Raw genomic sequence first — 288358 nt, forward strand, 5'->3', positions numbered from 1 at the left:
TACAAAAGTATAAATTAGGCTTACTAATAAGACAACTCAGATCTGAAGCTACACAGGAATCTGCTGCCAAAGTGCAATAAAAAAGACCAAATTAATAGAATCAAACCCTTTTTTTGTTGCATTTTAGTAGATTATAAAAATAAATGCCTTTAAAATAGGATGCAAGCAACACTAGTTTCTTAACCTGAATTGATAATAGACTCGAATCAATTTAAGTTTGCATTCTTATACCATTTTGTATAATAATTATAATGAATAAGTTCAAACAAACTCAAACTCACAGTTGATTAATAACGGTATCTAACTTGAGTTTTTATCATATCAAAAACCTGTTGAAATGCTTCTGTTATTTTTATTACGCAACGGCAGCCTCCAGGAATGCTTCTTTCACAACTTCGCCGTCTTTGAAAGACTTCATGTGTTTCTCAAGAACGTGACACGATAAGATGCTCTGGAGCAGCCTTGCTCTTGTTGTTGGGCCTGGTGAAAATGGACTGCTGTGCATTTAGCTGTCCTTTCAGGCCCCTCCCCTTTTGGAGCGGAGGGCCGAATTAGGAGGGAATTCTGTCTCGTAGCGTTTGTGCACTGTTTGGAAATGCCGCTCCTAAATTACCCTTCTTCGATAAAGCCACGCTCACATTGCAGATGAGACAGATGGACTTTGAATTGGAATAGATACAAAAATAATCATCCTCCCACTCGGAGTGAAATTATATATGTTTAGCTTCTGCCATGATTGCGGTCTTGTGTGTGTGCGGACTGTCACTCCTGGTGTTGACACGGACGACGTTAGCGAACTAGTGCACTGCCCACTGCCCACCAGCCACGCCCCGACACATGGGGTCACGCCTGGCCAATCACAAAGCTTTGATGCGTTCATGTGCATGATTCTGGCACAGGAAGATTATGTTATAGGACATTAACGGTAAAACAGAATATTGTTGTTCTATTTTTAGACACATCTCGCGATCGACTGGGAATCTCCCCGCGATCGACCAGTCGTTGGGCACCCCTGGTGTAGAAGCTTGACAATTACTTTACATGTGTAACTTCCTCCATGTCTGCAAGCTCAAATCACTTATTAGGGGTGTGTGAATGCAACAGAGGGTTTGTGTGTGTCAGGCTGTCGTCAAGTTGCACACCTAATTACGCAGGTGTTACAGAACTCCAGGATGGAAACCAAAAACGAATGGAAGTTTCTCTTTCTAAGTTTGAGACAGGAATGGAGGTGTATAGTTCAATTGACTTTCTTTATGTCTGATTTGAAACTCCTTGGGTGAAGTACACCTTCACCCAGACATAAAGAAAGTCAATTGTCAGATACATTTCAATTTGCAGCGACATACAAAGGGCCTCATGCAAGAACATACTTTGCAAAAAAACCCTGATTTCTTTTTTGATGAATCCCAGAATTAACGAGTAACAACAAAAAAATGTATTGGTTATACATAATTATTAAGAGCAAAAATAGGATTTATTTCCCTGGATGAAGCCCAGTCACTGCTATCAACATAATTATACAGATAGTAAACTAACATCCCATCAATGCACTCCACGCCCGGGTGAGCTACGAGAGAGGGATCTTACAATGCAAAACATCATTACAACATATATAGATTAGTTGAAAAAGACTCATATTGGTATTCAATGTGACAAACAGCACATATTAATGGTCCAAACTCTTGGATTTAACATTTGTTCTTTGGAAATCAGACGAGATCCCCTGTTGTTTCACCCCTAGTGGTCCATGTCTGTGAGGAGACGGGGCATTGTTTGTCAAGCTCAGAGAACATAACCAGATATTTATATTCAAAATGAATTGTTCTTTTTCTGTCCATCTAGTGCACAGTCTCACACATTTGACAAGGTCAAGGCAGGTTCGGGTAACTGATACACGGTCTGTCTGTACCTCTGAACATGTCATAGACATTTAGCCGACATAAACTGAACCAAGTTCGCCCAGAGAGGGAGCTGAGGACAGGCATTCATGTGAGAGAAAGAGGGAGAGACACACAGGGAGCATTATCCTGTGCCGCTGCCTCTGTTGTCTAACACGATTTTGCAGCGTTTGTGTAGAGTGAACCCTCCTCATTTGTGTGTGTTAATTTAATCTGCATCTAAAGCAGCCCCAATGGTGAGGGCTATTACAGCCAGCTGACAAGAGCAGAATTGAAACTGAGATAGTCTAGTGCTAAAAAAATGCCAACGGACCTAAAGACCTGGCATATTCTTAACAAGTAAATGTACTTGAGAAGTAGAATAGATTCCAAGAGAAGTAGAATAGATTCCATATGGGAGAAGTGATAAAAGGATCACTTAACCAACTATTCTTCCATCCATAATGCAAGCATGAATTTGGCCATTCATGGTAATTATGGACAGTCGTTAGAGACACACGTCAAGCTCAATGCAATATGCAGCACAGTTCAATGTGTTCCTATTTTTCTACTCATTCCAGCACATTAACGTCAAACACGCAGTTAGGAATGCCACAATGCATCACTGAACTCCTTAAATAACAATGTCTTAGCATAGAGTCGTAGTCAAGTTATTCTTCACACCTAGGAGAGGGCAACTTTCCTTTCTTTGTTTATTGTGAGTGAACTGTGGTGTTTTCTTCACTCTGTACCTTCTCTGGCTCTTTTCAAACACAAGCAAGGGTAAAATCAAAGTTAGAAGTGAAGCAGCTGCTCTCCAAACCATAGTGACAACTCAAAACAAAAGTCCATTACACTGCCAATATGACTGATTTGTGCGATATTGCTGATGGTAAATTGGAGTCCTCTACATTGCTGTTTAAGTCTAATGTGATGCTGAGGCAGGTTGGGCCAGTCGGCATTCTGAGCACGGCACAGGTGCACAAGCTCATTTAGGGCCAGGCTCAAGCACTTTATATTAACAAAGTATAACAAGCCAGGACATGACACCATATTACCAACTAGAAAATGCATTTCCTGCAGAAAATGCGTGTGAATGCTGTAAACTGTGAACATTTATGGCTGAAAATGCAGAAAAAGCTGAATATGTTATTAGCTGAATGGTAGCTGCTTTTAGCTAAACAAATGCAGAAAAAGCTTAATATTTAAAAGAAAAGGTTTAAAAAAGGTATAAACAACAACATGTATAGCCTTGATGTCCTGAAATAGCTGAATAATGTAATAGTTGAATGGGTTCTGCAGCTGAAAATAGGCTGAAGGAGTTAAATATCAGATGTAAGTAGTAGTGAATGAATTTGTATTAAGATGAGAAAAGAAAGTAAAAAGGCTTGGGAAACTTTTGAACTAACTTGATGGTGAATGATCTGTCGCCATGGCAACGGCATTTGATGACATCCCATAATACTCTTAGATGTGTTGATGGCTGCATTGTTACCAAACCTGTGAAGTTTTGGGCCATTTCGAGTATCTTCACTGAAGTTATGAGAAAACCGTGTTTCATGGTGAGCATTGTGTTGCCATAGCAACGGCATTTGAAGAAATCTCAAAACTGTCCTGGAGATGTCTTCACGGCTGGACTGTTAGAACACATGTGAAGTTTGAGCACTCTTTGAACATTTGCATAGGAGTTATAGTGACATCATATTTTATGGCGAGGGATGCGTTTCCATGGAAACGGCATATGGTGAGATCTCAGATTTGGCGTAGAGCTGTTGAGGCATGGACCGGTGATATACAAGCAGTGTTGTGCTAGTTACTGAAAACCAGTAACTAGTTACCATTACTAGTTACTTCATTTCAAAAGTAACTCAGTTACTTTACTGATTACTTACACCAAAAAGTAATGCGTTACTGTGAAAAGTAACGTTTTAGTTACTTAAAAAAGGGCTCCCATTATATTAATGCCCTTATAGCCTTCATTTCAGTACTGTTATTGCATTGGAGAATAATACAATCTGTTGATCAACTTGACATGCATTATATGCAATCAATAGCATCGATATTAGCTGGCTTTACATTTTTGTATATTCTTTCTCCAGGTAGTTGGAAAAAGTTTTGCGTTTCATATGCCGTGTGCCGCCCGGACATGCTATCATGCTAACTAGCTCCCTGAAAGCGGGTGACTCCACTGTAGCAATAGCCTGCATGTGTTCTACAACATACCGTGCAATGGCTTTATGGACTTTTCCCTGGCTAGCAGTCCCTTGGTTAAAATCCAGCCGCTGTTGCTTAGGTGCAGGTGGAGGTGGAGTGGCGTCGGCTGAGTCTCTGTGGTCTTAGCTACTAGCTTCGTCCCAGCATGTTGTTTGTGCAGATGTTTTAAGAGATTTGAATGACTGGTTTGGGCAGTAGATAGGCTCTTTGACCCGCCAGGACACAACTTACATTTAATTAAAACGTTATTTTCTTTGTGCTCGACAAAAGTGAAATAGTGAGAATATCTCCAGGTGGAGAAACTAGACTTGAGCTCCGCCGCCGCCATGATAGTCTTGTTAGTAAACAACACAAACACGCCCACAGCCCGTCTCCGCATGTGACACAGGAAGTATTTAAGTACATTTACTCAAGTACTGTACTTAAGTACAGTTCTCATCTCTGTTCACCTGGCTGTTGACTATATAAAAAAACTAACGCAGCAACGGAGTAACGCACCATGTAGTAACGGTAACTGAGTTACTGAATTTAAAAAGTAATGCGTTAGAGTACTAGTTACTGCCAAAAATAACGGCGTTACAGTAAGTTAGTCCCAACACTGTATACAAGTGAAGATTGGGGGACGATTGGACAGTGTCGATTGGATTTACAGCCTCATCGTGTTTCATGGCGAGTGGTCTGTCGCCATGGCAACGACATTTGATGACACCCCATACTACGCTTAGATGCATTTATGGCTGCATCGTTATCAAACCTGTGAAGTTCTGGGCTGTTTGGAGTATTTTCACTGAAGCTATGAGAAAACCGTGTTTCAAGGCGAGCATTGTGTTGCCATGGCAACGGCATTTGAAGAAATCTCAAGATTGTCCCGAAGATGTCTTCACGGCTGGACTGTTGAAGACTGCTGCATGTCAGTTGGAGTGATGACATCATCGTGTCCCATTACACAGGTGTTTATATTTGAGCTAACGAGCTCTGTAGAGATCACAGGTGTCCATTGTTCTGAATGAGAGATAAACCTCTTACATGTGAACGTTTTGTGGAAGAACCGTAACAGATATCTGTGAAATTTCAAAACGTGAAGCATGTCAAGGAAGTTGAGTATCTGAAGTGTAATTTTTGTGTAGTTTCGGGTTAATAATGTGGCCTTTTTGGCAGTTTAACTAAAGGTGTGCGGCTGCTACCGTGAGGAAATATCTGCCTGAAATTACAATGGGCTTCAATGGAGGAATGTTGAACGTTTTTGTCACTTCATGCCCTCAAGAGGCATTTTGTCTAATATTTTTTCTTATTTTATTTTTTATTTTCCAACCTAGGAGAGGTTTTCCTACGTTTTCCATGAGAAAATATGTCTGAGGAGTGTAGGGTTTGGGAAGTATGGCAAGTTTAAAACATTTTTGGGGGAGAATTTTGAGCTGTCCTGCACTCTGTTTTGAGATCAAAGCACTCTAGAGTTAACGAGCTGCTCCCATCCACTCTAATGTAAAAATCTGAAAAAGGCCTCTCTACCAAGCTCCAAACTAAATTCAATATCTCAGAATGTTTAAAAGATATCAAAAGTAAAAGTCAAGTTTGAATAGCTGAAGGTCTTGTGGTCATTTGAAAGTTGGAATGAAGGGTCTGGCTGAAATTATGTGGAAGGAGATGCATTTGGCGCAAAGTGTAGGAAAACAGGATTTGAAGGCATCTCCCATTGACTTCAATGTTAAAAAAATAGTTTAAAAAGCTGAATATTTCAAAAAGTATGAAATATTTTTGAAAAAGTTGAAGGTTTCTTATCAATTGCTGAAAAGGTTGAATAGTTTAATATTTGAATGGTTTATGTAGCTGAAAGTAAGCTGAAGTTATGGAGTGCCAAAGTATTGGCTGAAATAATAAGTTTAAGGGGAAGAATAAAGTTTTGAAGTACTATAGTGGAATGCTGTAAACAGCATTCGCACTAATAAAGATTTGAAGTACTATAGTGGAATGCTGTAAACAGCATTCGCACTAATTACAAACACACTGCACTTGTTTTACCTAAACAGAATGATTTTATTGGTAAAACAGTGAGGAAGTATAGTCTGTGTTTTAACTTCTGCTCGATGTCTGGCTGGGCCATCAGCTTAATATTGAGACTACAGAAGCTCTAAAACGAACAAAATAAGCAGAAGTGGGTGCAGCATACAAAAGAGAAATGAAGAAAAAAGATTACTTAAATGTGTGCAATCATTTGACACATTTCATGTTTAACAAAATCAATGTTTGAAATAAAAGGTGAGGGAGGTTTTAAATAAACAATTAAACAATTACAAATTAAAGAACAGTACTCTCCATAACAGATTAGAACTACTCTGGACATGTGTGTTATGTCAGATTATATTAACAAAGAAAAAAATGCCTAAATTGTCTGGGGGCCCCTTAATTTGTGGTCTATAACTTAATGATTCAGCCCTGGTGGCCGGTGTAGAGTAAGCTGGATCTAACATTATATAGTGTGTAGGCGGACTCCACTGAGGATGTTGTTCTCTCCACTGTGAGTGACACAACGGACAACATCAAAAACATGTATCCGCGAGGCAGGTCATGACCCCGTCACCCCGGCCACATGGTGGAGCAGGCAATTGACAAGAGAGCAGAAAAAGCTCCTCACTCCAGCAGCTGTCAGAGACTTCCACCTCCGCCATCTTCTCACCTGACACAGAACCAGTAGAATGAGAGAAAAGAAAAGGACAAGGGGGCTTAAAACATTGTTATCCTGTCTGACAGCAGTCTCTGAAGACTTTTTTGTATTTTGACAAGAAGGTATTCTTCCGTTACAGACGACCAGTGCAATAAAATATTAAAGAGTTCATATCTGCATGCGTGTAGGGACGAGGGCTCGGCCTACATGACACGATGGCATAATCCCCAATGGTCCAGGCGCAGTATTAGACGGAAAAGCCATGGAGACAGATGAAGAGAAATGGTTCTTTCCTCCTCTAATTACGTTTGAAGGTGGTGAAAGACCAGAACATGACACTGACAGTTGCTCTCTCTAGGCAAGAGACAAGACTCTTAAGCCCAAAGACCAATTTACTGTCTGGCTGACCTGCAGGCTAATGGGTAAAAGTAAAAGCAGTATGTTTCGCAGATCTAGATGCAATCAGAGAAAGCAAAAGGACTTGCCAAATGTTGATAAATGAGCAGATGCTAAATTAAATTAACAGATGAACATAGAAAAAGCTCACAGAAAACGATGTTACTATAAAGTATAACCCAGTGAAAAAATAAAATAGTAAAAGTTAGATTTTGTAGGTGATTTATTTAACAGTATGAGATAAACAAGACAACTCATTTATGTCAATATGAATAGTTTAACATAAAGACTTGAAGTCATGTTATCCCTGTGAGGTTGTCAGGTTTCCAAGCAGTTAAAAAATAGTCTTGAACCTAACACCTGCTTACACTGCAACATGATGTTTTCTACTTAAAGATCAAATGCAAAGATGTTTTTATAATTGCCAGTAAAATCGAAATCATATAGCTACAACACTATCTAAGATATTGCAGTATTAAAATCGGAGATAATATGCGTCTGGCAATGCGCAATATTTATTTTGTTCAACCCCCAACACCAAGTCCGACGATTTATTTCTCAGCCGCTCGTCTCCGCAAGATGGCGTCGCGTGACGTCAGAGTGGCCAAACATATTTCCACCTGGCTTATCGCTCACAGCTGCTTCCGCCGATAGTCGATCGTTATCATGTCTGATTCTGAGTAGACTATAGACTAAAAGCTTTAGGAATCCAAACTATAACATATAATAAGTACCCTGTATCAAGATTGATGCAAAACAAGTGAAATTTGACCTTTTTAGAGAGGTTTAGAAAAATAAAGTCCAGGCGACCTCTGGGTAATTTGGGAACCATCAGTTCCATTTGAACTTTTTCACTGTAAAAATCATTTTATTACTTTGAATTATCACTATAGGTATTCATTCCATCCAAATACAACTGTTGTGAAAAAAAATAAAACATACTCTGTTATCCTCTTAGCCCCACGGACCCGAAATCGCGTCATTTGCAGGAAACGACGTCTAAGGAACCTTAATATTTAATAAACTATGAATATTTTATATCCATATAACGGGAAAAAACTCATTTAACTGATCTTTTTCATTTATTTAAAAAAAAAAAACACAATGCTAACAGTGAGCCTCTGAATTAGCCCAGAGCGAAAAATGCTAACCTATTACTGCACCAAAAATCACTCCTAGCTCCCTTATCCTAGCTCCACATCCAACACATTGTTTATGATCGTAAAGACACAGAATCTAACGGTGCCCACCTCAACACTGACAGATACAAACTCGCAAAGGTTATCCACAAAAACGTACATCAAAACATGTGGCGCTAGGTACTAACATGAGCTAGGCTTACCTTCCTCTTTGTCTGGTCTAAAATGGCATTAAAACGATAAAAACGATGATGTAGTTAATCCATAGGTTAATATCCAATGGGGCTGTGTCCCCTTTGAAATGTTCTGATAATCTATAAGCAATAAAACTGCAATTCCGTTATCTGCTGTCCGCTCTGTGCTCCGTGCGCTTTGAAATCAAATCAAAATTTGTTTACCTCAATTCTTTGGCGTTTCTGCATTGCCCGGCTCTTTCGTTCTTTCGGTTGTTTTTTGTGCTCAAATATGGAGGGGACGGCTCCGGGTTTCAGCCTCCGATGTACTTTAAATGCTTCTCCACCAACAGACTTGACGATGGCAGGATCAACATCGTATGCATCAGACGCGAAGTGGTCAGAGCACAACTTGCTCCATTTTGTCGGCTGCCAGCCAACACGATTCACTAAAATAATCCAGTTTCGGCGGATGATTTTGTCTTGGGGAAATGAATGAAAAATTCTCCCAGATCCCGCACCGTTCGTACATCCGAAAGCACAACAATAACCCATGTTTTGCGTGATTTCGCGGATATACTTCAGAGTTTTCTGCACCAGTCATGAGCAGAAAACACCACTGACATGTGAACAGCGCACGAGACTGCCGAGTCCGGATATTTGACCCAGAGACTGTTTGGCCACAATGACGTCACGCGCGGAGGCTGCTGGGAATGACATGTCAGAAATTCAGACGGCTTTGGGTCGAGTTTTGTATCAATAAAAAGCTTTTTTTCGGGTGTATTATCTCGATTTAAATTAAATAAAAAACACAGGCAGTCTTAAAAACAACATTTCTATAAAAATGTAGCATATTTGGAAGCTTTGCATTTGATCTTTAAGAATATGTACTGACTACTAAACCAAGCGTATAACCGTGTTGATTTGTAAACTTCATAGGTGCTAGAAGGTCGATTTTGTTGATCGTCGGCTGGTTCCGACTGCATGGAGGTAACACTGTATATATATACTGTATATTTAATTTAGCCTCATACATTTGTCATGCAACTTTCTTCACAAATTAGTATTGCTTCTGTCCACCTGAAGTACTATATTCACTTTCCTTTTAGCTCGGTTTGTGCTGCACCAACGAGGGAAATACCTGGCTTTTCAGCTTCTAAATGCTTTACTTTGTGCACCAGGTACTCTCAGACTTTATCTGTTAACCGTTGGGACTGGAGAGGTGGTGTACAATGATTTTTAAATATTTGTTTAGCTGGAAATAGCTGCTTGCTGGAAACAAGGTTGATGAAAGCAGTAAGACTGAAAACAAAACATACAGTTACAGGCCAGAATAGCAATGCCAAAATACACTCAAAAGCACTGTAGAGCTTTGGGGAATGGCTGGGGAGGGGGATAATTCTCAGTGGGTTAGTATTAAAGACAGCGCTAGAAGTATTATTTTATAGTGTCTTTTTTTCACATTGGCAGTTGCTTTATCTTAAATTAAAGTTGCTGCAAGCGTTGATTGAGCTGTATTTGGGGAATTTGTATGCCAGAAACTGAATCAAACTGAATCATTGTAGACATTTCGTTTGAGTGTTTGCTTGAAATGCATGTGTTCGCCATTTGAGAAAAGAGCTGCCCTCCCTCCATAAAACAAATGTAATAATAATAATAATAATAATAATAACTGAGATTTCTATAGCGCCTTTCAAGGAACCCAAGGTCGATTTACAGGAATAGGGCAAGCACAAACAAAACAAAACAAAGGTCAGACAGACAAAACAACAGATCGATTTAAGGGCCGAAAGCCTTGATGAACAGATGGGACTTGAGGGCCCTTTTGAAGGCGTCCAGTGTGGGGATGTTGCGAATCTCCGCAGGGAGAGCGTTCCAGAGGGTGGGGGCTGCCACACTGAAGGCTCTGTCCCCGAAGGTTCTCAGTTTAGACTGTCATTTGCTATATACTGTAAACAAATGAGATTGATTGCAGGCATGTTAGGAGTATGACTCTTCTCCATAAGGTGGGACACTAAATGAAATGAGGGAATTTTAAATAACTCTTGGTAAGTGACAAAAACAAAGTGTTGAGAAGGAGTTGTGGCCCACATTTTCATTCAGGATGCAGAGAAGCACACTCTCAAGCTTAACATTACTCAGCCATGGCAGAAGTAAGATAGCTACAGGGCTGCATGAACCGGAGGACACAGGGCTCCAGGGGTGTGGTGGGATGGAGGGGTGCTGGGGTTACAGCATCCTGCACTGGAGGGTGCCTGGTGTAGAAGAGAGATGAGGCAGTAGAGGACGCCTGTTGTCCTCCCCGAGGTTAATGTAGTACTATCAGTTGCACAACTGTCTTCCTGTGGTTGCATTTATTTCAACAAGTGCTGGAGGAGAATAAGAGAAAGAAGACAGAGAGCACGAGGGAGATAAAGACGAGAGGGAGGAAGGACAAGAGAGAGGTGGATGAAATAAATACTTAAAGAGTAAAAACCTATGTGCACTTGAAGAAGAAGTCTATACTTTGTTGTTTTTTAGTGCCTTAACAGGTTTCATTTAACCAGAGTCTTGTCTTTGAAATAATATTTAAAAGAACATAACCTGTGCGATCAGTTGCCACAAAAACAAAGGCAGCAATTAACACTTATAGCACTCATCTTGTAATTGTCACCGTCTCTGACACAAGTGCTTACAGCAGCAAGAAAGGCAATTGTAGTGTAAGTGTATTTACAATTTCTTTATACTCTATTTTTAAATCACTTAAAAGGAACATGTAACAGTGTATTCATGACAGTAAACATTCCCAGTTATTGTTCTTTGACTTTAAAGGAAATCAGAAAGACTTCTGTTTTTGTTGAAGTTTTGTAAAGGATCACAATGAAGTATGACTGATATTACTTGTCGCTTGCAGCCCAATTTGTTCTGCTCTAAATAAACGGTTGGACAAATCCAGTTGCTAAGCCAGTCCCTCAAAGGACTGACCTTTTGATAAGCCCATCCCTCAAATTGATGGCAGCTTGGAGATGCTTTATTGCCACAGCCTAGAAATGGTTCATGTTGACATAAGATCATTTACAAGCGTTTCCCGAGAACCCCCAAGGCCCAACATTTCTCAATGTGTACTAACAACAAGAGATTATCCTTGGGGAAAAACAACTTCAGTCTCTGCCTCACCTGAGATTGTATTTTTATCAAGAGATGTTGGTAGAGACTGATTTTCTGTGTAAATCCTTGATATTTCAGCACTATACCTTCCCAAACTTTTACAGCTCCCCTTTGCCTCGTTTTATTTTACGGTGGCCATGTCATGCCACACATTAAGTCTCCCTCCACTGGCTTGATTCAACTATGCGTGCAAGGCCTTGAAATGATACAGGTCAAAGCATCCTAAATTAAAGGTGGCTTGTGTCCATGGTAGAGGCAACGTACTGCAAGGGTTTGTGACAGCAAAAGGTAAGTGTGATAAAGAGGAGGGGGACGGTAGAGTCATTCGTGTGTGCTGTGATTCTGGTTATCTGTCTCGAGCTTCTTGTTTGCCTGAGCATTCGGGGCTGGAACCATAGGGAGCTCCCTCTCTTGAACCATAACTTTCACTGAACTGGGAGCACACTGCTGAGATAAGGGCTCCAGTCTGGCCGAGCGTGGCAGTGGAACCAGTGAGGAAACATGGTGGAAAGAGCCATCTGGCCAGCTCCTCTCCGTCCTCGCTCTGATGAACACAGAGCTGGAGCTACCTGTCTTGTCTGCTGCTCTATTCAGCAGAAGTTGAGCACCACCATGTTGGTAAGACAAGATACTGTATGTGTTCACATTTCACATTTATTAGGAAAATGGAGAAGAATTTCTCATCAGAGAAAAGCGGCCTGTTTACAAATCTGTATTGTTTCCAAGAAAGCACATTGATCTCTCTTCCTTTTTAAAAAGCCTCTAACACTGTTTCCATGCCATGTTAAAGGATGCCATGCATCTCTGCTTTCTTCTTATCGACTGAGGCTTGGGCAAGGTCACCCGCAAAAGCTTTTGTGACAATTTTCTCCACAAGAATATTGGATTTTATCGGCATGAAATAAGAAACGCTTAATATTGAGTCAGAAACACCACTGTGCTTTGAGACAGAACATTTAGCCAAAGCTAAAACCTTCCAGGAGATATTCAACCTGTCTCTGTAGATATTTGGAACAAAGCGAGCACAGTTTTCAGAGCAGTTATTTTCAACCTGAGGTACTTTTCCCCCAGACACAAAAATCGAGATTTTTTTTTTATCATAATACAAATATCTATCCAAATACAAATCTTCCACTAATTTAACGAAGTTCAAACACATTAAATGCTTTTTTTTGTTAGTGCTAATGAATGAAATCTAATAAGAAAGATACACTGAACAAAAATATAAACGCAACACTTTTGTTTTTGCTCCCATTTTTCATGAGATGAACTCAAAGATCTAAAACATTTTCTATACACAAAATAACCATTTCTTAACACGTGCAATAATCATGCTGTCTAATCAGCATCTTGATATGCCACACCTGTGAGGTGGGATGGATTATCTCGGCAAAGGAGAAGTGCTCACTATCACAGATTTTTTCAGATTTGTGAACAATATTTGAGAGAAATGGTTATTTTGTGTATATAGAAGATGTTTTAGATCTTTGAGTTCATCATGAAAAATGGGAGCAAAAACAAAAGTGTTGCGTTTATATTTTTGTTCAGTGTAGTAAGCCAGCAGAGAGTTAGCTAGAAGAGATATTTTGTGGCTTAATTATCTTTTTTGTAACACTTTAATTATCTTCACCTGTCCTGTAATTACTTAATCACTGATTCAAATACATTGAACAAAATATAAAAATAACTATCTGCAAGTTATGGTTAATTATATGAAATAATTGTCTATTATTCATGAATAAAAAGGAGAAATAGTTAACTTTAAGTCATTTGTTCAAGCAGTAAAATGAATGGATAAAATTGGTCAAAGTTAAAAAGCTTATACTTAGCGTAATTAAATGGTGAAGTGAAGGAATGGTTTAAATATTTAGATAAAAGTTTGTTAATTAATGAATGGAGAAGTAGTTGTTGACAAACAGTTGAAAAAGTTGGTTAAATATATTTGATAAATGGTCAGACAAATAAAGGTGGAAAACGAATATTCAAGGCGGTTATCACGATACTGTACCTTGCCCTCTTTCTTTATATCAGCTGAAGTGGTGGCCCTTTCACAGAAACACCAGATGAGAGTGTATCTACTGTGAAGCTCACCAGAGAGACCAGGAGAGACATCCATCAGGCCTGTCAGTGGAGGAATATTAGACAGGAAGCCCAGAGAAAAAAGACAAAACCCAGTTGGATCTCGGCCCCATGATAAATTACCTTACACATGGCTGTCATTACACCCTCAGAATTAAATGATAAGATTCCAATTACCTTCTAATTTAAACCACCGGTCACATTTGAGACGAGGATGATGGAGCCTGCCGCTAAGGATTTCAGGTTGTATTACTTTTCTGCAGGTGAAAAAGGAAATTGAGAAAATCTTTTAGATTAAAATAGGATAGTCTAAATGACCTGCCTCCATGAAAAAGCTCCTTATCCATGTCATGTTAAATGTATAATGCATTTTTTCTCCTGCTCACTGTCATGACAAATGACAAATCTTATCAAAGGAACTTTTTACATTAACAATATCTGAACTTGTTTTTAAGGTTTATCAATCTCCAAATGTGTTAAATGCAAATCCACAGGGCCTGCATTGTCTTCATCCCAACTAATTAATCCGGCTTGTCCCCCTGCTAAACACTGGATCAGTTTGCAGGACTGCTGCATTATTCAACGTAGCCGTGGGTGAGAGGAAGTCTGTGGTCTGGAGTCACCTTACTCTGGGCCGAGCGGCAAAGCGAGACAGATGGAGAAGGATGAGAGGGAGAAATGAAAGTAATGGAAGAGGAGTTGAGGAAGGGGGAAGGTGAGAGGAGGAGGGTGATGAAAGGGGGGAAAGGGGAAATAAATAAAGAGAGAGCTTAAAAAGAAGAGAGAGATCAAATGGTCGATGTGGTTCAAAGCGAAGGGTAACAACTAAAAGACCACATCCGTATATGAGAAACCGCAGAAGGGTCAGAGGTTCGTAGACAGGAAGTCCATGTCCAGCTTTCAATTCTTTGCTTCTGCTGACAAACCGTCAAAAAAACCACACTGGCTTTTTTTGTTGCCGTGTATGCTTTTCTGACAGAACACCCAATGATGAGTTGACAACAATATGTCTCTTTCTCCCTTCTTTTATTGTTGATCACTGTTATTCTTCGGAACCAACCCTTTTTCCCCGACCTCAAAATACATCCATCTCCTCCGTCTCTCTCTTTAAATATACACACTGCGCCCACAAATACAAGGTTCATTTCATGTACCATCGCTTCATACAGAAACACACATGTGAAATCAGCGGCAATCGTCGTTTAGCGAGCCGTCATAATAGAAAGCTTTGGAATGGCAAAAGTACATTGCGCTCACACAGTCTGAAAGCAAAGCTGTTTAAATAAACTATGTGGATCAGGATATACTGAAAGTAACTAAATGAAATACAAAGCAGACAATAGATCCATACATGCTTTGACAGACCTGTTTTACTCAGAGAGGAATGAACCATCAGGGAGACTCAGTTCACACTCGGCTGTTAAAAGTTCTGGCAATAAACTCACAAAATGGTCATTTACACTTACAGCACATTCACCTTGGTGGCTATGTAATGGTTACTTACTGTACGTCTTTACTCTTGGCAAACATATAGTATATTATTCACATAGTATTCACATAACATAATATACATCTGTATGTACACATTCCTTCTACCCTCGAGAAAAAGTGTCCAGGCACTTCCTGCAGTGATCCTGGGTCAGATCGCTGACCACAATGTAGCTACCCCATTCTTCATCCTCATCAAAAAACAAGCTGCTCTATCAGTGAGCTGTGATGTTTGAACATTGTTAGATTCCTCACATACCCTGGCACTCCCATCTGAACCAGACTGTGAGCTGCGAACTAGCAACAGAGTTCGCATAGCTGCCATTTCTCAGTTTCTGTGGGCTTCAAGGTGTCTCTCCTTGTTTATAAGGGCAGGTCCTGGAGTGATACCTTTAATGCCTGTCTTGAAATCCTGCACTTGTAAAAATGTCAGGAGATATGGTGGTGCATAACATATTTATAAGGGCAATAACGAAGTGAGAAATAGATACTTTCTTGAACATACTGTAATGTTAAAAATACAAAGGAAATAGCTTCCTGGTTCATTTCACTAGCTGACCATTATGTGGATAATACTGCCTGATGTTCTTCAATTGATCCGGGCATTTACAACACTAAAGGTCTGCATGCCTTGTCTGCTAGGTGAAAAAAATGGATTTAATTTGGTCAGACCAGTGGTATCTTAACAGTAGGGTCTGTGGGCAGTATTTCTTATTGTTGCTCTTGTATACCATTGTTATTGTAGGATAGGTAAGATGGCCACTATTGGGAGAACACCAGCGGTCATGCAGTAGCATTTTTCCCTCTGCAAAATGTAAATGCCCCTTTTTATTTATATATATTTGATTTATTTATTTTACACCACTAGGAACAACAACTGAAATTCATGTCAAAACGTATCAAAATTAACCCCCTTCCTGAAAGGGTGGTGATACAATTCAAACTGATTACGCTTGCTTTACAGTACAACCAAATGCCTCAGACAACAAGAGTAAAAGGAGCCACAGACTCAAACCTGAAACGCAGCACTGGTTGAGACACTTCACCATGGCATTAATGGAACATCATTTTTCATCACGATGGCATGTCAGTACATTTCCAGCAGATTCCCCCCCTGTCTCTCCTCGTCCTTTTTTCCTTCCCGCTGGGTATAAAATACAAACAATCACTTTGGAGCGAGAACAATAGCTGATGCAGTACATAGTGTATGTTCGTAGGCATACATCAAGATGAAGCAGTGGAGCAAAGTAAAGAGAGGATTCAAGTCAGTCGATGGGATTGGCACTGTGACAGTAATGAGACAGGAATCTTCAGTGGTGGCACCAGGCCCGGTGCTGTGGTCCCTGGAAACATCCACCAATAGCACACATGGTAATCCAGCACAAACATTATGGCAAAATACAACACATTGCACTACTGTACAGCTTCTGCATCAACACTGTTGAGGGCTGGGCTATCCTAATGCTGTAGGTCCTTGTTAAAATATCTTGTTGCTGTTTGTTCACCAATAGGAAAACCTTTTAGATGTATTCAATGATTTGAATAATCTGTCCTATCAATAGAGATTAAGGCAGTTTATGGTATGGTCGATAAGTCATGCCACAACCGCAGAGCACTGCTGTTGTATGTAGCTCTTGAAAGAGAATAGAATGCTTCCACATTTAGATAATTCTGCTGTGACTCTGCACTTTCATCCAGCCCCCATCGCTTTTTAAACACGATGAAACAAAGCCAAGGTGGCCCCTCTTCAGAATAGACGGGTCCATTTTGTTGCTCAAAATATTGTTTGGCTGCTACAGAGACTCTCCGCACAAAAGAGCTTTATTCCGGAGGCAAAGAGGACCAAGAAAAGCACAAAAAATATCAAAAGAGATAAACATCACCAACAAGGAGGAAATCACAGCTGTACATTAAAGGTTAAAAGTTAGAACCTTGATCTTGTTTTTTTTTCTTCTCTCTTTCTTTGCAGTCCGTTCAAACCAGAGGTCCAAACACTAAAGTAGAGGGGTCTCTGGGGGGCTTTCAGTTGAATCTCCAGCTGACGGGATGTCTTCGCTGTGGTGAACATTTGGTTGCTATCTCCCTTCAAAGCAGTCCAAGTACTCCAGGACAAGGTCATAGCAGAATCGATACTGGTCCTGAGGAAAAATACAATATTCTTCAATTCAAAATAATAAAATAACATAATCATAGGCATATTCTTGCCAATTGAAAACACAGTTTATTTATTTACAGACGCTCTCACCAGGGACTCCACCATATTGGGTTTGCAGTTGCGTAGAGTTTTGACTGCATAGAAGATGTCCACCATGTTCTGGTACTGGATCATCTCAAGGAGAATGTTGCTGGCACAGAGGGTCCCACTGCGACCACCACCATTACTGCAGATGAGAAGATAAGTTTGAGAAAATAAAAACAAAATACAAATCTTCAAGAAAAGCCTTTTTTTTTAGATCAAACCAAATCAAATCAAAATGTATTATAGCCCCAAATCACAATAAATGCCTCAAAAGGCCTGTACAAAGCAAACAAAAGCAAAGACAAAAACAAAATACAAACGTCATAGCATAAAAATCATGAAAACATTATTCAACTTTATACAACAACATAAGTATTGCCATGTGATAAAAGCATGTGACTGAAGTGATGCTAATGTAGATGGAAACTAGGTGATGGAAATTAGTTGACAAGGAAGACAGATGCGAAGAGAAGGGTTTTGAGTTTGCTTTTAAAGGAGTCAACGGAAATAGCTTTGCGGATCTAAAATGGAAGACGATTCCAAAGGTGAGGTGCTCGGAATGAAAAAGCTCTGCCACCTACAGATGATGTGTGAATTCTGGGAATGGAAAGGAGACTTGCATTATGTGATCGTGGGAGCCTGGTAGATATTTGCGGGGTAATTAATGATGATAGATATGGAGGTGCTAGTCCATGTAAGATTTTAAAGGTTAACAGTAAAATCTTGAAGTCTGATCTTATGTGAATCGGGAGCCAATGCAATGAAATGAGAACAGGGGTGATATGATCAAATGTTCTGGTTCTGGTTAATATCCTGGCAGCTGTGTTTTGAACCAGTTGTAGTTAGGCGGTTGTTGATTTTGGTAGCCCGGAGAAAAGTGAATTGCAGTAGTCCAACCGAGATGAAACAAAAGCATGGATTAAAGTTTCAGCATCGGCTACGGAAAGCATGGGACGAATCTTTTAAATGTTCCGAAGGTGGAAAAAAGCTGTTTTTGTGATGTCTTTAACCTGTTAAGCCCCAAGCATGTTTTCCAGGTCTCAGGTTCCCAAATGACATTCCCAGAACAAATGACTATATCTTCACTTCTAAAAGGGGTACATTCTAATATTTTTTCTCAAAGCAATGATACACCTGTGAGTTGGATGTAGAAAAGTCAGAATCAATATAGATGTTTTTATTTTAATGTGATTTTTTAAACACCAGATCTGGATCGAATTTAACTCCAAGATTTTTGGTGAACGGACTTTGGTGGATGGTTGAACCAGATATGTTGTGGACGAAGAAGTAACATTTTCATTTTTTCTTTGTTTAATTGGAGGAATTTTGATGACATCCATAGTTTGATTTCTTTTATGCAATTTTCGAGTTATGTCAGTTGATGAGAGTTGTCCGGCTTAATGGAAATGTAGAGCTGAGTGTCATCTGCATGAAAATGGGAACCTAATTTATATTTATTAATTAGTAAACCGAGAGGAAGCATATAGATGGAAAAAAGGATGGGGCCAAGCACTGAGCCTTGGGGGACACCATAGTTCACGGTTTTTATTTTCTGAAGAGCAGTTTTTGTAGAGAACAAAGTGAGATCTCCTGGTTAAGTAAGATTTCAACCAGGAAAGAGCAGGGTCAGTGAGTCCTACATGTTTTTCCAAGCGATGGAGTAGAATGTGTGTGGTAACTGTCGAACGCTGCACTAAGGTCAAGCAGCACCAATATGGATGCAGAGTCATGGTCTGATGCAAGGAGTAGATCATTGACAACTTTCGTTAGGGCAGTTTATGTACTGTGGAGTTTCCTGAAGCCGTATTGATATGGATTGTGTAGATTATTGACGGAGAGGTGATCAGTGAGTTGTTGGGCCATTGCCTTTTCCAGAATTTTGGAAAGGAATGGCCGGTTTGTAATTGGCCTATAGTTGCTGATAACATTAGAGTCCATGTTGTTTTTCTTGAGTAGTGTTTGTATTACCCCTGTTTTAAATAATACATGTACAAATCCAGTACTGAGAGAGTTATTTATTATCTGCAATAGTGGTGCGCTGAGAATCGGGAGAAGGTCCTTTATGTACTTTGAGGGAATAGGATAGAGTACAGAGGTCTGCATTTGGAGGAAAGCACCAGTTCAGAGAGAGTTTCATGGGTAATTGTCTCGAAGTGGGTGAGAATGCATGGCGGAGGCAGGTCATACGAGATTTCTATGTCCTGGGTGGGAGAAGATGGAGTGGAGGATATTTATTTCTGATCTCCACAATTTTAGCTGTGAAGAACTCTATGAAGTCAGAGGCAGTAAGTGAGGTGTTAAGTGGTTGACGGTTTACAGGTTAGATGGGCAACCATATCAAAGAGTCCTCTTCACACTGTACACAAACAACTGTACGAGAATCCACCCTGTGGAAATTGATGTGAGATATTGTACCAAAGAACTGTGATACATGTAAAAGGGCAAAAAGTCTTGTTGCACTTTCCAGACATTAAAAGAGGTCTGTTGAGTTCCCTGGTAATTATCAAATAGTAGCAGTTAAGTGAATACTGTTCAAGCAATACCTGTGTTTGTGTTTTATAGTGATTTCTCTGTTTTGATCCTTTCATAAATGTGAGGACTAAAATGGCGAGAGACAAAGGGCTGTAAAAAATGAGTTTTATTGCAGTGGGGGAGGTCGAGGTATGCAGCACAGGGTGAGTGGGCCAGGGGAGAGGAAATTCTGTTTGAGATCTCTGGCAGGCCAGGTTTTAAGGAAATCTATGTATCTTGAATAAGTATGTGTGAGTTTATACATTCCTGTGTGTTAATAGTTGAAGGAACAAAAGGTACATTTTTCCTCTCCAATATAGAGAGGTTTTTTTATAGATTTCTGAAACAATGTTCCCTTTTTTTGTTAGAAATAGATGAGCACAATAGTTTTTTCTTTGACTTTTTACCTGTTTATCAAAAGAGTGTTTTAAGCTATTTGTGAAGAAGGAAGATGCAGAATTAAGGGTGATTTCTGTTTGGAGTGTAAAGATTATCCCTGATAATGTTTTCTGGGTTAAACCATCGATAAGTTTTACAAATGGGGAGGGACATTTTCCTTGAGTTTTAATGGGGTGCCTTCCCAACACCTGTGGCTTTCAAAGCTGCCAGACGCTGATTTCCCTGTGAGATAGCGTTTTGGTATCTCCCCAATGAAACGCCACCCCTTCTTTACACTAGGGAAATGTTTTTCTGGTGGTTAGTCCTCTCTTCATGCGTTGACAAGACGAATAGGATGTCCGCAGGGCGTGAATAAGGGCGGGAGTACTCCACACATTGCTTATATGACTCTTTGAATTGTATAAGTAATGTATTATATTATATCGTATTGCATTATACTACTTTGTTTAATTAAAACGGATTATTGTTTAACTGGTATCCTGGTGTCTTCTAATTCCTTCCCTGTTATGATTTCAAGCAGGACTCGTCAAAACAACACGCGGTGAGGAGTTGGGTTGTAAAAACCCCTACCTCGCAACAACCCCGAGAATTATATCATCAAATTCTCAGATGATACAGCCATCCTTGGCTTAATGCACAAAGGCAGCAGTTCATCGGCTTACCACTCTGAAATAGAGAGATTTGTGCAATGGTGTGATTTTAACCATCTTGTGCTGAATGTGAAGAAAACTGAGAAGATGGTGTGCGACCCAAAGGCAGTGGGTGACCTTAGGCCGGTGGTTATCCACAATGAACCCATAGCTCAGGTCAGCTCCTATAAGTACCTTGGTGTCCATCTAGATCAGGGGTCTCCAACACGTCGATCGCGAGCTACCGGTAGCTCGCGGGCAGCTTTTCAGTAGCTCGCCGCTCGATTATCGATTATAGCGTAGTAACGTTGCTTCTTGATTTTTCGGCCGCGGCCGGACAATAAAGTGTTTTTATTTTAGAATTGTTTCTGTCACACAAATATAAAATTGGTCCGTGACGCAGAGATCAAGGAGCAGACGTGACAGCGGCACAGCGACACCACACACGGAGCAGTCTGCTTTCTCCAGCAGCACCAGTCAGAACCAACGGCAGAATGACCCGCTCTGAATCAGGCCGCGTCGCTGCGGCTCAGAGACACACAGGGAGGGATTTGTGTTTTTGAAAAACACTCGTTATCGTAATGTCAGGTTTTTGGTGGATTTAATCAAGTCTTGGATTGCAGAGTATGAATGTCCTCTCGCTATTTTCAGTTGATAAATACGTGTGTAAAGTTTGTGAAGGCAGGAGGAAAGCTTCCGCAATCACCGTCTCCTCTCGGTTCCTCCAAACCCCGCCCCCTCCTGAAAAATAACTACTAATAAGAGTGACAGGCTGATAGAAACTTTATTATTCACTTAATCACTGATTGAGATGATGAAGCTAACTTAATCTCATACATTCATGGGATTCATGTAACAGTAAGACAGAGAATAAGTGTGCACCCACATGCACTATTTTTGTTTTTATAATGCTGTTGTAAATACTCCTGTTGTCTGCTGTGTTCAGACTCAAGTCCTGTGTGTGATGCCTCATTCAGGACATTCAGTGTCCTTTCTTTAACAGAAGACCGTTGCTAGAAGCTGCAGCTAGACTGCAGAAGTATTAGTTTTTTGTTTTCGAGGATGGAAAAATGTCACACACAGATATAGGGAGGCTAGACCTATACAATTGATTAATTATGGTTTATAATTTAATGTCAACACGAAGAAGAAGAAAATATGGCTGCACTGTTCAGTGTCAATCCTGTGGAGATGGAGGTTATAAATCTCCAAAATCATGTTCAGCTGAAGTCTCAGCAAAACTCACAACATTTCTGGAGCCTTGTAGACCCAGAAAACTATAAGAACATTCACCAAGCAGTCTGCTTTATTAGGCTCTACATCCCTTTGTGAAGCAGCTTTTTCTGGCATGAATGTCATGAAATCTAACTACAGAACAAGACCGACTGATGAACATGTAAATGACTCTATTAGAGTGAACCTAAGTGGGTACACTCCAGCATACACCTCTATGGTGGACTCCATGCAGCGCCAGTCATCTCACTAACTGTAAAAAAGAGTGAATGCACTTATTTTACACGTGCCATAAGATGCTTGCAAGGTGGTGATTAAGGCGATGTATTTACTATGTGGGCCATAATAAGAAGTGAAAACATTGTATTTTTCTCTTGGACATTTATGTGAATCTTCAGTGAAGTACTTACTATGTTGTCCATATTAATATGTGAGAAATTGTCGTTTTCTTGGACCTTGATGTGAAGTTAAGATTTTAGATAAGCTTTAGGTATTGCAATTTCACACAAAAGTAGCTTAATTCAACTGATGAGTGCTATGTGAATAAATGTAAGCGATGCGATGCAAGTAGCTCTTGGCCACTTTCATTTTTTCAAAGTAGCTCTCAGGTGGAGAAAGGTTGGAGACCCCTGATCTAGATAATATACTCAGCTGGAAGGTGCATGTTGAAGGTCTGTGCTCTAGACTTCAACAACGATTGTATTTTTTTGCGTAGACCCCGGGCTTACAGAGTCGAGCAGAAGTTCATGTTACTGTTTCATCATGCAGTATGGTATCAGTATGGTATCACTGCCTGGTATGGTAATTGACAGTGTAGTCAAAGTCACAGATCACTCGCCTGGTACAGACTGCTACTGAATGAAAATTATGGGGGTCAAAAAACATCCATCTCTCCAAAACATATATGAGCAGTCCATTATTAGATCCCACCCACATACTCCACCCGGAATTCCAGCTCCTACCTTCTGGTAGAAGATTCAGGGTTCCCAAGAGCAGGCTGAACCGCTATAACCATTACGCTTCTTAACATTCACATGTAATGAAATGTGCTTTTTAAATGTTGGCCATGAGGGTTGTGCAATAGGTCACCATTGTCAGTATGTGCGTCTGTGTATTGTGTTTGTTCAAACGCTGTATGAGTGATGATATTTGTATGTATTTTAATGTTTAATATGTTTGTATATGTACATGTATAAGGAACTGCAGGACGGAGTCCAGAACAAATGTCCTTACGGGGACAATAAAGTGTATCGTATCGTAAAGAGACATTTTGAGTTATTTTTGTTGTTTTGGATGAGTTCAGAGAAATACTTTGTTCTAGCCGAGCGAAGAGTGCGTTTATTTTCACAGAGGCAGTTGGACCACTCGAGTGGAAAAATGTTGAGTTTGGTTGTTCTCCATTTGTGTTCCAGTTTTCTGCATTTCCGTTTCATAGACCTTGGTTGTACCAGGGTGATGGTTTTGGTCTGGTTTTCCTTTTATAAAAAGGGGTACAAAAGAGTTAAAGGCATCCAGCAAAACATGATTGAGAGTGTCAAGTGAGCTCGGTGATCGATGGTGATGAAGATTTGAGTTTATCAGCAAGTTTATGAACAGTTGTCAAGTCAGTACGACGGGTAGTATAGGTTTCAGAATGGCTATTAATACGACTAAAAGGTAGTGTGCTCCCAAAAATAAAGACATAATGATCTGAAAGTGCAGGTAGATGTGGTGACATAGTCATGTCTGAGAGGGCCATGCGTTAAAACTAAGTCAAGTGTGTGACCATGGACATGAGTGGGTACATTGACATGCTATGTGAAATCAGTAGAGTCTATGAGATCTACTGTAAGAAAGCTTTCCTGAGTGGATCAGAATTATCCTCGATACGAATAATGAAATATCCCATGATTATAGATAGATAGATCTTTAATTTGTCATTGTACAGGTACAACACAATTACAATGAACTCAAGGTGCCAACACGCAACAACAAGACAATATAAAAACAAGAAATGGGACTTAAATAGACATGATAGGGAATATGTACATAAATAAATAATAAATTAAATTGCACGGAAGACTTATATAATTTAAATATTAGCAGCGTTTAGTGCACATATGGCCCTGGGAAAAAAACTGAATTTGAGTCTGTTTGTCCGGGAAGACATGGTACAGAAGCGCCTGCCTGAGCGCAGCCGTACAAAGTAGGGGTGTAACGGTTCACAGAAGTCACGGTTCGGTTCGTACCTCGGTTTCGGGGTCACGGTTCGGTACGGTTTGGTACAACAAGAAAAAGCAAAAAAAAGTCCCAAATGCATAATTCCAGCACCACACACTCAGATGGCCATATTATCTATAATGGCTGATGTAAAACTAAAAGGTTTCATCAAGCTGTAAAACTAAAAAGAATGTCTTGAAAATATTACATCATAAATAATAAGAAAGTGTTTCCAGAGCGCAAAGTCGTTGAAAAACATTATGCCAAAAGCGTCCGTTATTTATTTTGGTTTCACGGCTTTCATGCCTATTGGCTTCTTAAAAACAGCGGGGATCAGCTGTTGAACTGCTGTTGTCTTTTGCCGGGCTCCGGTGATTGGCAAATCTGGGTGATGCCTTCTGATGTGATTTAGCATGTTTGGCGTGTGTTACCATTAGCATACCGCACCGCTATCGAACAACGCCGACACACCGTCCTCTTCCGATCCACCACTCGCACACTTCATCGTTATTGTAGTCCACAGGGAACCCGAAATGTTCCCACACAGCTGATTTAAAAGAAGCAGGTGGGTTCTAGCAATGGATGTATAATAAGAACTAGCTCCTGTGTGTTATCTGAAATCGCCATACAAACTTTTCTTCTTCTTGTATTTAGTTCGTTTTGTTGTTGTTTCTTCTTGTTCTTCATTTGTTGTTTAAGGGCGGCTGGCAAACAGCTTTTAGGCGCAATACCGCCCCCTGGATTATAAATAGTGTAGTGGATACTGCCCTGAATGACAGACTTTTTTCCCACTCGTAAAAAAAAGGCGTATTCGCCGTGTGACTGCATGTGCCGAACCGTGACGTCCGAACCGTGACGGTACGGGACGAATACGGATACCGTTACACCCCTAGTACAAAGTGCTTGTTACCCGGGTGGTGTGGATCCTTGAGGACTGCCTTCTTAAGGCAACGAGAGCTGTACAGTACCTCCATGGAGGGGAGGGGGCAACCGATGATCTTCTGGGCCGAGTTGATGACCCTTTGGAGCGCACCCCTCTCTGCGGCTGTGCAGCTGAGAAACCACGCGCAGATGCAGTAGGTGAGGATGCTTTCCACGGCGCAGCGATAGAAGGACACAAGCAGGTCCTGTCTGAGGTGGTATCTCTTGAGTATTCTCAGGAAGTAGAGACTCTGCGGTGCCTTCTTGACGGTTGCCGTGGTGTTGGTCCTCCAGGACAGGTCCTCCGCCAGGTGAACGCCCAGGAATTTGATCACTGAGACTCTCTCCACACAGCCTTCATCAATGTACAGGGGCTGCATGTCGGTCTTCTTCCTCCTAAAGTCAATGATCATTTCCTGGGTTTTCAGCTTGTTCAGCTGCAGGTTGTTTACTTTGCACAACGCTAACAGTTGCTCCACCTCGTCCATGTACACGGTCTCGTCACCCCCTGAGATGCAGCCCACCACGGTGGTATCATCAGCAAACTTTATGATGGAGTTGCTGGTGTGGGCGGGGACGAGATCATAGGTGTAGAGGGCGTATAGTAGGGGGCGAACTGGTGGGGGTCCAGACCGGGAAGGAGGGATGAGACGATGTGGGGACGGACCACCTTCTCAAAAACTTTAGCGGGGGTGGAGGTGAGTGCCACTGGACGGTAGTCATTTAGGCAGCCGATGTTGTTCTTTTTCGGCACCGGGATGATTGTGGATATTTTCAGGCAGAATGGGACGATTGCCTGGGACAGGGACTGGTTGAAGATCTTGGTGAAGATCCCCGCCAGCTGGTCAGTGCAGTCTCTCAGCACCCGTCCCGAGACTCCGTCCGGCCCCGCTGCTTTCCTCGGGTTCACTGCCTTCAGTGTGCGTCTCACCTCGTGCTCCGTGAGGATGAGGCTGCTGAGGGCAGGTGGGTGTGTAATGGTATTAGACCCGGCGGCAGACATACGTCTCTGGGCGGGCATTTGATTTACCAGGGCGGGCCCACCACGACACTTACATTTCCCGGGAAATCTGAATTGTCAACGGGGGGGGGGGGGGGTTGTGGTGCTTGTTAGACGCTCGAGATTTGTCAACGGGGGGGCTAGGGAGGCGCTCGTGAATTGTTGTTACGGAAACAGAGGGGTTTTAGGTTGCCATAAGGCTGTTGCTGGTCTTATTAGGCTACATCCATTGGTTGGTTTTGTGGCATATTTGTAACGATGTGCCAACTTGGGCAAGCACGCAGGCAAACTTGAGCGCACACAGGGTGGAGAGGTGGAGTAAGGTTGAGCAATGGAGAGAAAGGGGGAGAGAGAGATTGAGCGAGGCAGAGAGGATGTGCTGCGGTCTGCTTGCGCACAGAGCAGGAGTTTGTGAGAGAGCCGGCTTGAGAGTCAATTTCTCTTCAAATTAAATATATATCAATTATATAATTGATTGCCAGCCTCCCTTGTCCCTGGCTGGCTTGCTCGCTCGTTGGTAACGTAACTGATGTCTTTTAATGTGCCTGCATCTGGCGCTGAGTTGCCATCTTCCTTTCATTAACCACTTCCTGATATCCATTGTTGCAGATAAATATAAATGATAATAGCCAAACTAACCTAGCAAGAGTAAACTGACAGGCTGCTGTGCCGCATCTCACTCAAAAACCCACACGACTCAACCCAGCGAAAAACCAGTCTCGCGCGCAGCCTTTCATTCTGAATTTCATTCAGAATTTCATAGCAAAATAAAAAAATTATATTAAACTAATCTTTCAACATAGTTTAAAACAAAAATAAATATTAGGACAAAGCCCTACAAATAACAACAATAAACATAATCAGTGGCAGCTCCAGAGTATTTTTGTTGGGTAATCTATGGTAGGGCTAACTCATACAGTGGTGGGCTCAAGTCAGTATTTGCAATGTAATTACATACACGCTCCCCTTGACAGTGAAACGCCACGCGTGAGGTTTAGATTATTTCCTTGTCTCAATCCAAATTGAACTGTCTGAAATTTGATTTCTATCAACACGTAATGTTGTATCGATGTATATAGAGATGTACTCATAGACTGTATATATAAAGGATGTACTACAGCAAAAGTATTCTCCGTCGGGACTTCCTGCAACAACACCACGCCGTTATCTTGATTCTGATTGGCCAGAAGACATTATCAAAGATGTTCTATTGAGAGGACGATCACTACGTGACAAAACCTTCAAAACCGTTTCTAGTCTTTCGGTATTTCCAGACAAGTGACTGCTGAAATCAATCTTACCAACTGCTGTCTGTGCAATTTATGCGAGTTGGCAGACTTTATTTTGCTTACTTTAACATAATTTGTTATGGTGGGGCTAAGCCATTTATTGGTATGGCTGTAGTAGCCTACCCCAGTATACCCTGGCGCCGCCACTGAACATAAAAATAAAACAATTAAAATGTTGTATTCAGCCCTGATTAAAACAGCGGGCCCAAATCCTGGATGGGCGGGCCCGGCCCCATGGGGCCCGCCCATGACGACGGGTCTGAATGGTGTGGCTGCTTCTGATAGCCCCGTCTCGTAGCAGGCGTAGAAGGAGTTCAGCTCCTCCGCCAGCTGAGGGTCACCCCCGTCGGCCGAGGCCCGCCTGGAGTCGTTGCCCCGGAAGCAGTCCTCAATCTTCCCCTTGTAGTCCGTCTTGGCCCGCTTGATCCCCCGCTTCAGGTCGGCTCTGGCAGTGCTGTACAGCTCCCTCTCACCAGTCCTGAAGGCGATGTCCCTCTCCCTGACCAGGCGCTGCACCTCTCCAGTCATCCACGGCTTCTTGTTGGGATGAACCCGGATGCGCTTATCCACAGTGACGGAGTCTGAACAGTGCCTGATGTATCCCAGGACCGCTGATGTGTACTGTTCCAGGTCCTCATGTTCGAAAAACACCCAGTCGGTGTTCTCAAAACAGTGTTGCAGCTGTGGAGTGGCGTCTAAAGGCCAGGTTTTAATTGTCTTTATAGTGGTGGAAACACTTTTCCTGATGGGGGAGTAGGCCGGAATTAGGAGAAGGGAAACATGATCTGACTGGCCTAGGTGCGCTAGCGCTTTAGCTCTGTAGCCCCCCTTAATATTCGTGAAGACCTTGTCCAGTGTTTTATCCCCCCTCGTGGCACATTTAACATGCTGGTATAGTCTGGGAAGCACTACCTTTAAGTTGGCATGGTTAAAGTCCCCCGCAATTATGTGGACAGCCTCAGGATACATGCTTTGTTGACTGCTAATGGTATCATGTAGCTGACTTAGCGCCACGCTAGCATTGGCATCTGGTGGAATATATAGCCTACTGCAGTTATCAATACAACATTGAACTCCCTCGGAAGGTATCTAGGTCGGCATTTAACTGTCATAAATTCTAGGTTCGGGGAACAGTGGTTACTCAGTGATTTAGTCTAGGGGATTGCAGAAAAATCGTGCAAATGATGATACAAGCATCACATTTGGCACACTTGTTCTCCAAGTGGTACTAATCAAATCTGCCTGATTGGCCAATTGAAAATCCAAGATGGCGGCCATTTTCCAAGATGGCCGCCAGATTAGCCGCCCGAAAACCGTAATAATTCGGCACAGAAAGGGTTAATCAAATTTTAAAGGTCATAAATGGATGCGATAATTTAAGACCTTTAATTTGATACCTAATTTATGGGTCTACGACCACAGGAAATACTTTAACCCATTGGGAACCATTGTCGACTTTTGTCACCATGAGTACTATTTGCACTTTGGGTCTCAAAGGGTTTTAATAAAGCACACTGACACATTTTTCAAGATGGCCACCAGATTGCCTGTTTTTTATTACGTAAGCTTTACCCCGGCTAGCAAATGTTCAAAGTTATTTATACCATGCCACTGGTCCTCCAGCTGCTACTGTTCACATATGCAGCTGCAGAGTGATGTGCAGGGGAGCTCTGACTGAAAGCATTTGCATCTTCCTGTGCAACCTTTCTTACAGGAACACTTCGTCAGTTCCCGACAGCTCGCTGCAATAGGGGGTAGTGTTGTCCAACATATCTGCCATGTCTCTCCTTTCTGTGTCCATCCCCATTCAGCGGGACTGCTCGTGTCTGGATTGGAGATGGTTGCCTGGCCCCAGATGATCCCAGCCTGATAAGCCGCACGCTTTGCATGTTCTCTGAGCGCTGCCTGTGTTGGTGGAATTGAGTTGTACGGCCTCTGCTTGCGGGCAAAGAGATCTAGTCTTGCTTCATCCACACCAGTGGTTGCGCTTGATCTGTCGTACATGAGGACAACGAATCTCTCCAGCTTCTGCAGGTCAAGATCACAAATCAATGTTGGATGCTGGCTGAGATTAGTGAATGTTTCAGAAACATCATCGAATACGTTCCAAGTCTGCCATGCAGATTTCTTCCCTTTCCCACGGAAGGCAGACACGACATCACATCCAGTGAACGCATGAAAGTATGGGATCCCTCTAGCTTTCTCAAGCCCTATTGCAGAAACTACCTCATGGACTGGAATCCATCGCATCTTGGCTCCTTGGCCAAAGGCAATCCACATTTTCTCAAGACCTAGTTCCTGTAAGGATGGCAGTACAGATATTGCTATGACTAGCACGTCCGTGTCATTAGCCTTAATGATAATAGACTTGCTCCCATCAGTCGTTGCATCCCTGGCGTGCACAAATATTCGACTGTCAGCTTCTTCATGAGAACATGGGGACACAGCATCCAGCAACTTCCCTGTGTTGCTAATGGCTTCTTCTCCTTTTGTGACAATTACTGTGCTTGTCGTCTCTGCTTCACACATCTTTTCCGCAAGGAAGTGAAACAGCTCAGTCTTGTTGCTGGCGTCACGAAGGAAGCTTTGCCAGTTACCTGGTGTCTTACTCGTCCCTGTCACTCTTCTTCTGATTCCTTGCCCTCTTTTCGACCTTGTCTCGGATTTCAGACTTGACTTCTTGTACACATCAAAGACTACGTCCACCCGCTTGTACCTGGCACCATAGGATTCAACCTTTGGGATTATGTCTTCTTTAGCATAGTCATCAAATGTCTTTGAAGTACGTGGAGGTAAGGCATTGATAAGTGCTGAGCCATCAATGATGATTGCATCTCCATTTGGTTCTGTGTCTGGGATGTTCACTTGCGCTTCAAGAATTTCAACCAGCTGTGACTTCTGACACGTATGAAGCTTGCCGCTATCACTGAGAGATGCAGGGTGCGACTGATTTTCGTGCTTGAAGAATTCTTGCAAGTTACACTGCCTGTTCTGGCACGAGATGAACAGTCGCGAGAATAACTGACAGTCGTCTTTCAGGACTTTCTCCTTAGAAATGTCCTTAGCCTGCTCTTGTTTGAAGAAAGAAGCAAGGTTTTTCTTGATCGGATTATAAAAAGCACTTTCACCTTCATCCTCTAGCCCCTCCATGAATGATTGGAACTGCTCTTTGCCCCGTCGGTGATGTGTTGCTACCATTTCAGCTCGAGTTGGGTCTGCAATGTTCTTCGTGTCTAGCACCAGCAGGTCGGCTGATTCTTCTTGGAATGGGTTGCCCATCTCCTGCATCACTGCAGAGAGTGATTTCACCTTTGCAAAGAAAGATTTCTGGGCACTCCTTGTCTGCTCGTGGTGTCTGCTGCTATATGTGGCATCTTTCATACCAGACATGGCCTCGTATCCAGCTACTAGACGACTAACTTCGGGTCCAGCGACCATCCACCTACGAAGTGCTGACGCGTCTTCTGTCAACCCAATTGCTCCTCCGTCACCTTTGATCACTGCATTATTTTGCTCGTGTGCTTGGTCGATCGCCAGGCCAGAGTATTCTCTTCTTGACTTGTGGATGGCAAAGTTCCCTTTGTGAAACTCTCTGGCCACATCTGGATGTTGTTGCTCAAGTGACATCATATCTCGGAGGTGAATTGGGATCCACCGCGCATAGTTGACATTGTTATTTGCAAAGAAGTAAGGCACCAGTTCTGAAAGTGCTTCACGGTACAAGTTGAAGTCTCCTTCTCTGAATGAGCGGATCAGGGTGAATATGGTGAGCTCCATGTTCAGCACCAGACTCCATAACTGGAACTGCGGACTCTCTTTCCTCCGTTGTTCACACCAATCCTCAAAGGTTATATCTGATATGCAAGACTCTTCAGAGCGGTAATCATGGTATGCCTTCTTCATCAGTTTGTACAAGCTGCATGCAGTGATCTGGTGTGCTTGTCTTGTCCTGGTGACACTGGATGCAGACAGGTAAGACTCTGCTGTACCAGATGAGGCCACCTCTGCTTCCACAATGGCACTGGTCCAGCCACTCTCCCGTAGTAATGTTCCTATCGATCTCAGTGCAGCCATTTCTATATGAAGTCCACCAAACATGATCACAAACTTGTCCTCTCCATATTCGGGCCACTTCCATTGTATTTGTTTTGCCAGAGCATATAACGGTTGATCAGCAGCAATGACAGGTGTCTGCCCTGGGTTCAGAAAAGCCACTGTATCACGGACCTTCGCCATGGCATGCTTGATCGTTGCAACAGAGTGAGCCTGATCTCGCCACAGAGGCATCATCGCTGAAATACTCACTTCAAATGGATGGCTCCTTTTCTGCGTTGCATGGTGGGCTGACCATGTGATGCTTACTGCATCAGCCACATCCTCAGTGAGGAAGACTTCCTCCAACCAAGAATATTCTTCCTTCAAGTGTAACCAGATCGACTCGGGTGCTGGTAAAGATTGGTTTGCTACTGGAGGAGGATTGGGTTTTTTCGTGATGTATGCTGGTCGAATATTGGTGTATGCTTCTGGAAGCTCTGGTACTTTCTTAACCTTCATTTCTGACTCTAGTTTGAGCGGCTCACGTTCATCGCCAGCATTTTCAGTGCTTGGATGTTGGAAAATGGACACACTTGTACCATGGAATGATGTTTGAGCTGTGGTCGCAGTCGGATTATGATCTATGTTGTCCACTGCTGCAGTTGTGAACAACTGCTTTCTCAAGACTGGGGGACAGATTACTCCATCTTGCACATACTGTGCAACAACTGCTTCTCCTAACTGTGCTGAGATTTCTAGGACTCTGTCGTATGATATGCTGAGCCCATTCTCATGGAGCATTTCAATGATTTGTCTCTTCCTCGTCTTGGCAAACACATACAGGCCCATGTAGACTGCAAAAGGTGGCTCACGGTCCTTGGAATGCCTGTGGACATCCGTTCCTTCCTTATATTTCGCAAAGCAGTTGTACTGTAGGAGTTGCGATATAGAAAGGTCAGATTTCGATGCTCCATGCTGGAGTTGGGACTTGATGTCAGCACCATGTTCGATCATACATACAAATTGCAGCAGTGATGGTGGTACAGCCTGTTCTAGGTCTGTGTCGTTAAAGGTGCTGCTGAAATTTGACTTTTGATGTAGCATATCTCGTCTTATTATCCCAGCAGCTTTTGCTAGGTGGATCGCTTCACCGTACTTGGATGCTTGTGAGAGGATTGAGCCTACATCATTTTCAAAAGCCAGCATAACATCTCGTCCTTGGTGATGAGCTTGCAGCTTGGGAATGTGAAAAAGCAGCTGGTCCTTGAGTCGAGTAGGATGAACATCAGGCGATTCAACACCAAGCTGCTCCAGCCTCTGCTTGTAAAGCATGGTCAAATTAGCAAGCTTCAATATGAGTGGATCACTACTATCACTGGCATTTTTCATCTCACTAATGTAGGTGACTAGTTCGGAGAAAGCAATTGGATATGCTTCCTTCCAGTGCTCCTGTGCTTTCTCTTGCTCCTGCACCTTTAGGTAGGCTCGTTCTCGGTTATACAATGCCACCAAACAAGCAGGGTGATATTTCAGTTCTTGTGCTATGACATCTCCTACACTTAGTTTGGCAAGGAGTTTTCTATCACTGAGTGTTTTTGCACATTCGTTTATTCTGTTATTCACTTGCATTGTCATTGCTTCTCTAAGCTCCCCTCCTTTTTCGCAAAAGAAACATTCTTGTGTTTTAGCTTCTTGGACCTTTCGTGGGATCTTACTTCTACCGCCCTCATCACTAGTACCTGTAGGGGTTGATCTTTTTTCAGCTCTGTGTAACTTTGTGTTGTTAAATAGAAGCCTACAACTCTCATGATATTTTGCCTTCTTTTGTCTTAAGGTTTCATTTATCCCACCACCTTCGTCAAGTCTTGCAGGGTCTAGCTTGATTGGTAGTGCATTGAGTGAGTGAAACAGAGGAATATTCGTTGCCAAGTTCATATATCCATCATCGCCTCTTCTGGCAGGATTGCCCTGGGGGGACTTTAGATCTTCTTTCTTAACCTCCTGACATAGGCAACACTTGGTCCAGTCAGTGTTCCACGATTTTACAGTAGCACTTGTGTCCATGGTCAGTATGACGTTCAGGGTCGAGGGTTTATCCTTTTACCACCCTGTACGTGTATAATAGACACTTTCCTGTATGATAGTGTAAAAAGTAATTGAATGAATTAGCTAATTTCCGATAGCATAGTTAGCTTAGCTTAGCTTACACATTGAAATAACACACAATTAACCACAATTTTGAAACACATCACTTGGCACACACAAGTCAGTTTGTAAGTACTCACAGTCACAGATATCTACTCCGGATTAAACCAAAACGATGTGTGGCTGATAGAACTGGCTGCCACCATGTGCTCTCTGCATTTTGTGTCTACTCAAAACACACATGTCGCGCAAAATGGTGCCTTAAAGGTGCAGTACCGAATTTCGCCACCAGGGCGTTTCAATATACTATAATATACTTAAGTAACTACAGTTGAGTAGCTACAGTGACATTCAAGTAACTGTGGAACTGTTAGTTATATATTTTTCTGCAATCCCCTAGAGACTAATACTCATGGTGACAAAAGTCGACAATGGTTCCCAATGGGTTAAAGTATTTCCTGTGGTCGTAGACCCATAAAATAGGTATCAAATTAAAGGTCTTAAATTATCGCATCCATTTATGACCTTTAAAATTTGATTAACCCTTTATGTGCCGATTTATTACGGATTTCGGGCGGCTAATCTGGCGGCCATCTTGGAAAATGGCCGCCATCTTGGATTTTCAATTGGCCAATCAGGCAGATTTGATTAGTACCACTTGGAGAACAAGTGTGCCAAATTTGATGCTTGTATCATCATTTGCACGATTCTTCTGAAACATTGCTGTTATCTGCCCCACTAATTGTGTTTGTGCCCCAATAATCCTTAGTGTATATAATGAGGCCACCACCTCACGTTTTCCCCGACAATTCTCGGGTCCTGTCTAGTCTATGGGAGGTGCGGCCAGCTAGCTCGATCGCTAAGTCCGGGATGGATGGAGCCAGGTTTCTGTGGCTATTAGCACGCAGCTGTCCCTCACAGTCCTGTTTGTTGCAACCTGTAATCTCAGTTCGTCCATCTTGTTAGCGAGAGATCTTGCATTTGGTAGAAAATACTCGGCAACGGTGGTTTGTCCGGGCGGTTCCTTAGCCTCTCCAGCAGGCCGGCTCTGCATCCCCACTTTTGTTTACGTTCCTTTCTCCGTCTGCGACACTTAGTTCCGGGAATAGTGAACCACGGGTCTCCGGGATTCCTGGCGATTTCCAATGGGATGTTGTTTCCGCGGATAAACGCGGATAAACGCGTCTGTAACGGCGCTTTCACTGTGTAATCCGATTTCTAATAGATTGTGTCTGCTGAAGATGTTATTTGCCCAGCATGATGTTAACAAAAGTGAAAAAAATATATACAAGTAAACATGAAATAACATTAAAAAGGCACTAGACTTGAGTCCTAAAGCTGCTGCGACTGGTCGCGCCGCCATTTTCCTTTATAAGATTGTCTGATCGTGTAAATATGCCACAGAGAAAAGAAGCAAACTCAGATAAAATTGTGAATTGTGAATAAGGCCCAGGTGGTCGGTAAACAATTGCTATATAAAAGTATTCTTCATTTGCATGCATAAGTAGTAATTCAAAGGATGTAAAACCAGTCATAATAATTTGATTTAGTGACAGAGAACCAGAGCTGTATATTTTTCATTTCATTTAAACGTTTATTTGAATGGGGACAATCCACATTAATGAACACTTAAGACAAATAATGCTTCAAGTGTAAATATGCCAGATTTGAGCTTTTTAAGAACGTAAGTATAGCAGCTAGGCCCCCACCCAGGGGGGATGCTTTTAACTTCAATATTTAAAAAAAATCTTCCCGGGGGAGCTTGCCCCCGGACCCCAATAGAGGAGGTGAGGTCCCTCCTAGAGGAGGTGAGGTCCACCCCCCACTTGTAAAAATAGCACTGTACCCCTGCTTATGCCGTGAGCTGATTATCGAGCCTTCATTGTAACAGTCGCGGGTACACTGTGTGTGCGTGTGGGGAGTGTTGCAGTAGAAAATGCAACTGTAGCGCTGGTGCATTAATGGGAAACCCTTAATGTTTGAGCACCCTCTATGAAACGTCAAGCTACCCCACAGCACCCCCTAGAGAAAATCTCTGGTGCCGCCACTGCCCCCACCTCTTCTTGATTCACGAGACACTTGCAGGCTGGTGTAGCTAGGAGGTGATGCCTCATTCAGGCTTACAAAGTAATTTGGCTTTAGCCAGGTTTTGTAAAGGCCCATGATATCAATGTTATGGTTGGTTATTATTTCATGGAGAAGCAGAGATTTAGAGGACAGTGAGCGAATGTAAATAAAAGCCAATATTCAGAATAATACTTAATACTTAATACCAAAATGGCAGGTCGTGAGGAAGAGGAGGGTTTTATAGAAATTAGGTTATGGAGATTTCTAGCATTGTGGTTGTAAATCTTATTTACAATTCCTTTTTTCCTCTTCTAACGAACAATGTTGACTCGTCTGTCTGCCACTGATGATGAATGGAACATTTGTGTGAAATATATTGACAAATAGTCATTGATTGAGATAAAACATTTAGACATTTCCTCTAGCCATCATGAGGTTTACATTTTTGGACTTCAATAAGATTCTCCCTTCAGGGTGAGTTGTAATGGTTTTTAATGATCTACCAACAAGATCTTTTTAGCTTTGCCATTCCAAGCACACTACTGTAGGTAGTGCTGCACTGCAGCTTCTTTGGCCCCAAATGAGTATGACAATAATAAATAAAATGATCCTTACAAACCTGCCAAAACGGTTTTTTCAAGGAATTTATAAAGAGAATCCTTCCAACTGTCTTTAGGTCATAAACCCAAGAGAGAAACATATTAAGAGAAAAATGGATCACCATAATTATTCTTAATTGGGCTACCAAACATGACTAAGAATAATGTTTTATTGTAATTTAAGCGGCCTTGTGTTTAAACATACTCCACCAAAAAAGCTTGTGCTGCTTTGCCTTCCATTAGATGAACTGTAGGTTCAGACATCAACTGTCAGTACATTTCAATGTAAACATGTATATTCCCATCTCCAGCTCGAGCTCCCAAAGACAATAACACAGTATAAACTGGAAAGAATGTGTGTAATCTGATAACCCCATTATTGTGTTCATGCTACTGTACCTCGTAAAAAACACTTGATACCGTTCATACAGCATGCAGATGCAATATCTTGATACAAAATAATGACAAGAAAAGGAAGGGAAAATCAAGAAATAAGAGCAAGGATCCTTGGAAATATTGTGTTGGTCATCATAAATTAAAGGCAATATCAATAAAGTGGTGGAGGACAATCCAATTCCTCTCTCCTGAGACATCCGCAGGGAAGGTGGGCATGGAAGCCTCCGCAGCGTAAACAGGCAATATTAAGGTAATCAATCGTCGTCAGTGCTTTGGCAGTGCTGGATTTACTGTAGTGAGATCCATCGCATTCTGTATTAAGCCATAATTGATTTGATCTCCATAATCTCTTTCCTGGTTGTCGTGGGTAACACTGTGTGACAGCGCTGAGTGATGTGCTTTCGGATGGAGGCGGTGGAGATAAACGTGTGATGGGTTTGCAATGAGCTGGACGGCCCATTCATATTCATCAACGGATGTGCACCCCGGGGGCTTAGGACAACAGAGGGGCATACAACAACACACACTGCACTACACCACAATTAGATGTTCTACATTATGAAAATACTAGCATGGAAAAATACTTTTCAATGCATCGCATCTCATTGCCCAGAAAAACCCACATAAACCATCACAGTCACAACACGACAGACTCTTTCTCATCAAACAGTCATAATTCACCATATTTTAACATTTATGTGATTCTCCCCTCTGAGAATAAGATTTTGATTTAAATGCACTTTTAAATGTCACTATCCAACAGCAGTAATGTCCTCTCTGAGACCTTTTCAGAGAGGAACGTATTTCTGCCTTCTCTCTTTCTCTTTTAATTAACAGTACATGATGTGTGTTGCTAACAGATTACTCACAGGCAGTGGACAACAGTGCGACCTTCTCCACACTCCCTCTGCCATTTGTGCACTTGAGCCAGGAGGTTGAGGAAAGCCTTCTTGGAGTCGGGAACATCTCGATACGCCGACCAGCGCAAGAACTGGAACTGACACACCACTAGCTGGCCCTCTTGGAGCTTGGGATGCAACAGAAAAAAGAAAAATACATGAGTAAACCAGTGCTGTGAGTGCAAGTGTGCTTGCTCCTGTTTGTGTCTGTGTTAAAGTGCATTTTCTGGTTGTTTTAGTATTTTCTGTGTGTGCCAGTTAACACCCGTGTAAGAGTGCTCCCTAGGCTGTGTGCTGGCACTCAGCTGTGCTCACTCAGCAGACTGATTTTGAGATATATAGGTCTGTAGAGGTAAGCCAGGCCCGGGATGTGTGTGTGAGAGGTCCCTGTGTGTTCATAACTTTGTCCCGTGGAATCTCACCTAATACTTAAGGACCAGTGGAGAACTGTAAGTCATGCAAATTGGGCTGGCAAAGACACCAATGATGCACGTAGGAATTGCCTCAATGGAGCTGGGATTTACACAATGTACTCTTCTTTTTTTTGTTTGTTATACAACTCGCACATACATATGCTTACAATGCACTTTCTTCGACTTTTACTCCCTACCAGTATATATCATTGTCACACACAGGAAGAACACACCCTAATGCAGTGAGAGGAAGAGGTTTATGTTATTTCTGTGTGATTCGACTTTTCCCACACTGTGTTAAGTTGCCCTCTGCTTGACTGTGGTACGTACTGAGTGCAACAAAGTTGCTCTGGGTGGAGAGGAGAATGACAAGGGCGGTCGACAGAGGAGGTGAGGATGCCAATCAAGAAAGGAAGTTCTGTGCAAAGCATGTCACGCTGCTTCTAATAGCAGCCAAGAAATGCCTTGCATACAGATTTCTTCAATAATTGGGTTGACAGTGATCCTGAGAGGAATGCATGCATGTACTTATGCAAATGTGCAGGCTTTAACCATACCTGCATAGTCACGTAGAATCAACAAAAAAATGTTTGACATCCCCTGTGCTCCCTCTACCATGACAGAGCTGCCAGATACTTTATTTAGCCTGTTTCACAAGGTCTTCCTAATTCTCTAAATGCCACATACTTTGTAAAAATGTGTCACATGGTTTATGAAGAAATGTAAAAGAGTCTGCTATGCAGCTTGAGAAGAGTGTCCTGCCACGGAAAATATGCAATGCATTATGATGATAAAAGCCCCCTCTTTGGTATGCCAACATGCACCTAAGACGCTTATCGAAATGACAAGAAGAAATTGAAAAAAGGGAAAGAATGACCTTTATTGCCTCTCTGTTAATGGGCTTTTCTTGCATGTTTGCCATAGAAAACTCTTTTAATATGTATCACTCTTATGGGAACATATTGGTGCGTCTGGTTCTATTTTCTGGACTGACGAATAACAGAACAATGTCCTTTGTAGTATGTATGATACAATCTATGAACCATTGTTATCTTTTTATTTTTAACATTGTGCTCAGTGCACATCTCCAGGCTATATTCCAGTGTATTTACATTTTATTTATTTGACAACCTCCTTTTTCCCTTGAGGCACACACTAGAGAAGCACCGTTGTTTATGCATAAGAAAGACATATGGATAAATAATGATGCATAGGCACACACTGTGTGGAAATCCAGCATCAAGTGAAGCACTCATCCTTTGAGTTTGCTTACAAGTAGATGTATAGAAATTCAAATCATAATCTACACAGTATTATTACAACCGAGTCTATAGTTCTTTGACTTTAAGGACTTGTGTCATGTCGTGTGCAGGGGCACATTACAGCTGGTAGCTCTAAATGTACTGGTAGTAAAATGTGAATTACTGGAGAAGGCCACAACTAATGCATTTCTAATAAGGTTCATGTTCATTTTGTGAAATACCACTGAGTGGCACAAAATGTCCTGTGCAGGCTTTGTTGAATGACTCACCCGTGTGACATTCTTGACCCGAAACAGACGAGTGATGACATCTTCGTCAGCAGACATGGACAGAAACTCCACCTCCATGGGCCCGTACTGCTGTAGCCCGGGCTCCGGCCAGTACTGAACACACGGCTACAGACAGAGGGGAAGGTAAATGAAAGAGAGAGATTTTTTATCAGTGATTACAGTGTTAGCACACGTTTATTCTCCGGCAGTTGTAGCCCAGATAAAAATCCTTTGCTGCTCTCAAAACCTTGGATCTTCAAAGAGCAAAGGGATTTAAAAAGCTGAAATGATGATATTAGGGAAAAGTCTAAAGTCTAAGGATAACACAAAGGAAATGACATAATACAGTTGGAGTATGGTGTGTGCCTGCTCCTACTTAAAAAGAAAGGTGAAACCGTAGCCTACTGGTGTTAATGAGCGGGGAGAAGCAGCAAGAGGAGGGAGAAATGTAACATTCTTTGCTTTCTTGTAACAAGAAAGATGCAGAGTACTGCTGTGCCATGTGTGAACTTTTTAACAGAGTTTATAGCGATGTCTTGGTGAGAACAAGATAAGATGGTGATAACAATATTCAAGCAATACAAAAATTAACTGCATTACACTGAAATAAAGTATGAAAAACATTACAAGCAGAGTAAAAGAAGAATAACATTTTAAAGGGGTTAGCTATAATTTATTTCTGTTTATTTGTATATTACTAGACTAGGGTGTTCTAAAATAGCATGAATGAAAAAAGGCAACACAGAAACTCTAAATTAATACATTTAATGAGCAAATCATACTCAATGATTCAAGATTTAATATAATGTATTAACATAGTATCACAGTTACAAAGCCTGTCAAAGCCTGTGGGTATTGTCCACAGTACATGTATAATACCAATGTATACTTGTAAAAGCGCCTCGATGACCTCGAGGCGTGAAGATGGACGGTGTGGCGCAGTGCGCTGTGCAATGATCATCAGATCAAGGGGTGAAACCCGCCGCTGCTGCGTCTGTAAAGCCGGTGTGTCCTTGGGCAAGACCCTTCACCTGAACTTGCTCCTGTGGGTATTGTCCACAGTATCTGACCATTGCATGTATGATGTGCAATGTGTGTATATGTAAAGCGCTTTGAGTCATTGATAATGCGCTATAATAAATGTAAGGAATTATTAATTATTATTTAAAGCACTTAAAGTCATGTTGAGAGGCAATTCATCAAAAAAAAACATCTTTCAGTAAAATTCTCTGTGTGAGTGCCAAATAGCAATGAATGACTGTTAAATGTTTACCTTTTAGCAGATTTCTCTACCCAGTGAATATTCAGATGAATAAAGTCAGAAAGAATATATCCAGTTTTTTGGATAAAACAAGTTAAATAGTGGGTACATTTGCAGCAGCTTGTTTGGTGGTTCTTTTTGTCAAAATCGTTTTTTCAATCAAAGGCTTATATTAAATCAAGTTATGTTTTTGTCAAACACACCGATTCAAAATTGGCAATAAATATACAAATATATTCACTTTGGTGATTTAATTAATCAAGTGAATTCTGTTTTCACCACAATCTAAGGTAGACCTTGATCGAAATAGTATTCATAATTAAAAGTAAGCAGCTGCTTTCCGAGGCTGTGATACAATGTATTACATATTTCACAAGCTTAATTGTGAAAGTCCTACCAGGCAAGGCTTGTAAGTGTAGCCTTTACTCCTAAAAAACAAAAATCTAGATTTGCATAAGCCACTTTCTTCAATGTCTTTGGCTTTTGGCTTGTGGACTTATAAATTATAAAGGTGTTAAGGTAAAATGAAATGTTTGCCGAACGTATAGCTTCATTTGCTCAACAGTTTGCTGCCAAACTCTTGATAAAAAAGCCTCTAATATGATACTATACTTCTAAGCTTATAGGATTAAATGCTGACTTTTAAAGCAATTCTCAGATAAGCACCTGATTATCTGATAGAGCCTTATTTATCATTTTAAGCATTGCCCTTAGAGATCCAGCCACCTTTAATTACCAAAAGAGTTCTGTTTAACAAAGGCTTAACCGACTTTAAAATCTCATCTTTTGGTTATTTGTTCCAAGCGATTGGAGTTGTTTTGAATTGAATATGAAACTTGATTCATGTGCTGTGCTCTAACTCATTATAATATCCATTATAGTCTTAAAGAAAGATCAGGGAACAGCAGAGGAAGACATATGCTCATGAGAAAAAGTGGAACACCAACGGAAAAAAAAACCGGATATGTGGCTGGAGGGTAATGCAAGCCTATTCTTCAGAGATGTATCTTGAGAAGGGGAAGGGAAGACTGGGGCGGGTCTTATCTAGTCATGCCTTGAGATCAATGTGGTCAGGGATCAAAGCCCAACAAAATGTCATGAAGGAACTAATCCTAAGCACAGTAAGATACAGACACTTTATTATTAGTAAAGGCGGCGTATTCTTGGGAAAGTCTGAAGTAAAGTTCAGATAACTAAAGATTGAAACCAAAAACGTGTATGCCAAAGAGCAGCTCTTGTGCAGGTGAACTCAAACATTTTTCTATGCCTATTTTCCTGCATAGTGTCAACAAATCGATGGCAATAAAGCAGTATAACACTTTGACCTTACCCAGGCAGAGTTTGACTGGTTGAGTTGGTTGAGCATGACCACTGCCGTGCAGCCGTAGTCGAAGACCAGCCTCCAAAAGTCCGCTGTGGTCCCCGGCAGAGGGTGAGGGGTCACAATGAACGCAGCCTGCCGATGGAAGCTGTCAGCGAGAGCAGCGTTGATGTAATTGTTGCTCTCCCCTTCAGTCGTAACCAAGAAGGCCAGAGCGCGATCAGGCGGCAGAACATCCATGCTGCGATTCTTCTCTCGGTTTCTGGGCAACAGAGCGATGCTGCACTCTTCCACATCCAGGTGGGGAGTCACAGAGTTGAGCGTCTGCAAATGGAAACATGTAAGAGGTGAGACGAGAGCGACAGGAGGATGAAATCAAATTGAAGAGAGAATTAAAAGGATGGAGACACTGCAGAGGATTCAAAGATGTTAGGGAGGAGGAGTAGGAGGAAGAAAATAAATGAATCAGACAGAAGGAGGGAGGACTGAGACGCAGAGAATGAAGAATCCAATAATGTTAATTGAAAGAATCGTAATATTCTGAACATCACGTTGACAAACTGATTTAAAAGAATGAAAGATAAATTAGGCCGACTGTTTTCTAAAAGGAAATGTAATGAATAAAAAAAAGAAAAAGAAAGCCTCAAAGGGAAATATTGCATACCAATTTTCTTTGATGAACTCTCTGTTCATTTAGCTGTAATTACATTTGACAACGGGATAAAAACATTTGGATCATAAACACACAGCATCAATAATAGATCTGTGACTTGCTGATGTCAGTACTACCGGTCGGCTGTTTGCAGCCGGCAGGATGACAGAGTAAAAGACAAACACAGAGCTCATTGGGCGGTGGAGAGGCTTTCAAAAACAATATCAGACGGGTAGGTTTACAAGATCAAAGTGTGGGCATGTTCCATTTCCCTTTGTGAAGAAGCAAGCGTTTGTAATCAGAGAGATGCTCCACCTACATCACAATTCTCTAACTCTTAGTAATACATCTATCGTAATTCCTATGTGGAGAATAAGGATAAATCCATATTAAATTAAAGAATGGACCCTTTTCCAGTATCACTTTGAAATGCTAAACCTGGAATCAATGTGGCTGCTGTTTGAGCTGTGCAGTGACATGGAGGGGCGTTTGGGCGGTGGGGGGGGGCAGCAGGTACAGCATGTGGGAACACAGCTGGCTCTTTTCTCTCCTAATCAACATCTAATGCAATGTTCTAACACCACGTTCCTACAAACCAGGCAGAGGATTTCACAAAATCAAAAGTAAAAGGAAACCAACAACATCGCCTGCACAAATCCACACACACATTTATGAGTGTATATAATGTATGAGACACAACAACACACACATGCACAATCACACACACATTTATGAGTGTATATATGAGACACAAAAACACACACATGCACAATCACACACACATAAACACATCCATCTATTAGCCCCTTACTTTCTGCACTCTGTTGATTTTCAAATGTCTGCTGTAAGTGCATTTCCACAGCAGAGAGGATGTACTCATTGTCTATAGTTTATGTAACTGTCTGAGAACAAATCATACTGTTTTAAAAGCAAATGTACAGTCCTGTACATAGCAGAATAAATGGAAAGTAGATACACAAATATAATACTCTCCAGGTTACAATTGACTGTAAAAGTATACATTTTATCATAAATGATGTAACCTTAATATGCAAACCATCCGCTTAACAACATTACATTAATATTACTTTTACAATATTATTGTTACTGGTACCAACAGTAGAAGTGCAGGTACAAGGACAAAATAATGAAATTATTCATCTGTGATCTCATTAGGAATATTGTAGTAGTATTGTTACTACAGAATACTATAGTAGTATTAGTACTCCAGTAATACGAACATTATATTGTTGTTAAAGTTCTAGAAGAATGAAATAAGTATGACATAATTTGGTTGATGCTGTGTGTGGGCTGTGTTATTCAGAGTACCTGGTTTGATGTTTTTTACTGCATTTTGAAGAGGGACAATTACAACATTTACAAACATTATCATATCACCAGATTTCACTTTACTTAGGTCAAACGTAACTTTAGTATCACAATTTTAAAAAATCCAAAAAAAAGAAGGGGAAAAATAAACATAACAAAACCAAACAACATCATAAATAACAACTTAAAAGAGGGAGTGGGAGGATGTGAAATGGTTTCATATTCTAACAAAACAAATATCTGCCTAGGAAGTTGATCGAGAACATGTCGAGGTAATGACTTACCTGAAACTCCTCCCGTAGCTGAGAGGAATTACTCTGGGAATCGACTCGCAGCATCTCTTTGTAAGTAACCGCAAACTCATTTACCAAGATGGCCGTCTCCCCGCACAGACAGGCTTCCAAAATAGCATCATGGATGAAGATGTACTGCTCCTGAAAGGACAACAGGTAACATCATTTAGTGCTGTGCCTGGGCATGTATTTACTGTAGGTGCTGTCTGATAACACATAACAGAGTGTTGTGTGTTGCTGACAGGTGAACAAACATTACCATAGAGGTGAGTTGAGAAGGAAACAGATGTGAGAAAATAATCAAACAATACGACTAATGGCAGAGATTTTCCATAACCTGGTTCTGAATGAACCATGTACAACACATGTGATCTGCATTTAATTAGAGGACCCCTGTAAATTACTACAAATGTAATAAACAAGTCAATGTCGAATTTACATAATAAGAGGTGACTATGCAAATGATCAGCACATCTAGAGAACGGCACGCAGCACACTGAGAGACAATGTGAGTCTTTTCTCTACAACTATTGCAATGACCTTTACATTAATCCCAGAGGGGGAGTATGATAATGCACCCCACTCATTATTTGCATTTTCAAACAGCAAAAGGGAAACGCTAATGTTTAAAAACTTGACTCTCCGGAAGTTTTCCATTGGAGAACACGCTACAATACTATGACCAGTGAATAAAATGTATGCAAGAACATCTTTAATATTTGACTTGAGTTTAAATGTGAATGGGTTTTATTTCGCTGTGCTCTTGACCTGACCTCTGTCTGGATCATGTTGATGCGTCTGGAGCAGAGGGTTTTGACACAGTTGTAGATATCCACCACGCCTTCACACTCGGCCATGTCCAACATGACGTCCAGCACGATGTAGCAGCCGGTGCGGCCCGCCCCCACGCTGCACACAGGGGACATCTTTCATGAGGCACCATGTACAATCATGAAGCAATACATCAACAGACTTTTGAGTGAGTGATACTGTTGTTAGAATGTTTTTAAAAGATACAATAGCCCTCCTCAGGAGCACAACAGGATTTTAAGGAAAATGGGAACATTTAGCAAGACAGCTATAACATTTGCTAAGCTAAAACTCGCAAATGGGGCAATACCATGCTAGCTAGGTAGAAGGGGGTTTGGGGGTGATGCAATCCCTCTCGTTAGTAAAATGACCTGATCCCAGTCCCCCGTGTTAAAAATGTACCAATCATTTACAAAACGTTATGCTTTGGCTTTACTTTCTTTCACTCAGATAATGGAAGATTCGCTAGGCCAAAACTGACAATTCAGTGAAAGTAGGCCTACATCTGAATATCTCTATCCAATGTCTTAGGGTTTAATTATTTTTTACTCAGGAATACATTTGATTTCTGGAAATAAGGTATTTTAACATAAAAGATAAGATACCTCGGCCCGTATTTTAGTTTCTGTTTCAATACTTGTTTCACAGGACAACTAACCTAGCTAGCAAGGCTACCAAAGATTAGCCTGCCTAAGTTGCTGGCTGCCTCCATCAATCACGTTCCCTAATTCTGAACATCATAGCGGGCTATGAGCCTCCCAAAGAAGAATAATATCTTCTACTACTAATAGTCATATTCTGAAACATGAATTGTGATAACATTTACAACCTTTAGTTTAGTTTTATGACACCACAGGATACAGCTGCTGCTCAGCGTCACTTTACCTGCAGTGGACCACCACAGGGCCGGCGTCAGGAGGCGTAGAGGCTTTCACTCGCCGTATAAAGGCCAACAGTCCGGTGGCATGATAGGGCACTCCGTGCTCCGGCCAGGATGTGAAGTGGAACTGACGCACCTCATGCTTGGTTGAGTATCCTCTCTGTCAACAGCAGCACAGTGCACATTAGCATTACATGTAAACACCACATTTACATGGCTTGCACATTAACCATAGTAGCCTGCAGGCCCTAATTTCATCCAAGACGTGCTCCCATCAATTTAGAGACATTCTCCCTCTGAGATGGATATGTTAGAAAATGTGTTTCATTGTGAGGACAACCAGGACATTATTTACATGAGGTGTTAGGCCTCTGGGCATAACATGCTAGTAGCAGCTGCAGTGTGACAGACACGCAGAAGGAATTACTGAAGCTCTCGGAGCTCATGGAGGGCTGTGAGTTTTCTCCCCTCTACTGGGAGGCTGCTGCAGTCACACAGCAATTTATTCCGCTGTACAGAGATGACAAAGTAAAGCGGAGTAAAGCAAAGATTTGTCGAAGACAGAATTCCAAAAAAAGAAAGGAATAGAGCTATGAAAAACAAGCTGTCACCAGCTCCCCAATTCGTGCCGATTTGAATAAGCAGTAGTGTGTGCCCATGGAGAGCAAATGTGACAGTTTGATGATAATTCTGTGTTTGCGCCACTGTCAATCCAGCGTCGCTCTGAGCCCCTCCAATGATAGATCCCCCAGGAGATTGACAGGATGGAGTCCATCAGGGGCACAAAGACGGCAGGGGCATCCTCATAGCTACTGGTGTTAATTCCTCCCAATTTAATACGTGGCCCTCGAACACATCTGCAGTAAATCCTGTCAAGTACCTAATCCCCTCTATGAATGTTCTACTTCTAGGCCTACTTCTAAGAATATAACAAGTACTAATACATGGAAAGGAGGGTTACATAAACTTACCCTCTCCAAGGCAAAGGTGCGAACTGTGTATTCAGCCAGTGTCTCCGTCTTAAGAAGGGTGATTTTGATGTCACCATACATCTCACTGTCATCAGGCCAGTATTTAGAGCATTTCACCTGTTTTAAAATAGGGAAACCACAGTGTTAAATCCTAATGTTAAAATTCCTGAAAAATGCACCTGCTGAAAAAAGGTGTAACATAAATGTATCTGTTTGATCGTGTTTTTAAAAGATTGAATATCAACATTTTCTTTCTCCAGTTCAAAGCAAAAAACTATCGACTGGTTCAATCCTTTACACTGTATACAGTATACATGTCTGTGATGTTTCGCTTAGTTAGAAAAGTTTTACACGCGCTAGTTTTTTATCATAAATAATATCGTCATAGCAAATGCATGTGTACAGCTGTGTATAAGTGAACTGCATTCTGCAATTGCCAAAATACAATTTCCTGCCAATTTGAGGATAAACTGAACTGAAAAGGTCTATACAGTTGGCTGTAAAACATCCATCCTTAAGCAAAATCCACTTTTTGTTATTCATCCTTTGGGAGACAATGTGATCCAGTGCTTCCTCAATTTATCCATTTGAGTCCTAAAGTGCCCCAATTTTCCTAAACCGTCTCCCTCCCTCTTAAGGAGCAATTCCTTTGAATCTACCCTTCTCTTCGAAAAAGATGCCTCAAATACAGTGGCGGAGTATTTTTGTTGGGTAACGTATGTTAGGGCTAACCCATACAGTGGTGGGGCTCAAGTCAGTATTTTCAATGTAATTACATACACGCTATATCGCCCCCTTGACAGTGAAACGCCACACTTGAGGTTTAGATTATTTCCCTGTCTCAATCAAAATGGAACTGTATGAAATAAAACGGCACATTTGTCTTGTAGTACGTGACGTATGATAGTACACGTTGAAGATCCAATGGGGATACTGAATGGCGGTTCCGACTGATCTCATCAGTAATGCATGACGCAGACCCAACGTTTCGTTGCTCTGATTGGCTATAGGTCTGACTCTATTCAAATTGCATTCGGAGGCATTTTGATCTGACCGCGGCCGCGTTGATATTATAACACCAGAGAATTTCCACACCTTTAGTGTATAAAACTCCGCCACTACTTAGACTATTCCTTGCACCCCTCTTCTAGCATAAGCCCGAATGGTCTCAACCATATTGCATCAGTAACATGCACTTGTTGTAACAGCAGGATCAGTTTGTGTGTTGTGGACACGACCCGTATATTTTCGCAAGCCGTGTTCTCAACATTTAGCATATTATTATTTATGCCATTTATTGGTATGGCTGTAGCCTACCCCAGCCATACCCTGGCGCCGCCACTGCTCAAATATTTTCATGTATCTAAAAAGGAAGATACCAGCTGAATTTCTTCAATGATATTTGATTCCAATCCACTCTCTTAGTTAGGACAGAGCATCATGAGTGAGAACAATGGCAATTTACGTAAATAGCGTTATTATATCGTTAATATCACCACTGCAACTGCAAGGTGACGTTTGAAGAAATGGCACAAGATATCATCTTTGCTTATGAAAGTGCAAAAAGCAATAAATTACAGGTTTGAGCTTTATTTTAGAAAACTTTACTCAGTCTACTTTTTGAATTCAGGTGTCCTTACCACTATATCTGAAATGTAAGCATTGAAATAAGCATTGAGCATTCAATCGACCAAACATTTTTGTTTTATAATTTCACGGCACAAAGATAACCCGAGTCATTATAATTCTTATGTAAGTGATCATTATAATCAAATATTTTTCACTTCAATTTGTCCTTTGTTTGTGTGAAATGTATTTAGTGACATGTCAAACAGTGGCGTAACAAGGTTGTGATTGGCCCCGGTGCAAATATTGTTTTGGGCCCCCCCCATCGCCACAAACATAAGCTCACGCTGATGCGCTCACACACGCAGGGACATACACAACCACTCAGAAGCGCCACATGTATAGGCTATCAACAACAGCCTGCCCTGGCCTCAGACCACCACAGCCTGACAACGGCACAGCGAACTAAGAAGAGGATTAAACCTGTTTCCTTGATGTTTGTCTCTGGGGAATGGGCTGGTAGGCCTACATTGACCGGTTGCTATAATATAGCTTTTGATCTTGGAGTCGGGGGTCTCAATAGCGCCATAGAGTCCCCTATAGGTTGGGGCCCTTGGGGGAACTGTTGGACCACCGCCGGGCACAGCCAAATCCAGCCTCTCCTCCTGGCTGGCTGGAGAAAAAGGTTGCACAGCCACGGCCACGGATACAGCTTCACTTGTGGAGCTAGATGGCAATGATGGTGGAGAGGCAGGTGAGCTATCGTTAGCCTCCGGCTCCGGGTGCCGCTACACGTCAACATTGCTAACGTTAGCGCTCAATTTCGAGGAAGATGTATGACATAATTTCGTCAGTTTAGCAGTTACATCTCCTTGTTCTCTCTTGTCCTTTCTCCTTTGAGCACCGCTCTTGTGCTTTGGTTTGCTGTACATTATAAATGCAAGCTATTACATTTTTTCACATGACATGAAAGGGAGCAAGGTCATTGGGCAGACAAATTACAAATTACTTTAGGTTGGTTGGTTACTTGGTTACTTTGAAGACTGCGTGAACCGGTCAATGCCATTGGGGCCCCAAACAAAATAAAATTATATATATATATATATTTTGCATGGGCCCCTGGCCGGCTCTGGGCCCCGGTGCGTTGCACCGGCTGCACCGTCGATAGTTACGTCACTGACGTCAAATACTGTGGAAGAACAAGAACAGTCTGTTCCTCTGCAGGTATTTCATGTCAGAAGGCAACGGAAAGAAAAACACAATAATCACATAATGGTGGGAAGCATGATGGACAGGAGGGCAGCAATCTTTTTGTACCAACACCATGCACAAAGGAGGTATTTATGTGAGGGTAGTGAAAACAGCCCAAAAGTGAAGCCGTGAAACCTGTGTAGTCATGCAGTGTATACAAGGACAGCAGATATGTGGCTGAGACATTTTAGGCTCATAAATATTTCATAGCATATTTTATGGACTCCATTATCACTTTAGTCATCATGAAAATCATCATAATACCATGACCTTTAAAAACAGACAAATAAAAGATAATCCATGTAGCAAATTCTGTGGAATACATGTGTTCACAGAGATTTGTGTATACTTGCTTGGTTTTCGATTGCCACAAAGAGAATTTGATACAGAAAGTAAAAAAACTCCTTTGACATGTTGGTAAATATGCTTTTACACTTTCTTGCCGAGGGTTAGTCGAGAAGATTGTTACTACAGTCAGGGCATAAAGACTCTTTAGCATGAAGATTGGGAACATGGGAAAACTGCTTGCCTGGCTGTGGCCAAAGATTAAAAAAGCAGCCATTAAAATGATTTACTTGTTGTTTCTCATATCTTCACAATGTTCAATAAGGGTGCTGATAGATAGGTGGTATTGCTGTAACTTTGCACAGTCTTTGTGCTTAGCTATCTGACTGCTATTGATCTTCTCGTCTAACTTTCAGCAAAAAAAGCCAATTTCCCCAACAATGTTCAACTATTCCTGCCTGTGATTTCACATAAATGCAGGGTATCTTTGTCAAAATGAACAGCTCTCAGGCTGCACTTTGCATGCAGAGCAAGCTCCTGTGAGATCTATACTTATCACACACATAGAATAGAAACCAAGATGTTCCTTTATGGTGGATGTGGGGTGTTTCTGTGCAGAGGGTGGTGACAGGAGGGGAAGAAGGGGGGAGTGCACATCACTTACCCTGCCAACCTCCACCAGCTTAGTGATCATGACGATGCTGAAACAATTTTCCTGCCACACCATCCGCCAAAAATCATAGAGAGTCTCCTGCTTGGGTCCTGGTGGGATGTGGGAAGAAATAAGAGAGAAGAAGACAAACATGGCAGCATGAAAGCACGCTCTGCTCAATATGGGAGTTCTCGATTCTGTTGTGAAATTTCATTTTATTTCGACCTAAGTGTCCTTGCTCAGACAGCGGGGTACTGATCTCTCAAGATTGTGCTGTCAATAAAGTGATTGGGAATTCCAGACAGTAAGTGAAGGGGTGATGGGTGACAAACAACAGCAGTAGCTGATGATGGAGACCCACGGGACCATCAGTCACTCATTGTCATCTGAGGAGGAGACATTTAGGAAGGGAGATACAACTTAAAAACGAGGATCACGTAGAAAAGAAATGCTCAGAGAGACAAAAACACTGCTGACATATTTGTTTCTTTCTCACGGGTTTCATCTCTCTGTCTCTCTATCGGGGGGAAGGGGAGGTGTGTTTGCAAGATAAGCGGATGAGCAGACCTTGGGTGACTTTGTGACGGTAGCTCCCTGGAAACTGACACTCTTTGGGATTTAGAAAACGTTTGAGCGATAGAGGGTGAATGACAGGACCTCTCCTCGACAATGAACACACTGCTCCACATGTCTTAGAGATTGAGGAGCTGTTATTAATGTGTTTTATTATTCATGTCTTCTCATGCTTGATTCAGGGACATCATTAGCACAGCCTTCACAGGTCGGGAGTCACACCATCACCTTTGGACTTTCTATAGAGATGACTTAAGGCAAGATACTTTGCAAGAGTGGGCTCATTGGTTAGATCATCTCCCATTTATCCTATGGAATTGTTCTTCATCCACACAATTGCACAATAAACACACACTATAGCCTTGCCAAGAAAACTCACCCTGAGTGGCGATGAAGTGGTTGGATCGATGGTAGCCCTGAAAGAGAGAAGAGGGATGACATGCTGAGTAAGCCATCTGTGCCCCAGGCACTGCGGTACAGGAGGGTGTCTTTCTGTCTCACCCTTTCCTTTCCTCTGCATTCTGCTCTCCTTCTGACCTACTGTAACTCTGAATCCAGTTTACTGTCCAGCACTGTTCGACCTAATGCTGACCCCTGACCATGTGTTTGACCTCACAGTCTCCACAGAGAATTCGGAGTTGTTGAGTCAACACATGGGTTTTTAATACATCTTGGCTAAAAGTTGATAGATCTCTGGCACTTCAAACTAAAAGTCAGGCTAGCTGACTAAACAAAAAGTGTGTCCCTGTGACAGTTTAATAAAGATTTAATAAATAAACTTAAGGTGCACACACTTCAATTTCCGGTGTCCCGATAAAAATAAAGATGTTGTATTGAAGGTGTGATTTGTACAGTTTCTGAGATGATAAATTAAATGAATAAAAAGTTATTTTTGAATTCTTCTCACAAGACATGAGAATATCATACACAGGTTTCACATAAATGCATGATATCATCACAAACATAAACAGTTTTCAAGGCAAAAATCCAATACATACAGTGAAGTACTCTGGGATACTTTATATCAAAGGATGTGACACCCTTTGATATAGATGACAGACATTTTCATACCGTGAATATGGGGTGAATATGAATGAACATTGAGATGTCACCTGAGCGCCTTTCAAGCATTAGCACTTTAAAGGAAGTCCTAAAAATAAGCACTGCCTATCTAACCTTTCACAGTCAAGGAGACACCTGGCAATCTCAAAGAAGCAGACACCGCTTAGACAACCACGTGGATGCTGTGGTTCACTGTCTGTTGTCGTTTTAAGAGGAGCAGCTGGGAGGATAATTGACGCCCCATTTACCTTACATGACTCTGTAGTTCAAGAGCAGGTCGGGAATAATCTGAATGAACACTCAAGTCCACCGGCTCTCATCAAATCAGCATGATGGGCACGATCCTTGTTGATATCAGTTTTATTGCTGAGAGCCTCTTGCTAACATGGAGAGTTGCCCGCCTCGCTGATACATTAGCAAAACTGAATTTCATCCAGTCATGTAAGCAGGGACATGTTTGAAATGGAGATGGATGACCAGTGCTGTGAGGCCTGCTATCCACAATTCCTCTGGCCCCCCGACCGAACGCAATCAGCACAGCTACAGTACCACTCCTCCACTTAAGACGGTGGCCATGGCAAATATACTTCCAGAGTCATTGCCACTTATGAGAACTAAAAACCACAGGGTCCTCTTTCCGGAGAGGACACATCTCCTTGCGTTCATTTAAAATCATTAGCTAAAAGGGCATGTTTTTTTGGGTGGAGGTTGGGAAAGAGAGGGTTTGTCAAATGTGCACAAACCTGAACACACTGACCTTTGAGCATTTGTGGATAGAGGATAGCCGAAAGAGAAGAGGGAAGTGAGAAGAGAAGAGGGGGGAAGAGAGAGAAAAGAGAGCGATGGAAGGCAGCAGAACGAGCAGTGAAGTACTTACTTCCCTGTTAATCCGAATCTACAGGGTCCAAGGTCGAGAAGGTGGGGAAGGAGTAGAAAAAGAAGACATATAGGCTAGTTAATGAAATAAGCTTTTAGTAAGCAGGAGTTATGGTAAAAGACAGACTGGAAGAAGTGTGTGTGGTTTGTGGTATAAGTACAGCAGGAATGTGCTTAATGAATAATAGACCATTTATTTTTTTGTTAGAATTAATGAGGCCAAGTTTTTTTTTGTTCACACTAACCTATGGGTTGCTTTTTTCCCAATTGAAAACACATTTGTCCCTTTACTATGAATTTGGGTTTGGAATTTCCTATTTAGATAAACTAGAAAAAAAGACTTTAATAACAAAAATCTGGGGAGCGTCACTTTCTCAATGAAATCTACTGGGCCTGACTAATGAGTAACAATCACACTTAAAGGTGAATTCAATATTAATGGTGGCTTGCTCGAGACTATGATGAGATTTGATATAAAAAACATTGACAAACAACGATCACATTCGGGAACTTTGACAGCCGCACTGAAATGAGTGAAATCCCCTTTTATCAAAGAAATCCCACCCACTTGCCAACCAATATGAAAAGCAAGACGATAAAATACTAAATGCAGGACTGTTTATTTGTTGAAGAAGGTGATTTTGAAGCCTTTAAGTTAGTGGAAAAAGTGTCATTTTAGTATAATTTTTACTCAGTATCAGTATGACACGTGTGTGTGTGTGTGTGTGTGTGTGTGTGTGTGTGTGTGTGTGTGTGTGTGTGTGTGTGTGTGTGTGTGTGTGTGTGTGTGGGTGTGTGTGGTGTGTGTGTGTGTGTGTGTGTGTGTGTGTGTGTGTGTGTGTGTGTGTGTGTGTGTGTGTGTGTGTGTGTGTGTGTGTGTGTGTGTGTGTGTGTGTGTGTGTGTGTGTGTGTGTGTGTGTGTGTGTGTGTGTGTGTGCAAGTGTTTAATTGTGTAGACATGCTACACCTGTCAGAAAGACAGTTACTCTTGAGAAACAGACGTTATGTAAATCAGCAACAGACATGTCGCACTGGACGGCTCTACATTTGCAAAAGGTGCAGGGAGCTTATGCAAAGTACCTCTTCAAGCAAACACTCACCACAGCCAAGCAAAGGCTCGGGTATTACGTGACAGAGAAAAGAGGTGAACTCTGTTTTGGAACTGCAATTTTCGGAGGGAGGAAAAACTTTTCCATTTAACCTCTGGTGAAATAATCACAGGCTGTCCAAAATATGCTTTGCTGTGGCTAACTAGATAACATCAGCCTTGTCAGGGTGTAACATCAGTGACACTGACCCTGTAGTGGCTGCTGAGTGGTGTTTTCTCTCTAATGCCTGCACCTTTGTGCCCTAAACGCTAATGGAGACCCTCATGATAACTACAGTCCTAACAGCAGGCCACATTTTTAAAGCCCTCTCATTGTAATGAACTCTCTGAAAGCATTTCCCGACTGGTTACTCTCTACAGAGAAATTAAAGACAGAAAAAATAAGTTCCGTAGCGTCAAGCCTTTATATGATATAATTGGCCGTAAAGGATAAATCCACCTAAAATCAAGTCAAATTATGCAGTTCGTAATTGTCTCTTTCGCTAAAATAACTTTATTATATATTCTTTATAAAGATTTTGACAGAAACAGGATCTTTTCTCATCTTATCATCCTCAACCAGCACTGGGAGAACATGAGGTTGCCTCAACGTTTCACCAAGTGCCATGTTTTCTTTATTCCCAATGAGAGGCGTGCAAAATAAATCTTGCTTGATAAAGAAATCATATCAGACTCGCTTGACATGACATGACTCAAAGGAATAGCAACACCTGAGGGCTGTGACAACGAATTCACAGGGGAACCAAAATACTAGTTTCTATCTACAAGTATATCTGTACTATTGTATCACTTTTTTCAAAATCTGTGCCGATTTCTTTCCTCAATAACTCCACTAATCTGAATCTGAACGTGCACTTATGCTTTCTGAATAGACACAGCCTCCTCTAGTTTTTCATGAATGGGAACACGTATGAATGGGACTGTGCGAGACACGTTAGCAACATATACATGTTTTTCAATATGATTAGTGAGCATGTTACTATGGCACTGCATGTTTGGCAGACAGTTAAGGTGAACAGTGGAAAGGATCAACTCCTCCCGGTGGCCCATCTGGAGATTGAATAACATCAATCATGTCTATTTAATTTAGGGGGGATTTTGTGGCATCTTACAGAAAGGTTCATTTCCTCCACAAGGCATTAAATGCATTCATTTCACTCGGTTTTAATAAAAGCGATAGCCGAGTCAGGGATTCTCTGAAGCAACTCATAACCATGGCAGCTGGAAAAACATCGCTAGAAGGGCCTTTGATTGGATGAAAGCTTCCAGGTGAAAGTGGGCCAGCAGACTGGTGAGCTTACAGCAATGAGAGAGATGGACTGTGGCTTTGCAGCGTGTGAGAGATAGAGACTCAGCAGACTATTTGTATCTCATGTCGAACAGAGGCAGAAAAACAGGATTACACTTACATCAATGTAGTTAGCGTTAATATAGTCTGAGTTGGGGTCTCCCAGGAGAGGGTGGAGCTTGACTCTGTGGCGGTCATCTGAGACGGATTAGAATGAAATAGCAAAGCACATTTAAAATACAACGATTCCACAATGGCTTTTTTTTAATATACTAAATAAAATGTGTTCTGATGACTTACATCCCGACAGTGTGTCATGCCTGCCTTTGGTTTTGTCCTTCTTCTTTGTGCAGTCCCATCCATCAAAGAAGCTCTACAGAGATAAAGAAACAACATAGATGCATTTCAGGGAAAGGGCTTCTCCATATTTACAATTCATATAGTTTAGATTTAGATTTGAACGATAATCAAAGAACCAGCACTTTCTTTGTTTTATGTGTAAATATTTTCATATCAGCATCAAAAATGACAAAGAAGACCAAGAGGCATTGTATCCTACAGAGGTTTCTTGGTTTATCCAAGAAACGTGATCAAATAAATGAGCGCCTTAGTCATCAAACAGTTTTTGTCTCATCAAGTTATGGACATACATTTATTGTTGTCAGGAAAAATATAAACCCAATGGCTTTTTAATACTAGGTTAATATTTGGTGTACAACATCAGTGACAAGTGACACTTAACTGAAAACTCTTAACTCTTGCTTTTGAGTCTGAAATGTGCGATACAAATAAATTAACCTCAACCTTAAATCCATAAAAGTAACCCCAGGACTCCATTTTATCACAGAAGAGGCTCATGGAGTTAATGGAAGTTTCATAATGCATACATTGACCAAAGAGCCATCATCCAATCATGGCTTAGCTAATCGTATCTAAGTGCAGCAGGTCTGTCAAACTCTGGAAACAGGAAATAGGTTTGTTGCCATGTTGGTTTTTACATACAAGGAATTTGCCTTGATATTTTGGGATGTAATAGTCACAATATGCATAATAAGAGAAAAACGTGACGTACTGCAAAAGCCAAGAATCATAAACATATAATAGAAACGCACATAAACATGAATGTTTTTTGGCAGTATATCAACATATTTAAAACTGCTTTTATGGGGTTTTCAACAGAATAATTCAGCTATAAGGAAAAACGAATCAGATGGAGGTGGCTGGCTGGAAATGAGAAGCCTGCTTATGTCTGTCTTTATCCAAAATCACGACTTATTGAACCAGAACTCACAGACAAGAAACTGCCTCTTTAGTATAGTAAATTGCCTTTGTGGAGTATGGGAAGAGAACAATACAAAAACAGAGGTTAGCCTCTTACATTAGATATAACTTGCTGCAAAACGAGAAACATGTTGTTGAAGAATACAGCTCTTTAACTCACTGAATGTTTCTATATACAGCTTGTGAATCACTGTATGGTGAGAAGACTGCTAATTGGAGAAAAAGAAGGAAGACTGTCACTTGCTTAGTGGACGGCTGCTCAGTTATATTATAGCATATCATACTCAGCAACACCTCTCCTCATTCCCTATCATCCACCTGTCTGCATGGATGCACCAGCAAATGCTTACTCTCACACGTCATCATAAGCCACTTTTGATTGTCTGCTGTGGGCTAAATTAAGTCTGCAAACAGCCCCTTCAGATGTATGAAAAACACACACGCACACACACGCACACACACAGCCAAACCAGTCTACCCCCTGTGGTTTTCAGCCACTAGGGGAATTTGGTGAAACTCTGCCCAAGTATGCATGCTGAGCAGGGGATTACAACGCTGTTCTCCCCACAGAGAGCCAAGAACCAGCCAAAGCCTTCCTGGGATTACACCATCCTCCACACTTTTGTCTCCTCTTTCTATGCAGGAGCCCTCTCTCGGTATGTCTCTCTTTTTCTGAACCTTTCTCTACCTTTCCTGATAACTTCTCTCCACATTCCTCCCTTGCTTATTTTTTAACAGCAGACCTCTGAGCTGTCTTTGTTCTCTTTTTATGTCCATATAGGAGAGAGGAGCAGGTAGAGAAAAAAACCCAGTGAGAGTGACAGGGGAGTGAAGGGAAAACAACACAGACCCGAGGAAAATGTATTAGAAAACCCTCATTGGCAGGAATCGGTGGAGTGGGTTGGTTAAGAGGATCATAGACAGTGAGGAAAATTAGATGAAAGAAATAATTACACTCAAGTACAGACGTGAACACTTTAAAGCACTTCTTTTAACATCTTGATGTGACATCAACATCCAACTTGATTTTTTTTCATTTCACTCAATAACTGTTATGTCACCTGTAATGTTTTCACCCACAGTTTTTTAAATGCCAAAACCGGGGATGAGATTCGTAATCCCACTACATTCAGTCAAAATCCAATCAGAGATGTCGCAGATGTGATACAATTGGGATATTGGATGTCAAAAAAATAAACAAGCCTGATGCTGCCGAAATGGTATGAATGTGGAATGAGGTAACTGTTGTTTTTAAATAAGCACAGTATTATTACTGTGCTTATTTAAAAACAACAGTTACTGAGGTTACTACAGTTACCTCAGTAGTCTCTGGTGTAACTAAACTTTGAATCAATAATAATCCTTGCTAACCTCAGCCTCGGGGTATAAAGTAGAATAATGAAAGTTTCAGCTCTGCTGTTGTTTACTCGCAAGACTCTACAGTGGGAATATGGCTGTAGCTGCTGCACACACACGCCCCTTCACAACTCACTGTAAATTCTTGATCAATGTTTTACACCACATAGGTATTCTTTGGGGAAATAAAAACCTATACTGCCGGGCAGTGTAATATGATACTCCTCATCATTTTCCTTCATAATGGAGAGACACTCTATCAAAACACATACTATAGCAAAGAGATCAAAACAAAACAAAGAGGTGTGTATTGATTTTTTGAGTGGAGTGTGTTTTGGCCGTGAGGGACAGTTTAATGAATCTACAAGCAGAGTTCCAGAGGGAAAACCAAGAACCAGAGACAAAAGATGTTTTCTCTTTTCACGAGGGCCGAGGGTGACAAGGATGGATTTTCCCCAGGGGTGTGATCTCAGCTCTCATCCACAAAGTTCCACCGGGGAGAAGTATTCAGAGATACGGGCCCGTCATGATGTGCCCTAGAACATACAGCAAGAGACAGCAGCCACGGTGACAGCAGGAGGGGGATAAGCAATTCTCTGCAGGAGAAAAATGCCTGTACTTACAGTTCAACTCAGGACTTACAACCCCCCAAAAGGAAATGGTACAAAAAACGATTCACAATATGCAACGATAAGGTGCATGCAGTTTCTGAACCATCTTTGTTTGCTGGACAACGACCTGGTTGATCACAGTGTGTCTGAAATAATGGTTATTGCCTCTATTTTGAATGTAGAGCCACCAATTACTGGATCAGATGACGGGATATCTAAGTCAGTGATTCATCAGAGCAGCATCATCAGCCCTGTGCTGTGTGAGAGAGAGAAGCGTCCTCTATATCAGTCTGATGGAAATTATAGAGCATTTACGCTGCACCTTGTATTGAGGAGGGAGGTAAATACTAACATTGCTACCGTGAGGAGGATATTTTGAGGTGACAGGGCATAGAAGACAAAACTCTCTTTCCTAACATTTGCTCCTTTTTGCCTTACTGCCCAACCCTTCAGACTCCCCTTACCTCTCTTCTGTACCTCACAATCTTGCAGTTGTAGACAGAGGACTCCAACTGAGATATTTAACCTCACCAGGCCTGCAGTCATGACAGAGGGCTTCTTTTGGGGCCAAATGAGGGTGATTTATTCATATGCTCAGCGACAGTGTGATCCAGATGCCTTTTTTAACCCCCACTAATTAATTTCAGAGGGTGGTGAGAAGGGCTCATGGAGGATGTCAGAGGAGGATTGATAGCCTCCCACAGCCCCCTAGCAAGAGCCATTCCAGCTAACATGGCCTCTCTAAGCTCGGAGTTATCCACAACATGTGGTAATTGCAGGTGATCCTACTTACTACTCACTAACAGCCAGTAAATATAACCAAATGACTATTTCAAATACTTAATTTTGTCTCGATGAGTCTTGGTGGTCTTAAGATTGCCAAAGTCCAATCCCCACTTAAAGAAAATCAGCTCACAGCACTGACTTTGAGCGCATATGCTTGCAGAACTCCTCAATCTATGGGCTATCAATTGCATTTTGTGACTGTCATCATAGGACTTGCTACTTTAAATACGTTGTTGTCCCTATAATGAAAATCTGTTTATTTGGGCATAATTAATTGAAACAGTTAATCATGCAGCAATTCCAAGTGGCAATTCCCACAACATATTATATCAAATCGACAGAGAAGATAAGCAGTGAGATGTCAGCGATGCATGTTTCTGTATTCATGAGGCTAGCTGTTCTGTTACTTATTTGTGGGGCTTCAGTTTCTTCTACTAAGGTCAACTCTCAAATACTTTTAATAATAAACTTATTGAGTTTACTTTCCTGTACCAAGTATACATACTCCAACACACTCAAATTGTTCAGGCACTTCCTGCATCACAGAGGGTTTGTCTATAAGGTTTATAAGGTCCTCAATATAGTCCTTCCTCCTCCTACTGTAACAATGTGGACAACTAAGGTCGAGCACTCCTGCTGAGCAAAGCCTGGTTGACCCGTCCTCCTCCCTGGCTACACCAAGAACTGTAGTGTTACAAAACATGTTTTACTGATTACCCCTGGCTTCTTCAACTCCAGAACAATGCGTCCACTAACTTAAAACAGATTTTTTTGAACGTGCCAGATTTCTCCACTGTGTTATGGAGGAGTGCGCAGGTTAACCAGGCATGGTGTACATCAGTGTAGCCACTGTACCGGACCTTATGGTGCGGAGGGAGCTCAGCACAGCTTTGTCTTGCAACTTTAACAAATGTCCCCTATGACAACAAGCTCTGCATGCTCGGAAAATGAAATAATGGGATCATGGCTGAACTAAGTTTGTAAAGTTAAAGCCTTTTATTGTCATTATACACAGAGTATAACGAGATTCAGAGTGCAACTCTGTCCCGGTGTGCAAAAAATACAAACAAATACATAACACTAAAAAACACAGCAATAGGACAGACAACGTACAATCATACGGGGGAATAAATAGTTACAAATATTTATATAAAAATAGTATATAAAGTGCATTAAAGTGTGTGTATGTGTGAGAATGGTTACGTTATTGCATTATGTGTGGTGGTTGAGCAGCCTGACGGCCCAGGGGTAGAAACTGTTTTTGAGTCTGTTTGTCCGTGACTTGAAGCTCCTGTCTCTCCTCCCAGAAGGCAGGAGAGAGAACAGTCTGTGACCCGGGTGAGAGCTGTCCTTTATTCTTTTGTTAGCTCTGCTGCGGCAGCGGGAGGTGGAGATGTGTTCCAGAGAGGGCAGGGGGCAGCTGATGGTTTTCTCTGCCATCCTGATCACTCTCTGCAGGGCTTTCTTGTCCGCAGCTGAGCATCCTGCATACCACCCCGAGATGGAGTATGACAGCACGCTCTTGATTGTCGCCCGGTAGAAGGACACCAGCAGCTTCTTGTTCAGTCGGTTTCTCCGAAGCACCCTCAGGAAGTGTTGTCGCTGCTGGGCCTTCTTAACTGCTGCAGTGGTGTGTGCTGTCCAGCTGAGGCTCTCCGAAATGTGAACCCCCAGGAACTTAAAGATGGATACCCTCTCCACTCTCTCTCCATTGAGGTGAAGGGGGGCGGGTTCTGGATGGTGCTTTCTGAAGTCTATGATGATTTCTTTTGTTTTGCTTGTTTGTATTACACACAGTGGCCTTAACAGCAATACTAACACACTAGATCACCTCACATGATTGAGAGATAATACCTTCCCGCTGCCATGGAAGCACTAACAAAGAAGAAACCTTTTCTGTTGAGACCTTAAATCTAGGCAAAGTGAAAATAGATGGATGAAGTGCGGGTTATTATTTAAAACATAATTTGTGGATGAGATGAGATAGATAAGTAGGAAGCAGCAATGAAGGGCCTTTTATTCATATACAATAACTTGAAGTTTGAATTGAGACGATGACCTTGTGCGTCAAAGAGAAAAGCAGAAAGAGCTGCTGATGTGTTCATACCGTTGATGCTCCTGCCGCAAACAGTTACAGCGTTTCACTTTTGTCTATACAAAATAAACATATGTATTGTATTTATATTTTTTCTTTCTTCACTTTACTAAAAGCAACAGTGACCTCTTAAAGTTATAATACCATTATAAAAAGATTATAATATTGTAATATAACAACATTTGTAATGAATGCAGGCACACTTTCATCCTTGGAAAATAAATATATAATATTACGTGACCTTATAAGTTATTGTAAAATGGGTTTTATTTTAATAAAGCATTATAAATGCGTTATAGACATGGTCCTCATACAAAGTGTTACCCAATTTGCAATAAGTTTCTTAAGCATAATTAGACCACTTTTGAATTGTTGGCATGAAAATCGAAGTTAATGTAACCAAGCCTCCAACTGTAGCATTGGATTATGTATATCACCGCAGTTTGAGTGTTCTTGCCTTTAGTTATCCCACTCGATGCATGTCCGGCAAGAATAAACCAATTATACCCACGTTAAATAATAATAGTGAAGGTTGATTATTAACTAACACAATCTTCCTAAGACACTAAGCACCAGAAGCAACACTTGCTTTAACTTAACTTAGTCAGAGTGGAAGATTAATAAGCTGGCTGTGTTGTGCTGTGCTGTGTAAGACAGGAGAGTAGCAGCGCTCTCTCACCTCATACTCCTGTTTAAAGCCATAGCCCTCGGAAGTCTTCATCTGGTTGATGTGCTGCAGAAGGTCAGCCACTCTGACGGCGGGGTGGAGCTGCCCTGTGTGGTATGGGGAGCCTTTACGTCCACACTGGTGCCTCGGGGAGCCCCCCAGCAGGCTGCTGGCCTCGTTCACTGAACTACGAACGTCACCTGCAGCAGACACAGACACATGTTCAATGTCAGCACGACTCAAGCTGAATAACTCATGTACAAGATGTGATACGATGTAAAACATTAAACATTTAGTAGCATGTTTTGTTCGGAATTACAAATGCTGGTGTTACCATTACATTGTGGGAATCTGTATGCTGATACTGACACATACAGTACATTATGTTACAGGTGTGTCACTTTGATTAAGGTCTGTCTGCACACGGATGTCTTCATATTATATTTTATAGAGACGTGGACAGCAGCTCTGTCTCGCATGACGTGTGAACAAGATCAGCACTTCCTGTAAAGTAAACACATCTGTCGTTCCCTTTCTGTGAGACTGACGATATTAGAAAGGAGATGAAGATGAAACGTACTGACAAGCATCACAAAACATTTCTTTCAATACAAATATGTTACTTCACTTCTCCCTTTTTTTGCACATCTTGTGGGATTCGTCTTGTGTATCAGCTGCAGGCAGTGAATAGTTGAAGGGGAGTCGAACAACAGAACATTTCTCACACAGCGTGATAATTATCTTTCAGAATGATTCAGACATTTATGGAGTGAATGAGTGACGGTCAAAAAGATTAAAAAGTGAGGGATGATGTGTGTCAAGTTTGAAATTGCATTGTCTAGTAGTGGTAAGCTGCCAGGTTTGTGTACACTGAGTGTCTTTTGTCTTACTGCGGGTGCCGCAGGTGTGCGCATCCATGAAGGAAAGGGCCATCCTTTCATCCTCCTGCAGAGTGCTCTGGTCTGTGAAACTGCGCTCCATGGAGCCCATATGGCTCTTCTCCTGCCGGTAGGTAATGGGTGTCTTATTCATATTCACTGGTTTCCTATTCATGGAAACAATACAGGGGAGATTGTAATAGACGGAGAGAGAAAGAGAGAGGAGGAAAAAGGAAATGTTATGTTTAGTAACGATTGCTATGGAGGTAAAAATATAGAGCAACTAAGAGAAAAAAGGCTGATACAGTCCAAATAACTGCTTGATTATTTTCCCTCTCCACCTTATGATTGACAGCCAGTGCACAAGCATGTATAAGATGGATCACTGAAACGATGGGAGAGCAAGGGGTGGAGTCACTTACGGATAGTAAGAGTAGTAGTCCCTTCTGGCAAGAGTGCAGGAGAAGAAGAAAAATAATCAAGAAGAAGAAGTAGAGATGTAAGATGAAAGCAATGCCAGCTGAGGGCAGAATGCATTGATTACAGTGAAAATGAAATCCATCCTCCCGTGAGCTCGGCTGTGCAGGCGGCCGTATGACACATGCAAACGAACCAAGCAGGTGCTGGCGGAAAAACTTTTTTTCCCTTCTGTCGAATATGTCTCAGTGTTATACTTCAAGGACTAGACCGCAAGGCTTCCTGTCAGAAACATTTTAGCAATCAATTCGCTAAGAGCGGACTTCATGGTGGCTTAGCATAGGAACCCGGGCTAATGTGCAGAGTAGTCGTGACTTTCAGAATCAACATTATTCAATATTAGCCAGGAGGCTGTGTCAGCCATTTAATAATGATTGCTGGAGCCCTGAGTAACTTCCCATTTGGCAAGGCAGGTTCTTCAAATTTTCATTTATCTTATTTTAGTAAGGCAGGTTAAGCCTTATTTGAGATTTAAACTCAGGCCGCCCTACAGCTGCTGCTATATAAATGCCGAGCCAGATGTGTAGATGATGTACTGTAAACCTGCGGGATCATTGGCTAATAATCTCTTAAAGCACACCTTTTCCCTCCCAATTACCATCTCATTTAAGGGTCAGGCCTCTGCTTGGTGTGCGTAATTAAGTGGCTAATTGAATTGCATCCGCCTTAATTAGATACTCCACACTCAGATAGGCTCTACAGATGTGAGTTGTTTGGTCCCCACGGTGCACCATGAGGCAATGAAAACAATGCAGCGCTGGTTGTTGGTTTCAGACTCTATCCTAAATAAGCATGACCTTTTCAAAAGTTCAGCAAAATATGAAAACTGATGACTAAATGGTCCAAAACAAAACATAAAAGGCTAAAACAATATGGGGGTGTGCATAATGAGGCATGATGCGCGATTAACAGTTATCAGCAGACTTTTACCCTTTCTTAATGATGATAATAACGGCACCCAGCAGAAGGATGAGCACCACCAGGCCTCCAGCGCACACCCCGAGAATCAGACCCATCTCCTCCGAGTGCTGGGACACCTCCAGAGCTTTGCGGTGATCCTTGCAGGCTGCTAAAGAAGCAGAAACACAGATGCACATGAATAAAAATGGCACAATGCAAATACAGTACATACAGAAATAATGTTGAAGGTGCCAAATAAATTATTCATAGTAAGCAAAGAGAGTGAAAAATGTAATGCAGACATGGGAAAATAGAAAACCCACAGCTTCAAATAACTTTAATGAATGCACACAGAACTCAGAGTTGTGTTCTTTTCACACAACACTACAGACGTTCATAGTGCTTATCATGACGGCTGGGAGGAGATCCACTATATAGTAATAGTCTTCTCAACGTCAAGGCTACACTTCTATACCAGTAGTTATTTCCTACAGTATACTTGTTAAAGATAAAAGAGACACGTGAATAAAAGATGTCTGAAGGCAGACAGCGATTGTCCATGCTGTCCAACCTAACAAACCTGCAATCCTCAGACATACATAATGATAACTTGTGATCTGACAAGCGAAATGATTGGTTTGCATCGTGTTGTCTAAGAGGTTTTCAACCGGCTACTTAGACTGTTAAAGATTTATACTGATGTTTACAGAAAACAAACTGAGTTGAGAACATAAATAGATTGCAAAACATTGATGGAGAAGAATAAACTATTTTCGCAGGATTTGCAAATATGTCAGCCTAAAACAAGAAACTCATTAGCGAAGACCCATTAGTCATGTACAAAAAGGAGCAATTCAGCAATTGTTCTTCTGTATAATGACGCTGGAACAATAACCTGACACCTTGTGATATTACAATAGTACATTTATATGTTATTGTACATGCACTAAAGTGTATTTTTTCTCCCAGTCACAAGTCATTCTCACAGCCCTACAGTATAATCTCAAGGTGCCCGGGTGTCTGTAAACCTCTGGAAAAGTCGTTATCATAATAGCAGGTTATTCATTTCTCTGGCATAAAGCTCCATACTTATGTAAATGGTGCTGAGCACTGGGTTCTTTTTGTATTGTTGTACAGGGCCCACTGATCTAGAGTGTGTCAGCCTGTCCTCCAGGCCTTAACAACCCCGAAACTAGCCATTCTCAGCCTTTTGGAACTGGAGAGCGGCAGAAGAAATCACAGCGGGCCTGGGGATATAGCTCTATCTTGCAGCCTGCTGGGGAAGAATCAGATCTGGGGCAGGGAAAATTAAAACGACGCCATGTTTGAGCCCAACTATCTGCAGCCGGGGGCATATACTGGGGTGCTTTCGAACCCTCTTACAAAAGATGAAAGAAGCAGAATATTATTTGAGTATTTGGCAGGTTTTTTTAAATCAATGATGGATGTATGGCATGTGAGAATGGAGAACATTAGTAATTGGCTTGATATAAGAAAGGATATTTTCCTTCTATATACGCTCAGGAAGTGGATTTTTGAATTGCTAACTCCATGTTACCTGTTGTTGCAAAAAATTGAAAATGTGTTGTGCTGCTCAATCTACGGACAGCTCATTTGAAAGGTATACTTTACATTGAGTGGTAGGAAGCGGTTCAGTCAGACTGAATACCAAAAGATGTGTAGTCCCTGTTCACACACAGAGACACGCTATCACCCAAATATGGCTTTATGTCTGGGAGCTACTGTAACTGGAGATAACATAGAGTCGGTCCTAACGTGCTGCGCTAAAAAAAAAAGCCACAACTCAGCACTTGCAGTTCATTTTCTTCTGTGACTTCATTTAAAATGACACGTACACGGGAAATACAGGGAGAAATGGCGAGAAATGTAGATGAGGAGGTGAAAAATCAATTTCAGTTTTTGACATTTTGGACAGATAAGGCGGTTTTGCCACATTTAGCCTCGAAATTTCTATTAAGCCAAACACGAGCATGAAATAGATTTCCACATGAATCCCTGCACCTGCCAGCTGCCCGATGGTGGAAATTGGCACTTAGAGGAGAAATGGAAGTCTATTGTTGTGTTGAGCCTGCCAGAGGATCCTTAATTAAACTGTCACCTGGAAGTTGAAATGTAATCTCCACCTTTGTTATCCAAGCCAGAATCATTTGCCTCCACTTTGCCTGTGATGGGCTGCTTGATAATAAGGGCTTAGGACCCAATGATGCACAGGCTATGTAAATGGTGGAGGGATCACAGAGCTCACAAACAGCACCAACAAAAAACTGACCCGTCACACCTTGAAATGGGAAATCTACGTGATGATTTCATTCGTATGTCCTTTTTTTTGCAAATAAATCATCATGATGTAAATCCGCCAATCTTTTCAAAAAATTACTTTTCATTGTGCACTTTTCTCTCCTTTAACTTCTGTTTTTCTATATTGATTGTATTGTTAAAATGTTGCTTATTTATCATTTTTACTTTTAGAGCCTGTGTGCATTTCTTTCTTCCTTTCTTAGCTTAGTGTCAAAGAAAAGAGACGAGCACACTGTAAAACTGCATTGGCGTGTGAAAGCATAATTAATCAATGCCCGACCGGGTGTCTGCGTGGGGCAGATGGAGTGAGACACTGAGCTGAAATGGCTGGCCTTGCCTTTTGGCTCTATGCTTGAGGAGAGCCTCATCTCTTTTCGTTTTTCACTCTCAGACGATAAAAAGGCCTTCACCAAAGAAAAGACTCCCGCCAAGACAATTTACTTGCAAGGCTCTGCTTACTGTTGCGGTGCTATGATAACTATAAATACATGACTTTTATTCACCATGATCTGACAGTGTGCAACAGCAGAAAGGGCTCTCCTGCCAATAGGACTTAGAGTCAATTTCCCTGCCCTTTTCATGTCCCTGTGAATCCAAAAGCTGGAGGTACATTATGAGGGGGTGGGGTTTGGCTTTCTTATACTGATAGGTCAAAGTAACTCCATCTGGTAGTTTTGATCTTGAGGACCCTTCTGGACCTTTTCAAGGTCAAAGCCCTCAGATGTAGCTGTCTAGCGGGCTGCTGATGAGAACAAAGAGACTGCCTTTGATATAGTGTGTCTCGGCGTCTGCCCCCAAACAAACAGGATGAAAGCCTGACCCTTAATCCCTCCCTGCTTGTTGCCCTTTTCTCAGAGGCATGCTGCTAAACAACAAGGACCAGTCAGAGAACGCTTCTCCACATCCACACCTTTGTACTTGAGAAAGAGGTGAATAACAATGCAGTGTACACTAAACTCACCAATACCGTGACAATTACATTCTTAATTTCTTATCTTGGAACAATGAGAGAATAGACAACATTGCAATGCATAGGAAATTCATTCAAGGTCACAGTGTCTGTGGGAGGAGAAATATTCATGTTGAATTACCTTTGCGAGCAATGCGGATGCAGTTTATTCTTGATTCCTGAAAGATAAAGAAAACACAGACATCAGAGGAGGGGGGTGGGGGGATATTGCTTAGCATTTTGCATACAAGAGATGAGATAAAAGAAAATAGGATGTTGTGAGTTGCAGAGCTAAGACACACACACATACATTAAGTTGAAAATATGGCCACAGCAGATAAGAAACACACTTTGAGTGAACATTGAAACATGATGTTAGACGGTAACAGGTGAGGACCATAGCTGGATTCACACTGCTGTCAACCCTCTCTGCTGTTTCTGCCCTCTGATTTAATATTCATGTGACTAAACATGAGTGGGTTGCACTACTCCTCTAAAAAAGAAAAACGTAAAGTGTTAAGAGTCCTATTGACGACGTGAGGTTACAAAATGTTTCAAATATGAGAGCTGTGTTGAAGTGTTTGAAAAGGAGATTAAAGATTCTTGCTGAAGGAGAAAATCTGAGCGTTGAAAGGGAGAGCGCATAATTAAAGGGAGGGGATTCAGACCAGTGCACCACTATAAAAAGGAATTAATTTTATTCAAATTTCAACTGATGACATCTCAGTATTATGAAAAGGGCCTTTGTCAAACAGCACTAATGAGATCCAACACTGTAATCAAATTCTATCCAACCACCTCTTGGATGAAATGCATTATCAAATTAAGATTTACAGATGCTAATTCAGGCATTATGTGACAATTATGGAAATGTACCCATTCAGAAATGAGCAAAAAGCACTTTCCTCAAACTCCAGTTAAATAGCTTTTTTAAATTATCTATTTTATTGAAAATCCATTTCAAGGTGACACATAAAGTTCTTAAATTGATGGTTTGAATCAGAAAATACAGACTCAGAGAGTGACAGAGTATGTTTACCATTAGCAAATGCTTTTTTTGGTCGATAAAAATTGTGAGATTGAAAACAGAAAAACAGATAAATGGGCTAATATACATTATACCTGCATACAACAGCTTGAAAAACAAACGGGGTTTTTTCAGAGTACATTTTGGTAAAATCCATTGTAGTTATCATCAGCACAGTGCAACTTTCATTAAATAACTATTTGTTTAGCTATTTTAAGGTATTTGTTCTAATGTTTTGTGTACTTTAAACAATTACATTTACTCAAATACTGTAATAAAGCACAATTTTGAATTTTTTGATTATGAACCATTGAGGAACTATTAGCATAATGTGCCACTCTACTTGTAGGGGCCAAACACAGAGCAATAGTTAACATGTTAACTATGGCAATGCTAACATGCTAATACTACCATGCCATACAGTACAGGAATAATATTAGGTTGTGTTTATTTGAGCATGATAGCATATAATCACAACCTACACTAACTGAGGCTGATGGGAAAGTACTGGTGAATTCTTAAATCCTTGATGAAAATTGTTCTTCTTTTCATTGAAACTAAGCAACATTTTCTGCAGCCTGATATAGAGGCAGATCTATTTAGAGTGGGTGCAAATAAATGTTTCAATTCAAGAGGTAGTATTGCTATTTGCATGACCTAATTTGAATTGCTGCTCTACAGTTTTAGATCTCAGTGCTGCATTTGACACTGTTGGCCACAACATATTACTAGACCAACTAGAAAACTGGGTGGGACTTTCGGCAACAGTTCTAAACTGGTTTTAATCCTACCTAAAGGACAGAAACAACTTTGTTTCTATAGGTAACTACACATCTGAGTTGACAAATATGTGGGGTTCCTCAAGGCTCCATCTTGGGGCCTCTTCTCGTTTAACATCTACATGCTACCACTGGTTAAAATAAGGAAAAACAGCAAAATAAGTTACCATAGCTATGCAGATGACACACAAATTTACAATTTCACCAGGAGACTATGCTCCAATTCAAACACTGAGTAAGTGCATTGAACAAATCAATGACTGGGTGTGTCAGAACTTTCTCCAATTAAATAAAGATAAAACTTGTTTTTGGAGCCAAGGAGGAACGAATAAAAGTCAGGGCTGAGCTTCAGTCGGCAATGTTCAAAACAACAGATAAAGCCAGAAATCTAGGTGTAGTCATGGACTCTGACCTGAGTTTCAACAGTCACATTAAAACAGTCAGTCTTCTAACACCTTAAGAATATATTGAGGATTAAAAGAATAATGTCACATCAGGATTTGGAAAAACCATGCTTTTATCTTCAGTAGACTCGACTACTGTAATTGTGTCTTCACAGGTCCCACTAACCCACTAAATATATTAGAAAGCTGCAGCTAATTCAGAACGCTGCTGCTCGAGTCCTCACTAACACTAAGAAAGTGGATCACATCACTCCAGTTCTGAAGTCTTTACACTGGCTTCCTGTCTGTCAAATAACTGATTTCAAAATACACTTGCTGGTCTATAAAGCCTTGAATGGTTTAGGCCCAAAATACATTTCTGGTCTCCTGCTAAATTATAAACCATCCAGATCTCTCAGGTCTTCAGGGACTGGTCAGCTTTCTGTCCCCAGAGTCAGAACTAAACATGGAGAAGCAGCGTTCAGTTATTATGCTCCAAACAACTGGAACAAACTACCAGAAACCTGCAGGTCCGCTGCAACTCTCGCTACTTTTAAATCCAGGCTGAAGACTTTTCTTTTTACCGCTGCTTTTAATTGATATTTAAATGCCATTTTATAATATGTTTCTGCTGCACTATTTATTAATGCTCTTAATGTCTTTCATTTTTGTAAAGCACTTTGAATTGCCTTGTGTTGAAAGGTGCTATATAAATACACTTGCCTTGCCTTATAGTTTAATAACGTGTATCTCCATTGCTACTAATTATATGTTTGTTATAATTCATAATTATTAATCAAATTGCTTTAAAGTGAATTTCTTGTGTCTCCAGAAATGATGACATTTAAACTTGAGCTTTTGAAGAGACTGGCTTAATTACAGGAAAGAGCGGAAAATTAATCTGAACCTGAATTACTGAATGGAGACAGCATTTAAAATATTTCATCATAACAAGCTTTGGCCAATTAAAACAAAGTATATTGACATCAATATCTACTATAAATGATAACAGAGAAACTAAAAAGCTTTTTAATGGATAGATGCACATTTGTGAAGCATGCACATCTGAATGGTGGTGTGGCGACTCAGAAGAAGCCATAACACGTCCTGCCGTGCTGTACCAGTAAGCCTCCACAGTACACTCTCAGGGGTTTACATTCTCTCTGTGTGTGCGTGTGCGTGCGTGCGTGCGTGCGTGCGTGCGTGCGTGCGTGTGTGTGTGTGTGTGTGTGTGCACGCACTTGTGTAGTTGGAAGTGGTAAGTGTAGAGGTCATGAATGACTATTCTGTGGCCGGCAAAGCCACTGTCTCTGCCCACAAGCACCTCTTTAGATGAATCAATCAAAGCAATTAGAGCGGCTTGACATTCACTCTCCAGATAATTATCATGGGTAAATGCCAAATATTGTGCCCCATATACTGTTCAACTAGTCCCACTGCGGCAACTTTGTCAAGAGTTATGTACAATGTTGCTTCCCACAAACACAATCCAGAAAAACCGCATATGCTTTGATTTATTGCACTCTACAATTAAATGATAAACTAAGAAGGCTGACAATTTGTTTTTGTATAAGGTGTTCAGGGTACAATAACCTTGCCGTACATAAAAAACATTATCACTACTTCCACATGCAGACTCTCTTATTTGCATTTGTTTTATTAAAGTACATCTGTGACTGCTTTCAATGCCAGGAACCCTATTAGTTCAAGAGCAGAGAAGTGTTTATTCCAACTTATTCCACGATGAGTGGGCATACGGTAATTATGTTTCCCTTTTCTGTATACAATCCAAAAATATACTACAACAATACCCCAGAGTACATGAATATGCATCCCTACAAAATCACATTTAGAATGTGAAAATCCTCTATTTTTGGCCTACGTTTATGTGACAGAGAGAGCACAGTGTTTAAATGTAAAAGGACTGAAATGCATAATTGCACACGGAGGATAGGCAAGAAAAACAAAACACAAAGGAAGATACAAAATAGCCCGAAGGACATTATGCAAGTGGTACATTCCAGTCCATACAGGCTGCACGAGCCAAACCTTAACATCTGTTTTGTGGTTTACACAGACAGTCTAATTATCACTTGTGCAATCTTAATAATGTCATTAGGAGGCAAAGAAACGCATCAATGTCATACTGCTATTTGTTGGTCTGTTAGCTTAATTGCTGCTATGTTGTGCTCTTTAATGTTATCTTTCTCTATGTAATTAGCACTTTGTCATGTGTCTGTTCTTGTTGCCATAGCCCCTCAACTGTGCTCAATGGAATTGAGCCAAATCAAAAGCATTTAAGCTGACGTCCCTTTAAAAAATAAAGCAACATTGATTGCACCACATTGCACCAAGTCACATGACCTGGCATTGAGTCCGAAACACTGATCCTGACATACAGTTGCAAGAAAAAGTATGTGAACCCTTTGGAATTACCTGGATTTCTGCATAAAATGTGTTCTGATCTTCATCTAAGTCACAACAACAGACAAACACAGTCTGCTTAAACTAATACCACACAAACAATTATATGTTTTCATGTTGTTATTGAACACACCATGTAAACATTCACAGTGCAGGGTGGGAAAAGTATGTGAACCCCTAGGCTAAAGACTTCATCAAGAGCTAATTGGAGTCAGGAGTCAGCCAACCTGGAGTCCAATCAATGAGACGAGATTGGAGGTGTTGGTTAAAGCTGCCCTGCCCTATAAAAAATACACACCAGTTTTGAATTTGCTATTCTTAAGAAGCATTGCCAGATGTGAACCATGCCTCGCACAGAAGAGCTCTCAGAAGACCTACGATTAAGAATAGTTGACTTGCATAAAGCCGGAAAGGGTTACAAAAGTATCTCAAAGCCTTGATGTTCATCAGTCCACGGTAAGACAAGTTGTCTATAAATGGAGAAAGTTCAGCACTGTTGCTACTCTCCCTAGGAGTGGCCGTCCTGTAAAGATGACTGCAAGAGCACAGCGCAGAATGCTCAATGAGGTGAAGAAGAATCCTAGAGTGTCAGCTAGAGACTCAAAGAAATCTCTGGCACATGCTAACATCTCTGACGAATCTACGATACGTAAAACACTGAACAAGAATGGAGTTCATGGGAGGACACCACGGAGGAAGCCACTGCTGTCCAGAAAAAACATTGCTGCATGTTTGAAGTTTGCAAAAGAGCACCTGGAGCAAAATATTCTGTGGACAGATGAAACCAAAGTTGAGTTGTTTGGAAGGAACACACAACGCTATGTGTGGAGAATCCAAAGGGTTCACATACATTTTCTTGCAACTGTAAAGCAGAATCGGTAATTATGTGTTTGCAGGACATTTTTGGGATTGAAAACATCTTGTGCAGCCATTGAACACTTGTTCCTGCTCTCGATGTACTTAATCAAGAAGGATTGTTGCAGCACTGCAGCACAAACACAGGACTGATGCCCAGATTTCGACAGTGACTGCTACTGTATGTCCAGGCGAAGGCAGCAGTGTCTGAGAGACCGGGACAGTGCTGGCTGTGTGATTTGGCTCTGTGTCTCCACTCATTGTGGGTCATGGATGCTGGCCCCATGCCAGACAAAACAAAACCTAATCCCATCCGCTGGTAAAGCCAGGCCTCCCCTATCTAATCCCATGCTTAGTAGCCTAGTTGTGTGAAGTGCTCACACTGCACTACATCCGTGTGTTTCTCCACTGGGTTGGAAAAATATCCTACTGGTGTTCAAGGGATTTTAACCACTAACAGGACATGGAAAGCCAAACACCAGTAACCCAGCTTCCATGTTTCTATTCCCAGATGGTGTTCACACAAGGCTGCGTAACCCACGGCAACAGTTCTCAGCTCCATTGCCACTGTCTGTGGATATTAAAGCAGCAGCTTTCTACCTCTGATCATCTGCACCCGTGTCCAATTATCTTTAAGTAATTGCCTCACCCAGGTAGCATCTCTCCCTGTGATGGAATTTGGGAGGGTAATGTGGCGTCCTCTGGGTATGAATGGGGAATGTAGGGCCTTGTGCAGTGATATCAATGGAAACACAACAGGGTAAAATAACAAACTGCTTTCTAAAGGGGTTTACAACAAGGATGCACAAAGAGTTTTTGTTGTGTGGACAGAAATGCTAAGATAAAAGCTCTAAGCCTGGTTTACCTTGGTCTAAATGCACTTTCTATTCAAAAAAAATACTCAGCTGATTATGTGCATAACGAAATAGGAGAATATAAGGACATTCGAGTAAGAGCCATTGAAAGAGAACACGGTAAACAGGAGAAAAAAACAGGACAGATGAAGAGCATAGAAAATAAAACCAGCTCTACTAATGCATGCAAGTAATGTTCAGTTTAGGACATGCTTAGTTTGCATATAATCCAAGCTGTTGAATATCAACGTACATCATCTCCAGAAAGTTACACTGCCAGCTCAATGTGTTATCATATAACAACCCCATTCACAGCACAACTGCTCTTTTCAAGGGTTGTGAGCCCAGAAATACCAACTGTCCTGGAGACAACCAAAGCATTAGTAAATACAGATACTCATTAACAAGACTCATCATTATTCTGAACTCTAATGGGTACAGCTAGCTCATGAAGTCAGACCCAAAGCATTGTTGGAAATTACAATGATAGTTTGGATTTGTTTTGGGGTTGTATGAGGTACTCCATACACTGTCAGTGTATTTTCCTACTGTAGATGTCAGTTGGCACATCCCCAGATGGGCTGAAATGGGAGCAAAGCAATGTACTGCTGTAGACATTTTGTAGTCATCTGAAAGAAAGACCCACTTAAGAAAACAATATCAGTTTAAGTGCGTGTTATATTTAGAATATCTTAAGGCAGGCAGCTTTTCCATGGGGGAAGCTACACTGTTTTTATCTACAGTATAAAACATGATTTTACCTTTCAGAACATAAAGGTTTCTGTGCTACCGCTGCCTCAATCATTTCCTTTTGGTTGTATTATTGTGACTATGAATGTAAAACATAAAAAAATCAGACAATTACACAAATAAACTGACTCACCGAGCCAGCTCCTTCTGCAAGTTAAAATGACTGTTTGTCAATGGAGTTGGACTCAAACTATTAATAATGTGGCTAAAATATGTTTTGTTGTTACCCCTTTCCACTGAAGCATATTGCTTTGCTGCCATTCTGTGCCTTCTATTTACGTCTCTAAACTGGAGGTGTGCTGACCCAAATCTAGTGTGTAAACTAAACAGATTTTGGATAGTAAAGAAAACATTATACAAACCCACTTCAAAAACGTCCAAACTCACCCCTTTAAAAATCACTCACCCCTCTGAAGTTGCTCATAGCCTGGAAGTAGACAAGGTAGCTCTTGCGGGGGTCCAAAGGACTGTTCCAGTAGCCGTTGTAGGTGTGATTGTCGCCCACAGTGAAGGGACTGGCCTCTGGGATGCTGCTGGGCGGCAGCTCGGCTGTGTAGTAGTGAGGAGTGCCTCGGGCCTGCGCCTCCCCATGGGACATCGGCAGTGGAAAACACTCCTGAAGCCCCAGCTCCCTCTTTACTTTCTTCACCATTTCCTCTTCAACAACCACCTGGTATGTGCTGTAACACAGAGGGGATGTGCACCTTTAATAATCCATGTTTGGTATTAAAAAAAGATGTACTAGCTGAGAAGATGTTCCCACCTGACAGGGGCCCCTCTGCCTTGGGCTGGGCGCAGCAGGACAGTAATGGTGCTCTCTGTCTCACTCAGGGGGGACGGCATGTCTCCGTAGTCAAACGTGGGAGCTGAGAAAACAGAAACATGTTCACACACAATAACACACATATTGACTTACCCAGTTTTCATTTAATTCAATTTAAACAGAGTCTTTGCTGTCCCATAAACGTTTTCAGCCCTTCAATGCCTTGTGAAACTGTCAGACCTTCAGGAGCCCTCATTTTCTCAGTGCCTAATAAACCAAGTATTCATAATCTTATAGTCAGTACAGTGTTTCCCTTCTAGTTGTCTTGGATATAAGTCCAATTAAAAGTTATGTGTGTGACGCTGAATTAAACAGGTTGCTAATTTAAAAGGATTTGGCTAAAGTCGTGCTCCTCCCCAGAGATGTGGCTGCACATTTCTCCATAATATCAGTAGTCAATTAGTAAGGAGGAAGGAGAGCAAACTATTCATGAGGAATCAATGATTATCATATTAAAAAGCCGTTTGCAAATACTGCAGCAGAAAAGAGCTGACATCAATTAAGGTGAGGCATTAAAGGAAAACTGAATGTGCATTTGTTGACATTAAAGTTCCGTTGTGGTTGAAATAACTTAAAGAGGGTTTGATGCCTCCTGCCAGATTGAGTCTGTTTGAAGGATGATTTTGCAGCGGCTAAGGCGGCACATACGTCTAAACGCACGTAAGCCAATGAGGCAATGTGTGTGGTTGGATACTCTGCGGTGGGTATAGCTTGAAGATGCTGACAGCAGTAGCTGTTGAAGGTGTTCAGTGTTTGCTAGCTGTCAATGCAAATTTGAGAGAGGCTCAGTGTAAGTGAATGTTTTGCACCGTGGGCCAGTGGAGGAGGTTGAGGATGATCTGCAAAGACTTTTGGACTCTATCTGCGGTATGGCTTTATGCCAAAGCTCTGTCTTACATACCGCCAGTGAGCAGTGATTGTGCTCTCAATCTATAATTAAACAAAACGTGCCTCTCTGTAAAGAGACGGAACAAGTGAGTAAATGTGTGGGCGAGAAAGGGTGGGAGTGGCTGTGCGTTGATAAGAGGTGTAATGCCATTCCTTAACAAGCACAAATGCATCATTAGGAGGAAATAGAAACACTGAGGCTGGATATCTATCACCAGTAGTAAGCTGTGGGAGTCTCGGAAGTGACACTCTGGTCCCAAGAATGTACTGCATCTTTATTTTACACATAATACACAGCTGTGTCCCCACTGTGGTGTTCCTCTGCTTCCTACAAGTTAATTTATGTCTTGAGAACTGCGAAATGACAGCGAGTCACAAGTTTGGAGAGGCAATGGAAAATAGCTCCAACACTAAAGGAGCAGTAGTTTTGAGAGAAGAAAGCTGCTGAGGTCAAAAGAGAGAAAACCTGGAACCTAATTATAGCACACAGTGGGTGAAGTCTAGCGTAGTACCTGCATGGTGCATCAGTGCTGCATGTTTCCATTTCTGTTTTACAATTTTACGAAGCTTTTTCGATTACTCACAAGATGCATAGATGCTCATTCAGTTAGCGGTGCTAATACCTGAGATGTTGGTGGTGATTTCAGTGAGGGCGGTCTGCCCAAAGCCCTTGATTGTGCGGCCTCGAACTGAAATGAGGTAAGTGGTTCCCGGGTGGAGGTTGGAGAACATGTGGTAGGTCTCATTCTTCAGCTTGGACACAGTTCTTCTGGGTCCCGGGACGTTGATGCCAGGATCAGACGATTCGATGCTCTGGTAACTTATCTGTAGAAAACAAGATGATGTCAGGGTCATATCATAAAACCTCAGCACTGATGTTATGCTTCATTATCGCAGCTGCTAACACATTTCAAGTAATCGATTCATGCTGATCTAAAGAGGGCATTAACTCAAACTGCTTTGAGGTAAGAATTCATTTTAATGTTTGATTAATATGATTCACTTCACTCATAAATTAATTTAGTTTTTCAAATCAATGTGTGCTGATTAAAAATGGGTTCATAGTTTTAGATGAATAGGACTTGATTGGCATTGGCACTATTGAGTCAAAGTCATACAACCTCCTTTTTACAAAAAATTATTTGAGTGGTACACGATTTCCTGACTGAGTAATGCGTTAAAGGCCTGAGGACACGACACGGTAAAAGTCAATTAAAGTGTTTAAACCAATAGGGCTACGTATTTATGAGATTAATTAACTCGTATTTATACTTAAGTATTGCTGTTCATGAATGTCCTTAAAAATATTTTATAAAGTTTTTCCTTGAGAGGTGATTTGCCTCCACGGCACCCTTGAGAGTTTCCACTTATGCTCTTGGAAAGAGACGAGAGCTAAATGAGGTGACCTTACTCTAATCAGACAAGGGTGAACATTTTTCCTTCATTGAGGGAATGGACACACACTCACTAAATTCTGTATTATGCTCATATTCACACACAAACATGCATGCGCACCCAAGGCACCCTGAAGATGCCACTCAAAACCAAAGGCTTTACTGATTATCATAAGAAGAGCTTAATGCCTGCTCACGCCTCCGTAGTGTGAAGATAGAATTATGAGCCATACAGTGCCTAAACACAGACAGACCTCTGTGTTTCTTCGACAAAAGCAGACATAAAAGATGCCCGACAGTGCATGGACCAGTGAGGACAGCATGGCGGTCGATGAGCTCAGGCGGAGTGGTCAATGGTTTAATCTGTGAGAAATGGAGAGGCTTTCTAAAGCTCTGTAAGAAGAGTTCTATGCCAGCTGAGAGAGATCAACACATTACAGGGAGAAAAATCCGGAGCAGCCTTCACTTTATATGTCAGACCAAAAATCCTATTCAATAATATCCTTGAGGCGGCATTGCAGAGAGGCCAAGGTAAGAAGGCTCCAGGATAGGTAGGAAGCCCACTGATGTATCACCACACACTGATCCAAAATCATTATACGGCTGAACATAAGGCCCAACAGACACATGTGAGTTATCTATTAATGACATGGGGCTCTATTTTAATGGCACAAGACCAGTTTTAAGGGCTAGGCCTTGTGGACAAAGTCAGAGAGAGCGTATATGAGCTTCGTTTCTATTTTCACTCATATATGCATAGCGCAATATGCACTCACGGGTGGATTATAACACAATGGGCCCCTTGGCACAACATGCCCCACCACCTGACCTACAAAGTATCAAAAGCCAGATTTTGTAATGAGTTTGTTTTGCTTCTCTTTGTAGACATTTTGCCTTTTTTTCGGTCTATTGTTTCTTTGTGGTCATTTGATGGTGTGCTTTTGAGTGACAGGCTGTCGGTTTATGCCAGGCCCTGCTACTTTGGGACCCTGGGCCTGTGCCTGACAGACAGGTTTAGCAATCCATCCAAGCATGCACTAAATGGTTGGGTGAGGTAGAATATAAAATGGAGCAGTGGTTTGGAGATTAAACACATGTCTGTAGTGTGCCCATTGCAGTGGCACTTGAAGAAAAGAGCTCACAAATTGAGAGAACAAAAGTGTTCATCACTAAAAGAGCTTGGTACGTGCTGTTTGAATATCAACATATTATATAGTTATAGTAAATAGTTATAAGTTCCTATTGGCATAACTACTTCAATGTTAGGTATGTTTAGATTCAAATATAGTTGTCCGGCTTGTTTATTACTCACAGTAGTAAACATAGCTTAAGGGAAATACAGTAGCCAACTATTTAGTGTGGGGTAAAAGCTAAGAAAATGATGGCATAGTGAAGTATTTTCAGACTGTAAGTTGTTAGTCCTCATCCTAAAAGCGTGTCCTTTCGTAAAATTGAAACTGAAAAATACCTTTTAAACATCTGTATTGCTCTTCCAAGTATATAAACTAAGCGAACAATTAAGCTAATGCTGTATAAACAATTTTGAGAGCTACAGGACAGTGAAATTCGACAGAGCGTCTCTCTGGGCTCACCTCATATTGTGTTATAAGGCCATTGGGCTCCACAGGCTCCTCCCACTTTAGGAAGATCATGTCATCCAGCGGGGTGAAGGTGAGCGACTCTGGCGCGATTCCTCCGGGAACTATAAGAAATTGTCAGAACAAACATTTGTCTGGGAAATTGAAGTGCTAATCCCACAGTGAGCCTCTCCTGTCAATATCACAGAAGTGAAAGTCACCGTGGCTCAGAACACAACGCACCACATGAGACTCTCAGACAGCCCAAAGCAGCAGAAAAGCAGATAAGGACACAGTTAATGTATGATCTGCATCAATTATGTAACCACAACACAGACAAGAGCAAGCAAATCCAAGAAGGATTCTATCATTGTGTATGAAAGTTTAGTTGAAACACATGAATATGTCTGGTAAACATGTTTCTGAATGGCAGTGAACATTCAACAATACACTCTTTTAAACGTGTTTTAGGCCAATTGAGCTGCAGCCCCAGTCCCCATGGTGTGTGTGATGGTTGTACAGAAGAAGACTTTAATGTGAGATTCAGGCCTGGGGCTAAAACAAGAGCCAAACAGCTGAGTCGACTGTTATTGTTCAATTGAGCTAGTCTGGAGGACAGAGTTGCTTATTAAGGCTTTTGTAAAAGGGTTCATAATTGACATAGACTGTATATAAATATATATTTATCTTTAATCACTTCAGAAAAGAAAAAAACCTGTCCTCTCTCTCTCCTGATAGTTTTCTCTCTTTCTCTGCAAAGTGTACCGGTATATCTCTTTCTAGAAAATCTTGTTTGTTTTGATTTTTTTTCCAAAGCTGAATTGATTTCTCCCTCAACTGCCATGCAGACGATGTGCTGTGGCACAAAGGAATAATAGGAGATAAGAAATAAGCACAAAATCCTATCTCAGGCTTGCCAGGGACTTAGATATAATGTTTTCTCTTTTATGTTATTTTCGTCTGAAAATGAAATGGACCTTTTGTAATGCTGATTCAGCCTCAGTCAGATGGTCACACTCCCTCTATTTTGTTGAAGAAAAACAGAGGAGCTGGGGAATGTTTGAAAATGTTGATAAAATTCACCACATATAAACCAAATGTGACTCAAATATGAACCTGTATAATGTGTACACACGTGGTTCAGTTAATTTATGTAGTAGAATACTTTAAAACTTTAAAAATAACCATCAAAGAATAAACCCTATATGACAGTAGAGTTAAGGTTATGGGTAGTCCCGGGTACGTACAGTCTCTAGTCTGACATTTACTATGAGAATAGTTAAACATTTGAGGTATTCCGGTACATTTTAGACGTCAAGCTCTGACTAAAAAAGGAAGATAAAAACACTTAGTTACCAGTTTATTAAGAAAAGTAATGAATACAATAGAGCTACAATATCTCCTAACCAAAGAAGGTTATAATGTTTTGTCTGTTTTGGCGTGAAACGTTTAATGCAGGTAAGATTCAAGATGTTGTATCTGCATTAGTTTAGGCTATGTGTGGTGCAGTAACTAAGAGTTTATTATTGTTAGGGGTGATTCTTTTTCTAAAAAAGTTTACCATTTTGTAACGACATTTTCCATTTTTTGTTTTCCTGTCCTGTGCTTCCTCACTATCTTTTCTGTAACCTCCTTCAGAGACTTACTGTCCTCCTCGGTCTGGAAGGTGACCTCTCTGCCTTCTTTCTTCCCCTCTGGGTTGGCCAGTGACAGACGGACATGGATGCTGTGGTAGGGTGGCAGATCACGCAGCATGAAGCGCGAGGCATTGTGTTCCACTGCCAGGCACTCGCGCACCGTGGTGTTGTGGCCCCCTCCACCCCCCGCCGTGGTGTAGCGGTAGCACAGGGACACTGAGTATGTGTGGCAGCGTGTCAGGTTGAACGCCAAATTCTCCCACTGCAGGGACAACTGCCTGGACTGCATATCTGCGGCCGTGAGGCCCCGAAGTGCACGCATAGGCTCTGGGAGGGAGGAAGATTGAAGAAGAAGGAACAAAAGAAAATTGAATAACAAAGATAGACAAATATAATACCATTAGAAAAGTCCCGAAGACAAAACTGTATTCTTTTGAGAAAAGGACATTTGTACATTTGTTTTGTTGAGAAATATTTGATTTCAGACAGAGCAATAGACATTGCCACTTACATCTCCGACTACCCTGACAGTAGCTAACTAGTTTGTGTGGGGTTACAGTTAAAGGTGGGGTAGGTAAGTTTGAGAAACCGGCTCGAGATACACTTTTTGTTATATTCCATGGAATGCAACATCCCGATTGACAAAAAATCCACACAAAAAAAGTTCATCTGTGGAAGCCGTAGCGCTGTAAAAAGCAAAGGATGGCCTACCTGCCTGTCAGCCTTCCATCTGTGCACAAACTTATCTCGTGCCCTCATTGGTCATGTGCGCATTCGTGTGTCTTGGAGGAGGGGCTCTGTAAGGAAGTGGCAGATTTTTTCCAGTTGTGTATTTTCAAATTCTAGCACACTTGAGCTGGTTTCTCCAAAATTACATACCCCGCCACCTTAAACATAGAGAAATAAATAGTCATGATGGCATAGTGAAGTATTTTCAAACAGTAAGTTATTAGTCCTCATCATAAAAGCGTGTCTTTTCTTAAAAGTGAAACAAAAAAATACCGTTTTAACATCTGTATTGGTCTTCCAAGTATATAAACTTAGCGAGGGGAGGGAGAAAGATTGAAGTAAAAAAGAAAAAGATAGACAAAAATAAATGATACCATTAGAAAAGGCCCGAAGGCTAAACTGGATTTTTTTGGAGAAGCTGACATATGTAAATTTGTCATTGCCACTTACATCTCAGACTACCCTGGCTGTTTTTCACTAGTTCTTGTCCTACATGGTGCCATATTGCCGTGCCATAACATGGAGGTCGTCAGTTTGCTGCCAGCGCAACACACCCACAGCCCCACAGACAGAGCGGGAACTCATGCCAATTGCGCTAATTAATCGGACAGGCTGTGGGTTGCCATCCCACTCCCACTAGTTCCCGCTTCTAAGTTGCTGAGCAAATTGACTATCCAGTTGTACTTCAATGCCCTGAGGTGTAATCCGCACACAGAAATGCCAGTGCAATACAAGGGCATTCACTTCTGCTGGTCACTTTTACTGATGGGTCATCGCGATTGCCTGTTGCATATTTTTAGAAGGCACTGCCGGGTTAACCCTGACTTTCTCTGATTAAAGGAACAACAGCTCTGTCTTTGCTATCTTCATCAAATGTAATGGCTGGCTGAAATACACAGAGAGCCTCTATGCACTGAAGCACAGACCAGGCAGTGTTCAGGAGGACGTCGGAAACTGAAGGGAGGCTGAGTTAAGCCAAGGACATCCTCTGTATCAATGGAGGCATTTATCAGTGGCCATTATTAACACAGTCAATCCCTTTTTGTCAAGCAACATGCTACATAATGTATTGTAATGCTTTATCCTTTTAATAGTCTGTGTTGAGTAATGGGCCAGGGAGGCAGGGGGTGACAGCAGACATATGGGGTACAGGAAGAGATCAGTGAAGTTTGAGGTTACTGGCCAAGGTCTTAATTTCTTCGCTGACTTGCACATTTGGGATGCTTGCTGCTGCTCAGATTAGTGGAGGGAACTGAAATAAGTTAGCTAATGCATCACAGAGTACGGGCTAATGCAGTAAAACAAGAAGTATTTATAAAGATGTATCTGGAAGGTACATCTTTATACTCTGCAGCTGTGCAAGGACACATGAGCTGTACACGTCTATATTGCTCACTTTTTCCCACCTTTTATTCTTCCTTCTCTTGCTATTTGAAATGAAAACCTTCTCAAACACACATACATTTGAACACTTACCAGATTCTCATGTTCTGACTTATTACAGTGGTAGCACAGTTACTTTAAATGACACTTCCAATATATAATATATGAACCCTTCTGTAGTCACTAGCTTTCTCTTTTAATTTGCTGTCTGGCACCTCATACTAGATGGAAATATGACCAGAGCATTGATCTGACCCTCATCCTGCTAATGTGACTGCAGATGGGCACATCGCAATGGCAAAGTAGTAGACTGCACCCAGAAATAAATGGTAATTCTCCATTGTTCAGTGTGGCTGAGGATTGTCTTAATGGTGCAATTGATAGTCTGCACAGTCTGAGAGCTAAATAAAGAGAGGCATTTAACTGCTGAGTTGATGAAAGTGCCGCCAAAGAGGCCACAGTGTGCTCATTGTGGCTTTTCTCAAAGTGGACATTTGTGCCAGTCCCTTCCCCTCGCCTCGTCTTATTTTTGTGTATGCTACGGGCACTCATTCTCTGGCACCCTGTGGAGTGAAAACTGCAGCCACCCAAACATGGCAGAAGCCCAGTGCCCCATGTTGATCCTTGGAGATTGGACGTTAGAGTAGATGTGACGGCGGCAGGACAGAGCAGAGTTGCCTTAGAACAAGTGCATCTGTTGAGGAGATCTGCATTGACTGTGTCACACGGGAAAACCACATGTGTACAGACAAGCACAACATGTACCCATGTGTGAGAAAAAACAAGAGCACACATAAATCCAAACACCACAAATGTGAACGTATAGGGAATTCTGGCTCAGAATGGAAGACATGATGAACGACATGCCAAAAGAGGCAAAGCACTTGTGTTCCTAATGTGCCTAATTTTAGTGCTGGCTCCCTCTGACAGACCCAGAGCATCATGGGCAGGAGCTTTCCAGGCGGTTCAGTGACCCAGCAGCAGGTGGAAGCCCATTAAGCTGGTTTGGGGACCACCTGCAGTACAAATGCTCGCCTCTCCTCTATGATTTACTTGAGGGGCTTCAAGCTGTGCTGATGCACCGTGCTGATAATCACAGCAATGGCTCATCAAGCACACCTGGATGGCCATCAGAGCAAGGCAGAGACCATGTTCACATTCACGGCCATTAGGTTTACAGCTACTGCATGAGGACGGCTCGGCTCTGTCAGGATGTGTACGGCGAGTTTGGCTAGTTAACGTGTTTGGAGAGGAAGGGAAATATTCAACATGACCAATACATGAGTGAGATTAGTCACAGTTGCGAGACACAGCTTCTGGAGAGGAAATTCACTTTCCTCCTCAATACAGCGATGGGTTCAAATGTCCCTTCTGTTCGCTGGATAATTACTACCTCCTTGAAATCACTGCAACATGCCCACCATCTATTTTCTACCGCGTAAACCTAATCAGGCCAACAGCGAGGAGGGGCAATCAAGATTCAGCCGTGGAATGTGGGGTCAGGAGGGAGAGCGTCGACCAGATGGTTTGGAGGTTGGGTCAGAGGGAGCTCCGTGAACCAGGTGGTGATTAGGAGTCTCCTGCAGGGTCAAGAAGGTGAGATACACCAGGTGGAGGATTGCACTGTTGCAGCGTTTTAAAGAGCAACACGCTTAGGTAAGCAACACTGATAGAGCCAAGCAGGAATCAAGCAGATGTAGCTGCACCAAAAAAAACGAACTAATTCAACCAGACAGAAGGACTAACGGCGAATTCAAATTTCACCTATACTTACTATTTATTGAACTAGTACTGCATCTAAATGCCCTGTTTAACAGCTCAGCAAACACTGCAGTATTATTATCCCACACATGGTTGAACAAGCTAATGTCTCAGTGGTTGAAATGTAAATACATCATTAAAGGCTGAGTTTAGTGACTTTCACAACACCGATACGGCAACTCTGAAAGCAATTTCCCTTACGCTGTGGATCCTCTCTCGCTTCACCTCTCGCACATTCACATGCCTCATTTTTACTGTTTCACTCTCTCAATTTGAAAAACTACTACTCGTCTCCCACACACACATACTTCCACACCACAGCTTTCCTTCACCTCTTCCCTCTCCCGCTAGCGACTTTTTTCTACAATTGTATTGAGAATTTTTCATGTGTCTCTTGAGGTGGGCTGGGGTGTGCAGGAAGGCTGCGAGCTCACTGGCACCCTGATGCATGGGGGGGTGTCTCTGGGTGTTGAGAGAGGAGAGTAGCTTTAATATGTCACCGGAGAGAGGGCCAGGGAGGCTCTACTGAAGCAGGGTGGGGAGATATGTGAGGGATGGTGTGTGGCAGGAAGAGACCGTTGGGCATAGGAAAGAGTGATGACCATGGAAGACTCAAATCCACAGACTGCCTTTGGGTAACACACAGCTCTCCATTTCGTGTGCCTGAGAGCGCTACACACACATTGCAGATGCAGGCAGCGGTAATGACTGACTGCATCTCTGTTCGTGCATCTGCATCGACACAGTTCTCTTTGTGCTATATGCGTGTACGTATATTTAAAAGTGGCTGGCATCCCGCTCATCTCCCTGGGTGTTTCTGCACAGTGACAAATGACAGGGGGGCGCAGACGTGAGCAGGGAGTACAAAATGTGGAATTAAAAAAAAAAGTAGCCTGATGGGAAGAAACGCTTCACCTGAATGACAGATTAAATCATTTATATCTAAATCGGTAATACTGGAGTGTCAGCTGTAACTAAAATGTTCTTGCTGCACAGACGAGGCACAAAGCAAGGTAATTATGGCTGAAAGATTTAGTCTCTTAATTAATTAGTGAAGCGATGAAAAATCTATAAGAGACAACGGTATTATTATAATTGATTCATCACTTTTGTAGAAGTGAAATGACCAAACATAGTCACATAAGAGGATTTTTGTCATGTATGACAGTAAGCTGAATATATTATGGATTTAAACAATCGAACAAGTTCAATAAAACATGACATTTGAGATGTTACCTTGGGCTGTTTTCTACTTTCTGACATTTATAGCTAAATATGAATACATGTATTTAATAATAAATAAAAATGTACATGAAATTAAGGAAAGTAATCCTTATGTAGGACAAACCTACTATGAATATGTGAGGTCATATATTTTCTTTAATAATATGTTTATTTATTATAGCACCTTTCACAGAAATATAATTCACAAAGTGCTTCACAAGTAAGAACAACAGTTAAAATTAAGACCACAGAAACTAATTTAATTTAATTTACTAATGGGTGTCACTAATTGTTTATTTAAAAAACATTAACATTGTTATCTTTGTGTACTGTAATTGATATGTCTCCACCGCTGTCACCTACACATTCTTGTAAATGTATTGTACATGCTAAAGAAAGATATTCTATCCTCAAAAGATACCAAAAAAGCCAGCTTTAGGATGTCCAAAGAAGTCTGTTATCTATTAAATAACTGTCAAACCGATGGTGCCATGCTGGCAGCAAAAAAGGGCTCCCCCCTCAGCTCCGGAGCTCAGAGAACACGGTGATAGCAAAAGTGCTTTTTCTGTCCATCGGCTCCTCTCTGATTGAATTTGAGCAGATTATCGTGACAGATGCAGCCGCGTATAATACAACTCTCTGTAGACTTAAAGGTAGGGTAGGTAAGAATGGAGAAACCAGCTCGAGTGCGCTAGAATTTGAAACTAAAGCCGAAAAAAAGCTGCCCCTTCCTTCAGACTTCCTTACAGAGCCCCTCCTCCAACACACACGAGCGCGCACATGACCAATGAGGGCACGAGATAAGTTTGTGCACAGATGGAAGGCTGACAGGCAGGTAGGCCATCCAGTTATTTTAGCCGGGCCGGCTCAGATGATTGGTCGTGCTTTTTACAGCGCCACGGCTTCCACAGATGACATGTTTTTATGTATTTATTGTTAAAGCTTTTAATGTATTCATTGCTATCGGGATGTTAAGAGCATTCCATGGAATATAACAAAAAGTGTTTCTGAATGACCTACCCCACCTTTAATAATGCTGTTGGGCATCAGTACTTTGAGCCGTGGGTCTTCCAGAGAAATACATAATTAAAAGCAAAGAAGACATATTTATAGGTATTGCTATCATAGAACAGGGGTCTCCAACCTTTCTTCATCTGAGAGCTACTTTGAAAAAATGAAAGTGGCCAAGAGCTACTTGCATCACATCGCTTACATCTATTCACATAGCCCTCATCAGTTGAATTAAGCTACTTTTGTACAAGTGTGAAATTGCAATACCTAAAGCTTATCAAAGATCTTAACTTCACATCAAGGTCCAAGAAAACGAAAATGTCTCACTTCTTATTATGGCCCACATATTAAATACATCACCTTAATCACCACCTTACAAGCATCTTATGGCACATGTATAAAGTAAGTGCATTCACTCTTTTTTACAGTTAGTGAGATGACTGGCGCTGCATGGAGTCCACCATATGGTGTATACTGGAGTGTACCCACTTAGGTTCACTCTAATAGAGTCATTTAAATGTTCATCAGTCAGTCTTGTTCTGTATTTAGATTTCATGACATTCATGACAGAAAAAGAGGAGACTGTGATCTCGGAAGCTTTCCTCCTGCCTTCACAAACTTTACACACGTATTTATCGTCTGAAAATAGCAAGAGGACATTCATACTCTGCAATCTAAGACTTGATTAAATCCATTGATAAGGTAAATGATTGTATAATTCAGTTTAAACAAAGTAACACACAGGTGAAGCTTGGAGGTGTGTTTTCAGCTTGTAGTGTCATAGCAGATACTGACCAGTTAGTAGCAGTTTGAAGTAGCAACAGCACTTTCGTGTTTGGAGTTGTTAAAATACTCTGTTAAATGACTGAGCGTGTATGTTGATGATGATACTCGTCTGGACTTTGACTCTGAGCTCTATTATCTAACATGCCCTGCAATCAAATGATGCTGTGTGACGTCAAGCACAACCCTCTAATACATAAGGGCAGCGGTTACTGACCCGAAGGTCTGAAGATAATAAGAGGGATAACAAGGAAGAAAAAAGTGTTTCTAACTTTTTCTAATATAAATGTATACTGTATATATTTTGCCTAATATTTGATTTATCAGTTTATGTGAGAAATTGTTTGTTTGAAAACGTTTATTTACTTTTTTTTTTTTAATAAACAAGAATATTTTACTTTCAATCGCATCTGGACATTCCTTTATTTTCTCTCTCCACAACAAGCGTATATTCATCGGTCAGCCCATGAGTGAATCACAGACAAAATAATTAAAGATAAATGGATATCGTGGTTATAAATGTATATATCATGTCAATTAATAGTAGTTTAATAGTATATGTTTCTTGTTCTTGTTCTAATTTCTATGAGACTGCCTGAATAAATGAAGTGATGATCCCTTTAAATCCAAAAAGGTTGTTAATCTCCCCATTAGGAAGCCCCTCCCTGTCTAGTGGTACAGTGTGTCAGGAGCTCACCTGCACATTTGGTCCTGCTCACAAGAGGCGGTCCTGGGGGGCCGGTCCCTCCCTCCCCGGGCCGAGTCAGCAGCACACTGATGTGATACTCTGTGTCTGGCTCCAGGTGCCACAGCTTATAGGTGACCATGTTGACTCCGTGCACCTCTGACCATGGAGACTGGCTGGCGCGGTACTCAATCTCCTTCCTGATAATGGGGCCATCTCCCAGGATAGAGTTGGTGTTGAGCTGGATGATTAGGTAAGTGGAGCCGGCTCGCAGCAGCTGGGGTGGCGCAATGGGGGATGGAGGTACTGTCAGAGGAAATAAAAAGCATTGTTTTTCGTTCTCCTGTCCAAAAACAACTTTGTATTGGTGAAAGCATTTGCTGGTGGGTACTGTACATACAGTAGCACTGCTGCTAGGTAAAGTTGTAGTATTAATTATATTAAACATTTGTAAGCAAACAGATGTCTCCTCATGTTAAAGCCCACTGAGTCTCAAATGAGTCTCGAGAGACTCCTGGATGTGAGCAGGTCAAACTGTGTTCACATAGCAGATTAGTCATACCTATTAACAAGGCATTCACAGCCTTGTATACATTTCAGCAAAGCAGGGAGTGAACAAACAGCTGTGCATGCAGTCCATTGAATGTGTATGATCATTGTGGATGAAGGATTAAGTGTTGTACATCTTTTTCTCTGAGTGTTCTTTCCCTTTAGCTGGTAACCATGATGAAAGAGGAGACTCTGCATCACTGTCGAAAAAGATTGCCAAGTCCAGGATTAATTCCAGAGCCCAACGGTCAAATGTCACTTACTGGCAGATCCAAGCCACTGAACAATTACACGGGCAACAGTGTGAGGGAAGGGAATGCAAAATAAATGAGAACAAAGCATGAGAAAAAGATCAGAGTTAGATCTGTGGCTGTGACTAATCCTTCATTCCTGCAGAGGCACCTCTGTCTTTGATGGCCCTCCTGCCTGTGAGCCTTCAGCATCACCAGCGCCTCACCTCTACTCCGCACCGCTTCCCCTCCCTGCAGCAGCTCATCTTTCGGATGTCAATGACTGCATCCATAATGAAAGGCCACGTTTAGGCCTTAGGCTGAGCAGCCAGTGGGGACACATTTAAAACAACTCGCTCATCTCTTTCAAGTTCTTTGTACTATTTCTATTCTATTTTATTTGTATTTACTTGCACTATTTTAACTATTGTATTTGTTTTATTGTGTTGCACTGTTGACCTAAGATTTTCATTGATATATCTACACTGTAGCTACTGTATGTACACATGACAATAAAAGCCTTTAATCTTGAATCATTAAATTCACTGCTTTTTTTTCTCAGAATATGAATGTCTTTGTTTCCCTCCTTTTACAGAGCTATTGTCAAACGTAACATTGTTCAGTGCCAGCTTCTGTTGAATTAAGGATGTATCCAACCAGACATGTATGCGTTAACAAGGAGTAGAACACATCTTCTTAAATATTACAGCAGAATGAAATAATTCCCCCTTGGGGATTAATACAGAATATCTTCTTCTTTAAATGTAGTCAGGATTAAAATATAATATGCGGCCACCACAAAAGCCATAAAGACATAAAGTACCTTAATGATTCAATTGTTGTATTCATTATGAGGACATGTTGTTCTCCTACGGGCCAATAATAAAGATTCATCATGATTCCCGCATGCAATCTGCGGTTTAGAAATGAGTGGTTCCAACTCATTACAGGGATGATTAGGCTCTTCTTAGCAGGGCAGCAGGGAAAAAGGGATTTGTGAAAGTCTCGTTAAGAACTCGGTCTCAGCTCCTGTGACATAGATTACAGGGTTACAGGCAGTTCATTGAACGTGACTTATAGCCGGACATCTACTCATGGTGCAGAATAGGCTGGCCCATAGATAACATATGTGTCCTGATTGTATCTTAGAATTATGGCCTGGCAGTTATATTTCCCCGACAACCAGTCAAGATGCAGTTTATGTCTAAATCTCAACATATAAAAATGTAGAGATTAGGACGGGGAATGAAATAGCCATCTTGGAAAACCTTTCTCACCCTCTCTGCAACAAGCTCAATCTGGCAATCTGGGTCTTAGAATAGAGGATAAGCTTTGTTGTTATTGTTCTGCTGAATGTATATTATTGTGTGTATATAAGTTCATTAAGGGAAATAACACAAATAGTCAAATGCATGTATGTGCTCACATAATGGGTAAATAAAACTGATTCTGATAAAACACAGACAATGAATGACAATGCTTTATATTGATGTTGCCGTATAGTAGCTGCAAATGCTGAAATGTGGATGCTCCAAACATATCAACAAACCTGCAGCAAAGGAGAATCAATCACCACAGTTTCAAAGTGGAAACAGAACGTTAGTTTCACAAAGTCAATATCCAACCAAATGTGAAATATTGTCTCTTCTTCTGTTCCTGAGAATAGTGTTGAATCATAGCCATAAAGGGTTTTTGCAGTTCATCGTGTTATACTATTGGACATTTGTATGGGATTTTGTAATAATGAGCAAACTAATTCTTGACTTATGGCCAAAAACATGTTTCTTGGCCGTTACTCAAGAATTATTCCACTAATGACAAAATGCTCCACCAGAATCTAATCAGTTTATCCAAGTCGACTAGTTTGCCAAATTGAAAGAAACTCCCTCAAGGCACCCCTGAGATAATACATTCATGACAATGAGACTAAAGGTCCTTACACACCAAGCCGATTTTCGGCGTCGATAGATGTCGGGCCGTCGATGAGCGTCGTGTCGCCCTACTCAGCTTGGTGTGTCTTGGTGTGTACTGCACCGTCGTGTCTTTTCGGGCCGTGCCGACACGTTCCGCCGCCGATTCGACATGTTGAATCGGGAGGCTGTCGGCCAAAGAAATCACTCTGATTGGCTGTTCAGCTTAGGGAATCAGTGCATGAGAAGCGAAACAGAAGTGAGAGACCCAAACAAACGATTAAGGCAAATCTGAGATTTCATTTAACTCTAACACAGATTCGGGAAAGTCCCATGAGCTTCTCGCTGTAGAGTGAAAATGGAACACACACGCTAGTTGTTGTTTGTTTATATCACACAGTCTGTTCTTCTTCTCTCGGTGTATCACGCAGTCTGTCTTCCGGTTGTTGCCTCTTTTGAATGACGAATACACACTACCGATGCCAGCTGGTAAGGAGAGTTATTGCCACTCACGCATGCGCAGTTCGTACGTGCTACTTGGCCGTCGGCTGAAGTCTCGGTGTGTTCCAGTGCGAAACATGGCCAAGACGCAGGAGACGTGAGGCAACGTGAGGCGACGTGAGGCGACGTTCTGTCGGGACGTGTTCTTTGGTGTCAGTTTGGTGTGTAAGGACCACATGCAACTTAAAAACATAACGTCCGCCGGCCACAGCTGGCTTCAAAGCAGAGGCATAAAAAAAGCAAGGAAAGCAATAAAGGCATGAATACAATAATACTTATTTGCTGAGAATCTGATTACACTGAAAGGGGTTTTCTGGGCTTCTATGAGCACTGATTCCTCGGTCTGTGGTGACAGTGTTTTGTTTAAATATGTTGGCTAAATAGCTTCAGTTTGTACTGTTGCAAGTGATATGACTTACAATAAACCAAATCTGTGCTTCAAAATCAATCAACCCATATCTATCTCAGGCTCTAACCATTGAATAGCTGATAAGACATTCCACAAACAAACACAAATGTCAGCCTGTTTATGGCATAGGAGGTACATTAAAGGTCACCTATTATGCAAAATCCACGTTATCATGTCTTTCATACATCAACATGTGTCCCCTCTGTGGAAAGAGATTCAGAAGGTTTCAGGAAAAAAGATTCGCTCACCTTTTGTCCTGATCCATTTCTATAAAAACCTGTCTGAAAATGAGCTGATCATATTTTGGCCACTTTATGATGTCATAACAATTTGGCTTGTGCAACCATTATCCAATAACCAACCAAGATAAACCCCCCCCCCCCCTCACCTTATCACCTGAATCTCCTCCTAGAGCACCATTGTGGTTTTTTTAACCAAATATCTCTCAGAGGGGCGTGGGGAGGGGCTCCTTATTTTCATCTGAAGTAACAGACCGAGAATCAGCACTTTTGAAACAGGGCTGAAACAGAGGGGATTATGGGATGCTACAATGTATGATCTGTTTGGTATTTGGAGCCAAACACTTCAGAGACATGTTTTGTATATATCCGAGACCTGTAATATATTGATGAAAAAGAGTATAATAGGAGACCTTTAAGTTATGACCAAATGTTTTCTATACATCATCTGGGGATCATACATGTTCCAACACATTTTCATGGCAATCTTTCCGACAGATGTTTCAGTAATTCAGCCTGCAACAAAGGGATTGACAGACCAACTAAGAGAGACCAATAATGCCGTCAGCGTATTCTGCACTCTCTCTAACTCTCTCCTACCCTCACAACAGTCTTTTAAAAAATACCTTATACCAGGAGGAGCATATAGTAGAGGGCTGGGAGATCGGGAATCTTTCACATTTCTCCTTCCTTTGCTGAGGGCGGGAGTTTGTTATGCCTTCAAACCATCCCACAGCCATGTCATTACTATGCTGTCAAAGTGGTGTCAGGCTGTGGAGCTGAAGTGAGTAATGGGAGTGAGGTCACCATCTGCGGTACATGATATGACAGCGGCGGCAGGAGTCCAAGTCAAGTGAACAGCTCTTTGACAGAGAGCTGAAAAGCTGAGCATGGCAGCATATTTAACAACTCCAGCTCAGAGAACAACACATGTCAAGTAAAGTGCATTTGAAATGCAGAGAGCCTTCATGCGTGTCGAGCAATATACAATTTGTATTTTTTTAGCGTTCAGTATGAAAAAGGTGTCTTTGTTTTCGATCACTTATAAGCTAAATGTTTTAAATTACCTTTTGAATCCCACGCAGAACATCATGTTTCATATAAAAACAGCAGAGATTAACTCATGTTTGGGATGAAAGAAACAGGAGGGGGGGGGGAAGACCAAAAAGAGGAACCATAAGAGACAAAAATAAGAGAAAGCGTTTACCTTTAACAACAAGTTCAGCAAAGTTTGACACCCCAGAGCCCCTGGGAGACTGGGTGACGCAGCGGTAAAGGTCTTGATCTGTTTGCTGGACGTTGTCTAGCTGGAAGGACACCACAAAGCGCCGGTGACTCAGGTGCTTGACTGATGCTGTTGTTAAAATGTCCCCATTGTGTCTCTGGAAGGCAAGAAAGGACAAGGTCAGAGAAAACACGACGGGTCATCATGTCCCTCTCCCACACACACGCACGCACACGCACACACACACACACACACACACGCACACAGGTACATGTCATCTCATAGTGTTTCATGTGCAATAGCTATACACACAGACACAGTTAGAAAAAGAAGAATGATTCAAGCTCCACAACCAACCCTTCGCAGAAGACTGCCTTGAAGGCTTCCTGCCATGACATTTCTATAAGTTTATGTTGCAACAAAACTACATTCTTAGGCTTAGGAAATGAACATGGTTTGGTTTGGAATAGACCTGATGTGGAAGAAACTCTCGAATAACTTGTCCTATCTGAACCCAAACTATCTATCCTACAGTCCCCATGATGCACCTCTGTATACCCTCTGTTTATTACACCCACAACTTATAAATGAGAAAAGAAAATTGAGCTGGTTTGTAAAATGTTCTGTTTACACCAAGAATACGGATGTTGCTGATAGTAGCCTGTAGCCATCAGGCTGCACAACAAGGGGTTAAATAGGAGAAAGAAATCAAATTAAATCACTGGTCATAAATATATACTGTTTTCACAACCCATGTTAAACTTGTCACTTTAACTTGTTATGCACTTTATAATTTAGATGATGACGAAATATGTATATATGCTGACAGTTATTTTACTCTTATTTATTTATTTTTTATATCTCCTATTTTTATAGTCTTTTATTATTATTATTATCATTATTTCCTTGATTTTATGTTATTTATTTTAGATTTTAGATTTTATTGATCTGTGTGAATCTTTGCTGTACTATTTTTCACGCTTACCCTGTTGCTGCTTTTGTACAACTGAATTTCCCCTCGGGGATTAATAAAGGTTCATCTTATCTTATCTTATCTTATCTTAGTATGGATCAGTTTTTTAAGTAGAGTAATAAAGATTTAGAAATGTATTTTTTCTGAACTTGTCCCCAGACAATTTATGATGTATTTTCTTTCATGTTATAGTGAAAATCCTAAGTTTCATTTGTGTCCTTCTTTACATTTTTCTAGTCCTGCTCTCCTTTTAGTTTACCCTTATTCCTTTCCTCGCTACCTGTCTTGTTTTCATACTTTGACGATATTCCAAATAGTAATTATGTATGCCATGAATATTGATGAATCTTCTATTAAAATGACCCAGGTGCACACACGATCCAACCTCCTCTGTTGACATACACACCTTCACACACACACAAACACTCATTCCCTATTAGGTAACCCTTGTATGCAGTTATTGCTCAGTGAACTCCTGGGACACAAAGCTAATAATCTAACAACAATAACAATAAAACAAGCTTAATTTATTGCTATCCAGGTCACTTCTTATTACGGCTATGTGATTAAAAAGAAGGATTGTCCATTTGTATGCAATTTAATTAGGATGGCAGGAGAATCTCTCTGATTTAATCAGACAATATGACAATCAGACATGCTTTAACAAAGACAATTGAAATCTAGTTAAAATAATAGTGGTTATGGGGGTTATACATGTCATGAGTGTTGTCCCTTAATGAAGCCCATCTACAACCTCAGTTGTCCTTGGTGTGCAATGTTATTGAACTAAAACATTTAACTGCTCAGCAGTTAGAATTGGGAGACAGATGGGCTTTGCTGCATTAAGGTTTAATCAGTTTAGTAAATAGGCTAACGGAGGAATAGCAGCATGTAGACTGTGTTTTGGTATAAACAAAAAAAAAAGATACATTAGAAATGGCTGTGAGACAATTGTTGTTTTCAGCGTCACAAAGCAAAAACACAACATGAAAGAGATAGTTGGGGCAGAAAGTGGGAAACAATAGGAAAAAATGGCATGTGATTCAAATGAATGTTGTATGATGCACCTTGCTGTTGCAGCGTGAGAGGCATTTCTCACATTGTTCCACACCATTAAAACTACAAGCATCCGTCAAGTCCACGTAGCCTCAAAGACAAACATGAACTCTTTTTTTCACATGTTTTCAGGCCATTCTCTTTGTGTGAAATAGCCGCCATGAATTTTGATACTTTTGATCTGCCAGTTTTTTACAGAACCCAAAGTGTGTGAGCGTGCTGGGATTAACAAGGAGATCTTCGGGTTATGCTAGGCCATCCCAGCTTCTGTTTTGCTTCTGATTTGGGCCTTCGAAAAGCCACAGACCACACAAACCTCGGGCCGAGCCTTCAAAAACAAACACATAAACAACGCCTACCGATTTGGGTTAAGCGGGCAATTAATCTTGCGACCACAAGGAAAGACTGAAAGAAATCCTAATCCCGCATCCTTCCTGTATCTTTTACATTTCCTTTTTTCCTACTAAGCATGTGGATTACAGAAAGGAGGCAGGGGAAATTAGGATAAATCTAATAAGTATGAGATCACTTCATGTTACGTAAACAATCTGGCTGTAGCTAATTGGCGAGGAAACGACAAAACGATCTGTTAATCTGGCAGGCGTGTGCACTCAAGACTGTGCTGCAGCTGGTGCGGCAGACACAATGAATACCAAAGGGCACAACAACAGTAAACAACAGTATTGGGAGTTCATATGAAGAAAACCGCTCTAACAGACGTTACGCAGGCAGGAGGACGGTGAGGAGGACAGGAAAAGGCAGGGGAGAGCCAGGGAAGCAGCATTTCAGTGGCCTGGAGATCTCATTACAGCAGACGCCTGTATGGTTATGCCAGCTAATTACCCAAAGCATTTGTCTTCATCCTTGTGCTGTGACTAAATGGCTGTTTTGATAAAGAGGTGGGAAGGAGGACGCATCAATTACATAAATCACACACCTACAAGTTTTAAAACAATAAAGTAGGTTTGCCTGAGGTCAACCGTGATCAACACTTGCTGTAGTGGGGGGTAAGATGTTTGCGAAAGCGGTGGATGTGTGGCTGTGCATTAATTGCAGCATGAGATGAAAAACTGAAGAGCCCTACAACCCAATGACGTTTGGTCCTTTAATCAGGGCTACAGAAAGAGGAGAATTTTAAGACCACAGAGAAATTCCCACAAGAGCTAAGGACTGCATGGCCCGTCTGACCTTCTCAGAGCAAAACACTCTAGATGAAAAGACAGAAATCTAAAACACAGCGCATGATTTGAATAAAAACAGGAGGCAGTGAAGAAAGCAGAGAACACTATGATCTTATAAGTAATGCTAATTTTCAGAGGCAGTGAAATGAGGAGGCTTCAAGGCCTTCATGGCCTTCACATCATTAGAGCTCTGCTTCTACCATCTTTATTTAAGAACTCACGTCAGGGACTCATCATTATTACAGAAATAGAGAAAACCTTATTGCGATGGTTATTTAGGGGAACAGCCTATTTAAACATGCTGCATGCGGTATGTGAAACCTCAGTTATACAATTATGAATATGTCTTTAACTGAATGATTTACATGGCATCGGGTTAATAAAGTATCAATAAACAAACAACTACAAAAAGACAACAAAGAAATCTCTGAGGACTACAAAGAGATGCAAACAAAACTTAACAGAGAAGTTTAAAAAAAGAAAAAAGCTAAAGACCACAATGACTATAGAGAAAGAAAATTACACAATACAACGATATGCAAAACAACCACAAAGACACTCAAAAGGACAACAAGGAGACCCAAAATGACTACAGAGCGCTGTGTTGTGCTTCCTACGGTCTGGGTGATTTACTGCATAACATGCAGCACCTCCAAATTATACAGGATTTACTCTCCGACGGCTTCGGGCCTCGTAACTCAGCACTTTAGTGAACAGTTTTGCACTTTATTAGCGTGATTGCACAGTACCGTTTGGCATGGCATATTTGCACATTTTATGTAATTTATAATAATTATTGAGATAGTATTTATTAAAGGATTAAACCGTATTGATTGAAATGTCGTCTGGCAGGTGCTGGTCGGGTCCTCGGCTCCGCCTGACAAGATAGGAGAGTTAAGCCCCTGTCACACTGTCCCGAAATGTACACACGATGGACACACGAATATTGAATTGTGAATTTCGCACGAAGAACCACACACGAAGGCAACATTTACATTACATTTAAGACATACAACTGCAACGAAAGTAACACAAACAATTATGTTACAGTACTATGATACTGTACTGATATTTTCAGACGTTGTTCTTTACTTTCTCCGTCTTTATATGTAGAAGATATTACGTTTTCTCCGTCATGTTGTTTCCATAGCAACAACAACTTCCTGTCAACTCGCCTTCAAAATAATATATTATATCCTTTTCAGTTTCACAGAACACAAATTGGGTTATTTACATAATATGTTTACATGATTTTGTTGTGCAATAAAACAACCAGATGGACACACGATAAAGGAAATGTTCAAATTCGGCTGTGATCGTAGCAACATCGTGCCATTCGTGAGGGCATCTTAAGCCATCGTATGACCGCCGGTGGAGTTTCTCAGGGTCCAGCAGCAACTTCGTGAGTGGTGGCAAAATCTTTGGCATTCCAAAAAATTGCCGAAGGACCTTGCGAAGGTTCATTTTCGTGTTGAATTCATGTGTCAATTTTGCCCTTCGTAAGGCCATCGTGAGGGCATCTTATTATCCTCGGTGCCATCGGGCATTCGCCCCGATCAGAGTGAGGGCGAATGCCGATGATAACACGAAGATGACACGACTTGACAAGATGCCCTCACGAGTGCCTTACGAAGTTGCTGCGCACGAAGTTGCTGCCGGAGCCTGAGAAACTCCACCGGCGGTCATACGATGGCTGAGATGCCCTCACGAATGGCCCGATGTTGTTACGATCAGAGCCGAATTTGAACATTTCCTTTATCGTGTGTCCATCGGGTGTCAATTTCGGGACAGTGTGACAGGGGCTTTAGCGAGAGCGCCGAAAGTGCTTAGGCTGGGGTAGAATGACAGCGGTTAAGAATAATCCGGGTGCAAATAATATGTGGGGGTGTAGACATCATAGCGTTAAGTGGCAGTAATTGTTCAAGTGCTGACTGCGTTTAGTTGGGTGTGTACTTTTGTTCAGTTATAAGTTTGTGTTTGAAAGGTGTTCCCCCTCCCGTTATGTCTGTTGCTGATTGTGTGCACCTGGTGCCCTATGTTGTCTCCTCTCCCCTCACCTCACCTGTGTCTTGTTGTGCTGATTAGAGTGTGTGTATTTAGGCTCTGTTTCCCTGTCCGTTAAGGAGGCAGGGAGTGTGGGTGAGATCCTGGTGGCTGCAGGCTGTGCTCACGTGAACAGCAGCAGCAGGATTGAGGCTGTGTGTGTAATGTGTTCATGTTTTAATAAATGCCCACACCGGGTTGTATTTTTGGACGTTCTGCCTCTGCCTCCTTGCTTGGTCGGGCAGCTCAATTGTCAGCTTCACATCTTTAAAGTGTGACAAGTGCCCAAACCAGTTTTCTGTTTGTACTGTTGACTTTTTGGGATGTAAAAATACTAAAAACTAACAAACTCCAGCGTTAAACTACTGACCTCCAGTAGGAACTTCTCAGCCTCAGCTGCTCTTCCAGAAGCAACACACTGGAAAGTAGCGTTTTGCCCAGCATTGACCTCCTCATCTCCTAGCCTGGAGAAGTGCGGCGCCTTATCTAAAGAGACAGACAGAGAAAGAAACACAGTGAGATCAAAAGACTCCATTACCTTTCAGCTATTCACAATGTCAGTCAGCTACACAAGATAACATTTGATCAAGGCTTTTCTGTTTTTTCAAATCGCATTAATAGGAATTTTAGACATTTCTGTTTGAAAAAACAATTAGCTTTATCCAATGTTTACCCATCGTGGATTTAATATCACAAATGTTCTTCATTCATTTGGGATTAAATTAATTGTGCTTTATTTGCTTGAATTGTTCTGATGCACTTGATATTAACAGTTTTTTCTTTAACTTATTATATAATTGTTAAGTATTTTTGTTCGATTTCTAAGCATATTACTTACATATAAAGCAAAAACCTGAAATATTAGAAATACTGCCACAATCTGTGCAGGGAAAAAAAATAAGCAAAAATACCAAACACTGGAAAAGAAATATAGCAAAAAGAAATCTTTCTTTAGCTTTTTTTGCATTTGTTTGTTTATTTGTGTTGACAGTGGAGGATAGAAGTTGTTGCATTTCCTTCCACTCCCAGATTCTGCTCAGCACAACAGAACTTTGAATACAACTCAACATTAGAATAAATCAAGAATAAAAATATAGGATAAGATCAAAAGCAAACAGTGTGTATACTGTAGGTTGAGAGGGGGACTTAGTGTATGTTTTCATATAACTTGCCATCAAACAGCAATATCTGATAAGAGGCCATTTATAACGAGCAGAATGTGGGAGTGAATTTGCAGAAGAAAACCGTAAGTATGCATCAGCCCTCCACATTTCGAATAATAATGTCCCTGCATGCTGTGCGGAGCTGCAAATGAGTCAGTGTGTGGGTGAAGCCCTCTCACCCAACTCTATGGTTAACAATAGTGGAGTGAGAAGCAGACTCCCGCAGAGCCAAATCACTGGGTAAACGCCGGGAGCACTGCCTGCCTTCTCTGAGAAATAGGGTCGGACAAGTTGACTTGTCACTCTGGATGATTGACAGGGAGAAATGGCAGAGCAACAGTGAAGCTGAAGCAGTGGGGAGAAGCAAATATTTGGGTCTAACAAATCTCCTGCTTGGCTTTGCACAACTCTGTGTTGATATCTAGTGGGATGGGGGGGAGTTGACAACAAATTGTTGATCGTGTTTTTTGTGCAGAAAGTAGCAAGGAAAGAGTGCTCACATCTGTACCCTGCAGGTGGCCATGTTTCTTTTCAGAGACACTTAATTCATAATTCATGCCTAAACTAACACTGACAAAAAACAGGCCCTAAAGTTAGCAAGGACTGCGGTGTTATACAGCTAAATGTGTCAGATCTTATCCTCGGGACACTTAAGCGTGTCTGATCATCAGTATCAGAATCAAAGACCAAGACTCACGAGAAAAATAAACCAGAAATGTCAACTTGTTCATCCAGAATTCATATAAAAGGAACTTGTAGAGCTTTTTATTCTTTTCCTATTTAATAGATTTTTTACTATGCGACACTTCCCTTCGATTTCTCACTCCTTGTTCTCTCCTCGCTGCCAAATATGCGGGCTGGCCATGTGCCACATCATAACGGCATGCTCAGGTCTTGATTAGAGTCTTAATTATTTAATGGCCACAGTGGGAGCATTCAGAAGATGCCATCTGCTGTCTCAGGGAGAAACAGGGTGACTGACAGGGCGGTACGCATACAGGGGGGGTATGGAACAAGCTCACAGCCGGTGTTCGTCTGACAAAATCACTGGTGGTCTCCTCTGTGACACGACATGCCTGAAAAGTCTTCAAACATCATTGTGATAACAGCATGGGATATATAAATATGTACAGGGGGATACAGCTGAATCGCCATGAGAGAAAAATATCAATCAAGAATCAGTCACTAAGAAGAAGTAGGGGCAATGGATGTTCAAATTGAGCCCTCGTGTTCAGTAGTGGGTTGTACGTGGAGTGTGACACAAGGAGACTTTGTTCAGGTATTAAGCTCAGGGGATTCAGGAATATGTTTTACACTAACAACAAACTGAACCGCTAGCCTCGCTGACACAAAAAGTGAGTTGGTTACAAAATAAATCACCCTGACGTAGGGGTGGGCGATATGACGATATATATCGTCGTGACGATATTAGGTCTCCACGATATGCTTTTTCAGAGATATCGTCCTATCGTGATAAAAAAAAAAAAAAAAAAAAAAAAAATGGCGGAGGGGAAGAGGCTCTCCGTGCGCGGCGCAGGGGGCTATGACAGCGGACGGAGAGCCTCTTCCCCTCCCGCTCCCCCAGCCTCACCTACTGATTTTAATTGTACCATATATCAAGCCCGATCGATTTCACAATGTCAGCGCACCTCTGCTTTCGTTCAGTCCGAGTTGTTTGACACGCTCCCAAAGTCCCCGCCCCCTTTCTTTGCAGCGAGCAACCATAGGGCAGGCATTTCATAAAGGGGCTCCTTATGAAAAGACTAGCAAACGGTGGAAATACATAACTGACGCTGTGGCGTTTTATGTTTTTCCCTTCAGTTATGCTAAAGTCTTTTATTACACTTCAAGTCTACTCTAAAGTTTACATTTTAATTGTTTGGCACTGACTTTTCCTCATTGATGTTTTATGTTTTACTTAGTTATGTTTTACCCTCCTTTTCATGTTTATTGATGTTCACTGCTCACTTGTTCATTCAGGGATTCATTTCTGAAATAAAACCAGCTTGAAATGCTATTTTGGTCTGTTACTCCTTTTTGTTTTAGTTTCTGTTACCTTGTCGGTGCTTGTACTGTTAAGTAACTTGAAAAATAACCATAATAACCGACATGAAAAAATATCGTGATATATATCGTCTATCGTGATACTGCCTGAAAATATCGTGATAACATATTTTTCAATATCGCCCACCCCTACCCTGAAGACTCTCATAAAGCTTTGAAATGTTATGCTTGATAGTGGACAAAACACTTGACACAGTGACTTGTGACCAAAAGCTACACGGCATTTCCAGTCAGGCCAGAAGAGTCTACAGAGAGAGGATTCAAGATTTGATTGATTAACACATATAGTTGGCTGTCGAACAAAGGCAGGAGAGGCAGGTGTGTCGTCAGGTGGATGGGAGTGTTGCATTTGGGTGTCACACTGTTTTAATAGCATCGCTATTGTCGCAGTGCGCCTCGGGAGAACCTGCAGTTCTCATATAACAGTTCGATCATCAGCCACCACTGTGGTTTTCATCCTTTGTTTGTTTCATACTGTTTGTAAATACATATTTTGCCTAAAACCACTACATTTGTTCCCCCTTCAGCAGCTTGTGTAATTGCAATTCATTGTCAGAAGTGGCACTTACAGCAGGGGTAGTTGAGCACCATGATGTCATCTATGGCAATGTAGCCTCGCCGCTCTCTGGAAACGGTTGCCTCAATCAGCACCTGCAAAAGAGAAGTGAGTGTGAATACATAATGAACAGATTTAACTTATGAGCAGAACAGTTAAAGCTTACACTTATGACTATCCTAATGCTCTCAAAGCTGAAGTGTAACAGCAATGTTCTAAAGCACATTGAGGGCTGTGTGAGGTCCACAGCTCTCGCCACTCTTTAAGTGACAGACACATTCATTACAAACATGCCCATCACCACATGGTTGCACATCTGCTGACCCAAAACAAAACGCTACATAATGAAACAAATAAGACAGAATCATAAAAATAGAAAGATGGATACGTTTGCCTTTGTCCGCAGGGCCAAAACAAATAATGTCTTTATCGAGAAGGCACACAACGTGGCGCCTGAGTCATGAGCGCTATTCTGCATTCAGGGCGCAGGCTGCTGCGGAGCCATAACAGCAGATAATACAGCTAGCACAGGGTCACGACGAGACTCAAGGGAGGACAAAGCTCCATGCCGTCCTATGGAACAATAAGCTGGATGAGCAGCGGGCTCTCGTGAAACCTAATCAATATCAAATCACCATCCTCAGTAATACTGAGAGAGTTATGAGACACAGGGGTGAAGTTTGTTTTCACAGAACCAAGGACAGTCTCCCATCCGTACGTTTGATCGAAGGCCGGCTTTGAGTTATTGTTTCTCATAATCCTCTGACCAACTGATTACAACATGGTTCCTATCAAAAGGTCCACGCACGCACACACACACACACACACACACACACACACTCTCTCAAACGATCTTATATCCTCCAAGCTACTTTAAATGTGTGTTCACACCCAGGCGTAGCTTAAATGGGTTATGCAAGATTGGAGCTCGTTCTTTTCAAAGTCATAACTGAATCAAGTCACCGCGGCGACTTCTTGTGTTGTAGAGTTATTACACCAAGCAGGGGTACCTGAAATCTTATAACTTTATTTCAGTGATATTGTGGAAAGCTGTGGAAAAGGGTAGTTAAGTAAAAACAGAATTATATAGTTTCCACGGATACTTTTTTTTAACCCTTAAATTACACATTTTAAACACAACCATATGATCTTGATTTTCAAGATCCATCCACTGATGAAAACTTATGAGATGCAGAGATGCTTGAATAAAAACTGAAAATGGACCGTGAGTTCAAGGCCTTTGTCACAATATGTTTTTGATACCTCACTTTAGGGGAATATGCAAAGTAAATTCTACAAATTCCTTTTTCTTTTTCACAAAATAAGTACAAATTCTGAAATACACAATTCTTAAAACTAAATGACATCATGACAATGTAGTGTATGGTACTTCCAACCGAAGATGTTCTGCGTTCTAGAGCAAAAGTCTGACATGTTTGACGGTATGAGTACTAGCCATTTATTGCCAATTTTTGTAAATGATCATGTTGCTGAAAGAAACATTTCTGATGATTTGTTTGATATCCAGACCAATAAGACACCCATATTTTCTCCCCATCACAATCCGATGCGTTGGCACCCCAAATGAAAGGTTCGCCACAAACTTTCCAAGACCTGTTGCCCAAATCCCAGACTTCCACAGTTAGTGGCACAGAGACAGCCCACCTCCCTTAACTTGGAAAATAAGACGTGTGATTACAGCAACTATTCATTACAGCAACCCTGGCCGTGAACGACCCCTGAAGGAAGGTGCACCAACACAACGTGATGGGATGTGAGGAGATTGGGCTCAGCGAGGAGACTCCTGGCCGAATGAGACACAGAAAGCCAGGCGTGCAGAGAGAGGAGAGGCAAGGCTGAGGTTGACAGGGGGGGAGGTGAGAGGGAGAGGAAAGGTCCTGGCTGCTGGGTCTCAGTGTTGGAGAGTGACCTGCTCTAAAGCTGGCTGCTCTCCTCAGGCTCAGGGAGGAACATTCAGGCTAATCTCCTTCTGCTGGAGTCCATTTTCATATTTGTTCCCAGACACAGCTGGAACCTGAGTCTGACCATCTTACTGCCTTAAAAAATGGATATCAACATGTTCCGTTTTCATGATTTGCCACTTTTCCCCTTATCTCTAATGATATATCTTCTTCAAAAGCCTTTTATCAGAATCCTCATTTCACTCTTTATTTCCATCACTTTATCATTGCCTTCCTTTATTTCCTTTGATGTCCATCTTCCTTTACTCTTAATGTGCGCCTGCCTAAACATTCAACATTTACAGCAATGATTAAAGGCCTTTTTCTTTGAATATGTTGGCCTGAATTAGCTGTGCACGCACACACCGCCCTGCCATTAGACTAACATCAAAATGAGCCAGAAACACTGATTAGGCTTAATGGTATCCAAGAAAGAGAAAAAAAATGTCTTGCAAGTCTAATTGAAGGTGTTATTACTCTCTGCTGAGCTAAAACACTCAATAAGAGATTGATTACTGGTTAATCCTCAGTCTTCTAAGCCATTAGGGTAGAAGGTTATTGGGAGGGAGACATTCTGAGCATTTGTTTCAATAAACAACCTTCCCAGAATTGTATTGAAAGCCACTTTCCCAATGAGACTTTTGTACGTCTGTGCTTTATTCTAATGAACGACTACTTTCCTTCTAAAAGATATGAAATGCAGGAACCATCTTCTGAAGATAAAAAACAAATAACAGTGTGACAAGCAGTGATTTATGACTGATATAAAATGCACATTAGGAGAAAATATATTACATTACCTTGCAATATTGGCTTTTAGGAGCAATTTGTTATGTATACAAATCAAGAAATGATTTATCTACCTATTTTTATTTTATTTAACCAGATAAAAGCATTGAGATAGAATCTCATTTGCAATGCTGACCTGGCCAAGAAGGCAGCAACGTTACACATAACACAAACATATAAAATACAGAGAACATAACTAAGAAAACAAAAGATAAAAAAGCAGTCACTACATTGTGCACATTAGGACAGTAAGAAAGGTGCACTACTTATTACTGCAAGAGCAGCTGGTGGTAAGGACCTCAGAAAACTTCAACTTAAAACATGCTATTGAGACAAGTGCCGTCAGTTTGAGGCTTGATTGAAGGTCATTCCAAGACCAAGGACCATAATAAAAAAGACTCCTTTTTCCAGCCTCAGTCCGCACGGCAGGAACCTGGAACCGTATCCAGGCACTGGATCTGAGGTTGTAAGAGTCACAAACTGGAGCAAATCTGGCACATATGTACAGTGGAAGCTTTCCTAAAATGGCTTTATCCATTAATAAAAACCAATGCTGCATCCTAAGTGAGGGCCATCCCGTTAGGCTATAAAAACCAGCTTCTTCTACTTTTCCCACTTTATTCAGAAGACACCATTAGACAAGGGGGGCTTTCACTCACCATTAGATGCCGTCATAGATAAATGACTTCTTAGATATTCAGACAAAAGGTCACGTGCTGAAGTAAATCTGTTCAGGTGGAAAATGCCAAAGGATAACAGTCTGTGTCTGAGGAGACGGTTTAGATCTGAGGAATCTCAATGTGCTCACCACAGTATTTCACAAAAGCCTTTTCATTCAGCTAGCAGAAGTCTCTGCAGCAAGAGATATTATCAGACAAAGCTGAGACATGAGGACTTTCATTTAGACGTCTTTGATGTGCTAACCACTATCTACTACTATCTAGCTTGCTGTTTATTTGGAAGAAATTAGTCTTATAAGTAAACATGATGGTGTCCACGGAAACAGTGTAAAAATACTATTTTATACAATCACGCAGCCCCAATTGCTTCAAAACAACTCCGAACATTGCAACAATAAGACGTTAAAAAAGAAGTTAAAGTCACTAGAAGACACTAGCCTCATCCCAATACCCCTCCTCGACTCCTCCTTTCCCTCACTCGCTTCCCTTCCTTGCGTCTTAGCTCCGCCTTCGTAAGATGCGAGCGAGAGACACGAGGAGGTGACGCGAGGACAGAGGAGTCATCAGGTATTAATTGGGATGTCCTCGTTCACTCAAACGTCACTCTTAAACGACGTCTGTTAATGATGACATGTGCACAGCTGTATCCCCTCTCATCGGGCTTAACTGAATAGGCCTATAGAACCGGCCCATTTGTTGTTAAATATTTATTTAAACGAATTAATCTTTCTCTGGTTAGTCAAGGAATTCAATGTATGATGGTTGGTCCTGCTTTTGTGTTCCGTTTTGGTGTAAAATGTAGCCTACATTTAAATAAAAATATAATTATAGTAATGTGAAAGCCTTTTAGAAATGAATTGCACATAATAATTCCCACGGAGCTGTGAGCACTAATACATTTATGTGACGCTTTTCCACTCATCTTCCAGTTGTCGGTTTTCCTCGATAGCTGTGAAGGTGGGGGCGGGGCTTTTATACGTGAGTAGTGAAAACACTTCCGCATAGTCTGCTCTCGTGTATCCTCCCTTTCGTCTCCTCCCGCACCCTTCCTCCCGCACCCTTCCTCCCGCACCCCTCCTCGACTCCTCCGTGTGCATTTCAGCTATTGGGACGTCCTTCAAAATGGCGTGTCTTGATCGATTTCCAGGTCAAGTCCCGGAGGAGTCGAGGAGGGGTATTGGGATGAGGCTACAGAGTAAATATTAAGGCAAGACATGATGTGGCACCTTAAGTAAAACCCATGCTAAAAAAATATGTCGTATAGGTTATTAATAAAAATGTCCAAAGAGTTGGAGTCCCTCCGATCCTCAGGCATATTCTTCCAGAAACTAGGGCCACAGCGAATAATCGCTGACTCAACATGCATGACTAAAGGTAGCGGAAAGAGTTAGCCTTAAAAAGCATGCGTTATCCCTCATCCCTTACTTCTTCAGCACATTAACCCCTGTAAGCATGAACATGTCCTTTTTACACAATAGACAAACAACATACATAGAAATTATTTTGGGATAAAAATTGTTTTTTTGTTTTTTTTAAACCTAAAGTTCTGGACAATTTCTCCACAGGTTGCAATGATTACCTACTGACTTGTTCTAAATTAGGGTTCCCAGGTATTGTTTTTTGTATGTGTGCATTTGACATGTGAGCATAGTATGAAGAACATCTATAACAGGGGGTAGGCAGTCAAAGATGGAATTAATAATATATGCAATATAAACATGAGAAAGTAAAGCTAGAAAGGAGAAAAGCACGTCCAAATAAGATGTTGACATTTGGAAGGAGCCCGTGTTGAGAGAAGAAAGTGAGAGACGGTAAAGAGAAGATGGGGACATGTCTCCTGCTCTAGTTGGCAGTCTTCGAGGGCTGGATAACATCTTTAATATTTGATAACAAGATTGTCCAGGTATTGCAAACACTTTTACCAATAAGAGGCAGAGAGAGAAATATAGCAATGTACACCAGACCCACAGACATATTAAATCGAGACATCTCAAGGTGATTGTGCTCTCTTACATTTTCAACCCCAAAATCCATTGTACTCCAAATCCCAATTTCACATCCGTGATAGGAAACAGATCTCATGTCATTGGTCACGTGATCAGAGAATAAGAAGAGTGGGTTTCGGCATATACATTATTTAAGTTTTGGTGATTATCAGCTAAATCATTTGAGTGTTTTTACTTACATTCCAAAATGACATTACTAAGACATGAACATTGATAGTGTGCGCTGTAAAAAACATATTTCATTACACTATCAACCTTGAGTGTAATCTCCCATCTGTACTGTGCAGTGCAAAAGGTTACGCTGACATTTACTATCCCTGTGCTGTAGGCAAAGAGCAGGGAGCTTTAATATGACTTCAAATCTAATAAGGTAGAAAAACCTTCAGATTTGAAAACCCTCTCCGAAATAATGTGTGTTCTCCTGGGATTTATTTTACCAGCAGAAAAGTGCCTATTTTCCCCCTTTGCTTCAAAAGAGTTATATGATAGCTTAATGACAGAGTTAATCTGCCTGACTATCACTTAAAATCCAAAGTGATTGTACAAGACTTAGTATTTAAAGTCGCACAAGCTGCATCTAACGTGCTTCAGAGCTAAAAGAAAACCGGGTGAATTTCAAGAGACCTGTGTTGAAACCGACAAAGCTATAACACCCCTGCTCTTCTTATTTTGTTTTCTTTTTATTGCACTGATGCTGGTTAACGACAGACGATAGCCAGCATTAAAAGGATATTAAAGAAAACATTCAGCCTTCCACCTCCACATTTACCCTTTTCTGTTTTGTCTCTGAAACAGAGAGCGCTGACGAGCTGCAAGGCTGTGTCATTCCACAGTGATGAGCTTTTTCACTGCAGAGGGATTAGCAATGTAAGCTGTGGTATATGTGACTTTGAGGGGGCAGTTTGTTTTGCTCTCTTTGTACTGCGAGGCGAGCTGAGCTGAGTTAAAGTCAAATGTGAAAATGAGAGCGGAAGCAAAGAAGGATAGCTTTGATTCCTTACTGTTAGACAGAATTGCTCTAACGGTGCAGAAACCTTTGACTCAATCCCTAATATTAACAAATGTAATATAATACATTTGAACATAGTGTTTTCCTCCACAGGAGGTAAAAGAAATAATAATAATAATAATAATTCCTTACATTTATTATAGTGCTTTTCCAGTGCTCAAAGCGCTTAAAGGAAAGAAAGAAAGAAAGGTAGCTAGCAGATAAGGATTGTCTATTTAAGGCTACACTGTCAATCATTTTTGTGAGTCCCATCAGAGATCACACCTCACCTCAGAGCATCCATCAGCAGCAAAAACACTGTTTTCATCTCAATTTAAAAAAAATTATCATAAGAGAATCATATAAAATAAAAGAAGTTTAATAAAGTTATTATAGAAATAATGATTCATACTGAAAATGCCTCATTATTTGTAACAGATTTGAGCTAATGAAGAGCTTTACTGGTGGGGATCCTCACTACCCGGTTTATGAGGGCAGAGCTCAAAAGAAGTGTGGCTGGCAGGAGCACTGATTAGTAGAGCAAGGCCTCTTGTTTACTCATTTGTCGCTGCTCAGCTGAGACCTCAAAACACAGAATATAAAGAACCAAGGTCTGTAGCCTCAGCTCCACTAGAGTCTGTAACTTAGTTTTTTACACATTGAGAGTTTATTTCAAAGCTAATTCTAATAGCTGATTTGACTTACTGTCAGTTTTTTCATTTTAAATACACGTATCAATGCTTTCAAAATAACACAGAGGATTATTTTGTCCGCAAATATTTGAACATTTCGGGAAATACACTTATTTGCTTTCTCGCAAAGACTTAGAAGACAAGATTAATAGCACTCTCATGTCTGTATGCTGGATATAGAGAGCCAGGAGGTAGTTAACTTAGCTTAGCATAGCATAAAGACTGGAAACAGGGCAAAACAGATAGCCTTGCTCTCCAAAGCTTAAGATAAATAAATAAAGATCCCCTACCAGCACCTCGAAAGCTCAATTATTAACATGTTTGTCAAGTGTATATATATTGTTACATTGTCCAGAAAGCGCTGACTCTGCATGGACGACATAGGCAAAATTGTTTGCGTGTCAGTATTTCTGTATACTCTTGATTTGATAGTTTACCTTATTTTTAGATCATGCAATGTTGGGAGAACAGTGTCAGCCTGTATCTATCTTTTACATAGTGAAGGTCAGATCCTGCAGAGCCAGATAGATTTTAATTAAGTCGGGGGGGATTGACAGTTCTTGATGAAATGCACGCGAGTCAACTTAATTGTTTTTTGACAGCTCTGCAGAAAAAATAAATTGGATTAATAGATGTATATGTGCTCACCTGACTGTGCCATCTACAGGCCACAGCACATCAGGCACCAACAGTAGATGCCAGTCAATGTCTGTCTACTGTAAGAAGGCAATGACATGTCATACAAAATGTATTAGTCAGGTGAATACACAGAACACAAGCCTCAGTGGGTGAAATCTCCACAGGGCATGGCCACAAGAGACCTAGTTAGGGCCCTTCGAGCACTAATGCTGGCTCCATTCACAGGGGAATCAATGCTAATTAAATTGCAAATGCAAGTAATTAACACCAGATATGCCTCGAGGCTAAAAATGAGTGGTGATCAACAGAGTCTAACTGTGTGCTGTTTTTCAACTGCACAAGATGTGGGTCTGCAAATCTGATTCACCAATCCTCTCTCAACTGTTCAGCTTCTCATAAAATCACAGATAAATTAGTCATCACTGTTATGATTATGAGTTTGTACCTGGTATTCATTCGGCCAGAAGGTGCTGACAGCCAGCTCCACCTGGTGCCACTGCTTAGCGTGAGACCCCGACGTGTTCCACACCGAACTGCCGAGCGGACCCCCGTTCACTCGGACATACGCCCGCATGCCCCCTGGACTGTGGCCATCGCGGCTGTACAGGAAGTAGCTGAACTGGACGCAGTGCGTGTCATTTTCACTCAGCGTCTGCAGCATCAGCTGAGCACGATGACCCACGGCATGCTGGGAGGAGTTCACCAGCATGTAGGATCCTGGAAGGAGCAGAAGAAATGCGGCAGATATTTTTAGTTTTCCATTATTATGGGAGATAATGCAACAGTTTATCACTTCTGCCATATGTTAACATTGGCATGCATGTTGACATTTCTTTTTCTTTGCATACTTAGCCAGCTTCAGAAAAAAAAGGAATTATCTGAAAAATGAAGGTCAGGGAGATTGGTTTTGAAACATTTCCTCTGTATGTTTATTTTAACTGGGAGGTGTCAGCTAATATAGGGCGATATTTTAACATCTTAAATCATTAAATTAAATAATAGGCTTTTACACTGACTGTCATAAAAGCGTCAAAAACAGAAGTTGTGAAAGGAAAGTAAAAAGTTACAAAGCAGCTGAATTGCCAGAAGTATTATATCAAGACAGATTGAATACTGAATCAAGAATTCCTTTTCTACCAAACATCAGAAAGCAAGTTCCGTCTCTCTAAATAAAGTTTTGCCTAAAGCCTTTTAAACCACATTATCAGCATGAAAATGTCTAATGCAAAGGTTTTTCAACTGTTACTAGATTTAAAGATAAGTTGTGGAGGTTTGTACACGAGCCACTGAGGGATTTGTGTTAAGCAGACTTATAAGAACAAGTAAAACATCTCACAAAGGAACAAATCCGCTTTTAACATCTCTAAGCAGTGTGAATCCACAAGGAGAAAAAATGAAAATGTTCTCCTGCAACTCATTGTTATATGTGTAGGCGGTTGATAACAGGAAAATAAATGTGTGTGACTCAAAACACACAATCTGTGCTGGCTACGACACTACTAAAGAGTGACACACCTGAGAGATGGAAGGAAAAGCAGACTAAGGGACAAAAAAGACCTGATAGCAGTTTTCCCTCCGCAAGGTGACGCTGAGGTAGGAAATGAGATTCGCCAAACCCCCCAAAGCCCCTCTAATCAGGACAAGATAACCCTATTGCCCTTTGTCTAGCATCTGTCCCGCCTTGAGTCTGTGCCCGCTAACGTGATTAGCACAACAATGTTGGGAGACCTTCCTGTGTACTCACATAACCAAGCCAGTTGTCTATGTAGTCCAAGGTCTTTCTGTTCTCAGTCAGAAACAAGCCCGAGAAACAAGACACAGGTGTCCTGAAGACATTTATTCTCCACTCAAATGGAATAGCATGCCCATGCTGAGTTGCCAGACAGATACATTATTTACTTCCACATCCAAATCCATGAGGAGTTACTGTATAAGAACTTTTGTTTGCTCTTCAGGCACAGAGAAAAATAGCCTTTTTTCTTCCACTCCATTGACTTGGTGTAGAACAAGACACCTGATTGAGTTATCTTAGTTTTCACCATCTCTACTACTTAGAAAACACTAATTACCTCTTTAAGAGCAAACAAGACAAAACGCGTACATTCACAGGCTAATGTTTACCATGAGAGAGAGATTCACACCCCTTAACCCCGGGCTATAAAGAAAGTTAAGCTGAGGAGCAGGGTGAGGTAGAGGCAGTCATTATCTGGAGGCTAGAGTAGCCGCCTCAACGCCCCATTGCCCTGCGGCACAATGTCAACTGCACCTGATTTGTGTCCTGTCCAGGGCTGAGGATCTCGACTCTAATTTGGCTTTGCTTAATTAGATCTTTCAGAATCCGTCTCCTCTCCTGCACCTTCCAGGGCCACAGGGGACTCGTAAAATAATAGCAAAGGGCTGAAGGTCTTCGGCAGTACTGTCCTTACCGCTGGTTATATCCTGGATGGGTGCCCCTTCCTTTATAAATAGACATCATTAGCTTTCTGTTGACTTGGCAAGTTACTATAATGTAGGGACACATGAAACAGCCATTACGCCACCTCGAACCTCTTCTGAGATTCACATGGGAGATTGGGGAAGTCACACACTTAATAAGGCTCTGCAAGTGAATGCTTACGATGTATATAAATTAAAATGTCAATGAATTAAACATTGTGGCAAATGTAATAAGGTCCTGAATACATTCTTTGTAGTAGTCCTGATCTACTGTGAGAAAACCCATGGCAGCCCATTCAATATTCAATCCGTGTCTCAGTACTGTACGATACCAGTCACCTCTGTGGAAACATTTGTATAACTGCCTTTTTTTATTTATATTTGAATGTTGTATGTCTTTTAAAAATTGACCTAGATTCTCTTCCAATAAAGCTGATGAGGAATATAGAAAATATGCATCATTTTTGCAGGTCATTTGGCAAAGTCTGGCCTCTCGAGCCAACAAATTGATCTATCAGGTGAAATGCGTAATAAATACATAACAAACACGTGAGTGTTGATCATCATTTATTTGATTTATTCCTATAGAGCAATTATTCACTCAATTTCTTGAATGAGGTTATAATTAAGATGCCTTTTAATTCTTCATTTCAAGGAATTGTTTGGATTTGTTTCCATATACACTGTATGTTGCAGCAACTATTTTTGATTGATTGAACAATTGTTTAGTACAATGAAAGACAATAAGGAAATATTCCCATAGTCCAAGTTTACATCTTAATACAATTTACGTTTAGTTTGACGAATAGTAAAAAAAAAAAAAAACACTAGTTATAACTAGAGAATGCAATTCCTGAAGAAATTGCTAGTGGGAATGCTTTATGCTGAAAAGCTGACGCTAAACTGCTATGCTGAAATGTAATGTGTAAGAAGAAAGTGAAGAATTTAGATCTTCTGAACTAACTTGATGGCGAATGATATGTCGCCATGGCAATGACATTTGATGACACCCCATAATACGCTTAGATGCGTTCATGGCTGCATCGTTACCAAACCTGTGACATTTTGGGGCGTTTGGAGCAGTTTCACTGAAGTTATGAGAAAACCGTGTTTCATGGCGAGCATTGTGTTGCCATGGTAACGGCATTTGAAGAAATCTCAAAACTGTCCCGTAGATGTCTTCACGGCTGGACTGTTAGCACAAATGTGAAGTTTGAGCACTTTTTAAACATTTTCATAGGAGTTATAGCGACATCACGTTTTATGGCGAGGGATTCCATGGAAACGGCATATGGTGAGATCTCAGATTTGGCGTAGAGCAGTTGAGGCATGGACCGGTGATATACAAGTGAAGATTGTGGGACGATTGGACCGTGTCGATTGGACTTACAGCCACATCGTGTTTCATGGCGAGTGGTCTGTCGCCATGGCAACGGCATTTGATGACACCCCATAATACGCTTAGATGCGTTGATGGCTGCATTGTTACCAAACCTGTGAAGTTTTGGGCTGTTTGGAGAATTCTCTCTCTCTCTCTTCTCTCTCTCTTCTCTCTCTCTTCTCTCTCTCTTCTCTCTCTCTTCGGCATATGATGATGACACCCCATAATTGACGAAGAGCTGTTGAGGGCAGTACCATTAGCCGCGTTCACACTGCGGTACTTTTCATGCGAACTTAGTTCATATCGCGTTCACACCAGAAAAAGTCCCTGGGGGTGGATTAGGCAAATGAAGCCGCTGACGTCACTTCTTCTTCTTCTGCTTTGGGTTTACTGGCAGGCCGAAAACCACTTCACGGCGTATACTGCCGCCCAAAGTCCCCGGCCGGAAGTCCCCGGAGTTGGGGACTGGCTTCAGTAGAAGCTGCTGGGAGTCCCAGCAGCTTCTACTGAAGCCTTCCGAGTAAATCGCCAGAACGCCGACACCTCATCTCCACCGCTCCCATGTTTTATTTTGTGTTGCCATAAGTTAGTCTCTCTGCGTTTCTGCGCTGGGCTAATGCTAATGCTAATAATGCTAATGCGAGGATAATAAAATGGCGTCTTCACAAAACTTTTTGGGAGTTTTACGGGGCGTGGTTTGCAATTCGCCCAGCCAATCAGAAATATAGCTCTTTTCTCAAAAAAGAGCCGCTCGAAAGTCCCTGCTCTCTAGCAGGGACTTTCGAGGGGGTAAAAAGGTTCGCATGAACTACTTTTAGTACCGGCTCTTTTTGGTGTGAACGCGATCATGAACTAAGTTCGCATGAACCTTTGTGGGAAAAGTACCGCAGTGTGAACGCGGCTATTAACCTTTATCTGAAGTCTGCTGCTCTGAGCATGTCAGTTGGAGTGATGACATCATCGTGTTCCATGACACAGGTGTTTATATTTGAACTAACGAGGTGTCCAGAGATCAAAGGTTTCCATTGTTCTGAATGAGAGATAAACCTCTTACATGTGAATGTTTTGTGGAAGAACCGTAGCAGATATCTGTGAAATTTCAAAACGTGAAGCATGTCAAGGAAGTTGAGTATCTGAAGTGTAATATTTGTGTAGTTTCGGGTTAATAATGTGGCCTTTTTGGCAGTTTAACTAAAGGTGTGCGGCTGCTGCCGTGAGGAAATATCAGCCTGAAATTACAATGGGCTTCAATGGAGGAATGTTGAACGTTTGTGTCACTTCATGCCCTCAAGAGGCATTTTGTTTAATTATTTTTGCTTAATTATTTGTCATTTTTCAAGCTACGAGATGTTTTCCTACGTTTGTCATGATAAATTATGTCTCAGGAATGTAGGGTTTGGGAATTATGGCAGTTTAAAATATATATATGAAGGTACATTTCAAGATGTTCTACCCTCTAGCTGTGACATCACGCACTCTAGTTAATGTTAAAATCTGAAGAAAACCTCTAAAACAAGGTCTGAACAATGTTAAATATCTCTAAAAGTAAGGATCAGATTTAAAAGTTGTTTTAGACGAATAATGTCAGAAAGATGTGTAACATTTTAAAGTTATAATGACGTTTCTGAGTGAAAGTATGAATGAACAGTTAGCAGTTGAAGTTGCATGAAGATTTGTTGAAGTTGAAGATTTTCTCCATTGATTTCAATGGTTAAAAATGTGATGTATTATGGGATGTATCTGTGGAATTATGAAAGTTATGAATGAGAAAAGTAATAGCCATCGATTCTCGACCGAGCTGAACGTTTTGATGTTTGAACGGAGTTTCTGCGATGTTCAATGCGGGAGGAGAAGAGGGCCAAAATACCGGCGGAATAATAAACTTTTCGTGCGTAGAATAACAGTTAGTGGGAATGCTGTTAACAGCATTCCCACTAAATAATATATATTTCTCAGGACATTTCTTTTCAATGATATAAAACAGATATAAGCAGAAAAAGCTCACAATCTAGAGCATGGACTCTTCTTCAGTGATAGACTAGTTAACCTAAGGGTCAGTCAGTTTATCTCTACCTTGAGATGGGGACATTCTGAAAAACATCTTCAGAAGAAGCCGGGCAGTCGGACAACTTGCTAAAGTGAAGACTCAGAGTGACTGATGTGAACTTCCCTACAGTAAGTAATGCGCCTCACTGCCAATTATGAATCCTTAGCTTTATCTGAAAAGTACCCCGCAACTGGAAGTTGTCCGCCTTTATAATTCTTAGGTGCAAGAATGTATACTTGGGCTGTAGCTGTCAGTATGTCATCAGCACTTAAGCCTTATTTCTGTGAGTTGTTTCCAGGGTTGGGTTGTAACGGAATACATGTAACGGCGTTACATAATCAGAATACAAAGTAACTGTATTCAGCTCGCGTTACATTTGAAAAACGAGTAATCTGATTACAGTTACTTTTGTACACCTGAAGTGAATACATTTTGGATTACTTATTGGAGTTATTGGCGGAAAGATTCCCTCACAACATTTAATATTCATTACTAAAGGTACAGCCGAATCATCACAGCACACAAAACCTATTACTGCCGCAGATGGACCAAAAAAGGGAGCGTTTGAAAAAAAAGGGGCGGGTCCGCTCAGTGAAACGATAACAACGAAACATGGAGGAACAAAAGTCTGCGTTTAAGTCGTGTGTGTGTAGAGGTGTGTGTGGAAGGCGGTGCGTGAAAGGCGGTGCGTGAAAGGCACTGCACACTCGTCTTCTCAGAGGCTGAGTTAACCCTCCCGCTGCCTCCTGGTGCTGCAGAGATTTCATGAAGTGAAGGAGGTGTTCCTTCCACAGACATGAATTCATAGATCAAGGCAGACTGGTGCACACACTCTCCTGTTTTGCCGATCCGGTGCTTAAACAAATATAGCTCTAAACCCCTGGCCGAAATGTCCTTAAAATGAGTTCGACATTTTAATTCATGTCCTGCCAACACAGGACAGAAGGCGACACGCCCGTTCTAAGCCGTGTCCCTCACTCCTCACATCCCAAGCTGCATCCCCAACAAGTGTATTATGTTGCTACATCGTTTCAGATGTTATGTTTCAGTTGTGCTCTTGATAAGCCATTAAAACAGTAAAACACGTTCAGTTTCCTTTTGCTTTTTGTGTCTCCTGTTCACCAAAACATACCCATCTGTGATGGAAAAATAAAGTAATCCAAAAGTAATCTAAAAGTAATCCGATTACGTTACTTTTTTAAGACGCGTAACTGTAACTGTATTCGGATTACTTTCAGAGCCATGTAATCAGTAATCAGTAACTGATTACATTTACAAAGTAACCCTCCCAACTCTGGTTGTTTCACAGGAGAGTTCTGACACTGTTTTTTTACATAAAGACGTCTGTCGATTAAGTTGTAAATGCATTATGTTCAATTCATCTATTGTGTAAGAAGATCATCAGAGTTCATTTAAAAAATGCACTGTCATTGATATAAATACTTTGCTGTTACTGTAGGCCATATATATTTAACAATTTTAAAGCATATCGCTAATTAAATTGTATTCACGTTTTTGCCTCACTAAGTATGTTTTGGCTTTTTTGTGATTAAAGTTTTTTTGCTGTAAACGGACAGTAGATAATCTATCTCTGGTTTATTCATCACTGCCACTCTTGCTTCTTTTTTGTCTGTAAGTTTTAGAATTTATTTTAAGATTTGTCTGATACCTTTTAACACTCCATATGGTCAGACTCCCCGTTACATTATAGATATGTCAATCCAACAAGAGTCTTGGGGCAGTCTAAGATAAAGGTCTCTTGGTTGTTCCAACAAATTGCCTGATTGCCAATGGTCGGCTTTTCAATCACAGACCCTAAGGTTTTAAACTCCATCTCAGCCCTCAGACAAACCAAGCTCACTTCTATCTGATGGCTCTCCTGGTTGTATTAGGTCACCTTTCAATGCACAGATCAAATCGTTCGCTGTGCACCTAGCTTTTATTTGTCATATTTATTCCCCTTGTCCTTGTTCTACTGTGCCACCTATTTGTTTTTTCATGTTCATTTATTCTCTAGTTTACATTTTTATTCAAATGTAAATGCTGGATTAGAACTAATCAGATCAAACGTAAGTGTTTAGTGCTCCCATGAAGGCCCCAACAAATCAAGACAGCCGCTTTCATAAATTATACTCCAAGGCACTGTGAAATCTGATAAAGGTCCATCCATCCATTGGTGCCTCTCCCAAGGGCGAAAGAACATCCATAACAAGATTAGGACTGATCCAGCACATCATAATTCATAAAGAGCACCACTGGACTACACCCTGGTCACAGCCTTTAGGTGACACTATCTGTGGCAAGCCACAACAGACCGAGCAGGGAAAGGAGGGTGATAAACAACAGAAGGTGGGGTACGCAGAATTGATACATTAAGTAAGGTCACAAATAGGGAACTGGGAATGAAGAGATGTTAATAAGGATGGGGAAAAAAAGGTGAAACAGAATGTATATTTTTTTTCGACTTTTTTCTGTATGACCTATCCAATAAAACGTTGTTCCTCTGACATTATAGGCCAGAGTAATCAAATACACAAGAAACTAGAGGGAGCAGAGGTCTGAACTTAATAGAATCAATGGCTGTGTTAGGGTTTAAAATGCGTCCCTGATGCTGCTTGCTGTATCGTTACTGGCCAGCTATCCTTGGCCTTGATGCCTATCTTTTCACCAGGTGTTCTCATTCTGCCCTGTACCACTGACTGCTCTGAAAAGGTCATGTGGGATTTCAGACGCTATCTTTGATGGTCTGCTGTCCCCAAACGGTCTGTTTATTTAGCGGTGTCCGCAATAACCTTCAGAACAAATAAATAAGTAGAGAAAAAAAGATGTGGAGCTCGAGCAATTTCCCTGAAAGGCACATTAGTGTTGTCAATCCCCTGATGTTTTGCCTCCCTCTGAGAGAAGCAAATGTAAAATGGCCTCATAATGTAGTGAAATTGTTCACAGCACAGTAAGAGCTCTCAGTGGAAGACGCCACACTAACAGACATAAGCACCTTGTTGCTAACACCAGACGTTAATGTGTTTGGTGCCCATCGCTGTACAAAGTAAATGACTAATAAAGTTATTATTTGATGTGTTTTTTTCACTGTCCGACCTTATGAATAATTCCAGACAAGCCTGGAGTTATGTAAAAAACAAAACATAAATGGAGGCTTTGATAAAAGGAAAACCCGTTGGGAGGACGGACGAGTTCCCATGCTAATGGAACATCTCACAGAGGGACAGTGCAATAATAACACATCACACAGACTTAATCGACTTATCACAATGACACGCAGTGACAGGGTTCCTGCTGGGAATCTGAGGCTAAAAAGCAAAAAGAAAAGCAGCACAACAATGTCCTCTAAACTTACAGCAGACATTTTCTAATAACTGATCTCATTTCATTTAGATTTTTTAAAATACAGTTGATACACCTGCATACATTATAAACGTTTATTTAGGATCTAACAATAAACTCAAATGACTTATTTCCATTGTGATTCTTAAGTGTAGGCTCGGACGCCGGCAGGCAAAATGGATGACAAGTGTATAGTAATACCAATTGTTTACGCTAATAAAAGTATGAAAATGTGTTACAAATATGCCATGAAATGCCAACTGATATGTTTTGGTCTAAGAAAGGTTGGAGAAATCTATAAGTAGTCAGACCCGCCTTGTCTATGGACGGTTGCTAAGCCATTATCAATCACTGTTCAGAGGCGGGGTTTAGCGAAGGGTCAATTTTGTGATGCTACAAAAGCACTCATAAATGAAATATAAATGGCATATCTTTATTTTCAGAATATAAAATGTGGCATTTAATGTAACAGATCAAATGACTGATCACTCACACACACCCACACACACGTATCATAATGTTAGACAAGTGAGAACATCAGTGTTGGCTGTATAGGAGTCTTCTCCATTGCAGCTGGATCAATAGAGAAGCCAAGCAGCTTTGCATGAGGGCACGAAGGACTGACAGGTTTCCTATTCCCAAGGCTGACACACCACCTGAAGTGCAAAACCTAGTCTCATTATCAACACCCACCCCCACCCCCACACTATCATTCCCAGCTCCACCTCTGTCATACTTCTTCTCGCTCATTCATATCATTTTTCATTACTATAACCCTCATCCATCAAGCATTTTGAATCTCTTGTAACTTTGAAATATTCTAAGCAGACTAAAATAGGTATCGACATTTTCTGTTCTTTGAAACTTTCCACCCCCTCTGGCTGCGGTGTTTCTCATTGACCAGAGATCCATTTTAAATGACATCTCCTCTGTCATTTATTTCTAAATATAAATAATGGAAAAGCATTCACTTCATACTCTTATCATTTTTCATGGACTTCATTCTTAATCATTTTTTAGTCATCTACTGGATACCAAGCTCCTCATCTTTCTGACTTCTGTTCTCCAAAGATCTCATTTAAAATGCAAAAAAGGCCAAGAGGTGACTGAAAGGAAAGTATTGAATTATACTGTGCGGCGCCCACGGGGAACTCTTAACCTTTTACAAGTGATTTCTCCATTGTCTACACTCCGAACAAGCAATACTCTTCACTTGTTCCTATTATTTTAAGCAAGAGCTGTGACTGGTTTCTCTGCAGGTCTTTATCACCTGTAGACCATTTTGCACACTGCAAAAGGTAGAAATGAAGCGTGAGAGAGAGAGTAGGGGTGCCAGCCAAGGAGTGATGCTCGAGCAGAAAATAAATGAAATACAAGTGGTGCTATTGTTAAAGTAGACTGTGCCTTTCAGCATTTAAGAGAGATGAGGCCACGTCAGCAAGTATTGTTGTCTTCTTTCCAAGGAGAGAGGAGAAAGTGGAAAAGAGCATTTTCTCAACAGTCTGCTTGACCTTTTGAATTTTCCTCCAGGCAGTTCAGGATCAACTGCCCGATTTGCCCATGAGAGAAGCGGATGAGTGGACACAAGAAAAGAGAGGAGGGAAGGGAAGTAGGATGTTCACATGTGTATTCGCCAGTGTGTATGTAATCACATAATGCAAGTTCCAAACACATTATTTAATGCCGTGTCAGAAACAGCAATTGTTTTATTGGCAGAAAGTAGTTTACATGGAATATACACTGCCTTTCTGTCCCATATTGGGAATGTTTGAGCGATATTTACAGTAAATGTGGTTACATAAATTGCTGCGAACAAAAAGTGTTCATATCATAGATAAATGCTGTTACCACAATATTGATATCAGGCGCCATCCTAGTGACTGGGGTTAAGGCTGAAACTGTGATCCGCAATGTCTTCAGTTTAATATATTCCAACACTGTTCTTTTATTGTTGGAACAAAGTATTTCTGATATTTCAGGAGTACTGAAATCCTTAGTCAGTCATCATTCTGAGTGTGTAAATTACATTTTAAAACTTTCAAAGAGCACTTGATGGAAACTGATCTTCCAAATGCTGCACCAAGTTGTTCACTGATTAGGTCCTCCTTAGGCAAGGCAAGGCAAGTTTATTTATATAGCACCTTTCAACACAAGGCAATTCAAAGTGCTTTACAAAAAACGAAAGACATTAAGAAAATGGCATTTAAAATCAGTCATTAAAAAGAAAAGATAGAAATCTAAAGATAGATAGAAGAAGATCCTTAGTGTTTTAAAGTGCGCTGATCAGTAAAATCACCCACTATAGTTCTGCCCAGTCTGCGCACAGCATGGGTGACTGCTGCCTAAAAGAAGGATTTTCGAAATAGTGAAACTTCTTATTTATATGCATGCTTCAAGCCAAATCAACACAGTAGTCACTCAAGATTAAAAAAAAATGTAACTTCCTGTTCCAGCGTAGGCGATTCTGTCGCACCAGCTGTCCATCTGAACCACAGACAGACAGACAGAGGTTCTGCTTCAGGCCAAAAATAAAATCTTCACATAATTGCCCAGATCTTAACCATACAGTATGACTGTAATTAGTAACTCACCTAAATATATTGTTTCAGCTTTAAATGCCAGAAATGCAAATGAACAGGATAATTGCAAAAGTGTCTTTTAATGCATTCACTGTTAAAATTCATGAGACTCCCTCAAAACTGCATTTTTTCTGTTCGTCCAATAAGTGATTCATTAGCATGAACTGTATGGCAAAATATCCACACGTAACATTTGGTTTAATTTGAAATATTTCGGAGTCAATATAAAATGAGACCTAGACAAAACATTTTCAATGGTTACATTTTGTGTGAAATGCACAGGAGCATGCTACATTTTGTTGAACAGTGTGCTCTGACAGCGTGTGTGAACACATACAGTAAAAACCAGGATAAGACCACCTGTGGGGCTTAAAGGTTTCTCAGGAATGTAATCAACCGTGTCGTCAGGCTATAACCTCTGCCGCAGACAGACAAACTAGATAACCAAGACGCCTTGATTAATTTTGTCTCCATTCGGTCTGTGAAAAAAAAAAGTTGCTCACCAATGAGCCATGCATCTCCATTAGCAGTCTGGTCAAAGTGCAAACCCATACTTCTGTTCTGCAGAATGAACATGTTATAGGGCCCTCCAGGCCAGCAATAAACTCTGTTAAGCCGATTGAGACTGGCATCATAAATTAACTGCAGGATAATCAAAAGGGAAGTGTTTATAATTGACATATTGAAAGACCATGGAGATAGCATTATACTGCTCATGTTTATTGCCCCAGTCACCTGCAAACACCTTTCTGATTTGCATCTGTTCCACTCTATAATAATTTGTTGCGTCTTGGTTCTCATTTGGTAGCGTGCAGCTGATGGATGGCTGTGACATTACACATCGTTTAGTTGCCACGTACAAGAACATTCTGAAGGACAGGAAGACAGAGAAAATACACTCTCTGAACATGTGGAGAAAGAGGCTAGGACCTTGTTGTTGTCCTGCTGAGCTGTGGCTCCAGGGTGTTAGAAATCCATATAACTCGCCCTTTAGCACTCAGAAGCACTTTATCAGCCAGTCATCACCCCCGGAGAACACATCACACATCACGGAAAGACATGCTTTCTTCCAATAGCCAATTTGCCAAGAGCTTCTATAACAGCAAATACAATATTGATAAGTGCCAAGCCTCAATATGGGTGAATAGGTCTTCTTTTATCCCCATCCATTATGATCATTAGGGTATTTTCTCCATTAGGTCAGGGATATAAGCTGCCGTTCAAAAGTTTTGAAAAGCATGCTACTAAAGCTCGATTAACTACTCTTTATTTCTGAATTATTTGTTATTATTTTAGGTTGAAGAACATTTTTCAACAAATAGGCGTTATATTGTGTATTTATAGGGTTAGCAAAAATGTGATGTTTTTTTACATCAACATGGAGATATGGAGAAGGTTGGTGCGTTATTGCATGTAGTCTTTAGCTTTTAAATAGGACATGAGTAAGATTATATTTTCTATTTTGCTAATTTGTTGACGTGAATATAGTATTCCTCTAAAAAGACAATGTGATTTATAACGTAACGTTTCTTTACAGGCATTCCATTATTTCTAACTAACTAACGGGAGAGCTAAGCAACAAAACGCTGAGCAATCAACTAAATGCAGCCGAGAACAAGAATATAAAGAAAAGGTACATTTCTTTTTTGATGTGAAAATAATTCAGTTTTTCTATATTTCCATCCATCCATCCATCTTCTCCCGCTTATCCGTGGTCGGGTCGCGGGGGTAGCAGTTCCAGCAGAGAGCCCCAAACTTTCTTTTCCCTGGCGACATCAACCAGCTCTGACTGGGGGATCCCAAGGCGCTCCCAGGCCAGCGAAGAGATATAATCCCTCCACCTGGTCCTAGGTCTACCCCTTGGTCTCTTCCCAGCTGGACGTGCCTGGAACACCTCCCTAGGGAGGCGCCCAGGTGGCATCCTAACTAGGTGCCCGAACCACCTCAACTGGCTTCTTTCGACGCGAAGGAGGAGCGGCTCAACTCCGAGTCCCTCCCTGATGACCGAACTTCTCACCTTATCTCTAAGGGAGACACCAGCCACCCGGCGGAGGAAACCCATCTCGGCCGCTTGTATCCGCGATCTCGTTCTTTCGGTCATGACCCATCCTTCATGACCATAGGTGAGGGTAGGAACGAAAATGGCCCGGTAGACAGAGAGCTTTGCCTTCTGACTCAGCTCCCTTTTCGTCACAACGGTGCGGTAAAGCGACTGCAATACCGCTCCCGCTGCTCCGATTCTCCGGCCCATCTCACGCTCCATTGTTCCCTCACTCGAGAACAAGACCCCGAGATACTTGAACTCCTTCACTTGGGGTAAGGACTCATTCCCTACTTGGAGTGGACAGTCCATCGGTTTCCTGCTGAGAACCATGGCCTCAGATTTGGAGGTGCTGATCCTCATCCCAGCCGCTTCACACTCGGTTGCGAACCGATCCAGTGAGTGCTGAAGGTCGCAGACCGATGAAGCCATCAGAACCACATCATCTGCAAAAAGCAGTGGTGCAATCCTTAGTCCACCGAACTGCAGACCCCCCCCCCCACGACTACGCCTCGAAATCCGATCCATGTATATTACAAACAGGATTGGTGACAAAGCGCAGCCCTGGCGGAGGCCAACCCTCACCGGAAATGGGTCCGACTTACTGCCGAGGACCCGGACACAGCTCTCGCTTTGGGAGTACAGAGATTGGATGGCCCTGAGTAGAGACCCCCTCACCCCATACTCCCGCAGCACCTCCCACAGTAACTCCCTGGGAACCCGGTCATACGCCTTCTCCAAGTCTACAAAACACATGTAGACCGGATAAGCGTACTCCCAGGCCCCCTCCAGGATCCTTGCGAGAGTAAAAAGCTGATCCGTCGTTCCACGACCAGGACGGAATCCGCATTGTTCCTCCTCAATCTGAGGTTCGACAATCGGCCTGACCCTCCTTTCAAGTACCTTGGAGTAAACTTTCCCGGGGAGGCTGAGTAGTGTGATGCCTCTGTAATTGGCACACACCCTCTGATCCCCCTTTTTGAAAAGGGGGACCACCACCCCGGTCTGCCACTCCTTCGGCACTGTTTCCGACTTCCACGCAACGTTGATGAGACGTGTCAACCATGACAGTCCCTCAACACCCAGAGCCTTCAGCATTTCCGGGCGGATCTCATCCACCCCCGGGGCTTTGCCACTGTGGAGTTGTTTAACGACCTCAGTGACCTCCCACCGGGAGATTGGTGTTGATCCCCCGTCATACTCCAGCTCTGCCTCTAACATAGAGGGCGGAGTTGTCGGGTTCAGGAGTTCCTCAAAGTGTTCCTTCCAACGCCCCAACACTCCATCAGTTGAGGTCAACAACGTCCCATCCTTACTGTACACAGCTTGGATGGTTCCCTGCTTCCCCCTCCTGAGGTGTCGGACAGTTTTCCAGAACAACTTTGGTGCCGCCCGAAAGTCCTTCTCCATGTCTTCTCCGAACTTCTCCCACACCCGCTGCTTTGCCTCGGCCACGGATGAGGCTGCTGCCCTTCGGGCCTGTCGGTACCTTGCAACTGCCTCGGGAGTCCCCCGGGATAACAAATCCCTGAAGGCCTCCTTCTTCAGTCGGACGGCTTCCCTGACCACCGGTGTCCACCAGGAGGTTCGAGGGTTACCGCCCCTTGAGGCACCTAGGACCTTGAGACCACAGCTCCCCACCGCGGCTTCGGCAATAGAGGCTTTGAACACCGACCACTCTGGTTCAATGTCCCCAACCTCCACAGGAATGCCCGAAAAGCTCCGCCGGAGGTGTGAGTTGAAGGCCTCCTGAACTTGGGCCTCCTCCAGACGTTCCCAGTTCACCCGAACTACACGTTTGGGCTTACCAGGTCTATCCAGAGGCTTCCCCCGCCACTCGACCCAACTCACCACCAGATGGTGATCAGTTGACAACTCCGCCCCTCTCTTTACCCGAGTGTCCAAAACATACGGCCTCAGGTCCGATGATACGATAACGAAATCGATCATGGACCTTCTGCCTAGGGTGCTCTGGTACCACGTACACTTATGAGCATCCTTATGTTCGAACATGGTGTTTGTTATGGCCAATCCATGACTAGCACAGAAGTCCAGTAACAAACCACCACTCCGGTTCAGATCAGGGGGGCCGTTCCTCCCAATCACGCCCCTCCAAGTGTCTCCATCATTGCCCACATGTGCGTTGAAGTCTCCCAGCAAGACTAAGGAGTCCCCTTCAGGAGCCCCATACAGGACTCTTTCCAGGGTCTCCAAGAAGGCCGAATACTCTGAACTGCTGTTGGGTGCATAAGCACACACAACAGTCAGAGTTTTCCCCCCCATAACCCGCAGGCGTAGGGAGGCGACCCTCTCGTCCACTGGGGTAAACTCCAACAACGAAGCACCTAACCGGGGACTTGTGAGTATCCCCACACCCGCCCGGCGCCTCACACCTTGAGCAACTCCGGAGAAGAATAGAGTCCAACCCCTATCCAGAAGTAAGGTTCCAGAGCCGACGCTGTGCGTAGAGGTGAGCCCAACCAGATCCAACTGGTACCGCTCCACCTCCCGCACAAGCTCCGGCTCCTTCCCCCCCAGAGAGGTGACGTTCCACGTCCCCAAAGCCAGCTTCTGCCGCCCGGGTCTGGTCCGTCGAGACCCTCCGCTTTCACTGCCACCCTTCTGGCAGCGCACCCGACCCCATCGATGTTTCCCGTAGGTGGTGGGCCCGCGGGACGGAGAAGCGGAGGTGTTGCCCACGTTGCCTTTTCGGGCTGGGCCCGGCCGGGCTCCGTGGCAAGCCCGGCCACCAGACGCTCGCCGACGAGTCCTCCTTCTGGGCCTGGCTCCAGAAGGGGACCCCGGGCTTCCTCCGGGCCGGGTATCCTCACTTCTTGTTGTTTCTTTCATGAGGTCTTTTGAACCAATCTTAGTCTGGCCCCTTGCCTGAGACCAATTTGCCATGGGAGACCCTACCAGGAACACAAGGTTCCAGACAACACAGCCCCCAGGTTCATCAGGGCACACAAACCTCTCTACCACGGTAAGGTGCTGGTTCTTCAGAGAGGTTTTCTATATTTATGAATGATTATTACATTGACCAAATTACAACAAGGGATTCCAAACTACTACAATGTGGTGTAAGGCTACTCAAGTTACTGACAGCCTTTTAAAGCCTCAAACTGCATCTGTGCACAATTTGCACCTAATCAATTATGTAGATGTTTGCATTAAATTGTGTTTGTGGACACAGTCATGAATTAACATTTACATAATATCTAATTGTATTCATGTTGGATTAACCGCTGAGCATATGTTAGATCTCAGGAGCACCTCAACATTGCGGCTCTAGACAATACACATATGGCTCTCCATCGCTGCCCTACATTTAACGCCTACAGGGCTTTCACACATTCCTCTGTAAAAGCTGCCCATTTAGTTTCGCTGCAGCATCCATACAGTACCTTGAGGGCTTCATCCCAGTTGGAGGCTCCCCTGAGCACTACTGCCATGGATAGAGAAGAGGAAACTGACTGTCTCCCATTGTGACAGTGCAGCTTTTATGCAAATTTAAATGTTCTGTTTTTCATCAAGTGCTGAAACATAAATTAGTAGAGGTTTAACGCTCCTTGTACAGATCCATGTGACCTTCTCTGCTTGCAAACATTATCTTGGCCTTAGCCTTGACCTACTCTTTGTCCTGCCTCTCAGCACCCCAGGAGAAAAAAAATAATGGGGCTCCATTAATTCATTTCCTTTATGCCCCTTCTAACAGCTAAATGTAACACTGCTGCGATGGGAAAAAAACCTGTTCAAAGTGTTTCCCCGTCTCATTCTGATACAGTCGGGGACAATTGTCCGGCCCCGTCAGCAGTGAAGAAAAAATTGATTGAATAGGTAGAGAACATTACTGAGTGAATAAATAAATAAATGAATATTACATTTCTCAAGGGTGACACTGCGAATTAGCTGGCAGATACCAGCTAATGAGTCCTGAGATAGAAGTTTGTCTCACTGGACACAGGGGAGAGGCAGAGTGACTTTGTGTCTGTGACATTCAGAGAAGGAGAAGACAATCCAGCGACAGGCTCTTCTGATTAGATTTTCATTACCTCCTTGTTATCAATGACTGATCCCATTAACAAGTCAGCATGGCGACATGCCCCTGTGGTAAACTGAGAGGCGCCCAGGGATAGAGGGTGCAGCCGCATAATAACGCACGCCATGGTTTGGTCATCTGCTTTGACACGGAGCTAATGAGATGGTCACAAGAGAAAATGTATGGCAGTTGGCAATTGGTGACATGCTAGCAAATATTTTCCAAAGTACTTCCTGAGAAAAAGATAATTGTCATACTTTAAAGATATTTATAGTATCTAACGCACTACTCAAAGTCAGCATTGTAGTGATTAAATTGTATTGCTTGAGGCACACTATAGCCAGGATATTAGACTCAACAGTGATAAATCGGCATAATAAGCCATTCAAGCAAAACAACCCTATACCCAATCTGCTCGTTCTCTCTCTGCACGAACATGCAAACACACAAGTTTGCACACAGACATAAACACCTAATCCTGAAATGTGTGTCTGATACCTCATTCACACCAACGCAACTCCGGTTCAAGCCTCGTGCTAGAGCTTTTCAGGTTCAGAACCGGCTCTTCGGTTTAGCTCCGGCTCTTTTCACACCGCCCAGAGTCCGACTGGTGCTGCGTCATTGCGTCATTGTTTGCGTCATGACGTAACCGTTTGCGTGTCTGCTTCATAAAGCCAAAGCGCACGGAAACCCCTCACAGCTCACACCGACAACAACAACAACAACAACAATGGCCGATTGTGCTCCAGCTTCCTCTGTGCCTCTTCGGAAGACCAGATTCCCAGTAGGTAGCTGGTCTCTTCAGTGGACCACTGCTGTTTGTTAAAGGTCACATGTCATGGTCCTTTCTACTGATCATAATACCATTGTTGAGGGATATTACAATAGAAAAATACTGTGCAATTTTCCAAACTCACATTGTTTCGCATACAGCATCTCTGTAAACTACGTGTATTCACTCTCTCCACTAAACGGCTCGTTGGAGCTCTTGCCCCCCTCCCTGTGAGCCCAGTGTGCTCCGATTGACCAATCCACAGACTTCCTCACACACACACGCAGCTCAGCTGATGTCTCCTCCGGGCTGCTGCTGATAACAGACAGTTGCGAACGCGGCGAAATTCTCTCTGCAGATCCATTCTCACAGCGTTCATCAACCTTTTTCTTCTCAATATCAAGCCACACTTATTGTTTTTACTTCGGCTGAGACTTTGTGTGTGCTCGGGGTGATTCACAACGTCCGATTGTTTCACGTCGCGCTTGTTTAGCGATACACAGCGAAACACAGCCAAACTCACCCCGAGCACACACACAGTCTCAGCCGAAGTAAAAACAATAAGTGTGGCTTGATATTGAGAAGAAAAAGGTTGATAAACGCTGTGAGAATGGGTCTGCAAAGAGAATTTCGCCGCGATCCCAACTGTCTGTTATCAGCAGCAGCCCGGAGGAGACATCAGCTGAGCTGCGTGTGTGTGAGGAAGTCCGTGGATTGGTCAATTTGGACCAATCGTAACGGCTCCGCGGACTTAACGTAACGGCTCCACGGATTGGTCCATTTCGTTCCGGTTACAACATGACGTCCTGATGTACCCGGAAGAATCAAATGGATGATGACGTTTCACCAACGAGGCGTTTTGGGGAGTTCTTCTCTGTGTTAGAGTTTTACTCGCTACAGGGTGTACTTTGAGGGTTTTGACTCTGCACACCGTTTACATGCATAAAAACCGTCATAACACACAAGGGGACGGGTAATAACCGGAAAAGCATGACATGTCACCTTTAAGTTTCTCCATCGTTGTCTACAAACTGGATAAAACGCAGGCTTTTTGTTGTTGTTCAGGAGTTGATATGTATTTTTGATCCACATATTTGTTTTCCGTTGAAATCCCCTGAACCTGCAAACACAAACCGCTTTCTGTGCACGGATCGCTGTGCATTCGTGTGTGGGTTTTTTGAGACTCCCCTGACGGTCAGCCGATTCGTACTTGTAATTGTTTCTATCTATAGCCAATCAGATGTCTCCTCAATTCTAAGCCAATCACATGAGTGCGCCCCCACGAGGGTAGATTTCTTGCGTTCATGACGTAGCGCTTCATGTATGCATTTTGCGCAGTCCGGATCTGACAGGTCCATGGAGGCTGCCTGCAGGCGCTAATGTCAGGACACCTCCACTCTCAGTACAGCGCCACTTTCCGAACAGGAAATGTACGCAAATACAAGCCTGTATATTATTAAGGCACCGCGCCACTTTCCGAACCATTGATGAATGCTTGTGTACACAAAAACGGCAGGCAAAACCGTTTTAAATGTGTGTTTCCTGTGTGGCGAATACAGCTGCTTTATTTATGTCTGTATGAAGTTGTTGTGAGTGTGGAGGGAGCAGCTACAGGTTAGCTTAGCCTAATCGATCAGTGCACTACGAAGCCAGTGCTAGACAGTGAACTGTCAACGGGGGGAGCCCTGCCGGTCATTATCGGCTCTTAATAGTTTGATCGGTGCTCTCTCTAAAGGCCAATCAGGAGAGCTGGATCTGATCGATATGGACATAATCGCGAGTGAAGTATAATCGGACGCGAGAGAGATCAGATCAGCTGCTGAGTCTGGCGGAGACACGCTGCTCTGCATGATCACCTGATGCTCCGCCCTCTGTTTAGCGAGCTGACCGGACAGCGCAAAATGCGTATATGAAGCGCGACGTCATGAACGCAAGAAATCATACCCTCGTGGGGGGCACGCTCTGATTGGCTATAGATAGAAAAAATTACAAGTACGAATCGGCTGACCGTCAGGGGAGTCTCAAAAAACCCACACACGAATGCACAGCGATCCGTGCACAGGAAGCTGTTTGTGTTTGCAGGTGCAGAGGTTTTAAATGGAAAACAAATATGTAGATCAAAAATACATATGTAAAACTTTTTTCTGTATTTGGATTTTATTTACATGTATATGAAACGGAACACATTTGTGTGTGCTTTGAAAAACACAAGTGTGGATCCGGAAATACAAGTGTGAATCCTTCTGTGTGCATGTGTGTATTATGAGACTGTTCTGAGCCCATAGAATTGTTTAAAAGAGCCTTCACCAGTGCCATCAGCAGAGTTGTCCACCCACTCTATCCCTCCCAAAACACTTAAGTCCCAATAAACTCTGCCAGCTTTTTCCCTGGTGGATTTCAACACAGTTACAGTGTTCCCACAAAGGGTCTCTGATTCGTATTGTGGAAACACGTCGCCAGGTCGGCAAACACTGTGGAGCATTTATTTAGTTGTTCCCATTGAATGAACGATGTGAACAATGGCATTGCCATGCGGTGGTATGGAGCTGTATAGAAAGAGAGATTGTGTCTGAGGCGTCACAGGAGGAGTTTAGAGGCTGATGGATGGACAGGTGCCAGGCTCAGCTCAACACGAGGCCACAGTATAGTGCCGGGTAGATAAATCTGAGGCCGACACTGATAGGCCGCAGAGTCATCATAATGACAGGCAGGCTGCAGCCAACGGCAGGAGGCTGCAGTTCCGCCCATCCCAGAGGTGTAATGTGCTTGTGATTAACTGTCAATCCCCCCCTGTTTGTTGGGCAGACGTTCTATCTCAGTAAGAACCACTCATCATCGTGACAGCTACTGTAGCCCTGACCTTGGCCTCCATCAAGAGGGCTGCATACATTTCCAGAAGGGATTTCCAGAGATGTAAACAATAATACAGAATCTTAAGAGATGAGTTTCTTTCTTTTCATCACATATGAGTCACATATATGTTTTAACTCCGGGTGATAGAAGTGCAGGTTGGGTGAAGTCAGGTGAAGCACCCTGGAAGAGGTACGACTGTGGTCTTTTTGATGAACACATTTTGACTTGTCAATGTAGGAAAAGCACGGTGTCAACAATTTGCAGTGAATTTGGGGTAAATTACAGGTTAAAAAGCATTTCAAACACGATAAAACGTCTGGCTGAGCAACGCCGTCAAACAGATCAGAAGAGAAAACAAATCTTCTGCTTGTAGTGCATGCTGACACTGTCACAATGTCATGGCTTACTGAACTGAACAGTATAACCTGTGCATTTTTTATCAGGTCAAATTGTCTTTTCTGACGAAAAATGTCTGTAGCTCAAGGATTCTTTCTTACGAATCAGTCCCTTACAACCTCTCATCCCACAGGTTACATATCTGATTTCAGCTCTTAAAGGGGAAAGGAAACACCAATTACAGTTATAATATTCCGGTAGTTTATTCATTTTACAATGGATATTGATCGTAATATTTATTGTATATGATATTACTCGCCAAAAGAAAATTAATTATCCGCCGGCCGGGTGGGGAATTCCGGGACCAGGCCGCCGCCATTAGGGGAGTCCCAAATGGTGACGTCACTGGCTGTGTTTTCGCTCCACCAAAAGTCAACACAACGTAGCAGATATGGCAGCGATGGAGGAATTTTGCAATGAGATCGACGTTTTGAACGATGAATTTGACTATTCGTCGGGAGATGACATTGATGTGGAAGCATCTACAGTTACCAGGCATCCCATGGCCTATGCTTATGAACCGATTCGGTCGAATAGAGTGGCATACGATCCGGAATAAAAAAATTAAAAAAACACAATGCTAACAGTGAGCCTCTGAATTAGCCCCGAGCGAAAATGCTAACCTATTACTGCACCGATAGCTCCCTTATTACTTATCCTAGCCGCACATCCAACACATGGTTTATGATCGCAAGGAGACACAGAATCTAACGGTGCCCACCTCAACACTGAAAGATACAAACTCGCGAGGTTATCCACAAAAACGTACATCAAAACAAGTGGCGCTAGGTACTAACATACGCCAGGCTAACGGCTTACCTTCCTCATTGTCTGGTCTAAACTGGTCTTCAATGGCATTACAACGATAAAAACGATGATGTAGTTAATCCATAGGTTAAAATACAATGGGGCTGTTACCCCTTTGAAATGTTCTGATAATCTATAAGCAATACAACTGCAATTCCGTTATCTGCTGTCCGCTCCGTGCTCCGTGCGCTCTGGGTCCTGCAATACCATCCATCAATAGCAATACTAGCCTTTTTAGGGCTGTTTTCGACAGATGAGCGTGTGTATGCCAGTTTAATTAGTTGAGCTATAGAACACCCCCAATTCTCTATTGTACGTCATAATAATAGCTACCATTTAGTTTGGACGCGATTGCGTTAATTAATAAGGTCACACTGTGTCAGTAAATACATGTGTGAGCTAGTAATCTGGTAGTGCTGCAATATTTACCTCTCTCTCGGCAGCTGAAGCAACTCGTTTGGTGGCTCGAACTTCACGTTTGTTGACACTGTCATTGTCTTGCGCGGCCGACGTGCTGGGACGGCCGGTGTTCCCGACTGCATACGTTGAGAAATCGAATATTGTGGGAACAGATCCTGGCTTCAAATCCAATGTTTTGTATTGAACCAGGCATCCAGACTGGACTTTGAGCAGCTTCTCATCCTTTAGTGGCAGCCTATGGAAATGTACTTCTTCCTTCTTTGTATAAAATCCATTTGTGCAGCCTGGGGCAATACAATAAACTCCTGACGACGGCCGTTTTCTTGTAATGTAAACTACTGGTGCATTGCACGCCATGTTGTTTGTTATTGAGCTTTGGCCCAGGAAGCCGCACCCAATCAGTGACGTCACTGGAAAAGTCCCGGAGCAATGGAAGCGCCCATGGTCATTAGGCACGTATTTCAAAAAGTAAATTTGCGTATCTCGATCGTTTACATTGGAAATAGACTAGATAAATACATTTCCTAATGGTAATATTGTCGCATGGAAAGCAGTTTGAAAAGTGTTTCCATTTCCCTTTAATATAAACAATGCCAAACATAATTGAGGAACATTTTAATTGAACTATTAACTACTTAAGATGTCGTCCCTAAAAATGTTATATTGCTTTTCAATGCTGAAAGCTCGATTCATCTCTTATTGATGGAAGAAACAGAACTCTTCAGCAGCAGACCATTTGACCTGTTAAAGAAGGAAAGGCAGAAAAGCAGAGCTCTGAACCTGGCTCAGCTAAGTGGCATGCAGCCGACATTAACGTTACTAATTCCACCTGTGCTTTACTGCTTTGACAAATCAACATGTCTGCTGTGAAAAGAGATTTTCAGTTTTAAAACAATTTGTCCAAATACTCTCGAATGACTGATCAGTTGATTTTGGCCAAAATCATTGTCACGTATCCAACCCAAAGCAACAACAAAAACTGTGAATGTCTTGATGCTTCCAAAGGTAAGGTTTTTTTTACAATTAGAGCGAACATCAACCTTTTTTTTATTAATTAGGAGCTACAAATGTTGAGAGAAAGGAAAAGTTGGAAGGAGAGGGGGTATGACATGCAACTTAAGTCCCTGATGTACAATGGGTTATGTGGTATGAACCTTAACCATTATATAAAGGCACCCAACCAAATCTTTGTACACATTGACTCGTTGTATTGAAGTCTGCCTATGCCATGACAGTGGGCCCACGAGCACAACAGCAGCGGCTTTTTAACTGAATTAACAAGCATTAGTCACCTTTGACATGTCCCAATATCTGCTTAAAGGCTTATTAAATTATATTTGATCGACCCTTAAAGGGAAATTTGTACAATGCTGTAACTCCAACAACTCAGACTCTTACTGTTAAAAACAATGCTAGCCACTGGAGCCACAGTGCTGCAGTTAACACCAGCTGAGGAGAAAATATGTCCCTGCATATGCACATAGTTAGAAATGCAATATTTATAGTGTAGTATTCTCCAGATAAAGACTGCTCAGTGACTGTTGTTGTCACTTGATGTGAAATGCCTTTTGTTCAGGGAACAGACACCTGCTGTTTGTCTGAATGGTTATGTGGCAAACAATGAAATACTATGGAAACTGTGACCACTAATTACAGCTCCATCTTCAAAACAACAGATGCTACATTTGTGCTCATCAATACAAGCAGTAAAGAATCTTGACACGCATCTATGGACATAAATGACCATCATCTGTTCTTACCTATCATTATACTCCACTGTCGAAAAATCACATCTGTATACAACAGAGAAGCATAGCCATTTGAGAAGCACTTTTTTTTGCCATGAAAGTGGTTTCTGTTTTCAAAAGAAAGTGTGCTTTTCTTCCTCTGTTTTTGTTTAACGTCTCATCGATTACTACCTCAGCCGGCTGAAAGCAGAGAGATTTTTTTTTCTGGCCCTCTTTGTGGTGCCTGGCTGTGGTGTGACACCCTTGTCCTGACAACTAGACAATGTGCGAGGTAGAAAAACGTTGAGAGGAAAAGAAACTGAATAAAAGACAGAAATGCAGGAAGGCAGCAAAGCAGCACTCACTGAGCCTTTGTTTTCAACACACTGCCTTCGGTACGCAAATATGCACTCTAAATACAATGAACGATGATTAAAACAGACAGAGAAAACACATTTGGACCCCCTTTTTGCTCCTCCTTTTGCTGCATGTTATCTGTTGCCCTTCCGCTTTCCTTCCAGTTTTCATCTTTTAATATTCATAGGCCAAGATTAATTCTGTTTTGCAGTCTAATTCTCTTTTCATTATCCGTGTACCGTGAGAGAATTCATTAGAGCTGGTCACAGATGATGGACTAGGCAGGGTCCAGTGTTGGGAAGTCTGTCCTGAAGCATGGCTCGAGCGTCTCGGGCTGGACAAACATTCACTGCATGGTGAAACAAACACGTATTTACTCAACCTGCATGTTGATTCTACACTGTGTCCTTGTAAATGGCCCATAGAGAAATAACAAAACAATCATTTATAATACCTTCATGATCATATTGCTATACTCTGTCAGTATCTGTGGAGCTGTTTCCTGTCGGCAGCAAGCCATAAAGGCATGTCATGCAGATTTCTGACACATTTTAAAAATGTCGTAGTATAAATCTCTACAGTGGTAGTTTTTACAAAGCTCATTCTAAAATAATCAATAAATCACACCACACAAAACCTTTTATTTTGTCTCCCTAACTCGCCTAGTTTTGAAATCTATGTGGACATCTCTGACTACTTCTCCTTGTTGTCTGCCAGGGCTTTATCTCTTGCTTAAAAAGGATCAGAAACTGTCAACTGCCAAACTCTGAAGAGTAGCAGCATGGCCATTAGGCACTCGTGGAGACGGCTGTGCTCGCTTCCAACCCTGCCAAGCCCCGGCCTAAGGGAGCAGCTCAGTGGCCTACTTCTGCCACTGCATCTAGGCTGCACTCATCAGCCAGTCTGTCTGCAATCAACAATGGGGCCAGATGGACAGAGACCGAAGCATCTACCGGCTGACTCGACGCAACAAGCAGCCCAGAAGTTAAAGGCTTAGAAATAACTTTGTTAAGCCAAGAAGACCTTAGATTCACAGGTTTAAACAGAAGCGTCGGTAGAGAGCTACCTGGTGATTTCACAGTTTTTAACCTATTTCAATCCGCGGAGTAAAGTGCACTCTCTGATTTACTTTCACACCTTGACAGTGCTCACACTTGAATGACGCAATTCCCTGATTCAGAGGCAGTCTGAGGATGTCTTCGCCACAACAACATTTAAAGGACTTCACCAAGAGATGCTGAAGATACAGTATCCAGGTGAGACAGTATTTATAAATCAGAAAAAGTCGTATAGACATACATTTTTTTTTAATGTTTTTAGAGGTTACAAAATCTTAATCTAGTAAAAAATGTATTTTGAGAATAGGGCTGGGCAATAGGAAAAAAAATAGATCATAATATTTGGAAGAATACTAGATATCCATAAGGTAACCATTGTCGGGTTTACCATTACCATTGATTCTTTCACAAAGTATTAACACATTTAGTCATTAAATCCAAATTACTGACAAATATTTATAAATATTTTATTGTGTAATAAAAGAAACGTAGAACAGTCTGGTAAATTCGGAAATTAAATCACTTGTCTGGTCTCATACGACAACATTGATATAATATCAATGTACTCTCCAGCCCTATATTGGAATGGTCTTGAGGAATTTGACATCAGCCAATGCATGTTTAGAGAGATTCTGCAGGGACCATGATTGTTTGTAGAGCAACACTAGTTCATTTTGCAATTATCGTACCAGAGAGAGACAGAGCTGAGGCTTTTCCCACTCATGTCACACAAGTTTACTAAAAGTGGTAATTTTGAAGAGAGTGGAATAAGGCAGATATCTGGCACACATGCCTATGATTTGCCCTTCATTTTTGTGTGGATTACAATGACAGCAGATTCACATTCGCTTATGGGTTTAGTACCATATGTTCAGGTCACTTTACTTCCACTCAGTGCGTTATGAGCAATGACTATACAATAAAATAGTCCTGACAAAATGTCCCTCAATCAAACTGCTACAGTATCTGAAATGAATCAACCACACATTCTGTCCAATTGCATTACTGATCCCTCAGCCAGGCTTTGGCTTCACTCTTTAATAATAAATAATAATATCACCAGACCCGGAAAAGATGGCTTACTAACAACCAAAACAAAGCTCCTCAGCCATCTGCCTGACTGGTGTGTTTTGCCTTTAAAAGCCGGAGGTCTTGTGAGACCAAATGCCAAGTGCGCCCCGAACAAAGAGAGCAGACTGTACGCAACCTGCCAAGCCTCCCAGGGCGTGAGGCCTCCACGAGATGAAGTGCAGCAGAGCCGCGGGGTACAAAAAAGAAGGACGAGTCTGAAAGCCCGCAGCATTAGAGAGCAGCCTTTGAACTGGGGAGTGGGCTAAACCTTCATGCTTAAGATGTCAGAGGAAGGATTTACAGCTGCAACCCGGCAACTGTAAACAATCGTAGGCATGGGCCATGTGTCCATCCACATATAATCATTAATTATATCTCCTTTAGGGTTTCATTTCAACATACATCAAATATACAGACACACGCACGCATGCAGTAGGGCGACACGACGCTCATCGACGGCCCGACATCTATCGACATCTATCGACGCCGATAATCGGCTCGGTGTGTAAGAGGCTTAATAAATATTGGTTATCTGGTCCTCTAAAGTAGCAGGAAAAGCACGACTCCGATCGAGCCGCTGGAATTCTGCTCTTTCTGTAATCAAGCTTCGAGAAATGTGGAGGGAATTCTTTATTTGTGCTCCCCTCCTAATTCAATTTGAAAAAAGATTGGCCAGTGCATTGCGGATATTGTTGTGCATCGTTAGATTCTAATTGGCTGGGTGTATTCTGCAGTAACTTTTGATGTGTGTGTTTTTTTCACACCCTGAAGCGTACATGCGTGCAGCGATCACAGGTTTGGGTAGCGGTAGCTGGTGTTCTGCTGCTCCTGCACTGCCTCAGACAGCTTGCCTCCCTGGAGAGTTTGAGACGAGATCTAGCACTCGAGTTATTTTACAGCATGTCTGTGTGACATTTATTATGCACCAAAGAGAGCTCATGAACAGAAACACCATGTCATCCCATTCTCAAGATCATGCAACAGCTGGGTGTGGAATACAACTTCAGGGGAGGTGAGCAAATGAGTGCGAGATAAGCTGTTGAAGAGTAAGAAAACTAGTCCAAATGTGCAGTTTGAAGATGGGAATCTGAATGTATTTCAAATGAGTTGCATGTGATCCGACTCCTCCGCTCCCGTAGAGACCTCAAATAAATTAGGTTAAGCGATGTGCAAATCCTGCAGCTGTTTGTGGGAGTGCTTTGCAGACGAGTAAGGGGCATCCAGCTGAGCGTCGCAGACCGTCCCTGCCACCTCAAAGAGAGAACATCAGAAGACGAGAGGAGCGGCTTCGCCTCCGTTCATTCAGGACTTTCAAATGTTATGTTTCCCACAAGTTGGATACTAAATTCTCTGTTTTCTCTGCAATGAAAAAACATTACAAGCATCGCTTATAAAAGAATATGAGATTCCAGTGAAGTTATGATTATGGCTTTTTCTATTGCTCCCTTTAGAGAGTGTGGCCCTCAGCAAGGTGACATGAAAGCCGCCCACAGAGCAGTGGGAGCAGGAACTTCATAATTGTATTGTCACAATAAAACTGATGCAGAGCTTCCAGATTTCACTTTATGGCATTGCCTCAAATCTCACATAAACTGGCACGGAAGCAAAGCAGCTGATTATCTGGGCATGGTCGCCTCATGTTTCCTTAAATAAATCAATACTGTATAAAACGCCGTGATTGTATGCATCTGAGCGCATGCCAAGTCTATTAATACATACGTTGCGTTTGTGTGGCAACAATCTACAGCGCGTGCCATCGTCCTCGCTCCCATCGTCCGATATTAATATCTGAGCAAATGCTGTCAGACAGCTCCTTGTGGAGAACCCCCAGCAGTCATTAGCTGTAACAACCTGGAAATGTTCCTCCGAGGGACATGCTCTTCGCTGCAATTACAAACATAACCACGATTACGCGATCGAGACAACTCTCCAGCGCCTTTGTTTTTTTTGCTTTATGCTACAAATATTGATAGGTTTGTTTTTTTTCCTTCTCCAGAGCAATTTTGAGCTTTCAATTGTGGCCAGCACGGGCATCTGCGGCCACATTTTGATCATCATTGCAAAAGACAATCCCGGTTTTATGCCATTCTCGCTGGAGAATTGCAGTCAATATTTCTGAAGGTAGGAGGTACTGAACAGATTTGATGGAGGCAGTAACAATAGTAATAACTGGGAATGTGAAAGGGGAATCAAATGTAGTAATAATCATACAGATACCATAAAAGCAATCCTCAGAACGAATATCTCTCATTTCAGGGGCTGCTGAATCACCCGTTGGTGTACTCATAATAGGAAGATCATACATTTTTTAACTCATTTCAGTATGATAAGGTTTTGAACAAAAATATGTATTACCATTTTTAAAAAGGCATAACTTCACTGCAGCTAACTCATCTTTGTTTCAGTGTCCCGTCTTCATCCATGTCCTTCATTCAGTAATAACTCATTTAAAAGGCAATAAGCGTTTCATATGTGGAGAATAATAAAGAGATGGACAGCACTGAAAATATTGGCTTTTGAGGGTCAGGCTTTATCATTTAGATCACTTTCAGATAGCGCGGTTAACATGAAGCCTAACCATCTCAGAATATGATTAATTTACTCTCACTTCCACCATCTATCATCACATATTTCTAGCTCCCTCCTCATCAGATATTAAGGCTAGTGAGGAAAATGAGGACGTCAGGAAGATAAAGAAGGAGATGCCAGATGTGATAAAGACTATTTAAATCCAGGCGGCCGGGACGATCCCCGTAGAAGACAGGCAACAAATGCAGATGGAGCCTGAGGACCCCTGAGACCTGATTTAATATATTACTTATTGTGTATAATTCGAATAGCCATTCATCTCCAGATAGTCATTCTGCTTGCATCAGGCCTTTCACATTCATTATCATATCAGTTAAAACGATTCATGCAAATGGCTCCACCCAGAAGCAGCACTCACATATCAATTACTGAGTGCACAACAAGACTTATTATAGTGACACTGCTGAATTAAATTGCACCTGAGAGGACGTATGTGAATGAGAATGGCAGGATTGGACGAGAGATTAAGAGGCAACATGAAGAATGGGAATGAAGTGTTTCATCCCACACTCCTTTATTCCCTGAAGGACCCTCCCTAAAGGCACTTCATGATTCCCCTAACCAGATGCCTACTCCAGAGGATCCTACGTCTCAAATCAATGTTATTTCAACAAATGGAGATGAAATAGCATACACTCAGAACCCCTCCTGTCAACTGGATTGCCACCACCACGGGGAAAATACACTGAAATCATTAAGACTCACAGCAGAGGATCACTGACTGCATTCAGCTCTTTCGTTTTGTTCGGATGTTTACCTTTGTCATTATAGCACTTTTCATGCCGATTATGATGTGGATTCTTAAAGCATTTGCTGAAGTTTCAGTCCTAAATGATGTACCCATCTCATACTGAGCCACAGCTGATACACACTTACCTTGTAGAGGGTTAGGTGATGTGTGTTTTAACAGAAAGCTTGTAAATATGTTGTATATGTCAGAGAGAATTGTCATTAAATGCTTTATGGTTTTATGTGTAACAGTGCATGTTTATGCTTTGCAGGAGCTGTTGCACAGATGAAGCCACTTTGTGAATCCTTCAAGGCGCAACCAGTTCTCCCAGTGGGACCTCTGAGGTATGAGTCAGGGTCCCACAGGGGCACAGGGCTCTGCATTTATAAGCAGACGGTGGTAGCTTCATACTTCCACAGGAGACAACAACATTGTATTTCCCCTTAGAAAAGCAGTCAACCTAACAATGCAAATAAAGTAAAGTGCTGGAAAATAATGCCACTCATATAGCAAGTCAACAAGTTTGAAATAATAATAAGTTCGATGTTCTGATCCCAGAGGAAGTTAGATTGTTTTTGAAGGGCCTTCTTCCGACTAGATTTTTAATAAACCAGGATGACTCAGGTTTTCCACCTTTTTATTTTTGTTCATTTATTGATGCCATAAAGTCATAATTGTCACATTATGCCACACAACAGTCCTGAAACAAGTTATTATATTTAGCTAAATCAACCTGCTAAATATGTTGTTGATGAGAGGCAATGACGCAATAAGGTCCATTCATTTCTATTTATTTTTCCAACTAAAACTACTCGGTTGCGGTTAGAAGAAGATTGTAAATATTGCTTAGACATTGTTAAATGTCAACATTATTTATGATCCAGAATCCCAGTCCCTGACATTTACGTTGAACATGCCCATCCCCCATCTCTTCAGTCATTCCATCACGCTACATAAACGGCACATACTACATCCTGCATTAGTATTGTTGTCATGTACAACCATGCAATATGAAAATAATTACTATGAGTGCCCTAAGCCCTGGAAGCCATCTATTAATTTGGTCATTTTTGTTTATTGAAGCTTTATTTACTTTCCTTAAGCACCCTGTGGCTAATCTTTCATTGCAATTTGCTATATTTGCTGCATGCAAAAGGTATGTGTAATGATTATTATATAGTATATATTTGTATTTAATCTCATACCATCAATTTAAAGTAATGTGCAGTGATAAAATAACACATTACACTGACTCAACAACAGTACATTGTCAGGAATAGGATATGACCAATACACAATGCACTGCTTTATCCTGTATTCATAATTTACTTTGACCACAAATCAGTAGTGATAGCCTGAGGATATATTATCCTGCCAACAAGAAAAAGACCACCAAATTAACTGAGTGGAAAAAACTTTTTTACAAAGTTACAAATAGGTCCTTAACAGTTCTGCATTGGGCAAAGATGAGCCACAAGACGTGTCCAAATATGAACATCTTTTGAATTCATGAAACGTTATCAAAGTAACAGTCTCCATACATTTTGTTCAGACGTCCTATATCTGTTCAAGTTCTCACAAAAGACCACAGAGGCTTTTCCCACTGTTACAACTTATGTATCCCAATGGGTTATGAATGACCTGTTTGATATATGAATGCAGAACTTGTTCTCCCCCATTTGTAATTCATGTGTAATGAGAAAGCTTAAAGTGGGACTATACAAACTGAATTTTAAGAAACACATGAAATATATCTGTTTTTAAACAACTTACCCAAGCCCAAGAGTTTGTGATCTACTTCCATTCAGAGAGAGCTGGAGCAAAGTGTGGCCACAGAGGAGCAGAGGAGCTTGGGAAATATCCAAACACACATACTAAAACTATCCACAGCATTCACGCATACAGGGCTAACTCTAATCTCAAGATAATCAAAGAGGGAATGCGTGACAAGCAGAAAGAAGAGGATAGCAAAAGAAAAAAGTAGACTTTAAATACTTAAAGAACACATTCAAAGTAGAAATGTCTTTAAAGTTGATGTGTAATATTTTGCTTACTAAGAAGTAACAGTTTGAAAAAGTGATAAACAATTCAGGTCAGTTTTGCAAAGTCCCCTGTAACTAAAGCTCTGTCCTTACATTAACCTTGCAGATCAATATTAGCTATACATACAAGAAGCTATTAGAAATATTGATCGTTAAATATGGTGGAACTGTGATTGAATGTTCTGCGCACAGTGTAGTGCTGGACAGTACATGTTGATGTATTCATGTTCCCCAGTGGATACATCTCAATGATTTTGGTGACTAACTATGCTGAATATGTTAAAAGAGCAATATAAACATTTCTCAATACTCAAGCTTGTCATATAAGGCCAATTATGTGTGAGCAAAACTCCCAATTCAAGCAGCAAAGATTCTCCAACGTAATTGTAGCCGTCAACCACATGGCCTCTTTCATGAGCTAAGCCATTATGCTTTAAGTGACCGTCCACTTCATCTCACCTGAGTTAAGGTGAATCACCTGGGAAGTCTATTTGGCTACAATCCTGAGTGTGCTTTCCGAGCCTCAATTATGTTGTTAAACCTGCAACCTTACACATAAAAGTCCTCTAGCTGTGCCTCTAAAGCGACACTAATTAGAAGGGAACTAGAGGCAAAAGGGGGCTGTATTACCATACCTCCATTTCACCTGGGTGTCTGAGTGTGTAAGCAGAAAACAGAGAGTAAAAGAAGCGGGCGCAGAGCAGATAGACTGCAGCAGCTGGCACAAAGTCTGCTCTCAAAGCCAAATAAGTCATTCACAAGCCTCTCGACCTTGTTGAGAAGGTGTAAACGGAGCTTTCCTGAATAACATTTTAATTAACTTGGTATATTTCTAAAAGCTTCTGTGTGGTGACGGGCATTTATATAACACATCAGTGATCAATAAATATAATCTTCTTTGCCTTGAGGTAATGAGTCGTAAGCAATTATCCCGGTAAGCCACGGGCGTCCCGTCCTGAGCCACAGAAGCCTCTGCAGGTTTTCATTCACACCAAATACCACAGCTGTCGATTTCACTAATTAGTTCCTCCCTCTCTGACTGAAGGTGTGTTGATCACTGAAATCAGCTGGTGGAACGTTTGGCTGAAACAAAAGCGCGCAGACTCTTCTACCTCCGTCCTCTGCAACCAAAGTTAAATGATAAATAAAGCACTCGAGCAAGAGGATGTTATAAAGTTCCTCCTCTTGATCTGAACAGAAGATGCCATATCATTCCTGAGAGTGCACAACAGAGCGCTTTATCTCATCCCTAATTTCATTCATCATCGCACAGTGCTAGCCTTGAAGCCGAGCTTTACCTGGGAAGCTGATACATTGCTTAAGCCACTACATGACTTCTTCTTTTTTATTAAGGTTTACTCAACCGTACCTTCATCTGTTCTCCCTCCTTTTCCAAACATGAACAGAAATATACTTCATCAGTCCAGAGAGAAAGAGTTATTTCTCCCCAACCAGGTTAGGAGATTTGCAGAACGTGGTTATTGTCCTTTGACATGTAAAAAATAATGTTTTGAATTTGCAATTCGAAAAAGCTTGACTTAATAATTGCAGGAGCTTTGATTACATTTTTCATCATCAACAGCATCTTAAAGGGACATTTTAGGCCAGCGACGGTTGATTTCCTGGTTAAAAACAACAACTGTTGCCGATTAACTTACCCTATTGTAGCAAATAAGGCTAAATATGTGAATCTTGTGACTGGTTAATATGTCTTGTGTATTATTTGGTCTCTATGCGTTGACCAACGATTTCATATTTTACATAAATGATATAAACAAATGCAAATACAAGTAGACAAAACAGCACATTTCCTCTACTCCTAAATAAAAAAACGATCTGAAGGACGTCTATGGCCGCTATATCCCCCTCGCTATAAGCGTTATAAGAGAAAACCAACTGAGTTTGGAGTCCACGATAAATGGAGACCTTTAAATGAGATGATATATTTAGGCTGCATATATATGGTAAATGCACGCTGCTGGAGGAGAGATGTGTAATAGAGTATTAAAGCAGCGAGGATGGCTGGTCAGCTCTGATAACAAGTACAACGCCCTCTCCTACAGTGGAGGTATCTCTGTCTCCTCGCTCTGCCTAATCCTTTCTCAGACGCAGATGAATCTCGGGTCGCTGTCAATGACACGTGCGCACTCGTGTGCAGCTGGTCTGTGGCGCGCCCGTGGCCAGGCAGGGGTGAGAGGTGACAGATAATAAAGGGCAGAATATATGACTTTGCCCTCCATCGCCGACTGGTAGAGGATGCCAGAGATACAGATGGAGGTCTGCGTGTTTTACTGTATGAATTGGCTCTTTTGAGGTCATCACATGACACGATTGACCAGGCTCTAACCCCAGGACAACGCTCAGAGCCATGCTTCATTTAAGTCTTAACCTTCCCCAGAGCTGAGGCCGCATCAAACTTTAGAGCCTATTCAGAATGTCTCTGGGTATTTATGTAAGGATGTATTGTGCAAGTGGCTCATAAAACAACCGATCAATTGACTTTGTAGCTTGTTGCAATGCGATGTACAAATACAGATGGAGCTAGATCACAGCCTGCAGCAAAACCCAGTTTTAGAAGTTACACTGAATGGTGAAGCTGGACAGCATGGGAGACATTACAAAAAGAAAGAAGATTAGCAGCAACACGTGGTAATAAATAAGAAACATAATTCAGCTCTATTTCAGTATCATCATAGAATTGCTGTATGACTCAGCTGGAAAGAAAAGCCCTGATTTGTGTACATCCAAGAGACAGTGTCTGTATCCCTGCTGAGATGGACTACCAGGCAGATTCTTGTGCTCAGTGGCACTTCAACAAGAACGAACACCTTGCACAGCGTTTAATAGAGAGCCTTTCTGTAGCGCTCACATATTCCAATGACTGAACTCAAAGGGGAACCTAACAAATCTTACATATCAAAGTTTGTTTGCAGGTGTTGGGGAGAATGACTGGAAACCAATGTGTAAAGCCTTTGGTGACTCCAGAGGTAGCTTCGAAAAGTCTGATAACTACCCCAAGTGATGTCACCTGAGTCAGTAGCCCACTACCTCTCTCTGCTTGGCTGTTCGAGGCTACATTACCCTTCAATACATAATTGTAGAATTTAAGAATTCTGTATAACCTCTTTAACTTCCTAAGTAATGTTCAAAAATGTGTCATTGAATTGCAATGTTAAATGGGTGTAGTCTTGTAAAATTAAACATCAAGCCTCCGATAGACTGTTGCTCACAAGATATTTTACTATTTAGGATCACAAATGTTTTCTCAGCCGTGTCTCCTGAGCCTGAAAAAAAATAGAGGTGGAACTTTCCAATTCCTTAGCAGATTATCCCTATTTTGTCGACAAGTGCTCTGGAGTCAACAGTCCCCTTTCCCACCTCTACCTGTCTCCTTCAAACTATTGCATCCCCGTTGCATCTATTCAAAGAATCACAATAAATAAAGAAAAAGGCAGCTCCAGGCTGTTGTTTCTTTGTGTGTGAAAATTGCAGCAGTCTAAAAACGATGCTGTTGTTTTTGGCAGGCTATTTGCTTCTGGCAGGCTGACAAAAACTTTATGTTGGCTGATGATTTTGTAGCCATGAAAAAGTTATTCTTTTAATCACCTTAGTTCTGCTGGGAAAATATAGACATCATAACTGTTGACCCGTTAAGAGAAATCCGATCTAACAAGGTGGTCAAATAAAACAACAATGAGCTGATTTTGAGGCTTCTAAAGTCTTTAATGGATCTTTCCTTGAAGATACCCTGGCTATTGCAGCAGAGACATAACGTTTCAAGCTAATGAATCTGCCTTTCAGAAAACGAGGTATACTTGACATGCAGACGCCTTCTTCTTTACAAGGTCATCATACTGCAAGCCTGACTTGTTCATTAAAACTGTGAGAGATTTCAAGAATTTCAATAGCAACACTGGCACCTCCGATCTTATTCAAAATAGCAGGGAACGTGATAAAAAAAATGGTTCATCCCTATTAAGACCTCCTCGCATTGTATCTCTTTTTTTCCCCAAGACTATTTTATCTTTCATGGGAATGCTATTTTCTAATTTCTCCTGGGAGCCACAAGCAGCAGCTTTCCCAGCTGTGTTTACTAATCTTCCCTCGACACCAGTTTCTCAGCCCCACAAAGTTAATACTGGTCCAATGTAAATAGACTTATCTCATAAACTTGTGTTATCCCCCCACCTTGGCTGCCCAATGTGATACACGGTAACAAGTCTACACAGGGGATTAAGCCAGAGAGGAGGGAGAGAAACAAATCCTGTACCGGCTTCTGCAGTACGATTATCAAACTAAAATACAGCAGTTGAAATGTCAAGGTTGGCCTAACGAAGGGACAGTGTCACCGTGACACCAATCATGTGAAGAACATGAGTAATAGACTGCCTCTGGTGCGGGGCTAAAGGATGAGCAGATAATAAATGAAACTGTATTTGTCTCCTGGTTCTGAGAAGTCGTAGATCGAGAGTTGATGCTCAAAGCCTCTCCTGCCCTCTCGCCATGTGCAGATTACAGTACCTGCCTCATTCCACCTGTGCATGTCTGTTCTACTGAAGGCACCCAATCACTATAAATGCCATGGCAGTACGTTTTAATTACACCCAAAGGGAATAGTATTAATTATCCCATAGCCTGCTGTGAATTGGCTAGTGGCTGCAGGCAGATTTTTAGCTCGAATGCTGATGATGTGGAGGTGAATGAGGTTCAGTTTAATAGTTTAGGATACATTTGGGAATTATCAAGTTCCAAAAAATACCGCCATTTATCCCTGCAGGACGTTTTTGACCGACCATTTTCACAGGCTACTTCAGTTGTTTTTTTCCAAAAGGATGGCGTGTTCTTTCAATTATTACTTCTTCATATATCCATATCTGATTGTGTCTTATCTTGTCATCTTTACATCTGTTCCTCTTAGCTTATCCATCTGTATTTATCCCTCATTAACTGTCAGTCCTTTCTTCCACTGATCATGCAAGTTCGTTCTCTCTTGCTCTCATGTACAGTTAAGTACATGTTTTTTAGTCAAATTGCCAATATTATCTCACAGATTGATTGATTTGTTATACCCAAGGGAGGCCAGGCTCCGAATCATACTGCAAGTATCCACAGTCTAAGTATTTTTAGCACTGCTGCCATTGATATTTCTGCTGAGAAGCTGAAACAGCACTCTTCTCTTTGTCAGATGCGTGTAGGTATTTGTTAATGCAGCTATAGAGTAGTGCCTTATAAACTATGCATACCATCTCCCTCTGGCAAACACCAGGAGAGAGCGTGATTGCAGGAAAATGCTGGTTTCCATTAGTCCTGTGAGGCTGGTTAACATAAAATTATCCTTAGGGTTAGCGGGAAGCAGACAAAACTGGGGTGAGTGCTTCATTAAAGCTGCAGCATAATGGACACTGGACATCTCTAAAGGCTGAATTGCAGTCCTACTTTTCCGATATGCCAGCCTCACAAACAAAAGTCCATTTATTTTTCTGATAATTTAAAAAGAAACAGAAGCACAGAACAAATGCTGCAATGTCTCAAGAATTAGCCTCTGGTCCTTTGCCCCATGAACTCTTACTTGCGGGGGTTCAGATTAATGGCAGGCCAAACTCCTTCTCAGCTCCTTTCTAATCTGCACACCAACAGACTTTAAACTACACAAAACGGAACAACTGAAGCAGAGGGTAGCACTCACCTCGCAGGAGGTCAGGGCTGGCATAAGGTGAACTGTACGTCCGAAACAGCAGCCAATCAAAGTCGTCCTCCTCCCCCTGGGTGAAGTCGCACAGACTGGGGTCTGAGTCCTCTTCGAACGTGCAGCCGGCCGCTGAAAGAAGAAAATGAAAACAATGGCCATTAGTCAAAGAAACATTGTTAAAACAAGAGTTCGATCGACCTCACTGATGAGACAGTGCTGCAACTAACAATTATTTTCATTTTTGATTCATTTGTGAATTGTTTGCTTCTTTTAAATTGGACAAATTGCACATCAATCAGTCACAAACCCTCATTTGAGAAGCTAGAATCAGAGGATGTTGAAATGAATGCTTAAAAATGTTTGTTTTCACAACTCAACATTTCTTAATATAACAGAGCTTTGGTGTTGTTTCTGTTTAATTTCTCTGAACCTCTTAAGAGGCTTTACCATTAGACTAAAGCATTAGTTTGAATGGTAAATATCGTCCTGAATTCAAGTCCACTATCCTATGTCAAACACACAGTTTGTTGTGCATCAAAGTTATTTTAAATATAATTTGTTCACATGTGCACAAATGCTCTCAGGCAAACAACAAATCAAGCAATGAGCTGTAATTACTCCAGACTCGCACAAAGGAACACAATCCCAGGCGGAAGCGATAATTGCCCCTGCATCAGAGGAGAATTACCCCTCCCATAAAGCATCCACAAACAGAACTATATATCCCAAAGACTATTCACAAAGGCATTCAAATAGTATAATAAACATTTGGTGAAAGTGGTTACCCTGGGGAATATAGTGATTATCATAATACCCCACAACCTGCTATTCCATGCGCCAAAAGAGCTAATTTTTTCAAATTATATTTAATAGCTATGGCTTTAATGGCCCTTGGGTCCTGAATAATGTGTTTCAGTTCTGCATCTGTTGCCATATTTCACATTAGACCATTGGTGTGAGAATTACAGGGTAACAGTGGGCAGTTTAAACAGCCCAGTCATAATACCAAAGCCTGTTTCAGGAATAATTGGAGCAGGACAGCACGAGACATGACATGCTAATGATGGGAATAACCATGAGCAGCTCCTGAAGGTGACTCCTTTGGTGTGTTGCTTTATGGCTGCCCATTCTTTTCCCTAATCCACCATTAAACAAATGGTCTCAATATAACAGGCTGCTGAGTAAAACGCCATATTCACTGTAGTGAGGATTTATAATTCTCTTTTTTTACTACCAATTTATAATAGCGTCCAGTCATTAACAGGTTACTGCGATTGATGGACTGGTGTAGTTGTATTACAGTCCAATGGAAACCAGGGCACAAGAAAAATATATAGGGTTACCAATGCAATTCATCCAATAGGTTGGCACAATTGGTTCTGACAAAAACATTATGCATGTACTTTTTGCTATACACACATTTCTGCTGGTAGTGATTGACACAGGCGGTGCAATTCGATGAGTGAATTAGTAATAATACGAGAATAAAATGGCAGAAGAAACTGGGACATTGAGCTGGTTATAAAAATAGTCTGGCTGTGTGAAACCAGCAAACCTCCAGCAGTCATTGGTAATTAAAAAACCCTTTACCTTACAGTGCTGTATATATATCTATATAAACCTATGTTCCCCTTGCCAGAAAGCAGCATGAGATACCAAAGAAGTTGTTGCTGCCTGTTTAAAAGGGTAACAGTTTGTCCGAGGTGCTGAACTTTCCCCAGACGGTGTGTTCACTGCAGCACAAACACTAGGGATGCCCTTGCATAAAGCCAACACATTACATCGCTCTTGCTCCTCCAGTGATTATACGATAACATCGGAGCATATCTCCCATCGTGTAAGCTCGGTCTATAGGGTGATAGTGAGAGCCATCCAGCAGAGTGTGGGAGTGTGGGTTTATCCCTCTGGGTTTGATTTATTGCCCCGTGCAGGGCTGTTACTGCACAGATCTGCTGCTAAGGCCAGAGGTTAATTGTCCCGCATCAGGGTCTATCTCTAATAGAACAGCCAGAGATATGGGACCTGACACATCCAAACGCTGGCACTATATTATTCCCCGCTGCTTCAGTAAATGAAGCCTGCAGACTCCTCCCTACAAGAGTCTCATCATCCGGAAGAAGGAAGCCGGGGCCAGCGCTGCCCAAGAATGTCATCTCCTCCCAACACACCCCGGGAGGGATCCAGCTCATCTATCAAGACAAAACACACTCCCTCCTCAGGACCGACGGGAGTGTGGGGTGTCAGTGACCATTTTTTACCTGAATAATTATCGCATCATTTAGTGCAATGACCAGTGCAAAGTCAGACACTGCCAAGATGTTATGGCTGAGGTGAAGACATGTTTCATAGTTTGGTGGTGCTGATCTAAATCAACCTGCGCTTTAAATCTAAAGCTTTGTATATATCATAACAATAAAGATTGTTATTTTACAGTAAATATAGTTATCTAATGTCACTATTTCATACTTGGAGAAACACTTTCCGGAGAACAAATTAATGAAAATCATTGGGCCTGTATCATTACAGTGTTTATGAGACTGTAGATGGATGTGTCTGATCTACTTGCCAGGCTTGTGAGGTAGGCCTATTGAAATATCATGCAGTGTATCTTCTGGGCAGTGAAATAGAAGAACAGATTAATAAAAAAATGTAAGAACAAGCCAGGAAAAACTTGTTTTGAAGATTGCAGCATCAGAAGAAAACATTATCGAAACAGCTCCGCAGTGTGCTCAGCCTGCTGTGCCCTGTGTGCAGTACAGCCCTGCACTGTACGAGGGAAACAAGCAGGGAGGGAGGGACATAACAAGAGTCTGGAGATAATGAGGGGGGGGGGACAATTTATAGCCTAATATGAAAGAGATATGTGTCACTTTTTAGATGTGTCACTCTGTTTGAACACTATTGCCTGTGTTTACTGTGAACCCACACAGATAACTCCATAAATTAATTAATACAACCTCTTCGACTTTATAGCAAACCAAAATAAACTTCACATTTACTCTGTGCGAGTGATGGAGCACACAGTCAGAGGATGGATGCAGTAGCTTCTTTCCATTTCATAAGGACATAAAAGAAGGTGGCAACTTGTTTACCAGACATTCCAATTTGCCACCACATTTGTGCAGATCTGTTAAAATATTCCCTCACTTGTGCGGTTAATCAAATCTGGGAGACTCTCTCTGAAAGTATCACTTGTTAGTGTCACATATAGCCCTTCATGTTGGATTGGGTATCTCTCTGTCTCTGTTTACTTGTATAATCCCTTGCCTTGTTATCTAATTAGCTATGCACAGTGAGTTTCAGAATCAGAGGCTCTGCTTATCCCTTTTATTTGCATATGTTTTGAGCATAAGGAAGCTGGCCTAAGCTTATTTAAGGTGTTACTTTTCCAACCACTTTCCACTTGAATAAATCAAACACAGCAAAATTGTAAGCGTATGAAAACAAAAGGGGCTGAGCCCTACCTCACAGTATGAACAACAGTTGCTGATATTTTAAATTAGAGCCACATTAATAAAGCAACTAAATCAACAGTGTTCTGTCGTCAAAGTGCAAATCACAAAATGTTCATATTTTCTTTTCTAAAGTTTCCAAGAAAAGAATGATCGGTCATTAAATACAGAAAGCAATCATTTGATCTGAACAATGCATTTCATCTTTTCACTGCCGTCCTAAAGATCTAGTGAGGTGAGTCAGCAGAATAAGAGTCCAACAAAACAGGGCAATTACGTACACATTGTATACTGTAAGTAGTATATGATAGAGCAGTGGTTCTCAACTGGTCAGGCCTCGGGACCCACTTTTTACTTGGTCAATACATCGCGACCCAACATTTTGAAGCACTCAAATCTATTCAACAAAAAATGGTGCTGTAATATATACGCTTTTCAGCATACACTATTAATAAAAGTGAAGTACAGTGCAAATATCCCTTCACAGAACTAAAGTATGCTTTTAAAAAAGGTTTAATGAGTTGATGGAATCAAAGCTGAACTGTATAAAAAGGCACACATGCTGAAAACCCAACCCCAGCAGGGGGGTCTGGGGGGATTCTCCCCCAGGAGATTTTTAGAAATACTAACATAAACTACGCATTCTGGTACACTGAGAAGAAAATAAATAAATCTATTACTACCCGACATATTAATAATATGTTATGCCATTGTTTGTTTTTCACTTTATTCTGACATCTTGCTGCGAGAAGAGTAAAGAGGAGATAGTTTGTGTGACTTACTTTAAATTGTGGGTAAGGGTAGATAGCTCCCATTGTTCTGTGACCTGTCAGTCATCAGACCGGGGGTCATATTTCATTATGTGTTCATTTGTATCTGAAGTTGTAACCATGGATGTATAAAGAAGAGTTCTACCGCAAAGTTATTCTCCGTGGGGACTTCCGGCAACAATCTTGATTCTGATTGGCCAGAAGACTCGAAAAAACATCAGCAAAGATATTTTATTGAGAAGATGATCACTATGTGACAGAAGTTTTCAAAACCGTTTATGGTCTCCGGTACTTCCATTCCAACGCCGACTGCATGCACAGCGTTAGAAAATCGGGCCTTCAAAATAAAAGTTTGACTTTCCCCCCCAAAAAAAAAAAACAATTCTAATTTTTTTTTCCCCAATTTCTTTTTCTTCACTCACATCTGCGACCCACTCGAAACGGGTCCGCGACCCACCAGTTGAGAACCACTGTGATAGAGTACCACATTTAAAGATATTAAAAAGATAAAATAATGACGAGGATTGTGTCAAAAAGCTCAAGTTATACAATAATAACACAATGCTGGGCCCTTCTATCTTAATACTTTGCATGTGACAGGAGCTATCCCGATCTCACTCAGTTCTCCTGTGGCACAGGCCTATAAAATGTTATATTATGTCAATATATAACAATTGAAAAAATGTGAAATGATAAATTAAACCAGATGGGAATGCCTGTTTTTGGCTAATCCAACAAGTTTAACACCTGACAACTACTAATGCAATAAAACTATGCACAGCAATGTATTACATCTATAACAATCCAATAAATCCATTCAATACAGTTATTGCCGACAAGGGAAAGCTAGAGATATTAAAGCAAATAAATTGCTGACATTGAACACATTTCATAGTCTCACACTGTATATAAAATGGCCTTCGTACTTGCAGTATTAAATAAGTGTAAAGTAAATGTGGTAACCATAAAAGAATACACACAGAACAATATTCTGCTCTATCTCCACTTTAGAAAGTCTACAAATTGCTGAAGTAACCCACATATTGACCGTTGTCAGCAGAGCCCTTCATATAAAGTAACATGATCAGTGAAGTCCTGATATTTCCTCTAAATGGGGCAATCAATGATTGTGTTTCTGCACATAGCCGTGTCTCTGGCTGTTCTCAAACAACACCTTATGTACCTTGGCTTGAATGTAGAGTTTAATATTAAGTGTAGAGCATGCTTTAAATAACCACAGTGCAAACCAGCTGAGAGCAGAATGTCAAGCAAACATATAGTTTGACGCATTGGGATAATATTGCTCTTTTTGTCCAGTGTTAAATGATTAGATTGGTATCATCTACATATTCATCAATTAAATATAAAGCGACCGTAAAAAACTGTATTTTTAGCCTATAGCACATAGACTGGAAGCAGCTAGCAAACAAACTGTGCAGGCCATGAAAAGGAAGCCTACAATTATTACATGTCATTTGTTAGACGCTTTTATCCAATGCGACTTACATACATTCAGTACTGTGGACAATCCCCACAGGAGCAATTTGAGGTGAAGTGTCTTGCCCAGGGACACAACGACATGCTGACTGCAGTGGGACTCGAACTATCTATCCCCTGATTAGAAGTCCAGCACACTATCCACTAAGCAAAAAGATATAACATGTCAGTTTGTGAGCTGTTGAGGTGCCAGCAGGCAAATGTTACCTGTGGACAGAACCAGGCAAGCTGTTTCCCATCTTTCCAACAGGCTGTTTTTTTTAACATAATGGATAAGCAAATATGGATAAACAAATAAACAAATATGGCTCCAAGATTCAAGTTGAAAAACGTACATGACTGGTTCAAAGAAAAAAGAAAATTCAGACAAAGTAAGTGTGATGACCCAGCTGCATACTCCTGTGTCCTTGGATATAAAACCCTCCAGACGTATTGTCTGAAACAATGTCCTAAAGACGGAAAACCAACCAGTCAAATTTCAATCCACAGACCAAAACACTTGAAACCCAGCCTCTCATTTATAACAAAAATAGTAAAAGCTGATGTGTGGGCTCCGGGAACCCATTTGCAACCTTTGCTTTAATATCAATTCCAGCCTTTGCCCTTAATTATCTGGCAGTCAGGATAGGTAATGAACACTAGAACCTGTGAAGTCGCCTGGGAACTGCGGCGTGATGATGAGGTACGGATGCTCATCGTATCATCCTCAACTAATTACAACTAGACCATGCTGGAAAGTACCCGAGAGCTCTGCCACTCCACGCAGAAAACCCCATCGGAGGCTGGTGTGACGGAGTGTGTTGCTGGTGGGGATCCAGGTAGGAGCGGGTGAGTAATACTGGAGAGAGTTACAGGGAAGAGAGTAGCTGATTTGCATTGCACTGAGTGTGGCCCGATTCATCAGCAGGAGACAGGTATATTTATTCTCTACAGAGGCTCTCCTCCCCAGCACTCCTCTGCCTGCCTCTGAAAGCCATCCATCCCCACACCTGAAAACGCAATGAAATCCTCCTGCTACCTCCCCGGGCATTAATAGGTGGCTGCATGGGCCCGGGCTCACACAGAGGGACGGGGAAGAGATTGAGAAAAATAAAGGGTTGGAGAAGGTGAACAGGTACAGTAGAGGTGCTGCCGAGCATCAGGGTAGACTCCACTGAAATACACTGTAAGAAAATATTGAACCTTAAATGACTAATCTTGTGGTTCACTTTTTTAAAGAAGGATTAACCTCCCACCACTGTTAATATGTTCTTATACTCTCCTTGTATTTTGGAAAAAAAACAACAGCCTTACCTTAATATCTTTTTTTAAAATGACACTATTGGTAACTCTAAAAGTTCCCAAAAAATGTGAGATGGTATGCTTCAATCTAGGGTAACCTTGTAGACGGACACACACAAAAAGATATCGTCTTTTTATTCCACACATTTAGTTTCCTTGTCAAAACGTGGTGCCTACATTACCCAAAATGCAATGGTCATAGATTCACTCCCTGTTAACTTCACAACCTAAGATTATTTTTCATTTGCAAATGTGTCGTTTTCAACACCACTGCTGACTCAAGTGACATCATTTAAAGCAATAATCAGATATTGCTTAGCTCTTTTTAATTAAAAATTATTTTTATATAGCACCCAAAGTGTAATAAAAAACTTCTAACCGAAAACATGATGTGTCCTTCTACGTTATATTTCATCCATCCTTTATTTTTGGACCAAGTCCCTGTCATTTTAAATGATACATTTAACTAACATTTAGCCTCTACACTGAAGGCAGGAGCTTCTGTAGGCTATAACACGCTGTCTGAAGTCATAACATTCAATCACTCAACAGCATTTCTATTTCTCATAACTCTGGGATGAGAAAAAGTTCCCTACCCTTCCTTCAGGGTCTTTTTTTCCCCCCTCCCCCCAATCATTTCCATGATTGGAGGAAAGGCATACACATACACAAGAACACTACCCTTTTCATCTTCTGAGAGTGAACAATGACACAAAGGGTTCCTACAGTTGTACTCACTCTGAATATAAAGATACCAGTCAGCCGCGCTTCATCTTGAAATTAATTTTGGGATGGAACAATATGACATGCTCGATGTTGGGTTGATGATAAAAGTATCTCGCATGTCAGTAGAATTCAAATCAAAACTATTATTCTTCTATCCTTTGTGCTATTCTGAGGGCAGGAATAGGAAGGAAAAACAAGCACCCTGAGACAAAATAAATCAGAGCTTGTTGTCTCCTGTTCTCCGAGAAAAAAATAATAAACAGTAATTATTCCTCTTCCCTGTTCTTTTGGGTCTCTTCCCCCTACAGTAGGAGAAATCTCAGTTTACGCTGCCGATAATATAGTTAATTATCATACTTTCTTTTTCAACATGTTGTTCTATTTTGAGTTGATGTCTTTTTCAGATAGCACTCCATTGCTGTGCATTCATCTTCACTTTGCATTCCTCTTCCACAGAAGACAAGCCACGAGTGGATGTTGACAGCAGAGGCCAATATAACAGATCAGCTTCATTAGCAGGAGGATATATCTCCTGTCTGGCCGGTCCATTTCCAACATCCGTGTCTGCTTTAACCATGTATGCTCTTTTAGATTTGAGAGACATACAAAAAGAACTCATTTGCCCCATGAGTGTCTGCAGAAATGTAGTGGAGGAGGTCCATGACACGGTGAGGGACAAGTGTGTGTGTCTCATGAGTAGAACACCATTGTTACTTTAGTGAGGGATTGAGACAACTGCAGCAGAGGTGCTCTTATAAGCATAACATATTGAAATGTGTTACATTTAGCCAAATAATGCATTGTTTAGATTCAGCATCCTGTTTAAATGAGCAGTCAGTGAACTGATAAGTAGATTAACAGAAACTGGCAACACTTTTAATAATTCATTACATTTTGTAGGTTAATGCCAAACATTCACTATAATGTGGGATGCTTCTTTCTGGTTAACTTCAAATATTCAGTTTCGTTGGGTTTAAGATCTGATTTGAAATGAGTAGTGAAATAATTGGTTAGTTAATCTACAGAAAAATTTTCAGAAGCTGCTTTAAAAATCCATGAATCATGTCAGTGATACTTAAAGCAAACATGCCAAATATGATCTCATTTAAACTTCTCAAATGTGAAAGTATTGTGCGCTTCTCTTCATTATATATAATCCTTGATATCTCATGTTTTTGGACTGATTGTGAGAAAAAAACATGGATTTTGAAAAGGTTAACCTGGGTTCTGTGCATTACATGACTATGCCATAACACAAATGCATTTTAATTGTTTGAAAAGGACCATCAGTGCATGGATAAAGTAAAAATAAAGCAACAACAGGATAGCCTGAATATCAGAAAAACAGTATTCAAGATTTTCAAATATCAAAATCCAAGACCAGATGGGTTTACACGTACTTCCGAAGTTATTGAATTAACATACAAATTGCTTTTTCCCCCTTTCATCTCCTTTCTTATCACATATTATATATTCATATTCATTCGCAAAAAAGTAAATTTTCCAACTGGACTTCTATAGCAGCACATGCCAACATTATTTGTACTCTGCCATACTACACACATATACTGCACACATATACTACACACATATACTGCACTATTACACACCTCACTTGAACAATAATGAATGTATTTAATTCAGATACCAATATGTTAATCATAATTATTCATAATCCATTTTAGCATTATGAATCAAATAGTTATTATTATAACATTATCTACACTATGATGTGATCCAACAGTGCTTGAGGTGATTATGTATTATATGTCAAACCAAACACATATTTACGTGTTACTCATCAGGGCGCTAGCACCTCCAGGTCCTCGTTTAAAGAGTTGCATTGGAAGAGCTAAAGAGAGTGTTCACGTGAATATGTACATCCGTTAACACTTCCTGTGTGTTGTTGTAACAACTGAAGTAAATATTTGATGAAGTCACCGGCTTAGCATCTACAAAGCCACGTCCTGGTTCAGAGATGGGTCTCTGTTAAATGATTCTATCAAATCGCTGTCGGTGAGAGAGCTCTGTGGGATCCATCATATGTGCAAAAGGACGACTTCAGGGTTCATTTTAAAAAGGTCATGAGGAGAGTGTCAGAATGTAATGCCCTCCATTATTTGGGGTAAACAATCAATCTCCCACACACACAAACTCTTATTTCCCACTCTGAATGACCTCAGCCAACTCCATGAAATTCCTGGCCAGCTGAGCTAACTCCATTTGAATGTGCATCCTAATCAAACTGCCTGTAGCGTCCCGACTTGCCAGAAAGAAAAAAAAGAAGAAACTGGCGTCTATCAACTCTGCTAAACCACATACCCCGTAGCAGCTTCACCGCTCTGCTGCCTGTCAATTCCACTAACACAAAGGCAGCCAATTGCTGTCTCCACAACCTGCAGCCTTTCAATTCCACTAACCCACATATAGGATCACATGAAGGCAGCGGAGTGGGAGTGGAGCATTTCAGTTCCCTCTTTTTCCCTCAAACCGCATTTTTCCTGTTGTGCAAGTGGCATTAAACTAGAGCTGGGTCGATATTATCGTGATATTAGATGTGTTATCTTTGTTGATTTTAAATATCTTTAAATGGCATTATAGTCTTTTTCTGCTTTACTCACTTAAAGTGATATCATTTTAGGAACGTTTTCCTCTACCTACTTAGTCATTATATACACATTACTGATTATAATTAATCAAAAATCTAATTGTGTGAATATTTTTGTGAAGGCACCAATGGCCAACTCTACACCCTGCCATAGCCTTACTGATATTGAGTTTTGTAGTAGAAACATTTGAAATATTAGATCTCTAGATTTCTGAATTTCCTTGTAGCATTAAATATGCATGACAACATCGGCAGCAATCAGAGTTTAAGTGTACTGATTATTCCTTAAGAGTACTCAAAATGTGCTACATCAGGACAGTGAGGGTATGGTTTGATCACATTTGATTGACAGATATACACAGCATCATCTCTTTTTTCCACATGAGCCCTGAGTACATCAAACCAGTGAGAAAAGCAAAGACAGCTAATTAAGAAAATAAATGTTGAGGGCATTTAAGAGACCAATCACATTCAACATGGCATCCAGGTGTCTGCCTGAACCGTGAAGGCTTCAACAGGACTATAGAGGCTTCTCAATACTCAAATTTCCCCTCCTCGACTCCTCGGTCCTCCGGTAGTGACCCGGAAATGAATTTCAGCGCGCCATTTTGAAGGACGTCTCATTTCTCTAAATGCACACCGAGGATCGAGCGTCGAGGAGGCTCTCTGGAGGAGCTATAACCGAGGATACACTGATGGTTCCTCCACGGCTCCTCCGCGGATGCATTTCCGGGAACGGTGGAGGCGTGACTCACGGCCGGACTTATCTCAGCCAATGACAGCTCTGCATGCAACCCCTGGATATTATTTTAGAACCTGCTCTCATCGCAACGCGATGTTTACAGTGAGAACAGCTGTGAGGCCCGTGCAGAAAGCAGAGCAGTGTGTAAAATATATATCACTCAGTATAACAGACCTACTCTCTTTATTTGCTTTAGTTTAGTAGATATCTACAAACAAAGCGTCGACATTTTTCTAAAACCATTTAGTGCTTCACAATAAAATACACAACGGCTGTAGCCTGATTATGCTTTAGGAGCTGTAGGTGTGTGTGGTACAGTGTAGGTGTGTTGTTGTACAGTGCGTATATGTGTGTTGTACAGTGTGTAGGTGCGTGTTGTACAGTGTGTAGGTGTGTGTTGTACAGTGTGTAGGTGCGTGTTGTACAGTGTGTAGGTGTGTGTTGTACAGTGTGTAGGTGTGTGTTGTACAGTGCGTAGATGCGGCGGACGGACGGGTCTCAGTTGGTTTGATGTCCTTACTTTTAATACTTGCAAATACAACTTTTGGCCCGTAATTTCAATTCCCCATTTCAGCGACTAGAGAGAGGGGGGGGATATATCCAGTCTCTGATTGTGTTACGTTATTATGAGTGCTCTCATACTTTAAATTGCATATATTTATATAAATATATTTGTGTCTGTGTGTCCGCATCTGTAGCCTGGTATTGTCTCATTATACCGCACTCTCAATGAATTCAAAGTAAATATGTGGGGGAACAATGTTCAGCTGATCTAACAGAGATTATAAAATATGACAAAACACTCGACAGCTGATGCAGCTGTTGCCACGTAATAATGAACGGACGTTGCTTTAATATGACCGCTCAGAGGAGAGGAGTTCTCATTTCTTTAAACGTCTGCTGCTTCCCCTCCTCTCTACTCGGTTCCCCTCCTCGGTCCTCCGCTCGCATCTCCTGCGGGCGGGACTAAGTCTCGAGGCGAGGGGAGCCGAGGAGGGGAGTCGAGGAGGGGACATTTAAGAATTGAGAAGCCTCTATGGTCTACACCTCAGCTCAGGGAGACTAATGCTAACTGACACAAGCAAGAAATCAGCATGACAGCAAATGTCACAAACATCGAACACAGTGTTGATGGTCGAGTCAAAATACAGCTAATTAATTACACTGCACAATTTCACAGACTGGGCTATATTTGAATATGTCTTGCATCGCCACAGCTAGGCAGACATACTAGGGAAAACCATTCAGGCCTGACCCTTTTAAGGGATTATTAGTGAAGAAATGTAGTGACACCTGTGCTGCTGGTCTAAAGATGGGAGCCAAGATGTCCGAAAGGTCTTCATGGCAATAATCAGCTGCATGGAAATATATATTCACTCACCATTAATGCAAAAAAATATATCATCAAGGAAGCAAACCACTTTGTTATGATATTCTTTTTGCTGATTTACAATAAGGGCACAAAGTGACCTTACTGTAGTATAGATTTAGAATTTTAGATTTAGAATTCCTCTACTATACATACATCGCGATATGTTTACCCTCAATCATTCACACAATAAACCAGGGGGAAAAATGGTGTCCATGGTATGCACACTATTTTCTGCTAACAATACCAGAATGCAATCTGCCACATTTAACTGCATCGGCTAAACGGCTCGCTGCACCCGTACTGTGAGGGGGACCCAAGTTCCCATCAGCAAAAACACGTGGGTTTGCTATCCTGGCTCCAAAATGGTGGAATGAGCTCCCCATTGAAATCAGGACAGCAGAAAGCTTACACACCTTCCGGCGCAGACTGAAAACTCATCTCTTTCGACTCCACCTCGAGCGATAGAATTACTAACAAAGCACTTATATACTAATAAAGGACCGGCTTATCTAAAGCCAGTTGAGTAGCACTTGAAATGTTTTTGCTCTATGAAACCTGATGTACTTATATGATTCTGTTTTCTTCAAGTTTGTATCTTCTTGGTCGAATGCACTTATTGTAAGTCACTTTAGATAAAAGTGTCAGCTAAATGTAATGTAATTTAACACTCCTCTTATCCTTGGGGTCAATTTGACCCCATTCAATGTTTAACGTATCAAAAAAAAAAATGGTTCAGATTCTTTTTTTTGCTTAGTTTTTCATGACTTTTCCTAATTTAGTGAAGACTAATGGATAAACAGAACATGAAGATCTTTTTTAACCTGTTAAACCCCGAGCCTGTTTTTCAGGTTTCAGGCTCGAAAATGACATTCCCAGAACAAATGACTGTAACTTCACTTCTAAAAGGTTTATATGAATAATTTTTGTTATCAAAGCAAGGTTACATCTGTGAGTTGGATGTAGAAGTGTCAGAATCAATATAGATGTTTCTGTGTCAGAGTAAATTCAGATGGAACATAGCAAAAAAATGTAAATTCCTGTCTCCGCCTAAAGAAAACCCATTACTTATAGTGAAGACCAACCTTGAATGATGGGTTAGTAGCCTAAAAGCTTTAGGAATCCAAATTATAACATATAATAAGTACCCTGTATCAAGATTGAGGCAAAACAAGTGACATTTGACCTTTTTAGAGAGGTTTATGAAAATAAAGTCCAGGCGGAATAAGCTTTGGGCACATTTGGGCCCATCAGTGCCATTTGACCTTTTTCAGATACCAGATTATAAAAATCATTGTATTACATTGAATAATCACTATAGGTATTCATTCCATTAAAAAAAAAAAAATTAAAAAAATGTAAATAAAAAAAAAGATTCTTAAAAAAATATTAAAAATATTTGTGTGAGTGTGTATAAAAAAAATCAGGGGGCTTAACAGGTTAAATGTCCTGTACGCACTTTGCACGCATCGGTGATCCTTGGGGTGACTATTACATGCAAATGTATCATTGTAAAAAAGAAAAACTACCCTCTGCTTTAGTTATTGGTCCTTTAACAACATCAAAAGATCTTACTTTAACATTTTAATTTAATCACTGAGATTTTATGGTGATTTATGTTAGGGAAATAATTTGCTTAGGTATTCAACCTTCGACACAGTTCATCATTTTCTCTTCTCACTGTCTCCTTTCCCATGGCATAGGTCTACGGCCTTGGGTATTGCTGCTATCTCTCTTAAAGAGCCTGTGACACGAGTTTCCCCCATCATCCAAACCCATCAATTTGAGTAAATATTGTCCCCTTGAAAACCGTGACTGAACTGATTTTGGATATTTGTACTTTGATAACCATTAATCTCCCCTTCAATGTTGACCATTTTCTGGATCTTCTCGGGGATTCTTCAAGTCCCGCCAAATGATGTGTGACGTCATTGCGGGCACAGCGCTCCAGCTGCACCGTTCAGGATCCCAGCTTCTGCATGTAAACGCACGACGGCGCACACAGCAGCAAGCTCAGACAGCGATGACAGTTTAATTTTGAACGTATCAGAGAGCTCATATGAGGCTGAAGGATCGGTTTATGTTGTATCTGTTAGAAGTTTAGGAATGAGGTGTGTCAATATGGGCGATCATACGGTCATGTAGCCAGTGGTGGAATGGGACTAAAAATCATCCCGGGACTCTCGACCGGCCCACTTCGGTACCGCTAGTAAATTGTCAACGGGGGGAGTGGGGATGTCAGGGGCAGCGGGTGCTGTAGATAGTAAATGTAAATATGTAAATATTTGTGTCACTGCATCCTGGCAAAATACAAATATAATGTATAATGTCTGTGTCTTTGACATTAGCGCTGCTAGCCACCTATGCCCTGTACTACGAAGCCAGTTCAACATACCCTGGATATGTTTGAGTAACAAACCAACTAACAACAACAAACTAACAAACGAGATCTCGCTAAGCGGTCCTACGACGCTGGTTATCAACTCGGTAAATCAAGCCAGGGTTTCTTTCTCCAGCTGAGAGCGCGTTCACGTCTAAGACACGAGTGGATCTGACTTTAATTACATTTGTCTCGAGTGTTTCGTCAACATAATGTGTTAAATAATACTTCTGCATACAGTCTGTGACACTGTGAGTGTTGCACGGCCAGATGAGGCTGGAGAAGCTGACTCAGATAAGGAAATATATGATATATTATGATATTATATGATCGATGATCTGATTGATGATGTAATATGAATGATAAGTGTGACACGTCGGCGTCTTCTCTGCATGGCAGTTTAAACTGTATTTCCTTTATCCTGTAATATGACTTGAGAGATTTAAACTCCGCACACTGAGTTGATCTCTTTTCTATAGACGCCGGAGGCGGGCAGCGTCAGGTAAACAAAGTGATTTAGCCTTCCCAAACCTGAGCCTCACGCGCCGCCTATGGGGGATGTGCTGGTGACTTATCCGACCGGCCCAGTTCGGTACCAGCCCATCGGGATTCGTCCCGATGGCCAGTCCGCCACTGCACCCAGCCCACGTAAACTGTCAACGGGGGGAGCCTGGCTGCGGGGAAACGGTGGACCTAGTGTCCCGATCGGAGTGGGAATAATAATAATAATAATCCGTGCATTTTATCCATTAATTTCCCCAACATTGTGGTAAAAAAACTACACGTTTAATCCACGTTGTTGGTGTACTACAACTACAAAAAGCATCAGTTTGTTTTCTCATCAGGAAATGCAGACCGGCTCAAACAAACGATTTTTAATCATCATCCTCACGATCATTTAATGTATCATATGTTCGCCGCATTGACATGAAAGCACTAATACATGTAGTTTCATCCACTTGAGTTTACAACTACAAAAATAATCGATTTGTTTTTATATCACATCCTACGGGAGGAAATTCAGCAGCTCTCACTCCCGATTTTTAATCCTAATTTAATCATCATCTTCACCACGATCATTTATGTTTATGTTGCCGAATTGACATGAAAGCACTGACACATATGAATATACTGTAGTCGACTTCATTACAACGTTATTAACGTGCCTAAACTCAGTAATTCACCATTTCTACGCATGACAACACACTTTGTCCGTGTTTGGCTCTCTCGCCGCACAGTGAAGCGTTCCCGCATTGACGTCACTTCCGGCTTCCCCAAAAACTTCAAAATGAGTCGAAAGAATTTCCCCGCGATGTTCGAAATTATTGATATTTAACGGAACGGTATCGCTTTTTCTTTTTTAAACTGACGGTTCGAGATTACTAGTAGCCCAATATTTCATTGCACAACAGTTGTTGGGATGGTGTCACAGGCTCTTTAATGAGGGGCAGCTTGGGCGCATTGTTGTTGCCAGTCTATGACAGAGCACAAGCCGCCATGAGGTAGTTTACTGATCAGGGACGAAGGTTCCCTGGCGCACATTCTTTCCTATGGACGAGAGCTCTAGTTAGATTCAGGGTCCTTATTGCTTTAGTCTCACTGATAAAGAATGTTGATTATTACACTCCGAACTAGTTAAAACCTTGAACTGCAGAAAGAGTTCTTCAGAATTGGTTTGGCAACCGCTGTGTCAACTCGTGACACACCATCTGTCTTGTCAACTCTCCGGCCGAGACTCCAAATAAACCATCAGTGTTTGACATCAAAGCTCCAACTCTCCTCGTGTCTCTCTGAGTCCTGCCTCTCCATTGCTACAGAAGTTTCCCTTACAAATTATATATTTTTCGATAGTCACATAATAGGAATTCTGGATGTATAAAGGGGTCTGTGGGGGGGAAGGTTGGGGTAATGTTTTATTTAAAAGGTTATTTAGTTAGTCAACTAAGATACCTAAAGCACCAGTGACATACATTTTGGTTACAATTTGAAATATGATCATTGTCTTGAGTTTTAAACTACTGGGGTCAAATTGACCCCAGAGGATAAAGGGTGTTAAGTCAATCTGAGGATAACAGGAGGGTTAATAGATGCAAAAATGCCGGTGGTGTAAGTGAGTGTGGTTTTCAGTAGCAGCTCTTAACTCCTGGAAAAATAAGTAGAGGAAAAAAGAAAGCAAAAGCAAACTAAACACTGTGTTTGTGTGGGAATTGACACCAAGGGACCAGCTTCATCTCCTGTAAAAACAGACAACCTGGTAATCCAGATGGCTGTGTACACTCAGTAACTGTCCTGAGGGGCGGCTTCTGAACAGCAACGCTAAACCGACTGACAAAGTCAATAACAAAACCAATGAAAATAAAAAGGATGAAATGCTTCGGAGGTTAAAAAGTCAAACTCAGCTAAAGAGAGACGCTTATTCACCTTTTAACAGTTCCGTCCTCTCCCTCCAGCCTCCACCTGCTCTGCCACCATTTCTGGGCTGCCTCCCAGCCAGCCGTCACCCTCCACCTGATCGTCCAGTATCCGGGGAGCTCTTATGAGCACATGGTCCTTTGGCCTGCTGTGGACTTACTTCCTGGTGCAGCTGCCACCTGCCCAGTCGCGTGGTGTTTTGCATCAATCTCCTCGCGGCTGGAGCCAAGTGGTCAGTCCAGTGTGGGCTCATATATGCATGCCAGGGTGCATGTGCGCCTCTGTCTGTAAGCATTCATTTATATGTGCGGTACGCTTGCTGCTGCGGCAGACAGGCCATCACTCAAACAAAGATGGACGTGTTGAGAAATGGGAATAGACATCCAGCGATCGCACATGAGGATGTGCTTTCACACTCCATCTGAGGGCGGATGATCACAAAGACACCAAATAAACCTAAAACTATCCTGACTTTCATGGCACTCTGTCAATTTGTATTCCTTCTTCCATTCCTAAGAGGTGAAGCAAAGAAGTGATTAAACAGACCTCAAGTCTAAGAGAGTTGAATGTCACTGCTTACATGTGGCTTTTTAAACTGTTATTTGTTGAGTGTTAGGCCACTTAACCTGTCGTGAACTGGTCATTTTGCACTGCAGCATCACTTTTTCTTTTTAAAGAACCAGACTGAAAGACTAGACTGTGTTAGTTCAGCTGGTCTTTACAGCAGATGTGGAATGTGTAGAAATCAGAGCTAGGTCCAGCAATGGCCAAACTAGCAGCCCACTGATACTCCGAATCAATCTGTGGGTTGTTTTTTTGATGAGTTCCAGATACTCCGTTAGAAAAAACAGCAGCATTTCTTAGAGGGCAGATTGTGGGTCATGAAGTGTGTTTTTAAACATAATAAAGAAGCGTGTCTGAGTGTTTCCACTAGTCTCTTAGGGACTAATCAGTGAGTGTCTGCTGTCGACTTCATGTGAGGAGAGAAAGGAGAAGATCAGGGCGCAGAGAGCTGGCTGTGATGAGGGGAGACGAGATGAGGACAAAACCATGTTTCAGCCATGTCAGGCCGAGTGAAGACGGCAGAAACAAAACGCCATGTTTAAAGTAATTAGCCATGCCTCAGTCATAGCACTTTGAAGACAGATTCAAAGCTGGAATATACCACTTTGTGTGGAAAATACCTTTTAAACCAATTTATATTCTGTCCCGGTTTGCTGTCTAAAGGCCCTGACACACCAACCCGATTTTGGGAGTCAGAGGCCGTCAGAGGCTGTCGGGCATTCGCGGCGCCGTAGTCAGGTTGGTGTGTCCCGCACCGTCGACCGTGACACGCCTTATTTGGACTGCCAGACTCGATGCATGGCCGATTCAACATGTTGAATCGGCCATGCATCGGGTCTGGCAGTCGGACCAAATAATCTCTCTGATTGGCTGTTCAGCTAGCAAATCAGTGCATGAGAAGGGACGTAAACAAACGATTTAAGAAGGCACACACAGACTGCTATTCATTTTCATCTCATCATGGCGATCTGGAATGATGCAAACGAAGACCTGCTCATCACCTTGATCCAGGAGAGGCCAGCTCTGTATGATATTACGGAGAAAAGATACTCTTCTTCTTCTCTGTCTTCCGGTTGTTGCCTCTTTTGAATGACGAATACACACTACCGCCGCCTGCTGGTAAGGAGAGTTATTGCCACTCACGCACTGAAGTCGGTGCGGTGTGTTCCCGTGCGACACATGGCCAAAACGCAGGAGAACACGGCCAGGCAACAGCCGACTTCAGCGTCGGCTAGTCCTCTGGTGACTGCTTGGTGTGTCAGGGCCTTAACACATCAGACGTTAACAAAGAAACCGATGAATATCCAATTCACACCTGAAGAAACTGCATGGACAAGGAAAATAATAGTCTTTTGAAATCAAATATTATGGATACAAAGGTAAAAATGGAATGTAAATCAAACCATCAATTGCATATTTATGTTATACGCTATTGGAGCTCAGCCAAAGAGAGAGGAACGACTGCCAATATTTCACCGGATAGAAGGGTAATTCAACTATCTGCCTATTTTGAGGAAGGTGAGGGTTAAAGAATGGGTTATGAGCTCACCCCGGGAAGCATCTCTGTATCTTCTGAGCAGCCAGCACATGCTGAAGCACATTTTCCACTGAGTCATACAAACAAGCCAGAGATGGTCTTTCTACGACTTCACTCTGTCTCATTCTCTTATGAAAGTTCAAAATTAGCTTTTTGCCGAAGAAAAAAATCATTCCAGGAGTGTCTCTGCAGCTTCAATCACCGTGCACTCTGTGAACTGTGATGAGTTCCTTATGTGTGCAGAAGACATTAAAAAGGAGAACACAATGCACCACAACACAATAAATTCTGCACAAAATCAGTGGCCAGCAGTGCTGTCTGCAGCGGGCATCTGTGTTTTTATTGAACTATGAAAAAGGGAGCGTCTAACACCAACTCTGAATGACGGCAGCAGCTGTCTGGCTCTGAAGAAGTGACACAAGGATGGAGATGAAATGAAATGATGACTTAGCCACTTCTTTTTGCTAAATAATATTGAAATATGTGTACCTGCCATTGAAATACTGCTTCATTCAGAATTTTAAACGGACACAACTGTTGAGGTAAAATTCTACAGGTAGGAACTCCTGAAAACATTCCAAGAATACAGAGAAAGGTCCCTCTGGGCTCCGTAGAGAAATGTGTGTCTTTATACTCCTTTTCCTTGAGAAATCCTGTAATTCTGCTGCTGAAGACAACTTAGCAGATCCAAGACAAATTCTAAGAAATGTGCAGAATAAGGACATTTTGCTGGCAGATGAACAGTGCTGGAAGATGGTGAGTAAGGGGTTCATTTGTTATATATGGCTGCTGGCCAGAAGAATAAGGGCCGTGCACACTGAAGCTAATGGACTCTGACTGAACATCCAAATTCCTCAAAAGATTTTGCTTCTTTAACCGACTGTTAAAGAGTAAGTGGTCAAACGTTATGCATGACTCCTGAGTGAAAAGGAAAGACAGTTCTTGGAGTTTTTTTATTGATGGATATTTACCATTTGTATTTGTGTTAATTCAATGCACACATACAAATAGAACGGTTTATTTAAACATTGTTTTTGTTTGATACAGGGATGGCTAAATAAAAAATACCGTTACGGTTTGCACCGCTTATAAAAAATAAAGCCTTTAATGCTACATGTGTATAGATGTAATGATGTGTGGGTTACAGTATATTTTAAGTGTCTTGTTTTTAGGATTTCTTTATTCATTTTATCATTGTCTGTAAAGTGTATTTAAGTACCTTTCAAAAGGCACTCCTACTATTTACAACCATTACTACTACTTGAATTATTATTATTATTATTATGTACTCTGCGTTAAAGAGCCATCTTAAAAACAATTACATATTGTAATTCCCAAAGGCAGATTAAGAAAGCACACAACATCACTCAGTTTTTCAAACTCCTGCTGCATTTACTCTAACTTTTTACAGAACTTTAAGCAGTTTTGGTAAACACCATTCAAACATTCAAAATGGAAATCCCAGTGCAACTTGAAGTAAATGATTATGGCCAGTATCGTACCTAAACATACAGGTACTAAATACCTGATTGGTGCAGCCATACTCCAAACTACATAATGTATAAGCCTCTCTTTGCAGTAAAACATGAATGTGTATGATCTAGGGGGGGCAACTGGGGCCAGTGTCCCCGTAACACTGACCAGGGACCCCCCTGTGGCTCCCCTCCAAAAAAAAGGTTACAATATTATGATTTATTGGATCTAAATCAAATCAGAGACCCGGATGTACAGTGGAGATTAAACTGCTCATTACCTTATAAATAACTGTTTATGTTTTTTAATTAAATTGTCACTTAAATTACTAAAACAAATACTCTAAATGAAAAAAACTACTGAAACAAAGGACTGTAACTTAAATGTACCAAAACACATACCTTTACAAAAACAAATACCAATTACTGTATTTTATGTTTATTTTACACAATTACTTTATATACTGTCTTTGTCTTTTTAACCCACTTTAATTGCGCCCCTCTCATGAAATAGCTGGCCCCAGCCTGGCCCCCCCCCTCAGTAAAATTGGTCTAGAACCACCACTATGTATGATGTGTATTAGGATTGCAGCAACAAACATTTCTTAGATATTCCAAGCCTGTGGCGGACTCACTGATCAGCTGCGTTAATGCTGGGCGTAACCCAGAACATTAACAAATCACACATCAGAGCATGCACAGCCTTCTGATATATCTGCGCCCTGCTGGGCCTCAGCTGCAGTTCCTCCCCAGTTGGTTAGCCGTACCGAGGAAAGACCCTACGGGCTACTTCCATCTCCTCCTCACATTTAGAGCTGTGGGGCACATGCAGAGTCAACGAGAGGTTATGCAGTCACAGATGGCTGCAAGCTCAAACTCCCTGAGAATTGAGAGGAGAGAGTGGGAGCGCTGTGGAGCAATTTGATTTCTAAACGGAGACTTGATGTTTTATCAGGGCTGGACATCATTTTCCACTGACAGGATAAGGAGCCGACATAAGTGATGCATAGGAGACACTTCTTGCTAACCAGTGTTGTATCGGTATGTATCAAAAACAATGTAAAGCTACAATGACCTAGTTCTTGAAGTACTTAGTATTCTCTTTTGAGCACTGACATCCATAGATTTCAAAAACCAATTGAAATGCCCACAATCAAATATGTAGCATAATTGAATAATCCAAATCATATGATTGGTATGGTATTTATCTTTAAAATAATCATTTAAAGCCACGCTTCTTTCACATGTACTACTTTTTCTTTTACAAATAATAAAGAATAAAGAACAGAATCCACTCTCAGGTAATAAGAGACTTTCTTATTTGAGATAGTATCTGTAGCTGAGGGAAAATACATTTTGTTCTCAAAAAACTTCAAAAGCCAACAGTGTTTTTGTGAGAAAGATTAATCAAAACTTTTTCCACACTTAGGCTCTAAAGAGGGATCATTTCCACAGGCCATTAATGCACCTCAAACACATTTTCTCAGTGGCACATTGTAAAAAGGCTTTTAGCTGCTTTCAAAGACCTATGCGATTTAGTGAAAGGTCAGAAAATAATCCAATCCTTTTATGAGTGTCTACTTTTTGTACCCCTTAATAAGATCTGCAGTTTTGTGTAATAATATCTTCTATGAAGGTGCAAAAGGTCTTTGAAAAGGAAAGAAATATATAAAAAGATTGTAAGAGCATTTTTCAAACACAATTATACAGACGTCATCAAAGGTATAATTTCCTTTCCAATCTTCACATGTGGGACTTTTACAGCCGCATGCACAGCCAGAGTATAATGAGTTATGTTTCATAATCAGCGATCAAGTTGGACATTGAAGGTGGAAATACGGTAGACACCTGGATTAGACTAGAGTGGGGGGGGGGGGCTTTTTTCTCTAATTTCAGCCTGGCTTCCCGGGTAGACCCTCATTTTCCTAATTGTTTCGTCTGGCAAGTTCTCCTGAAATTGCATTTGAGGACTGCTATTTCATAATAACGCAGGTATGATTCATAGTGTTTGTGTTCATTGTGTATGTCCTGTGTGCGCATTCATCTATTGTTCAGAGGGACGTGTGTGTTTGTAGTCGGGGGAAATAATTGGTTGTCATTAATGCTCCTCAATAAATATCATTCAACCATTGCACTTCAAATAAGTCAGCAGAAAGTTGAAAAAAACAACAGTATAAAAAAAGTTTGACCAGAACCTGATGAATATCTTCATGAACCAACACTGACAGAGAGAAATAAAGTCCAATGAAGTCTCTGAAGGTTAATTGGTCAATAGGAACTTTGGGAACGTCACGACAAAGGCTTGAGGATGAACCCTGGCCCAATGATAGCAGAGGATTTTAAAATACATTCACTCTGGTTGTCATGAAAACAAAAATGACATTCTCTCAATCTTTCTAACAAGCTTTTCAAGGGAGAGAGAGAGTCCCTCTCCAGCAGCCATCATGGACAATGTGAGCCTCCATTTCATTACCACTGCACACAGAAGGATGCAAAATCCCAACGTGATGTCCCGGCAATAAGATGCTTCCATCCTGATGTCCTCTGACAACATAATTATGCATTGTATCTCACTTCACACGGCTCGCCAAACCACATCAGCTGCAGCTCAGAGTCCAACATCCCAGCAGCAGCGGCGGAGGGATGAGAGGGTGTGTGGGGGGAGAGAGAGACGAAGCTCAGGGCCTGAAGCTAAGCAAATGGAATGCAAAGGCAGTAGATTGGAGACCAGAACAAGAGGGGGTCTGAATAGGGATGTCGGAGGAGCGCCAGTGGTCTTTCACTTTGCATCAGCGTCAGATTAAGGGCACTGGCAAGAAGAGTAGGAGCAAAGGCACCGAGGGGCAAGGGTGGCAAAAGAGTGTGGGGAGCAAGGGAGGAGAGTGTTAAAGGTCCCATGTCATGGCCATTTCTACTGATCATAATTCTATCGTTGAGGTCTACTAGAATAGATTTATAATGTGCAATTTTCCAAACTCACATTGGTTTCTCAAACAGCATCTCTGTAAAGTATGTGTATTCACTCTCTGTCCTAAATGGCTTGTTGGAGCTCCTGCCCCCCCCTCCCTGTGAGCCCACTGTGCTCTGATTGGTCAGCTCGCCCACTCTGTTCTGTTGAGTCCACCACCGTTACAGCGGAACATCAGTGATTCTGTGTTACCATGGTGTTTGTTAGCAACCAGAAAATGACACCAGTAATGACACACAGATGAGAATGCTGCGTGGGGTCTGGGTGCCGTGTTGGCGGGACGTTGCACGGCTCGCTGCTGCGAGGAGCGGACAGTGTGAGCTGGGTTCATTTCCTGCTTGCAGCGTGGAGTCTCAGACGCGGGAAGGGGGGTGTGCTGATGGGGGCTGCAGCACCCCCATCTGCGAGGCTCCACTAGCACCCGCACCCCCAAACGCAGCGCACATACAGTGTAAGCGCGCCACAGTTTCGCCACTGAGAGAGTGTTTGTGTGTGAGGAGCTCCATGGATTGGGTGGACCAATGGGTCCATTTGGGTATGGGCACGTCACTGTACTCAGGAAGAAAAAAATGGAAAAATAAAAATCTCCAACGAGGCGTTCTGGGGCAGCATAGACAGGTATTTTCTGTGTTAGAGTTTTACTCGCTACAGGGTGTACTTTGAGGGTTTGTGACTTTGCACACCGTTTACATGCAGAAAAACCTTATAAATATAAACATTATTTAGGGACTGGCAACATGGAGGATGATAAAGAGAAATCTACCTGCACTAAGAACCGTGCCTGTCCTTAAAAGCACAATAATCAAGTGGCATTGTGTTTTCATTGAAACATACATAATGAGGTTGAGCAGAAGCAATACTTCAAGCAATCAAAGTTCTCTAAACATATACAAAAATAAAAGTGGAGGCATGAGTCATGATTTGCAATTACTGCAAAAGTACTGCTCTCTTGTTTGAGATGTTTTGTAGATGCTTTCGTTATGTTGTGTAGGAGCTACGTCCAAAAAGAACATGCAATGTCTTTGTATGCTGCTGGAACAGAGCACTGACGATAAAGTAGGGATTTCTTATTGCAAAATATGTATTTAATATGCGGTTCAGCAAGTGCACCAAATGTATACAAGTCTATGTAACTACTGGAAGGACAAAATAATTGTCCAATTCAATAAAATTCATAGTGTATAATATGTACCCTAATACCAATTTATTGCACTACATTTGTCTGGCAATACAAGTAACTAATAGTGGCGTAACTGACATTACAAAAACTGTTTTTGTACTTTATGTACTTTTATTCCTTGTGATTCAGTTACACTGTGTTGTGGATAAAGTGTTACGGATAAAAATGCTGTCTTGCTCTTAAAGACCAAATGCAGGTCATGAAATGTTTGTGTTCTGATGCCCTATAGCAGGTTGCCATTGCCTTCCAAAACTATTGCAAAAATAAAAAGGGATTTCTCATCTGAAGCCGCCATGGTAAATATTTGGTAGGGAAACCTCATGGTTTGGGATGAAATCACTACTTTACTGTTAGGGGACCTTTATGATCAAAAAAATAAATAGCTGAATAATATTGGTGACCCTTAATCGACATGATGCTGAAGGGAAACTTCTTACAACAATAAAAGTTTGAAAGTCTGTCTTTAAAAGGCACTTGCTAAAATGACCAACTGCCGTAGTTTATCTTTGGATGACTATCTCTGAGGAGAAAACAGCAAAAGGAGTGTTGGCAGGTTTGAATGGAGGAACATGGATCTGGAGGTTGTGTTAAAGAATTTACAAAAATGTGTGAATAAGTTTAGGACAAATGTTTGGGAAATGGAGTAACACTGAGAAAGCAAACAATGAAGGCACAATTGAACAGTCAAATTGCAACTAAATGCTCCGCAGTCACCACCTGCCACAGTGTCAAATATTCCACTGTTCACCAATGCGTTTTATTATGTTCTTTCACGCTGTATTTTGAAAATTGTTGGAAACTTATTTCAAGAAGACAATTCCATGAAACTTTTCCGACTTGTCACTTCCTGTCAGACCACATGGCTGATGTATACTGAGTGTGATCGTGTAGACTAGAGGATGAGACAATCTCCCCCTGGATAATCATGCGCCTGACACTGTACTAAAGTGTCTCTTTTGGGTTTTTCGACATGTTGTCTTACAGAAAAAAAAATCGAACAACAGACAAAGAAAAGCAAACGTAATATCATGTCAACCTTGAAAAATGACGCATCACTTTTGCTGCTTTAACCTTCCATGATAAGACAGCTGGGTTTTGCCCCCCCAAAGAGCGAAGTATCCCATATGATCCATTTGGCTTCTTCTTCCGAGGTCATTGTTGTGGAAGTGCAGATGCCCCATCAGCCCTGCCGCAGCCAATAGGGGATGCTGGGCAAAAGAGGTGGGGGGGTTCAAAAATGGCTCCTTAAATCTCCACCTCCATTAATCACACTTTGCACGCCTGCGGCCCACCGAGCGGTGTGACAGTGACAGCACTGAGAATGATTAATACTTAATGCAGCATTTAAGAGAATGATTTATGCCATCTGTTAGTGGTTGACGTGCTGCACAAGTTGGCGTCACAACTCACACACACTTGTCGGTGAGGATTAGGAGAATGATACATAACTTAATCTCAGGAGCAGCAGGTCACCTCCAAAATTAGGCGGATTTTAGACCACGAACACAAAGGGGAGTAGGGGAGGATATAAGGGGGTCGGTATTCATAACCTCAGCAGGAAGTTAATTGGGGCTGGGCAGGAACAGCTTACAGCTAAGCAGGCATTGCGATCCTCCAGTTTTAACCCCGGAGGCAAAAACTGTTCAAAGCATTCATCCATTTTCTGCCACTTACCCAGTTGGGGAGTACTGGCGGTATGGTCGTTCATGTCTTCTTGCTCTCCTGGGGGGTCCTGAGGTACTCCCAGAACAAGATGAGATACATAAACCCTACAGCGTGTTCTGGGTCTAACCAAGCAAGTAACCCAGATGCCTCAACCATGCCAAGCACCTCTGACAACCTTCAATGAGAAGGAGCATTGTTGCTACTCCAAACTACTATTAAATGTCCAGGCCAATTTCATCCTCTAGTATCAGTGTACAAATCGAAAACGCATCAACAGCAACATGTACTTAAAGAAAGTGTTATTCACTCTGGTTTGAGGGCTTTGCTGGGTGTGTTATTGAAGAGTGCCATTACTTCCCTTCATTCAGTGCAAATCATGCTGCTTCAATTAAGAATGAAAACAAGTTGCTACAGAAGAAACATGATACTGTCATTTAAAAAGAAAAATCAAGGCTAATGTAACCAGAAAAGGAAACCAGAGGGGTACTTGAAGAGTGCAGACCTTCACTGAGAGAGTTTGTACATTTCAAAATGATTTGTGTACGCGCCCGTGATTCGGATCCCATCCAAAATGTAAATGGGTTTCTCTCTCTACATCCTTCCAACAAGTTTATTGAAAACCTTGCCAACAGTTTGCCCGTATCCTATTTAAATGTGACAAACAAACCAACAACCTTGATGGAGGTAAAAATGAATGTTGAGGGGTTATCAAAAGGCTAAGTGATGTACACTCCATTACACTGTTACCAAGAACCACATCATCTTATCTCAATCCTTGGTTGCAAAAGAGCAGCGTTATTTCTCTCAATCCCTTCTTCCCTATTCCCTCTGTTATATTAACATATTCAAACAAACTGTCAAAGCCCCAAAACAAACTATTTACTATCCACAAGAGTTTGCTTGGTTAAAAATACTCTGCATCTAATCTGCATACAAAGTATCTTTCGTCAGACGTTACGGGCTTTTCCCTCCTCTCCTTCTCTGTTCCTCACAGAGCTATCAGATGACAAGGTGAACACAAGGGTAATCAGTTCGGTCACTGCTTTGAATCTTTCTACTCTGGAAGGTCACACTCTTGTTTCCCGTTTGATTTTCCTGCTGAGAGTTAATCGACAAAATCAGTCTTTCAGCATCACTCCAATCTTTACTACACCCAATAACAGCCTGTCCAGAACTTCACTTCAGATTAACATCGGGCTTTCATGGAAAATAAAATGTATTTCCTAATCAAGATCAAAAAGAACATTACAGTACTTCGAATGCAGAGGAAAAGCGTCATTCGGTGTTACTATTCTTAACTCAAGCAGAGCCCAGGGGATCAGAGAGGGGATGTTTTCGAGTCACGGGCGAGCACAGGCCTGCCTATCAGCAGAACGACAACCGCATGAGCGCGGGAAAAGGCTTGATAGAAATTGCACAAAACAATCCAACATGAAGCAAAAACCTCCAACACAACTTCCCTCTTAATAAATATTCATTATTCAGAGCAGTTGCTTTTACCATACTCCCAACAAATTACTAATTTGTTTTTTAAACTAGAGATACAAAATGCTAATTGAGGTGCTTAATAAGCCAAAAGAACAGTGTGTGATTTGTTGGAACAAGACCTAATTAATTTACCGTCTTGAAATGTCTACTCTCTGCAACTAAGGTTGAATGTAGAGCTGTCTGCATTTAAATAAATTACGACTATTTATAAGTATAAAAGACTTATTTTTCCCTTGGCCCATTTTACTTTGCTTTTCTTGCACCTTTGCTCTTCCTGGTGCCGATCCCTGTCTGTCTACAAATAGAAGAAAGCATGAAAAGGAGCTTTAAGCCGTGAGTGAGTGGTAGGATTTTGAGAGACAATCCCACCACTGGAGTGAACAGCAGGATTGATTTTACACAAGCAGAGAGATGTCAAACAATAGAAGCCCCAGATTTACAATTTCCCGATTACAAGCAATGTCTCATTAGCGTCCGATCGCGTGGTTAAGATTCTGCTTTTTGTTCACCGAGACATCATCAAGGTGTATCTGCAGACAGAGTGGTAAAGCAGCTACTCCACCTTTGGCTTACGCGACACGTCTCCCGATATGAATACTAATGATGTGAGTGTTGTAAAACGACAAAGCGCGGCAGTCTGAGGCGGGCTCACTCATACACTCATGATTGATTGATTAATACACAGTGCTAAATCAAAGAGCGGGGTGGCTTTTCAATCATATGCAGAAGTCTTTGAACATAAATAACACCATCTACCATCTTGCCTGTGGCAGTTTTAGCTCACTATAAACGCAGGCACTTGGCAGTGAGTTCGAGAAGGAGAAAGAATTCTTCACAAATGTAAATGTATTTGACACTTCCCACTCTTGATTGGTTTGTATTGTGCCTGATTCTCCTTCCTACTCATTATGAAAGATGATTAGCATTATTTCCAGGCCCGGTTGAGGCAATGAAGAACACTAGCAGGTGGAACAGGGCAGTGAAGGCACCAATAACCCTAAACAGCACACCAGCCAGCAGGGAATCTCAGTCTTCTGTTGACAACAAAGAGAAACTGCAGCCCCTCGCCTGAGCCCCTATCCAGTCTGCAAAGATACCGTTATAACAACTCTGCTTACTGCACATTGCAGAGGGAGCTTTCTCCAGAGGCAATTAGTGGTGAAGAGCTTTGTCAGTTCTTTTCTTGTCTGTAATTTTAGTAATAGCTACCAAAAGAACAGAACCCCAGAGAAATGACTGCAGAACTTTAAAGTGATTAAGTCATGCTTTTGAATAAAAACTGCCACATTTACCGCAATATTTGTGTCCCTGCATTAAGCTCTTTTTCACTTTGAGGGAGGCATTTACACATCTTAATAGAAATACTTCATAATTTAAAAGGATTACTGTCTGCCAATCAGATGTGGGAACACAGCCACAAATAATCTTACCAAGAGTTCCAATAACTCTGGTTTGTAATTGTTGTTTAAATATATTTTGACAATGCCCTTCAGGATTGTTGCCAATCCTCAAAGCATCAAAGAGAAAAGTAACTAAGAGCAATCCATTTTTGGCAGAATTGGATCTTTTAAAAGCAAACAGACACACAGAGAAGTGGCAAAGAAAAAGCATACATTGATAAAGGATAATAAACACACTTTAAGCTCAGTCCTGTGTATTTAAAGGCCGGTTTAGCTTTCAGAGGCCTTGCCATTTGGCCCATCAAAAGTCTGTGGGAGTGAAACTTCTACCTACTGCTAATAAGAACTCAAATATAAAAAAAGTATTAATGGCCAACAGTTTTGTACAATTATTTGCCAAATAAACAACATATATTTTGCCATGTCAAAAGTGGTCCAGATTTCTTCAAAATGTTTGAATGCTTCACCAATTGCATATTCCTTAGCTTTCAATACAACTCCTTTACAGTTTACATTGAGTAGGTTATCAATGTATTGCTTTTAACTGATGAGTTATCACATCTTCAGGCACAATTACAACCCAAACCTCAGAAAGACAAATTTGCTGTCAGTCGCCTTTATGTATGAACAGAGATCTGCCAGGGGGACGGGCCGAGAGGAGGCGTTGTGAATCATGCGGCATGCCTAACAGGTCGATAGGAGACAAACGTATGTCTAATAAGCCAATGATGAACCCAGAGAAATCCCTCTTGTGGGGGCCCGGCCTGCTTCTAACAAATGTGTTATTGACACTGCCAGCCAGTCATAGAAACACACTCTGTATCTGAGAGGGAAGAAGAGTGTGAGAGATGAGACATGAGAGACTGCTGCAGCGGGTTAAAGTATTGATCGCACAATCCTCTTTATACCCTCCAGCTAGTGACAAGCAGGACATAATCTGCACGCACAGCGTGACAGCTCGAGCATCGGAGGAATCATTACAACAATTCAGCCTACATACTATATACACATGTTTGAGTGATTTGAGCGAGGGAAGTCCCTAATAACCCGAAAACACAATTGGAAACACTCCAATGTTTTAGAAAATTGAAAATCAATTGTCATAACAGCTACTCTTTTATCTGCCTGCATTTACTGAATACTAAATGTTTTTTCTTTGGAACAACCAATACACTGAATTAGGGCTGAAATCACTAACTGCTTTTTTCAATTATGTTTAGACAATTTACCCATAATGTTTTTAAATGCCTTGTTTTGTTCGACTAAAAGTCCAAAGCCAAAATATATACAATTTACTATAATGTGGGATTAGGACATGCAGCATTTCAGCTCCACACGGAGTATAAGACATATCCTGATAGTTTATAACTCCTTCATAAATTTAAATTACACTCATTTAATGATAAGTGCTGTTGTAGTTTATTTACATATTCTTAAATATATTACAGATAATGAAGATAAAATGGCAGTATTGCTTCAAGATTATTAATGTGTTGGCTCCACATAGATTTGTAAAGTGCACTACCCTGTGCAGTGCTTCCTAAAGGGTTATAACGAAGCGCCAACAATAAGTCAGAAGCACATTAAAGCCATTTCCTATGCAGCAGTTATTCATCAAAGTGATTCAGTAATATTAACTACCGCTATGCAGTTGCATGCCGTGCATTATGGGTATGACTTATGAAGCTCAGGGGCTGAATTACAGGACTGTGTGTGTGTGTGTGTGTGTGTGTGTGTGTGTGTGTGTGTGTGTGTGTGTGTGGTGGTGTGTGTGTGTGTGTGTGTGTCTGTGGTGTGTGTGTGTGTGTGTGTGTGTGTGTGTGTGTGTGTGTGTGTGTGTGTGTGTGTGTGTGTGTGTGTGTGTGTGTGTGTGTGTGTGTGTGTGTGTGTGTGTGTGTGTGTGTGTGTGTGTGTGTGTGTGTGTGTGTAACTCCCTCCTGGCTGGTCTACCTGCATGTGCCATCCGACCTCTGCAGCTCATCCAGAATGCAGCGGCTCGTCTGGTCTTCAACCTTCCTAAATTCTCCCACACCACGCCGCTCCTCCGCTCCCTCCACTGGCTTCCGGTAACTGCTAGAATCCACTTCAAGACACTGGTACTTGCGTACCATGCTGCGAATGGATCTGGCCCTTCCTACATGCAGGACATGGTTAAACCGTACACCCCAGCGCGTGCTCTACGCTCTGCATCAACCAAACGACTCGCTGCACCCTCGCTGCGAGGGGGACCCAAGTTCCCATCAGCAAAAACACGTGGGTTTGCTATCCTGGCTCCAAAATGGTGGAATGAGCTCCCCATTGACATCAGGACGGCAGATAGCTTACACACCTTCCGGCGCAGACTGAAAACTCATCTCTTTCGACTCCACCTCGAGCGATAGAACTATTAACAAAGCACTTATATACTAATAAAGGACCGGCTTATCTAAAGCCAGTTGAGTAGCACTTGAAATGTTTTTGCTCTATGAAGCCTGATGTACTTATATGATTCTGTTTTCTTCAAGTTTGAATTTTGTTGGTCGAACGCACTTATTGTAAGTCGCTTTGGATAAAAGCGTCAGCTAAATGCAATGTAATGTAATGTAATGTAAGCGTTATTTTCTTCCCCCAGCAAATGGTTTTCCCATATTTAGCATTTTATTTATTTATTGAACTTTCTTCACATGAACAATTAAATAACTGTGTGACTGCATCGGTTAATTTTGTCCTTCATTTATTAAAATGTTGCAGTGTCAGTTAAGCTGATGTTTATAAATAAACCTACAATAACTGATTATGTTGACCACTTGGTGACAGCAACAACAAGTATCTTATCATAAAATGGTGTGAAGCTGTAAGGCAAGGCAAGTTTATTTATATAGCACTTTTCAACACAAGGCAATTCAAAGTGCTTTACAAAAAACGAAAGACATTAAGAATAAAATCAGTCATTAAAAATAAAAGCTAATAAAATAAACATAAAAAGAAAAAATACATGGATAAAAGTTACAGTGCAGTCTAAGATATGAATAGTTCAATTAAAAGCAGCGACAAAAAGAAAAGTCTTCAGTCTTGTAGGTAAACTAAATTGCTTCAGTAGCATTATTCTTCTCATTATTCAGATGTGTGTATATTTGTATGGTTAGTGTAAATACAAAAATCCACTCTAGGATTGCTGTTGTTTTTCGTTTATCGCACATACAGACAAATGGCCTCCAAATCTGAGGCCATGGTTCTCAGCAGGAAACCGATGGACTGTCCACTCCAAGTAGGGAATGAATCCTTACCCCAAGTGAAGGAGTTCAAGTATCTCGGGGTCTTGTTCTCGAGTGAGGGAACAATGGAGCGTGAGATGGGCCGGAGAATCGGAGCAGCGGGAGCGGTACTGCAGTCGCTTTACCGCACCGGTGTGACGAAAAGGGAGCTGAGCCGGAAGGCAAAGCTCTCCGTCTACCGGGCCATTTTCGTTCCTACCCTCACCTATGGTCATGAAGGATGGGTCATGACCGAAAGAACGAGATCGCGGATACAAGCAGCCAAGATGGGTTTTCTCCGCAGGGTGGCTGGTGTCTCCCTTAGGGATAAGGTGAGAAGTTCGGTCATCAGGGAGGGACTCGGAGTTGAGCCGCTCCTCCTTCGCGTCGAAAGAAGCCAGTTGAGGTGGTTCGGGCACCTAGTTAGGATGCCACCTGGGCGCCTCCCTAGGGAGGTGTTCCAGGCACGTCCAGCTGGGAAGAGACCAAGGGGTAGACCTAGGACCAGGTGGAGGGATTATATCTCTTCGCTGGCCTGGGAGCGCCTTGGGATCCCCCAGTCAGAGCTGGTTGATGTCGCCAGGCAAAAGAACGTTTGGGGCTCTCTGCTGGAACTGCTACCCCCGCGACCCGACCACGGATAAGCGGGAGAAGATGGATGGATGGATGGATGGCACATACAGACATGCGTTATCTGTGTGATGGTGTTTGTCTTTCTGTGTTTGCAGAACATATATTGAGGTATTAGCTTGCCTCCCTGCTGCGAGGGGGTAGCAGAATAGAGGTGGAGTTTGTGATAAATGTCCTGTTTGGTGCTGACGGAGCAGGTCCTGCTATACGGTCCCAGGGGCCGGAGGCTAATCACAGCGGTTTCTCTGGAGCCCTTCTGCCTATGAATGACAAACAACTGTAACCCCAACTCAGGAAAAAAAAAAACACACACACACTCTCCTATCAATGATTTAATTTCCACTGTCCCAAATGTTATCAATATAGTTAAGCCACATTAAAATGGAGAAACAAAGCAGAAAAGTGATAAAACAATAAACTTAGATTATTCGTTGCAGCACTTCCTTACAGTTGGTAATACATTCCCACAGGGATTCCAAAGCATCTGAATGGCTCTGAGAAAAAAGTAATCAGTGTTTTCCGCTTTTCATTACCTGGAATTTAATTGCCTACAACCACCAGAGTAATGAATGTATAAAGAAGCTTCGTTTAGACCATTGTGAGGCATTTGGAAAGTTTTCCAAGCTTATCCTCTTGACAATATTTGCATATGTGATCAGAGCTGATACTGTGTGTAGACACAGTTCTGTTTAACAAAGCATTAATTATGTAAACTCAACAAAAGCAAAGCTGGTTCCCCTGGCCTCCATTTTCCTGTCTCTCCCTCTCGCTCTCTCATTCCCTACATCCATCCCTCCATCCTGCAAATCTCAAAAGCACGCGCTCAGTCGCACACAAAGTGCAGCGAAGCAGAACACATCCGGCTACACAGCCCGTCAATCTCGCGCTGCTGTGTGGCCTTGCTGCGGGACAACTCCAGCTCTGCCCAGACTGGCTGCTGGTGTTGATTTGAGGCTTTGCACAGGACATCATGAGGGCCCACAGAGCAGGGGCCAGGAAAACCGAGAGGGAAAGTATAGAAGGAAAGACAACAGCAGAGGAGAGATGGAGTGAAGGGCAAAGAAGAGAGTAGAAGCAGCAGAGCGAGACGAGAGAAGGATCTGGAAGATGGGCTTGTGCACTTCTTTTTCAGCTCCAGCTGCACTAAACCCATGCATATAAAAGGCTCCGATAGTGGTTGTTGCTTCCAGACCTCAGAAAAACTAGTCGGGAGCATGGTGATGTTTTGCAGAGAAGAATTAAACATTTTTCACTTCTAGATCTGTCGATGCCGTGGGCAATAAGACAAGCAAAGTTCTCGCCACTGTTAAAAACATGCCAAACGCATCTGAAAATAATGTGCAAAATGGAGGAGGCTGTGTAAATAAAGGCCCCCTGTGAACGTGTAGCCTAAAGATATGTGTTCGAATGGTGTTAAATGATTGGATAAGGTCAATCAAGATGTCAATGGAGCACCGTGTGAAAAAAAAGGTTGTGAAACAGAGCTAAAGTTTTACGAGTCATAATAGCGTAACCACCTCTTTTAACACCCCCTGTGGACCGTCCTCTTCAAAGGTAAGAAGGACTTTTGTGGATCACACCGGAACGAGAGGGGGGTTAAAAGAAGCTGTGACGCCAAGTGGAAAAGGCTCAGTGCAGCTGGGAAATCTGGCAGATAATACAGAAGCCCTCCATGTTAAACTAACCCTTCTCCTTCAGGCAATAACTGAACGCATCACTCAGCTTGAGCACAAATGATGTGTGCTAAATCATCTCTGATATGATTGCCTTTTTTCTTAAAGGTGGATATAAAAGAAAAGGCAGCGTGTTGATGTCTGCCTCTTACTGGGCACAGGTGTGTTAAAGTACCTCCCGTGCAAAGCTAGGCTACTGAGTAAAACCATCCATCACTCCAGGTAATTTTATATCACAACAGGGATATAGAATATAGAATAAGGTATAGTGCACTTTCTGTAAACCATTCAACAACTTATCTGTATATAATGAACAGAATTTTGAATGATCAGTTGCTTTTCACTGCATTTTTGAATATGTTTATTGGTAGTTGTTTAGCGCCTTTTAAAGTTTCGATGGGTTTTGTTGTGTTTGTGTATGTGTGATGCTAGGGCTGCTCGATTATGGCGAAAATCCTAATCACGATTATTTGAGTCAATAATTGATATCACGATTATTAAAAACGATTTACTTTGAAAACATCCATTTATTGAAAAAAACTGTGAACAGTATGTTTTTAACAGTTGATTACTCTTAACTTTAAGTATAATTCAAATGAAACATCAATACAAAATTATTTAAAAATAAATAAATTAAATTAAAAAAATTAAATAAATAATCGTGCTCCATTTATGGACAAATACATTGATGTGTGGCACTGGTTGAAACTTCTCCTTATAAATAACAATGAAATAAAAACACATAATTTCTCTCTTTATATATTTGTTCATTGATAAGTCTATAAAAGTAGGGGGGAATCAAGGTGTACCAGAGGCAGATACATTATCAAATTGTCGAATTATGAGAAGGCATTACTTACATACATTCTGACATTTTTGATATAAATTATTTGTATAATTAATCTTTTGTCAAAACCGCCAATACATTTTCTGCCAAGTGACTCTTTGCCAATTAATCAACTAACCATTTCAACATTAAACCCAGATACTTCATTACACTGATGAAGAATCATGCAAATTCAATATTGCCATAAAGTTGCCTGTGGATTGAGATAAAAACCCTCTCTGAATTTCTGCTCTGCTGTGCCCTTTTTTTTAAATTCTGTTTAAATGGTCAATACTGAACATGTGGCTAGTTATTTTTTTCATGATGCAGGTCATGATAGGCCTTTCAGAGAGGGTGGTATTACTCCAAATAGACAGCCGATCCCCAACCATGAAAAAGGTGGCCCGGATAACAGGACCTGTGACAGGAAGTTCTCCGCCCTGCATGCAGCTAGCAGCTAAAACATTATGAGTGAGTATAGTGTCTGCAGAGATAATAACAGCATGATGTGTTGTGAGCTTTCATGTTGATATAACCACTAATGATCAACCTGCCTTTGTCTGGGTTTGTTGGAGCCTGGTGGCTTTGCTGTAAACCCCGTGCCACACACAGTGCCATGATGATGGAGACGAGTGGAGGAATTTGAAAACTGTAATTTTCCTGAAATTATAATCTGCACTTGTAAACATATACGTCCTCATTTACCCTGCAGTAAATAAATGTCTGCTGAGCAGCGACCGAGGAAAGAAAAATTAGCCCCGAAGCACTCTTCCAGCAATCATCACCAGGACAACCTCAATTTCATGAGCGTCTTGTTTTTATGTCTTTAGAGCCAGAGGTTGCAGTCAGCTCAGTTTTTCCTCATTTCCTGAAAACATTTCATCAAAGCAGCAGCTCGACAAAATCCCACTGAATCTGGCCTGTCAGCTTGAGACTGTCAACAACAGGGCGTCTGCGATGGTGCTCTCTCTGTCCCTCGTTCCCTCCACTCATCTCCATGTGTCTGCATTACCCCCCCCCATCACACTTCTTCACCTAGACCAGGATACATGACTGGGGAGCTGACAAGCCCAGGCATGTGTGTGTGCGTATGTTTTCTGAAGCATTTGTAGGTCAGAAAAAACAGCCTCACTGGGAGTCTGACAGAAGGCTTAGGAGTAGTCTGGTCTGGCAGTAAAGCCTTGCTCATGAATGTTATATTACAGCAGTGTTTGTGGGGAGAATACAGAATATGCAAAATATAAACACATTCAGGGAGAAAGACATGTTCAGTTCCAACAGGTGAGTGCAGACACAAAGCTAATCTATATAACAATACATTTCAGGATAAGAGGTAAGACTATTCGTGAAAGTGGCCTTCGCAAAAACTCCCTCAAGAGATTTAAAGTGTTTAATCTGTCGCACGCAGCTTCATAACGAAGGTTTAGATAAATCTAATCTAACTGATTGTTTCAATTATACACTTCCTGTGAATTATACACTTCTCTTGCTAATTTTAATGCCCGGGGTGCACCTCAGGGGCAAAGAGAGCAAGAACATATTGGTAAAACCTGGCCAATCCCATCAGCTAATGTGGAGAGTTAAGAGAGCGGTGCTGTGGATCAATCCAGGTTAAAAGAGGTTAATGTTGTTTGCCCCTAGAGTAATGAAAGGCAGAGTGTGTGACTATGCATGACTGCAAATGTTTGTGCATATTATCTGTCAAAGATATGTTGACAGATATTGTAGATGCACTCAAAGTGGAAATAACTGATGGTTACGCTTTACCGTAGGGAGGCAGGCTTGTTGTACGGTGGTAAGACAAGACAAAAGGGATGCCTGAGATATTGAAGAAAAGTTGCTGTGTGTGTGTGTGTGTGTGTGTGTGTGTGTGTGTGTGTGTGTGTGTGTGTGTGTGTGTGTGTGTGTGTGTGTGTGTGTGTGTGTGTGTGTGTGTGTGTGTGTGTGTGTGTGTGTGTGTGTGTGTGTGTGTGTGTGTGTGTGTGTGTGTGTGTGTGTGTGTGTGTGTGTGTGCAAGCGCATGAATTAAAGCAAGAGTGTGACTTCCATCAAGCAAATTAGAGAAAGAAGTTCCTAGAGCGCTACCTGCTCATTACCTGAAGATGAGTCACTTTACCAAATTACAGAGCAGCCAAATGTCCCAGGTGTATCAATTGACCCTCCTTCTCTACCCACCCATGCACTCAACCACACGCACATACAAACACACACACAATTGCAAACACCATTACTCATAAACTAGAAAAAAAACAGCACAGATCTGAAATCCAGGTGTGACATTTGTACTCTTCGCCACTGTTGCCATCGAGACTTGGTTAGTGTAATCAAGTTCATCTGTACAGAGGGAACTGGCTAATGAAGTTACCTTCTCCCATCGCCACAGGCTGGGAAATGATGTCTCTGTCTGGTGCCTTTTAACCTCCACATGCACGCATGTCTCCCACAGAAGACTCCGGAAACACACCTTCACACACACAAGCTTAATGAGTGCCTGGGAAGGCAGGCAGACACACACGCGTCTGCTTTGAGCTCTTGCTCATTCTGCATAGAATACTGAGCCCAGAAACACTGAGTGTACTGTAGATCCCCAAGAAGCCCCAAGGCTGAGAGGACAAGGACAAAGATGGAGAGGAAAGACAAAGCCCGGTGAAACAGGCAGGGGGAATAATGGAGCAATGAAGATGCAGAAATTAAGAACAGAAAAGAACCTCAACACAGAGAAGGATGTGAAGGATACGTCTTTTCGAAAGCTCAAGTATAGATTGTGTTCCCTGATGTCCGGTGTATAAGAAACCCAGGACCAGCTCAACATAGAGGAATGTTAGAGAGTGTGCCACGACTAATTTTATGTTTTATTTTAACCATATTAACCATAACCTGAATGTTATTTTATCACCATGACACAATATGCCGTGCAATGCATCGCCATAACTGACTTTGGCTGAAGAACGAAAACAGCTGACAACAGCTGTGAGAAAGCATATGATTTCTATGTTTGTCTTCCAGTGATTCAGACTCAACACTTTGTGCATCTGCTTCAAAATAAAAGCCTTCAAGAAAAACTAACAGATGGCGAGTGAGTTCTGTACAACAACGCAGGCCCAGGTGTTTGGCTACACCCAATTATATTCTCTTAAATATTGGGCTAAATATACCTTTAGGCACTGATCTATCTTAATGTTTAGGCAGGTAATCATTGTAAGTACACTTAAAATATCATAAAATATCCTGAGCAGATGGCACATTTTGACCATTAGAGTACGCAGATGCTATTAGAACTTTGATACTGAGAAATCTGTGGCGAGGTTTAAGTGTTTTTTTCAACTTCTTCTTCACAAATGTAATGACGTTAATGAGTGATAGATATCTGAGGGATTAATAAGATGTGACATTAAGAAAGAGAAAGGTTTTTGATGCCAATGGGGAAAATAGGCCTCAAATGTTTTCTCAGTGCCTTTCTGCTTTTATGAGCTGCTGCTGAAGCTGCTGATATAATCTCAATCAGCAGGCCAGACAATGTTCTATTGTATTTTAGGAGTCCACTTTGTAAGAATTTACACTATGATGATGAATTCATCCTGATGAGAATGTGGTCCCGAGATTGTTAAACCTTTTTTCTATATAATAGTTGATTATGAGCCACACAATCCTGTTACAATACATGACTCTTAAAAAACACATATTTTTCTTAATAACTCTCAAATTCACCTTCACCCACTCTTCTCACATTATTCATTTCAACCAGATGGTATCAACTACAGGTGCAGACTCAAGCATTTATTCGAACTAAAGAAATATCTTTCTTTTCAATCTCTTGAGAAAAATAGCAAACTGACAGACTAACCAATCTTAAACCCTTCAGCAGGAGTTTGTGGTGACTCGGGGACTCAGTGGGATGGGATAAATCCTCAGTTCCATGGCCTAAGCACTGAATGAGCCCGTTCCCCCGGGAGCACATGTGCCTAACCAAGCCAAAAGACAACCAGTGAAGGTGAACCAGGAGAGGTAAAAACCTTGTTAATTCATCTGCAATAATGATAGTCTGAGCCGCCATTGCATCTTCGAAAACCCATACTGAATCCTTAACAGAAGTCGGCTCCTGCTTTCACTGACAGAATCAGGCACCCGCTGATTATCCTGGCTCAGAGAAAGGAGTTAAGAAGTCAAGATGTCTGGGAGGAGTTTTCCTCTTTTGCATTTCCAGTCAAGAGTAAATGAGGCCAAGTTAGAGAGACAAACACATTCCTGTCTGCCTCTTGTTCTGGCAGCGTAACGTCCGACGTGACTCTGTTAGCCCTCCATGCTGCCAGCCCCTCTGATGGGATTAGCCCTTAAAGACTGTGGAAAACAATTCCCCGCTCCCTTTGAAACCAAAGTTGAAACAAAGCATTGCAATGTCAATCTGTCAACTATTCACCTGCAGGAATGTTCTCTAATTCAGGCAGAGCTGACACCAGGAACAAATGCACAGGTTCATTGTAAATAAGAGTAATGCGATGAATTAGGTGGGCCATTTGATGTAACCTTTCTGTGTTTGGATAAACCCGTTCCCTCCATTGTTATTATTCACACTGACCTGACTCCATATCCTTTCTAAAGGCCAACCAATAGCTTCACTTGTGGTGCCGAGGCTTCAGGTTACCTCTCCATGCGGATCACAATAAAAGCCTGGACTGACAAGAAATAAACTATTTTACCATTCCCTGTTTCTCATGCCAGACACAGGCTGTCCATGTTTCCTAAAGTAGAGGAGAGCAAGGACCCGAGGGTATCAGGCATTTAGCTCTGCCTTACAGCTTGTACTCAGTTAATGAGAACATTAATTACATTCCAAAAAATCCAAAATATCCCAAAAACAGCAAGATGGCATTCACCAGAGAGATTAACAATCTTGCATGTTTCGTTTCAAAGGTCCTGGTGTAAGGCACATTTGTCTGAACGCTGCTAAAATACCTCGGGGAGGTGTACGGCAACATATTACCATTTTCTAATTAGGTTGAGACAAATTATTAGGAAAGTTTGAATGTGTGAGGAAGGAAGATAAAGCAAGAAGGTGGAGGGCTTCCCACTGTGAGTAAACAAAGCTATCTGCAGTAAAGCCTATTAGTGCCGAGCAAGGGATCTCAGCATCAACAGGGTTCCATTGTCAGCTGTCTTATTGTCACATGATACCACTGCTAAGCAGAGTAATACCCATATTAACCACCATTCTGCTAATGCCCATTCTCCTGTCCAATGTGATCAGCCGTAATCCCAGCTCTAAGCGGATTCTTAATTACCCTGGCTGTCCGAACAGACAAAGGCCAGACCAACCTGCTCCGAGGTCTCTGACACACTGTGTACTCCATCTACTCTCTAAACACAGAAGGGCTCCAAAGCCTGTGTCTATGGCAGAGTCTGGTTCTTTCATCTTTGCAGTACAATGTATTTATCATTAGGAAAATATGTCCTCAGCACACTATACTATTATTTTTCATTATCACTTCATAAAGGAACAAAACAAACAAAAGCTATATTATAATACACATGGCTTAGATGTATAGAAGTTCAAAATGGCCAAGGGAGTTGAGAAGATATTTGCATATGATCAGGTGGGGAAAATTGCCAATCCTTTCCTTCCATTACACACCTAGGCACTGGCCATCCTGCAAACAAACACAGCCACACACACACACACACACACTAAACAATTATTATAATCTTCTGTGTGTGCTTTTGAATTAAGCTCTGTGTTAACGACTCCCCGTGGGCTCCCTGGACATTCTTGCATTTCTCTGGTTTTGAGCTAATGTGAGAAAGTCCACACTTTTTGAAAATGACATGAAAGCTTTCCGTCCACATTAGCCTTTCCAGTCCATTTAAAAAAGTTTGCCATTCATATTAAAATGCCAAAAAAACTAAAGCTTTGAAATGTCCTCCACTGGGCATGCGTAGGCCCCTAGAGCCAGGAGCTTTACAGTAGATCATATCACCATGGTGGTGTCAGCGTTTTGGAAAAGCTCCCTTTTCCCCCTCACATGACAATGTTAGACCATGGGGAAACGCCTTCAAAAAGGTCAAACTTTCAGTTCCAGATTAGCATGGACAGCAGACCAAGAACGAATGCTCTTTCAAATGTATCAACAACAGTGTGGACGTGGTCTTTGTCTGAGTGTGGTCACTTCCCACTTCAATCCACTCATAAGCCCCTCATCTCTTGGGGCCTTCACCGCTTGAATCCAAACCTCCCCTTCGCTGGCAGACCAAGTCAGGAGCAAGAACAAACAAAGGTCTTTCAAACTGTTTGACGAGCTGTCTCTCAGGAACGCCGAGCAGCTCAGCAATCACCAGCAGGAAGACCCCCGAGGGCTGTGGAGCGTGCCCTGAAGGAAGGTTTGTCAAGGCTACCACACATGGCATTCGGTTGACAAGATTGCATCTCTGGGTCTGTATAAACAGACTTTCACATCAAAGTGCATATGGAATTTGGCTGCACCTGTTCCTGGGCAACGCAACAATGGAACAGTGATCTGTAGATAAAGGGCACCGATATGTCCCTGGTCAGAAGCTATCTCTCTTCATTAGTGTCCCTGCAGGGCTGACTCACACTCCGTATAAACACGCTGGACAGCAAATACAGATTCATTTATTTACCCTCAGGCAGTTATACCACTTTGTCAGAAGAAATGAATAATAGACACTGTTTTCAATGAATCGTCTGCTAATGACTGAGTTGTATTGTACATACTGGTGAAACCGGAGGAAATGGTTAAAAAGGGGGAAACCTGAACGGCTTGCCCCTGAAATGTCTTATAACAATACAAAGTGTAAAAGCCAAGGGAAAAAGGGATGTTTGGTGTTTTTTTTATTGAAAGAAAATGTTCTCACGATCCCCTGAGCAACTGCTGAAATAGCAACATGTCAAAGTAAGGAGGGTTGTGATGGGAGGTCATGAAGAATAGACAGGAGCGTTTCTAAAGGAAGAAGACAATAAGCTGACTGTGACAGGCCGTGTTTGAGAAATCAATAGGCTCTGCTTTTGCTCGGTCTCATTTCAGCACCTGAAACAGAACAAAGCGTCGAAGCCCGGCCGAGTTCCCAAGCTCTCTCTACTAACATCACTTGACAAAAACTTTTCAACCCCACTGGTGGTCAGAAGCCAGGATGCTGCTAGCATATCTTAGCATGCCACCAGACTCTGCATATCCACTCCTTCTACTTACATTTAAATAAGATGTCATCAATACATGCCCTGCAGTCCAGAGTAGAAAAAGCATTAAATGCTTTTTTAGTAACACAAATTACCAACTTTTATATATCTTTTTACAAAAACTGCCAGACTACCGTGTCAATTTCTTTGCAAGAATATATGATGAAACATCATGCAACATTCACGTTGCTCTTGTGAAAACCATGCAGTTCGAGTTTGGGTGAATTTCATGAATTTTAAATAAAGATTTTAGGGGAATATCAGCCCCCTCCCTATTTCATGGACTCGTGGACATTTCCAGATGAACTTCTTGAAAACCCTGCTAATGTCTTACAGACCAAAACAAGATTAGTCATCACCACATTCTTGTAAATAGGACTTTAAAATGCTCAACAGGTTTGGAATCAGTTTATTGACTGACTTACAGCCAGCTACCACATCTGCCATGACCTTCCCATAACCCACCAGCAACAGCATCTGTCACAGCTGAGTGTCACCGCTGCGCCATGCCACTGTGCTGCCAGGAAAAAAATATATACAAACCGCCTTCAATTCACGGCAAACTGGGATGAGCAATGAAAGCTGTAGAAGAGAGCAGATATGGGTTTTTTTAAGAGCTCAATTTTACTTAGGCTTCATGCTGTGAAGGCCTCAAATACGTTGCTCTTTTAAATTGGCACACTAGCCATTATCCATGCTCTGTTACACTTTAATGCGCTTCAATTTCCACTGTCCTAATAAAGTGTATGTGAAAGAGTGTGAGTCTAATAAGAGTGAGATACATCAGGGTGATAAGTGTTCGGGTTCATGGCTGGGTCTGTGAGAGGATACTTCATTGCCCAAAGGGGCCGGTCAAACCAGAAATACCACTTCCCTCAGAGAGCAGGCACCGTGGCACAAAGGCAACTGAAGCCTGCATCCATTACACCGGCAGCGAGAAAAATGTCCTGAAAAGACTGTTTTGACTTTTAGAGGAGCGTCAGCAGTTCAGATTTCACTGGGAGGGTGCAGGGGACTGCAGGCAGCTCAACAACAGGTTACATCTCCACACTGAAATCCTGCCCTAATCCTGAACCCTGACTCCAGTGACCTGAGCATTTGTTACACACTACATAGACAAACAGAGGGGCCGGGAGAATCTGGCTGTAAATGTGTTGACATAGGAGAAAGGTAAAGAACTGAAACACAGCCAGTGGGCTAAATATAAACTGCTCCTGAGGATTTCTTTCCTCCGGGTAGGGGATAAGCGGCACTCGCAGCATCAGTCTTCCAGACCCAATTTCTGCAGTCTGGCGCTCGCTTCCTCTGGGAAAAAAACACGGGGACTGAAACTCTCATACATGCTTATATTTCTTTGTTGGATAATTACATATCTATCTGTGCTGGGGCTACAGTCTCATTCTCATCATATCCAGGCCATACACACATCTGGGTTGAATGATACATTTCCCTGTCCATTATTCAAGTAAAACATATGCTTTTAAGTGATAATGAGTATAATAGACCTGCCATTTTAGACCAGTACATCAAGGGGATATTTTGTGGCTTATTTGTAATATATACAGCCTTCTTATGGAAATAAGGCCCCCTCTTTCATGTTTCAGAGGATTTCCACTTTTTCCTGTCCTTTGCTCTACACACAATGCTGCAAAGATTTCTCTGCTGTAAACCAGGCTCCTTGTGTTACGTCATGCAACGGCTGGCTGGATAATTCGCAACTACATCAAACTCGCGGTCACAGACTGGATGCCACTTTGATCAAATTTAAGTAAAATGGACTTGCCGGAGTTTGAAAAGCTCAATACCACATTAATAAAACCTGGCCGAAGGAGCTGAGAAGCCTGCACTCTGGCTGTCGCTGCAGAGTGGAAAGGAGGAGGAGGCAGAGGCAGGCCACACACTGTAAATCTCTCTGTCTTCTCTGCGTCTTTTCCCGCGTGCTGGAAGGTCTCAGAGTTACCCTGAAGAGCCCAGAGCGGCGGCTGTAGCCCCTGTTAGCATCAGTGTCAGGGCTGAGTCACTCTGTACTCTGGGACCCTCCTTGCATGGCATGACTTCCGTCAAGTTCCGTGCCTGATTTCCAGCTCTTACAGGCAAAGGCGCTAATGAATAAGGATTCTGATTAGCACATGCAAAAGCGAGGCACACATATTAATATGCTGTGTTGTCGACGAACCCTGATATTTTAAGTGCATGTTTCAAATAATGAGTGAACTCTTCAAGAGCTCATTGTGTGCCTGAAGAATGGGCCAGATATGAGGGCAGAGGAGAAACGCAGCAGAAAGGATCCTGCTTTCGGGCATTGCTCTCTCCTCAACCTGCTTTCTCTCTGCCCCAGAAACACGACTCCACCCGGCACTTGACTTTTCAGAAGAGCAAGCAATCGTTTCGCCTGAGTAGGCCACAACTCGCACAGCCTTCAACAAAAAAAAAAAAACAGAAAAAGGTCGGGACTGATTTAGAAACAGAATGGTAATGTGTGATTAAAAACGAAATGCTCAGCAGGATTAATTAGGCACAACCATCACAAGATGCCTGCGAGCTGCAGTCTAGCATAAAGAAATGTCTGCAAACTCAGCACGGCACAAACTCAGTTGAGATACATCACCATAAGATAATGAGAAATGAGACCAGCTCAAGACAGAGGAGACCCCTGATTGGACACGCTTCGTCTGATGAGGCGTACCAATCATGGCGCTTTGGCATTAAGCAGAATTCTTTGAACACATACACTAGATGGATGCATTTCATCTTCCAGGCTTGTGAGATGACTAAGCCAATCGGGGGCTGGCTCTCCTCCACAGCCCCACATTACAATAGATCAGAGACAGAAACTGCAGAGCACAGGACTCTTCTCATCAGCACCCCGCCTAATCACTCACTCCACTGCTGAAGGCAGAATGGACACTCAAGTCCAGCTAGAGTCCCGCTGTGGGCCCAGCTACAAAAAAAAAACACCCTGACAATTTATCTGAATAAATTCCTCTGTCTTCTCTCTCGGAAAATTCTCTCCTCTCCAATCCCCTGCATTCTTGTAAAGTTTTCCATCTGCTCACTGAATTACTGCCCATGATCCCACAACGATGGAAATCAACCAGTCTTTTGAAGAGTCTGATTCAGGCCCAGTCCCCACCGCCCCTCTCCCTCTATCCACAGACGGTGGCCTGGCTCCTGCAGGGAACACTTCCACTCTGTGGTGCGAGGCAACATTTTCTACTTGATGGCTACATGTTTCTTCCCTGCAATAATTCACAAAGGATTCTCAGCCTCATTCTTTCCGTCCATTCATAGACGCTTATTATATACAAATGACATGGACTCTTAAAGGTAGGGTAGGTAAGAATGGAGAAACCAGCTCGAGTGTGCTAGAATTTAAAAGTACACAACCAAAACAAATCTGCCCCTTCCTTCAGACTTCCTTACAGAGCCCCTCCTCCAACACACACAAACGTGCACATGACCAATGAGGGCAAGAGATAAGTTTGTGCACGAGATGGAAGGCTGACAAGCAGGTAGGTCATCCAATTATCTGCCGCAGGCCAAAGCAGTTAATTGGACTTGCGTGTTACAACGCCACGGCTTCCACACATGAAATATTTGTATATATTTATTGTCAAAGCATTTAATATCGGGATGTTAAGAGCATTCCATGGAATATAACAAAAAGTGTTTCTGAAGTGAATTACCTACCATACCTTCAAGAACTAGGAGATGATTAATGTAACAATAATGACCCTATACCTTACCAGCAAGCACAGGCAAATAGTGTCAAGCCAAAATATTTTGAAGTCCTGTTTTTCATGTTAGGAATTGTAGTTGTTTAGTCTCCTTTGAAAAGAGCCTTCTCTGTTTCCTGTTTAATCTTTTTTTCTTTTGTCTGTCCGTTGCATGTATCAGCATGTTACTGCAACTGTTAACGACATCTGGGCAGGGTTTGACTAGAACATGTCACACAACACAAATGTCCTGGTCAAATGTCTTGTTTTGCGTCTGTCCAAATCCCAAACATATTTAGTTAAGACTAATATATGACTGAGAACAACATCAAGTCTTCCCATTTCAGAAAATAAAACCTGGAAATGTTTGAAATGTTTTCCTTTAAAGATTACTAAGGATTATTATTTGGTGACAAAAATGTTCTTAAGTGGGTATTTTTGGACCCGTTGAGGTGGTATTCTTGAAGTATCTTTGTAATTACATTTTTTTATCATTTCATATTCCAGCTATTCCTCAAAAAACATGTTTTGCCATTCACATTTTAAATTTACATTTTAAGAAATTGTAGTTTTTGTATTACTACCCCAAGCTTCCATAAGTGAGTCAAAAATGACCCGCATGCATTTTCTATGGAATGTTGTTTTTTTATAAATAGTGAAAAATTAAATGTAAAATATTTCTAGTGTGAACCAAAATATAATACTAAATATTATATAATATATGCCAAAAATGGCATAAAAACATATTATTCTAATAAGGGTCCTTTTTGACCCACTTATGGAAGAGTGTAGGGTCCAGTCACTTGTGCATCTAAGGGTTAATAGCAGCTCTGATATCTTTTAAGCTTATGTGCTGATCCTACGTTTCTTTTCCTAGCGCTGATGTAAAGTATTATTCATTCCATGCCATGCTTTAACTAGACCGTCTGGGCTTGAAATCCCTTTTCATCTTGATCCAAATGTTATCTTATTCAGTTAAATAGGCAAAAAGGATATTCTGCATTAACTTTAGATCAAACCAGGAAATGAGTGTGAGACACAGGATAATTACACCACTCAGTTGACACCATTTGCTGCTAAAAGAGGAAACAGATGGTAATGGAACATTCATCCAATTCCCATAAGAGACTAAAGAGGAGTGAAGGTGTAACAATGGGCTTTACAACATAAATCAACACATACAATGGAAATCTGGACCTTCGTGTTCATGATCCATTTGTGTCTGAGAAAATGTGATGCCAATCGTGATATTTTGTTCCCCTTATCAACATCATTACACTCCATCCAGTGCGGTAGAGAGCCACTATATTTCATAGCCTCTAATAATTTCACTTCCCATGAACTGACAGCCTGTATAGACGCTGGCAGCATATGCAAGAAAGAAAGAAGATATGGATTACATAGAGTGAAAAAGGCAAGAAATGTGCAGAGTCTTAACTGTTATTAAGCATTCAAGGTCAAGGTGTGGTCTCCACACATTCACGGCAATAAAGGCAGAGTGTCGATGAATAAGAGACACACTGAAGATGGTGGGAATCTAAGGCTGCCTTTATGCTCATCATTTCCTCCTGTAGGCTGAAGGCAGAACAGAGTCAGGGCAGGGAATCAAAAGCCCCCAAAACAGCAGCGTTAACTATTATCTGCTGATGGGAGGGTGAAAGCGCAGATGGCGAGGCTTGCAACACTCCAGCTAACAAACAAAAAAACCTGCGCCATGTACATTTCTGTTGACAGCCGTAGTGAAGCGTCCCTGTTCCATTCAGCTCTTTTAATTACCTATGTGAGATTGAATCCTTCATATGTCTCAGCCCACTCCTCTTAATGATCTTTTCCATTCAGCTCTGGACAACACACACTCTGCTTGCATGAGTTTGATGTTGTTGTTGCTTCTTTCACAATGAGTTATACATACAAGTGTTGTAGTGGCCATTAGTTGTTCCACTGCCAGTAAGGAATATAAATATCAGCCAAATTCCAATGAAAATACCAAGTCAAATGATATCAACATCATCAAGCTTTAAACGGTGTCACATTCAACCGCAACGCTATAGGGTTGAAGCAGCCTATAATGTAAATAAATTATTATCAATATTTCTGCCTTATTACCCTGGTTGTATGTATTACAAGGGTAGAATTATGCCTGTGTGCATGGTGTGTCAGTGACAGAGAGACTCTAACAGGCCCATGTCCTTTTAGCCTTTGGACAAAAATACCCAAAGGCACTCTAATTTTAACATTGCGTAAACAACCAATATAAGCAGACATTTGAAAGGGTCTGTGTCATTTCTATAAAAAGTTATTTATTTGTACCCCTCTGCTCTTCTCTTTCAATCTCTCTGATGTGTTACTGATTTAAACAATTGGATGTATTTGGATAATGAATTTTGAAAAATCACCAGTTTATTTCTTATTACAAAATTAAGAAATTGCATGATTTTTTGCCTTTAAATCTGAAAAAAATGTCTCCTTGAGGTAATTACGCTTCTTTGCACTTAAAACATGCAAAGAAAAGCCTACAATTTGAGATTATAATGAGAACTTGTTTTTATTTAAATCAATAAGAAGCCTTTTACAATAAAACCATCCTCATCATGATGTAAACTTTTAGGGAGACCCGCAATCCAAAATCTGTGTGGAGCAGCTCCTCTGGATGTCATCACAGATTCAGGCTGAAGGGGTTTTGCTCCCAAATATCGACTAAATTACCTAAAGGTCATGTAAGTGTCGCGGATTCTTTTTAGGTTAAAGTGCCGCTGTGAAATAACTGATCTGTAACTTTAGGTCACAATGTAAACCACCACTACCAGGTGCCTTTAAATGTGATTCAGCAATAGCAAACTGCAGAAAGAGCGTGTCGCAGGAGACTGTGCTGTTTTGGGAAATGGGAGCTTTCCCAGAACACCCAGGCGCTGTCCTCCTAAATAATAAGCATGCTGAAGAAAACTTAACACTTCAGTTCACAAAGTTATTATGAATGTGTTTTTAATTTCTGTTGAGAGAATTAACATTGTGCGTTATCAGTAGGCAATGGGAAACAGCAGCCAGCCGCAGATTCACGCAGCAACGTTTTTTGGAAAGGGGACACAAAGTTGGAACCTTCACCGGACTCGCTCCACTTTTGCTCTCAGTGGAGTTTTCATCCACATGTTAAAACTTCCCAACCGGGTTAAGCAGATCGAGATGAATTTGCTCCTTACCTGTTGGCCCCTCGATGCCATCGGCGTAGATCTGAACAGTCAAAATCAACAGAAAGGCGCAGGTGTTCATCGTGTAGCTGTTTTAGTCCACTTTAAGTGTGTAGAAGAAATCATTTCATTCACTCCGTGAGGTCCGGGCGCGCGAGCCGAGCCCATCTACTCCCCCAATTCTCACTGAGAAGAGTTTCAGAGACACCGAAGGAGACAGGGCAGAGCTAGTTCTGCAAACTGACGTCAGGGTAAACAGTTCAGGGAGAGATTTCTTTCTCAAGCACACTTTCCTTCTCAGCTGCCGCTTATTCGCTGATCCAAAGTATGAGCAGGGCGCCTCCAAGAGGCCGCAGCCGGAAAGACACCGTGGTGTTCAGAGCCAGGCCCCAGACTACGAGTGTGTCATCTTGTAATTATATCTTTGTGGGGACATGAAGGTTTTGAAAGTTGAGAATTAAGATTAGTTTAAAAAATGTGAACTTTTAGCTGTCCCTATCCCTAAAAGGGTTGTTTGAGGTTTTGAACTGGTATTTGTTAACGTACAAATTTAAGTTTGTGGTTGCAGTGGTAGGGGTACGGGGAAGTCTCCAGGAATAAAAGCTCTTAGTGTGCTATATTTGGGATGTGACAAGCATCTATTTCCCTTTATATATACAGTCTATGCTATTTCCATGCCTTTTCCTACATTTAAGGTTCATCTTTATTTGGCATTACTTAATATACACTGCGGACAGCTCAAATAACCTGTCACCATGCACCCACAGGGACATTGTTATCAGTCTGACAACAGGTTGAGAAAATGTTCATAATTAAAGTCAGCTACAGCCCTTGTGATTAACACATAACCCCTGTAATGTGAGACTTTTGTGTTAAGAATCATATAAATGCAAATAATATGAGCTATCTGTGTCATATTAGAGCTTTTTTACAGCTGATGTTAGCCATATATTCAGACAAGCTTCACACCTCCGTGTGACAGGTGCAAAGCATATTTCTCCATAAATTAGAGTCTGACATGTAGTGTGCATTGAATTTGCATTTGATCGGGTCACTGTTTTTTTAGCCATTGCAGGCATGTTTGCTGCAATGTTTGGAGAATACCTGACACTCTTGTATGTATTGTACGGTGGTGTGCAGTGATGGAGTGCATCTAAAGTCCTACTGAAATTATGTAAAAAAAGATGGTGTATTTATATGTAACCTCAGTATTTCCATTTTCTGCTATTTAATATCTCTGCTTCATTTCATCTCAGAGGGAAATATTTTACTTTATACAGTGTGTCACTACACATATTTGACAGATTTGTAACTAATAATAACTGTAATAATGTAACTATTTTTCAACATCCAACTAACAAATGTTAAAAATAAAAAATAGTAAAATATCTGAATACTTCTTTCATCACTGCTGTTGGGAAAACTAAATCATACAGCAAGCCAATGTGACTTTGATATTTGAAAATTATCTGGCATGTCGTAATCTTATATTTATATATGTTTAAAAGCATCAGATGTGTACTTGATCACAACTTGTCGGACACATGTCAGATGCTGCAAGGTGCCCTCCTGTATATCATTACATCATTACACAGGCTCTGAGATTCACCTTTGAAATTGTTTTACAAGTGCTGACTCTGCAGCTACGGCTCTGCGTGAACCAAGCGGTTGTTAAAACATGGCCGGGCTGACACGTTTAGTTGTGGATCCAAGATTCACAATTGGATCAAGAAGCCATTATGCATGCTATTCATCATTCATTTTGTTGTCCTGTGGATTTAATTACAGGGGGCAACAGACGCATCGAAGGCTCCCAACATGAGTGCACACATCTTAGTCTCTAATGTTGTTAGCCCCCAATGACAGATGAACGATGCATTGCTAAGCAAATTACTTACTTTAACCAAAGGAGCACAGCGTATGTCAAGCTACCACCTGTAATTACACCTCCTTGATGCATGGCAGCCATTTTGCACGCTGTTATTCAAGACACAGCGTAGCAATTTACTTAAACTAGGGAGTGCTTTGGCGTGAATCTATTCAACTGCATGACAATGTAATATGCAGCAAACCAAACAGGATGTTGCAAAAGTCTGTTCAAACCAACAACAGAACAGGCATCAACACGATGCTGACAGCAGCACTACCATGAAAGAAACGTTATCGAGGATTTCATCAGCTGCCACTCATGACCCTTCACAAACAACTCCGTCTGCAAAGGCAGCGTTGCATGAATTTATAATAACATATTATTAGTTCTGAGGGAAGATGTCAAAGGATGGCTATCAAACCATCACTGTCTATCATACGCAGCTTTTGCATGCAGCATGGCGCTTTCAAAGTAAACAGCCAATCACAGAACAGCCGCTACACCACTATCTGAGAGCTACACACCAAACAGTGATACCACAAAAGTCATTTTCAATCATGTGTCAAATAGAAAGATATTGTTAGGATCACTGATTAATGTGTGAGCGCAAGTCTGAGGTGCTTTTAAGGTGAAACCGAAGAGCAGCAGTTCCTCCAGTGTGTGGTTTACAGCCATACTTGCCAACCTTGAGACCCGAGGCGGCGCTAGGGGGTGGCTACTTGGGCTCAAGCCCCGGATGTTTTCTGAAAAGCCCCGGATATTTCACTTAAATAAAAATAAAAAATGTAAAACGTCTCGGGATTAATGTGCAGTACCGGAGTCCACCAGAGAGGCAGCCACTGTGGGACATTAGCCTGCGTACTGCGTAGCCTGCCCTGAAGAAGAAGTGATCCTTCCTAGTGCCTGATGAGTTTTAAGCTAATAGCCTCTACACTACAGTTATGGATATTAGAAAGTTATTGTCATCGAAGCAGCCGGCGCCACAAGCTGCAGCAGCAGCAGTATCAGCAGCTGACAACAATGTCATCACCAGCAGTGAAGAAATGGATGATGTTTCAGGTTTGTTAATCTAATGGTGATATCTGCACTCTGGCTGACTGAGTAAGAAGTGAAAAAGAGTGATGTAACGTTAATGTTATAGCTAGTAAACATGGAGTAACCACACTAAGTATACCCTTATATGTTAGTATGTATACAGAACATGACTAAAAATTATTCTAAGATGTAACGTTAACCCTTCATACCTCAGTCTACTTTTAAGACACTAAAATAACGTATTCCAATTTTTATTTTGTTTTCGCGCGTAGAATTATACTGGCTCTCGTTTCAGTACACATAACAACAGAACTGACAGGCAACCCTCTGAATCAGACTCCGATGGCTGTGACTGCATCCACTCAGAGTGTCCGATTCAGAAACGTGACTCTTACACTCTTTACGTCACAAACAAAGATGGTGGATGAGAATAGATCTATAAAACGATAAGCAATGCGCCAGAATCAAGGTGAGACTATCCGCATCCTTTAAAACTCTACGCACATTCGTTTCACCTTAATAAGTAAACAACTATTTGAGTGAGTTAAGGCATTAGTTTGCTTCATTAAAGGGTGTTCTCCAGTGCCTTTTGTCCGCTTTAAGGTGTTATTAAGGTAGGGTTAATGTTGCTCTCAAAGTGCACCAGAGTGATGCTTACAACTTCAATATTTAAAAAAATATATCTTCCCGAGGGGAGCATGCCCCCGGACCCCCCTAGAGGAGGCGACGACCCCTGCACCCCCACCCCAACAACTCCTGGGCTAAGCCCCGGATCTCCTACAATCCTAAATCCGCCTCTGCTTGAGACCCCAGAAATCGGGAGCATTTCAAAACCACCGTGGGGGGGGGGGGGGGTGGGTGCTAGTGGATCAACGGAGCTGTTAGATTAACATTAACGTGCTTATTGTAGTTCTGAGTGCAATGCCTTGCGGCCTGTAGCACCATCCTCTTGATGCTCTGGTCCGGGTGTGGGCTGGACCAGGAAAGGAGTGAACAGAGGGTCGAGTTGTCCATTCTTGTTCTGTTTTTCTGTGACTATCTAGTTGCGCACGCTACTAAAGAGACGCGCTACCATGGAAACCAAACAATGGTGTAGCTGTAATAAAGTCCGAGTGGAAACAGTGGTGTGTAAATCTGATTTTGTCAGAAATCGGGAGAATTGAGGGAGAAATATGACCCCGGGAGGAAACCGGGAGAGGGCTATGAAATCGGGAGTCTCCCGCGAAAATCGGGAGGGTTGGCAACAGGGGCGGCGGGTACTGTAGGCTGGGAAGGCTAAGCCTTCCCAAATATTTGTGTCACTGCATCCTGGTAAAAATAAATATATAACGTATAATGTTTGTGTCTTTGACATTAGCGCTGCTATGCAGCCACCAGTAAACTGTACTACGAAGCCAGTTCAACAGACCCTGGATATGTTTGAGTTATCTTAACTAACCCTAACAAACGAGATCTCGCCAAGCGGTCCTACGACGCTGGTTATCAACTCGGTAAATCAAGCCAGGGTTTCTCTCACCAGCTGAGTGCGCGTTCACATGAAAGGGGCGGGGTTAGCTACATTTGACCAATCACAAACAGGGACAAGTGTACTGACAGCGCAGCGTCATACTTCATTAATGAAAAGTAAACTAATATTAGACAAATATGAACTTTAAACATCCATGACTTAAACATATAATCCAAGATACAAGCCACATAGTTGCACCTGCAAGGAGAATATAGAACAACTGGTTAAAAATAACTACAGAGTGTTTGAAAGCGTAGGCCAACAACAGTTTTATGATATCACTGCCCCGTCTAAGACACGAATGGATCTGACTTTAATTACATTTGAGTTGAGTGTTTCGTCAACTTAATGTGTTGCTTAAAATAATACGTCTGCATACAGTATGTGACACTGTAGTAGGTGATGCACGGCCAGATACGGCTCGAGAAGCTGACTCAGATAAGGAAATATGATATATTATATGATCGATGATCTGATTGATGATGTGATATGAATGATAAGTGCGACACGTCGGCGTCTTCTCTGCATACGGCAGTTTAAAATGTATTTCCTTTCTCCTGTAATATGACTTTATAGATTTAAACTCTGCACACTGAGCTCTGATTGGTCAGCAGGCGGTGCTTTCACTGAGTTGATTTATTTTCTATAGACGCCGGAGGCGGGCAGCGTCAGGTAAAAAAAAGTGATAGCCTTCCCAAACCTGAGCCTCACGCGCCGCCTATGATTGGCAAGTATGAGGTGAGAAAGAATACATTCCCTCTTTGAGTGTGGCGCTGCGGCTTATGTTCTCCTGTGGTCAGCACCATGGTAGCTAAATACACGGGGGCTTCTGAAGAGACGGAAAGATGGGAAAACCGATGCATCCTGCAGTGCGTCTGCTGTCTCTCTTAAACTATTCAAATGTGTACATCACATACTGCTCCCTCTGTTCTCTGCTGCCAACTGCAGCTTTGAACCGACCTGCCACTCAGGCGGAAGATCAACCAGCATGTGATTCCAGACATCCCTACGGTGGGCTAATATACATGCCGCATGTCCTTGTTCTGCCGTGTTCTTAGACACACAAACTGGGCACAAGCAAGATAACCTGATAGTGCCCTGCTGCGTGCCACATGGCTCGGTGTTATCTGGGTCTGCAGATATACTTGCCAATCTTGAGACCTCAGAAATCGGGAGCATTTCAAAACCACCGCGGGGGGGGGGGGGGGGGGGTGTTAGTGGATCGCCAGAGCTGTATTAGATTAACATCTACACATGCTTATTGTAGTTGTAAGTGCACTGTCTTGCAGCCTGTAGCATGGAGCAGGCTGTACCTGTATTTTTCAGGAAAGGAGTGAGCAAAGAGTCGAGTTGTCGATTCTTGTTCTGTTTTCTGTGACTATCGGCTCACCCTCTCAGACTTTCAGTTGCGCGCGCTACTAAAGAGACGCGCTACCACGGGAACCAAACAATGGTGTAGCTGTATTAAAGTCCGAGTGGAAACAGTCCTGAGTACATCTGATTTTGTCAGAAATCGGGAGAAATATGACCCCGGGAGGAAACCGGGAGAGGGCAATGAAATCGGGAGTGTCCCGCGAAAATCGGGAGGGTTGGCAAGTATGTTTACAGCTGAATTACTCTTTAACTTTCTATAAATGGAACCATTGTAAAAGGTATTGACGTCAGAGGTTTGCTGAACCTGATGTGAGAAAGATGAGGAGATGAATAAAACCTCTTGGAAAACAATGAATATGTGGCTAAGTAGACGAATAAACAAAATGATCTGTTTGTATAATGTTGTGGCCTTGGCCTTTATCAAATATAAAATATCAATAATAAAGGATTTTATTTAAAATGTGTGCATTGTCTTACAAGTTCAGTTTGGACCATTCCTTTTCATCATACTCTCATGCGCATAATTTATTTGTGTTTCTATGATGAAGAGAAGGGGAAAGTAATTTAAAAAAGAAGAGGTATTTGCTGCACATTAATAAAGTCCTGTGTAAAGATACAATACGTCAACAGTCACAACACTTTATATGCAGTTCTTCTTTATATGTAGAATACATTATTCTGCAGAATAATGACTCATTGTCTGGTGCATTCATCTTAGGCAGGCCTTACGCATTATAACAAAGGGCCTAATACAAGCCTGAGTGAGATATATTTCACAAACATCCAAATTATCTAAAAGTCAACAGATAAGTTATAGAAGTAAGAGGAAAGAATTGAAAAAGTTGCCAATTACTTTTAGACGAGGGAAAATGTTGCCATCAATGCTCATAAATAGAACAAAATATCATATTCACAGATATATGAGAAGCATCTTGAAACTTTACTAAATGTAGACATACTTACAAAGAGTACGGTTACTATGTATATTCAATAGACAAGAAAGGTGTCTGTGTTTTAGGGATTCAACTGAACAATATTTACACTATCACTAAACTTTTGTTTATTTATTGCTGTTTAACAACCCTTAGTTTATAAAATATGAGAAAATAGTAATAGAAAATGCCGATTGCAAATTCCTAGTGACCTAGGATGGTAATTCTGCTGACCAACAGTCCAAAACCCAAAGATAAGACCAAGAAAGCCAACACATATTTACATTTAAGTTCTGGAGGGTTTTTGCTTAGATAATGAAAAATATAATCAATTCTGATTTCAGTCCAATTCAGTCTATTTTGAGATGTTTAACTGTAGAAAAATGTGTATAGTCTGCAGCTATCAGGAAAAAGCCCTCATTTAGTCCAGCATCCCTTTGGGGTCGTCTGAATCTCTCTCTCACTTACTTTTATGTTTTTTAGACGACTTTCTTCCTATGACCACTTTTTTAATATCATACAAGCCTTCTTCTTCCTCTACGACCTCACTTTTAAGGTGAGGGTCTTGATATTTAACCGTCCTCTGTGCAGGCTTTTTGTGAACCCCTGAGGAGTCTTCTCCCTCCACGCCATTCTGTCCCAGCATGGCATCATGGCCGTCCCTGTCCTTCATGACAGCTCCAGAATGGTGACGCTGGCCAGTGGAGGCAGGGAAATACGTGAAATACTGAGGGTTGATGGTGAGCTGAGCGTGAGGTGCAGCAGATAAAGGCTGGATTGATGTCTTTGTTTTGACAGGGGACAGCAGGTTGTGGGTTTGGCTGTTTGACGGTGTGTGACGTTGAGGTGGTAGTTGTTTCAAGGACGGCGTTTTGTAGGAAGGGCTTTTATCACATCCCTGCTTCCTCCGCTCCTCCAAAATCTCATTGAATGCTAAGAAAGAGCAGGAAATAGGTTAATTGAATCCACTGGGATATCACTGTATGCACCATATGTTGCATTCAACATTTTTCTCACCATAGATATTGTTAGGGAACTTGTTCTCTTCATCCTGGCTTTGCTTCAGGTCCAGAGCTTGTTTTACTGAGTCTAAAAGGCCGAACATCTTACACAAGGAATTAAGTATGACGGCATCTGACAAAACACAAACAGAAAGGGTCATTGAAATGGCTGAAAAGATTTGAAGGTTTGTCCACATTACCTCTAACAACTTATTTTAAACTTGACTGACATTTGACTAAATTAAAAGTTATTTCCACAGTCCAGCGGTTAGACAGGTCCCACTGTGAGAACTCACCGTTATCCTGCAGGTTGGCCTTTTCACTGCGAACCTCCACTCCTCTAAGAGTGGCTAATAATTCAGTCTGGAGACTGGACATGACCTCTCCCATCAGCCCCGCGTCTGCCACACCCCTCCAGAGGCCCAGGACTCCATCTAGAGAAGGTCAATTAGGTGAGACATTATTATGATATGTGGGGAACTCTGTACGTGTTTGTCTTCTCATATAAAATGACAAAGTGCCACAGAGAAATAAGAGAAAGCGGAATCATAGAGGTGATTTGTGTATGGGTGAGATGCTGAGAGTAAAAGAGATTTGACACAATGGGAAGAAAAAGGAAAGCTAGCTAAATAAGAAACGTTGGATAAATTATACCAGGTGTTGGAGGCAGGGAAATGTCTCGAAGGAAGATTTTAGAGAGTTAAAGGTTAAAAAGAGAGTAATACATTGAGAAGGCGAATATAGGAGAAAGTGTCAGGGTTGGGGAAACAATGAACAAATATATAAAGAGATAGAGGAAATGGGAGAGGCGCAGCGCTTCGAGAGAGGATGTTAAATGGGTGATAGAGGCAGAGAGGAAAGTGCAGGGAAATGGGTTAGAAGGGGGGACTGAAAAATGACTTGGGGTCGGTACAAAACTGAGCCAAATAGAAGTTGAGTATGTTAAAGTGATAAAATGCCAGAGGTGCTTGATATCTTATCTTGAAAGAAATGCCTCCACTTTCATGTAGGCTTAAGTGTATGTCAAGATAAATGCAATGCACCTAAGGACATTTTCCCAATCCCATTTACAGCTATCTGAACATACATTCACATATAAATCCATGTCGCAAATGTACGCTAATGGAAAGAAACACATTGTGGAGATAGAGGAGCGTAGTTATAGAATAAATACATTTCTTGAGAGTTGTCAGTTTCTTTTAAACCCTGTGACAAGCAATTCCGCTTGTGCAGTGAAGCACTGCGATTTACCATTCACACCGAAGTAGGGTCAATGCCTAATCAGGTCACCTTTAAAAGCCCTTAAATCAAAGCTTAGGTCCCTCCTAGAAAAACTGCGTATAAAAACGTCAGGTGCCGTGGGTAGTAATATAAAGAGATGTGTCTCTCTGCCTGTTAGTAGTCAGCAACTTTTTAAGGTCAATCTGCAGGAATGGCAGAACACCCTACAACTGCAGTTTCAGAGCTTTCATTTGCCCAATGTATCACAGGTGTCAAGCCGCAGAGGCTGCACGAAGCGAGACACAAGGGACTGCCTATAGGCGGATGTTAATGTTCACATTTGTCATTGTGTCTCTGCTGGGTTTCTGTCATTTAATAAACATGCAATGACAGTTGATATTTGAGTTTAAACCCTGCGCTTCCTTCCCTAATGCATAATGCCGAAACCCGCAAAATAAAGCAAAAGTCTAGACAACTTGAAAGGATATGGCGTTCCACTAAACTTGAAGAATCTCGTTTAATTTGGCATATTACTCTCAATGAATATAAAAAAGCACTGCGTAAAGCGAGAGCAGCCTACTACTCTTCATTAATAGATGAGAATAAGAATAATGCAAGATTTCTTTTCAGCACTGTAGCCTGGCTGACAGAGAGCCACAGCTCGATTGAGCCTTCTATTCCCATTGCACTCAGTAGTAATGATTTTATGTGATTTTTTAACGATAAAATTGTTACTCTTAGAAACAAAATTAATGACCTCTTGCCTTTGACCAGTATAGTGTTATCAACAGCTCCCGGAAACGTAAGTTCTAATATTACACTAGATAGTAAACTAGAATGCTTTTCAGCCATAAACCTTGAACAATTACATTCAATGATTCTCTCTTCTAAACCATCAACGTGCATGTTAGACCCAATTCCAACTAAGCTGTTGAAGGAAGTTTTTCCATTAATTAGCACTTCTTTATTAAATATTATGAATATGTCTTTATTATCAGGCTATGTTCCACAATCATTCAAAGTAGCAGTGATAAAACCGCTTCTTAAAAAGCACAACCTCGATCCAGAGGTTTTAGCCAACTATAGACCTATTTCTAATCTTCCGTTCCTCTCAAAAATTCTTGAGAAAGCGGTCGCAAAACAGTTGTGTGATTACTTAAAAAACAATGATTTATTTGAAGATTTTCAGTCTGGCTTTAGAACACATCATAGCACAGAGACAGCTCTGGTTAAAGTCACAAAAGACATTCTAATAGCCTCAGACAAGGGACTTGTCTCTATTCTTATTTTGCTCGATCTCAGTGCTGCATTTGATACTATCGACCATGATATCCTATTGCAAAGACTAGAGCACTTAGTTGGCATACAGGGAACTGCTTTAGGCTGGTTTAGGTCCTATCTATCTGAACGCTCTCAGTTTGTATGTGTTAACGATGAATCTTCCACGCAAACCAAAGTTAGCCATGGAGAGCCACAGGGTTCAGTGCTCGGACCTATTTTGTTCACATTATATATGCTTCCGTTAGGCAATATTATAAGGAATCATTCTGTAAACTTTCATTGTTATGCGGATGATACTCAACTATATTTATCAATCAAGCCTGATGAAATTAATCATCTAAATAAAATTCAAGACTGCCTTAAGGACTTAAAAACGTGGATGACCTTAAACTTTTTGATGTTAAACACGACCAAACTGAAGTTATTGTACTTGGCCCGAAGAATCTACGAAACAAATTTTCTAAAGATATACTAACTATGGATTGCATTAATTTGGCCTCCAGTGAGACTGTAAGGAATCTTGGTGTTATATTTGATCAGGATTTATCCTTTAACGCCCACATAAAATCAATTTCAAGGACCGCCTACTTCCATCTACGTAACATTGCAAAAATCAGGCATATCTTGCCTCAAAACGATGCAGAGAAACTAGTCCATGCATTTGTTACTTCTAGGCTGGATTATTGTAACTCTTTATTATCAGGGAGTACCAAGAAGTCAGTCAAGTCGCTTCAGCTGATTCAAAATGCTGCAGCTCGTGTACTAACCAGAGTTAGGAAAAGGGACCACATTACTCCTGTTCTGGCTGCCTTACACTGGCTCTCTATAGAACACAGGATAGAATTTAAAATTCTTCTTCTCGCCTACAAAGCCCTTAATGGGCAGGCGCCATGTTACCTTAAAGAACTCATTATACCCTACTGTCCTACAGTATTGTAGGACAGTAGGGTATAATTGCGTAGCATTGTAGCATTGCGTTCCAAGAATGCAGGGTTGTTGGTTGTTCCTAGAATCTCTAAAAGTACAATGGGAGCCAGAGCCTTTTCTTATCAAGCTCCACATTTGTGGAATCAGCTTCCAGTTTGTGTTCGGGCAGCAGACACCCTATCCGTTTTTAACAGTGCGCTTAAGACCTTCCTTTTTGATAAAGCTTATAGTTAGGGCTGATTAGATTCAGCCCCTAGTTTTGCTGATATAGGCTTAGTTTGTCGGGGGACATCTTACTTCTTCCTTCTCTCTGTCTATACCTGTGTACTCTCATGTTCGGATTAACCCAGCTTCCCCAAATTTCTTTCTTTTTGGTGTCTATATACGCCGGGATCCGGAGTCATGGATGATCCTGCGGTCCTGTGTCCTGGATCGCGAGCCCTGGATCGCGAGTCGTGGCTGTGGTCCTGGATCATCGGTCCTGGATGGATATCCTCGTGGATTCATCTTCCTATTATACACACATGCATTTCCAAACATTTGGACTACCTATGTTGCAAATGTATTATCTTTTCAATTTACACACGGCATCTATTGCACGTCTGTCCGTCCTGGGAGAGGGATCCCTCCTCTGTTGCTCTCCCTGAGGTTTCTCCCATTTTTCCCTTTAAACTGTGGGTTTTCTCCGGAAGTTTTTCCTTGTACGATGTGAGGGTCTAAGGACAGAGGGTGTCGTATTGTCATACTGATATTCTGTACACACTGTGAAGACCACTGAGACAAATGTAACATTTGTGATATTGGGCTATATAAATAAACATTGATTGATTGATTGATTGATTGATTGATTGATTGATTGATTGATTGATTGATTGATTGATTGATTGATTGATTGATTGATTCCCTAAACAGCCAGCCAGGACACACAGTTGCACATTAAGGGCCATCCCCTTTAAAGGACATGACTCACTAATGCGTGGCCTCTGGAGGACTGAAGGTCAGCGAGCTGAGCCTGTCTCCTCCAATAATACAAAGGCATCTTAAAACTTTCCAAATGTACCTCCAGGCTATTGACCTTGGTCAGATGACATTATTAGAAGTAAATGTTACTTCCATGACTTTAAAGGTGGAGGTTATAACATGACTTTAATACCACTGAATTACAAAGCTTTAAACAGAATGTGTGGCGCCTCCTATTAAAGTCAGAGTAGAGCACAGCAGGTGAATAGTTTCCTGCTGTGTAATATATTCAGCAAGCATCAAATTGTACATGATGACTGCTAAGTAAGGCAGCAGCATAAGAGAGCACTTATTTGCTTGTTTGAGTTTTGTCTGTAAATGTTCATGGAGTCAGCCAAAATAGTCTATATATATATATATATATATATATATATATATGTATTCCAGCATATTCAGAATCTTTTTTCTCCACACCATCTCCCTTATTTCATTCAGGCTTCCTCATTTTATATAAGCAGCCATATATCCTTTCATATATTCATTACCAGGTGTGTCAGCCCTGTTTCTCTTTGCAGCATGCCCGTTGGCGGTTGTGTGATTTACATCCCGGGCTGGACATGGGCTCATCTCTGCTGTTGCACTGAACTTTTCCTCCACAGGCTCCTCTACCTCTGCTGCCTCGTGCACAGCTTCAGCTGAAATAACTGCAAAAAATAATATATTGTATTTAAATAAAGTGTTTAAACATCTCATATTATCAGACATGAGTAGGCATTGAAAAGATGCCAAGGAAATCCAGTAGTTTGTTATTGTTATACTTGTTCTGTGCAGTATCAGTAAGAAGGTATAGAGATAGATAGATAGAGAGAGAGAGAGAGAGATATATATATATATATATATAGAGAGAGAGAGAGAGAGAGAGAGAGAGAGAGAGAGATAGATAGATAGATAGATAGATAGATAGATAGATAGATAGATAGATAGATAGATAGATAGATAGATAGATAGATAGATAAATACAGTGGCGGCTCCAGGGTATGGCTGGGTTGGGGTAGGCTACAGCCATACCAAGAAATGGCTTAGCCCACTATGAAAAATTATGTTAAAGTAAGCAAAAAAAAGGCCGCCAACTCTCGCGGAGTAAATTGCACAGACAGCAGCTAGTAAGATTGATTTCGGTAGCCACTTGTCTGGAAATGCCGAAGACTAGAAACGGTTTTGAAACCTTTTGTCGCGTAGTGATCGTCTTCTCAATAAAACATCTTTGCTAATGTCTTCTGGCCAATCAGAATCAGGATAACGGCGTGGTGTTGTTGCAGGAATTCCCGACGGAGAATAATTTTGCGGTAGAACTTCTCTTTATATATCCATGGATACAACGTAATGAAATAAGACCTCATGATCTGATGATTGATAGGTGTGTGGGCTGTCTTTCATTTTGACACACAGAACAATGGGGGCTATCCACCCTTATCCACAATGTAAAGTAATGCACACAGCCTCTTCCCTCTTCTCTCTGTGAGGAGCAGCAGGTTCAGCTTTCAGAACAAAGTAACAAAAAAGGCTTTCATTTTTTTTAAACATGTCGCCGGGTAGTAATAGATGTATTTATTTGCTTCTCAAGAGATCACCAGAATGTGTATTTTATGTTAGTATTTCAAAAAGAGAATCCCCCCAGACCCCCCTGCAGGGGTTGGGTTTTCAGCATGTCAACTCTTTCACCTGTGTGGAATTGCAGGATTGGCTCCAGGTCGCCCTTTTTAAAGACAAATGTGCCTTTTTATTTCATGCAGTTCAATTTGGATTTAGACAGGGAAATAATCTAAACCTCACGCATGGCGTTTCACTGTCAAGGGGAGCGTGTACGGTGTATGTAATTACATTGCAAATACTGACTTGAGCCCCACCACTGTATGGGTTAGCCCTACCATAGATAACCCGACAAAAATACTCTGGAGCCGCCACTGGATGGATGGATGGATGGATGGATGGATGGATGGATGGATGGATGGATGGATAGACCTTACTGCTCTTTATGTTCAGCTCATTTCCTAATTTCTTATTGTCCTTGAGCTTGAAGACTTGTTTGAAACTAAAGAATCCGATCCAGGTGAACAGTTTGTGTCTCAATGCTACAATAACAAAAACGAGCCAAAGCATATCAAACTACCAATGCCAACTGAAATCTACCTGTCAGAGGAGGCACCTGTCCTCCAACAAGGTCAAGAGCCAGACACGTCGGGCTCGGCTGCACTGCTGTCCCCAGAGGAAGCCGCGTGCTGTTGATCAGCACATCAAATTTAGTGCTGCGGCAGGTGTTGCTGCACACTGTGTCATGTTGGTAGAAATCTATCTGGCCGGAGTCCATCATTTTCCTATGAGGGGGAGAAGCAGGTTAAAAGAACAAGTGCGGATTGAATTTGTTGAACAATCTCGATAACTTTACAGAGATTTGTTTGACACAACAAGGCCCATTGATCTGACCTCTGGAGGAATAAAGATGAAAAGAGAAGATATTGAGTTGGTGTATTGACACACAGTAACACCAGGAGCAAGTGCAAACACGATAAAGGGGTGAGAAGTTTCACTCAGCACCTTGCTTGCATGTTATTTGATCCTGCTACCATAATAATGCTGCTTACCGACTGCCTCTGGAATGTACTGGCAAACCCCAACTCAGACAGACTCGGTGCAAGTGCAAATTATATTAATGAGATAAGATGTTGACTTCATTAGATTGAGTTGAAGTCTGACACTTTAACCCCAATGCAACAGAGTAAATAAAGGTCATGCAGATTTAGAGTTAGCACCTGTCAGCAGCTATGAGAAGGAGGGCAGACAAAGGGTGTTTTTAACTTTTTTTTCACAAGAGTACCTGAGCATTACCCCTCCTAGTCTGATGGCCCTTTTCCAGTCCTTCAGAGTGGCTTTCCCTGCCAGATGAACAAACTGTTTGGGACTGATGAGCTGGTCGTTGAACTGGAAAAGCAGAGGACAACATGTTCATGAATGCTTTTATAAGCATAAGACAAAATCACATAAAACTGAGAAAATGTGACGATGATCATGTTGGTTGAGCGAGGACGGTTTAACTTACTTTGACACATCTGACGTTGATTCCAGGGCACACAAACTTTTTAAATAGCAGAACCGCTTTGCTGTCTCCGCACGTGATGGGGTAGCCATACTCGATCTCCTCTCCTTCTGCTTTACTGTCTGAAGATCACAAGTCAAAAACACAACCACTTGCAGAAACTTTGTGGAACTTTATTATACATCAACAGCAAAGCATTCAGTAATCATACAATAATGTATATACTGTATAAACAAAGTAGGATGCCTTCCTGCACGGCATTCACACTGTTATGTTGTAGTTTAATGTCAGCAGTATAAAGGGACATTTCTCTGTGTGACATACCATGATGTGTCTCTATGGCCAAGATTGTCGTGCCAGTGTCAGCAATATCCTCATTTATCCTACAGAGGGCGACAACATCCTCAAATTTAACAGAAAATTATCATCTACAAGCTGAGAGTTGAATAGATCTCAATTAAACAGCAGAATGTGTGCAAAGTTCATTCATATCAACATTTCATAACATTTAATGCTTTTTTTGTATTTCTTCAAATAGAATATTGATATCTTATTTGACTCAAGCCTGCCCTCAACTGGATATAACAACATGCATGAAGAATAATGTAATCATATTTGATTGGAAAAATCAGCATTAAACTTCATACAAATGTGTCTATATGTGTAAAAATGCCTCTCTATTGTGTCTATCTACAGGCCCTTTAAGAATATAGGCCATGTTACCCATGGAGGATGGGATGCAGGTGCAGGATGACTTGAGTCTTATGGTTGTTGCCACTGGACTCCCCTTCCTCCTCCTTCACCATCATGAGATCCCCTGAAGACACAGTGACCTCAGCAGCCGCCATCACCCCTCCCCGCCGAGCTGCACGCACAGAGGGCAAATCACGCATGTTAACATCCAGATCACACACACACACACACACATACATACATGCATTGTGCTATTTAATGCACACACAAGTCAACGAAAGCCTCCCCCAACGGGCTTTTCTGGCATGCAACTGTCAGAGAAATGAATCCATACTGGCCGGGCTTAGAATTATATAATCCTCACATACTGTAGGCAGGCCTTGCTTCTTATGCACAATGCGCATAAATAATATTCTAAATAATGGACAAAAGATAACATGTTATACTTAAACCATTTAGTTAAACCGTAGTAAACTGGTTAATAAAATGGTAAAGCAATATAATTGTCCAAATGCATTTACAGCATGTGTTTTGTTTTTTATTTAGAGGGAAATTCTCAAATATAGCCAGCATCTATTTTTTCCAACCTTTTTGCATTTAGGCCGCTTCGTTTGTCGCAAGGATCGTCACAAAAGGCTCAACGAATATGAACCAAATGTTGTCAACAAGTTTTAAAAAACAAATCATTAAAACGTGATAAAAACAAGGACAACATGTGTAACCTGTGTTCCACTCCTTTGATGCCACTGGTGTTATAACAAGGCAGTAGTGTACTTGATCTCTTCTTCTTTATATCTGTTATGCTCTCCTGATAAAACACAAGAGGACCGTTATTGGTAAGCTGGTTTGTGAACTTCTAAAATTAGCACATTCTTTAATATGAAAATCATAAAAAACGAATTGAGCTATGTGAGATATTTTCAGGAAATACACTGAATGTATTTTATATTATATACAGCTAGATTAGATACTTATATAACGTTTGAACTTCAATTAACAACTTACATAAACAGTGTCAGAGACACTTAGAATTCACACATGAACACACCCACACCCACACCCACACCCACACACACACACACACACACACACACACACACACACACACACACACACACACACACACACACACACACACACACACACACACACATGCATACATACACACACACATACATACATACAAAAAACTATAAAAGCCGAAAAATAATTAGAAGATTTTTTTTGGCTTAATTCATATTTTATGTTAACCTGTAACAACATGGTAATTGGGAATTACTATAAAAGAGGTCAGTTCACTCCCCAGCAACAGACACAAAATAATGAATAACACACTGTTGGTGCATTAGTTCTAGTATGATTATATCCATGTAATATATCGGTCTTTAACAAGCAGCAGCTGAGGTGTTAGTCATAGGCGACATTAAGCACATATAGAAATAGTGGAGATATGAGCAATTGTCAGGTTAATTTAACGGTTATAAACTAAAAGCAACTTTTCCATGCAGCAAAAAACACCATATATTTTTAAACTATACCAATAAGCCACTGTTGGATCAACAACTCCTGCACGGACAGTTGCGTGCCTTCCTCACCCTCCTTCACCACCTCACACTGACGTCTGTCGCTGCGGCAGCACGCACACCCCGAGCAACAACAGTGCGACGGCGCGCACTACTGTCCCACCGACTCCCACAGAGGGTGCACAAAAACTCACCGGGTCTGCACAAAAACTCTTCACCAGACTGTCTGCTACTTTAAAGAGTATTGTCATAGTTTAACTTACCGTTTTACAGCAGGAGATAGCTCATCCTCTTGCTTGTCAGAGAGAGGGGAGCATGCGCCGTGCTGCTCTGGTACACTTCCTGCAGTGAAGGCAGCATTTGCCTGAGAAGCATCTGTCCCGCTGTCACGAGAAGCGGTTAGTTCGCACGCGATGTGTAAATCGGTCAAATTGCTCGTATGTGCAAGCGCGCGGCTTGATTTGAGTTACTCTCTCTGAGCCTTACCGCATGTGCTGAACGATTTCAGGGTTAGAAACATATTTTTACCCCAAAGGATGTCGAGATGATATTTTTTGTATCTGACGGTCACATCCACACTACGTTGCTTGACCTTGTACACTTGTGTGGCCTAATTAAATGTTGTTTGTCATGCAATAAACGCTGTTTAAAACAGTTTGGTACTGTGTTTTTGTTATTGCCTGTTATTCACCAGCAGATGGCAGGCTTTGCACTTATTTCAGTAAAGTAATGTACAGTAGGTGTGTCAGTAAGTCACAGACAAGATAAGGGAAATGTTGGTTTACCATAAAAATTATAGACACTAGAATGCATCATTATTCATGTTGATGTTATTAAACAGCCTCCCCAGAAGAATATGCCAATCTGATCCAGGTTCAGTCTTGCCATTCTGGCAAACAAGAGTAAATCGTCAGTATTACTGCCGACGGCTGGTCTCAGATCAGCACACACCTACAAATCAGCCCACCCCTATTTGGGGATGGAATGTTAGGGATTCTAAGATTGACACTTGTAGGGAACCAATGAGATGTCGAGTTTACGCTTCGTGGCCAATGGTAGACGTCCAGTACTTTGTACTATAACTTTTACTCAGGCCAGAAGCTCGAGCCAGCGGGGCTTGCACCTTACTTTTTCACGCCGAGCTCTGGAAATCATGCTTGTAAAGTGCGAAAACATCCGGGATGCTGTGAAGTCTCTTATTGCCGGTTTCTGGATCACTTTTAGCGTCTGTTCCGTAGATGTTCACGGCCAGGAGGGTGAGAAAAAACGATTTTCTTTACGCTTTTGATAAGATAAAGAATGAGACGCCAGACTTAATTTATAACACCTTGTTAGCTATAAGGCTACTATGAATATGCTACTAACACTATTACTAGTCATTATCACAATAGCTAATAACAGATACATTGCAATAATGATTAGTAGTGACTGTTTTAGAGCATTGTGGTGACAAGCACCAATGACCAACAGGTTTTAACACAACCCTTGCATTTTACCTGAGCTAACCTTAGTCCCTTTCATAGACACTGCTGTCTATTACATTTTCAACATCAACAACTATTCTGCTAACTGATACCAGCATTATAGGCCTGTTCTCAGTGATAAACATGTCCTAACAGTTTTATGTTCTTCTGTCAATTCTACTTTTACACTATGAACCACTAGAGTAGCTTTCTATAGCTTAAGTTTACTATGTATGTTTTTTAAGTTGCAAAACTCTTTATTTTAAATTAAAGTAGGCTCAAAGGTAGATGTGATGTCATGGTAGCATTCTTTACATACTCTTCCCTACTGACCCCAGCTAGCTTACCACAGTTCTTTTTTTCAAATTAGCAGTCCAGTCCATGTGCAGTATGAATCATAATGACCATAAACACACAGACAAACACAAACGCATGTTACTGATACACAGACTGTGACTAGCGCTCAGCAATACCACAAATCTGTTTTTGTTGATGTTCGTCTGTCTCTGGGGCTTTGGTTTCCTCACATCGGAAGATGATTAAGTCCTGCAACAATTACTTATTCTGAATCACTTTTCTGGCGAGTATGCAAAGAGCTTTTGTGGGGCCAGGGTAAAAGGTTAAACATCTCAGCTGTTGTAACGTTGTGATTGACACACAAGACAGGCTAGCCGCTAAGGCAAGGTAGTGACAGGTAGCACAGGTGAACATCCTCTCTGCTAGTGTGGACCTGTAAAGACCTGCCAGCAAAGCCTCAAGTGGAAAAACAATGTTGCCGGGCTGCTTTTGATTTACTGTCTGCTCTCCATGCCACCCTGTCTGACTTACAGTTTTCTGTACTTCACTTTACGAATGTTCTAAACGGTCATGAACACATATTCCTCGCTGTGTGGGACTAGAAACAGTCCTAGGTGACAGGGTTGAGTGAGCAGGGGAAGATTACCGGCCACCCAGAACTTCCCCTGCCCCCCACCGGAAGGTGACAGATCCACACTCTGTTGTTCATGGTTACAGAGTGTTGCTGTGGCATTTCCAGGGAATCCTTTGGGGACCTGAGGGGGGACAATAACATCCTACGGTTTATGGCATTAGGAGCCAAACTGAGGGAAGTAGGGTAGCTACTGGTGTGATGCAGGGGTGTGTGTGTGTGTGTGTGTGTGTGTGTGTGTGTGTGTGTGTGTGTGTGTGTGTGTGTGTGTGTGTGTGTGTGTGTGTGTGTGTGTGTGTGTGTGTGTGTGTGTGTGTGTGTGTGTGTGTGTGTGTGTGTGTGTGTGTGTGTGTGTGTGTGTGCAGCAGTTATTCATCAAAGTGATTCAGTAATATTAACTACCGCTATGCAGTTGCATGCCGTGCATTATGGGTATGACTTATGAAGCTCAGGGGCTGAATTACAGGACTGTGTGTGTGTGTGTGTGTGTGTGTGTGTGTGTGTGTGTGTGTGTGTGTGTGTGTGTGTGTGTGTGTGTGTGTGTGTGTGTGTGTGTGTGTGTGTGTGTGTGTGTGTGTGTGTGCGTGCGTGTGTGCGTGTGCGCGTGTGTGTGTGTGCGTGTGTGTGTGTCAGGGTGACTGGAAGGTTATCCTCCTGTTTCCCCTCAACACATTTGCAGGATCCTTATAAGGACGACTAGGACAGGGGTGAGCTGTAGGCTTGGATGGACCCTGGAGCCTTTTTCAAGTTTTGACCATTCTTGGAACACGTCATTACTTGACATTTTGCGGCTGAGTTTTGAGACTGCCTCCCCCACACCACTTATCTCTTTATGACCACTGTGGAAATTGACTCACTCATTTTTTTGTGACCCTCAGAGAGGTTAGAAGATCTAAATATTTGTGTGTTCAGTTCTCGGTAAAGCGTTAGTCACAGCAACCGCAGGTTAGAGGATGTAATAAAACAACAATACAAGAAAAACAGTATTCAAAAGGAAAGTAGTGCATGAATAAATTAAATAAATACTTACATTTTTTGCCTAGCTTTTCTGTTAAAAACAGCATTTCGTTGTATACAGCAAAACATATTTTTGTACTTAAATCCAGTGTGCAGGTCTTGTGTTGGAGTACTTCCCTAGCAGTGTCTCACGAGAGTATAAACATGCCCCGGTCTGCTGAGCATGTTCACACGAGATTATTATTCATCTGAAATAGTACATTAACAAAGCCCTTAATATTTTGGGATTCTGTGTATTTATTTAGGGAATTAAGGGCCAGACTGTGTGTGGTTTTGTGATGTTAGCTTTACTTAAGTGTGTGCTGCTCAGCTTTGACCAGCACACACATTCAAAATGTAGACATATCATTTATAAAATACTTTGATAATCATCCACTCTTGACAGTACCCCGTACAACTAAAGCAATAAGTCAATCAAAATGAATAATAGGCAACACTTTTGATAATCAGTTGCTATTTTAAAGTCATGTGAATAAAATGAGGAAAAGGTCAATAATTCACTACTTCCAGCTGGTTTCAACTTTCCTTAAAATAGGTGCAATTCTTAACTTTTCTTGACATTGATTATCTTAATGACTTATTGAGATACATCTGTTATGACATTTAAAATTGTTTGAAAAATGTAATGAATCTGTCCCTATACTTGTCCTAATGTTGGATTTACTTTTTGAACTGGTGTCTCTCTATTGCCACAGCTTCCTTATGTATTCATCTATTTATTTGTCCAGGTAATGGCTGTGGACATTCCCTTCTGGGCACAGAGTCGGGCACATTGGCCTCTCAGAACTACCCGGGAACGTACCCCAGTAACACCTGGTGTGAATGGAGGCTGCGGGTGCCAGAGGGGCGCACGCTGCGGCTGCTGTTTGGGGATTTCGACATCGAGAGCAGTCCAGACTGCAGGAATGGCTCTCTGGTCATCACAGACAAGAGCGGAGAGCTCACTCTGGGTAAGCTTGTTCACCGCTGATTGGATATGGCACTTTTTTTTTAAGCTTCGCCGGCAGATATCTGATCAGACTACTGTCTCCTGTGTCGATTATTTCCTGAAACACCTGCTTATAGACTTGTAATGTTCCATGCCTTTATTATTGACGTCCTCCCAGCGTGATTGTAGAATCCACACAGAGCATGCCATTCTTTTGACACATTGACAGAAGAGGCAAACCCAATTTCGCAACAGACGCATGCCCGTTCTTCAACCAGGTGTATCAAGTCGTGTCTCGAGGGCATGAATATTTGACAAGACACCAAAATAAAGGCTGAGAGATTCAGAGAGAGAAATTATCTGCTGTGCTGCCTTTGTGTTTTATTATCGGATTCCTGATACCTGGCTCATGATTTTCATGTAGTTTTCTCAGACGGAGAGCTGTTCTTACATGCATCTACAAGGCTCTGCTCTTCATTAAACTGTTGTCTGTATGGGAGGCAAACATGGCAGGAAGCCACGAGGGGAATTAGACTGACTAGTGAAAGGAAATGCTTTATTTCCCAGTAGGGTCCTTATCAAAATATTGTCAGACACTTATAAAAACCATCTGTGCCTGTCATTGGCAAAAACAAACATTTAAAGTTGACATGAGTTGTGGGTGTTGAATTCCCCCAAGCCATTACATTACAGCCTGTTCAGATGCTGCTGTTTGCATATGGAAGCAAATAAGAGACAGAATGATTTGAATTTTGTCAGACACCGAATTTATAGCATTGAAATATTTTACTTTGAACACCATGTTTCTGATTTTTTTGATTCCGAATTTACCTATGTGAAATTCAAATCTGAAATATCTTGATACGCAATTTGAAAAGCTGAATTTCAATGTATGTTGTTCAGTGTTCACAAATTCAGATCTCAAAATTCAAGTTTTAATATTTCAAACTAAATATATTCAGGTTTCTCAAATTCGAATGATCAAATTCAGATTTAAAGAGCCTGTGACACGGTTTTCCCCCATCATCCAAACCCATCAATTTGAGTACATATTGTCCCCTTGAAAACCGTTACTGAACTGATTTTGGATATTTGTACTTTGATAACCATTAATCTGCCTTCAATGTTGACAATTTTCTGGATCTTCTCGCGGATTCTTCAAGTCCCGCCAAATGATGGGTGACGTCATTGCGGGCACAGCGCTCCAGCTGCACCGTCCAGGATCCCAGCATCTGCATGTAAACCTTTATATATATACAGTCAGATGTAAACGCACGACGGCGCACACAGCAGCAAGCTCAGACAGCGATGACAGGTTAATGTTGAACGTGTCTGAGAGCTCATATGAGGCTGAAGGATCGGTTTATGTTGTATCTGTTAGAAGTTTAGGAATGAGGTGTGTCAATATGGGCGATCATATGGTCATGTAGCCAGTGGTGGACTGGGACTAAAAATCATCCCGGGACTCTCGACCGGCCCACTTCGGTACCGCTAGTAAATTGTCAACGGGGGGAGTGGGGGATGTCAGGGTGCTGTAGATAGTAAATGTAAATATGTAAATATTTGTGTCACTGCATCCTGGTAAAATACAAATATAATGTATAATGTCTGTGTCTTTGACATTAGCGCTGCTCGCCACCTATGCCCTGTACTACGAAGCCAGTTCAACAGACCCTGGATATGTTAGAGCAGGGGTGTCAAACTCAAGGCCCGGGGGCCACATTCGGCCCGCGACTTCATTTCATGTGGCCCCACAAGAGCTTGCAAAGAATATAATATGTTTATTATACGGTTACATGCTACAGAAGCATGTTGCCCATAAACTACATGTCCCACAATGCATCTCAAATATGACTTTTTTCTCAGAATTTGCCCTTTTTTCTTCAAAATATGCATTTTTTCATAGAATTCCTTTTTCTCAGAATTAGATTTTTATTTCAAAATGTCACTTCTATTTCTTTTTTCTCCAGAATTTGGCTTTTCTTTTTAAATCATTTTGGGACATACGCACTGAAGAGACTTGCAATTATTTGCCCAAGAATTCTGCTTTCAGACGTAGTTAATTATGAAGTTATTACCCTATCCGATGATAATCCAATGCAGAGGCAATGATGTAATATAATACATTATTTTATATATATGATATATTTATATATGTATTTTTATATAGTCTTAAAGTTACAACCGGCCCTTTGAGTGCAACCATAATGCTGATGTGGCCCGCGATGAAATTGAGTTTGACACCCCTGTGTTAGAGTAACAAACAAATTAACAACAACAAACTAACAAACGAGATCTCGCTAAGCGGTCCGACGACGCTGGTTATCAACTCGGTAAATCAAGCCAGGGTTTCTTTCTCCAGCTGAGAGCGCGTTCACGTCTAAGACACGAGTGGATCTGACTTTAATTACATTTGTCTCGAGTGTTTCGTCAACATAATGTGTTAAATAATACTTCTGCATCCAGTCTGTGACACTGTGAGTGTTGCACGGCCAGATGAGGGTGGAGAAGCTGACTCAGATAAGGAAATATATGATATATTATGATATTATATGATCGATGATCTGATTGATGATGTAATATGAATGATAAGTGCGACACGTCGGCGTCTTCTCTGCATACGGCAGTTTAAACTGTATTTCCTTTATCCTGTAATATGACTTGAGAGATTTAAACTCCGCACACTGAGTTGATCTCTTTTCTATAGACGCCGGAGGCGGGCAGCGTCAGGTAAAAGAAGTTATTTAGCCTTCTCAAACCTGAGCCTCACGCGCCGCCTATGGGGGATGTGCTAGTTACTTATCCGACCGGCCCACTTCGGTACCGGCCCATCGGGATTCGTCCCAATGGCCAGTCCGCCACTGCACCCAGCCCACGTAAATTGTCAACGGGGGGAGCCTCGCTGCGGAGAAACGGTGGACCTAGTGTCCCGATCGGAGTGGGAATAATAATAATAATCCGTGCATTTTATCCATTAATTTCCCCAACATTGTGGAAAAAAAAACACACGTTTAATCCACGTTGTTGGTGTACTACAACTACAAAAAGCATCGGTTTGTTTTCTCATCAGGAAATGCAGACCGGCTCAAACAAACGATTTTTAATCATCATCCTCACTCATCATTTAATGTATCATATGTTCGCCGAATTGACGTGAAAGCACTAATAAATATAGTTTCATCCACTTGAGTTTATAACCACAAAAATAATCGATTTGTTTTTATATCACATCCGACGGGAGGAAATTCAGCAGCTCTCACTCCCGATTTTTAATCCTAATGTAATCATCATCTTCGCCACGATCATTTATGTTTATGTCGCCGAATTGACATGAAAGCACTGACAAATATGAATATACTGTAGTCAACTTCATTAAAACGTTATTAACGTGCCTAATCTCAGTAATTCACCAGTTCTACGCATGACAACACACTTTGTCCGTGTTTGGCTCTCGAAGCGTTCCCGCATTGACGTCACTTCCGGCTTCAAGGAATTTCCCCGCGATGTTCGAAATTATTGATATTTAACGGAACGGTATCGCTTTTTCTTTTTTAAACTGACGGTTCGAGATTACTAGTAGCCCAATATTTCATTGCACAACAGTTGTTGGGATGGTGTCACAGGCTCTTTAACATTTCAAGTAAAACAAATGTTAATGGTCAAATTCGGTGCTTCGAATTCGACGTCCAAAATTTCGAGGGCGCAGCTTTCTCTTTCTATACTAAACCAATTTCACAAAGTTGATGTCTCTCTAAGGCTGCGGCCACACGAGGACGAAAACGGCTAAACGCATAGGATTAACGCAAACGCAATCACAAACAAGCTTCCGTCCACACGCAATAATTATCCGGATAGTGTCTGTCCACACGAGACCGCTCCGTTTTGCTCCAACCGCTGGAGAAGCTGCAGTACATATGCAGGAGCCTGTACGTGGCGCTGTAACTTCCTCCACAAAAGCAGAGAAGAAGCATGGTTGTCATGGTTGCCCTTCTGTTTATTCTCCGCGGTGGGGGCCGAGGGAACCGGGCAGCATTTTTCGCCAGTCAACGTGTATTAAAGTTTAAATCTTCCGGACAAAATTATAAAAGTGCCGGTCAAAGGTCTTCTTTGTTATTTATTGAGCTTTAAAACAAATGAATAACGACTCTATATAATATAATGATAAAATACACGGAGCCTCTCTTTTTCCTCCTTCTCTTCGGACAGCGTCAGTGTCTGTCTCATGCAGCAGCTGATCCAGTAATGAGTGACCCGGCCGACAGTAAAAAATAAACATATTTATAACTAGTTTAGGGAGTTTGAGAGGTAATTAAAATAGCTAAGGGTGATGATCTGACTTGAAGTGTGTGTTTTGCTGCAGCGGGAGGAGCTGCAGGTGTCTCCGTCCTGTCAGATTAGACTTCACTCGCGAGAGAAAGATAAATAATCTGAATTCAGGGTGCCGTTTACTTTGACGTGGGGGTGAGCAGCAGAGGTGGGGAGAGGCGGGGCTATTGCCTCATCATTATTGCTGTAGATGTTGCACAAACAACTGTAGCATGGTCAATAGCGTCCGGAGCACGATAGCAACTCTGCGATCCGCCATTGTTGTTGTTGTTGGTGGCGAAACACTTCAGCAATGGCGCGGGGTAAGCGGAGGTGAGCAGAAGAGGTGGGGAGAGGCGGGGCTATTGCGCAATCACTATCAGTGATCTGAAAATATTCGGATAGGGCGTACACACGGAGCCGTTTGACCCCCCAGAGAGTTGCGTATGCCTTTCTATCCACCTTGAGACCCGTTATCGTTTCCTCAGTCGTTTAGTGCCGTATTCGGTCGTCCTCATGTGGCCGAACGGTCTATATGACACTAAACAGCAGAGGTGGGACCAAGTCATTGTTTTGCAAGTCCGAGTCAAGTCTCAAGTCTTTGCGCTCAAGTCCGAGTCAAGTCTCAAGTCTTTGCGCTCAAGTCCAAGTCGAGTCTCAAGTCAGGATGGGCAAGTTCTAGTCAAGTCCAAGTCCTAAACTTTGACAAAACGAGTCATGAACAAGTCATTATGTGTTTTTCACCAAATGTAATGACATCGATCAACAGAATAATACTTAATAATCAAACTGCGTTTTATTAGTCACATTAATAATCCATTTCCTCTCTGCTGGTAAAGTAACGTGTGTTTTTTTATTTTAAGAGGGATCAGTAAGTTAAGGCTACCGTGACGGTTTGATTCAGAAGGAGTTTAATGTATAAGATCCCTGATGTTGAGGTGACCAGAATGTTTATCACTGTGTACAACATGTTAGAAGGGACCCACTATCTATCTTTATGCCATGGATAATGTGCAGCGAGGCGGTCTCTATGGGGAAGAAAACACCTGCATCTAGATCCCTCTGCAGGTGGTACTTTAACTATATTTTGATGCTAATACGTTTCTACTTTTACTTGTAACATTTTGAATGCAGGACTTTTTATTGTAACCGAGTATTCCTACACTCTGGTGCTTTTGTACTCAAGTACAAGATCTGAACTTCTCCCACCTCTGACAGTAAATCCTGAGTGGTTACCAAAATAAAGGTAACCAAAAAAGGTTATTTTCATTTTACAAATCCTGCACTCAGCTTTGCTTTCTCCAATATCATTGAAATGCAGCCAGATGCTGCTTATTTTTTCGGTTTTCGCTAATTTCTTTTTCCAATCCGTCTCCCCCGTCGCTCTGTGCAGCTGGCCTGTACCACTACACCTTCTGTGCCCCCCACCCTTCTTTCACATAATGGTATGATCCTAGTGTGTCCTCGCATATGATTGGCCGCTTGGTGGCCCAGCTAAATAAAGTCCCGCCCCTGCCTGCAAGGATTCTCAGCAAGAGTAGCGGCTGAAGATTCTGCTCTCCCCAACGGGAGTCTTTTCTTCTAGCGGCAGCTCGCGATCGGCGTGTTGGAGACAGACCTCTGAATTAAATGATCAAGTCACCTCAAGTCAGAAGGCTCGAGTCCAAGTCAAGTCCCGAGTCATTAGTGTTCAAGTCCAAGTCGAGTCGCAAGTGTTTTGTGATTTTGTCAAGTCGAGTCTCAAGTCATCAAATTGTGACTCATGTGACTCGAGTCCACATCTCTGCTAAACAGTAACGCAAACGACCGAATTCGTCCTCGTGTGGCCGCAGCCTAACACCCGTCCACACGGCAGCGTGCGTTGCTTCAACGTAGACGCTTCCCATTCACTTTGAATGGGGTGACGTCAGGCTTTGCCGAACTGTATTGTGGTTCCGTCGCTTTGCCTCCGTTGCTCGCTTCAAAAGTTGAGAAAAGTTCAACTTTTCAAGCTTTGACGGAAGCGTCAGCCAATCAAATCATATTCCAGTACAAGCGCTAGCCAATCAAACCGCGTGCTTGTGTGTCCGGGGCGGAAGATTAATGTGATTGGCTGTTGGTCGTGCGCCAGACACGCCCACCGGCAAGCTTCAACGCACGCTGCCGTGTGGACCAAAAGCCCCCAGGAAGTGCGCCGGACTCAGATGAAAATATTCGTGGTGGCCAAACGGCGGTACTACACTTCCGTTTGGTTGCCAGGCCCGGAAACACTTTTTCCCATTGACTTACATGGGGAAAGAGTGGTCTGTAAATCGTTGGATAATTTTTTTTTTTTAACTAAATAAACTACCCAGTATGAACACTTGTATATATATTACCGACGTTATTAACGTCCCTGTAGCTTCGTATTGCACTGTGTGTATATGTATATATATATATATATATATATATATATATATATACATACAGTGCAATAATTCTTTCATGCTAAATGAAGCTGTGTTGGATATCACTAGATCCTGTTACAGCGTAATATAAGTACATAACGATTGATGTGTACATTAGCATAATTACTAGCTAGCGGCTAGCTGCTAACTGCCGCCTCGTTAATATCAAATCCATCATAATACCTGAGGTTACATACTGTAACCCCAGCTTCTATGAGTAAATGGCGCAGCCCTCTAAGGCTATCGCTATTGGGTAATCCCCCTGCGCCCCCACGCAGCACTGAAACACTTGTAGTCCACGCCCACCCGCAAGATGGGCCCCACCCTCGGGCCTCCTTCCGGTATAAATAGGAAGGAGGCCCGGCAATCTGCTCCCATACAACATAACTTTTCTTCAGCTATTCGTAGAGCCAGTGGGGCCCCGCACTTAGAGGGCTGCGCCATTTACTCATAGAAGCTGGGGTTACAGTAGGTAACCTCAGTTCTATTTCGTATATGGCTTCGCCCTCTAAGGCTATCGCTATTGGGTTAAGGGCGAAGCATGATGTAGTCTGCGCCCCATTGGGTCCGCCCGGCACTAGAAGCACAGACACACCTGCTCAATAACACCCCCTGCCTGTTGTGTCATGCGTAATGGCGCATCACCGTCCCTGGAACATAGCAAAACATGCCTATCTTCCAGACGGGGTGAAGGCTGGGAACAATACATACCAGCCGCTGTGAGAAAGTAGAGACGAAGGTCCCACCTTGCCCAGCCATCATAGAGGGGGAACAGCAGCTCTCTGCGTGTAAGACAGGTAGGAGAGCGCCCAGCTGGATCGCTGACGTCACTCACTCTGACCAGACACTCCGTACAAAGTGTGTCAGAGGAAAAAGGAACATCCCTCCTATAAGAGGGAAAAAGGGCCGCTCTCCGCGTGCCGAGAGGCAGGAGAGAGGCGCACCGCTGGCTCCCTGACGTCACTCACTCTGACAGGACACCCAGTACAGGGTGTGTCAGAGAGGAAAGGGAGACATCCCTCAAATAAAAAAGAATACATGAACAGGGGGAAGACCAAGATGCAGCTGTGCAAATATCTTCCACTGACATTCCTCCGTGCAAAGCCGTGGAGGAGGAAAGTGTGCCAGTGTGCGTGACACAGGTCTGAGTCTCCATACTCCTCGCATACAACGGCTGCTGCGTTCTGCGAGCCCCTCGGTTAAATTCGCCGGGAATATACATTGCTCTGATGGAGAGCAACGTGTGTGCGCGCCCAGAACAGCAGCCGCCTGGCTGCGTTCAGAAGCTGCGCAGATCGTACTCCTCCCTGGCGATTGAGGTAGGCTGCTTCCATAGCCGTGGCCTGTTGTCTGTGCAAATCAATGTTGATTGTACAGCAACGGGGCGACTCCCCCGTTCTTTTCGGAGATTTAGAAAAATAGCGGGGGTAAAAACCGCGCAAGACACTGTTCCTGGGATGACAGGAGTGTTTCTTGTATCCCATGGAACTGCTGGGGGGGAGAGGCTTCTTTGTGATGTGCCGTAATGGTCATCATGGTGACGAGCCACGCCATCGCCGCCGCTGCCCGTGAGGCAAAAGGGCTGCGAGGGAGTTATAACGGTGCTCGTGGATTTATTATGACCGTGTGTAGGAGGCATATCTGGGACAGAAGAATGCCGCGAGCTCTGCAGTTTATAAACCAATAGGTTAAAACAGCAGGCTTCTGCAGCGAATGAACCACCTCTGGAGTGTCCCCCTGTGGGGAATCCCCACGTGACCAGCTGACGCCAACGCTGAGCAGCTGCTTCACGGAGAGGGCTGTGTGGGTTGTGACACGCCAGAGAAGAGCTGTCAGTTCCTCCACTCGCTGCCGCGAGAGCCGCGCTCTCATGCTGGCTGAGTTTAATTCCACTCCAGATAACGATTGTCTGAGAGGGAAGAGGACAGCTCTTCTTCCAATTTATTATGAAACCCAGACTTTGACAGATGCGATACGAATGTAACGTCTGTAAAGCAACTTCCTCCCTGGAGCGAGCCAGCAAATAGCAGGTCGTCCAGAGGAAACCACCCTCTCATCCCTCCTCTGTGTAGTGGCTCCAGCCTTCTCTACACAAAAATGCGAGGAGCCAGGAAATATCCGAACGGCAGACGATTGTCTGGTCTGATATTCCCTGACATGAGAAACGCAGGAATTTCCTGTGTTTCGGGATGATGGGTACGTGGAAGTATGCATCCTTCAGGTGGAAGTATGCATCCTTCAGGTGGAAGTGAACCAGTCGTCCTGGTGAACACATTCCAGCACCTGTTTGATCGTCAGCATGTGGAATACTGACAGATCGAGGATGTCTCATTGCCCCAGTCTTTTTCGGGATTAGAAAAATAACGGGAGTGAAAACCCCTGATTTTCCTCCCTTTGAGGAACCCTGGAAATATCCTCTTTCAACAGGAGTTCCAGCAGCTCGGATTGGAGCGCAAGACATAGCTTCTGGGAGGACAGGAGTGTTTCCTGTATCCCATTGAACTGTGGGGGGGGAGAGGCGAACTGCAGGACGTATCCTCTGCTGATCAGCCTGCTCATCCATCTGTCCATCAGACCCATGCGCTGCCACTCTGAGAAAAACTCTGAGAGCGGGCGCACGTGCTCGAGATGTGTTTTTGGTCGTCATGGTGACGAGCCACGCCAGAGCCCCTGCCGTCGCTGCCCGTGAGGCAACCCAAGGTGAGCTTGGACCGAAAGGGCTGCGCGGGGGCCTCCACACGCTGCGTCTCACTCCGACTCTCATCATGAGGCGCGTACATGCTCAGGGGATGGATGGAGAGGCAGTGCTGCCCCATGAGGCGTTATAACGGCGCTCATGGGTTTATTAAGGCCGTGTGTACGAGGCGTATCTCGGACAGAGGAATGCTGCGAGCTCTGCAGGTTATTAACAGGGGTTAAAACCGGCAGGCTTCTGCAGCGAGCCCTGCTGTCTACTTAATCAACAGATTAGTGGCAGCCAGCTTCATTAGCGAGCTCTGCAGTTTATTAACCGATAGGTTAAAACCAGCAGAATTCTGCAGCGAGCGAGCCCTGACGCTGCGGCCGCTGCCGCTGGGGGCACTCAGCCTGGAATACTGCTCCTTCCCCCGTTCTGGCTTCTCGGTGATGTGCCGTAATGGTCGTCATGGTGACGAGCCACGCCATTGCCCTCGCCGCCACTGCCCGTGAGGTCGAAAGGGCTGCGAGGAAGCCTCCACACGCTGCATTTCACTCCGACTGTCATCATGAGGCGTGTACACGCTCAGGGGATGAGTGGAGGTGTGTGCAGTGCTGTCCACATGAGGCGTTATAACGGCGCTCATGGGTTATTATGACCGTGTGTAGGAGGTATATCTCGGACAGAGGAATGCCGCGAGCTCTGCAGGTTATTAACCGATAGGTTCAAACCGGCAGGCTTCTGCAGGGAGCCCTGCTGTCTACTTAATCAACAGATTAGTGGCAGCCGGCTTAATTAGCGCGCTCTGAAATTTATTAACCGACAGGTTAAAACCAGGCTTTAGCAACGAGCCCTGCTGGCTATTAACCGACAGGGTATAGGCAGCTGGTTTACACCGGGCGTGAGGCAACCCCAAGTGGGCTGGGACCGAACGGCTGCGCGGGGCCTCCACACGCTGCGTCTCACTCCGACTCTCATCATGAGGCACGTACACGCTCAGGGGATGGATGGAGGTGTGTGCAGTGCTGCCCACATGAGGCGTTATAACGGCGCTCATGGGTTTATTATGACCGTGTGTAGGAGGCGTATCTCGGACAGAGGAATGCCGCAAGCTCTGCAGGTTATTAACCGATAGGTTAAAACCAGCAGGCTTCTGCAGGGAGCCCTGCCGTCTACTTAATCAACAGATTAGTGGCAGCCGGCTTAATTACCGGCTCTGCGTCCTCGGAGGCTCTCGCGTGGCCTCAGTGGAGGGAGGCGGGGCAGGAGTTGCTTTTCTTCGGACTCCTGCCCGGCACTCGGCCCCAGGGACACGAGGCCCCGTCCGCGGGCTCGTAAGCCTGGACGGGCCAATCGTCCTCCTCGGCCGCAGCAGCAAGAGCGTCCGCTCTCCGCTTCCTGTCGCCCGAGGGGAGACGAGCGCAGTGTGTGCATGCTACCTGCTGGTTTAGAGCCGCGCACGCGTGCTCTCACCCCAGGCAGGATTTGCATACTGCTTTTATCTCTGCTGGTCATAACTCATTATGAACCCAGAGCCACATGAGGGACAATCACGGACGCAGTTGTCATGATGATTCTCAATTGCTGTGCTTCAGTAACCGTGCTGGTTTGCTGAAGAAAAGAGGGAGCAGATTGTGGAGCCACCTTCCTATTTATACCGGAAGGAGGCCCGAGGGTGGGGCCCACCTTGCGGGTGGGCGTGGACTACAAGTGTTTCAGTGCTGCGCAGGGGGATTACCCAATAGTAGGGGTGTAACGGTACACACGTACCCGTACCGAAATTATTCGGTACGGGCCCTTCGGTTCGGTACACGTGTGTACCGAAGTGTACCGAACGCATATAATGTTAAACGTAAAAAATTGATAACGTGAACAACTTCTTGGAAGTAATCTCAGGTGCTGCGTCGCAGCATTCAGAGTAATTTGCACCCATTGTGATCAACGCGTCATAGAGCGAGCAAGTCATTTCATTGGACGAGCTGGTCAGAGGGATGCGTTCAAATATAATCAGTAATTTGAGGAACTGTCGAAATGCCGAACGCAGATAAAGTTGAGCTCGAAAATCCTCCAGCATCATTGAAGTCTCCGGTTTGGGAACATTTTGGTTTCGCAGTTACGTACAAGGATGACGGACAAAGACAGGTGGACCGAACCAAAGCTGTTTGTCTGCATTGTTCAACTAACATTGGTTACGCGGCTGGCAATACATCAAACGTGCACACTCATTTGAAAAGGCATCACCCGAACGTGAATATCACCGGTACCAAAAGACTGAAGTGCAAACCCAACTCCCGCTAGCATGTAAGCCTCCACCACTCGCAGAGACTTCAGACCGAGCCAAAGCTATTACAAACGGCAAATATCCTTATGTTGCCATGTTAGCAAAGCGCTACCTGGCTGTATCTGCTACCTCTGTCCCTAGCGAGAGGGTGTTCTCCACGGCAGGAGACATTGCTAGTGCCAGCAGATCTGCCCTTTCGGCAAGCAATGTGGACAAGTACATTTTTCTTTAAAAAAACATGAAAATACAATGACAAGCACGTCATAATGTCAAACTGGCTGCTTAGGTACTAGTACAGTACAGTTCAAATACAGATTATTTCAGTTCATCGAAATGCTGCACCTTAATGTTTATTGTATTATATTTTGTATTTATTTGAGTGAATACATTATTCACAGTTTAATAATAATTTAAAAAAAATATGTTATGTTTTGTGATAATTTTTTCTGCTGTACCGAAAACGTACCGAACCGAACCGTGACCTAAAAACCGAGGTACGTACCGAACCGAAATGTTTGTGAACTGTTACACCCCTACCCAATAGCGATAGCCTTAGAGGGCGAAGCCATATACGAAATAGAACAATCCATTACCATGCTGTCATGAACGTGCGGTGCTGTTACGTGTACGCAAATTGACGTGCTTGATGTGAACGAGCATTTTGGTTAAAGTTGCGCATGCGCTATGAGCGCACATACGGGTACTTCTCAGGCATGCCGGGTAATCTGTGACGTTTCGCTCTCCATTTTATCATCATGCGCCATTGAGCAACTCTCATAGGAATGAATGAGGCCCCGCCTCTCATGCTGTATCCAGTTCTTATTACACATCCATGGTGTGGACGTACTGTTACCTGGACACTAGCTCTCATGCCTTTATTGGTTAGAGCTCCAACACATTGTACGTGATAAGGGGCGGGACATCAGACAAGTGGTTGACCAATCACAACAGAGCTGGCCAGCTAACCAATCAGAGCAGACTGGGCGCTGGTTTCAGACAGAGGGTGAAAAGAGGTGCTGCAGCATGAGAAAAATAAAGAGCTTTTTTTACAGAAAAGCATGTAAACAGGTCACATTAGCGGCACACAATACAAATGTGAATCGGAAAACTACAATATTAGAGCCTTCTGTAAATGATCTACATCTGTTGATAAATGCTGACTGTAAAGGGACTAACTGTATTGCACCAGGATGTAGTTTGCTGTTTGTATCTGTGTTTATGTTATTTTACAAATGTAGTTTATGTCTCTGCGTTCCCAGGTCCAGTGTGTGGGAAGCTCGATGCATCACAGAAGAATGTGACACTTAAAAGCAATGAAGTGACGATAACCTTCAAGTCAGGCCCTCATCGCTCCGGGCGAGGGTTCCTCATGTCCTATGCCACTGACCAGTATCCAGGTAACACATCTGTTTATTATGAAGCCAATAGACCTAACCTGTTTGGTAGTACTCAGACAAGGGAACTGCAACACAAAGTGCTTCCCCTTACACGCACTATAAATTAAACACTACATAAATAAATAAGCATTTACTAGGAATAAAAACAGGAACTTAAGATACGCTGTTATAAATCTCAATAATATACAGTGAGGAAACACCAGTCAGGGTTAGAAATAGATAAAAACATGGACTTGGTATATATCTACATATACCAAGCAGAAAAACAGATTGAATTATTACATAATTAGGCCAATACAATTTATACATAACTAAAAAGTTTAAATACAATTCATTAGGCAAATTAAATACAGAGCTCAATTCAAAGCTAGACGAGGTAAAGACCATGATGCAACTTGATCAAACCATCCGCGGCGACAAATATCATGACTGCCATCAAATATCATGACGCCATCACTAAACCTGACATCTGAACACACTCCTTCCTCAGACCATGCCCATCCTCAATGACCCTCATTTTCTTCAATTAGTACTGTTCTCGCTTAGCATGTGGAGCTCAACTTTACAAATGCCTGATTTATAACGAGTCGGATTTCTCAGCTTTGCTCATTTACAAGTTGACACTGGTGTAATTATATCACCAATGTCCGTGTGAATATGTGTCCTTGTGTAGTGTGTGCGTTTGTAAGTTGTGAGTCACTTCTTATTGGCATTCAGCCTCCATGGCTGTCTTTGCCCTGGCCTGTTTGCTCACAGAGCTGGAGGAGACTCCTTCTCTCACGCTGAATGGAGAGAGGCCTCTGGCTTCAGTCTGTCTCTTGGGGCTAGGTTTTTTATTTTCCCTCCCCCTCCTCTTCATCGGACCATTAACACTACAAGCCCGCTACCATCCCATGTTTTTTGCAACCCATAGGCTGTTGATTTATCAGTTATAAACACCACATATTATTACTCTCTCTACTAATGCAACAGATTACTGTAATGTGTACAGACACATGTTTTAACGTCTCTTGATTTTTCACATTAAATTAGAAAAGTCACATTTCTTTATGTGTATCATGTTAATGATCATGTGGACTTGTTTGGTCTGAATGTTAGTTTATAGTTAGAGATAATTTCCTTTCCCCTGTATGAAGTTATCCGTACTGTACAGTATGTATCATCATTTCCTGTTTGTCCCGAGTTGTTTATGAATCCCTCAGTGTCTGGAGCTAAGCCCATGCTCAGACATACAAACCACTGTCTGTTAATTGTGATCACACGAGGCCCATCCACTGTACTCGTGAACTGTGACGGAGTCAGAAACAAAGGGCTTAGTCACATCCACAGCCATGACCGCTCATCCCCTAATATAGCACCCATGCAGCCTGCTAGAACCGTCTCACACTGAGTCCGTCTGTGCGTGGTGGACAATTATGTAAGCCTAAATTACTGGATCCCACAACATACTACCAGTCCACCAATACATATTTAGGCGATGTTTTCTAAGTTCTCAGGAGTGTTCATTTGAATATATCTATGTCTGTTTTGCTGTTGCAGATCTAATTTCCTGTTTAAAACGAGGATCTCATTCTAGCACACATCTTTTGAGGTAACCTTTACATTTCCCTTAATAGATTGTGTTTTAGTAGATCAGTGATATGTTTCTCACGTGTTATTCTGTTGCTTCTCAGTGTGTACTGCCCCGCTGGATGTAAGGATGTCACAGGGGATGTTTGGGGAAACTCGGAAAAGGGTTACAGAGATGTAAGTAAACCACATTGCATTTTGCAAAGCTATTATATATATGAGACAAAAAATGAGAAACAAAATAAATGAGCCCAAGTTATTAATGAACTTCATGTCCCCCTCTGCTTTAGACCTCAGTCCTGTGCAAGACTGCAGTCCATGCTGGAGCTGCGTCTGACACTCTGGGAGGGCGAGTCACTGTGAACCGAGGGAGGAGCCTTACACTTTATGAATCAACCTTTTCCAATGGAATCCTTTCAAAAACGTGTGTCTACTGTTATTGTACTCAAAATGAGATATTGCTGTAATGTTAAACTGGCTGTTATGAAGCTCAAAATGAGTTAATGCTTGATTTCACATGGATGCACTGACCTTTTCAACTGTTCTCTTTGACAGGGGATCATTATCTGAAAAGAAGTTGCTCTTCAGTCAAGGTATGACATGACATTTATCACTTTTTGCTGTTAGAATTTTCCAAAGGCACACCAAGTATTTCTGCGAGTTTTAACCCATTTGCTACAAGCTACACATTGTTTACATTCCTGCAGTCAAATGTTCAAGTCATGCTGTCATATTTTATTATTTTATCCAAGTGATTTTACAAAATGAACTTCTTGATTCATCACAGTGAAAACTAGTCTGCAAACAAATGCTCTGCAGTGAAGAACTCATGATTCGTAGTCAATTATGTTTATCTAAAAACACTCTGTGTTAAATAAATTTATTCATATTTTCCTCTGCTTCCCAAACAGAATGCAACAGCATCCTGAGTGTCTCCGGTTTAAATGCCTCATCTTTCTGGGATAAATACAGTCGAGAGCACACACTGTTCTGGTCCTCATCAAACATGATTTCTAGGCATGAGTCCCTGCTCTGGGCAGCGGACGGTAACGACCCGAACCCATGGGTGGAGCTGGGGCTGAGTGATAGAAGCACCATCACAGGTACAAATCTTTGAATGAAATAATCAGTGCAAAATATGTTTATTAAAACATCTGAATGCGAAGCTCTTTGGACGATATGTCTGCCGATATTTTTTATTTTAACAAATTCCATGAAAAATAACGATTTTTCTGTTCAACTGAAGCCTGGTTAGCAGGATGTTATTGTTCTGTGTCAATGACTTCCGTTGTTGTCCGACAATAATTAAAAACACATCAATGGTTGACTTCCCTAAGTCATATATACATGGCAACAGTCATTAATTATTAGTCAACCCCACATATACTTTCCTAGTGCAGTAATACAAAATATGTATTCACCTCACTGTTCCCTAACAAACACACTATTGTTTACTATTTGAATGATGTTTGAAAATGTATTGTGGAAATATTCGTGCCTTTTTCAAAAAGTGGAACTTTATATTTGTGACCTGTTTCTGTCAGTAGTAGTAACCAATATGCTTGGCGACATTGCAACATATGAAGGTTAAATGAAGGTTACACGCACACCAAGCCTTAATTAGTAACATTCTTCCAAAATTGTAGCTTACTACATCGCTCTCTTTTACACTATTTTCAACACTTGCTTTTCTTGTACCCACACAATGTACTGCTCACCATCAAAATCAGCAAATAAAGTCCCGAAGCTAAACTATCCATGGTTACTTCTCTCTGTCCGCTGCCAACATTCTCTTTATTGAAAATGTTTAGAGCCTCACCTTATTGACGGAACAGAACACAAATCAGTAAAAAACAGAGTCTTTTCATTCAGTGGCCTTTTTCAGACAAGGTGGAGAAGTCTTAAAAGTACTGAGAGCACAACACACGTGCTGTTTTCATGGGAGATGGATACTTTAAATGTTTCCGTTGGCTAAAATGTTCACAAAAATGTGTTTTTTGATATTGGATATTTTGTGGTATGTTTTATCTCATGCAAGGTTGTGTTCTGATTTTTTAGGAATAATAACAACGGGATCAAACGAATACTACATAGAATCCTTCAGTCTTTTTTTCAGCAAGGACAGGAAAACCTGGAAGCTTTACAAAGGTGCTCTCAGCAAAGAAAAAAAGGTATGCCTTGTACCATGCTCACCTAAATGGTTGGTACTGAACTGAGTCTGTACTCCAGGCTTCCTGCTGTTCTCTGTCAATAAGTAACTTACTGTTTGGTCCCCAGGTGTTTCAGGCCTACACTGACGGCCATCACAGAGTCCTCAACAGTTTCTTCCCTCCTGTGTTGGCTCGGTTTGTCCGGCTGCAGCCGCTGAGCTGGCAGGGGCGTGCTTCCGTTCAGGTGCAGGTCCTGGGCTGTCCCGTTGCCAAGGCCACCCCAAGGTCACGCCCACCTGCTGGTGTGTATTACTACTTATCAAGAACCAGCTATCACATGAGCTCTCTAAGCTGTGTGAGGTTGTGTCTGATTTTCTACTATCCTCCTACAGAATCTCCACCCATCAAAGTTAATATGGGCACACCGCGGCCCACCCTCCCCCCGACCCCCACAGAGGGCCCAGTGTTAGTGGAGACAAGACTAAGTATGTACATGTATCATTTTTTTATTTCACATGTGTACAATTCAAATACACGCCAGTCTAGTTAAGAAGAAAATACATCAGATAAGTAAAAACAATGTTATACGTTCTTCTCCCACTCCACATTGTTTACATTGCAATAAAAGGCATTCCTTGCTCACCCTTATACAACTGTTTACTCACTCGGACACTTGTGTCCCTGCAGGCTCCAGCCAGCCGGTGATAGTGGCCGTGGGAGTGGTGCTGGGGCTGATAATGTGCGGCAGTTGTTTGATGGCTGGGGTCTGGTGGAAGCGAAGGTACTGTGTAGTGTGTGACAATATTTAGTATGATAAGAAAATGGCCGTATCTGAGAAACTACTGCAAATACAATCAAGTATTAAGTATATAAGCTCATAACAAGTTAAATATAAAAATATCATATTAAAATGCATTTAATAAACACAATGTTTGCATTTTCTTCTTTTTCTATAAATAAAAGTGTGAGTTTTCATGGTATCTAAGTTGTACTGTGAGATTCTTCCCCAAATAGTCCGTGACGGATTTCTAGACAGTTTTCTTACCATACTATATAGATTGGGCACAAATGGACACTCGAGTAGTCAGGGACTGTATGTGCAATACTTTAACTATTGTTTGTATCTTTTTCACCATATAGGAAAAAGGATTCACAGCTGAAGTACTCCTTACCCACCAGTAAGTTAGTTGCTCTTCTAATAATTATTATTATTTTAAACTTCCTTTAAAAGCCTCTAACTGTGTGTTTGTGTGTCTAGCAGGTTGTCAGAGTTTCCAGGCTAAGAGTCTCTCCTGCCCGCAATCAGAGCTCATCTCTTACCCTCTGGAGAGGAACGTCCACGATGCTCTCCCTAGCCCTCCTCTTAACGGTGAGAATTCATAGGGAAACATTTATTTCTCAACAGAAGGCAGCAGTGTCTCAGTAAAACGCCTTGCTATTATCAGCTGCTTCCTTTTTGCCAGTCTTTCCATCGGCTTTTCATCGTTTATTATTGATCTCAAGTGGTGATCTCTGCCATCTTTCCTCCACTAACAGTCTCTGGCCTCAGTGGTCAGTTTGACAGCAAACAGCTCTCTCCACGGGCCGTCCATTCTTTCCCCCGGCTCGGCCCATCACCCAGATGCAGTATAAACATTCCTTTCTTTGGTCCACAGAGCCTTTCTGAAAGAGACCCTTTAATTGGAGCTTGATAAATGGCGCTCCCCCCCCCTCCCTTACCACCACCAGTCCCCCTCTCTGCCGCCCCCGTCCCCTCCCCCAGCGAGGGGGCACTTCACTGAGAGGTCCAGCGATAAACAGGACACAGGGTCAAAGCTAAGACAATCAAAGCCCTCACTGAGGCCCGCCTCATTAAAATAGCTGCAGCTCTGAGGCTCCCTGGCTCTTGAGTAGGGGTCTAGGCCTCCCACACCATAGCCCCTAAGCCCGGCCAGAGAGCAGGGTCTGGTCACACTGTCGGCCCCCGTCCCTGTGATTAGAGGACACATTGTCGGTGGCCAAGTAGCTCAGACAGAGGCGCAAAACTGGCCAAGTGTGGGACTGCCACTGAGAAGAAGATTAGCATTTCCCAGGAAGTGCGGCGTAATATGCAAATAAGCAATTCATTCAAACGTTTTTCCCATCAAGACAGGATTCTGCTATGCGACAAAGTGAGTTTTCAAACCCATTTAATGAAGTATAAGTGGGGATTCTCCAATATGTTATGATTACTGATATTTCCTGCCTATATTGGCTGATATGCATTTTCTATTGGAGTCTTGAAGATAAAGAAATGCCAGTTTCAAATGTGCAGACGTTAATTATTGACCTTAGGAAGGCATACATTGAAAAACCTTCAATCTTATGGTTTACTTATTTACTATCCTGAGGTTTGGTAGAAGTAGTAAAACCTTCAGTTAGGAGTTTAATCTCAGTATTTTCAAAAGGTACTTTAGTGTAATCAAATGGTTTTAAAGATTATACTTTAATCCTGGTTAATTTATTATATTAAGAAAAATTGATTAATTGAATATGTATTTACTTTTACAAGGGAAGCTCACTTAAAATAACATCTGTATCCCAGTAGTGCCTTGTTTACAGGGGTATACAAAATAAGAATAACACTTTAGTTGCCTAAATAAAAACCTCTATTGAGTTAAAGGTGGGGGAGGTAAGTTTGAGAAACCGGCTCGAGATACACTTTTTGTTATATTCCATGGAATGCTCTTAACATCCCGATAGCAATGAATATCTTAAAGGCGGGGTAGGTAATTTTGGAGAAACCAGCTTGCGTGCGCTAGAATTTGAAAATACACAACCGGAAAATATCTGCCACTTCCTTACAGAGCCCCTCCTCCAACACACACGAACGCGCACATGACCAGTGAGGGCACGAGATAAGTTTGTGCACAGATGGAAGGCTGACAGGCAGGTAGGCCATCCAGTTATTTTAGCCGAGCCGGCTGAAATGACTGGTCGTGCTTTTTACAGTACAACGGCTTCCACAGATGACATTTTTTGATGGATTTTTTGTCAAAGCACTGAAGATATTCATTGCTATCGGGATGTTAGGAGCATTCCATGGAATATAATAAAAAGTGTATCAAAAACTTACCTACCCCACCTTTAAGTGCTTTGACAATAAATACATAAAAAAATCTCATCTGTGAAAGCCGTAGAACTGTAAAAAGCACGACCAACCATTTGAGCCGGCCCGGCTAAAATAACTGGATGGCCTACCTGCCTGTCAGCCTTCCATCTGTGCACAAACTTATCTCGTGCCCTCATTGGTCATGTGCACGTTCGTGTGTGTTGGAGGAGGGGCTCTGTAAGGAAGTGGCAGATTTTTCGAGCTGGTTTCTTCAAAATGACCTACCCCGCCTTTAAGTAAATATTGCTACATAGTAAAAAAATTATAAAACAAAGATTAAAATATCGGATACATTTGTCTCCGTTTCAGTGATTTAGGCAACATTTAGCTTTTATGTACAGTTAGATAAGACTATTGATTCTACTCTAATATCTTCCTGTTTTATATTCACACAAGGATGCAGCCAGTAGCTTAGCACAAAGAATGGAAACAGGGGCTAACAGCTAGCTAAGTTCTGTCCAACAGTAACAACATCCACAGCTCTCCAATATACACTGATACATTTTTTTATGTTTCTGATGTTTCCCATGACAACGTTTGTCGCATCCCAAATTAATAGAAATTAAAATATCCTTTTATATCCATCCAGACTATGCAGAGCCTGCTGTTGCTGCTATTGGACAGAAGATCGGGTCTACATTCAGACCCTCCTCAGACGAAGGCTACACCACGCCCTTCGCCTTCAACCATTATGACACTCCTGTCAACCTGCCGGAGTACGCCGAGCCCCTCCCCCCAGAGCCAGAGTACGCCACCCCGTTCAGTGAACAGATCACCGAGTGCAACCTTCTGGCTCACAGCCATACACACACACCTCTCACACCAGCACCCAGCACTGGCCCCAGGACGTCTCCCAGCCGCTCTCAGTACGACTGCCCCTCACACAGGGTGTTGTCCAACGGCTACTGCACTCCGGCCCTGCATGCCAACGGCCCCCGGCCCGTCAGTGTGGTGTACGCTGAGCCAAAGTCATGTGACACTTTACTACAGAAGCCCACATATGAAGAGCCTTTGTGAGCTCAGACATGGAAAAAGACTCTTCTGAGCTAAACCGTGATCTGGAGTGGACACTAAGATGGACAGTGTTGTCCAGAGAGAACTCATGCTGACAGAGCTGAACTTCCTGTGAGGGATGTATCCGAAGCTGGGAAGTCACTTAGGAGCACAATGCACATACAAGGGTGCACAAAGATCTGAGAACCATATGCAAACAAATATTTCCTTCCTGGAAGTATGTTGCGGAAGTATACCGTGATGCACAAAGAAAACGCAGGCTCAGTGGCGTTGCACTCAGAGATATTGAAATGTTTAATCACCAGCTGCACTTTCAGAAAACACATACAGCAATGTCTGCCTCAGTGTGTTTAACAGGTTAATGCAAACAGAGTGAATTGATTATGTTACTTGTTCTCACTAAACATCGTATTCACAATGTATGATTTGTACATGTTTTGCAAAAGAAACAGCTTTAAGAAGCACTGTAAATGGAACACTAACAGTGGTTCATATTGTTGCTCTGATGAAGAATTACCACTAGAGGGCTCCCTTGAGCTTTAAACAGTAATGAGTTGTTTTACTCATCCACTGTTTCTCACTCCTCAGATATGTGTCCTCCATTTATAAACATAAATAGTAACAAACATATTATTTGTTTAAATAAATACTTTTAGTATAACACAGAAAGGCACAACAACCCTGTGTCTTGATGCAAGACACACAACCTTAACATAAACAGTTCCAATATGTGGCCTTGTTTTTTGTCACTACAGTAATTTCATTTGACTTAACTCTGTGCTTCCTGCTTTCATTGTCTATGCCATGATGCCAAGATGTGTTCAAAGGAAAACACAAGTCTTAAACAGATAGAATTACTAAGGAACATTTAAATAAACGGATATGTCGACGCTGTTGTTCACTCTTAGTGAAAAAGAAGAAGATAGAAATGTGTCCTTTCTCCTATCCAAAGGGTTTTTATATAATAAGGGTAAGAGGACCGTGGAAGTTCGCCATTATATGTGAAAATGTAAATAAAAGAACCTCATATGTTATATCATTTTTTTGAAATTCTTTTACACGTTTTGCGCTGTCACATTTAGTAATGAATTGGCTTACCTCTACCACTGCTGAATAAGGCACAATAAAAAGAAAACTGTTAAGGGGAAAAACATTTCCGTAGTTGACCTGGTGTGTGATTACAGTATCAAGGTTATTTTAAAAATAGACATGAAACAAGCAGCTGGATACCTCCAATGGGATCCAACAGTTTAAGGTTTGAACAAGATAATTGAACTTCTGAATTTAAGATCTACAAAATATATATCAGTTTTGGTTTTACAAATGAAATTAAACATCTTAATTTAGGTCTGAAAAAGATGTAGTGCTATATATAACAAAGACTGTTCAAATGTAAAAGTGCGATACTTAACTATATCGCAAACATAATTCCAACACTTGTTTTTAAGAACTATTCACTCTAATGGTTGGATGTTGTTAGCCTGTTGTAATGTACCACTGTGAGGGACCCTCTTGTTTGTGCTCATCTCTACCCCCCGCCCCTCCTCCTCCCTCCCTTCAGAGGAGTAATGCATTAGAGTCTGGTGTCTGTTCCTGGACGGGGCGTCCTTAAAGCGCAGGCCACAGTCTTCACATGCGTACAGAAGCCCCCCTCTGCTGGTGCCTGGGTTTGTTTCCCCTGACTGAGATTTGCTCTCATTACCAGGATGAGCAACGGCAGAAACAGGACATTCTCTGGGATTTGTTTGTGAGTTTGTATCCAGACTGTTGGGTGTATTTAGCCCAGGAAAAGTCCTGGGGCGCCCAGGTTGACAACTACGACCTGCTGGACCTCGATCTACATCTCCAGCTCCTCCGTGTTGGGGGGCCAGCCCGTGGACTGTGCGGTGGTGGAAGCGGATCCCGGAGCGGTTGGAGAAGCCTTTGCCGCAGAAGCTGCAGATGAAGGGTCTCTCCCCTGTGTGGATGCGCATATGGGTCTTAAGAGCTCCTGACTGGGTGAAACATTTCCCGCACTGGCTACAGCAGTAAGGCTTCTCTCCTGTGTGTGTCCTCTCATGGGCCCGGACCCCTGCAAGATGGGGAAACCCCCTGCTACAAAATCCACAGGAATACGGCCTTTCGCCTGTGTGAATCCGCCTGTGGATTTTCAGAGCCCCCGACTGGCTAAAACTCTTCCCGCAGTCCGAGCAGGAGTATGGCCGGGCGCCCGAGTGCACGTTCAGGTGGATGCGGAGATTGCTGTGGGAGTTGAAGGCTCTGCCACACTCTGTGCAGAGGAAACCGGATTGTTTGTGGGCGTGCTCAGAGCGCTGGTGCTGCAGCAACTGGGACGGTCTGGAGAAAGAGGCAGAGCAGTGCATGCAGGGATGCAGCGACAACACGCTCGTAGGCGCCCGTCCTATTTCTTCTTGTTGCTGAGTGTGTGTTTGTCTGTGCTGGTGGGGGCAGGGGGGGGAAGAGCGCTGGCAAGGCAAGCAGGGGAAGGGGCCGGAGAGCTGAGGGCAAGGTAAACAAGACGCTATAGGACAGTGGTTGTGATGAAAGGGATGATAGCTGTGAGGAAAACGGGAGTCAGTGCCTTCCTGGTGGCTCAGTATGTGGGTACAGGTTTGCGGGCGATGGCAACACAAGCAGGGAAACAAGGAGGGGTGGGACACGGGGCCCAAAGACCCTCTGGAAGGAGGAGTCTGGTCCGGGCTGTGAGTGTCTGCCCCCTCCGCCTGTGGCCGGCTGGACCCCCTGGTCTCCAGATCAGGTGTGGTGCTGCTGGGTTCACTGCTGAGGCTCATTGGAGCAGTCCTGCGGAGGTCTTTGGGGGGGCATACTGCATTAGAGCGTGGGGGTGAGGACATGGATTGTCCAGGTTTTAAAGTATCAGAGGAAGAAGGAGAAGTGGAGTAAGGGCAGCCAGGACAGGTACATGTGTTACGCACATCTGGACGTATAAAGAAATATGAATTACAATATAATAAACGCAAGAAAATTATAGAAACCATCATTTTGAGCTCTTACCTTCTCTTCTGTCGTTGGCCGGCTCTATCTTCCTCTGTGATGCCCCAGACTGGAGCTGTCTGCTGGGCTCTGATTCTGACTTGTCCCGGGCAGATGGATGTTGTTGTGGAGGTACAAGTGAACCATCTTTGAACCGTAGACCCTCACCTCCACCTCCAACAGCAGTTGCAGCAGCAACGCCCCATGCTGTGGTAAGCACATCTTGTTGATCCTTCAAGAAGTTTCCAGATGTGATAAGGTCACCAATGAACTGATGCATCTCCATCCAGGAGCACGCTGCAAGAAGTACAAGGCACAGCTGAGAGTCTGAATGCATTTTCAAGATTCAAGGCTTTATTGTCATGTGCACATTAGCTACAGTGTAGATATGGCAATGAAAAACTTAAGTCACAGGCTCCTCCAACAGTGCAACATGAATATAGGACATATAACAAATAAAACAGATACATTTAGTGTATAGATAACCAAAAGTACAACTGATTGTGCATTGACAAAGATGTATGTTGCTTAACTTTAGCTGAAACACAAGTTCCTCTCAAATGGACTGACGGGGTCTACTTACAATGTCGCTACACTTATTATTCATTTGTCCATGAATATAAACAAACGGTGTTGTTGTCCTCGGATGTACAGCTTAGCTTAAAACAACGATTTCCATATATCACACACTGAGGTTCAAAGAAGGCCTAATAAAATGCACTTCTGTTTTCATATGATAACTTATCTACTGGAGCCTCCTCCCGTTAAAATCACCGTTACAAACATCGCGTCACTCGGCAGCAGACTTTGTATATCCGGGTTCTTTAATCATGTGACACGAGTTGGAGTCTTTCCATTTTTATATTAAACAATAAATGTTCACCACACAAAATAAACACCGATTGAATATTTAATATATTATTAATAATATTAAGCACGAAGGTATTTAATCACAGTAGATCAAACTACCAAATAAATTGTTATTCCTATAACATTTAAAAAAAAAAATGTTTAAGTATTACAGGTAAAATGAAACAGGAACGAGGAATTTAGATCCACCGGTTAGCATCTATTAGTCTGGCAATTGGCAAAAACCATGAAGGTAAACTCGTTTATTTTTAGATATGATAAAAGTAAAATCCGCAGACAGATATATTAAATAATCCGAATATCCGGAAAAAACAACAGAGCTCTAAAAGTTTCAAAAGGTAAGTTTTGAATTTGTGTTTGTCTCGTCTCAATCTCTATCTAGGTTGAAGATAACATATTCAAGATAAAGGCGAGCCCTAGTAAAAGACTTACCTGACGCTGTGGATGTAGCGTCAGGTACAGGTGGATGCTGTCTTCCTGTTTAATGAGAGACACAAGGATGTCTTTTTGGATTAAGAACAAACGAATGTCAACAAGACACACACTGATGTTGCAACAAGGACGACTGTTTATTTGTCTTCAGAAAAACATGAAAAGATACCTGCAGGCTGTAAAGTTTCAGCAAATGACAAAGTGACAGAAAAGTATTGAACAGTACCATTTCTGCATTCATTAAATATTACACATTGTCTATATAAAGAAATGTTTATTTATACAAAAAAAAAATCCAGTGTCTTTTCTTTCAACTATACACACATTCATTAACCTAAGGATTTCTCACACAAAAACAAGTACGGAAAAAAGGTAGAAATTGGAAGTGTTTACATTGCATAGGCTTCAGAACAGCAACCGTACCCTTTTGCTCCGTTGGCCTAAGGGAAAAGCTTCATATGGAAATTCAAATAAAAGGAATGCCAGAAGAGGCAAGCGTTTGGAATGTTTTTTATTAATTATAAATAAACTAAAATATTTATTTTTCTAAGGTCCCGCATTAGAAACACACTAATAGAGAAAGAATATGACAAAAAATGCTTTTGCATACAAGGTTGATAAGCTAAGAAAAGGGGGTTGGATGGTAGAAAAAGGGATTAAGACAGAAAAGCATACAATGTACACCTCCATGTTTGTTTTGCAGGGCCACAGGTACAGCAGTCTGTTGCAGAATTTAAACACACCCTCCAGTAGGATATGTGACAACTCTTTTTATTTTGCCCTTAACAAAATGTCAAATTTCTCTACATCAGCATAGTTTCAAATATCAACATCCATCTTAATTTCTTTCTCAGTCAGCTGACAAGATGTGGATGATTTTGGATCTCGATCAGGACCAGGAGATTTGGGCTCTTTCTTTATGTCTATTATAAGTCCAGAGGATGTTGTATTCACCTCAAAACTGGAGAGATCCATAGGATCAATTTTAAACTGCTTCACTTCTGAATATTTCTCTTCTGGGTTTGTCTTAACAATCGCTTTGCTATAACTATTTAGAAATTCTTTTGTTTCAGTGCCATTAGCCTCTCCTGTGGAGTACCATTCTCCTGGCTCACTTTTAGGAAGAAGAGATATGTTGCTCGGAGCTGAGTTGGATGAGTTACACTTCTTGGACAAATCCAGAGGTGCTTCACACTCGGGATTGATCCCATTATCTAAATTCAGATGGCCATTTAGCGGCACTCCGGAGGTATGCGGTAGAGCTTCTTGAGGCTGGCCCTGCAGAGCTAGAACCGGTGGTGTAGGAGAGGATGCAGATGGGAGGTTGAGGCCGGGGGTTTGAGACGCACAGACAGGAAGAAACACAACGAGATTGACGCCAGGAGGCGGCTGTTTGTCTAGGGTGAGCTTCCATAAACCGTCTGATGAAACAGAGCCACCAGACACACCAGTCAAAGGTCCTGGACTCCCAGAATGCTTCACTGGTTCAGCGGGGTTGTTTAAAACGACAGTGGGCTTTGTTTCTGGTTTTGTTGGCTTCTTTGACTCTGGTTTTGCAACAACCTTTTTTGAATCCGATGAGGAGCTCTTTGAAGCCGGCCGCTTCTTGGGAGCACTCTAAAATGAGAAAAACAACAAAACATCCCAGTTACTCGATAAATTACAAAACACAAGTGTCACGTGACGGTATAATCAACCTGGAGAGACCCATAACCCATGCTTGCGGTGGGTTTCAATTACAATTTTTACCATGGAACAGGAACTGGCATATCATCTCTTTGATATTGATGTTTTTAGAATGCTTCCACAATTAAATGTATGTCCCCTGCCTTTTTGTCTACAAAACTAGATGACAATAATGTAATGTTGACAATGAAGCTGAAAACAAGCACAGTGGATTTGAATCTTTTTACTAGAGAGGACAGTGGAACATGTCTGTGTAAAGTTGTCATCCAGTGGTGTATTATATTAATACAACTAATTTCATGTATTGGTGTATTATATGATCTGTATTTAATAGACCATCAGATATTGCTGCTTTGAAATGATACTGTACATCAACATAGTGCCCTGAACTCACCGCAGGCTGGGGTGTTTTCCCACAGGTCTTCAGGTGGCTGTCGTAGTTCTGCTGGTGGGGAAAGCCCACTCCGCAGCTCTGACAAAGGCATGGCGACTTTCCGGCATGACCCCCCATGTGGGACATCAACAGTAAGGCCGAGCGGAAACCCTTTCCACATTCAGCACACTTCAGCACCCTCTGGTGAGCCCCGGCATGTTTCTTCAGCTCTTCAGAAGTGTCGAATCTCTGCCCGCACTCCAGACATCGGATCTCGTCCCCTTTAGGCTCCTGGTTGCCCCAGCAGCCTGTGTCCTTTTTGTGCTGCTTGAAGGCCTCCTGACTGGGGAACTCTCTCAGACACGCCACACAGTGAAGGCGTTCAGGTTCACATTTGTGTTGGCGGTACAGCTTTGCCAGGCGGAAGTGGCAGTGGCATCTTACGCAGGTGTAAGGCAACAAGCCTAGATGGGAGAAGCTGTGCTTCAGGAGAGCGTTCTTCTTAGTAAAGGTCTTTGTGCAGTCTGTGCATTTAAAATTGTGGTGGCAGGTTGTTCTCTGATGGCGCGCGAGAGATTTTGGAGAGTTAAAATTGCGGCCACATACCTCACATACAACATCCTGCTTAGATTTGTGTAACATAACGTGATTTTTACACGCCTTTAGAGAAGTGAACACACGTTTGCAAAGGTCACACTCGTAAAACTCGTTTTCAAAGTGAGTTCTGGACAGGTGGTCTTTCAAGTCTTTCGGTGAGAGAAAACCTTTCAGACACACACGGCACTGGAGAACATCCACCTTGGCCTGGGCATGCGTACGCAAGTGGACTCGGTAGCTTTTTTTCTGGCAGAAACGCTTCCCACATTCAGCACAGCAGTATGGCCGAGCTCCTGTGTGCAGATTCATGTGGTCCTGGAGCTTGAATTTGGAGGACAGCTGGAGATCACAGACACTGCAGCTGTACTCCCCTGAAAGACCCAACTCTGTGGAAAAATTGGAAATTAATACCAGCTATATTTTATATTTTTGTTAAGAAATGCTATGAAAACACCTGAACCTGTTTCAGATCTCCCACCCTGCTGTTTCACTCAGCCCCAAGCCCATTATATCCTGTGGTACACATTAAACATTAAAACAGGTCACAAATTAACCCAGCCCGGCACTGTATTGTATTTGTGCTACTTAAACAGCAGTACACATTTGTTGTGGGTCTATTTTCAGCAGTTTGATAAGACAAATGTGGAGTTCTAGTAAACATTTACCACTACGGGACAGTGCTACGTCAAAATAATCACCCAGTGCAAAAGTGTGGTACCTTTGGATGTCAAAACATTGAATCTTATCATGAGACAAAAACCAGATCAGCAATATCATTATTGTTTAAGACAGACTCTAAACAATACATTACTACTTTATGTTGTGTGTCAAAAGGGAATGAGTCATACCATTGTTTAGTTCCTCCTCATCATCATCTTCATCATCCTCCTCCTCGTCGTCTTCGTCGACCTCTTCTTCCTCATACACATCGCTGTCATCAGAGTCGTCCTCCATGTCCTGCTGCATTTCTGTTGAATGATTCTGTGTAGTGTTTCCTCCTTCGACATCTTTCTCCCTAGTGTCAGGCTGATCAGTTATTAGCTGTGGAAGGTCGGCAGGATGGTCAAGTCTTTGTAGGTGTGTGGTTGAAAGTGAGGGGGGAGACTGACTGGGTGTCTCTCCATCAGAGGTGGTCTCCGGCTGTAAGATGTCCGAATATCCCAACTCTGTTAGCTGGATATCTATGGTGTATTCAATGGACATGACTGCTGGCTGAGGAGGCACGAAGGGATATGGATCAGAAAATAGTTGAATAAACATTCACAATTATAAGTTAACGTGTAAGACACAATATGTTCAGGTAATATCCCCCTTACCTGTCGAGCGACTACATCTGCCGCTGAAACTCGAGGTTTGCGTCCTTTTTTCTAACTCTTTCTTTCCTATCGAGCTTGTCTGACAACTTTTCCTTGGAAATGCATTTTATGACGCACCTTTAATGCACCTCCCTTACCTGGCAGGAGGAACTGATGGTGGCACAGCGTGGCTTCAGGACAATACAACAACCTCCGTGTTAGCTTTGTGTCCCAAGGCGAAAGAGGAGCGACGTTTATAGGAAACCCCCACAAAGATGTGCCACCATGGTGTGGAAAGATAAGCGAAATACCGACTAGCTAGCTGTACACTCATATAACCTGGTCACAGCATAGAGATAGATGGGTGTTTAATATTAGGAAAACAAATGAAGCACCACAAGGAGAGGAAACTCGTGTGGGCGCTCGAGCACACCTAGCGCCTCGGAGCGGTATTACATGATATTACAGGTGGAAGGATTTACCCAAAACAGTGCTCGAAAAATTACATCTTCTCAAATGTAATATACTTCAGTGTATATTGTAGAAGTACAAGTACAATTCCTATAGCTCAATTCAGAGTCATGTGTATTAACGTATTGGGGCTTACAGCAATGACTAATGCATGTGTGTGTAGCCCCTCTTGATGTCACATGATACAAAAACCATGGATTTGACATCCATTCAAAAACAATTTGTAAACCATGTATACGCATTAATAGATAATAATTGGAGTTTATTATTTATGCTTTATCAATCTATGACCCAATTTGTATAATATCTTTATTGGGCATTTCTTATATGCCAATTTAAAATGCTACTATTTGATTCGACAGGGAGTGCAGTGAAATGTAGGTTAGTGACCATATTCTAGAAAAAAAGCTAAATTTTCCATCTTATAGGGATCTATAAAGCAATGCTCTAAAATGTTTTTTAATAATTCATTATTTAGGGTTTATCGTTGTTTGATAATAGTAAATATCCAGGACTTTATCGTAATCCTTTTCTCATTTAGTAGTTGAAATAAACGTTTTATAAGAGTAAACTTTTAGTATTGTGTAAAATGTACCCAAGTATGTGAGCTTAAAATATATAATAAATATTACATCATGGCTACTTGACTCCCTGTATGATATGACAGTACCTTAAATGTTAAACAATAAAGAGGCTCACAAAAATGTCTTGCAAGGTGTGAACATTGACAAACAGACAAGTTAAATGTTCGGCAGCCTCCCTTGAGATAGCATGTTTTATTAAATTCTTGCAGTGTCCAGACACATTGCAATGGTGAGAGAAACAATCCAATCAGTGAAAAACACATGATATACACATTTCAACATGGGACCCTAAAGCATTGAAGAGTCATGAGTTCCATTTAAGAAATGTCTAAGACATGAGATATTATTCGAGTGAAACATTAAGAGTATTTTTTTTATTGTGGCAAAATCACATTGAAGCTGGAGCACTATGGCAAAAATATTTCTTTAGCAGGACATAATTGTCTTATTTTAAAAATGATTCTTCAATGAGACTTAATTTAGAAAAGGAACATAATCAAAATATTGAGTAAAAAAATGCACTATATGAACCGGAAGCTGTACATAACACATTTCTTTTGACAAACTGTCTAAACATTCAAACATAGTATCTCTACTAGGCATCTAATTTGCTTCAAAATATGAACTTACGCAATTTGAAAACAAAACAAACAAGAGGAAAACTTTCCACACCGAGTTTCACAACTCAAGTCAGCAAGAAATAAACTCACACCACACTTATTATTTCACGCTTTAAAAAACTGAAACAAATCACTTAAACCGCTAATCAAAACACTGTTTTTACTAGGGATCGACCAATATGGCTTTTTCAAGGCCGATAGCGATACCGATTATTAGTAATCAAGGAGACCGATAACTGATATACATTTGCAGTAAAATCAGAAAATCTTTGTGTCAAAATGTAGAATAACACAACTTCTTTGAAATGCCTTTTTATGTTCAATGAACTTTTCAACATCTTAAAACTGGTTTCCTCTCTGTGACCCCAAGTAAAGTAAATTAAGTAAAAATAAAATAAAAACTACTAAAACTTGTTCTGAACTTCTGATATTTGAGTCTCACTCATTTAGTAGTCCCAATTCAGCAGCACCAGATTGTGGTGCAGAAAGCAGAGTTGCTGCGAGGCTCCACTGGCAGCCGTCCCAGTGCGTCCAAGTATCTCCGCTGTGAGACGCTACCCCACGGTGCCTTTGTAACTGGGAAACTGATAGAATTGGATCATAAGATCGTGGTGTTTTTGCAACTTCAGCATAGGGGATTGGGATGTTTATTGAACTTCGGCTTTCAACTGATTTACCTTCGAATTACCGCTCACTGCTGCTGCTTGCCTCTGTCTGCGTTCTTCGCACCTGCCTGTAATCTGAGAAGGTCCCGCCTCTCTGGCTGGCTGCAGCCCGTAAAATCTTCAGTGTTGATTGACACTTCAGTAATAGCCTATCAGATAGCGCTGTGGGCGGGACATTGCTCGTGAACAGTGGCGACTGCAGCCAGAGAAACGGCTGCATCAGAGCCAAAGTTGTATCGGCAATTTGATAAAAAAAAAAGGGCGATACCGATAATTTGTAAAATGCGGAATATCGGCCTCGTTAATCGGTCGACCCCTAGTTTTTAAAAATAAACTATGGTTTCTGGCAAAGGGAGTAGTAAATGTTTTTAACAACATTTGGTTAGTCAATTTACAAGATGCATCCGTCCAAAATGTCAACAGTTCTTAATCAAACTCAACTTAAAATCCAAAGCTTGCTAAAACGTCATTCTCAAAATCATTCCAAACTCATCTGAAACCATCAGAACTCCTATGTTAAAAGAGAAAAAGCACAATTCCTGACTAAAATCTTCAAAAACCATAGACTTTACAGGGTCCCCACGTCTCAATTATCTTTTTGCACTTGGGGTTTCAGACTTTTCCTCGGGGTGACTTTTCAGGTGAGCTTGTAAGGTTCGCTCACGGCCGAAGCTCTTCCCACAGGTTGGACAGGAGAGGCGGCCCACGGCGTGAGCTCGGGACATGTGGGCGTCCAGCTGCTCGGGACGGGCAAAGCTCTCTTCACATTCTTCGCAGGGATGGGCCTTCCGAGGGGCGTGTTTCTCCTTCTTGTGAGCACGTAGCTGAATCAAGCTGGGGAATGCCTGGTCACACTCAGGACAGGGGTGCTGACGGGCTGCAGGAGCAGCCTCTGCTTTAACTTTCTTCTCCTTTGCTGGAGCATCACTGTCATCCTCAGGACTCTTCGAATCTTCAGTTTCTGGTTTTGCTGCCACCTTAGGAGGACGGCCACGCTTTGCTCCAGCTGCCTTTCCCTTTTCTTCAGCTGGAGCGGCTGCTGCCTCTGATGTGCTGCTAGCCTTCTCTGCCTCCTCAGGCGCTTCAGGCTCATCCTTCTTCTTACGCTTTCCCTTCTTATCAGCAGCTGCTGCCGCGTCTTCAGCTTTGGTAGGCCGCCCGCGTTTCTTGACAGATGAAGTGCTGCCGTTGCATTGCTGGCCTTCAGGGTATTTCTCCTGGTGTGCTATCAGCTCTGGTTCTGTTTCAAAGCCTTGACTACACTTCTTACAGCGATGGGTTTTCGCAGCATCCTCTGGCTGTTCTGCGGTCTCTACGTCAGGGCGGGGATGCTGGGTAATGCGATGAGTACGCAACAGTCCTGCACTCCTGAAGGTTTCATTGCAATCCTTACAAACCAACTGTTTCTCTGGACACACCTGTCGTCTATGGGCTGTGAGCTGTTATGTGACGGGTAAAAAAAATACAAAAAACATTTAGTAAGAAATAGTGTATTTTAGTTTCAATACAGCCAGGGAAAATTACTTTTAAGCATGACACTCACTTCAGAGAATGTTTTAAAGCTCTCCTTGCAGTGCACGCATTTGAAGGGCTTATCGTCCTTGCTGTGTGTTGGCTGGTGCTGTGTCAGCTCTTCAGATGAAGGAAAAGTGCGATCACACACATAGCAAGTGAACAATGTGTTTCCCTGTGAAGAAATACAAAAAAAGAGGGGCCAAAGTTAAAATAGGTTTGGCTAAATTGGTGAAATGTTCAGCCCAAGTTCTTCAGAATCAAGTGATGTGCAGAAGCGTGTTTTTGGGCTATTGACCATTAACATGTATTAATTGTATGAACTTTATAACGTGAAGCTTACCTACATACTGTACATTTCAAGTGTAACTTGAAACACACAAGTGAATGTACTTTGGAACTATAGTTTTTTAGCATTACCATTACATTTTGACAAATGTTACATTTAACGTAATGTGGGGTACTGTGTACCCAAGAAACCTGTTACATTCATAATTTGAGGAGTAAAGGAACAGGCACTGCAAAATAAAGGTCATACAACTCAGTGTCAGAAAGTAGAGTTGGAAAAAGACTTGTCATTGAAACACCAATTTAAAACTATGTTTATTTATGAACATTGTTGAATTCAAAAGTTCTAAAAAGACCCAAACGGTTACGCTTTGTAGTTATTATATGAACTGATAATGTCAAGCTTACCTGCTGAAGCTGTTGCTTATACTCTTCCCGATGGCTCTTTTTCATATGCCTCTCCTTGGCTTTGGCACTGCAGAAGGTGATGAAGCACTGGAAACACTGCAGGTTCTCATGCTGGTCTGGAAGGACATGAGCAAATTAGATAGACCAAGCAAAGAAAATCCAAACTAAGTTATGACCATCGAAACACTTACAAGGTTGAATGGTGGTCGTTGGAGGTCCCTTAAAATTGATGGGTTTGTATGGTGCCGCTGGCTTTGCAGGGGGAACTTCGGGAGGTGGATCCGGCAATGCCCGTCCCATCACTATATCCTCTATGTTCAAAATATCCGAGTCCATCCTGGTAAACTGGGTGGTCTCGACCGTCACTCAAAACAGCTTGCTTAAAGAAGGCAAACACAACGACAAATGTACGTGAGGTTACATGACGTGGAAATAAAAGCGGGAACATATAACACGGTTCGATCAAACGTAACCCCACATTTCGTTGATTGCGTTCATATAGTTATGTTCAACAGACGACAGTGAACAAATACATTCCACGATAAGTTCATCTTTGATAAATATAAAACAAAAATACATCGAAACCACAACGTGTATTGCCTCAAGTGTATTTCACCTGTTTGTCTAGTAGTAGCAAACACCCAAGTTTCGGCTAACGCTATGTAACTGCTCTTAGGGCCGCTAGCTAGGCTAACTAGCACAATTGCAGTTCATCCGGCCTCTGGTTAACTGCCATGGGGCCTTAACGTGAACTTATCGTAAGCGGTAACCATAAACACAACCGATAACCGCTTAAGTGTTTAACATGTGCACGTAGCTAACGCTAATCATAAAGTACTGGGCTACCGAGCGGGCTAACGCCAGATAGCATGCTAGCTACTAGTTAGCGCTAACAACACTGGCTGCCATTCAAAGAGAATCGAGGACTTTTCGTGCCTTTTCACGTATCAAGTTTTAACTAATTGTGTTGCGGCTACATGCCCCTGTCGTGTAACCATATGTCGCATGTTTGTATAGCCATAAAACCAAGTATTTAAAAATGTAACATTTAGTAGACGTTACCTCTAGCCGCTCTTTGAAAGGTAGTTTGACTGAATAAGAGTTGACCCTATAGAAATACAACGAATAGATCGGACACTTCCTGGTGGATGTGATAGCCGTTGGTACAGCTAAGATGGCTGCCGTGGAGTGTTCGTTACATTATTGATAACATTTAAACAAAATATCAACAAATACAAATATAATATAAAATGAACTGGGAACGTTATGCATTATGCACTTTGCATTTTGTGCAGGAAGAAACACAAACATGTTCACGGACACGGTGAACATTACTTTATTACATTATAATAGCACTATAACAAACGTTTCAAAATGTGACCGTACATTTAATACACTTAATTAACTAATACCATCATCTAAAATACGACAGATACAGTTATTTGTTTACGATCATGGATTTGAATTTATCTCGTTTTCTATTCAATCTGATTCTATGTTTGGTCTATGTCACGTGACCCAAAACAACTCATTACATTTTCTATCGATGCTTTGTTAACCTCCCCTATAATATAATAACATAATGCCAACAAGCGTACACCTTTATATATACAGTCTATGGCTTACACACAAAAGTGTAATATTTGTAGTATTTGTTTGACTTATATCTGCAGCATAACACAACTCTGTACAGGAGTTTTTGTATTAAATGTACAATTATTTCACTTTTACAATTATCTTCATGAAATTCACCACTATTAAATATTATCAATACCTATTGTAGTGCAATTTCAATGCATAAATACATCAAATTTCTTTCAACACATTTTGACATGTAAAAGTAGAAAAAACAACACAAAAATGCAATAAAATAAAGATGGCTCAAAAATATGTCGGCAGTCTTCAAAAAAAGGCAAGATGTATCTTTTCATCTTTCTTTTATTGTATTCTTCAATTCAAATAAATAACATTTTAATTCAGAGCCAAAAACAAGCCCATTTAAGGATGTCAATTCATGTTAGGTCAGGTTAAGATAAATATTTAGAAAAATAACACTGTAATGCCAAAATCATACTTTGTGCTTCTTTGCAGCACCAATTGTATGGCTATGCATATTTAATTGAATTTCCTTCTGAAGGCAAATTCAGTTGGACACTACAAATATAACGCCACATCACAAAGCATTTGTTTTTAAATTGCAGCACAAATTATGCTTCCAAACATTGCCCAGTGAAAGGTATCATGGAAAAGTTGTAAGGACAGAGGAAATAATACAACTTTTTTTGATTAACTGGAATGTAGTACACCAAAAGCACAGCTACATTCTAAATCAGGAAGCATAATGTCAATGGGTGAATTTTGCAGTTGATGCTACTCTTTTCCCAAACTCCCTTGATTGTGGAAATTCAAAAAGCAGTTGTGGTTGCGTGAGATACAAAGAAAAACACAGCACTTAAGGCATAGCACTCGAGATGTTCTCTGACAGTCTCCATAGCGGCACCTGCCTCCTTCTCCCTCCCCAAGCTGCTCTGGCCAGTGTCCTGAACCGTCGAACCGCGTGGCTGCATCTGGCAGAGGACTCTCCTCCACCAGGCTGGGATTGGGCTTTTCATTTGTTGTATGAGGTTTCTCTCTGGGGGTCTGAGGGGGGACTGAGTCCTGGGCATCACAGCCATTCGAGAGGATCAAAGATTTGGACACCTCCAATCTGAAGGCCATTAGAGTCAAAAGTGCAGACACTGCCTTGTGATCCTGTCTGTAGAGGAGCCAGGAGTTGACCAAAGCCAGATCTGTTAAGTACCAGAGCACCGCCTGAGGCCAGCAGGTTGGGGCCGAGGCAGTGAGAGGAATTGAGTAAAGATTCTGCAAATCTCTGTTGACTTGAGCCGACATCTGGGCCTTCTCAAAATTGTCCATCAATGAGGCCATGTTCCTCTGGTTATTGCCCGCTGTAGAAAGTATAAAGCCACAGTGTGATCTGCGTAACATCAGCTTCCCATCTGAGCTTACAAACTCATCTCCGATCTGTCCTCTGGCTCCTCCGACCCTTCCGGCACCATGAACGCCGGCAACTAACAGACGCTCCAGCATTGCAGGGGTGGACAGTTCCTGTTTGCAAAGAAACACCATACTACCTTTGGGGACCATTTTCTCTACTGCATCTTGTTTGCTGGACTGACCCAACTTAAGATCCACATGTAAGAGCAAACCTCCAAATCCAACTAATGTAGTACAGTAAAGAGACAGCTTCTTGTTGTGCATTTTCCCAGTCAAAGGTAGAGGATATTGGTCAACTGCATAATCACCCTCTTGTCTGAGAGACTGACACCCTGCTTTGAAACGGCACAATAATGGCTGAGCCTTCCACAGGGGATCAGTCTGTGTTTGTGAGCTGCTCAGCTCATTTAGCGTGTCTCGCTGGCCAATTTCACTTTGCCTGCTAGAAGAGTGGGGTTGACCTTGCTGAGCATTTTGAAAGTCACTATCACATCTTCCTTCCTGAACATTACTGTTGACTGGATCCTTCGCAGGACATGCAAGCTTCAACATGCGAGACAGCTCGAGGAAACGGGAAAGTGGCATGGAGTCAGCAACCAAGGGCACCTTAGTCAAGTTCTCCCAGTAGAGCCTCGGACTGGGAAACTGAAAAATAGTTAAGTTATATAGTTAGAATGAATGAACACATTTAATTCACAAAATGCAGCACAAAACAAGTCTAAAAACACAGATTAAAGTGTAAGAACATACACTTAAACAAGTAGAAAATGAGAGCATTTGTGTTTCCGTAATCTAAACATTTGAATTATACAGATACAAAGACAGACAGCTGCTATTACTGGGCTGTATTTAAAAAAATAGATGAGTCAGCAAGTCTAAAACAGATAGGTTCCATATTTTGTGGAGTGGTGCCTAAAAGCAGCATTGCCAAACTGAGCATCTGTGGAGGATCTTAGTGTTTGGGGACAATCCTGGGCAAGGCAATTAAGTGCATTAAACACTAAGGACTCAAACTAAATTCTGAAAGATGCATGCAGCCAGTGTAGGTTGCATAAAACAAGAGTTATATGAGCTCTCATTTTGGGTTAAAAACCTGTCAGCAGCATTCCAAATAGTGTGTAGTTCTGAAATGGCTGCTTTCAGTTGACCAGTATTAAGCATTACAGTGGTTAAAACAACTATTAAAAAAAAGGCATTTATTTTCAGCATCACGCTATATTTCAATTATTAAAGGGCGCTTTGGTCCACACATTTAAATGAGTTTCAACATTAAGGTTGAAATTTAAAATGACACGGAGACAAATACACTTTCAAAAAACGGAGCACTAACCTTCAAAGTTCCCATTGCAATGTGGATCCCAACAAACTGTGCAACCTCTCTGGATGTGACAGGTCTGGGCATGTTGGATATTTTATTTGTGCAATTAGCAATCTCTACCCAGGTATCCCAACCAAAATACTTGGAGAAGTAGTCAATGGGCTCTGTGGTTCTGGTTTCCTCTCTTGGTGCTTGGATCTGGCCTGATGTAGTTGGCATGCTAAAAGATAAAAAAGAAAACAAAAACATTTTACACATAATGTTCTCCCTAAAGCTTGAGTTTTCATTTTCATTTTGAGTTACAATAATATAACACAATAAACATCATTACTGAACAGTATGACAATATTTAATCTAAATTAAAAAGTAGAAAAACGCAGTTATCTGTGAAGGTGTGAAGAAGGAAAGATCTACTGTACTTTTGTGATGATTCATCACTGCCGGCCTGCTGTGCACTGTTTGTTTGGTTTTTGTAGAAGTAAGCCATTACTTCTGCTTCTGAGTCAAGCTGAGGATCAGACATCTCAAAAACACCCACATCCTCCTCATCTGAACTCTGGAGGAGAAAGTCCCGGAGGTCAGGTGGATGCTGCATCTCAGCTTCTGCCTCAGCTGTAGGATCAGATCATATACAAACAAATTATTTAAAGTATAATCTTTATATTTAATAATTAGCCTACAAATGTTAGCATTTTCTCAGTAGCCACAAGTACAGGGAATTTTCTAAAAGAAAACATACCTTGTCTATCTGCAGAGTCACTGACCCCTGGTTCTGACAGTTGTCTAACTCCCATCTCCTCGTAGCCTGGTGCAGAATGGCAGCCTTCATCTGTTGTTAACATATTCAACATTAAAATAATTGGATAATCTTTGTTAAATATCACTGGGAAAAGGCAACAACTCACTTGAATGATCTGTTACATGTTGTTCTGTTTGCTGGGCATCACAGAATGCCCCCGTTGTTGAATTCCCACTGTTGGTCTGAGCCCCCAGTAAAAATTCCCTCTCCTCTTCCTTTACAGGGTAGAAGATGCACTGGTTGGTGTTGAACTCAGGGGGGGTGACGCAACTCTCGTCTATGGCTGTCTCCTCACTCTCAATTACTGAAAGCAAAAAACATACATTTATGAAAAGGAAGAAATCAAGGCATAGGCTTATGTACTACCTTGAAAAGGTAGAGCTCGCAGGTGAAAAAAAGCTCATATTTAGGTACAACACATCTCTTCTTTTTGGATAAGTTGTATTTTGGTACATTGTCCCTGACGAACGTAATAGACTTAATTAATCTGACTTAATTGAATCGCTTTCTGGCTATAGCTCCATACCCACACATGGGTGGTATCGATTTATTATTATCCATCTTCCAGGAAGAAATCAAATAATATCATTTACCTGAATGCTGAACTAGCACAATTGTGCTAGTAATGTACCAAAAGTGCCGTTAGTACTTACATGGATTGGACGTGTTTTCCGTGTTGACTGGCTCCACATTCCATCGGATGTGTCTGCCGCTGGCCTGGGTCTCATTCAGCACGAGGCTGCTCTCCTCCTTCACCAGCACGGTCCTTATATCACGATGGTGCTGCAAAGTCACACTTGCACTCAGTCTGTTTTGACAGATGGGTGTAACCAGTGGACGATCTGGGATATTCTCTTCAACCTTGATCTGCTGGCTCTCCAGGTCTTCATTCTCAGCAATGTTGTAAAAATCCTAAAACCAAAACCAAAGTTTTAAGTTTACAATGTTCAATTTATGATCGTGATCATCAACGTATGGTATTTGTTGGTACAATCTCACCTGTCTCTGATGGTTCCGCTCTATCACCAGGCCTGGCTCCTTGTCAGCAGTTGCTTCTTGTCTGGAGGTGAGGAACTTCTCGAGTATGATGACTGGAGACTGGTTAGCATCCCTGTTGTGTTCCTCTCCTCCCTGCAATCGTCTTACACCCTTTACCTGGTCAGTACTGGTGGCCGACTCCAACACGACTGGTTCTTCAGGAGGTTTCTCTAATGTAGAGGGAATGGTAGACAAAGATGCAGCTGGAGCCGTAGCTTTGTTGGTCTCAAATTCTGTACTGATCTCTGGCTGTAATGTCTTTATGCTGGGTTGGCCGTCATCATGTATTTCTGAAGCAGAGCTGATGGGACGTTTTTCATAAAGTAGCTGACATTCCTCCTGTTCTTTTTCTGACTCTGTTCCTCTGGTGGTATCTCCAACTAAAGCTCTCTTTGAAATCGCATCCCGTTTTAAACGTCCTGTTTCTCTTCTCCTACCCCTTGTAGCATTTCTTGAAATAGCTCTTTTTCCTCCTTTTTTCTTCTGTACTAGCAGTTCTTCCTCCTCTTCCTTGATCTCCACTTGATGAGTGGAACATGACACGGTTTGTGAAGTTAGACTTCTTCCAGTTGTTGTTTCATTGTTAACTTGCCCAGAAAGTGTGTTGATGCTTCCATCCTCAGGATTGCAGGTTACACTTGATTCATTTTGAGGAACAGAGTCTTCTTGAGAGGTTGTTTCAACTCTGTCATTCTGCTCCCCAACAGTGACTAAATCTACATCAAGAAGTAAATTCTCCTTTATGTCCTCATCGGTGGTACCCTGGACTTCAGATTCTGTGCTGGGATTCCTCAGGGAAGCTTCTTCTTGCTTGTTCTCGTCTGATGGCAAAGGCTCACCGAACTCTGAACTCTTTGTCTGAGCAGAGGTACCTAATGGGCGTTCGGACGGTAGGATTGGATGCATTCCACTGGTTTTCATTTGATCGGCTGGTAAGTGAACTTCTTGAGAGGTACAGGACTGTTTATCTGCAGCCGTATTTTCATTTCCATTATTTTCATTTTCAATGACTTCAACATCGGAAGGAGGGACAAGAAAAGATGGGGATGGAATCAAAGCTGGAAAAGAGACACTTCGCTCTTTCTCATCTAATGCCATCTCTACAATCTCAGGCTCAGTATCCCAGTCTGCAGCAGCATTCATCACCCCGACAACCTTATTGGGCTGTTTTGGAAGCTGGTAAAGATCCAACGTGGAGACGCCTTCAAAGATGTTTCCATTTGTGTAAGTGAGACCGGGACTCTCTACGATATGCACCATTGCCTTGTGCTTCTGAAGGGACGAGACTTCACTAAATCTTTGCCCACAGTCCTTACACTCTAAGGCACGCTTGGAATGAGAAGTTATCACTCCTTCAGTCTCCACTCCTGAGCAGGCTTTACGTTTCCTTGTTGTCTTTGGCTTGGCAGGCAGTGTCTCAGGAGTTTGACGGGAAGCCTGCAGCGAGGACAACAATGAGAGAGTTTTCTGGTTCTTTTTAGTTCTTCCTCCTTTTTTCTTATCCTCCGTATTTGTACACTCACTTGTTGAATGTTTACAATTTATGTCTTTACTCTTTTGGGATATTGTGCTGCCCTCAACAGGTGAAGCTTCCTGTGTCTGGTCTGATGCCTTTGAAGGGTCTAATTTGTAAACCTTAAGTCGAGGCTGTTTATGACCCTTCAGTAGAAGTAGAGCATCCTGTGTTATATGTGTTCCAGATATGTCTGTTGAAGCTGCGCTCTCTTTTGTTTCGACTTTTTCCTCTTCTGAAAGGTTTTTCTTTTGCTTTCCACCCTTTGATTTCTTGGTCTGATCTTTTTGCATTATATTGGTTTGTTTTTTCTTTTTAAATACAGGCGAGGCTAAAGTGTTATGCTTACTAATGAGTGTCACACCTTCCCTGACCACTTCTTTTTGCTTTTTTGTTTTGTTTTTTCTTGTATCCTCTTTGACTTGCTGGACTTGTGAATCCTGGGTTGATGAAGGAGAATCTTTTTCAGCGTTAGAAACAAAATGTTTGCTTTTCTTGTCCTTTTTGCCCTTTCTTCCCTTCTTCTGTGGCAAAACCTTCTTCTTTGAGAGAATTGTTGCTAGTGTTTATCTCTCATCTCGTCTTCTTGTATTGGCTGATGCTGCTGTGATGGTTTTTCTGTTTCTTGTTGTTCTTTGCTTTGCTTTGAGGGCTACATTTAACTACAAGATGAGACTTTTCTTTCTTTGCCGTTTGGAAGGTGTAGCATCAATTTGAAAATCATCCTTGTATATTGATCCGCCTAGTTCATGCATACATCCTTGTAAGATAAACGCTTTGTTTGAATTTCTCTTCCGCACTTTCACAAGTTCTTGAGCTGACATTACATTTACGGGTAACTCGGACACCTGTGGCACTTGCTTGGTCTCTAAGTTTGATGGAAACACTTCTTTAGCAGGTGGATCCTCTACTTCAGACTCCTCACCGTTCTTCCCTTCTACCGGCAGCTTCTCAGGTGGTTCTTGTTCAGATTGATCTTGTTCAGCTTTTTCTTGTGTCTCTTGTGGTGCAGCTCCATCCATCACAGGGTGTTCCTGATCTAGACTTACTGTTTGCATTTGTGAATCAACCACTTCAGCTCCACTTGTGTGTGTGAGTGTGTCTGATGGAACAAAAAAGGGAAGGCCCTGCTGCTCTGCTTGTAAAAATGTCAGCTCCAGCCCAGTCACAAGAGTTGTGTCTGACATGTTGGTTTGTTCATCTATCACAGTCTGATATGCCATCTGCTGCAGGTCAGCGTTTACCAGAGAGGATGATGGGATTTCATTTTGTGACACGGTTTGTGGTAGTTCAAGCTCTTCAGTTGGTTAAGTTCTAATATGACTGTTTGCTCAAGGTCTTGATCTACTCCATTCTGAAACATTGTTTGATCAAACTGAATTGCACTATTATCAGGCTGTTGAAGGATCTGATGCATCCCCTCTCCCTCAGGTCTTTTTGTTTGTTCAGTCTGAGTCTGCTCTATATTTTCACCTATTGTTATGTTGGAACCTAGTTCTGAGAAATCAGGGTTTTCCAGTTGTCCTTCTGGCGTAATAGGTTCAAGTATAATTGTTTGATCCAGTGCAAAACATGGGTTTAAAGGTTCCATTTCAACTATGTTAGATCCTGTCGGTTTCAGTTCCATAAAATTTGTCTGTGGTAGTTGTGACATCTGATGGACTTCCAGCGGTGCAGCATGAGGTGGCAGCTGCCCCAATATGACAACTTGGTTTACTCTCTGCACATTTCCCAAAGATTCAATAAGTCTGCGAATCTGCTCTGTGTCAATGTTGGCATCAACTTTTTGCAGAGGTCCATTGGGGCCTGCCTGTAGTAGTGATGACTGGCAAATAGATATTGGAGTTATAATGGGTGTATTATGTTTCCCTTGATGCTCAGCTGAGAGGGCCTTACTTGTTGTAGCAGGCACCATGTTGTGCTTGGTTTTCATGTGATATTGCCGTGTCCTGGTAGACTTGAAAGTGGCCTTGCATAAAGAACAAGGATACTTTATTGAAGAAGGCCCTAGAGACAATAAAAAGACAGTTATTGTGGTATAAACTAAATAACACAAAAACATTTTGAAAAAATAAAAACATTTACTTACATACTTCACTGTACTAATCTAAACCTGTACATAGGCAAGTGTTGCTTTCAACGAAATGCTATAGTCGGCAAATGAAATGTTTGCCCTGTTCATTCTATTAGTTAAGCATATTAGCATGCCAGTATTTGCTTATTAGCCCCAAATGCTGAGGCTTATTGAAATGTTTTTACTTTTGCAGTAACCAGTCATTATTCAAAATATTGGACAAATTAAATGTTGATCTCATGATGGCACTACATGACAAGATAAAGGATAAAGATATTAATTACAATCCATATTAAGAGCCAGGTTGCTAGCATTAAGTTAGCATGTGTAAAATGTTAAGACCTCCATTTATTCTTACCAATAGCTTTTTTCAGAGCGTCAGCTGTTGGGTCTCCACCCTCTCCTTGACATTGTGCAGTCATATGTTTCTGCAGAGCTTTGGACATGCTGAACCTTTTTCCACACTCTTTGCAAACATACGGCCTCTCTCCAGAATGTTTGCGCATGTGATACTTCAAAGCCGTCATCGTTTTGCAGTTTTTCCCACAGTCTGTGCATTCATAACCGTCCTGGCCATAGTGATTTTTTTTATGAAAGGTGAGCTCTGATGACTTGTTGAAGGCCTCGCTACAAATCGGACACTTGAAGGGTTTCTTCTCTGTGTGAGCTTTCTGATGGAGCATCAGATCTATGGAGTTAGTGAAGTGGCGGTCACAAACGTAACAGGCGAAAAGGGAGTTCCTCAGTATGCACTGTTCATATTCTGCAGGGTGGCTCAGCTTCAGGTGACGCTCCTTGCTCTTGACATCACTGAAGATTATGTGGCACTCAAAGCACTGCAGGGACAGCTGAGATGCTAGAGGGAAACAAGACAGGAGTGGGAACAAGTTTACATTTAAAGGTCCCCTATTATACTGTTTTCATCAATATATTATAGGTCTCAGATATATACAAAACATGTCTCTGAAGTGTTTGGCTTGAAAAACAGATCACCAATTGTAGCATCCCATAATCTCCTCTGTGTCAGCCCTGTTTCAAAAGTGCTGATTCTCTGTCTGTTACTTTAGATGAAAATAAGGAGCCACTCCCCACACCCCTCTGAGAGATATTTGGTTCAAAATAACACAATGGTGCTCTAGGAGGAGATCCAGGTGATAAGGGGGGTTACCTTGGTTGGTGATTGGCTAATGGTTACACAAGCCAAACGATCGTTATGACATCATAAAGTGGCCAAAATCTGATCAGCTTATTTTCAGACAGGTTTTTTATATAAATGGATCAGGACAAAAAGAGAGAGAATCTTTTTTCCTGAAACTTTCAGAATCTCTTTCCACAGTGGGGACACATGTTTATGTATAAAAGACATGAGAAAGTGGATTTTGCACAATAAGTGACCTTTAAGATAAATCCATACACTCCATACGGAGTAAACAAATCATTGTCTGGTCAAAAAAGGAGACCATATGTGTTTTGCTAAGTAAGTATCCTTAACAACTTATGCTATATTCAATTAGTACTAGCCGGTCAAAATTAGAAATCACATCAGTACTGTCCTCTGTGCATTGTAGCCTGTAAAGAAAATACCCAAATAAATATATCTACAGAGTTTGATAAATATTTTTACGATGTATCAGCTCATTGTTTACATAAAATAATAATTCCAAGAAACATTTTTGGTAAAGAGCAGGGCTCTTCGAAAAACTTGAAAACCAAAATTGATTAAATAAGCAATGAAATATTCTAAAATAAAATATTGGTCTGGCTCTAATATTCAGTGTTTTGTTTGGCTGCTTTTGAACACCATCAATTGTTTATTGCACAGGTTTAACCAAACCAGATGTTTTGGTAATATGGTAAAGCAAAACTTGAAAGCATTTAAAGAATACTATCTTGTATTATCTAAAAACGGACTTTGAAATACACATTAATGTTAATGTGTAACTAACTTCTGTAGACATTTGTACAATATTTAGCTATTTAACGTAAAACCACAGCTTTCAACATTCCACTGTAGAAAATCAGTGTCTATTTATCATGTGAACCGTTATAACACAATGTTAGCTGGGATATGAGAAAGCACGATACCTTCCAACTACAAAATGTGGCTTTTATATTTAAATTAGTAAGCAGTGAGTAGTCCTTAACAACAAACAGGTCTCCCATCCATGTCTTGTTCAGAAAGATGTGAACAACACAATACAAGTTAAAACACTCACATGTGAGGGGTATAACCGGCTGTTTGGACATGTCCATCTTCAGAGGATCCACCATGGCCTTCTTGGAAGGAATGTATTTCCTAGGCTCACGAACACCTTTATCCGTTTTCTTTGCCTTTTTCTCATCACACTTAGATTTTGCATTTGTGTCCAGTTCTGAGGGGACGCTTGGCTTTGAAGCTGAGTCAGTCTCGACCCCTGCACTGTTAACTGAGGGCTCTGTCTGTGGCTGGACAGCAGGCTCATTCTCCGCTGCCTGAGTGACTGGCAGGCTTGCAGGTGTTTCTGCTGTTTGCACCTCTGTCCCATTTTCCTGGGGCGTTACAGTTTCAGTCATAACAGGAGCTGCTGGTTCATCCTTCTCTTTTTGCTCATCTGAATCACTCTGTGCTGGCTGAGCTTCCGTCTCGGTGTCCAGTGGTGGCTCCTGGGTTGCTGTGGCCCCAGGATTTGGCCCGCTCGGTGACTGGGTCGGACTCTGCATGGCTCCCTGCTCTTTGGCTTCTCAAAAGCAAGTGTAGCAATTCATATGTTCCTATGAAACCAGGTACCACAGAGAAACACATTATGACTGTTAATTACACAGGTAAACCAACACATTCACTGAGACTCACACAAGATACCAACAATGTATTAGTAGTAGTAAACCTGCTTCCTAACAAATTATTCTATCCACTATTTGATTTGTTCTAAAAGCAGTGAGGGACCTTTGTGATGTACAATGCGCCAGCTGGAGGACCAGGGAATGAATGGGTTTAAAACATGTGTATTACAAAAGAAAGACGATGTAGGGCAGCCGTTAAATGCTAGTTTATAAGCTACATTGTACACTCGTATTTGTATGAATCGTGTATGTGTACAGTGCTTGAAAATATTGATATTATTCGCAGATAGCGCAGTTAGCTTATTATTTTCACTAATATACAAGGAGAATACGGTTGGAAATGTTAGCGTTTCCGACCCGAAACAGCTCCAAAGAAGCTAAATATGTAGTCACTTTCTACGTATCCCATGATAATATCCCGTATAGCTGTATGAATGCAGGAGGATGTAGATTTAGATTACCTATGCTTTCTCGTCCGCCCAAACATCTCTGCGTCGCTCTGCACAAAGCCAACAGACCTGCAGACAACGTGACGTCACTCCTGAGAGGGTCGCAGAGGAATCATGGGAATTGTAGTTGTTTACCACAATCAGCCCGCCACTCATGCAGGAGCCCTACGCCCACTCTGCTTAAAGACTACAATACCTCAACTATGTTTAGAATACAAAATAAAATGTATACTTTTTGTGTGATGTTTTAAACTTGTGGACATATGCTTTGTTTTTACTTGCACACTTAATTTAAATAATATCCTAATGTTACTTTTACAGATTGTTATCTTTCACTGTCAACATGTACATATTTCACTTTTCTGTTCAGTTTTATTTTCTAGTTTGAGATGTTTAAATGTTATGCACAGAAATCCTGCACACGTACCTTTGCTGTCATTTCATGTATGGATATATGTCACACACACACACACCACACACAAAAACACACACACACACACACACACACACACACACACACACACACACACACACACACACACACACACACACACACACACACACACACACACACCACACACACACACACAGACACACCACACACACACACACACCACGTTGAATGCATTTCATTTTATTTGGGTTAAGAAGGAAGGGGAAGTAGCTTTGCTTTTGCAACACTTTGTTTCATCTCAATTTACATATCATAATTATGCATTCACAAACTGTAGTACAATCTCATAGCATCAGACACTAATAGTTAATCTGTTGTAGAACCTCCTTATCATCTCCCCAGGGACATTATACATTTTAAATGTAACGGTGGGTTAGAGTTAAAGTTAAAACATTCTCAGCACACTAGATAATAAGTATCAATTCTACAAGTTCATTTATCAACAATTGCTAACAATTTGTTAATTCACCATATTTCTTTAAACGGTAAGAAATGCAAAAATAAATGGTCGACAAAGTAAGAAAAAAAAAATGCTTATGTGAGCCTTCAACCCTAAATATCTTCAACATCTCATCGTGTGGTATCGGCAGCTCCCCAGTAGCATGCTTTACATAATGTAAATGCAGTTTTGCCACTTCATCAAAGCCCATATCACATTCAACACATTCCCACTCCCAATACGTGTGTTTCTGTACATGTTATTTTCTGGTGATTCACTCTCAGCCAGCTCCTGTCCTGTTGGGGGCTGTAGGTTCTGATTTCCATTTGTCATGTGGACCAGACCGAGCAGACCCTGGTGGTTTTGAAAGCTTGATAGTGATGTAAGGGCTCCCCACAATCGGACTCTTCAGAGCTCCCATGATCCCCAGACTCACAAGGCTGTTGAGTTTTATTTTGCTCCACGTATGTATCAATTTCTGGCTCCTCTTTGACACTAGCCAGATAATTGTTCCTCCATTTATTCTTCGCTTCCTGGAACCTCGAAGCATCCCGTTGAACCCAGCATAAGCTCTTAGATGCTTTTTTCGGTGCAAAAGTAGATTTCCCCGTTTGAAGAAGCTTGCCCCGCAGAAGTGCACTGGTAAGGTTTCGCTCCATTGTGGGTTTTGTAGTGGATCCTGAGCTGTTTTGATAGTGGAAACTCTTGTGACAAATATGGCACGTATGTTTCATCAGAGTGTGACTGCGCATGTGTTTATCTAGAGAATCTTCATTTTTAAAGCCTTTGGCACAACTTAAAACACCAAAACGGTTTCTTTCTATGGAGGACGAGATGATTCATCCATGACTTTATCGACCTGAAGTCTATGCTACACTGATCACATCTGGGAGGTTTTGATTTGGATGGCCTGTGGACTCTCATGTGACCAAGAAGCCGTGCTCGCCTGCTAAACAACATCCCACAGTCCGGACACTGATGCTCATGTAAATTAGGGACACTTGGTGGACTTTTAGTTGTAGGTGGCAGGTTTTCATGCAGCTGTAGGTGTTTCTGGTATGAAACCAGATATGTATAAACCTTCCCACAGACTAAGCAAGTATGATATTTCCCAAATTGCTCCTTTGTTCCGGCGTCCCGCACATCTTCAGTAGATCCTGTGGGTTGTATCTGCAATAAACTGCTTGTGTCACACTCATCTGCTTCACCACTAATGTCTACATCTCGGCTTTTTCCATCGACTCCTCTCACAGAATCCAGTTCTGACACAGGACTCATGTCGTCTCCCATCTGGGCCTCTTCCTCCTCTTCCTCCTCTCCCTCTTCCAGGGCATGTTGGTGCAGGTGGGTCTGGTAAATGTCCCATTGTGTAAACTTCAGTCCACATTCCTCACATGAAATGCTGTCCTGTTTTGACTAGAAAAGAAAAAAGGAGCAATTAATTTAACAAATACAAATAAAATGTCATGAATTATAATTTCTCAATTCTAAATAAACTCATTAAGTTGTTGTATAGTATATAAAGCAAACTAGCATATATCTTCAGATTTGATTAATAATTTTTTTTAAATCGATGATTTTCAAGCTGACATTTTGCTGTTTCGTAACAGATAGAAAAAAAGCGTTACTGTTAAAGTGACCAAGGTTTAACTGCAGCAGGTCAAACTTACAAGACTGAGATGTGGCTCTCCTCTTCGTCAAGTGAAACAAATACAATGTTTAGCCTTGTTGAGCTTGTCTGTAAATAAGGAGACTATCTGTGACCCATCTATGGAGCCTGGAGAGCACCACTCAAATAAGTAACCACAGCTGCTCAGACTTCTTCTGCTCAGACTTAGGTGGCACATTTCTTCAATATGCATTGAAACTAAGCCTTCTTTAAATGTCAAATACATTTTTTACAAATTACATTATAAATATGAAAGCAGGAAAGCAATGTGATAGTTATGATTAGAAATTAGTACATTATTTTTCAATTAACACAAAAAAAGAATAATTTCAAACATTCATTTTGAATTAAAAACTTGAAGACATGAAGTAAAAAAGCACCACTTATTGTCAAATTTAAATGTTTTTTTAGGTTTATAATGCATCAATTAACGTTCCTATTATTTAACACCAAAAAATGATATAAATGTTCCGCTGGAAACTATATCCATAATATTCTCTGTGTGAAATGATTCAATGTCTGATGTCAAAACCGATGTTCTTCAGTTGTTAATGACTAAAAACGAACATGTGACTTACAAGCCAGGTTTTGAAATGACTGGTTTCTAGTGAATGGTTAGGTTTTTAAATGTAAAATTGTAATATTACACACAGCACGCCCAGTGCTTAGTCAAAAAAATAAAAAATAAACAATTCCACAAACATTTAGATTAACAAAAATAAAGCTATATGAATCACACAACCCAGTAATTCACGTTACACGTATCAAATATTTTAGTAACTTTTATTTTGTAATTTTTTTGAGCTCTTTTTTTTTTAAATTCGGAAACAGCAAGTTAAACAAGTATAATGGTCATCTAAGAAAACAAGTTTTTCACAAATTAATAAAACAAAGTAACATCTTTTCTATAATCCAAATACTTAAGTGGCACAGTAAACTAACAACTATCCTACATGAACTTAAGCACTATTTTAGTTTACATAAGGAATAGTATATCCACAACAGAGAAACACAATACTGAAAAATTAAGGGAGCTTCTACATTAATTAATGCTAAACGTTTTGTACATAACTTACAATTATTTGAAATTTAAATGTCTTTTTTGGTAGTTAATGGTTGTGATAACCTGTACCTCAGGTATTTAAAGGACACAAGCAAATTCAGTATATCTTAGTTGTGCAGAAATATTTAAATTCATAATCTTTGAAAATATGTAGTGAGTCAGCCGCACTGTTCAGATTGATGACAAACATGTACATGCATATATGTTTCCAATCCTTTTGTTATATATCTAGATATAAACTACCATACTCAAGTCAATTTTCACCAAAAAGATAACCACGGTTCAACTCTTCACAATTCGAATCATAACGGAACAAATCAACCGGTGGCTCAAAATAATTGTGACATTACAACATAATTTATATAAAGAGGTTATTTTTGAAACATTTGCACAGTTACCAATCCAGTGTAACGGATGCCTGAAAATAAAATACATTTTTATATAAAGAATTTCAAATAGTCTACAAACAAAAAGGAGATGCCTACTTTCTACTTAGCCTAAACACATTTCTATCTTATAATTATGCAGTTGAACATATTTAAGTAGTTTGGCATCCTCCAAAACAATCTACAGTGTTTTCACTTCAGTCCTTTTCAGGTTGTACAGTATAGTACACTCCATGGGCATGCTCCATGTAGTGCTTGTGCAAATCAGTTTCTTGACAGAAAGTAGTTCCACATTCAAGGCAAGTAAGGCTATCAGCATCTACTGAGACGGCAGCGGGAGCATCATTCTGCCTTTTGTAATCACCAATACATTCCTGGTGATGATCGATAAGGTCCTGTATTTCACTGAAGGTCCTGGGGCAAATGGAGCAATGATACGAGTCGTTGTTACAGTGCTGTGTTTCGTGTTTTTGTAATGCAGATGGTGAAAGAAAGGCTTTGCCACAATGTTGGCACTTATGGCTTTTTTGTGACTGGTTCTCTGATGAACAGGACATTCCCCTTGTGTCAGTAGAGGGGACGTTGGCTTTTAAAGGCTTTAAGGTCAGAGCAGCGCCAATCCGATACCGAACCTCGTTGGGTAGACGACAACGGACTTCATCGTGCCAGGTGAGGTGTTGCTGCAGCTGATTCTCAGACCAAAATCCGATGCAGCACAGGGCGCAACAATAAGGGCGGCTCTTTGCCTTGGTCTTATGGGTCCCCAGGTGTTCCTCTGTTTGGAAAGCTTTCCCACACTTATCACACTTGAATAGGCATTTTGCCATATGCTCTGATAGACGGCTTAGTGGTGGGGAAACCTCGGCTACGGTTTCAGGTGTTTGGATCTTCTCTTCCTTTATCTCGTGGCACACTTTCTTATGGTCAAACAGGGCCTCTGTAGAACTGCACTGCTTTCCACAGTCAAGGCAGGACACATATCTTACAAGTGGGGGGGCTGCTCTAGTTTTCTTAATTTCTTTGTCAACAGTACTAATTTGTTCTGTCCGTTTGACTTCACTGCTTGAGGCATTGTTTTTTATCTTCAAAATGATCTTATTTTTACTTTTTGTCCTTTTAGAATGGGCCTGCCATTTGTGGGCATGCAGACCTCTTGCCTTAGCAAAAGTCATAGAGCAGATGGGGCACTGGTGAGCTTTTGGCTTCGATATTGATGACATTAACTCACTCCGACTGAAGTTTACATCAACCTGTTGTGGTTCCTGGTCAACCATGGCGAGCCCGTCTTCTGCATGGTCGGCAGTTTCCAGTGTGTTATGCTCATTTTCATAGTGGGCAGATAGAAGAAATTGTTGCTCAAATGTTGTGTTACATTCTAGACATACAAATGTAGATTTGTTCAGTCTGCTATGGCTCTCAACGCTTTGGTTTGAATCGAGCTCTGGCTCCGTTTTTGTTTGACACAGAGGGTTAAACATCTTGTGACGCTGGAGAACACGGCGGTCAAAAAAATGTTTGCCACATTTTTGGCACTGAAAAGGTCCATCCTCTGATTTGCTTTTAGCAGATTTAAATTCATCATCTTTTAGCAAGGACCGTGTTAATTTCTTTTCTTTGTGCCATCTTCTGTGGGAGCCGAGGGCCGAGTTAGACATGAACCTCCTCCCACATTCTGAGCAGTGAAAATGTCCTTTACTTGGCTCTTCCTCTTTAGGTTTTTTAAGCATTAGAGACACAGCCATTTTTGCTTTTGCTTCAGATTTGTCATCATCAGCATGAATTATTTTATGAAAATTCAAAGCTCCAGCCACTGAAAAGCTTCGGTCACACTTTTTGCATTTATATTTTAAATTTGTTGTGCTTGGGTTGCCTGATTTGCCTTCACCCGTTTGATTTTCTAACATTGGTTGCACACTCTCTTGTTCCTGCTTTACTTCAGTATGTAGTGTTATTTGCTCAGAGCTTCCCTGTGTGCCAACATCCATACTGTCCTTTTGAGTATATTCATTTTCTGAGTGTTCCGTCTTAAAATCAACTACTTGACTTTCTCTTTTAATGCAAAGTTTGCGATGAGCCCGCAAAGAAGCTTTGTTGTTAAAATGTGCGAGGCATGTCGCACACTGCAGGTCCTCCAACGTGACAGTGGATCTTGGCGATGATGGCGAGTGACCAGTTTCGTACCCATGGCTTGTCATGTGAAACTGAAGTGCTTTGGCCCGTGAAAACAGCTTTCCGCAGTCAGGACAGCTGTATGTGTTCTTTTTCAACTGCTCTACCTGATGCTGAAAAGACTTAATGGGTGGTGGGAGTAACTCACTATGCACAACCTGGTGTCTGAGAAGGCTGGAAAAAAGACGGAACGACCTGTTGCACAGTTCACATTTGTGATTTCCGTTTTCATGTTTTCGCATGTGCAATGCCATAATGCCCTTGTGACGGAACTTTCTACCACAAACTGGACATGCAACCTTGGGCCGTTGGTGTCCATTAACAGAGTGCAGAGATCCAGGGGCACCTTTTCTAAGCCTTAAATCTGTACACTCAGTCTGACTTTGCTTGTGGTGGGAATAAGCTCCTAAAGACCAAAACCCCTTCCCGCACTGTTCACAATGATAAATCTTTGGGCCTAAAAGGGTCTTTTTTGGATTGTATTCTTTTTTACTGACCAAAATATTCCCCTTCTTTTGTGCCGAGCAGTTTTTCACATGGTTAACAAAACTAGCTGCATAAGAATAAGACATCATGCAATCTGGGCATTGATATGGTTTTCTTTTGGGATGATGCAGCTGATGAGAGACTAAAGCAGACAAACGTGAGAAGCTTTTACCACACTCATTGCACACTAGATTTTTCGTCTCTAATCCTTCTGATTCACCATCACTGTTTCTTTTAGGATTTTTGTGTTGTTGAATGTGACTGCAGTGCGCTGCATAGCTATTAGATTCGTGGCCACATGTGTCACATGTGTGAACTGCCACAGACTGACCTGGATTCTGCTGTTTTCTCTTACGAACGCCATGCCACATTCTGTGAACGCGCAGTGATGAAGCACTAGAAAACCAACGATAACACTCTGGGCAATCAAATCTTTCTTCTGTCGTTTTATTCTCGGCTTCTTTCGCTATCAGTGCACATTGTTCATCAGTTTGCTCAAAGTCAATTTCTACAATTTTCAAATCCATCTCTGGTTTTAAAACAAGACTACTGGGGGAAACTCCAGTGTCGCCTTCATTTTTATTTTCCTGATCCGATTCACACAGCAGCTCAAGATCAGGATTAGTGTCTTGGGCGGCCTCATCCTCAGATTCACTTGCACTGATCACCTGAACAATAAAGTCCCCAGGGTCATAACTGTCCAAGTCTTCATCACTCTCATTTGCATGTGAGTCTTCTTCAACCACACTTATAGGAGGCACATTTTCTGATGTCACTTGTTCTTGCTTAGTCTCTTTTCTTTCGTTATCCAAAGTTTTCTGTTGAGGTAGCAGAGAGGTACTCACATGAGACTCCTTCTCTGTTTCTCCATAAACATCCGTGTGATTAAGCTGATGGGAGTGAAGTGCTGAAGCCCTCGAAAACTTCAGTCCACAATCTTTACATTCAAATGCCTTTTTCTGCAGCTGACAGACTTGGTGAAGAAACGACTTTGCTGGGGTCTCCTCACTATGCGCCATGCGCTGATGCCTGTAGTAGAATGTTAGTGTCATAAATACTTTGCCACATTCCTCACATGGAAACCTTTCCGCAGAATCATCAGAGTGATTGGCATGCCATCGCTGATGGTTAAAGAGGGCAATATGTCCAGTGAAAGCCTTTTTACACTCATCACAGTAAAACTCATTGCAGCTTTTCTTAGGTTTTTCTTTCATTTCTTCTGGAGAGCATAGACTGTTGCGGCTAAATCGTTGATGTGTTTTAAGGCGCATCATGGCAGTAAAAGCTTTACCACATGAACACTTAAAGGTTTTTTCAGGAGTAACCTCAGGAGTGTGGCTTTCACCGGGCTTGACTTCAACGATTGACTCCTCAGTGTGAAATGCTTCTGCTGAATTCTTGTTTCGTGACTTGACTAATTTCCTTCATGACAACGACGGTGTGCATCGAGAGCTGAAGCTCGAGAATAATTCCGCCCACAAGACTCGCATTGAAATGACTTCTTTTTCAAATGTTCAAGATCATGAAAAACAGATTTGGAGGCTTGTCTGTGTGAGCGCTGATGGTTGAGGAAGTGTCCGATCACAAAGTAACATTTCCCACATTCTGCACATTCATAGGTGTGTTGCTTTGTTATCCCAGAAGTTATTTGAATGCCAGACTCCTTTTGCAAGGTTTGACCATGGCACTTTTCCATATGCGATATGAATTCACTTGGTTCCACAAATGATAGTGAACATATAGTACAGAAATTTGTTGTTTCATTGTCCCTTTCTGCGTCATGTAAACCATCCAACTGTTTGTCTAAATGCACACTTTCTTGTGGGTGCTGATGGCGATGCTCCAAGAAAGCTGCCTCCTCTCTGAAGGCTTCTCCACAATCCCGACAGCAGAAAACCCCAACCCCTAAAAATAGAAAGGGGAAAAGAGGAGGTCAAAGCCACCTACTGTTTCCAGAGAAAGAAAGACAAAAATAACAAACACACAGGTGCAAATATCTTTATTTTAAAGTGTGATTAAAGTTTACAGAGGGGCTAATACATTCAGTGCTAAAGCCAAATGACCTTTGTGAAGTTCAGTTATTTAAAAGGGTTGCTGCAGTTTTGCATTTTTAAATAGCAAAATGTTACGAATCGCCACATTTCAATACATCGTGGTGCATCACCAAGGGTTCCGCAAATGCTTAACTGTAAATCGGACTGCAATTGTAGTAAATATTTTGGCAATCATTACCAATTTACTAATATCTAAATCGACAGTCATGTTTTTGAAATACAAAGATACGTTTTGAGTTACACAACTCCTTATTATTCCCATTTAAAGAACAGTAAACATATTTATTTTTTTATCACAATTTCCATTATAAATTAAAACAAAAATCTCTCCCCCCTGGATCCATAATTATTAAGAAAGTCAGTGTTCTAGAGAACAACCCCAATAATTGTATCGATTAATTTCTGAATTCTACATCTGTGCATTTGGCTGAGCATATATGAATTTAGGTACTTGGAACAACCCCAAAGGAAGAAATGATGTTCAATGAAAAGCCTTCAGAGAGGAGGCAGCTTTCATGGAGATATTTAAGCTCCTTGCTTTGTCTCTCAGAAACATCACATTAGGGTATTTAGGTTATGATGAAACAAAAAGATTACATATGTATATATAAGATCCACTAACAAGTTCAGTGTATAGTTGAGCCTCATAATGCAGTGCTGCTGTATGAGGTGTGTTCATTTTAGGCCGAAATAGATGACTATACTGTGCTTGATGTCATCAGATTTCAGAAGATAATATTTCAATGTGTTTAACCGTTTACGGGTCATAAAACAAAACAATAATAATTACATGTAAGCTTTCATATCTAAGGTTTCCCAGCTTGGCGTGGTCACAAGATACGGTTAGCCTTTTATTTCACAACACCACTACTGCTATTTATGCATTTCTTATATGATTCTAAATAAAAACAGATTTACATACTGACAACACCTTTACATCTACATTCGCTTGTTTAAGGACGGTCGCTTGGGTTTTCATCAATATAAACAGAAGTGAGCATCCATAAATAATTTAATATAAAACAGGTCAGTGGGTGGATCTCCGACAATTGAAATTAATGCAACATGCTTATTGTTAATGGTTCGTTAGTATCGTTATTCGCAGTTCTTCCGCCCAGTCTCTATATTCCTGTCCCTGTGGTGAAGTTTGGGTAGGAGGTCACCACGCCTAAACACAATAGTGGTGTATTGATCATGCTAACCACGTTAAGCTAACTGACAGCTAAAGCCGACTCACCATCTGCGGTGTCCTCAGCCGATGGATCAACGTTGCTTTCAGATGTGGTGTCTCCATCGTGGGTCTTGTTTTCAGCTCCGTCCTCTCTGATCTCTGCAGCAGTTTCGTCCATCTTGGAGTCTTTCCGTGTGGTAGTGCTAGCTTCCTCTTGCTAGTGCTCGTTAGCTTAACAGCGCCACAGTTGTTTGTAATGTGTTTGTTGCTATTATTATAAATGACTCCGCGCAGAACTGAGGTGAAAAATAAAGAATATACTAATCTATCACATAACAAGGCAGCAGCATGTGATGTTTTTAGTGAGGGATGGTGAACAGCTAGCTGTTTTTCACACATCACACATGCATCGCTCGGCGGAAGTGGATTCTTCTTCGTTGGTTTTGTGAAAGCGCAGAAAGTCGAATGTAAAATCTACAAAATAATGTTCCCCCCAACACACTAATATAAAACGTTGAAATTGTTATACATGCATTTATAAAAAAAACATTTTTGGACACATATAAAGCATATATATATATATATATATGAGAAATATAGAGTTAAGAAACTTTGCATTCCCTCATTTTTTTACGAATTAGTAATAGGCCTATTGTTTTTTTAGGGTTTCTAGTCCCATTTGATTTATTAATTTCGTACAGGAAATGTGTAATAGATTTACCATAATTTACCCTTTCTGTACTTTTGTTTACAAAATAAAAATTATCCAAAACCTTAAAAAGCTAATTATGTTAACTATCTTTACCTATTGTTGAAGAAAAAGAAATGTGTGCAGAATATGAAATATTTCCAAACCATAATTAAAATGAATTTGTATGAATGAATCCTCTCTAATAAGGATGTCGAAATGCTGTATCTTAACCCTGAGAAATAGTGCACATCACAACATTGTAGTCAAAGGCAGGTTTTATTTAATACAATATGTAGACATCATGGGAACATTTTAATTATTTCCATGCTAAAACAGTGGATAGAGGTAGGGGACATGTTTTTTGAAACGTAAGACATTGAATGTTAAGAAAAACAGGAACAGGTTTTATTTTTTGTACAAATTGACTGTATTTATTATACAGTAGTAATGAAGATTTACTTTTTGGGCCGCCAAACCTACTCAAATGCCCATTTTCACAACGGAGGGGGAATTCTGTAATCAGCTAAATCTATAGTTATGGAATTATATCATTCAGTATTCACAAAAAAATACATTGCATTGTACTCAAAAGTGGACTTAGGTTACATTCCAATCTGAAATAGTCATTCTGGTCAGAAATACACATGACATGGTATTCAACAGTTAACAGTAGTCTAATTATAAAGAACATCAGTCATGAATTCGACTGGGCTGATTGCACAGAGCAAAATATACATTGTATTTGTCAGTGTTATTTTTTTTGCCATTGTGATAAATATTAATGACAACAGTCACACAAATTCAAGTTTGATTTAATAATGTCACTACCTGACAACCGTTTTATCAATATTTGTTTAAGGACACGTTTTTCTATCTTTTCCCAATCATCACTTTAACAAATGGTCATGATGAAAACTTAACTTTTGTGATATTTGGACCCAGCCAATAGCCAGCCATCAACCCAATCCTCTCCTCATCAGAAGCAAAATGTCTACATTTCTTTACTATGAGAAAGAATTCCTCTGTGTTTTCGGAGTGAGGTCACATTGCTGAGTCTACCTTAAGCACAAACTAGGCCTAAAATACCAAAACAATAGACATGCAGACTACTCATAAAAAGGCACACAGTATACTGTACATGAAGAAACACAGTTCAAATGGTTCAGGCATATGAATAGAGCCTTAAAAGTACTAATATTATCTAAATCTAAAGGTCATTGGCAACAAATGAAATGTAGACTGTAGAACCTCATTTATCTGCTACCCTCAGAAGTTGTTTAAACCAGTTAACTATTTGAATAACAAATGTATAAAGACAGTGAAACTAATTGAAATGGCACTAGTATACACCCTATATCACAGACAACACTGTGTAGGCTTAATTGGAGCTAAAAGTATTTCACCGTGATTTCAGTGTGCATACTAAATCAAGTTTCACTTGCTTCACTAGCTTGTTTTCTTCTAATGCCCATCCACTCAATTAGCAAATCAACACAAATGGTGAAATAAATGAGGTTCCACTAAATGAAAATTATAAATCAAACTAAGAATTGTTGGTAGTATAGAACGGTCAAATTTCTCCTTGTGCATGTTGCATGTAATGCATTTGTAGATCCAGCTCCCGGGGAAGAGAGCACCCGCATATCATGCACTGGAGAAGCCGTTCTTGGGCAAAAGGCAAACGGGAGCCAAGTTTGTGAGTTTCTGCCCGTTGGGAAAACTGAGGTAGGGGCAGGTTCTGTGGCATGTGTGGCCTCTCGCTCATTACTGCCTGTGGTGCAAAAAAAATATTTGGGTGTGGAGGTCTTAAGAGTGAGCCAACTGCGACAGAGTGAAGAGGGTGTGGGCCAGGCAGAGCGAGAGGAGGGAGCGGAGCAAGGGGAGCTGAGAAAAAAGGAGATGGCTGATTTATGATTATTTGAGTGGCTGTTACTATTGGCTGTTGCTGCAGCTCCTGTCCAGTCCCTGGTTTAAGTTGTCCAGTGAGCAGCGTTTGATTACTTTGGAAGCCCCATACATGCGTTCCCAACCCCTGGCCAAAACGATGAGGCTCGTATTGAATAGAGAGCGGAACCTTTTGTGTCGTTGTCTGACTGTGTACACTGGGCCAGGCGGATGACACCTGCTTTTGCTGCAGCTGAAAATCTTGAGCATTTACTAATTTTTCAGGGTTTATAGTCTTTGGAATTCCTGGTGGTGTCTGTAAGTTCCACAAGGTGCTACCTACCCCGTGGGAAACAGGAGTTGAAATTGGCATAGCACTGCTTTGGTCTATCTGAGCTGAGGTGGAGACACCTGGTAAGCCTGAAACCCACTGCTTTGGCAGCTCACAGCCGTTCCATGGCTTCTCTGTATGAATAACAGTCGACGGTATAACTTGAGGATTAATTAGGTCCCACACTCTAGTGTCCTCTTTTTTAGTATGTGTGGATGGCTCCTTTTGTATGGACACTGGGACCCCTGCCCATCGTGGCAGTTGAAGCTCTTGACCCAGCTTATTTGGAGAGCTTTGTGAATTTGCCAGAAGAGCAGGTCTGATGCTCCACAGAGCCCTGCCATCTATGAAAGACAACGGAGTAGAAAAACCATGTTGCAGAGAGCTTGTGGAAGCCAGCACTGTGGAGGTGGGCGGGCTACTCCAAATAATGGGCTTGGGCAGCCTTTGCTGCTCTATCTCACTCATTGTGGAAGCGCTGGATTTTTTTGACACGGCTACCATGTGGGAGCTGACAATAGCAGGTGCACTGTCCTTCATGTGAGATGACTCTGAACTCAGAGCAGATGTGACTGACTGAGTTATCAAAGGGCTATCTGGCCAGCCTGGACCACTCTGATGGTGCTGCTGCTGACCCTGATTTGATTGGCTGTCAAACTGGTTCTGCTGAGGTGCTGCGTGTTGCTGCTGTGGTAATGGCATTACCTCTCCGCCATCCACCTTCCACTGCACTGGTTGTGGGTGTAGCTCTGGCAGCCACGGCTCCTTTTGTACATCCATGTGTGACGAGAGCATCGACTGCTGTGGCTGGACCACCCTTCTGTGCAACTCGGCATCGCTCAGTGCAGAAACTGAATACGGAGACAACTGAGGCCCAGAGCTCCCCACTGGTTGGGACAAGCCCATTATGGGCCTCCCCCCTCTCCTCCCCCTGCTACCCCTGCCTCTAATCCTAGCGCCCATCGGGAAAGAATTATACTGGTTCAAACCCTGGCGTTTGCGAGAATGGATCTTTTGGTGTACGAGCAGGCTACTAAGCCAAGAAAATGTTTTGTGACACTCATCACATTGATGAGGTCTCTGCCCTGTGTGTGTGTTAATGTGATCCCGGAGCAGATAGGCCAACGCAAAGCTCTTGTCACACTGGTTACACTTGTGAGGTTTGTCACCATTGTGTGATAACATATGATGCTGCAGTTGGGTCTTGTCGCTGTAGCCTTTGCGGCAGCTGGTGCAGCGGAACGGTTTTTCCTGATGCAGCTTTTGATGCGTTTTCATGTTCTGATGGAAAGCAAATTTCTTTCCACAGTCTGGACATGTGTATGGCTTATTGCCTGTATGGATGATGAGATGTTGCTGTAAGTAGCTACTAAATCTAAAGCCCTTGTCACACACTCTGCACTTGTAAGGCCTGTCCTTGGAATGTACGCGAATATGCAGCTCTAACACTGAGGAGTGGCGGAAGGTTCTTCCACACTCTAAACACTTGAACTTATTGATTACGCCATCACTTTCCTTTTTCCCCTGTACATTATCACTGCTTAATGGAGTATGTTGAATTTGAGGCGGTGTTGCCGCCTTTTCTAAATATTTAGCTACAGAATTGTGTCCACTCCTAATATGACGATCTAAACTGGCTTCCTCACGAAAAATGCTTGGGCAGTGGGGACAGGTGTATCCTATGTCCCAATGGTTGCTTTTCCCATTTGGGGTTCTGGGGGTTCTCTCCAGTGTTTCATACTCAGCTTCGTGAATAAGCATGTGGGCTCTCAAGTCAGCTGGTATTAGGTATGTCAGGGGACAGAGGGGACAGTTGAATGTGCCTTTTTGTTCCTCGCTCTGGTGTTTGTTCTCTTTACCCGGCCCTCTGCCTGCCTCCTGTGCGGACGCCGGCTTGCTGGGCTGCTCAGTTGAGGAGTTGGTTTGGCGCAGTCTGTGCTGGCGGCAGTGTGCCTTCATGTTTTGTGCAAAAGCAAATGTTTTACCACATTCAGGGCAGCGGAAGGGCTTCTGGCCTGTGTGCAGAAACTGATGTTGATGGAGGAGGCTGCTGTACTTGAAAGTCTTGCCGCAGATATTGCACAAGTGAGAGCGTGCGTTATCCGTGTGCTTGCGGCGGTGATCTTCCATGACAGAGTAGTGTTTAAAAACCAAGCCGCATTCTGGGCATTCATAGGGTTTCAAGCCGGTGTGAGATCGCTTGTGGTAGCGCAGTGCCATGCTGTCTGGGAAGGTTAGGTTGCACTCTTGGCATGTATAGATGCTATCACAGGAGTGGAGCACCATATGCTTGGTGACCGCCATCTTTAGCTGGAACTCTTGGCGGCACAGGGGGCAGCGGAAAGGCTTTTCAGCTGTATTGCAGCAGTTGTGGTCCCTCAGCTTATCCACTGTGGAGAATACCTTCTCACATTCTGCACATTTAAATGTCCCCTCCTCCTTTTTTGGAGAAGCAAGCTGTTCCTCCTTCTCTTTGTGTTCAATTTTGTGTTTGATGAGGCTGCTGCGGTGCTGAAAGCTAAGGCCGCATTCTTTACAGGTGAGTGGAGTGAGCTCATCCTCATGTGCGTGAAAGTGACGGTGAAGGTTGAAGGTCTCGCGTCGGGTGAAGCTCTTGCCACACTCTTTGCACTCCAAACGGCCCTTTTTCGGTTTAACTGTCAAATTAGCACTATCTTCTTGGTCTGCCTCTTCATCTTCTTCAATTACACCCACTCTCTTGATAACTTCTTCCACAGGTTCCTCAGTCAGTCGCTTCTCTTGGCTCTTCTCATCAGGATGGGGTGTTTTCTCTTCAGTTGCATCCTTTTTTATTTTATCATCAACATGTGTATCTTGCTGCACCCCTCCATCACTCTCTGGTACATTTTTGGGGTCTGCAAGAGAAAAAACACAATACAAATTGATGACACTCCTTTCTAGGGATGCTCTTATCGCCAATTTTGGGGCCGATCGCCGGAATCAGTATCGGCCGATACCGATCGAGTTTACATTCACTTTGGATAATAACACGGGAGAAATGAGCGGAAGCGCTCTCTTTTCCTCTCTCCCGACAGCCTGTCAGTATCTCATACAGCTCACTGATCCAGTAATGAGTGATCTGACAGTGAAGAATAAATATATTTCTAACTAGTTTAGCTTGTTTCAGAGGTAAATAAAATAGCTAAGTGTGTTAGGTCTAACTCTTGTGTGTTTCGCTCCGCTCACCGGTCCGGCGGGCGGAGCTGCAGGATTTCTGCTTCATACTGTTCAACTCTTGCATACCTCTATTTTACGGTCTTTTTCGGACACCTTAAAAAAGTGTCATATTTTACGTCATGCGATCGGCTCTCGCGATCGGCATGTTTAGAGAGCACCGGTCGATCGGTAGAGAGTGAGTATCGGCCGATCTCGAGCATCCCTACTCCTTTCCAATATGGGCTACAAAAAAAACTGTGACCACATTTTGTTTTATAATAATTGCCCCAAGTGGAATACAACAAATTAATAAATACAACAAAGTGTATGTGTGAAAAAATGTAAACAAAATATCTGTAGCTGAACTCACAAATGGCATGCAACAAACACATCTATCCATCTAAGCTGATCACATCTTATTTAGCAGGATGCTAGCATATTTTGTTATGGTAATTAACATAGCATAATTGAAGCGGCAGTGAGCACTCACGTTAGCCTGCAGGCTAAAGCTAACAGTTAAAAAACATTAACAAACGTGAGCATACCACACTTATCATCTGCATCCATGTGTGTTTTCTCCTCTGCATCGCCGTCTTCCGTTTCGGACCAGTCGTAAAACGGGTGGTCGTTTACACGAGCCTCGGCCATTTTTTCCGCCTGCTCTGCTGGATTACATGTCTTTTTTCCGGCTCCAGCCCCGGGCTCGACACTAACCTCAGGATGGCGGGCACTACCGTCTCTCCCCACGCTGGGTCTCTGCTCAGTGCCGGGGCTCTCTGCGGGATCATTGTGTGTCTCTTCATCCATTGGATTTGAGCTGCATCCCGTCTCCTCGGCCTGGGTCTTCCCCCCAGATGTGTCCACCTCCTCCGCAGGGGATTTCGGTCGTTTGGGAGACTCCGATGGGTCGGCCATGTTTCACCCATACACCCCCTTATACAGGATCATGCTCATGTAGCCAGTATGAAAAAGTAATGACACTTCCGGTTGACATTTTCAAAATAAAAGACCCATTATTGACAACCATCTGTGCTTCATAATTTCTTAAAATATAATTAGAAACTTTAAGTTTATAATTTCCGTGTTCTACTACTGCCGTCTTTGTTGTTATACACAGTAAACACCTTCGTAACAACATAAATAAACTTCAACATTAAATAAACATTTTTTGATATGCTATAATCACAAAATCACAAGTGATCAGCTGGATTTTAAGTCCATGTCTGACTTTTATTAAAGTTTAGTTACATTTCATTGGAACAGTCACTATCTACAAAATATATATATTGTGCAAAACTACGTAGATGATGGCCATATGCTGTTTCTTTGCGACTATCTACAAACACATTCATCGTACTGCATGCAAGAATAGAATACATATCCCGTACACACTTATCTATGCTCTTATATTCCACCAGAAACATACGAGTTAAAGTCTGATGCCTACTGTGATGTTTATGCCGGAAGGTGTTTCAGTTTTAACCAAAAATGTGATAGACTTAATGTAACACTGTTGTCTCGAAACACACCAAACAGAACATTATTTTCCAGTGAACTGTTAAAAAGCAAAAGCATATTATTAGCAGGTAAGTACAATAGCTGTTTGACTACCATATATGGCAACTGCAGATTACAAGTATTCTATGACGATGTAGTTAGTGAATCAGGAGAATTGAGACAGTGCTAAACTAGTAAGAGTGTCAGTTCGGCTGCATAGCATGTGCAGTGACATGCATAATAAGCATCAGATCCTATAGTATGTCTTGTCTGGTTTTTCAATCTCATGAAGGAAAATGTCAATCCAAAGAGCTGCTGTTTTTCAGGAAGTCTTTCATCATATTCTCAAGAAACAAGCTAATGATTAAGGCCACCATATTATCACGTGTTATTATCTTATGGATTTCAGTCCTCTCTGAAGACAAACTTAAGTGCAAGATGGATTTGAAGTGGGACGTAAAACTCATATATTATATTTTTTACAGCGATACAGTCAATAGAAAAAGAGCCTGACATCTTGTCGCATTTTTGTAACACCAACTATGCATGATGTCCACTTTGAGTTTCTAAATGCTTTCTCATCAGCGCCGTCTTCTGCGCCTGTGATCAACAGCTCTTCCTCGCCGTGGCTTCTGTACACTTCTGTTTGTGTTTGTGGGTGCTTCCAAAGGAAAAGTGCCAAGTTCTTCAGGGGATGATGATGCAGGAACTACAGCCACAGTTGTCTGATTAGTTGGTTGCTGGGGGACTTGTGGCTGCTGCTGTATTTGCTGCTGTTGTTGTACCACCAGTGGCTGCTGCTGATGTTGTGTTTGCAGTGGTGCTTCAATCCGCTGTTGTTGAGGCTGCGGTGGTTCTGTGTGTTGTAGCTGCTGAGCGGCCTGTGGCTGTAAGGGCTGTTGCGATGTTTGCGTCTGGTATGCTTGTTGAACACGATGTTGTTGTGGCTGCTGCTGGGCCTCAAGCACTCCTAAAAGCCTTTGCAAGAGGACATTGTTTTGTTGTAGACTGCCTGCTAGTGTCTCTTGTGAAGCAACAAGTGTCCTGATGTCCTGTCGGAAACCTTCCCCAAACTCCAGCAGGCTTTTCTCTACCCGATTTCCCAGTTGAATTGCTGCCTCCCCTAACCCTCGAAGCTCATCTTCAAGCCAGGAGCTGCGTGGAGGTTCTTCAAGAGGCCCCTGCTGTGCTCCGAGTGATGGCTGAGGACTACTGGGCTGGGGGCTGCCATTGAGGAAAGGAGCACTGTAGAGAGGGGAAGGAGGCAGCCATCGTTCTGAAGGAGGTGGGGGTCCTATGCCCAGACCAAGCCCTAATCCCAATTTTTCTTCCATGCTGTTCTCTACTGGTTCACACTCAGATTCTCCCATCTCTTTGTCACGCTCAGGATTGTCTTCGTCTTTGTCCAAAGCATCTCTCTCTGACCCTTCGCCACCAACACCTGCAAAGAAATATTGTAATTAGACCTGAGTAGATGTTAGTTGCATCTCGAGAATCTTCAAAGAAAAATACTCATATTTCACCTGTATCAGAGTCAGGGAAGCATGGGAAACTGGGCTTTGGTCTGGTGCTTTGCTTTTGCCGGGCATGCTGAAGCCTGGGGCTAGACTGTGAAGGATGGCCAAGCATCGAAGCTCCTCTGCTGGATGGCAGGTAACAGGTGCGGTGCCGGGCATCAGCCAGCCGGCCTCCGTTGCGTCTCTTTAGGTCGTCCCAGCGCTTCTTCACCTCTCGAAGTGTGCGTGGGACTCTGGACACGGCGTTGACTCTCTCTAGGATGCCTGCCCAGATGCGCTCTCTCTCCCGCCGCCGGAGTCTCCCTGCAGGACCAAAGAGCTCCCCTTCACACCGAGTGACTTCTGACACCAACACCTCCAGCTCTGCTCCACTGAAACGACTCTTTCTTTTTCCCGCACCACCAGCAGCCAGCGCAGCTGACATAGCTCTGTCTGTTAAGAAAAAATGGTGAGAGGACAGCCCAAAAGGGAAAGAAAAAAGTTTCAAGTGAAGATGAATGTGAAGAGAAATGTGCTTTAACAGTGTCAGCCTTATTTCCACTTTGCTAAGCCAAAATCACTCTTATATTACTACTTTTGGAAAGATATGGAGCATAAACGTCAATATTTATCCAATCTTCTTTCAGTGATAATGTCGGATCTAAATGTTTAAAATGCCGTGGCTGTTTACATAGATAGTGTGTATTACTTTGTATCTTGGCCTGTGCTTTAATATACTGCTGAAAAAGCATTTCATGTTAACTATGGTCAATAAGAACCACATGCTCAGCAGAAATGTACACATAAGCAAGGAAACATGAAATCCAGCTTCCAATAAAGTTCTTAATCTCAGGCTTACTTTGTTCAATAGACAAGAGGTCGTCTGAGGACATGCCGGGTGCCATGATGTTGGGATGCACCACTACCACGTTGAAGGGGAGTCCTCCAGGCAAGCCACTGCTCTGGTCACAGCTGCCCTCGGAGTCATCATCCTCCCTGGGGAAGCCGTTTTCTGAGGCTCCCCCTCCAAAGGGTCCCTCCGGAGACTCCACTTTGATGTGCATGGGAGGTGATTGCTCGTACAGCAGCCCCCCCTCCTCGTAGTACTCAGTCATGGGTCAGACCTGATTTACAGCAGAACTGACAGGTGGGCCAATTCTGATACTGGCAGCTGTTGCTCCATTAACACAAGTTCAATGTGTTACTAAGCCTACTGCTGAAGACATTGCAACTCTTCAGTATACTGCATCAGATAATAAGGATTTGTCTTTAGCTAATTTCTTAGGGAAATAAAGAGTTAAAGTGTTATTTTTAACAGTATTCTTCAAATCAATCAAGTCATTGTTGCAGCTTGATTGAGATACAATCATATTGTTTACTAAGAGTCAAGAGACTTTTATGGCTAGCTGCAGCCACTTAAATCCAATTCCCATATCATCTTTATTTATAGTGATATGTCACTAAGAACATATAGACGGTGTAAAAACACCTAAAGCAGGCTAAGAGCTACATCTATAAGTCCAGCTGTCATACAGTGTTCCTTCAAGG

General features: G+C 41.8%; 10 protein-coding genes across 21 annotated transcripts in view; 1 reads left to right on the forward strand and 9 right to left on the reverse strand.

Moving 5' to 3' along the window:
- Positions 1-14709: 14709 nt before the first annotated feature.
- On the reverse strand, positions 14710-199630 carry ptprub (protein tyrosine phosphatase receptor type Ub). 4 transcript variants are annotated; one of them, XM_034102749.2, is made up of 31 exons: positions 199350-199630; positions 149372-149503; positions 111444-111715; positions 103257-103338; positions 99831-99946; positions 94190-94364; positions 89157-89450; positions 81578-81895; positions 79947-80056; positions 77584-77785; positions 76013-76115; positions 75656-75929; positions 68320-68356; positions 64940-65078; positions 63955-63978; positions 63545-63699; positions 62667-62854; positions 56159-56231; positions 55980-56056; positions 53464-53481; positions 51904-51940; positions 50964-51061; positions 47198-47314; positions 46232-46386; positions 45310-45445; positions 44528-44677; positions 42272-42586; positions 39681-39806; positions 37707-37864; positions 17421-17556; positions 14710-17313 (listed from the first exon to the last, which is right to left on the reverse strand). In XM_034102749.2, the coding sequence occupies exons 1-31, from the start codon at positions 199417-199419 to the stop codon at positions 17251-17253; spliced, it is 4350 nt and encodes a 1449-aa protein (XP_033958640.1). In that variant the 5' UTR covers positions 199420-199630; the 3' UTR covers positions 14710-17250. The 4 variants fall into 4 exon arrangements, with proteins under 4 accessions (XP_033958640.1, XP_033958642.1, XP_033958641.1 ...); XM_034102751.2 differs by lacking the exon at positions 63955-63978; XM_034102750.2 differs by lacking the exon at positions 53464-53481.
- Positions 199631-206042: 6412 nt separating this feature from the next.
- Positions 206043-217353, reverse strand: LOC117461075 (glucocorticoid modulatory element-binding protein 1-like). 6 transcript variants are annotated; one of them, XM_034102765.1, is made up of 10 exons: positions 217019-217353; positions 215263-215404; positions 214864-214922; positions 214543-214661; positions 214321-214424; positions 213636-213724; positions 211991-212149; positions 207353-207490; positions 207073-207189; positions 206043-206988 (listed from the first exon to the last, which is right to left on the reverse strand). In XM_034102765.1, exons 2-10 carry the CDS (start codon positions 215385-215387, stop codon positions 206516-206518), a joined length of 1383 nt encoding a protein of 460 aa, XP_033958656.1. In that variant the 5' UTR covers positions 215388-215404; positions 217019-217353; the 3' UTR covers positions 206043-206515. The 6 variants fall into 6 exon arrangements, with proteins under 6 accessions (XP_033958656.1, XP_033958653.1, XP_033958655.1 ...); XM_034102762.1 differs by having other exon boundaries at positions 213636-213820; XM_034102764.1 differs by lacking the exon at positions 217019-217353 and adding an exon at positions 216828-216860 and having other exon boundaries at positions 213636-213820.
- Positions 217354-217858: 505 nt separating this feature from the next.
- On the forward strand, positions 217859-243074 carry LOC117461082 (discoidin, CUB and LCCL domain-containing protein 1). Of its 2 annotated transcripts, none has more exons than XM_071205850.1 (15): positions 217859-218011; positions 220892-221113; positions 234040-234177; positions 235717-235768; positions 235851-235923; positions 236037-236170; positions 236302-236339; positions 236658-236849; positions 237805-237917; positions 238024-238198; positions 238289-238381; positions 238584-238677; positions 239037-239074; positions 239155-239265; positions 241616-243074. In XM_071205850.1, the coding sequence occupies exons 1-15, from the start codon at positions 217909-217911 to the stop codon at positions 242041-242043; spliced, it is 2004 nt and encodes a 667-aa protein (XP_071061951.1). In that variant the 5' UTR covers positions 217859-217908; the 3' UTR covers positions 242044-243074. The 2 variants fall into 2 exon arrangements, with proteins under 2 accessions (XP_071061951.1, XP_071061952.1); XM_071205851.1 differs by having other exon boundaries at positions 239158-239265.
- A 100-nt stretch (positions 243075-243174) lies between these two features.
- On the reverse strand, positions 243175-245947 carry LOC117461073 (zinc finger protein 586). Of its 2 annotated transcripts, XM_034102760.2 has the most exons (3): positions 245618-245947; positions 245056-245331; positions 243175-244978 (listed from the first exon to the last, which is right to left on the reverse strand). In XM_034102760.2, exons 2-3 carry the CDS (start codon positions 245318-245320, stop codon positions 243495-243497), a joined length of 1749 nt encoding a protein of 582 aa, XP_033958651.1. In that variant the 5' UTR covers positions 245321-245331; positions 245618-245947; the 3' UTR covers positions 243175-243494. The 2 variants fall into 2 exon arrangements, with proteins under 2 accessions (XP_033958651.1, XP_033958650.1); XM_034102759.2 differs by having other exon boundaries at positions 245056-245947.
- Positions 245948-246316: 369 nt separating this feature from the next.
- LOC117461071 (zinc finger protein 572) lies at positions 246317-250697 on the reverse strand. Of its 2 annotated transcripts, none has more exons than XM_034102758.2 (4): positions 250446-250697; positions 249841-250204; positions 248417-249378; positions 246317-247953 (listed from the first exon to the last, which is right to left on the reverse strand). In XM_034102758.2, the coding sequence occupies exons 2-4, from the start codon at positions 250193-250195 to the stop codon at positions 247156-247158; spliced, it is 2115 nt and encodes a 704-aa protein (XP_033958649.1). In that variant the 5' UTR covers positions 250196-250204; positions 250446-250697; the 3' UTR covers positions 246317-247155. The 2 variants fall into 2 exon arrangements, with proteins under 2 accessions (XP_033958649.1, XP_033958648.1); XM_034102757.2 differs by having other exon boundaries at positions 250309-250697.
- An 801-nt stretch (positions 250698-251498) lies between these two features.
- On the reverse strand, positions 251499-255971 carry znf576.2 (zinc finger protein 576, tandem duplicate 2). Its single transcript, XM_071205853.1, has 5 exons — positions 255898-255971; positions 255027-255214; positions 254836-254951; positions 254171-254314; positions 251499-254066 (listed from the first exon to the last, which is right to left on the reverse strand). The coding sequence occupies exons 2-5, from the start codon at positions 255169-255171 to the stop codon at positions 253218-253220; spliced, it is 1254 nt and encodes a 417-aa protein (XP_071061954.1). The 5' UTR covers positions 255172-255214; positions 255898-255971; the 3' UTR covers positions 251499-253217.
- Positions 255972-256755: 784 nt separating this feature from the next.
- Positions 256756-267926, reverse strand: znf576.1 (zinc finger protein 576, tandem duplicate 1). The gene is made up of 11 exons (XM_071206054.1): positions 267856-267926; positions 266791-267325; positions 264933-265430; positions 263744-264507; positions 260949-263063; positions 260603-260861; positions 260056-260253; positions 259890-259979; positions 259570-259762; positions 259163-259370; positions 256756-258477 (listed from the first exon to the last, which is right to left on the reverse strand). Exons 2-11 carry the CDS (start codon positions 267272-267274, stop codon positions 257206-257208), a joined length of 6081 nt encoding a protein of 2026 aa, XP_071062155.1. The 5' UTR covers positions 267275-267325; positions 267856-267926; the 3' UTR covers positions 256756-257205.
- Positions 267927-271171: 3245 nt separating this feature from the next.
- LOC117461070 (zinc finger protein 91) lies at positions 271172-278159 on the reverse strand. Its single transcript, XM_034102754.2, is given in 3 exon segments — positions 271172-275932; positions 275935-276414; positions 277801-278159. Coding segments are annotated over 3 exon segments (4473 nt in total). The 5' UTR covers positions 277913-278159; the 3' UTR covers positions 271172-272051.
- Positions 278160-278682: 523 nt separating this feature from the next.
- LOC117461069 (uncharacterized) lies at positions 278683-284749 on the reverse strand. The gene is made up of 2 exons (XM_034102753.1): positions 284363-284749; positions 278683-283516 (listed from the first exon to the last, which is right to left on the reverse strand). Exons 1-2 carry the CDS (start codon positions 284730-284732, stop codon positions 279996-279998), a joined length of 3891 nt encoding a protein of 1296 aa, XP_033958644.1. The 5' UTR covers positions 284733-284749; the 3' UTR covers positions 278683-279995.
- Positions 284750-285026: 277 nt separating this feature from the next.
- Positions 285027-288358, reverse strand: part of LOC117460914 (uncharacterized) — a 3761-nt gene continuing 429 nt past the window's right edge. The window contains exons 2-4 of the mRNA XM_034102538.2: positions 287670-288358; positions 286838-287263; positions 285027-286755 (exon numbers count right to left, since the gene is read on the reverse strand). The exon at positions 287670-288358 is cut by the window's right edge and continues 19 nt beyond it. Coding sequence (XP_033958429.1) covers positions 285896-286755; positions 286838-287263; positions 287670-287925 — 1542 coding nt within the window. The 5' untranslated portion in view covers positions 287926-288358 and the 3' untranslated portion in view covers positions 285027-285895. The remainder of the gene's footprint in view (positions 286756-286837; positions 287264-287669) is intronic.

The sequence above is a fragment of the Pseudochaenichthys georgianus genome, chromosome 16, assembly GCF_902827115.2.
Source record: "Pseudochaenichthys georgianus chromosome 16, fPseGeo1.2, whole genome shotgun sequence".
NCBI lineage: Eukaryota > Metazoa > Chordata > Actinopteri > Perciformes > Channichthyidae > Pseudochaenichthys > Pseudochaenichthys georgianus.

What these genes read in the sequence shown, in the direction of transcription:
- ptprub (XM_034102749.2), bottom strand. Translation starts at nt 199,419, where the DNA reads ATGAACACCTGCGCCTTTCTGTTGATTTTGACTGTTCAGATCTACGCC. An exon ending in CTGAGAAGTTCCTACTGGAG is followed by an intron (nt 94,365 to 99,830) that starts GTCAGTAGTTTA and finishes CTTGCCTTCCAG; the next exon opens with AGACACAATGGGGACATTTT. An exon ending in GCATGACACACTGTCGGGAT is followed by an intron (nt 56,057 to 56,158) that starts GTAAGTCATCAG and finishes AATCCGTCTCAG; the next exon opens with ATGACCGCCACAGAGTCAAG.
- LOC117461082 (XM_071205850.1), top strand. Translation starts at nt 217,909, where the DNA reads ATGCTTGTAAAGTGCGAAAACATCCGGGATGCTGTGAAGTCTCTTATT. An exon ending in GAGCGGAGAGCTCACTCTGG is followed by an intron (nt 221,114 to 234,039) that starts GTAAGCTTGTTC and finishes CTGCGTTCCCAG; the next exon opens with GTCCAGTGTGTGGGAAGCTC. An exon ending in CCCTAGCCCTCCTCTTAACG is followed by an intron (nt 239,266 to 241,615) that starts GTGAGAATTCAT and finishes ATATCCATCCAG; the next exon opens with ACTATGCAGAGCCTGCTGTT.
- LOC117461075 (XM_034102762.1), bottom strand. Translation starts at nt 215,387, where the DNA reads ATGGCGGCTGCTGAGGTCACTGTGTCTTCAGGGGATCTCATGATGGTG. An exon ending in TCAACGTCAGATGTGTCAAA is followed by an intron (nt 214,425 to 214,542) that starts GTAAGTTAAACC and finishes CTGCTTTTCCAG; the next exon opens with TTCAACGACCAGCTCATCAG. An exon ending in AAACAGGGCTGACACACCTG is followed by an intron (nt 207,491 to 211,990) that starts GTAATGAATATA and finishes GACCTTCTCTAG; the next exon opens with ATGGAGTCCTGGGCCTCTGG.
- LOC117461069 (XM_034102753.1), bottom strand. Translation starts at nt 284,732, where the DNA reads ATGGCCGACCCATCGGAGTCTCCCAAACGACCGAAATCCCCTGCGGAG. An exon ending in GGATGCAGATGATAAGTGTG is followed by an intron (nt 283,517 to 284,362) that starts GTATGCTCACGT and finishes TTTCTCTTGCAG; the next exon opens with ACCCCAAAAATGTACCAGAG.
- znf576.1 (XM_071206054.1), bottom strand. Translation starts at nt 267,274, where the DNA reads ATGCAGAGTCCGACCCAGTCACCGAGCGGGCCAAATCCTGGGGCCACA. An exon ending in GCCGGTTATACCCCTCACAT is followed by an intron (nt 265,431 to 266,790) that starts GTGAGTGTTTTA and finishes GTTTCCCTCTAG; the next exon opens with CATCTCAGCTGTCCCTGCAG. An exon ending in CGCTCTGAAAAAAGCTATTG is followed by an intron (nt 264,508 to 264,932) that starts GTAAGAATAAAT and finishes TATTGTCTCTAG; the next exon opens with GGCCTTCTTCAATAAAGTAT.
- znf576.2 (XM_071205853.1), bottom strand. Translation starts at nt 255,171, where the DNA reads ATGGACTCGGATATTTTGAACATAGAGGATATAGTGATGGGACGGGCA. An exon ending in AACGACCACCATTCAACCTT is followed by an intron (nt 254,952 to 255,026) that starts GTAAGTGTTTCG and finishes ATGTCCTTCCAG; the next exon opens with ACCAGCATGAGAACCTGCAG. An exon ending in ATAAGCAACAGCTTCAGCAG is followed by an intron (nt 254,315 to 254,835) that starts GTAAGCTTGACA and finishes ATTTCTTCACAG; the next exon opens with GGAAACACATTGTTCACTTG.
- LOC117461071 (XM_034102758.2), bottom strand. Translation starts at nt 250,195, where the DNA reads ATGTCCATTGAATACACCATAGATATCCAGCTAACAGAGTTGGGATAT. An exon ending in TGAGGAGGAACTAAACAATG is followed by an intron (nt 249,379 to 249,840) that starts GTATGACTCATT and finishes ATTTTTCCACAG; the next exon opens with AGTTGGGTCTTTCAGGGGAG. An exon ending in GGAAAACACCCCAGCCTGCG is followed by an intron (nt 247,954 to 248,416) that starts GTGAGTTCAGGG and finishes TTCTCATTTTAG; the next exon opens with AGTGCTCCCAAGAAGCGGCC.
- LOC117461073 (XM_034102759.2), bottom strand. Translation starts at nt 245,371, where the DNA reads ATGCATTCAGACTCTCAGCTGTGCCTTGTACTTCTTGCAGCGTGCTCC. An exon ending in GGCCAACGACAGAAGAGAAG is followed by an intron (nt 244,979 to 245,055) that starts GTAAGAGCTCAA and finishes TTATACGTCCAG; the next exon opens with ATGTGCGTAACACATGTACC.